Raw genomic sequence first — 268,922 nt, 5'->3', positions numbered from 1 at the left:
CTTGGTGCAAATAAGGTGCAAGTGATGTGCACGACAGCGACGCAAGTGACAAACGTGCTCAGCGTGAACGGCGCAAAAGATACAGGTGTACAATATTTACAGTGATACAGTGTGACTAGATCCTAAATAGGAACATATTATTTAAGATGTTCACGGGTGGTCACAATGTAGGTGGCGCCTTTTGAATGGGCTGGGGAGTCGACGACGTTTTGATCCAATCAAGTTTGGATCATCCTCAGGACAGGGTTGTAGAATGGAGCAGTGCTGTCAGCTGTGACGGAATGTTCCGGGATGTAAATTCGTTCGGAACCGGGAATGAGGCTGTGACCTGTAAGGCGTCTGTAGTCCCACAGTTAATTTAGACGGCAAGGACCAGGAATCTGCGGTCAAGGACAATGTTGAAAATCGCGGTGGCCGGGGATTGAGTCTCTGGCTGCATACAGGGCATCTTCCGGGTTAATCAGGAAGGCTGGGGAATTGCATTACTTTGCATTAAAATGGAGTCGCATAGGTGTTGCTTGGGCGTTCCCATGCGACCACCCATGCTTTGTGACACAAACCCCTCTTTTCTAACATTAGTAAACCGGGTTTTGCGCCAAAAAATAACACTGCTGGAAAGCAGGCATTAAAAGGAGAAATGTGTTCATTTCTCCTTTCTTTTCTATACAGCACACATACAAAGTAGGAAAAGTTTTAAAGCTTGTCTAATCAGTATTTTCACGTTCCTAGAATGTCCAAGGTTCTACAACAGTATTCTGAGCACTATAAATTCTAGAGAACAAACACAACAATGAGAAAAAGGCAGCAAAAGAAGAGAAAAATATTCAATAAATTTCCGGATTACCATCACTCACCAACCTGATGACATGCTTTATCATCTGGGTCTCCTCTTGATGTCACTCTAGTGACGCTAAGGACTATAACCCTATCATAGTGGTTGGGGAGCCCGAGGATGTTTTATTTAGTTGGTTGAACTCACTAGACTACCAGATGAGAGTAGTTGAATGTATGGGAACTATATGCAGTGCATAAGTGATAAGTGAAGTTAAAATTGAGTTGCGACAGACCCTGTATTTATTATTGTCTGTCTCCCGCAATTCAAATTAAAAACAGTGCAAAAAGACAGTTTAACCAAATAGCTGTCTAAGATTACAAAGTGATCAACATGTTTCGGCACATTCAGACATCGATCTGTCTAGTGCCTTCATCAGGATCCACCCAATACTTGCTCCTGCAATAGTGTAAAGAAAAAATATGTAATTAATTACTAGTACAATAGAAATGGTTGGAGATGATACAACCAAATCACCTCTTGTGTAGGGTGTACCATCCTTCCTCTGCAAGAACCATATACCTGAAGGTATCTGGAAGAATAAGAAAAGAACAATGTGCATCTCATTGAGGTTAATAAACAGAAAATGTAGTGTTACCAGAACTGATTAGATAGTGGCATAAATATTGCTTGCTGTCATAATCCAACAATGGATCCAATCCTTTTCTTCTTACCTAGTATTTACAAGGAGGCTACTTCACCTCACCTGGCAACAGCTCAGGAAAAAAGGAGGCACCACTCTAAAAAGGAAAGGATAGAACAAAACCTCAATTGTTTTGCTCCTCTACCCTTCCCAACATCCCAACTCTTTGTCATTATGCTCCAATCAACATACAACCACAACAGGTCCCACAGAATTATAAAACCAGCTTGCTGAGGCTTGCAAAGTTTATCACAGCCTTCTGGTTGTGGAACACAACTCTTAACATTGCACCACCGGGAGAGGAGCTAAGCGGGCATCCGAAATGGCCGCTTAGTCGCTCGGCTCCGCTAGCCCTTTCGCCCCACACATACATCCTGGCACTTATCCTGAGCCACAAAGGCGTATTTCAACAGGAGAAGGAGAACGATCACTTACTGTCTGCTTCTGAGGCTCCAATGTGCGGCGGACCCGGAGAACTGTCCCCGATTGCTCTGCGGCCTATGTGGTGATGAGACCGGGGCGTTGCCTCAGACGTGTAGCCGGCCGCGACTGCAACAACAACGGCAGCTGGTGGCGGTGAGGAGTCGGTCGGAGCGTGCCGTTGACTTGTAGGGCCGCAGATGGCAGTAATGGCCCGGTCCACTTGGCGGTGAGCCTTGAGGGGCTGCGCGGCGAAGCCGGGTTGGTGGGGGCGCATGACTCCTGGCCCCCTCCCCAATCTTTCTGCCCGGGCATAACCAAGGATTGCCCCCGAAATAGGCGGGCGGCTCCCGGGGAGCAGCAGGGATTTTGTTTAGCCCTTTGGTGACTCTCCCCTGGGGAGCCCGCCTCACAGTTTTGAGTCCCGGTTGTGCATCCTGTAGCCCCCTGGATTGGGGCCTGGTCCCTGAGGCGAGGTGAAGTGGGAAGGGGCCGCCCTGACTAAGATGGCGGCTGGCGCCCTCCTCTACGGATCATGTTCAGGTCGGACGGCATCCACACGGATGGGGTCGGGATGCTGGCGGCGTGCACGGGAGCCCACATCCAAGGACGTGTTGGCTGCCCTAACGATTTTGCACAAGACCCTGATCGGTAATGCCCGGGACCTGGGTAGAAGAATGGCCGCCATTGTTGTCTCGCCGTCCCTAATGGCCACTGATCGATCCCAACGGAGTGCCGATGTGCCCGCAACTATGCCCACGGGGAGAGTACCAGCTCCGCCTGGTTACTGGGAGCCGCCGACGGACCCGGTGCCGTGACTGCTCTAGCCGACATGGTTGTACACGTGAGTGTTTCTTCGGGGCACATGTTCAATTGGCGGCTGAGGACACAACATCGTTTTCCTTATTGGGATGCCCCGGCGCTGTCGTGGCGTTTGCCGGATTGTGCGACTCTCCTTTCTTGGATGGTACTATTGTGTGTGGACTTCGGGAAGCTCCCGGGGCCACCATCGACACTACCGGATTTCCGCTGCGTATACTCGGATGGGTTTGGGATGCTGTACTTTTCTGTGTGTGGGACTGTGGGCTGGGCGGACCGGAATAACAAGCGGGGAGGCCGGATGTAGTGTGCTATGGTCAAGGATTTATTGATTGAAAGTACACACAAAGTCCGGAATAAAGAGTTTGCAGGGAAGAATAATCCGCAGGGAAGCTCCCAGCCGGGAGGATCTGGATGGTTGGTAGGTATCCGGGTTGTGGTCCGCTGCGGGGCTGTTGTTGTCAGGTACGGCCGGTCGATGGGTCTCCTCGGAGATAAGTAAGAGAGAGTACAGGGGTTAGTCCCGTCCAGTAAGGACTACTGAGTACTACCACCGTCACCGGTAAGTGAATGGCCAGGTAAGGAACGTGGGGAAAGTGGGAAGGGTAGGTAGGGATAAGGGCAATCGGCAAGCAGGAGGGGTTTGTGACGGGAGGTGTCCGGGATAAGTGTGGGGACTATAAGTACAGTGCTCGTGAGACTTCTCCTAAGTACTAAGGCTGGTGCAGGGTGCTCGTGGGGGCTCTATATACAAGATCTTACAGTTAGGTACAATATTTACACTAGGGAAACACGGAGAAGGATAGAGTGTACTCACGTGCCCCGCCGTAACTCTCATCCGAGTTACGGCCGCTCTCCCGCCACCTCCGGAGGTCGCCACCAATCCTCCGTCCACAGGTCTTCTTCCTCGTCCTCTCCTCTGATCTCCGCCTCCTCTCCGATCTCCTCCTTCCTTCCGCTCTCCGTTGGGGGTTCCGCGCCGTTCGCTGTCTCCTGCCACGAGTCCGCTGGGCTGAACATGGTCTCCTCGCTCCTGACGTCTTTTCTAAGGTCGCGGCGGACTGCAGTGGACGTACTTCCGGTTCCGGTCAGTTCGAGTTCCGGGTCGCCGGCAGGAGTTCTGCTTCCGGTATCCCGTTCTGGTTCCGGGTCTTCGGGGGTTTGCGGATCCTGTGGGCGAAGAGAGAAAGCCCGATGACCAAAGGACGATGTTCCTCCCGGTGTGGGGGTGTGACTTCCCCGCCTACTCTGTGCTTCCGACGAGGTGGGGATCCCGGATCTTTCACATCCCCTTTCCCTAGCTGTCTTACTAGTAGGGTTGTAAGTAGTTGGAAAACGGGAGAGGTAATCTGCATTGCCCTGGTCTAGTCCCTTTCGGTGTAGCGTCCTGAACCGAAAGGGTTGCAGAGAAAGGAACCACAAAAGTACCCGGTCGTTGTGGCCCCGGTTACGGGCCATCCATTCCAGCGGGGCATGATCCGTGTACAAGAGGAACTCCCGGCCCTCCAGATAATACCGGAGACTGTCCACAGCCCATTTAATCGCTAGAGCCTCTTTTTCTACGACCGCATTGTTTTGCTCCCGTGGGAAGAGCTTTCGGCTGAGGTACAGTATTGGTTTTTCGACCCCTCTTTCATCTTGTTGGGACAGGACGGCCCCCAAACCCTGATCGGAGGCGTCTGTCTGCAGGATAAAGGGACGGGAATAGTCAGGACTGACTAACACGGGTTCGGACAACAGGGACTGTTTAAGAAGGTCGAAGGCTTTCAGCAGTTGGGGAGAGGGTTGCTGTAATTTCTCTTCGGTTCTGGAGGTTTTTCTCAATAGGTCGGTCAAGGGGGCGGCCATTTGGGAAAAGTTGGGAATAAACCTCCTGTAATACCCCAGCAACCCGAGGAAGGCACGGAGTTCTCTCTTGGTATGAGGGAAGGGTATGGAGTGAATAGCCTGGATTTTATTGTTTTGAGGGCGAATGACCCCCTCCCCCAATAGATACCCCAGATACTTCACACTTTGTGCCGCCAAGGTGGTTTTGGCGGGGTTGATGGTAAAGCCGTGTTTACCAAGGGATTGTACTACGGTCTGCAAATGTTGTAGGTGTTGTTCCCAGCTGTCACTATGAATGACTATGTCATCTAGGTATGCCCCGGCATAGCGGGTATGTGGTCGTAAGACCAGGTTCATGGCCCTTTGGAATGTGGCCGGGGCCCCATGGAGCCCGAAGGGCATTACTCTGAACTGGAACAAACCCTCAGGGGTTGAGAACGCCGTTTTCGGTCTGTCCTCAGCTTTTAAAGGGATCTGCCAGTACCCTTTGCACAAGTCTAGGGTACTGATATACTTAGCTTTGCCGATACGCTCTACCATCTCGTCTACTCGAGGAAGAGGGTATGAATCAAAGGCAGAGATCTTATTCACCTCCCTGAAGTCTATACAGAAACGAGTAGAACCATCGGGTTTGGGGACGAGGACGATTGGGGAATTCCAACTGCTACAGGACGGTTCGATTATACCCATCCTCAACATCTGGGTCGTTTCTTCCTTTATGACCGCCCTTCGTGCTTCAGGGATCCGGTAGGGTCTCTGTCGCACTGTTTTCCCTGCTTCGGTGTGAATGGCGTGTTCCACAATGGTGGAGTGCCCGGGCATGGATGAAAAGACCGCTTGTACAGAGGACAAGACCTGTCTAAGGGTCTGTTTGTTCTTTTCCGGGAGTTCTGGATCGATACAGTCCTCAAAGGGAAGAGAGGGAGTGGTTGTCATTACAGGGAGGGGTCCCACCCATTTCTTTAACAGATTAACATGGTAAATTTGGGTGACCCCTCTGGTGGCATCGATATCGAGCTCGTAGGTAACGGGAGTCACCTGTTTTACGATAGGAAAGGGGCCCTGCCACTGTCCCAAAAGTTTATGGTCGGAGGAGGGTAGAAGCAATAATACCAGGTCTCCAGGGTTAAATGAACGGGCCTTGGTTCCCTTGTTGTACTGTTGTGTCTGAGAGACCTGAGCGGCTACCATATTTTGTCTCACTATTTCTCGGATTTGGGTCAGATGGGTTCGGAGATTATCCACATATTCTGGGAGGGGCCGGGTTCGGTCGGGCTCAGCTTCCCAGGCCTCGCGGGCCATGTCCAATAGAGTCCTGGGGGCTCGGCCATACAACAATTCATAGGGGGAATACCTGGTGCTACTTTGCACCTTGCAACGGATCGCGAAAAGTGCCAGAGGAAGCATCTCCTCCCACTTTTTGCTCTCAAGGCCTAGCAGTTTCTTTAGTGTGGTCTTTAGGGTGGCGTTATAGCGCTCTACCAACCCATCTGTCTGTGGGTGATACGCCGAGGTTCGTATCTGTTTAATACCCAAATGGGCACAGACTTGACGCATGAGGGAGGACACAAAAGGCGTACCTTGATCTGTTAAGATCTCCCTAGGAAACCCTACTCTACTAAAGATGGAGATAAGGGCCTTGGCGATGTTTTGAGTAGTGGGCTGTTTCAACGGGACGGCCTCCGGGAACCGGGTGGCATAATCTACCAATACCAGGGCGTATCTGTACCCCGTCCTAGAGGGCAACAGGGGTCCTATCAGGTCCATCCCAACTCGGGAGAAAGGCACATCAATAAGGGGAAGGGGCTGGAGCGGGACTCGAGGGGGCCGATACCGGCTGTTTTTCTGGCAGACCGGGCACTCCCTACAGTATTGCTTTATTTGACCGTGTACGCCCGGCCAGTAGAATTTTTCCAGGATAGTTTGTCCAGTCTTTTCGTCGCTGAAGTGCCCTCCCAGCAAGTGACTGTGGGCGAGATAAAGGACTTTGTCCCGAAACAATCCTGGGATAACCAACTGGGCTGGGAGCTGTGGACCGCCTTTTCTGTAGAGAAGACCATTTTTTCGAAAAAAATAAGGACCTACTTGCAGTGGATCCTCATTATCCAGGGCGCGACTCCAGGCTTCCTGCAGTACGGGGTCTTCTTGCTGGGTGGCTCGGAATTCGCGGTCCGTTTCCCAGGGATGAGCATCGACCTGAGTAGGATAGGCGCCAGTAAAGGTCCTTTTCTCCCTTTTCTTTTGCTTCTTGGTCTTTCCCGGTTTTGAGGGTGATTCGGCTGAAGGGGAATCCTGGGGAAACGGGGCCTCTGCCCACCACCTCTTTAGGGAGTCCGTAGTGTCTTTCAGGAGGTGGGGAAGACCACTGTAGTCGCTTCCTAGTATGACTTGTTCAGGAAGGTTAGGAACTAACCCGACGGTTAACATTCTACCCCCGTCTGACTGTTGTTGTACCCGCACTTGAGCCGTCGGGTAACTCCGAGTGTCTCCATGGACACATTTGATAGCTACTGTTCCAGTTAGTGGTCCAACAGGATGGGGTAGTTCTTGGGGTCGGAGGACGCTTTGTCTACATCCCGTGTCGGCCAATGCCATCATCCGGTGTCCCTCGACTCTCACTGGACATCGGAACGGCGGAGGGGTAACTTCGTTGGTAAGACATACATAATTTCGGACCATCCCTATGTCCATAGGTTCCTCTTTTTGGGGACATACCCGAGCTATGTGGCCATACCCTCCGCAGTGATAACACTGAGGACCAGGTGGGTTAGGTCGAGGCATGACTGGGTAGGGTATCAGGGGAGTAGGCTCTGGTCTTCTGGCCGCAGGAGGGGGTCTTTGGGGACGAGCGTGGCTTCCATGTGGAATCCGTGGATGTGGTTCCTCTCGGACCCGTTGTGACTCTTGGGCTCTGCTATAAGCACTGGCTATCTCCACTGCACTGTCCAAGGTCAGGCGGGCGTGTTGTCTCACCCATTTTTGGGTGGCCGGATGTAGAGAGGCCAGATACTGTTCTAGATATATTTTCGAGAGAATCTCGTCTTTGGTGGCTGTAGCGGGTTTCAACCACCTGTTTGCCAGGTCCTGTATCCGGAATGAGAGAGCCCGTGGCGTTTCTTGGGGTCCCTCTTTGGCCTGTCTCAGACGTACCCTGTATGTTTCGTCATCTATTCCCAGCCTCTCGAGAATACATGTTTTTATGTCCTGGTAGGGAGTCTGGCCCTGGATATTGGCCTGCTGATACGCTGCCTGCAGTTCACCAGTCAAGAGAGGACCTAGATAGTGGCCCCAGCGATCCTCAGGCCATGCTGCTGCTTGAGCCAGGCGCTCGAAATTAGTAAAGAAATAATCAGGGTCTTCACCCGAGACATATTTTTGGAGAACTACTGATGGTAAGGAGGTTGTGGGTCTTGGTTGCCCCATGGCTGTAGTCAATTTTTCAAGGGCTTGATCCTGAGCGGTCCCCTGTCCCTTAAGGACGTCATGGAGTTGACCACGATCGTCTTCTGCAGTTTTCAGGAAGCGTTCCATCATCTTGCCAAGCTGCTCTTGGCTCTCTGCTAGCTGTTTGACGGCGGCCTCCATGCTTCCGGCTGATCCCACTTCTGACACCACCTGTGGGACTGTGGGCTGGGCGGACCGGAATAACAAGCGGGGAGGCCGGATGTAGTGTGCTATGGTCAAGGATTTATTGATTGAAAGTACACACAAAGTCCGGAATAAAGAGTTTGCAGGGAAGAATAATCCACAGGGAAGCTCCCAGCCGGGAGGATCTGGATGGTTGGTAGGTATCCGGGTTGTGGTCCGCTGCGGGGCTGTTGTTGTCAGGTACGGCCGGTCGATGGGTCTCCTCGGAGATAAGTAAGAGAGAGTACAGGGGTTAGTCCCGTCCAGTAAGGACTACTGAGTACTACCACCGTCACCGGTAAGTGAATGGCCAGGTAAGGAACGTGGGGAAGGTGGGAAGGGTAGGCAGGGATAAGGGCAATCGGCAAGCAGGAGGGGTTTGTGACGGGAGGTGTCCGGGATAAGTGTGGGGACTATAAGTACAGTGCTCGTGAGACTTCTCCTAAGTACTAAGGCTGGTGCAGGGTGCTCGTGGGGGCTCTATATACAAGATCTTACAGTTAGGTACAATATTTACACTAGGGAAACACGGAGAAGGATAGAGTGTACTCACGTGCCCCGCCGTAACTCTCATCCGAGTTACGGCCGCTCTCCCGCCACCTCCGGAGGTCGCCACCAATCCTCCGTCCACAGGTCTTCTTCCTCGTCCTCTCCTCCGATCTCCGCCTCCTCTCCGATCTCCTCCTTCCTTCCGCTCTCCGTCGGGGGTTCCGCGCCGTTCGCTGTCTCCTGCCACGAGTCCGCTGGGCTGAACACGGTCTCCTCGCTCCTGCCGTCTTTTCTAAGGTCTCGGCGGACTGCAGTGGACGTACTTCCGGTTCCGGTCAGTTCGAGTTCCGGGTCGCCGGCAGGAGTTCTGCTTCCGGTATCCCGTTCTGGTTCCGGGTCTTCGGGGGTTTGCGGATCCTGTGGGCGAAGAGAGGAAGCCCAATGACCAAAGGACGATGTTCCTCCCGGTGTGGGGGTGTGACTTCCCCGCCTACTCTGTGCTTCCGACGAGGTAGGGATCCCGGATCTTTCACACTGTGGCTACACTCCGGCCTGACCCGCCCGGTTCGTTTGGACCCCCCAAGCTGCTCTGTAAACTGATTGACAAGTGGACATCTGGAGGTTCCATTGCTAGACAAGGCCAGGGATGATATAGTCCAGAGTCTAGTGGCCTTATTGTTGACTGACGGTGCATTGGGTATATTTGACCGGGATTCCATTGCTGTTGTGGCCGGTGCTTGATGTTCTTCATTGATATACTACTTTGCTTTTGAGATTTTCCTGGGTGTAGGGGTGAAGGGTGGGGTCGGGCGGCGAAACCGAGGGCCCTCCTCTGCTTATATTTTTCCTTTTTCTCTCTCTCTTTTCTATATTTCGGGTCTCTTATAGGGCGACAGGCACGCTGCTGGGGGGGGTAGGCCATGGCCTTCTGCGGGTGTGCAGGGTGGGGCTGGGGGGATGGTGTTTGTTCGGTATTTGTTTCTATGGCCCTTTAGTCTTTTTTCTCTTTTAAGTGTCGTCGTCATTCATGATTCCTGCAGTATGTTTTGTCTCGAGGGGTGGGGTTTGGACTTGTTACGTACCGGGTTTGTGCCTGCATTTCTCCCGATTGTGTATTTTACCCCAGATACTTCATTTGTGTCTGTACTATTTGTGGATATCCTGATTTGCGCGCAGTATTGTAGGACCATATATGACTATACAGCACTCTTTTTCAGTTCTCTTTGAAAATGAACCTTTCTAATCCTGACTTCAAACCTGCACGTCTTACTACAAGCTATGTATTGGCACTTCTGTGACCCTGGTTTTCGAGCTGCTATAACTTTTCACATTGCTTGCTTTACTCCTGCTCTGATTAGCGGCCGGCCGGGAAGGTTGTAGCCCATGCTTGTAACTGCTTGTGATACTAATAAAGGTTCCCAAAAAACAAACAAAAAAAAAAACATTGCACCATCAAGGGGGACAATAACATTTCATATTGCTAGATAAAACACTGACAATCTCGCTGCCATTCGGCAAACATTATCTAATCTCTCGTTACTGGGGTCTGAACACTGAAAACCCTAGCTCTTTGCCTTGCATACCACGCCTTTCTGCTAGAAGGCATTTCTCATACAGCTCATCTGAATAGGTCTTGTAAACTGAGGGTGGACCGGAACCCACACTTAGTGGCCAAAATATTTTTAGTAAATGTCCCACTGAGTTAGCTAAGAAGATAACATACGTGCCAATCTTTACTTGAGGCAAGTCAGCACTTGTATTCTACACGGAGCCTCTAAGGCGGCAGCTCATGGCGCTCAAAGAACGGACTTAGATCATATACTTCAATTTGTTATAGAGTGCAAATTGTTCCCCGCTGTCTCTTTAAATACCTACAAGCCCATCTGTCGGATGAAGATAAAACCAAGAGGGCTTGTCGCGCTCGCTTAGTTTCATTTGTACGAGTCTGTAGACAAATATACAGTGAACCACTATAGCCTTTCTCATTGCTGACCTGTAAACCCAAACAAACATCTTGGTTATTACGCCGACACACAACTCAGAAAGAGAACTTCACGCTACTGCGCGTCAAGTAAATTGCTGTTCATATCTAGCGGGTCATCTTTTGCACTCTTTTGCTTAATAAACACTACGCTTAACCACTGGGGGCTTACCTCTCTGTTGGTACCTCTTGACGGTCAACCGAGCCGTCGGGGAGGTACCGACAGGTTGACAGCAAACTCCATTTATTCACGACACGCAATTTTTGCCGCAGTCGGCATGACGCTCACAGGCGTGATGACGTCATTGGAAAACGTCTTGGCAATCATGGGTAGTGTAGTGTCACAAAAGGAAGCGTCACCAAATGCATGGGAGATGTAGTTTCCCACTATCATTTAATATTATGCTGGCCAACCTAGGGCATTAGCTACACACGTGTTTTAAGGCGCTAGCTCCCCAACCACTATGTTAGGGTTGTAGCCCTTAGCGTCACTAGAGTAACATCAAGAGGAGACCCAGATGATGAAGCATGTCACCAGGTTGGTGAGTGATGGAAATTCGGAAATGTATTGAATATTTCTCTCTTCCGTTGCAGCGTTTTTCTCATTGTTGTGTTTGTTCTCTAGAATTTATAGTGCTCAGAATACTGTTGTAGACCCTTGGATACTCTAGGTATGCGAGTATTGTTGTTTGGGGCAAGGTATCCAGGCAGGTTTCTAAACATTGCCTCTTACCCTATTTAAAGTATTTGTGTTTTAGTCAGTATTTTCTACTGGAAGGGAACTCTTCCAGTACAAAACCTATGCCAGACTCACACAGACACCCTTGCACTATGGTGCAAAGGTGTGTGCGTTGCACTTGGCAGCCTGATTGTGCGATGGAGCTAGGGAGGGGGAGGAGAGTGCTATATCTCTGTAGATATGTCGCTCTGCTACCCTCTACGTGTCAGACAACAAAGTGATGTACCTTTGGGTGGCCACCTTTGTAAATCTGGGCCTTAGTCTCTTCCGAAAGAAGCACATTTTATGCCTTAGATCAAAGCTATTTAAAGTTGTCAAAATGCACTACAGTTCAGTAAAATGGTCTGTAACCTTCACCTTTTTTTTCAAGTTGCACATTTTTTGGCACAGTTCTTTTTAAACAAACAAGTTGCACAACAGTGTAGCAAAACTGTCTGCACACTTCCACAGTTTTTTTTCTAGTTTAAAATATGTTGTTGTAGATTGTTTGCTTTCAAATAAAGTTACAATCTTGCTTCTTTTGTTCTGCATGTCTGCCTATAACAAAGGGCCATTCTGAGAACATTATAGATAACCACAAACTGCTACAGTTTACAAACATTTGTACACATTTTCATACTGCGACCACTGTCTGTAATGCAGAGTGAGCAGACAGCTCACACATTCCCTTAGAGCGCTCATTCTAACAGTATAGCCTTTCTGTTAATGAACCAGATAAACTCTTTTCAATATTTTATGCATATGGATCCATATGTTGTCCTAGCAGGATAGCATCTGTCATCTTAGCCACACCAAGGAAGTGTAAACTGGCAGTCAAGAGGTTTGTGCTGCGTAGGGGGAGGGGTGGTAGCCTGCTTGTCCAGTGGACACATTAACATGCAGACTTGTTGTGCTTGACCCCAAACAATATGTCGTGGGGTAGGAGTCCCGCATCCATGAGAGCCCCGCCGGATGTGCTGAAGGTGTCACCCTGGGAGTTAAAGGGTGTGTCACCCTGGTGCTTGGATGAACATACAAGAGTGCACTTCAAGTGTGGGCTGAGAGATCCTTGGGTTCTGGTTAGATGTACTCGTGACTTGCTCGGCCTCATGAGTGAAACTAAGTGTACCTGTAAGTGGACATGCACAGGCACTACCAGTGGCATAACAAAACTTGAGGGGGGCCCCAGGAAAATACATGACCCCTCCACAGATCCAGTCAGGAGCTCTCAGCCCAGAGACCTGCCACCAATGCAGAGTGCCAGAGGGGGGCCCCTGGTGCTCACGGACCCCCGCACTGCAGAGGCTGCAGGGGCTAATGTTAGGTCTCTGGACACTACAGAGGAGCACAGGCATATTACCTTATCTATTGATGTATTTGTTTCTATTTCACTACAGACTTAAAAGAGGTACAAGAGGGTTTTACCTGCATTCCTTACACATGGAGGAACATGGGCAACAAACAACCACATACACTGGGTTGGTGCAGTGGGAACCCTGAGCATGCAGCCAACTCATCCCTAATCCCTGCCCTCCCCGCCAGGCTCCCGCCACCGCCAGTGGTGGTGGTCCCCTTTGATAACATGGGGTCGCGGGAATATGGCAGGGCATGATGGTACCCCATGTTTGCCTGCTAGACCTGCAGGACCGCCTAGAGCAGTGGTCTTCAAACTTTTTTGTGCCGTGCCCCCCTCCTAGTTAAAAAAAAAACATTCTATCAAATTGGCAATGGTTAAATATGTCTACAATAATTTAAACATTGCACTTAAGTTCTGCACCGTTTTAAATTTGCAATCGAATACATGATTGCCAAATATACTATTCTGGTCAGGAAGAACTTACTAATGTGTTCAAGTATCCACAGTGTGATTGCTATAAATGGGAGTGGGTTTATTTATTTTTTTATAATTCTTTTTATTAAACAGTTCGACCAAATCACATCAATCAATTACAAGCATGTTACTACCTTTAAAACAGTTACATCATACAGTATACAAATTATAGTTCAGTTGTTGCATTGAGCGGATCAAGGGGATCCAGTAGCATCTGCGTCAGGCTGGCAACTTGGCGGGTGACAGATGTCGGCCCTGTAGCTGTTCCATGCCCCCCCATACCTTTATCCACTTCCCGGGGCATCCCCTAGCTATAAAGACTGACTTTTCCCTAAACATGCACCAGTCTAGATCCTCCTTCCACTTGCGCATTGGGGTGGTTGAGCAGCCCCCCACTGCTGCGCGATGTTACGTTACGCAATGATATACGATAATGTTGCCCATTGCGTGTTGTAAGTGTTTAGATCCGTAGGATCCCAGATCTTTAATATGCATCCCCAAGCCTCGGGCTGCATATCCACCCCCAATACCGAACACAGTGTGCGATGAATGTCCCTCCAATATTGTTGTATCTGCTGACAGTTCCATGATGTATGAAAGAATGTTCCCAGTTCACCACAAGCCCTTCTGCACTCACCTGGCCTGGATTGCAACTATACATGGGGAGGAGACCGCCTCTTGCCAGTCTTCATCATCAAGTTCTATACCATCCCGGTCCATTGCCCTCTGAGGGCCTGTAACGGGTCTTCCATGTTGTTTATCAAATTCCTATATGTTAGGGATATGGCCTTTTCTGGGAGATGTCCGTCTAATACTCTGTCCTCTAGGAGGGAGGCCTCCGGGAGTGCCAAGCCACTGGGGACATGAGTGAGTAAAGCATGGCGGATCTGTAGGTAACGGTAATGCTCAATATACGTCAGTTTATATTGATCTTTAAGTGACGCAAATGATTGCACCGTTCCATTCCCCCAGATATCTTTAATTTGGGTGATCCCTATAAGATCCCACTTATCGAAACCCTTAGATTTCCAAAGGTTACCCAAATTCTCTGAGTTCCACAGTGGTGTGGCTAGAGTGGGTTTACCCTCCCATTTTAGGAGTTTAGTGACTGTGTGCCAAACATGGACGGAGAGTGCAGTAGGTCCAGCCAGTGGATATCTACAGGGTTTAGCGTATACTGTTCTGGTATAGTCCCCCCCTAGGAGCTTCTGTCTGTCCATTGGATTTCCAGGATCACTTGGATGCCCGTAGATCCCGTGATTGATAGCAGCCAGTTGAGACGCCCAGTAGTACTTCTTTAAGTCTGGCAGACTAATTCCACATTTCTTCAATCAAAGTGGGGGAGAAGGAAATCGACGATCCAACCAGTTTCCTTAGGCTCAAATCTTTAAATCAGTGTGGGGTTGGATCACTTGTCCTGCCAACCTGGATTACTCAGGTATTCTGTACGTCCCTCTGTAAAAAACCCTCATACACTCGAGATGGAATCGTGGGTAGCGGTATATCTTGATTCTCCGCTGGAATTATCGAGTGTCTGCATAATCACGGGGTTCTTTGGTATGCAGCCTCCGCCCGGAGGTAGTCATCCAAGGTTGTGTGCTGAAAAAAAGAGTATAGATTTTCTAGACATCACTATATTCGTAGAGAATAATCAACTGTACACAAAAACCTTTTTCAAACCCACCTCAAAAAACAGTCTCCTGTCCTTTAACAGTTACCATCCGCGCCCACTAAGGGAAAATCTTCCCTATAGTCAATTCTTACGGTTACGTAGGAATTGCAGCAAGAAGGAGGATTATAAATCACAAGCAAAAGACCTCTGTACAAAATTGAGAGCACGAGACTACCCAGAGAGAGTTATCAATAAATGCAACAAGAGAGCTAAGAATCAGAATCGAGAGGGACTCCTGGAGAATACGGAAAACCCCCTACAAGAAGATCTCCTAACATGTGCCACATACAGTCCAATAGCGAATCAAGTGAAGAAAATCATAAACAAGCATTAGCGAATACTTACATCAGCAAATATATCATGGCCTAAACCACGCTTCGCTAACAAGCGAACTGGGAACTTAAAAGACCAACTAGTCCACACGAGACCTAAACCTGCTGCACTCCCAAGAGAAACGACACTGTGGAACTTACCACCGATTGTGGGACATTTTCCATGCGGCTCATGTTCGGTCTGTCCACTCACGAGACCGGCAAAAGAACTACAACTCTTGCCAAATTTCAAATGGATAATACGGAGCCACACAAACTGCAACACTAGTCATATAATTTATATGATTACATGTCCCTGCAGTAAAATTTACATTGGGATGACATGCCGTAAGGCAAAAACAAGAATCAGCGAACATCGCAGCAACGTGAGATGTAAGAAGGAAACAACTAAAATGGCAACACATTATCTGGAGAAAGGCCACACAGTAGATGATCTTCAGTGGGTGATCCTAGAAACATTACAGACCAAGTGTGAGAAGGTGGCCTGATATGCAGTGCTCACTATTCTAGTGAACACTATGTATCAGTCCAGCAACCCTTATTGATGATTGGTTGTAAGTCAACCTTATAGACCAGCTATCCTAGTAGCGTGGATACGAGCAGTCTAAGGCTAAAGACTCGAGAGGGCGTGTTAAGCCAGCTGTTATACCACACATATACCCCTTGAACACCAAGTGAAAGGACACCACACAAGTGTTATGAAAATAAACAGTATTTTTATTAAGAATCACAACAGCCCTGTACTCTTTATGAGGACAGGGTACTCAGCACAAAACAAAACTCTTACGAAAATACTTAAGTTAGCACAGTATATACAAATGCCCGAGGGGCACGGAAAACCATATACTCTGGAAGTGGAATGCGAAATTACTAGCAGGTAAGTACAGTACTAATAGGCTTTGGAATCGCTAGGACTTGACTATAGAATCGTTAGATTACTTCTAGGAGACCCAGGGGACTCGGGTGCAGAGTGTGCACTCTCACGCGTGATGCGGGACAAAGTCTATGGTAGCTAGTAAATGTAAAGTTAGTGTTCTCGGGCGAACCCGACCTGGTAGGAGGAAAACGAAAGTGGATTCTGACCCTTGGATAGTGAGGCTATGCTGGGGCACCGAAATGCCGAAGTTACCTAGCCCAGGGGCTGCAGCTGCATATGTCTCAAAAGACGTCGGGAATCCTCGTAGACGGACCAGGAGCCTGGAAGAAAGATGCTGGCAGGCGACCAGTGAAGAGAGTTCGAAGTGATCCAAGCCTGGATCTTGAAGAGAGATGACACCTGAAAGCAGAGGGGACCAAGTTCGTGACTACTAGCCAGTAGTCAGGTGGCCCCAGGAGGGCACCGGATGGTAGTCACCTCGACTAGGTGAGTGGGTGACGCTGTGCTCTGCAGATCTCACGGACCAGGAGGCGTTGTCGGCGACCAGGATGGAGGAGCGAGCTGTCCCACGATGGATGAAGCTGTCGGCGTCGCTGGACCCAGGATTGGGCAACAAACCTTGGCAAATTCAAGCCCACGCGGTGGACTCAAAATGCCGTCTGGAGTGGTCCGGGGTGCTCCTCTCTTGGAAGGGAGCAAGGGCCAGTCTGGAGCAACCAGACCAGCAGCAGTGATGTCGTCGGGCGTCGTTCAGAAGGCCACAAGCCAGCGGGCTAGTAGCCAAACAACGCGGTGAGCAGCAACAAGCAGAAGGGCCCCACGCAGATCGTGGAGATGCTGGAGGGCTGATCTTCGGTGCTGGAGCTGCTCAGGGTCGGGGCTTCTCGGACCCCAAAGCACTCACCAGAGGGACACTCGGCGGGCTTGTTGTGAAGAAGTCGTGCAGTCTTGGCGATCGTCGGTCCCTCGAGGTCTCGTCGCACTCACAGTTCTCAGCTTGGCTGTAGAGGTGAGTAGAGGTCAGAGGTGCCAGGGAAGCCGGGTCTCGTCGAGCTGGGTCATCGGATTCCTGAGGAAGGACTTGCAGCAGACCGCAGTGTTCTTAAGATGGTGCCTGCGGATGCAGGGTGACTACTCCTTAGCCACAAGGGAGAATCTTGAAGAAGAAATCTTGAAGTCCTTTCGTAGAAAGTCGTGTCTTGATTCCAAAGATGATCTAATTTGAACAGGGGGCCCGCTCCTATCTTTATACTAAGAAAAGGGGCTGACCCGGTGACTAGGTCCTGCCTATGGGTGGGACTAGGAGGGGGGTGGTTACACCCCTCTCCCATGCCGGACTTTCCCCAGGCCAGGGGCTGGTGTGCCCCTGGAACTGGTTCTGACCAGCCTATGCGTAGTGAGCACCGGGGTGCCACTCAGCAGTCACCTTCCTGTAAAGCCCTGCCTACCCAGGATACACAAAACCCTGTCTGGGATGGTGCTAGCACCGCCCCGGACAGGAAACCCTTTGTCCAGGCTCCCCTCGCTGGAAGGACTCCCAGCTGCAGGGGGTCAGACTCGGGTCTGTGGTGGCAGCATCCATTTTGTGGAGCTGAGGCTTCGTTTAACTTTAACCGGGGTTCACAGTTACATACATGTCGTGTCCCTCTAGAAGGGTGGAATGCTAACCCAGTCGCCAGAATTGGCGAGGGGTTAGTATTCCAATTCGTATGACACCTTACTCGACATGTTTTGATAAAGCAATACCAAAGTTAGCATTTAACCGCGAGGATTATAATGCACTTAAGAGTATATGGTATGCGTTATCATGGAAAAGCTATTAGGACTTGGTTCCGCAAGCTGCAGACAGGCTCAGCTCATGCCAGAGACCCATCTCACACGATTCCAAGCACTCTGCCTTCAGGATTGTCAAGGCCTGCCATAGGAGTGACTGATAGGAATCTGTGTGTCCATTTTAGGGTTAGATATAGGTATACTATATCTACAGCAAAGGGTGATTACACGACTTTGCCCCAGCTGTCATGCAGCCAGTTGTGTCAAATTTAGGAGGCCAGCCAGGGGTGGCATAATACATGCTTCAGCCCCTGGTAGCCCCTGGGTACACCTATGCCCTGAGTTACAGGGTCTGATAAGGTGGCCCAGTACCAATTGGTAAATGCACCTAGGGTACACGTTGTAATTTAGAGAGAGAACAGCCAGGCTGTGGGTCTGATTGGCAGGCCCACAGCCAGAGAAAGTCGTAAACCAGTGAAACAAAAACCAAAAATCTGGGTGATCATAGGATTGCAGACCCTACTCTCCTACATGGGACAATACAGAGCCACACAAACTGCAACACTAGTCATATAATTTATATGATTACATGTCCCTGCAGTAAAATTTACATTGGGATGACATGCCGTAAGGCAAAAACAAGAATCAGCGAACATCGCAGCAACGTGAGATGTAAGTAGGAAACAACTAAAATGGCAACACATTATCTGGAGAAAGGCCACACAGTAGATGATCTTCAGTGGGTGATCCTAGAAACATTATAGACCAAGGACCACAATGCGGAGCGCATACTGTTCGAGAAAGAACAAAGGTGGGTACACCGATTGGGCACAGATGTACACGGTCTAAATGATAACATCCCATGGGCCAGCATGAATAGATGATGTACACTCATTTAATTACAAATAATCTTTAGCATTGATCCACTACTAATAGCTATTACAATGTTCCCGAACTAAGTTTTAAGTATTTTTTCCATATCCATTGGGGAGGATAAAAGGGAGCCAGGAACTAGGTAATACAACCGGGTCCTGGATGGCAGAGTCAGCACAAGTCGCAGAGGAGGATCTACAGGTAGAACGCGGGAATTACTCCAGAAAAAACAGATAAGTACAGCTACCCCCGCTGAATCTTAACAATCCCAACCTCCAATATTCTTAAATTTTCTTAAATTTTAGATAAGACCTCCCAACAGACTCCCAAGGCACCCGTGGAAGCACGGATTAACACGTGCGGAGGTATGTAACGAGCATGCTATTGAGAACACGCCCTATGTTTGGAGCTAATAACAGTTTTAGGCTAAAAGTCATTCTAAACACAAGATGAGACCAATTTTGAAAAATGTTTGGAATATATATAGTCAGTAGAGTGGAAAAAGTCTTAGTGGATAATGCTAAATGTTTAAGCAAGATACGATAAGAATCATGTGATATTTTTGGGAACAGCGATGAGAAAACTTCATTTCTGAATGAGGGTTGATGATAGAGTAACTCTGTGACTTTAAGTGTGATCTTAATTGGCAAGTTTTTTGAGTATGTGGTTGCCCAAGACAGGATTGTGGCGTAGCTATGAATGGTAAATAATTGACCTTGAACACATAACATATAGTTAGACTATACCCTCCCTAAAACTGACACATCCCTTTTTCCACAGGCACAAAAGTTGACCTCATAAGGAAGGAGATATTAATGATCCCTTCTCACCAACTCACCCGGTCCTGAAGAAAGCCCGACGATCACTTTGACGGACAAGGGCTGAAACATGTCGACCTTTTAAACTCACGAAAATAGGTAGCGAAGAGAACCCTAACAATTCTCAAATCGCATACCAAGGATATTTTCACTTTCACTACCTCGTACCCAGAATAATAAAATTCACTCTCTGGCTCTTCGAGTTATTTTAAATTCACCACTCTCACAAATCACTGGACACTACTGCACACAACCTTGGATGACTACCTCCGGGCGGAGGCTGCATACCAAAGAACCCCGTGATTATGCAGACACTCGATAATTCCAGCGGAGAATCAAGATATACCGCTACCCACGATTCCATCTCGAGTGTATGAGGGTTTTTTACAGAGGGACGTCAGAATACCTGAGTAATCCAGGTTGGCAGGACAAGTGATCCAACCCCACACTGATTTAAAGACTAATTCCACAGTCATACCAGTTAAGAGTCAATTTGGAAAATGCTATGCGAGGTCTGCCCTCCCAAAGTAGCTGTCTCTGGAGACCCTCGATTTCCCTAAAATAGGACCCAGGAAACGGATCCATCGTATTTTGGAGCGATTATAGAGAACGAGGCAGGGCCATCATTTTAAAAAGGACCTCCCTGCCCAGCATGGAAAGAGGAGGAGATTTCCAGTGCGCTACATACTTCTTAAGCCTCTGCATGGGCGGGTCCACATTGCGGACATACCGAAGTTTCGTGTCTAGTGTGACAAAGTTTCTGAGGTACCGGAACCTGTTGGATACGATCTGGATTGGGCATCCCTGCGGTATTATAGGCGGTACCCCCTTAAGGACATAGACCACTGATTTGAGCCAATTCACAGTAAATACAGAGTCCCTGCCAAATATTTCCAGCACATCTAGGAGGCAGATTAGTGATCCTCTGGGATTAGCAAAGTACAAGAGGACGTCATCCGCGTACAGAGATATTTTGTCCTCCCAATCCAGAGACCACCTCAGTCCTCGGATGGACCGTTCCTGGCTGATCCAAGCCGCCAGTGGCTCCACTGCCAATACAAAGTGGAACGGCGACAGTGGGCAACCCTGTCTGGTACCCCTACCGAGCTGGAAGTCTGATGATTTACGATTATTCACCACAACCCGGGCCATCGGACCGGAGTATAGGAGGTGAATCCAGCCTATGTATTTCTGTCCGAAGCCTAATTTGCTTAAGACAGCGATCAGATAGGGCCACTCCACCATAACGAATGCCATAGTGGCGTCTAATGATATTATCAAGGCCGGCTCCTGTATAGTAGATGCTCTACTCAATATTCCATGCAGTCGCCGTAGGTTAAGGGCTATGTTCCGATGCGGCATGAACCAAGACTGATCCGAGTGGACCAGTGTCGTAATTACTTTAATCAAGTAAATCGCCAGTAATTTGGCAAGGACCTTAGGATCCACATTCAATAGTGAAATTAGCCGATATGAGGCGCAGCTCGTTCTGGGTTTGCCCTCTTTGTGTATGACCACTATGTTGGCCACTCGTTAGTCATATGGGAGCAGGATCTTCTCCCTACTCTCTGTCAACATAGCTCGGAAATGGGGGGCAATTTTATTAGAATTCAATTTATACAATTCAATGGGAATGCCATTGGGCCCTGTCGCTTTACCCGAGTTCACACCCTGAAAGCCTGTGTCACTTCGTCATCAGTCAGAGGGGAGCCCAGATAGTTCCTATTCTCATTCGAGAGCGTGGGAAGTATTATATCTCTTAACATATCAGCGTTTTCTTCTTCAGTAAATCTGCCGGTCGTGCTATATATTGTACGGTAGTGGTCAGCAAAAGTGTCCGCTATGGCCTGCGGATCTGCTATAGGACTGGAGTCCTGCCCTAACACCTCAGGCACCAGTCTTGATGCCCACTCTCTTCTATCCAGCCACGCTATTAGTTTCCCAGCTTTATCTCCGTGCTCGTAGATTCTGCCTTGGACCTCTCTACCTTGTGCCTTGGCTCTGTCTCTGGCGATGCCATGAAACTCATCTTGCCTCAACCTGAGAAGATGAAGGCACTTAGTGGAGACCGCCTGGGCTAGTTCCTCTTCTGACTTTACTACATCCTCTTCTGCTCTTTCAAGATCAGCCTGCCTCTCCTTCTTTTTCCCAGCTATCAGGGAGAGCGTTTCACCCCGGATTACTGTTTTATACGCCTCCCAAACAATCTGTGTGGAGTCCACCGAGTCTTTGTTCTCCTGGAAGTAGAGATCTGCGACTTTTACAAGACTGCTCCAGGGGTGTAGATATTTTAGGTACATGGATGAATAGGGGCCACTCTACCTGCACTCACATATTCCCACTCCAGTCTCAGTCATACGGGGGAGTGATCTGAAATGCCCCGTCCGAAATGACGTATTTCTCAGATTGTATGGACTTGCACTGCCGGGATAAGTACATAGTCTTTTCTTGACAAGCTGTGGTGTGCCCCCGATATGTGTGTGAAGTGTTTCCTCTCTGGGTTATGCACCCTCCAACCATCTACTAGTCTCACTGTGTCTGAGAACTCAGGGAGCCACCTCTGAGCCGGTCTGATTGCGCAAGGGGGTTGTCGGTCTAGGTTCCCTGACATCACAGCATTAAAGTCTCCTCCCAACACCAAGGCACCCAGCGGGAGAGTGAGAAATATTGCGCCTAGGTCTTTAAACGTTTCCGACTGCAGGCCAGGAGGGATATATATTGAAGCAAAAGTGGCTGTCTTCCCTTCCCATTGGCCCGACACCCCTACATACCTGCCCCGTTTATCTGTCCATGTGGCTCGTAATGTGAAAGGAAACACATTTTTAATTAGTATACCTACTCCCCGTGACCCTGAGGTAAATCCTGTATGTGCCACCAGTTTATACCCCCCACCCCCTGTGCAAGGCCATACATTTGTTTCCTATCAAATGGGTTTCCTGTAAAAGGACCACTTCCGGTGCATGCCGTCTGATGAATTGGTTGACCATCCCCCGCTTTATTTTGTCCGATAGCCCATTGACATTCCAGCTAAGCACTTTGATCCCTGATCTGCATCTATCACTCGACATCTAGGCTCTGTAGTAGTCTTGGTAGCCCTGCTCTGCTTTTTGATGGTGTCGAAGAAATCAAAACTGCGAACCATAAAATTACAACATTGAAAAATAAAACCATCCGCTTCCAAGTTCCCCCCTCACTGCACCCCTGCTCCTGGCTTTCGCTCATCCTCAACTCGCAGAGTGTCTGTTGCCCTATACACCAAAACTAAAAGATAACTAAAGGTAGTAAAGGGGAAAGGTAGCCAGCCACAAGCCCCCCCCCCCCCATGCCCGCAGTTGTTTCAAACAAATTGTCCTTTGAAGCGTATGTTACTTAATAAAAATACTATTTAGCCCTGGAGAGAGTCTGATGTCTTATCTTGGAGCCAATACACCTGTACCTGATCATGATTACTTAGTCCGAGGTCTCAGTCTTGTTCCTGTGCTGCTGGATCACCATCTCTGTCTCTTAATCCAAAGCCGCCGGGGGAACGGCTGTCAAGCCAGTCAGACGCCACATCCGGATTGTCGAAGAACCACGCTCTTCCCTCAACCTCCACCATCAGACATGCCAGGAACATCATGGCGTATCTTCTTACTCTGTCTCTAAGCTTTTTCTTGACCACCAGGAAGTTCCTTCGCTGTTTCAGTACCAATTGCGTAAAGTCGGTTAAGAATGAGAGGGTGGCATTCTCGTACCGCAAGGGGGCTCCCGTATGGGCAGCCTGCAGGATAGTGTCTCTGTCTCTAAAGTTCAGGACCCTCGCGATCATCAGTCGCAGGGGCGCTCCGGGCTTAGGCCACCCTCCTGGGACACTATGTGCAAGTTCAATGGTGAAGAAGTTACTAAGTCCCTTGTGCTTCAGGTGGGTTAAAATCAGATCCTCAACTAACAGGTCAGGGGCCGGTCCTTCTGATTTCTCAGAGACTCCCAAAATGCGGATATTATTGCGCCTAGCTCTCCCTTCGTAATCGTCCAGTTTACGCTCAGCCATTTCGTAGAACGATTTAAGATCTCGGACTCGTACTTCCTGCTGAAGCTGGGCTATGTCATCCGTCAGACTGGCCGCCTTTATATTTAGGGATTTGACCTTTTTGTTAACTTTGGTGAGGTCCCCGCATATGAGATCCACCTCAATGGAAACTGTATGAAGCTTATGTTCCAGCGACTCCATTTTTGGCCCTAGGGACAATTGGATCCCATCAATAGCCATCATAACATCTTGCAGGGTCAAGCCCGAAGCCGCGCCAGTGGAATCTCCTCCCCCCAGGCTGGTGATTTTTGAGTCTGACGGTGAACCTTTAGGGAGAGTGTACCTATCTAGCTTATTGGTCTGGATTTGTCTTGACCCCTTAGATGTCTTGGGTTGGTGTTTCTCGGAGTCCAGCTTTGTCGCCATTCTTGTGTTAGCACACAGTGCCGTCCAGCAACTACGTCTCCCTCGGGAATCACCACCCGAGCGCACCAGTCTACAACCATGGCGTGGGGCGGCTACCCGACCACCCAGTCCGGTGGTCCCCGGGGGGTACCAAGCAAGCGACAGTGCTATTGCAGGGCCGGGGCACCTAGGATCTGCCAGTGCGCCCACTAGTGTCTGCAAATATGCTCATCGTCATCACCAGACTGGCTCCCAATGTGCTATCTTTACCGCAAGAAGAGTCACTGGACAGGGGAAGGGTTGGCACCACCCAGTCAGAGCAGCCACTCTCAGCTATGTGCTCTCTCCTTAGTTCTCTGGGTCTCCGCCCGGCTCCTTTGCCTCCCGGCCTGATTAATGCTGCGTTGGCCCTCTGCGGCCCGGGAACGATCTCTGGGGGGCTCAATCACTGCTACCACAACAGTTTACTTCTCCACGTGGGCCGGTAGAGCGTCCGCCGGTCATTCACTTACGGCTTTGCGGGGGCGGCAGCTGCCACCTAAGGTTTTATCTATAGATGCCCCCCTCCGAGTGTTATGAGGAGCGGCGGGGAACGGAATCCAGCAGCCACTCTCTCCTCGTCCCATGAAGGGCAGTCTCCGATGCGGACCGCGCCAGGCACCGACACCGTCGCGGGGCCTCAGTACACCCCGATCCCAGCAGTGAGTGGGCTCTGGGAGGGGAGGCCCCCACCAGCCAAGTCTGCCACTCGTTCTGCTCATCGCCAATGCGCCTGCACAGGGTTCTGCCATAGACGCTCCAGGTGATATCAGCTTGACCGGCGATTTCCGGCCCGAATCCCCGCTGTTTTCACACTTCGCGCCGGCTACCTCACCACTTCAGACCCCGGCTTCGAGTCCCCGGGAGGTCTCAGCTTATGGAGCTCAGTGCTCCACTTTCCTAGATCGCCGGGAGGTCGGGATTTCAGCCGGAAGTTCCGCTTTCCGTCCTCATTCGATCTCAAAGATTCTAGGGCAGGATTAGTGGCAGAATGTTGGGCTTAGGGGGCAACGGCGGCGGAGCCGAGGTCTCATGGTCTGGTGCATGGCTCCTCCCCCCCAGAGTGGGGTTTTTTGAAGATTGTTTGGAGTCCTTCCCTTTTGACACATACTCCCAGCCGGGATATAAATGACAAAAGATGTTAGTGATGGCCCATTACAAAGAGGTTTACTGCTGCTTGCTTAAAAAACAAAGCCTTGTAATCCGTATAATGCTTCTTTATGCCGGGGCCCCCTGGATAACTTGAGGCCCCCCTAGGGAGGCTTGCCCCCCAGTTTGAAGACCCCTGACCTAGAGGTACCACTGCATGCCAGAGACCCCAGCCTTGCAGATTCCTTGGATTCCCTCCTTCCCCCTCCCTGCATGGAAACACAGGCGGAAAACCCCAGGTATGTCCTAGGATTTGTAGATCCAGAGCACCAGTGGTAATTCCTGGGATTCATTCCACGGAATTGGTGAGAGAATCCATGTCTTTGCCCTGTTGCCATGGTGCACTGACGCATCCAGGGACGGTATTCATATATCCTTATAGCCTGCTGCTGAGGGCTACATTGATTGTTAAAGGCCCTTGCACTAGTGCGACATGGGCCTATAATTAGGGACAGGGCCTTTAACAACAGGTATAGCCCAAGGCAGAAGGGCTACAGGGATATTAGAACATTATACCGGGTCATATAGAGCGCTGCTATTCCATAGTCTTCAATGGAGCTCTCAACATTTTTTTAAGGAGTTTTATTCCAATGTTTATATACTTATATGAACTGGTATAGGCCTGCTGCTCTCAAACGGGAGGAAGATCCTTCTCCTACCTGGCTGCCAAGACGTGGAACTCCGTATCCATCCACCTCCGCCTGACCCAAGACCACCTCTCCTTCAGGAAGCAACTCAAGACCTGGCTGTTCGAACAGTAGCGGACCCCCCTCCCCCAAGCGCCTTGAGACCCTCTGGGTGAGTAGCGCGCTATACAAATGCTTGATTGATTGATTGATTGATAGAACATTTCAATGTTACTTACTAAAAACGAAATCTTAGCCATCCTCCAAGACCACAACTCCGTCCAAGTCACCCTGTGTCCACTAGTTGCGAGTCCTGAACATGCCATCAGCACGGTCACCGCCAACCCCAACAGAGCAGCTACCCACCGTAACAGAAGTGTGGCTACAAACAACCTTGCTCCTGTACTCCTGTCCACACAGATCCCTGACACTCCCCCCGGCCCCCTATCTGGTCTCTTAATCAACTGCCGATCAGCAGTTAAGCACGCCGCCGATATCGCGGATCTCATCCTGAAAAAAAACTTAGAACTAGCAATTTTAACGCAATCATGGATCAACGACCACTGATCTCCTTGCCTGGACCTACTAGTCCCTTCAACTGCAACATTTCTAGACTAGACAGACAATACAGCAGGAAGGGAGGAGGCATTGCCTGCATCGACCGATCTAACCTCCTTGTCATGGAACTCTCGGCGGACCCCACGGACTCCTGCAAATACCTTGCCCTCTCCATTTGCAGCAACTCAATTCAACTGTGCAATTTGCATATTTTTTATCACCCCCCAGGACTGAACAACTCTTTCACCGATCATCTCTTAGAAATTATCACATCTAAGATTTCCTCTAACGCTATAGAGATTTTTCTGGGTGATTTCAACCTGCACTGGAACGACCCCAAGGATCCACATGTCAACGCCATCAAAGACCTCTTAGCTGAACTAGCCCTGACCCAAGCCTGCTCACTGCCTACTCACTCTAAAGGGGCCACCCTGGACTGGGTTATCTCTAAGGAATCTTCCATCAAGCTTACCTCCATAGACCCTTGTGACTGGTCGTACCACCACGCCATTGCCTTTCTTTTACCCGGAACCCACAAGACAAAGGCACGGCAACCGGTGATACCCAAATGCTGGATCAGAGACAAAAAGAACCTTGACCACAAGAAACTGGAGGCTTGTTGTAAATCTGACCTCCCCCCTCGCATATAACTTCGGTCAGTGACCTCATGATCACTACTCAGCGACTATATCGAACATCCTGGATGACCTTGCCTGACCAAACCTAAAAAGAACACAAATCAAAACCAGAAATCCCTGGTTCACTGGATCCCTCAACATGGAGAGACGAACCCTCCGGCAAGCGGAAAGAATTTGGAGACAGCACCCCTCTGCGGCGAATCTAAAACTACTCCACCAGGTGAGAAACGCCTACAACAAGAACATCCTCAACTCAAAAAAAGAATACTTCAGATCGGAACTGGGGAATACCAAGAATAGACCCTGCAAGCTCTTTGATATGGTGAAACACCAATCAAATAAGGTAGCCAAAACAACAAAGAAACTCCTAAGTCCTTAATATCATCTGAGGAATTCTCCTCTTTCTTTGCTGATAAAATCACAGCCTTAGGAAATGAACTCAGTGCCGCTACATATTCGCAAACCTTTCCTGACCTGCCTCCTCTGTCTGGGCTACCCATACTGGCCTTAACCAAAAATCAAGTACGCTGGAACGACTTCAAGTACTAAGACTAAGACTCCATCTCTAAAATCCTCTCCAGCTTAAACCCGAATAATCACTTTAATGACCCCCTACCTTCCAACTGCCTCGCTGCTGCCACTCAATCCATTGTTCCCATCTGGACTGCAATAATCAATGCCTCTCTCCAACAGGGATCGACTCCTGACTCTTTAAAAGCTGGCCAAGTCCTCCCCATTTAAAAAAAAAAAACATTGCTGGATCCTGCCTTCCCTGACAACTTTAGACCTATCTCCAATATCCCTTTGCTAGCCAAAATGTTAGAGAAGTGTGTTCAACAGCAACTAAGTCAACACATCAACAACTACCACCTACTCGATGACTTTCAATCTGGATTCACACCGGGCACAGCACTGAAACTACCATGCTCCAAATTGTGGACGACGCCCTCCAAGCACTAGACCAAGGCAAAACCTGCCTCCTAATCCTCCTGACCTATCCTCTGCCTTCGACACGGTCAACCATGAAAAACTACTCTAACGCCTCAAACTCTAGATGGGCTTGGATGGCTTTGTTCTAGAATGGTTTAGGTCCTTCCTCCACAACCGGTCACAGAGATTCCTAATCAACGGCAACCTATCAGCTCCCTCCCCAGTCACGGTTGGAGTCCCTCAAGGATCAACCTTGTCCCCCACCCTCTTTAATCTCTATTTAGAGTCGCTTACCGAAGCACTACGCACCGCTAACATCTGCTACCATATGTATGTGGACGACACCCAAATATAAATCAAAATTTCATCACTCGAGGAGAGCCTCGACCTGAATGAGGCCCTGAAACTGACCGTCCAATGGCTCGTCTCTAACCAACTCAAACTCAATGCAAAGAAAACCAAATTTCTCCTAATCTCCCCTAAAAAAGCCAACCCAGAGATTCAGATGTGGATCAAGGCTATTACAGCCTTAAACTGCCCACCGACTATCGTGGACTCTGCCAAATCTCTGGGAATAATCCTTGACTGCAACCTGAACATGCGGGACCACATTAAGTCGATAGATAAATCAGCCAGGTTCTACTTGAGCTACCTATCATCAATGCCCCGACCTAAAAATGGCAGTCCAAGCACTACATCTCTAGGCTGGAATATGGCTGTTCCACCCTCTCGGGTTTACCCAAGATCTCCCTATCACCATTTAAAGCCTGCCTCAACGCTGCCGCCAGACTAGTTACCAGCACTAGGAAATTCGACCACATCTCTCCACATCTGAAAGCATTGAACTGGCTCCCCTTAGAGGCCAGAATACAGCTGAAACTGGCTTGCATGTTGCATTTCACATAAAGCTCTGTAAGCGAAATCCCCAGCTTATCATGCTCAGAAACTAGTGTTATCTGGAAGAAGCAGAAACTCCCGTTCCGCCAGTGACCTCTTGCTCCAACTTGCCCATTTTCAAAAGAAAAAAACCTACAATCGAACTTTCTCAGGGGACGCACCAAGAATTTGAAACTTTCTTCCACCCGCCATCAGAAAAATACCTTCTCTGGCACGCTTCAAAAAGGAGGCCAAAACTTTCTTCATGGGAAAATTTCTCTCCTAATCTCTGCCTTCAAACACCACAGAGAGTCTGACTAAGCTAAGACCATCGCCTGGTCCTCAGATCACCTACTCACTCCACCAAGAAGCTGTGGGGTTTTATACTGTTAAACTGCATCTGTAGCCACACAAACACGTGTCCCTATTTCCCCTATGTGCCCAGCTCCCCTTCCCCTTCCTATCGTTTCGTATACTTCAGTATATCTATGCCTTTTTATTCACATCTGTAAACTTTATTTTTGTAAACCTTGTAAAGTGCTCTTATACCCTCACGGGTCAAGTTTGTGCTCTATAAAACGCTAAAAATAAAATAAAATAAAATAAATAAAAGTCCTAATACACAGCCTATGCCCTTCTCTTTCCCCTGCCTCTCGAAAATATATTAACTAGGCAGAGGAAAGTGAAAGGCAGAGGCCGTGCAGGAGAAGACAGGCAACCTTCACCATTCCCTGCCCCTGTTGCTCAGTCTCACTAGGGCTTCGGACGGAGGGAGTGGTGAAGGCTGCTCAGCTCCCGGGTCTCCCTGGCTTGGCTGAACTATACAAAACAGTTCAGCCAAGCCTGGGAAAACCAGGGGCTGACTTCAGCCCCTTTCACAGCTCTTGCTATAAATGTTCAACAACTAACAGCCCTGGACCTCCACATGGTTGTTAACTGGAGAACATTCACAGCAAAAGCTGTGTGAACAAAGGTTTCGGAGCCAAGGGGGACTTTAACCATTCGGTCTCCGATGCCTTTGTTTTTCTAATTGGAACATCATGCCTCAGAGGGCGGAACGTTCTAACAGCTTTATAGTCTGCTGTAGCTTGGTGATACCGGCCATTAAAGGCCCGTTCCATTGTTAAAGGCCCGAGCCGAACACTGATGATGGTCTTTAATGGCTTTTATAGCCCACTAGGATGGGCTATAAGCTATATTACAGTGGTGCATTTGAGTGCAGGGGTGATGACAATTGTTTTCTCCTCTCTGAGGTACAAGGGTTACTGCTTAACTCTGCAATAATTTGTCAAAACTGCTCCAGCAATTTTGGACAACACAAACAATGCCAGCTAATTTGTCATGCCATTGAGGCTTGGCATATCAGTCAGAATTTTTTTTTCTTTTTTAAAGGTTTGTGGATGAAGAATAGTGTGCTCCCAGACTGTGTAGCATATTGCTTGATTGGAAGAGCTGCTCAAACCTTCCACCTTTCTGAGAGGGTGGTCCTGATCCTAGAGCCACTGGAAGCGCATCCATCAGAAACAATGGGATTTTCCTGCCTCTAAATGAGGTGGAGGCCCAGGGCTTGGGTGGATATCCATACGTTTTTCAGGAATCTTCCTTTATCAACCAACCCAAAATGAGGCCCTTAGAATCTTAGACCAAAGGCCAGTAAAAGTGTCACTCCCAGACCATAGCATGAAACATTGATGAGGTTTCCTTATATAATTAGGGCTCTCGGTTTTATGGTATTTATTTTTTTGACATTTCCATCTGTATTTATCCATATTTATTTTATGGCTATCTTATTAGTATTTATTCATATTTATTTTGTGTTTTGGCAATAAATGGAGCTGTATAATGATATATTTCCACCTTTATGTAACTTTTGGACGTGCACTCATGCAAGGATGCCTCTCATGTTCCTCTATTGTCCCATCCTTTCTTCCTCCGCCGCCATCTTCCAGCCCCTCTACTCTCCTGTTATTTGTTATTCGTAAAGATCTGTTGTTTGTTGACTGTGTTCCCTGATGGTTCTGTGTAAAGGGCGCTGCTTCCTCCAGGTGTGAGGTGGTGTCACTACAAGGAGTAACGAAACTGGCGTCTTCAGCGCGGGTCTGAATTTAATACCGTTCGGTTCATACTGTAGATGGAGTGGTAGAGTGCCCGGTAGGGGTGAGCTTTTAACGTGCATAGAACTTCGGCTAAAACAAATTTACTGTGACAGGTCATCATGTGTTGGGATCTGGAACTGAGGTCAATGCTGTGAAAGAGGGAAACAACCTTTACAACGCAACCATTACATTGCACTACACATACAGCACAGGCCTTACATCGCAACATCCTTTAGAACGCATGTCACTACAACGCAGGCATTACAACACATACCATTACAACGCATGACACTACATCGCATGTCACTACAATGCAGGCATTACAACGCATACCATTACAACGCATACCATTGGAGTTAGAATAGTAATTTTTAACCCCTACATTATCCAACACTTACCCTACTGTCGCACCCCCTGGAGTTAGAATAGTAATTTTTACCCCTATACTATCCAACACTTACCCTACTGTTACACCCCCTGGAGTTAGAATAGTCATTTTTACCCCTATACTATCCAATACTTACCTCAAATGCAATGTAATGGTATGCATTGTAATGGTATGTGTTGTAAAGGTAGTATGCGATGTAATGGAATGCGTTGTAAAGGTAGTTTTTAAAAAAATGTGATGTAGGTAGTGTCATGCGATGTAATGGAATGCGTTGTAGTGGATGTTGTGATGTAAAAACTGTGTTGTAAGTGCATGCATTTTAAATGTATGCGTCTTAACGTCATACATTCGTGAAAGAGGATGCCTGAATGTGGAAAGCATTGCATGTGACCCACAAATTCTTAATGCTGGTAATGTTGTTAAATCCTTACCTAATGCTGATCCTAACCCTAACCTCCCCTTTGACCTTGACATAGAAAAGAAACACATATAGATCACTCTTTCACAGCTTGGAATGCAGAATGCCTTAGAGCCCTGCCTTGAGCCCCTCACTTTTTAATGCATACGTCGCACCCCTTGCCACACTGGTTAAAAAGTGGGCCTTCGATATTTGCTCCTATGCTGATGACACCCAGCTGATCATCCCTTTTGGTGACAGACAGATACAAAGAATAACCTGTCATGGTGTCTTTTGGAAGTGCCCAGCTGGATGTTGGTGCATTGTTTAAAACTTAATGCAGAAAAAAACACACAATCCTCTGCTTTGGCTGCACGGAATATATTTGGGACAGTTCTTGGAGGCCCTCCACGCTTGGTGCCACTCCAGTACCTAAACAAGCAGCAAAAAACGTAGGAATTATCATTGACCAATCTCTTTCGATGCAAGACCAGGTGCTGTCCATTTGTGGCAAATGCTTTGGTGTGCTAAAACGTCTCAAGAAACTGCTTAGGTGGATTCTGATTGATAGATGCCGGACGGTTATCCAGGCAATGGTTGTCAGCCGCTTGGATTATGGAAACACCCTGGGGCAGATTTACGACTTCTGGCGCATCTCTGCTAATCAGCATAGATGAGCCAGAAGAGTTGCGACACATCTGCCCACCCGTGTGCCACCACTGGCGCTCGGATGGGCAGATGCGTGACGCATCCCCCGGCGGAAAGGCGGCGCATTGCTGGAGTTGCGACGCAAGCGCAACGCAGCTCCAGCAAGGCTCGGGGGTTCCCCATCCCTAATATGCTGCGTCAATCCTTACGCCTGCTTCAAGCAGGCGCAGGGTTTTGACGCAGCATGGCCTTAAAAGTGGCTGAGTGAAATCTTGTAGATTTCACTCAGCCACTTTTGTGAGGTGTTCCTGCGCCAGAATGCCGCCCCCCCCCCCCCCCCCCCTGCGCCGGAACACCTACATGTGGTGCAGGGCTTTACAACGTGACGCATCTCCCAGATGCGTCACGTTGTAAATACCCCGCAGCATGGCGCTGGCTTTGCGCCGCTGCTGCATCACAAAAGTGACGCAGCGGCAGCTTTAAAGAGGCGCAAGGGGCTTGTAAATCTACCCCCCTGTATATGGGTTAGGCGTACTATTTGTTTGCACGCCTGCAGACGATTCAAAATACTGCTGCAAAACTGATCTGTAATATTGACTTGGCTCCGCATCCGCATGCTAAACATTCCATTGGTTCCCGACACGTAAGAGGGTTCAGTTCAAGCTTCTTTGTGATGCACACCGGCTGGGTAGCATGAATCTAGCCCTCTGCTTCTGAGGCAGAGGGTCGAATTTTATCTACCCTCAAGAAATCTAAGATCATCCAACTTGGCCCTAGCCAAGGTAAATATGATTAAGAAGGCCAGAGCAGACGTTTTATGGCTGCCATTCACTGGAATTCTCTCCCTCTGGATATCTGTTGTATCGAGGACTATTGAAGGGCATATTAGCAAGGACCTCGTTAAAATTTTCACTGTTTTAGCCGCAGGAAACTGCCGCTAAAACGACGATAATGGGCTTGCTATTATGCGTTATAGAATTCCAATAGAAGCCCAGGTTAGATGTGTAGGACATCTAACCTGGGCTTCTATTGGAATTCTATAATGCATATTAGCAAGCCCATTATCGCCTTTTTAGTGGCAGTTTCCTGCAGCTAAAACAGCGATCATTTTAACGAGGTTCTTGCTAATATGCCCCTAAGTGTGAAGGAAGACATTGAAAACTTGCCTCTTTTTGGACTAATGCACTTCACATTTTTCCCTAGCTCTCTCCTGCTGATGCAGTAGTTTGTAGTTCTTAGCGCCGTGATATCCCTTTGGGGATGATTTGTTAGCGCTTTACAAATTTCCAAATAAATAAATAAATTTGAGATGATGCAAAGGTATGCCGAGGTAGTAGACATGCAGTAGACAGATGATGCCCCGCAGAGCAGATGTTAGAGGGGCCAGCAATAGGGTTGATTCCAGAGGCATTGCACAAGCTATCCTGGTTCAGCCATTTCACATTGTCTTCAATTAGATTCTAAGCCAAATTTATCATTTCAGGGCCACATGCAGGACAGTGGCCAGCAGTAGCTGGTTTGTGGATACTCCATTATTTAATGGCCTGCCCCACTATCTTTGAGCATTATTTCACTGCAGCAGCACATCCTTTAAGTGCAGAGAAAGAGTCTGAACAAAAGGAGTTGTTTTGATTGTTACGGAAAGATCCAGAATGAAATAACTAAGGGGCATATCATCAAGGCGCCGCAATAGAATTATCGCCACTTTAGCGTCCGTTTTTAGGAGGGAAAAGCGGCGATAATTTTATCGCATGATCAGCAAGGTCATGCTATCGCGTGAATCCTTGCCTCAACGCCTGTTTCCTCAATGCCCAGTGTCTCAACGCTACTGAGATGCATAGTAGGTGTTCCGCAGTAAAATAACGTTAGGAATGTCGCTAACACGAGCTACTCCTATCAGCAAGCAGGGCACAAACACGCGTGGCGAAGATAATAATATCGCTAACCGCGCGTATCGCAGCTTTGTTTACGCCTGCTACAGAAGTGACTTACCCATTACTTCCAATGGGCGGTGGATTGTAGGGATGAGTCTGCACTTCACTATCAACAAAGTTTTGATTATCGCCGTCATATTATCGCTGGATTTCCAGCGATAAGCGCACACTTTCGCCGCTATCGCTGGATTTCCTATCGCATTGGAGATAGGCGTTACTGATAGTGCGCTATCTCTGCGAAAGAATCCAGCGATAGCCTGCGTTAAGTTGTAACACGCTAAGCGCGCTTAGCGATGTTTATCGCTTTGTGTTGCTGATATGCCCCTTAGTACGTGGAGGAGAGAGATCAGGGATTCTATTCTCTCCAGCCAAGTAGGCATTCCTAAAAATGAGTTGGTAGGTGGGGCTCTGCGTCCGGTCTCATATTCTGGGTGACTTTGGCGGGAGTGTTAAGGACTTTAAGTGATCCTGAAACTGGATGTTAAACCTGCCGGAGACCTGATTGGAGGAGCCAATGGGTGGATAAATTGAGCAATAGTGTAGGGTAGAGAATCGCGCTTTATGTCCAGATATTTCTAAGCGCAGCATCTGCTCCGCAGCCAGAGAGATAAATATGATCCATCGCCACATCAGGAAATGCGCACATACATTCTCTGTATTCCACATGCATCTGCTGTATCCTTTTTCTGATCTTCCAGGCAGTAAATCAGTGGGAATGGCTTTACTTTGATATGGCAAATTTCCCAAATCCATCAATTTTCGAAGGAAATGGATATTTACCTTCAGGGCTCAGGCGATTTTGAAGTTCCCGCTGGATGAAATCCAGGTGGTTGCAGGAAGAGGGGACATTAAGAAGAGTTATTTGTCATGGATTCTGGGGTGAGCTTCTCTTGTTCCTTACTGTGCATAGACATCTTTTTTATTCACGTCAGCTGCTGCTTCGAACCACATCAGTGCGAGGCACATGCAATTATTGCTTGAAGCACCAGGTATGAAGGAGTCCTCAGAACATCATGACTGCATGCCCAACCCTTGTGCTGATATGTGTGATCTTGGGCATCTCAATATCCTTTTCTAGGACAATCTTAAGCTTGTCAAAACCATGAAAATATGTTGGGGAAAATGTGATGCATCATGTAAACTACAAACAAACAGAACATCATTCTGTTGCAGAATATGCAAGAAAACCATGAAATTGGGGGCAGATTTATCAATCTTTCCTACAGCAAAGCCAGGCCCTTGCTACACAGAGTTCCATGAAAGGGAGAAGGCGGAAATGCTCCATATTTACAAAGATATTGAGCATTTTTGCTCTCTCCTTGCTCTGGTGCACTGTGTGTTGCCTATCGCCGACGCTGGCATCCTTACACCATAGTGCAAGGGTGTCTGCGTTATGGGCAGGATTGTTTTTGTGCAGGGAGGACACCCTCCTGCACACATACAATCCTTGAGGGCAGATTCCTCTTTCCCTGTGTGCTGCAGAATGCAGAAGATGAGGAACGAGGATCTAAGAAGGAGAAATAAAGATATTTCTTCTTGTTACACTGGTCGGGTAGGTGCAGTATTTCGGTGCAAACTCAGGTTTACAAGTCTTTGTAAATCTGGGTTTGCGTCAAAATACATAGGTGGATGCATTGGAACACCCATTCTCCACCCATGTAACGCTTACCCAATGCAAAGTAAAGCAAGACGGTGCTGTGGACTGCCTTGCCTAACTTTGGGGCGGATTTATGTTGGACTTGCGCCACGTTTGCGTCACGCAACGGCGGCGTAAACGTGGCGCATCCCTGTGACCTATTTACAACGTGACGCATCTAGGCAGATGCGTCACGTTGTAAAGCCCTGCGCCACATGTGGGGGCGTTCCGGCGCAGGGTGGACGTTCCGGGGCAGGTGCGCCTCGCAAAAGTGGCTGAGTGAAATCTACAAGATTTCACTCAGTCACTTTTAGGCCAATGATGCATCAAAACCCTGCGCCTGCTTGAAGCAGGCGTAAGGCTTGACGCAGCATTGGACAGATGGGGCACCCCCGAGCCTTGCTGGAGCTGCGTTGCGCTTGCGACGCAACTCCAGCAATGCGTCACCTTTACGGCACAGATGCGTCACGCATCTGTGCCGTTTTTGCCCCAGGGTGCGCCGCATTGTAAATGCGGCGCACCATGGGTGGCGGAGCTGCGGCGCACAATAACTGGCGCATCCCTGGGGATGCGCCAGTTATTGTAAATCTGCCCCTTTGTATTTACTAAACCACGCAAAGTGAGCACTCACACATACCAAATTCTTTCTCTGTTTTCTAAATGGCGCAACCTCTGCCCTGAGGAAGTGTGAGAAGAGCATCCCTTGCAGCCTTCTTACCCCGGTGGGACATGTGTCCTGGTGGTTGTTAGGCCGGTGGTTGTGCAGCTAGGGAGATTCTAGTCCTAGATTTCTGTCTGATCCTCAACAAATTACCTTTCTCATTCAGTCCCTCTATTCACATATCTTTGCTATTGTAAATCGGTGGAATGAGTGCCACTGAGACTGAATAATGGTTTACGCCCCTGCACTGTCCTGGTTTGAGGGATGATCTGGAATTCCATTGCAAGTAACCCTAATTCCCCCCTGGGGAGAAAAGGGGTCGTATTTTATCAACTCTGAGGTTATTTATGGCCCTGGCTGCCTGATGTCGAATGGTAGCTGGCTCGCGTGAAGCCCTGCACCATGTGCTGCACATATGGAGATTGAACAAAACACTTATATGGGATTTTAGGAGTCCATGCTGAACGCCCACCTGACCCCCCCCCCCCTTCCAGGAATCTGACGTCTGATGGGATTCTGAAGATTTAGACGTACAGGACCCTCTCCATCATGGAAGCGCGTACCCACCTGACCGCTGAACTGTTCTGATGTGGTTTCACCACTGGTATAGCGGGCACTACTCATGGAACTCTCTCTTGGTGCTTTAAATGGTAGATGTATTTATCTGACACTTACAGCCAGATTCATGAAGGTGAATTGCGCTCGCAAAGGGCCAGATTCTCAGAATCTGGCCCTTTGCGAGCGCAATATTTGCATTTGGGATTCATCATCCCAAATGCAAAAATCGGTAATAGCGAATTCGCAAATTTGCGAGAAATTACATTTAAGGAATCTCTATTTGAGATTCCTTAAATGCAATTCATCATCCATTTTCAAATTGCGAAATCGCAATTTCGGGCCGCTAATTACCGCGAGGTCAAACCTCATGGTAAATAGCGAAAAATTAGAAAAATGCTTTTAAAAGCATTTTTCTAAGTTGTATGTTGCACACACACATGTCCTTTGGACATGTGTGTGCGCAACACCAATGTAGATTTCGTTTCAGGGGTGCTACCGGGTGTCCTTTGGACACCCCTGGCACCCTTTAAATCGCTATCTTATTTGCGATTAGCAAATTGCTAATCGCAAATAAGGAATACTCCCCATTCATTCCTATGGGCCTTTTGGCACATAGGAATGAATGGGGAGTTATTCCTTATTTGCGATTAGCAATTTGCTAATCGCAAATAAGGAATGTGTAGGAATACATTTTTTTTTGCGATTCCTACATGAATCCCGTTTTGCGAGTCTGTAATAGCGATTCCTTATGAATCGCTATTAAAGACTCGCAAAACGGGTCTTTGATGAATCAGGCTGTTAATTCTGCAGTTTTGCCATTTGGAAGTACTGCGAGTAACAGGTGTGGCTATCACCCAGTGTGATGGTACTCGATTTACAGACCTCAGAAGAATGGAAGGCTGAGGGTTTTTGTTGTCGTTTTATGTCGAGCCGACTATAGCCCAAGGGCATCCAACACTTTGCGTGAACACCAGATTACATCACACAAGGTCAGATCCTCTTTTATTTTTTATTTTTGTTGGCACAGGAGATTCAATGATTTGCCCAGAATCACCGGGTGTTGAGCCAACGTGGGATTCAAGCCTGGTTCCCCAGTTCCAATGTTGGCAGCTTTGGTCGTTAGGCCACACCTCCACCAGATCAGAATACACAAACATTGAATAATGAATCACAGACACATATTCATCTCTGCAGTCAAGACGTCATCATTTACGCGCCAGGGGCCATATTACAAATGGTGCCCGGGGTGCATTGGGTGTGTGCGCCTGTTTTCTGCGCCCCTGGGGCAGTGTAGTATTACAGGGGAGCAGAGGCGCAGAGGCAGTGAGGGGGTGCCCTGACTGTGCACCAAAAATGGTGGTATACAGTCAGTGTGTCCCCTGAGTGCGAACCCTTCAAGGGAGAAAGGGGTTCCCATGAACACCCTAGACACCCCCACCCCCCCCCCCCCCTACCCCCTCCTGCTAGTGAGTGAAGCCAGTACTGCACCTGTCTGCAGGGGGATCTCTTTCCCCTCTTTAAATTGCAGGCGGGTTCCACCTCCGCAGAGAAAGATGGAGCAGCTCATTCAAACAGCTGCTCTGTAATTCACTGATGCCCTGTTATCGGCCATCTTGAGTCGTTGCTTCCCTGAGGGCAGCGCATTACGCGAAGAAAAGCGAACTGTCCTTGCTTGTGCCCAGCATCCCTCTTTAAAAGTGCGCCGTGACGCAAATAGGGACAATGCGCCTTTTACATAGTACGGGTTGTCGAGCTGTATTACATACAATGCCACTAGAACGCAATGGGCTTGTGCGTCCATATTCTGCACTCCTGTGCACTGAAGCATTAGAGAAGGGGCTGCAGATGTGCGGTCCCTTCTGTAAAACCAATAGCGCTGACGCACATGTAGCACTATCCTAAGTGGGCGTTCTTCCCTCAATTGCATGAGGGCGTGGCCGCAGGCAAATGAGGTAATACACTTTGCCTCTGTGACCGCGTCCTATTATAGAGACATGTGGGGGCATATCACCAACAACCGGCGATAATTATCGCTAAGCGCGGTTAGCGCTAGGATAGTTATCGCCAGCTATCGCTTGTTTTTATCGCAGAGATAGCGCGTTTTCAGCTACGCTTATCTCCAGAGCGCTAAAAACAACTGCGTTAGCTGCCAAATGGGCAATTATCACTGGGATTCTAGCGATAATCGCACAACGTTTGGTGCTACATTGGTGATAGGACAGGGCCTACTTAGCCATGCTATCCACTTTCCATTGTATATAACGGCTAAGTGAGATGAAAAGCAGGCGTGAGGAAAGTAGCGATAACCGAGGCTAGTGCTACTTTTCTTATCGCTCCGCAGGTTAGCGTGAGGCTTGATAATAGGAGAAATGTTGCTTAGCGACATTTCTCCCATTATTCTGAGGAGGAACGCCCGCTTTGCATCTCATTAGAGATGCAAAGCTGGGCGTTAAGGGAAAGGGAGCTGAGGCAAGGATTCACGCGATAGCGTGACCTTGCTAATAGGGCGATACAACTATTGCTGCTTTCTGTCCGAAAACGGCAGCTAAAGCGACGATAATTGTCTTGCTGATATGCCCCATGGAGAGGCAAACGGGCCCTTAGGAGGCGCACTGACATTACACTCGCTGAGGGCTGCCCTATGGAGGAGGGAAATGGGCTTTCATGGGTCCCCAGATACTACGCTGCACGCAGATACTCACTGCACCCGTCTGCACACTCTGTGGTCTGCACAGAGAGCAAGCATTTGCAATGCAATAGGTCTCGCATTTGCGAGAGTTTGAGCTATTGGCATTGTACATGACAATGCCTTCAATTTATGCATTTGAAAACCTGCTAGCTGTGCGTAAACAAGCACTTTGTACTTATAGTCCTTGCTTATGAGAAGCAAAGCTGGCAGTCTTTTACTTACAGCCTTGCTTCTCGTAATCAAGGATTATAGGTACAAAGTGCGTGTTTATGCAGAGAGAGAGAGAGAGAGAGAGAGAGAGAGAGAGAGATGTAGAGAGAGAGAGAGAGAGAGAAATAAAACGGAGGGGAGGGAGATGGAGAGAGAGAGAGAGAGAGAGGGAGAGGGAGAGAGTGAGAGAGAGAGAGGTAATGAGACAGACAGAGCAGGACGAAAGTCAAAGATAGGGAGAAAATAGAAAGTCAGAGACAAGGATACACAAAGATACAGAGAGAGGGAAAAAGAAGACAGGCTGGAAGTGGCAGAGAAAGAGACAAGGAGAGCGTCAGAATGACAGATGGCTAGAGAAAGATGAGGAGAGAAAGGGAGGCAGAGAAGCATAGAAAGAGAGAAAGCAAAAGAAAGACAGATACTAAGAAAGACAGAGCCAAGACGGGAGAAATATGGAGAAAGAGAGAGACATACTAAGAGCCAACAAGAGAGAGCTACAGGAAGAACAAGTCCTGTCCGACAGTTATTTGATATGGTGCTTAACAGTGGCGTAGGAGTGCTTCGAACCGCATCGATTTTCCACAGGTAGTGGACACGAGGCACAAGGAAATGTAGTGAGCTGTCCACTATCGCACATGTTAGTGAATTGTGTAAGTGTGGAGCTGAGTAAAAAAATCACAGAAGGCACTTTGTCTCCTCAGAGCCATAAACCGCGGCTCGGCTCCAGGGAGCCTGTGATGAGGGTGGTCTGGTAATGGCGCTTTCCGCCCGCGCTGCTGGAGAGAGGACATACCACGGGATACCCATGACACCATGCAGTGTTCATCCTAGCGCCGACTGGTGTCGGTGGGCGCTATACCCTGCTGCCAGCGGGTATTATCCTCACCGCCAGCCTCCCGGGGTGAAGCTTCTGAACCTGTGGGTAGCAGATCTCAGCCAGTGCGTGAACCCACCGCGCTGTAGTATAAATAAATAATAAATAAAGTATGCCAAACCAATGGGGTTCAACCTTATCCTGCCACCCGGACACTTATGAATAGGTGGGTCTATGATGATGTGTGTATGCACGTATTTACCAATCGGACAGTCCCTCTCCGGTGCATACCTTATAAATCGAAATTACATGCATAGAGACACAACTTTACCTACCCTAGAAGAAACAGTTGTAAGTTTACTCTGGCACCGTCAGCTGCACAGAGCACTCCCGCCCTGCCCTCTGGTTGTTCCTGGACGGGGCACGCAGGGCTTGATTCTGTACCTGGCCTACATCAATTTGTACGGGATTGGGGTTAATTAAGCGGCTTCGCAAACCACAATACTGAGTTGGAGTTCTGCGCCCGTCTCTCGTCCAATCAGATAGAGCGATCCCCGCATCTCTCCAGCTGGCTACGTTAAAGGCTCCTTCTGTAGCCGGTGGAGTCAAAGGCACTGGTATCACCGTCTGGAAAATGTACTCTCAGGGCAGATCTGGTCTGCAGGGGATTGCGTTGGTTGACTGTAACATGTTTTGTTGCAGAGCTTTGAAGTCGTAAGTGTGGTTTGCAATGCTAACAAGACCCTCAAACGTTTCTGAGCAGGTGAGAAATAGTGAATTTAGCCTCCAAAATACGTCAAGGGAAAAATGAAGTTCTAATTAAGAAAGCTGGGGCTTTATGCAAATGACTTTCGGCACCGAAGACTGTCTAATGAATGTGCCCCGAGTCGATGTGTGTGTGTTTTCGCCAAGCTGACTCGGAGGAATGAATATAGGATAAAGGCTCTTATTGATCATCTCTCAGTATCTTGAGTTTGTGAAAAGGAGCACAAATATAGTTCTCGACATGCAACCATCGGTGCTTTTAGTCAGTGCGGAGGCTCAGTAATCAAACCGAAGTCCTGTTCAGGGCAGTGATAGGGGTCATGACAGCAGCACCGAGCTCCAAGCGATAAAGCTTCTGCGTACCCACGACGAGGGCGACAGCTCCAAGGTTCGTCTGTACTTCGGGGGTGGGGGTGCTTTAGTGCAGTCGTCGGAGCTGTCCAATAGGGTTGACCGCCGACGGATAATGGATACACGATCCCAAAGTTATACCTACATAAAACAAGTCAAACCGAAACCTAAGAGCCGCGCGCGTGAGCTTCTACCGTAGACAGCTCACGTCGCGCGGCTCTTAGGTTTCGGGTTCCAAGGCGCATGGCAGAGTCGCGCTCGCACACATTCACAGCAAACAGCCAGCAGCAAAAGCGCGCTCACACGGACAAATCCGAGACTGAAAAAGCGCGCGTCCGACTCCTGTCCACATAGTCAAGTAAGCAAATAGGTATACTAAAGTATACAAGAGGTCCATCACTACGCTCGACCTAAAAACGAAACAGCTGCTTCAGTCAGCCGGTCTGTCTTTCACTAATGCCCTGGGGGTGATGCGAGTTTTTGACTGCCCTGCAGGCAGCGCAATGATTGTAATAGGGCACACTTTCCCAGTTTGTGTCCAGAGCACCACTTGAAAGGTGCACCATTGTGCAAACAAGGACAGTGTGCCTGGTATGTAATATTTGCCCAGGAGCCATCCCGCACAGACCAGCATTCGTAATTCACAGACCTGGAATCAGTATTAACTGCTGTGAAATCATCAGTAAAAGACCAGAACTGATTGTTCAGACCAGAAAACATCTTTTAACTCTATGAAATCATGTTTCACAACCTGAACATTGTCATTCATGGACCAGAATTCAGCCTTGACAAACCTGGACTTATTTTTTAGAACACCAGGTACCGTTGTTTACAGACCTGGGAACAATTCTCACAGACCTAGAATTACCGCTCACTCACATGAAATTATCACTCACACAAGCAAAATAACAATTCACCAACCTGTAACTACATAGACCTGCAATCTTCATTCACAGACCTGTGATCTTCATACACAGGCCAATATTATTCATTCACAGACCTGCAACCTTCATTCACAGACCTGTAATCTTGTTCACAGACCTGCAACCTTCATTCACAGACCTGTAATCTTATTCATAGACCTGCAACCTTCATTCACAGACCTGTAATCTTATTCACAGACCTGCAACCTTCATTCACAGACCTGCAACCTTCATTCACAGACCTGTAATCTTATTCATAGACCTGCAACCTTCATTCACAGACCTGTAATCTTATTCATAGACCTGCAACCTTCATTCACAGAACTGTAGTCTTCATTCACAGACCTGCAACCTTCATTCACAGACCTGTAATCTTATTCAAAGACCTGCAACCTTCATTCACAGACCAGTAATCTTATTCACAGACCTGCAACCTTCATTCACAGACCTGTAGTCTTCATTCACAGACCTGCAGTCTTCATTCACAGACCTGCAGCCTTCATTCACAGACCTGTAATCTTATTCACAGACCTGTAGTCTTAATTCACAGACCTGCAGTCTTTATTCACAGACCTGTAATATCATTCACAGACCTGCAGTCTTCCTTCACAGACCTGCAGTCTTTATTCACAGACCTGTAATATTATTCACAGACCTGTAATCTCATTCACAGACCTGCAGTCTTGATTCACAGACCTGCAGTCTTCGTTCACAGACCTGCAGTCTTCATTCACAGACCTGCAGTCTTTGTTCACAGACCTGCAGTCTTCATTCACAGACCGGCAGTCTTTATTCACAGACCTGTAATATCATTCACAGGCCTGCAGTCTTTATTCACAGACCTGTAATATCATTCACAGACCTGCAGTCTTCATTCACAGACCTGCAGTCTTTATTCACAGACCTGTAATATCATTCACAGGCATGTAATCTCATTCACAGACCGGCAGTCTTGATTCACAGACCTGCAGTCTTCGTTCACAGACCTGCAGTCTTCATTCACAGACCTGCAGTCTTTGTTCACAGACCTGCAGTCTTCATTCACAGACCTGCAGTCTTCGTTCACAGACCTGCAGTCTTCGTTCACAGACCTGCAGTCTTGATTCACAGACCTGCAGTCTTCATTCACAGACCTGCAGTCTTCCTTCACAGATCTGCAGTCTTGATTCACAGACCTGCAGTCTTCATTCACAGACCTGCAGTCTTGATTCACAGACCTGCAGTCTTCATTCACAGACCTGCAGTCTTCATTCACAGACCTGCAGTCTTCATTCACAGACCTGCAGTCTTTATTTACAGACCTGTAATATTATTCACAGACCTGTAATCTCATTCACAGACCTGCAGTCTTGATTCACAGACCTGCAGTCTTCGTTCATAGACCTGCAGTCTTCATTCACAGACCTGCAGTCTTTGTTCACAGACCTGCAGTCTTCATTCACAGACCGGCAGTCTTTATTCACAGACATGTAATATCATTCACAGGCCTGCAGTCTTTATTCACAGACCTGTAATATCATTCACAGACCTGCAGTCTTCATTCACAGACCTGCAGTCTTTATTCACAGACCTGTAATATCATTCACAGGCCTGTAATCTCATTCACAGACCGGCAGTCTTGATTCACAGACCTGCAGTCTTCGTTCACAGACCTGCAGTCTTCATTCACAGACCTGCAGTCTTTATTCACAGACCTGTAATCCTATTCATACACCTGCAACCTTCATTCACAGACCTGTAATCTCATCCACAGACCTGTAATCTCATTCACAGATCTGCAGTCTTTGTTGATACGCTTGGAATCAGTATTCATTGATGTGGAACCATCAGGCACAGGAGTGTTATTCACCCTCTCTCTGTAGAAGTCATTGCTCACACCTGTTATTTTGCATTCACAAGAAATCATAGCTCTGAAACTAAAACCATTATTCTTAGAGCAAGAATCACTGTTCACAGACGCAAAATCATTATTTACAGCCCGGGAGACAACATATACAGACCAGGAACGTCATTTACAGACCTGATTTGCCCTTCTCAAAACTGGAGTCATCCGTCCTAGAACAAGGTATCACTATTCACAGACCTGAAATCCCCATTCACAGAACTGAAATCCCCATTCACAGACCTGAAATCCCCATTCACAGACCTGGGTCTGGAGTCATCATGCACATGCCATGAGTCACCATGAATTCTCCTTCACAGGCCTTGAATAGACATTCACTGAAGTAGAATCATCAGTCGAAGACCAGCAGCCTTCATTCACAGACCTGGAATCCTCATTCAAAGACTGTAGGAGAGTAGGATCTGCTTCTTATAGTTACCCCCACTTTTTGCTGACGTTTCACTGTTTTTTGACTTCAGTCTGGCTGGGGCCCTGCTAACCAGGCCCCCAGCCTAGCTGCTTCCTCTCTAAAATGATTGCATGTACTTTAAGTACACCACAGATTAGATTCTGAGGTACCCTTATAAGTCCCTAGTATATGGTATCCTATATACCCAGGCCCTAGGTACCCCAGGGGCCTCTCAGGGGCTGCAACATGTATTATGCCACCCCTGAGAGACCATTTAAAATGACACAACAGGTCTGCTACAGCAGCCTGTGTAAGGCGGTGTATGCCCCCTTTACCTATATATAGGTTCCCTATATCTATTTTATATCACTGAACATATAAATTTATCAGTCACCCCTATGGCATGCTTATCAATCCTGAAGGCAGGGTGCTGGGTTTTGTGTGAGAGGGTGCCCATGCATGAGCAGGGCCCCTCTGCAGCCTTTGGAATCTATTCTCAGGGGTTGTTCTGTGATGCAGCCAACCATATACTCTTAAGTGCATTATAACCTCTGCATTAGTAAAATGCTAGCTTTCAGATGGCTGCAAGGAAACATGTCGTGTTTGATGCCAAACACCTTGGAATAATAATAATCATGGTACTTATAAAGGGCGAACAGCTACCTCAACCAGAGGTGTCCCGACGCTCTAGTAGAAGGCAGTACGCTCATAGAGGTCCACGCACTGGTTCCAAGCCTAGTCTGGCGTAAAGAGCCATTTCTACAGCGCTTTCCTAAAGCAGGTCTCTCAATCAGCATGGGGAAGGTTCCAAGGCAGGCCAGTCCTGGCGGGGAAGGTATGATTCCACCCTCCTATAGGGAGAAATGTGACAACACCGGTACACCAGGTACCAGCTACACAGAAACCTTGCATCACAAAATGGATGCTGCCAGCCACAGACACACATCTTCCCTCCTGCTGATGGATGAAACTTTGGCAGGGGAGGCTGGACAATAGGTTTCCTGTCACAGGGAGGTGTGACCACCTCCCAGACAGGCTTTACTGTATTGGGGTTGGGTCTGAGCACTCCAAGAGTGCTTTGATGTCTGCACTGAGGGCACATGTGGTGTCCCTGTGCATAGTCCAGCTCAAACCGGTTGCAGGGGAACTCAGCCCCTGCTCTGGCGCAAAACTGGACAAAGGACATTGGTGTAACCACCCCCCTGTCCTGACCCTCCCATCGGTGGGTCCCCAGAGTTTGTCCCACCCCTTCCTTGGGTATGAAGTAGGAACCCCTGACTACAGGACTTTAGATTTACATGGATGAAACTCTGCTACAGAATCCCAGAACTTCAACTATCTACACTTCTTTAGATGACTGAAGAATCTCCCTTGGAGTAAAGGAGTTACCCCCCTGCACGGCAGGCACCAAAGATGCACCTGTCCGGTTTCCTCAGTTTCTGAAATGACTGACTCTCCATCGCTTGGGGAGTTGCCAGGACCTTGTTGGTCCACACCAAAGCCTTTTTACTCTTACCACGTAGGTTGCTGTTGCCAAGGCTTGCAGGTCTTCGATCCAGACACCGACCTCCCAGCACTGCACATCCTTTGTGGGACAGCTCGCCTGTGGACTTTGGTCATCGTTGACATCTCCTAGTCCCCGTGACAGCAGAGTCAAGCTTCACCTCATCACACCTGAAACACCCGACATTGGTGGGCATTGGTCTACCATGCCCCTGATCACCCTGGAGTGACCCAGACTCTGTCCCTCTGCTTTCAGGTTCTTCACAGCTCTGATCCAGGTTTGGTTCACACCAGACACTTTTCCTTTCCACAGCAGCAACACTTTGCAGCAACTCGCCATTGAAAACAGCGACGATTCCTGACACCATTTGACACCTATTTACCGACTTCACTGGGTGAGGTAACACGAGTACTCCGGTGCTCTGGTGCTCACATGGGTGCTGGCCTTAGAACCTTCTAAGTCTAAAAGGGTTTGCTCCAAGTCCTCTCCGAAGTGTCCCTAATCTTGAACATTCTACCTGTGACTTTCCCATAGGATTGTACGGAGCTCTTGGCTGTGTTCTCACACTGCACGCGTCCCCGTGGGTCCCCTGTGTCACTACGTTGGGTGGTCCCTTCATGTCCCAATGATTTTACGGGCTCTAGGCACTGTGTCTAGTCAAGTCGTGGTTCTTATACCACTTTCTTAGTATATGGTTTGCTCTCCCCCGGGGCCCATTATATATTGTGCTATTTACTTACATTCTAGTGTATTGATATTGTGTATCTTGCTCGCTAATCTCATCAAGAGATTAGTAGAGAGTGTTTAGTAATAAATACATATATTTTATATATACCTTGTGTGGTTCTCCTTTCATTTGGTCATTCAAGAGGTTATAATCTGGTAAACCAAGCTGCTTTACACTTCTTCAAGACTTAGCCTGAAGGCTGCTCTCCATAGCTATCACTAGGATAGCTTTCAATAAAGGTTGTCTTAAACCTATTCATCAATAGGATTGTTTGGACTGATGCAAGGTGCCCACTATAACTAGTGGACAGCATATACCAGGCCATCTGATCACATTGGTGGCAGCGGTGGGATTCAAGCTTGCTATTGCTTTACCAGATTATCTCATTGAGTGAGGAACTGAAAACCACCATAGGTACTTAGGTACATATAAAACAAGTCTAGAATAAAGTAAGCTCTACTGAGCTTAGAGTTGGGCAAATCAAGGGTCTAGCACACCCTTTCTCCAACTCAAGAGAGAGTTTAGTAGTCCCACTAGGTTAGGTAGGTGCCTACACCACATAACACTAGTATGTCTTCAAGAGCTGAAGCCAGTGGCTACATGCTAACTAAGTTTGACCATGTCCCATTTCAGAAACTGAGGAAGATGTGCGCATCTAGGAAACTAAAGACAGGGAAAAACCCTAGGGATCAACACTAAGCATGAGCGGGAAATCCGTTACGCTTGTGGATTTTGCGGATTTTTGGGAAATCCGCAATCCGCGAATTTCCCGCAAAATCCGCAAACAAAAATCCGCGAACGTAACGGGTTCAAAAGTTGAACCCCCACTCATGCAACTATTTTACAATGGCGCCAGCAAGCTGCCAGCGCCGTTGTAAAATAGTTACAAAGTTAGCTTGCACAGGAACCACTAGATAAAACAAAGCAGATGCTTTCTGTGCAAGCTAACTTTGTAACTATTTTACAAAGGCGCTGGCAGCTTGCTGGCGCCATTGTAAAATAGTTACAGCCTTACACAGGTCACTCAAGGGACCCCTGCGCCCTTCAGGGCGATTGCATAGTAAAACACACATGGTCACTCGAACTAGTTGATGCTCAAATTCAGTGACTCATTCATTAGCCCAGAAAAACAATCATGAGCGTCTTCGAGGCTGGACAGGTGTGCCTCTTCCCAAATCTACCGTGGAAAATCAGCTGTGATGCTGGGTAGAGGCCTTTGCATCCTTGACTTTCATGAGCGCAATCCCTGTGCTGTTCCTGTGGCCAGGAGCTTCTTTCTCTTCATATAATTGTGTTCGCACGGGTTGCTGCAAGTTCGCACGCGTTTTGTACAATTTCGCAATTTGCGAAATTGTACAAAACCTTCGCGAACTTGCAGAAACCCGTGCGAACATAAAAAAAATCCGCAAATTCGCGAGAATTCGCTGATTTTGCGGATTGCGAGTTCGCAAATCCGCAAAATTCGCGAACGCGAGATTCGCAAAATTCCCTCATGCCTAACAACACCTCATAGAGGTATTACTTTTAGATGACCTCAGAAAGATGTGATGAGGCAGGTAAGTTGGGTGGGACAGCAGAAGAGGAAAGGCTAGGAAGTGAACACATCCAAGACGTAGACTCTGAAGCTGACCAGGAGGCTCATGATGATTCTAACCTGGACAATCCAATTCTTCCCATAGGCTGGGGGGGGAAACCCCATGGGCCCTCTCTTTACTACACCTGGATGGGTTAACAGTTTACCAAGAAGATCAAGATCTCCTTCTCAGGAGTCTCATCATTCTGGGACTTCTATAGGGACCTCTCTTTCTCATAGGACTTCTACTTCTCACAGGAGAGAGACTTCCTATGCTATAAAGTGCAAACTGCTTGAGTTTGTGAAAGCTCAGCTTAGGATCAAGAGAGAATAGTTGGCCTTAGATAGGGCATTCCTGGAGCTCCAGAGAGCTTCACAAAGATTGGGGCTAGAGCCCCATGGTGTCAGTAACAGTGTCCCTAGAGGCAGAGAGCACACTCATGACCATAGGAACCTGAACACGATTGTCCCTGCCTACCAGAGTGGGGATGATATCCACAAATGAATAACTGCACTTGAGAGGGCCTGTAAGGTACAGAAGGTCCATCAGGGGCAGTGGGCAGCAATCTTGGGACTCACCTTTGCAGACAAAGGTAGAGACAAGCTCCTCACTGTTAGAGAAGAGGATGCTGATAATTACAAAGTCTTAATGAGTGCTCTGATTGATGGTGTTGGCTTAACCACTGAACAATACCGGATTAAGTTCAGAGACACCCAAAAGGCACAGACTCAAGACTGGTTTGACTTTGTAGATTGTGCTTCTAAGGCTCTGGGATGCTGGTTACTTGGCAATAAAGTGTGTGATTTTAAAGGAGTGTACAATTTAATTATGAGGGAGTAGCGCCTTAATAATTGTCAAAATCAGTTGTTGCATCAGTACCTGGTGGACTCTGATCTGACCTCTCCCCGAGAATTGGGCTAGAAGGCAGACAAATGGGTCAGAACCAGGGTGAGGCAGAGGGTTCAGAACCAAGGTGGTGACTCCAAGAAGCAAGATTCCAAAAACTCTGATAAAGGTGGGAAAAGGGGTAAAGACCAGAAATATTCTCAAGGGCCTCAAATATCTGCAGCTGATGGGCAGTCACAATCAAACAAGGGAAAAGGCAAGAAGAAGCCGTGGTGTAAAATCTGTAAACAGAATACCCATTGGACAAGTAACTGTAACAAGTCCAAGGACTCAACTTCCACTACTACTGCCCCTAAGGCAACTGTTATCCCTAGTTCAGCTCCAAGTGGTAGTTCTCAGAATAAGGGTGTAGTAGGGTTAACCCTGGGTTAACCTTTGGATCTGAGCTGGACTCTGGCCTAGTCAGAGGTACCACTCAGGCTGGACTGGTCTGTGATGGGGTCTTGGTTATGGCCTCCTTATTTGTAAGTCCCAGTAACTTGGGCAAATACAGACAGCAGCCTTTGATAAATGGAAAAGATGCCTTGGCTTTCAGGGACACAGGAACAAGTATCACAATGGTGACAAAAGATCTTGTGGCTCCTGTGCAAATCATACTTGAGGAGATGTACCAAGTGACCGATGCTAGCAATGTCAGGACAGACCATTCCTTGGCAGTTGTTAATTTCACCTGGGGAGGGGTAACTGGCCCTAAGAAGGTTGTTGTAAGTGCAGAGCTCCCTGTTGAATGCTTGTTGGACAATGATTTAGAAACTTCAGCTTGGGCTGGAATGGAACTCAGGACTCATGCAGAAATGTTGGGAATCCCTGCAGATGTGTTTGCTATTGTAGTGTAGTTTCTATATTCCCAATAAGCTCTGCGCATTGGAATAACATATCCTATAGAATTGACGGAGGACTTTGGTCAACTAGGTCCCTATGGAATATATTAGACTTAATTGTCAGTGCCAGCTAGCTCAGAGGTCACTAGAAACTTTCTCGAATAAACAAGAAGGGATTAGTTTCTGACAACCGCATAAACATGACAACTTTGTTTCCTCAAGAACAAAACGTATCTTCAGATTCGTGGAAACAATAGATAGATATTTTACTCAGTCAATCGTGCATGCTTCGTTTCATCAGAGGTGCAGAGAAATAGAGAGACAGGCGTTTTCAATAAAAGTATTTATTGAACAGTCTTCTTTCTCATGCAGTGGAAATGAACTGCTACAATCGTAAAACTGGCTGCAAAGATAATACGTACAGCGAGAAGAGTATTATAAAATAATACTGTAAAAGCATGGTATGGTTTCTGAGCCATAAAATACATACAGAAATAACAATGACTAAAAATTACTCAACTGGCGCTTCTAAAATACGCCTTCCCCAATGTACCTAACCTAAGTCTAGTACGAGGGAAGAAGTAAGTATTGTGTAGCATAGGTTTAGTATTCTTTGCCAAGAATCTGTCCAAGATTTCTGTTAGGGTATAATCAGCTCCATACCTTAGTTTAGAATGAAGGAGGTCTGGTATCTCTTTGTCTCGGACTCGATTTCCCAACACCCCGCAAGGGGAGCTTGGAAACACCGGAGCTGGATTCTCAGCGAGGGAAAGGACAGCGTCTCTCTCAGTGTGCCAGCTGGAGGGTCGGCTTCCTTCGGCACTTGCTGTAGCGAGCTGCCTCGGGCAAGTAGATAGTCAAACTGCTCCAAACCACCGTGTGTTTGCTAGGGCAAGTGTGGGCATATTTATACCTTGAAGGTGCAGAGTTTGGCGTAAAGTCGGACATAATAACGTCAGCAAAGAACCCCAAGGGAATGGCAGTTCTTTGAAAACTCCATGAGTTCCTGGACAAATCAATATTCAAGCAAGGGGATGTCCCAGACTGCTCTTAGCCGATTTTCCAAGAAATCGCTGTGGCTTTTCGGAACTAGTGGAAGTATCCATGCCTGTATTTGGACTGTATGGGCTATGTCTTAAAACGGTTATGATTTCTATGCCTATATCAGGGCAATTTTCATTGTGAACACACTAGCTTACCCGCCAAGGGCCTTCAGACTCCATCTTACTGATGCTTTGAGTCCTAGTAAGTGCTCTGTTGCTTGTCTGCTAGGTTTGTGCTGTACACAGCACCATGACTTACAAACTTGTGTTCCATTTTATTCTTTACTAGCAGCCCGTCCCGACATTGTCCGGGTATGAATTGCTGCCGGCCAGTAGTATATTGTTTTGTAGGATTTCGTTTTGATAGCATTTCTTATCTGTGACAGGCCTGTGAAACGCTCCGATTCACTGTGCACTGCTGATGCACTTAAGAGTGCGCGTTCAGTGGTGTGTGAACTCGAGTTTCTCTACTTTATTTTTCCTTGCAATATTATATAGCGCGAACTCTACAACATGGCATGAGCACAATTTACATTACAGAAGAACACATTCATTTGTGGTAGGCACGGGGAGACAAAGCGATTTGCCTGGAATCACAGGATGTTGAGCTGATGCCGAGATTCGAACGTAGCTCCCCAGCTCTAAAGTTCGCAATTCTAGAACTTGTGGCGACATAAAAGTGTATGTCGGTGCTGGCCATCAATGAGAGAGACCTGTTAATTTTTCAAACGGGTGGTGAAAAAATATGAGTATGTTGCTGGAGATGTGGGCCGCCGTGCCACCAATGTACATACCGGGGGAGGGTAAAAACCCATTCTTCCGCAATTTTCTTTCCGCATACCATCACTCCTCATACTTTCATTACGAAAGTACCATGACTCCGCAATGCCATTATAACGCATGGCATTACATTTAATATGATTTACCAAGCATACATTTACAACAAATTTTTTTGTAAATGCATGAATGGTAAAAGCATGTTTTTTTTTTAAATGTTTGGATAAGGTAAGTATGGGTATAGGGGTATATGTTTTGGGGTACTGAGGTATATGTTTTGGGGTGTTTGGGTATTTTAAGGGTTCAGATATAGTTTTGGGTTATGGGGTACAGGGGTAGTTTTAGGGTTTAGGGATAGGTATGGGTTTTGGTGTACAGGGGTATTTTTAGGGTTCAGGGTTAGGTTTGGGGTATAGGGGTATTTTTAGGGTTCAGGGGTAGGTTTGGGTTTTGCGGTACAGGGGTATTTTAAGGGTTCAGGGCTATGTTTGGGTTTTGGGGTACAGGGGTATTTTTAGGGTTCAGTGCTAGGTTTGGGTTTTGGGGTACAGGGGTATTTTAGGGTTCAGGAGTAGGTTTGGGTTTTGGGGCACAGGGTTATTTTTAGGGTTCAGGGCTAGGTTTGGGTTTTGGGGTGCAGGGGTATTTTTAGGGTTCAGGGGTAGGTTTGGGTTTTGGGGTACAGGGGTATTTTAAGGGTTCAGGGCTTGGTTTGGGTTTTGGGGTACAGGGGTATTTTAGGGTTCAGGGGTAGGTTTGGGTTTTGGGGTACAGTGGTATTTTTAGGGTTCAGGGCTAGATTTGGGTTTTGGGGTACAGGGTTATTTTTAGGGTTCAGGGGTAGGTTTAGGTTTTGAGGTACATGGGTATTTATAGGGTTCAGGGCTAGGTTTGGGTTTTGGGGTACAGGGGTATTTTTAGGGTTTAGGGATAGGTTTAGGTTTTGGGGTACAGGGTATATTTATAGGGTAAAGATGGGTTAGTGTTTAAGGGTGTTGGGGTATTTTAAGGAGTAAGGGTGGGTTATGATTATGGGGTGCAGGGGTATTTAAAGGGAGCAGGGTGGGATTAGCACATGATATGAGACATGGCATGAAGGGCGGAACGTACCACACGCCCCCAGCGTTTGTCACGCCCCCAGCACACGCCCACAGCACAACGCAGACACGCCCACAAGGGACTACTTTGCTGGCACAGTTCTTTTACCTTTTAAATGTATATGGTGGGCGTCTGCATAGCCTATGTCCTTCTGCTGCAACTGCCCTTTCCAACGCTGTATTGGGGGTTGTGATTGGTGCTGTGGTTCCTGGGATTACCCGCCTCAAAGGTTTGGGCTCTCTCTTTATTATATTAAGTATAGATGAAAAATAACTACAATCCAGTGGATGGTGAAGTTCACTCATAATGGCCACGGTTTAGCAACTCATGTTTTCAACCCCAGTTGGGTGTCATGTTGACAGATTCATGTTGTTCAGTTCTGGACCACTTGTTGCCCATCTCTGACTTTCAGCCTGTTGCTGAAGCACGCATGTTTCCCATCACTAACTCATGTGGTGCATTGCCTGACCACTTTAGTTTCCAATTTTCGTTTGTGGGGTCCATTGCTGACCCCTTTCTATTTCCGATGGCTGCCTCTCTCATGCTGCGGTAGCCTACCCACTCATGTTGCCCCTCACAGAACCATGCATGTTGCCTGTTCCTGATTCAATCATGTTGCTCATCAGCAGCCTGATCATGTCTCTTGTTTCTCTGTTCTGACTCACCCATGTTGCCCATCGTTGACTTACCCATGTTGCCTATTACTGATTGACTCATGTTGCCTATCACTGACTCAGTCCTGATGCTTATCATTGACTCACTCATGCTGCCTTTTCACTGACTCGCCCATGTTGCCTATCACTGACTGTTAAAAGGGGGTTCTGACACTAGGGGCCACCCGTATTGTTTGCTTTTTGAGCACCTAATTGTTGAGCTTTTACTGTGGGGGAGCCTCATAAGTTGGGACTCACCCACAGTGAACTTAGGAGGAAAGAGACTGCATGGGGATTTTACTAGTGTCCACCCGGCTAGACCAGGCCACTGTGCAGCAGCTGGAGTAAGGCACACCGGGCTGGTTACATGCAGACACAGGTGTACATGCATGTGCAGACGTGTAGGGGCTTCGCAGGGGAAATTCCTAGCGAGCGCAGTTCAGGAGCAGCTACAGAGGGAATGGTGTGGCAGGACTTATGCAGAATTGGGTGGTGACATGGAATAGGCTTTAAACATTGAGCAGGAACATGCCAGGGAAAGTCAGTGTGTTTTACTGTTTTTCACTTCATTATTCCCCTATGGGGTTGTGGAGCCCATGGGCTAGAGTAACTTCCATAAGGCCTACAGATTCCAGACACGCACAAAAGTCCACTGTAACGGATGTGAGGAAGAGTAGTCCAAAGTCATATTTGTACTGCTTTTGGGTCATCCAGAACTGTCATATTTCTTTGAGCCGGCCATAACCAGACCCTGGCTGAGGGCTGACCTCAACAGGATGAATTGATAACCTTTCTTCCACAAGCAAGGGCCCCCTTGAAGAGAAGATGGGTGGGGCTCATCCATCAGCAGCTATCACTGGGTGCCATGCTGGACAAGCAATTATTGAGTGTTATTTCTGCACACTTGCGCATGGCGATTACTAGCCCACACCACCTCCCAAGAGTAAGACTTAAGACTGCTCTGCAACGCTACCCTCTGAGAGTCAGGCGCTACAATTGGGTGTTTGGTTCCCAGTAAAGGACAAATGTAGTCATTTTATTTGTGCAGGCCTCACAGATGCTGCCTTGTTTTCCAACACTCATGTTGTCCTTCACCTAGTCACGCATGTTGCCAGTTACTGACTCAGTCATGTTACGTATCACAGACTCACTCATGTTGCCTATCACTGACTCACTCATGTTGCATATCACGGACTCACCCATGTTGCATATCACTGACTCACTCATGTTGCATATCACGGACTCACCCATGTTGCATATCACTGACTCACTCATGTTGTCCATCGATGACTCACTCAAGTTGCCTATCACTGACTCACTCATGTTGCTTATCACTGACTCACTCATGTTGCCTGTCACTGATTCACTCATGCTGCCTATCACTGATATCACTGACTCACTCATGCTGCATATCACTGAGTCACTCATGCTGCATATCACTGACTCACTCATGCTGCCTGTGACTGATTCACTCATATTGCCCAGTGCTGACTCACCCATGCCCCCAATACTGACTCACTGATGTTGCATATCATTGACTCACTCATATTGCCTATCACTGACTCACTCATGCTGCCTATCACTGACTCACTCGTGCTGCCTAGCATTGACTTACTGATGCAGCCTTTTCACTGACTCTCCCATGTTACCTATCACTGACTCACTCATATTGCCTATCACTGACTCACTCATGTTGCCTATCACTCACGTATGTTCCTGATCATTGACTCACTCATGTTGCCTATCACTCACTCACTCATGCTGCCTATCACTGATATCACTAACTCACTCATGTTGCATATCACTGACTCACTCATGCTGACTATCATTGATTCACTCATATTGCCTATCACTGATTCACTCATGTTGTCCATCACTGACTCTCCCATGTTGCCTATCACAGAATCACTCCTGCTGCTTATCATTGACTCACTCATGTTGCCTATCATTGACTCACTCATATTGCCTATCACTGACTCACTCATGTTTTCCATCGCTGACTCTCCCATGTTGCCTATTACGGATTCTCTCATGTTGCCTATCACAGACTCACTCCTGCTGCTTGTCATTGCCTCACTCATGTTGGCTATCATTGAGTCACTCAATTGCCTATCACTGACTCACTCATGTTGTCCATCACTGACTCTGCCATGCTGCCTATTACGGATTCTCTCATGTTGCTTATCACTAAATCATTCATGCTTCCTATAACTGACTCACTCATGTTGCCAATCACCGACTCACTCATGTTTCTTATTGTTGGCTCACTCATGTGGCTATCTCTGACTCACTCATGTGGCTATCGCTGACTCACTCATGTTGCCTATCACTGACTCACTCATGATGCCTATCACTCACTCATGCTAACTATCATTGACTCACTCATATTGCCTATCACTGATTCACTCATGTTGTCCATCGCTGACTCTCCCATGTTGCCTATCACAGAATCACTCCTGCTGCTTGTCATTGACTCACTCATGTTGCCTATCATTGACTCACTCATATTGCCTATCATTGACTCACTCATATTGCCTATTACGGATTCTCTCATGTTGCCTATCACAGACTCACTCCTGCTGCTTGTCATTGACTCACTCATGTTGCCTATCATTGACTCACTCATATTGCCTATCACTGACTCACTTATGTTGTCCATCGCTGACTCTCCCATGTTGCCTATTACGGATTATCTCATGTTGCCTATCACAGACTCACTTCTGCTGCTTGTCATTGCCTCACTCATGGTGGCTATCATTGAGTCACTCAATTGCCTATCACTGACTCACTCATGTTGTCCATCGCTTACTCTCCCATGTTGCCTATCACAGAATCACTCCTGCTGCTTATCATTGACTCTCCCATGTTGCCTATTACGGATTCTCTCATGTTGCCTATCACAGACTCACTCCTGCTGCTTGTCATTGCCTCACTCATGTTGGCTATCATTGAGTCACTCAATTGCCTATCACTGACTCACTCATGTTGTCCATCACTGACAGAGATCACTCCCTACTCCCCCCCCGACAAATTGGCATTCAACAATTCATTTCCATCAAGCCCCTTAGACATTTGGCATCAATCACAGTCATCTAGACCGCTGAAAATGTCAAATCTATTAATGGTTTCTAAAGGGGTGAAGGGCTTTAGGTGGTCCATTCTTCTGTTGTTAGGTTTGGTTTGCCTATATGGGACACAATTCCAACCAAAAACATCGGGTGCAGGTACAGGGTTTAGGGGATAAAAGGGCTCCATAGGATTGGGTCTAATAAGTGGTTGCATCATTTGATGTGTATTACCAGCCCTCTGCATAACTGATGGATAGGAACAGGATGTGGTTTGAGATGTTATATGAGAGGCTGGTTGTTGCTGAGAGGGAAAAACCACAGACCTAGGATAAAAATATGTCAACGGTCTGGGTATTATGCAGTTACTTGTAGTGCCCGGAGGCCAATTTAATACAAATTGGACTGCATTGGGATCCCTAAAGTTTACAACCACCACGTCACCCTCAATATTTTTTGGTCTGCTTCCCAACCATTGGAGGCGTCGGACATGGACAATTTCACCATTTATGTGGGGTGCTATTGGCCTGTATAGACTTAGCCAATGCATGATCTTGTTTTTTAATTGTGCGAAACCCTCCCTCTTGCTAGTTTGTAACACCAGGACCCCTGTTAAAACTACCACAAAGGGCACTGCCTCTGGTGGTAATTCTGGGTTTGGGACCGGTTTGGGCCTTCCCCATCTTGGCTTTTGTCCCCTCACCTCCGTCGATTGGCTTTCATTTGGGATGCTAACTATGTCATTAGATGGTTTAGTTATAACAGTAGCTGGCTTAGAAGCCGATTTGTTTTGTGAGTTTTTTGGGGGTGGAATTAGTTGAACAGTTGTTGTAGTGTTCCCTTTAGGCGCCAAAGTAGGGGGATTCGCCAGCAGAGTAGAATTAACTGATGGAGCTAGAGCGGCTGGGCTAGGCTTAGTCACGCTAGATGCTTTGTGCGTTACTAAGTGCAATGTTTTTGGATTCGCTTCGCCCTTATTTCCCAGTGCACGCTCAAGTGAGCTTAATCTTGATTCTACTTCAATCAGCCTCTCCAAGATCGATGCAGAGTAGGTGTTGATTAAGTTTTCTATGGAATCTAAAGTAGCAGAATCGCGAGCTATAAAGGGCGCTTTAGACAACACAGAAACTTCCATAATATCCTCCATGTCTATGGGCATAGCAGGGGGTGGCAGAGAGGCAATGGTGATAGGCCCTTCGTTAGCAGCTGGAGTAATAGCAGTGCTAGCTACAGGAGCCTTTGCCTTTTTTCCGAAGTCTGAATGACTTAATTATGATTGCGCTGGAACCCCCCCTTTCCGTCGTTTTTTACATGGAGGTGGCCCATGTACCCTTGGGGCTAACGTAGGTTTCTTTACTCTACTGCGCACTATTTTTGATGGTATAGGAGTGGGAGGTCTTAAAACATTAGGGGTGCTCGTATGTGTAATAACATCAGGACCAATCGTGTCCAGTTGAGGGGAGTTAGTTATACAGGGAGTAATAACAGCTGATACCACAGGTTGACTATCAGTTGTGTGGACGATGACGTCAGCTAGCTGGGAACTTACACTAGTGTTCAGGGGAGGTATGGATAATGACGACAAGCGCCGATTTTTTAAACTTTCCACAGAGCGGCGGCGCTCAGCACGACGCTCTGCCAATACAGTTTCCAATGGCATGTCTGGAGAAGCTTTAGTAAAGTAGTCATCAAGAGTTTTGTTTAGCAGTGCTCCCTGTCTTTCAGACATAATAGCTAAATGTATAAAACCACAACGATGGTTTGCAAGGGCACGAAAGCACAGAGGTTTGATAACAAGGAATCACAGAATAAATACCAGGGTTATAAGTCCAGTACGGTCTCCTCGGTTCTCGGAGGGTCTCAGAGGGTCCGCCCTTAGTCCGGGCTTTGTCCCGGGTTATGTCCCGCACACGCGTCCCGCTGACGCGTAATTAATCCGGGTCTTATGCTGACTGCGGATAGAGGGGGCGGAGTCACGGGAAGAGGCGGCAGGTGTGCTCGATGGGACACGCACAGCCTGGTGGGCCTCGCAGTCCCGTCCTCCTGCAGCAGCAACTCCCCCACGCAGCTTCCAATGCCCAACGGGGCTCCAGGCAGGCAGCAAACAACATGGGTGACAATCTCCTTGGCGAGCGGCTCCCGCGAAGCGGGGGCCGCGAGGAGTTATCAGCGGTCAGAGCAGGGGGCAGAGACACGGGAAGAGGCGGCAGGTGTGCTCGATGGGACACGCACAGCCTGGTGGGCCTCGCAGTCCCGTCCTCCTGCAGCAGCAACTCCCCCACGCAGCTTCCAATGCCCAACGGGGCTCCAGGCAGGCAGCAAACAACACGGGTCACAATCTCCTTGACTTACTCATATTGCCTATCACTGACTCACTCATGTTGTCCATCGCTGACTCTCCCATGTTGCCTATTACGGATTCTCTCATGTTGCCTATCACAGACTCACTCCTGCTGCTTGTCATTGACTCACTCATGTTGCCTATCATTGACTCACTCATATTGCCTATCACTGACTCACTCATGTTGTCCATCGCTGACTCTCCCATGTTGCCTATTACGGATTCTCTCATGTTGCCTATCACAGACTTACTCCTGCTGCTTGTCATTGCCTCACTCATGTTGGCTATCATTGAGTCACTCAATTGCCTATCACTGACTCACTTATGTTGTCCATCGCTGACTCTCCCATGTTACCTATTACGGATTCTCTCATGTTGCCTATCACAGACTCACTCATGCTGCTTGCCATTGCCTCACTCATGTTGGCTATCATTGAGTCACTCAATTGCCTATCACTGACTCACTCATGTTGTCCATCGCTGACTCTCCCATGTTGCCTATCACAGAATCACTCCTGCTGCTTATCATTGACTCACTCATGTTGCTTGTCACTGACTCACTCATGTTGCCTATCACTGATATACTCATGCTGCCTATCACTGATATCACTGACTCACTCATGATGCATATCACTGACTCACTCATGCTGACTATCATTGACTCATTTATATTGCCTATCACTGATTCACTCATGTTGTCCATCGCTGACTCTCCCATGTTGCCTATCACAGAATCACTCCTGCTGCTTGTCATTGACTCACTCATGTTGCCTATCATTGACTCACTCATATTGCCTATCACTGACTCACTCATGATGTCCATCACTGACTCTCCCATGTTGCCTATTACGGATTCTCTCATGTTGCTTATCACTGAATCATTCATGCTTCCTATAACTGACTCACTCATGTTGCCAATCACCGACTCACTCATGTTTCTTATTGTTGGCTCACTCATGTGGCTATCTCTGACTCACTCATGTGACTATCGCTGACTCACTCATGTTGCCTATCACTGATTCACTCATGTTTCTTATTGTTGGCTCACTCATGTTGCCTATCACTGACTCACTCATGATGCCAATCACTCACTCATGTTGCAAATCATTGACACACTCATGTTTCTTATTGTTGGCTCACTCATGTGGCTATCTCTGACTCACTCATGTGGCTATCGCTGACTCACTCATGTTGCCTATCACTGACTCACTCATGATGCCTTTCACTCACTCATGCTGACTATCATTGACTCACTCATATTGCCTATCACTGATTCACTCATGTTGTCCATCGCTGACTCTCCCATGTTGCCTATCACAGAATCACTCCTGCTGCTTGTCATTGACTCACTCATGTTGCCTATCATTGACTCACTCATATTGCCTATTACGGATTCTCTCATGTTGCCTATCACAGACTCACTCCTGCTGCTTGTCATTGACTCACTCATGTTACCTATCATTGACTCACTCATATTGCCTATCACTGACTCACTCATGTTGTCCATCGCTGACTCTCCCATGTTGCCTATTACGGATTCTCTCATGTTGCCTATCACAGACTCTCTCCTGCTGCTTGTCATTGACTCACTCATGTTGCCTATCATTGACTCACTCATGTTGCCTATCATTGACTCACTCATATTGCCTATCACTGACTCACTCATGTTGTCCATCACTGACTCTCCCATGTTGCCTATTACGGATCCTCTCATGTTGCTTATCACTGAATCATTCATGCTTCCTATAACTGACTCACTCATGTTGCCAATCACCGACTCACTCATGTTTCTTATTGTTGGCTCACTCATGTGGCTATCTCTGACTCACTCATGTGACTATCGCTGACTCACTCATGTTGCCTATCACTGATTCACTCATGTTTCTTATTGTTGGCTCACTCATGTTGCCTATCACTGACTCACTCATGATGCCTATCACTCACTCATGTTGCAAATCATTGACACACTCATGTTGCCTACCAATGGCTCACTGCTGTTGCGTGTGGCTGACTCACTCTTGTTACCCATCACTGGAACCAAACTATACCCGACTGATGAACCCTAATCAGGGAGAAACTGGCCTTGGGTTGATTGTGTTCTGGTTCAGGGAGGACCTAGCTATGCAGCTCAGGCTGGATTGGTCCCATTGGAGCAGGGCCCAGACTGATTTGCATATGGCTGGATCCAAACTGGGGTAGCAGGGTGTACAAAATAACGTGTGACCCGAGTAAGTACCAGTGGTCAAGATTCATTCAAGCCTTCCACCCATCACTGGTTAGTGTGCTTCAATCCGTCACTGAGTGGCCTTTGTTGCCCATCACTGAATCGCTGACTCGTTCATGTTTCCCCCATTGCTGGTTGGTTTCTAGGATAGCCCATCATTCTCTTGTCCACTTATTGGCCTCCATTTCTGGGCCTCTAATTTCCTTCTTGTTGGAGTTTTCCCATTATTTCCCTAGCCTCTATGTTCCATCTGTCACTCTCTCTCTCTCTCTCTCTCTCTCCCCCTCTAGTGCCCCCCTTTTACTCTCTACCCTTGTTTCCATGATTCACGGATATACTCCACACTCTATCTCACTCTTGCTCTTTCTCCTGAAGATCTATTCCTTCCATCTCTCATCCCCATCACTTGCTTCTTCTGACTTCCTTTTACCAGAATGTTTGTGAGGATTTTCAGTGCTCCATCAAAATAGACATTTCCCCGTTGGAGCACTCCCCATACACTCAGAATGTCCTTTACAGATATGTTGGCACAACCACTGGATGGCTACCTAAATGAAATGAAATGAAATACCAGTATTTGTAAAGCGCACAGCTACCTCCGGAGAGGTGTCCTGTCCAGGCGCTGGGGGCCCTCGGGAAGATTAAGCGAGCTATTGCCCAGAGTCACATGGTGCTGGGCTAACCTGCTGCCGTGATCGAACTGTTATCCCCGTGGTCCGGAGTCAGGCACCCTGGCCGCTGCGCCACACCTCTTCCACGCTTCCTAAGGGTGTTACCTTCTCTTGCCTTGTGGACGCCTTGCCTTTTCTCTCTCTTCTCACTCCCTCTGCTCTACTCCTGAGCCCTTACATTTCCCAGGTCCATGTGTGAGTACCTCATCCAGTCCGGGTTTCTTCCATGACTCTGGTACTTTTAGTTCTGAGTTTTCAAAGTGATAAGGAGGCACACATCACCACCTCAGCTCGAAGTGGAAGTGCTCTCCACCCACCGCTCCACCACCCTACCACCCTCCAGCTGCTTCCTCTCTATGTCTCCATCACCCTTCCTCTTAGCCTCCTGCTTTATTTGTTTTAATTCCACTATCCCTGGCACACTCTCTCCCTCCCTCTTTCAGCTTCATTTATTTCAACATTTTCATTCTTGTGACATGAGCTTTACAAGGTTTCCAACGTGCTGTGCATTCACTGGTGTTTTGAGCCTGTGGTGGTGCCTCCTGCTTTCCTTTCTACATTCTTCAGGATACAGTTTCTTGTGGTCATCTTTGAGGCCTGTGAAGTCAGTGACTCTGTGTCCACAGTCCCAGTTTTTGTTTTGCTATTTGTTGTGGGCAGCGCCTCTCACTGTCTCCAGCCTGTCATCACTGGCACTGTTAGGAGTCATTAGTTATTAATGGAAGTGATTGTTTAACGTATTGTAGTTGCATTTGTATAGCTCTTTACCCCTGATGAGGCCTTGAGGTGCTTTACGCTGGGCAGGACGCTGCTCCAGAATTCAAGTTAGTGGATAGTCCAGGGGTTATTCTTGGGTAAGAGGATGAGTCTCAATGAAACCATTCCATGCATTCACTGCAGTTTCTTTGTGGAAGATTACATGGACATTGGGTGTGATCGTTAGAGGGGTTGGGGGCAAGTGAATTCTTGCAGATGTTTTGTGGGATTAATAGATGAGCTAGAGGAGAGTAGCCATTGGTAGGTTACAGGGTATAACTTTCAAAGCAGAAGAGACTATGGACTTTTAAATGATGTGTGGGTGATTTGCAGTATTATAATAATAAAGGTTAAGGTCAAGGTGCGTGTGACTCAGAGTAGGCTGTGGTTGGAGAGAGGACACATGCAGAGGATGGAAATCAAGAAGAGAGTCAGTGAAGGTGATATGGTTTCTAGCCAGGCCCGTCCGCCTGTCTGTCCCTCAACACTACCCTAGGAGAGCTGATGCCAGCCAGGAGCAGTAACCCTAAACTGTCTGTACCCATAGCTAGTTGGCTGTTTTTGACCAGTTCCTTTTTGGTGATTCAGAATATGTGAATGAAGAGGCACACCTGCTCACACTCAAGCACACTCACACACACTCAACCCACTCTTCACACTCTACTCTCTCGCCCCACTTGCGCTCTTTTTGAGATCGCTCTCCATCCTGGCCTCGTGCCATACCCCTTGTACCTTTTTGTTTTATTTTTCTGCTGCTTCCACTGCGCACTATTTGTCTGCCCCCCTCTCTCTGTCTTCCTGCTTTGTTTCTCCTCTCTGCCCTTCTCCCCTCCCACAGTCTGTCCCCTTCTCTGACCCTCCACAGTGTTTCTAGCTCCCCTCTCCTTCACTTTCGCTCTTTCCTGCTTGTCTGTCACTCATAGCTTTTTTATACAACTTTCTGCCTTTTTTCTTTTCCATCTATTTATTTTAATACATGAACCTGTTTAGGCTTTTGAGCACTGTGGAAGGCTGGTGGTTTTCAGTATTTCATTATCATTCACACAGGATAGTTTTATCTGCTCTCCCAATTGCATCCTTGAAGCCACTAACTTCATCCCTCCATCAACTTTCTCTCATCCCTTTCACGCCCATTCCATTCCTCTCTGCATTTTTCTTCATTCCCTGTCACGCAGCCTGTTTACCTTCCCTCTTGCCTCTCTTTCCTTTCCAGCCCTTCCTTCCCTCATTCTGCTTATCTCTCTCCATGTATTCCTCCCTTCCCAGCTTCTGTCCCCCCTTTGGCCTTTCCTGCTTTCCTCACTTTTTTTTTCTTCTCTGTTCTCTTTGCTGCATCCTCCTTACCTTCCTCATTTAGCGGCACTTAGCGACGATATTTTTATCGCCCTATCAGCAAGCTGTTGCTTACAGCTGTTAGCGACAGCTTTCTGGCGAAAGCGACCATTTTGGGGGCCGCTTTGCATCTCAGCGATATTTATCACTCATGACATGCAAAGTAGGTGTACCCGAGTAAAAGACCACGAAAACAGTCGCTAACAGACCTAACGCCTATTAGCAATGAGGCCCCGGCCCCGCTTAGCGATATAAAAAGTCACGCTAACCGGGGTTATCGCAGAAACCTGACTTAGTCATTATACTCAATGGGAGGTGGATTCTAAGGCTGAATCCACTCCTGCCTATTAGCAAGGTTTTATGTTAGCGATAAAAAATGTATTGCTGTTTTACTTGTGTTTTTGGTGGCTTTTGCTGCTATCGCTGGATCTTTTATCGCATTGGAGAAAAACGTTGGTAATAACGCGCTATCTCCGCGATAAGATCCAGCGATAGACATCGATAAAAAATATGCACTAAGCGCGATTTGCGATATTTATCGCACACCCTTGCTAATATGCCCCTATGTTATGTTATGTGACCTGATGTGATGGGATGGTATGTTATGTTCAGGAGCGGCTGGCCTGCATTTAGAGTGGTGGGGTGCGTGGTAAGAAAATAAAAAATAAAAACTGGCACTGACCTTCTTCCAGACTTCCCGCACTACGTCCTCCTCTCCTCGAAGCTCAAACACTGGACCCAGGAAGCTGCACTATCCAATCCTGTCGCTGCTCTCACAACATGAGAGAAGTGCCAGGATTGGTGGGAGCGGCCTCTATCAGTGCTCACAGGCCAGTGGAGGTCAGCGCTTTCTCTAACCCAGCTCTGTAAAATAAGAGAATTTTAAAAGGGGTATGTCTGGCTGGCCGTGTGGAATTTTAGTTTACGAGCTGAACATCATCTGCGCCAGCTTGTCACCCACGAACAATGTGCACAACAGCCATTTTAGGTATCATGGTCTCCCTGTCCACGATCGATCGCCAGCGCGCTCCTCTGACCCTGCGAGCATCCTCCGCGCACCCTGGCTCCCCCTCCCTCCCTCACATGAGCATAACCCGTCTCCTCCTGCATGACCCTGTCCTTGGGAGTCACGCCCGCGCCTGACCAGCACCTCCTCTCCTTCCATGAATACCCCTCTGTTGATAAACCATCCCTCCGCGCTTGATTGTCCACGCGGCATGAATACCCCTCCTTTGATGACCCCTTCCCCCGAGTCCGACTGACCACACAGGTCCGAGGCCATCGCCTAAGCCGGGAGATACCGTTTACTGCCCCTTATTGTATGGAGTCGCCCCTCCTCAAAGGACCCACTATTGATCATGGCCTCCCCACCCCATGGGATACGATCAGGCGCACACATCCTAAGAATCGGCGGAACACTCAGCCGCGTGATAGCCCCCTCCTGTTATCAGCAGGGTGAGGACCTCTATTGTGGATGTATGTGGGGGTGGGTTTGACACGAGGATTATGGGGACGTCATTTCATAAGTTTAAAGAGTCTTTTATGCAATAAAGAATGCTCACATGTCATAAACCAGGGTATAAGAGGCCAGGTCTCAGAGAGGCTGTTAGAGCACCTCAAGACGATACCTTGTTGTCTGATCTGATGTGTTCTGCTCCGTCGGAATAAAACTTCTGTTTCCTGCCTTCTGGTCTCTGGCGCCTGCCTCATTGCTTGGTAAATTGAATGGTACAAAGGCGGTTAGCGCCGGGCAAATCTCGAAAAAGGTCATAGCCCTACCCTTTTTTCACAATTGGCGTCCCAAAGCGTGGGGCCCATCAGCGACACGTGGATCCAGTGGGAGAGGTCCCGACGACAGAGTGAACGACTGCAACGATCGGGAGAGCTCGTGTCCGATAGACCCTCGTCTGACAGCCGATCATCCGACCTTCACTAGTTCCGAACAGACCTCTCTCGAGTGATCTACGGTCCTGACTGGGAACCATCAGGAGTGCCACGAACATCACGAAGAATAGAGGACGATCGGGCGCTGGATTCGGAAGACAGGAAACCGTCCATGCGGTCCGGGTAAGGTCGTGTAAACACGACAAATTGAGAAATGATTGTTAGGTTTTGATAATACTAGTATTACTCTTTTGTTGATCCCTCTGGAGATTCACCGTCTGCAAACGGAGAAACAACAGGCTCTCTCTTTGCAAGCAGTGAAGGATAGGTAACGCAGACTTTTGTCCCCATTGTAATCCGTCGTGCCTATCTTCCTCCCCCACTGTTTTCCCGAACTGCCGTTCGTGGATTGTTGTCTGGAGATTCTCTGTCTGCAAACAGGGAAGAACAAGGTCTCTCTTTGCAGGTAGAGAAAGAGTTCTTTTGAGGTATTCACCGTCGGCAAACAACGGAGAATAGAAATATTCTGTCTAGTCTTTGCCCGCCGTGATAAGATAGGTAGTGCAGACCTTTGTCCCCGTTGTAACCCGTCATGCCTGTCTTCTCCCCACTGATTGGTAGCCTGTTCAGCCCGGACCGCTTATTAGAGATGAACCATCCAGCTCCACTGGAAGGCACCCCTAATAAGGACATGTTCACCAAGCATGGACTAGTCGCTATTGCCTATACTAGGTTATGGCATAAATACACAAAAACGGACCACAAAAGTCAGTGGCCACTGATAGGTTCCTTTGATGATCATAAAATAAAAGCATTAGAAATAGCGCTCCAGAAAAATAAGGCTACGCCCACTATGCTCGACAGTATCGGCATGTGGCGCAAAGAAACGGAACAGCGAAGAAAAAGAGAAGAAGCAAAAATAGGGAAAGAATTACGAAAGGCAGCCCACCTAGCCGCTAAGCAACTAGAAGAAGAAATAAAAGCAAGAAAGGAAGCTACACAAAACCAAGAATCAGGATCGACAGGTCAATGTCCCGTTAGGACCCCCTCTGCGCTCTACCCTGAATTGCCCTCCAAACAGCGGGCGAACGATGAGTTACTACTAGGTCCCCCAATCATCTACATGCCCCCTCCGTATGCCCCCTGCCAACAACACCTGCAGGACCTGAGCGCGAATGAGAACAACCTTAGCGCTAGTGCACCAGCCCTCACGGCCTCCGCACCAGCCACATTAGCAGCATCACCTGATGACCTCGAGGCTAGCAAGCACCCACTAGCCAGACCAAATAGGTTGAGCAAAGATGAGCGGGATGGGATTGACAAAATAGCAAAGACACTAGTAGAACGAAGGGAGGGCGAAGAATACACAATGAACATGTATAACTCGCATGCCGACAGCCATAGACGGCATTTCATTTTGCGCTTCAGCTACCACACCCTGAACGCATATGAGGATAGGTATCAAAGTAAGGGCCCCGCTAACCTGACAACCCTATATAGGAAGGTTGATGTTGGAGATGGGACTGAATGTGAGGCGACGGAGCTCTTCATGCAAATGCTTGAGGTCTTCCGCCACCTCACGGAACAAAAACCAGAAGCCAAGGTTACAGTCCCTGAAACGACCTCAGTGGAGGTAGCCAATACTATGATGCCCATCAGAGAAGCGGCCCCTTACTGGATTCCGCCACGTGGTCGGGGAACAAACGATGATATTAATCACGCAGATGCAAAAGGGAGGGTTGTGTACAATTGGGTTTACCAACCATGGGACCGACAAGATATCCTAACTTTTAGACAAACTCTGCCCGATTTAAGAAAGAACCCAACAGCATTCTATACCGAATTGGCCACAGCCTTGGGTTCGACGATAATGACTTTAGCGGACATTGACTTGTTTTTCGGGTTATGCCTGCCAGCTGACGTGTGGAAGCAAATCCGGAAGGCTGACCACACAGATCTGTTTGGGCATACCTGGAACCAACTCAGTGAACTAGATAGACAGCGAGAGCCTGGAAGGAAACCAGTAAAGGACATATTAGAACTCCCAGACAAATTAGTTCAGAAATTAAAGACACTGATCCCAGAGAAAAAGGTAGATTGGTCGATAGTCACGGCCTGTCGTCAGAAACCCCAGGAAGATGTATCAGAATACTTCTCCCGATTCGAGACAGTGTTCTCCGACTACAGTGGCCAAGACATGACCACCGCAACCGGACAACACCTGTTTGTACAAAACTATGTGAAGGGCCTATCACAAGAGGTCTCCCAAAAACTGCAGACGAGTGAGAGTAGTTGGGGGGCCTCCAAACCCGCAGCTATCCTTCAGATGGCTCAGTATTACGAGCACCAGAAAAATTAGAATGATAGGGCGTCCGAGAAAAAGAAGAAAGATTTGAAAGAAAGGGTGATGATAGCCCAGATACAAGGTATAGCGGTCGGACGGGAACCCCAAAGGGGGAACTACCAATCGACCATCCCTAGAAATCCACCTCCTAAAGATCACACCCCAACACCCCACACTGGACGAAGAGACATTAGCGATGACCAATGTGCCTTCTGCAAAGGATTCGGCCATTGGAAATCCCAGTGTCCGGTTCTGCTAGAAATGACCAGAAATAGGGACCCCAAGGATGTAGCGGGTGGACCGAGAAATAAGGGACAAGGACGAGGGCACACAAACAACACCAACAATGACAGATCAGGGAGATCGAACGCATTTGACCGCCCCCGACAGAACCAGTATCAACTATCCGACGGTGAGAATGCCCCCGATTTTGCATAGGACAGCCAGGGGCAAGGGAGGGATCCAGTCGAGCTCTGTGTTGACCAGCAAGGTCCTTATGTCACTGCTAAGGTCCTGGGTACAGAGTCTCCATTTTTGGTAGACACTGGGGCGACACGTAGTGTGTTATCGAAACGACTGATTCCAAGGGCACCCTTGTCTGGCTCACACATTACATCGATAGGTTTCTATGGGACGCCCTCCACTAACCCCCTGTCCGTACCTGTCACCTTTGACCTAGAAAGCAACACCACTGACACAACATTTCTGCTCTCCTCCAACTCCCCTGACGCCATTATGGGCATTGATTTACTGAAGCATTTTCGAGCTACCATTAGGTGTTCCCCGGATGGAGTCCGAGTCATCCTGTACGATAACCCAGACATACCCAAATCTTGCCCTGCACGACACATGTGCTCCATAACTGATGCTTACCTGTCCTTGCTTGATACCCTGCCTCCGTACCTATGGGCCAAAAATGACTCTGATGTGGGACGAATGATGATTGACCCTATTCATATAACTGTGAGACAGGACGTTATGCTCCCGAAACTCCCGCAGTATCGGATATCGCCCGAGGGTGAGAAGGCACTGGTAGCGATCATTCAGTCTCTGGTGGATGCAGGAGTGGTCGAAGAAGTGGTTAGCAATGTCTGCAACAGCCCTATCCTACCCATTGTCAAGAAGCAAGGCGAGGGAGATGAGAAAGCGTACCGCTTCATCATCGACCTGCGAGAGATCAACAAAGTGGTTGTACCCCAATACCCCGTAGTCTCAGATATCACCACCATCCTGACCCTCATCCCGTCCACTGCCACCACCTTCACTGTTATCGACCTCAAGAATGCGTTTTTCTCTATCCCCATCCATCCAGACAGCCGTTATCTCTTCGGCTTCACCCTGAAATCTCGCTCATACCGATTTTGTAGAGCTCCCCAGGGGTACACTGAAAGTCCCAGTATTTACGGCCAGGCCCTCAAAAGACAGCTGGACGCCGTCCAGCTACCGGATGGAGTGGTGTTGATCCAATATGTCGATGATATCCTTTTGGCGGCCGACACCACCCCACTTGCAATCACAGCCACTGTCCAACTCCTACACTTTCTTGCAGAAAATGGCCATAAAGTTTCCAAAAAGAAGTTACAGTTCTGCCAGCCACAAGTGACATACCTAGGCCATCTCCTGTCCAAAGAAGGGAGGAAACTCACACCTGACCGAATCCAAACCATCCTAGACACCCCCGTCCCAAAAACACAAAAGCAAGTCCGCTCCTTGGTTGGCCTAACCTCTTTTTGCAGACAGTGGTTACCTAATTTCAGCCTCATTGTGAAACCCCTACTTGCCCTGTTGACCAAAGATGCCCCCTTCCCGCTCCCTTGGACCCCTGAGTGTCAAGCATCCTTTAAGGAATTACGAGATGCCCTCTGTTCAGCGCCCGTCCTGGGAACCCCGGATTACTCCAAACCCTTCTCCCTCTTCACCCATGAAAGGGAGGGGTGTGCATTGTCTGTCCTGACCCAGTCTATAGGTCCAAAGCAGCGCCCTTGTGCCTACTTCTCCGCCACTCTTTATCCTGTAGCCAGAGCTTTGCCTGCCTGCCTTCGAGCAGTAGCTGCCGCTGCTGTCTCTATCCGTCAGAGCGAGGGAATTGTACTTTCAAACTCTCTCACCGTGTTAGTACCCCCTGCTGTCGACACCCTTCTGAACCAAACCAAGACTCAACATTTGACTAGCGCACGACTGACTGGGTACGAATTGACACTACTTGCACCCCACATCACACTAAAGAGATGCACGACTTTGAATCCTGCCACATTGTTGCTCCTGCCTGAAAATGACCCCGACGTGCCTCCCATACACGACTGTGTGACCCTCACGGACGAACAAACTAGGAGTAGAGTTGACCTACGAGACACTGCTTTCACAGACCCCGATGGAGAGCTATGGGTAGACGGCTCATGCATCAAACTCCCAGATGGCACCACTTCATCTGCCTATGCAGTAACGACAGCCCGAACAGTAGTTGAGACAGCCCGCATCACACAACGATCTGCCCAGGCAGCAGAGCTGATAGCCCTCACACGAGCATGCATCATAGCCACAGGAACCACCGCGAACGTATATACAGACAGCCAGTATGCCTTCGGAGTGGTTCACCATTTTGGGCTCCTGTGGAGGGAAAGGGGATTCCTGACGTCCCACGGCACCCCCATCCTTCACGGAGATCTGGTTTCTGCCCTGATTGAAGCGGTTCTCCTCCCCACACGACTAGCGGTGATCAAATGCCAGGCACACAAGAAGGTGACAGACTTAGTCGGACAAGGGAATGCACTGGCCGACATCACTGCACGAACCACAGCTGAGAATAGGACGGTGACACGCATGTATGTGACCAGGTCACAAGCAGAGAAATGGACTGACGCAAGGGAAATTATTAGAGACATCCTGTCGGCCAGCACCCCACACGAACTGACTAAGTGGGCAGGGGTGGGTTTGAAGGATGATGAGGGCTGCTGGCGAACAAAGGATGCCAACAAATGGTTGCTGCCTGACTCATACCTGATCCCCATACTGACGATGGCTCACTCCCCCGCACACATAGGATCTGCACCCATGATCGAACTCATTTCCAAAGTCTGGCACAACGACAAAATCCCCGACTCAGCCAGACGCCTAGTCCAGCAGTGCCTTATCTGTCTACAACACAACCCCGGGAAAGGAACTGTGGTACCCCGGGGAGGGTTTGGGACCCCCAATCACCCCTTTGAGGTCCTTCAGATGGACTACATCCAGCTAGAGAGATGCCAAGGCTTGAAGTATGTACTAGTCATTGTATGTGCCTTCAGCAAATGGGTAGAGGCCTACCCAACCCGTGACAACACTGCCATGACTACTGCCAAAGTACTACTGAAAGAATTTTTTCCTCGCTATGGCCTTTGTCGAATTTTGTGGAGCGACAATGGCCCCCCACTTCATAGCTGAGGTTATCCAACTAATCCTAAAGGGGTTGGGGGTGAAACAGAGATTTCACGCGGTCTTCCACCCCCAATCCGCCGGCCTGGTGGAGCGCCATAATGCCACACTGAAGTTGAAGTTGTCAAAAATAGTGGCCACCACCGGACTTAAATGGCCAGAAGCCCTCCCACTGGCTTTGCTATCGATGCGCTCCACTCCCACCAAACACCATTTGACCCCCTACGAGGTTGTATTCGGGCGACCGATGAACCTCTGGACTGCTCCCAAACCGACCTCCATTCATGAGGTCCCGGACGTCCTACTGTCTGATTATTTGTGCAAGTTAACTAAAACGTTGTCTGTCATTCATCAACAGGTGCAGCAGGCCATCCCCGATGCTTCCAGGGGCCCAGGCCACGACATCCAACCGGGGGACTTCGTTCTAGTCCGAAACTTCCAACGGACCAAGAGTTTGGAACCCCGGTGGACGGGCCCCTGGCAAGTGCTGATCACCACCCGGACAGCGCTTCGATTGGAGGGGAAGCGGCACTGGCTGCACGCACACCACTGCAGGAAGGTCTCCTCGACCCTGGCCACGACAGACAACGTCAACACCCAAGAAGAGCTCCTGAACAAAGATCGACCAACATTGAACTGTTATCCCGATACTGAGGCACTTGAACTTGCAAAATTCTCTGATCCCACTGTGCCATCCAGAGAAGGGTATTTCCTGCGTCGAAAGGAGGGAGCTTCGGCTAAGTAGGCCACTGACTAAGTTAAATCTCGGAACGGTGACCTAAACACAACCAAGGGTTACCGGGAGAGAAGCTAAACGAAGTCTGTGGTTCTGCCCACTACCGAGCACCTTGAAGATGATGGAAGCGCCAGATAAGAAGATGATGGAAGCGCCAGATAAGAAGATGATGGAAGCAACAGGAAATACCCGCTACAGGAACCCAAAGACTGACAATCTACACAAATCAAAGACAATCGCTTTCTTCATTGTCTTCCTCTTTTGCCTCCTCCTCATGGCCTCCTTCTGGATTCTGGAGGAAAGCACACCCGCTCATCAGGCATTGCTGCCCACTGCACAACCGACCCCCATGAAAGAGCATCATCTGATCTCCCTGTCGCCTCAGCTCCGAGAAAGGCGCAGGGAATTCTGGAACAATTCCTTCGTGCAACTGTTGCACCAACACAACCTTGCTGCAAATGCTACGAACTGCTGGATCTGCGGGTTGCTCCCGCATGCCACTGGACACTCCATCCCCTTCATCCCTTCTCCTTTCTCAGTTCACGGCTCCTGCCTTGCCTGGTTGATCCTCATGCAAGAGAGCCACAAGGATAACGCCACTTCCGGTCAGACAGTGTCGCGCTTCTACTCTGGGTTTTGGCTGAACAAAACCGGAAAGACCTCTGCTCCCCTGTGTCCTGCGCTCACGGGCGCCACCTTCCTTAAAGACATTCCAGCCAAAGAACGTGTCGAAGTACAGGTGCTCCACAATCCAGATAGATCCACCTTCTCTCATCTGCAAAAACAAACTACCGCCACTCTGACTGTGGCTCTGTCTGTTATCAATGTCACAGGTCTTGTGTGTCTCGAAGGCCAGGGAACACAGCTGGTGGGTCACAGTTCCTGCCGAATCATCAGAACATTGGACTCAGTTGACCCCCCTTCCTTTGTTGCTTCTCCAAATATGTACTTTGTGTGTGGCACCAAAGCTTACACCTGGCTCCCGAAAGGTTGGAAGGGTATCTGCTACATTGCCTTCGTTCTCCCCCCCACGTATGTAGCCCCTGCTAACCATCACCGGCAGAGGCGTGCAGATGACATTGGACAAGCCGACTCCACTGGAGCACAGTTCCTGGATGCAGCAAAGGGACTCGTTCCCCTGTGGGGCCCAATGGCAAACAGCCGCGCTATCCGACACCTGACTCAGGCAGTAGAAACAACAATCAACATCACGGCTGGCATCCTCGCTAACAACACGGCTGAGCTTCAGGCGGTCCGCCTTGTGGCCCTTCAAAACCGCCTTGTTCTAGATGTGGTTCTAGCCGATCGAGGAGGAGCATGCCGCATCATCGGATCTAGCTGTTGCACCTACATGCCAGATAACTCGCCTTCAGTCTACAAAGCAATTGAGCACCTCCACAGACTTTCCTCGGAGGTTCACCAAGAACAAGAAGGATGGTCGCTTGGGAGCTGGTTTTGGGACACTTTGAAGGACTGGGGTTGGAGGTTGTTTTCCTTCGTACTGATACCTGTTGTGATATTATGTGGGTGTTGTTTGGGTATCCAATGTCTGCCATCTTTATTCGGCCTTGTTTCTAACTGTATGTGCCCAAAGACTTTGGACTTCCGAAATGAGCACATGAGTCCCCTCTATGAAGTAGAAATACGTGGCCTTATGGGGATAAATCCGAACTGACAAGTTGGCGAGACATGTTGAAAGGGAGGACTGTGGAATTTTAGTTTACGAGCTGAACATCATCTGCGCCAGCTTGTCACCCACGAACAACGTGCACAACAGCCATTTTAGGTATCATGGTCTCCCTGTCCACGATCGATCGCCAGCACGCTCCTCTGACCCTGCGAGCATCCTCCGCGCACCCTGGCTCCCCCTCCCTCCCTCACATGAGCATAACCCTTCTCCTCCTGCATGACCCTGTCCTTGGGAGTCACGCCCGCGCCTGACCAGCACCTCCTCTCCTTCCATGAATACCCCTCTGTTGATAAACCATCCCTCCGCGCTTGATTGTCCACGCGGCATGAATACCCCTCCTTTGATGACCCCTTCCCCCGAGTCCGACTGACCACACAGATCCGAGGCCATCGCCTAAGCCGGGAGATACCAATTCCAATTCCAATTCCAAAAATTCTTTATTTCGGCCTCAAGGGCCATAAAAGATACAATAAAACAATACAAGAATTTAAAACACAATAAATACATATAAACGGTTGTGTAAGGCCCGCATAAGAATGGAGTACGTGGTAATAGCAGTTCAGGGGGACATTTTCTTCCTTATTAACCATGCTGCCATTAAAAATTTTGATACAGCAAAGACAATATGGCCCAGGGTGTTGGATTTCATGACCCTGTAGGCCTGCAAGTAATTCCTGAAGCCCAGGTTCCGACACAATGGTGCTATCCAGCGCTTCCTGGGGCTCCGGTAAGCATGGCAAGCAAACACTATGTGTAAGTCATCTTCATCCTGGGTTTTACAACAAGGACAAAGTTTGTCACCCCCTCTGGACCATTTGTGAGTAAATACTTTAGTGGGAAGTGTACCAAACCTCCATTGCAGGAACAATTTCCTCGCCAAAAGAGGAAAAATAAAATCCATAAAAGGTTCGAAAGTATAAGAATTTTTGGACTCCATAAAATGACTCGTAAGGGTGCCACTGTTGTGAGCGCTGTCCATATCGGCAAGATTTTTGTTTTTGTACAGCTGGGTGAGAGTTTTGCGCGTGATCCTTTGACAGCCCTGGGCTGGATCGTCCCATAGCTCTTGCAAGTTCAGACTAAACAGTTCCGACTTAATAAAAGCCAACCAGGGAATTTTGCTGCTAGCGTTCAGCCTCAATACATGGAGAAGGTCCTGTCTATAATGATGCAGCTCCTCGGTGGTCCATATCCGGTGCCAAAACTTCACTGGTTTCGCCAAGAGATCTTCAGCGATGGAGGGGAGGCCCAAGTCTAATCTTAGGGGAAGGAGTGGCGTACCTTGTGGAAGAGCAAGTAGGCGTCTTAAAAAACTGTTTTCCACAGCTGCCAAAGCCTTCCCTGCCTTGTGGCCCCATAATTCACTACCATACATGGCTGCTGCCTTCGCCTGGGATCTGTATGTTTCCAGGGCTGGGCTTACAGGCTTGAAGGTGGACTTATTTGTCACCTTCAAGAGTGCGCCCGATAGCTGTAATAGTTTTAGACTAGATTTCGCTATCTGGCAGTCCCATGCTAGATTTTCTTGTAGTGTTACCCCCAAATAAATAAAGGTCGAGACTCTCTCGAGGCTAACTCCCCCCAGTTTGGGATTGGGTCTAGTCTTGGTAGGGGGGTTGAAGATCATGAACTTGGTTTTATCCGTGTTCACCTCCAACCCATGTTCATGACAAAAAAGGCCAAACCCATCCACAATCCTCTGGATCCCCATGGGGGATTTGGAGAGCAGGAGGGTGTCGTCAGCAAACATAATTGCCGGGACCCTCCTGCCTGCCAAAAGCGGGGCATCATTATCCTCAACAGCGTCAAGATGTTGAATGACGCTGGTAATGAAAAGACAGAACAGGGTCGGCGCCAAGACACAGCCCTGTCTGACTCCTCGGCGAACCGGGAATTTGCCCGAAAGCTTACCATCCCTCCCACACCTCACTTGTGCATAGTTGTTATCATGCAGCCTAATGATGGTACTAAGGAGGTGGTGGGGTACTCCTAGCTTTTGCAAAACCTCCCATAATTTACCTCTAGGGACTAGGTCAAAGGCTGACCTCAGATCCACGAAGACCATGTACAGTCTTCCTCCCTCAAGCGTTACCGTCTTCCAATAAAGAAGGAGAAGGCGGAAGATCTGGTCCAGGGTCGACGTGTTCTTTCTGAAGCCAGCCTGGAGGGGACTCATGATGTCGTTGTCCTCCACCCAGTCCAGGAGATGGTTAAGAATGAGGCGGGCGAAAAGCTTTTGGGGTACATCAATTAGGCTAATGGGCCTATAGTTGGCGGGGAGCAGAGTGGATCCCTTCTTGTGGATCGGGACAATCTCTGCCCCCAGCCACGACCCGGGGATTTCCATACCTCCTAGAATGGCATTAAACAGAATGAGAAGGTATGGGCCCCAAATGTCCGGGTGGTGCTTGAACAGATCCCCGGGTAGTCTATCTAGACCTGGCGCCTTCCCCCACGATAAAAGCTTCAGGGCTGCCTCCACTTCCCCCAACGATAGTTCCGTATCGGGGTCCTGTGAACCTGGAGGGGCTGACAGGGCTGCATCAGGGTAAGAGTTGGTGTACTGGTAAAGTGCCCCAAAATGGGCCTCCCAAACCTCGGGGGCAATATTAGGTTCAGAGGCCGTTTTGAGTTCCCCTCTCCCGTTATTCACAAGGGCCCAGAATTTCCGGGAGTCCCTGACTTTAAGGGCATCGTGAAGATCCTGCCAGTGGATCCAATCCCACTCGGACCTGGCACTCGCCATCACTGATTTATAGTGTTTCCTAAGGTCACGCACCCTGGCCTTATTCGACCCCTCTTTTATTGCAGCGATGAGCTCAGATTTTGCTGCCCTACAGGTGGAGGTATACCAGGTGGGAACATGGGTCTTTTTCTTACGAGTTGGCACCACCGGGTGAAAAACCTCAGCCAAGTCCCTCACTAGGTCCTGGTGTATGTTACCCAGTCTTTCATTATATTCTGAGGTTCTTGGTTCATTCAGAAGTACATCCACCTCTGTAAACCTTGGGAGTGCCAGCTCGTATAGCTTGTTAATAGCCTCTTCTGAGCTCACGAGCTTCCCCCACTTAACCCGGCGCCTGTTCGTTGTAAGGAGCAATTCCCCCATATCTCCCCCTCCATTTTCTGCTGGGGTACCCGCCGGGGACAGGGGGCGCTGGATGTTTAAGCAAAGGGCATTGTGGTCACTATCTGACCTATTTATTACCCTAAAGTCGAGGACTTTTGGCCAGAGCGTAATGTCTACCATGATGTAATCTAGCCTCGACTCCTGGCCCCTTCTATTAAAAGTACACACTGAGGGGGTATCGGAGGGGGTACGACCGTTACAAGCCCTCAGTGCGTAACCCAGGGTAAGGGACATTAGTTGCAATGCTAGGGGGGACCAGGCTTTGGGGTTGGGTGAAGACGAGGGAGGAACCCCCCAGTAGTCATCCTCAGCCGTAAGGGCACCCTCTAATAGGCCCTCCAGGGGTTCAAAGTGACAATTGAAGTCACCTCCAACCACCACCTTGAAATCTCCCGGGAGTTGGCCCAAAAAGGAGGACAGGTCATTTAGGGTTGGTGATTCGTTTGGCGCCGCAACTGGTCGCGAGTAGACATTTACAACGGCCCAAGGTAATTTACCGGGCCATGTAAGCCGCACACACTGAATGTCCTGCGAGAACGTGTCCACCTGTTCCGCCTGGCACCCAGTGTGACTCGCGATCCAAATTGCTAGACCACCTGACGGCCTCCCCCTCCCACTCCATTTGGCAGGGATTTCGAATATTTCAAACCCTCTTCTAGTTTGGGTGTCCCTCGCCCATGTTTCCTGAAGAAGGAGGATGTCACTACTATCTACCAGGTGATCCCACTCCGGTGTGCCTTCCTTGTTATTGATTCCTGCCACATTCCAGGAGATAATCCTCAGCCCAGATTCTATCGGTAGAGTGCCTTGACCTCCAGTAAGAGGTTGCATAGTGACTGTGGGCGGGAGAGTATCTACCAAAACAGTGTTGCAAGCCGCGACGGCGGGTTGCACAGCCAGCTCCACCATCCCAGATTGCAAGATAAGGTCCACCCCGATGCTAGGTGGAGACTTCTGTTGTCCCCGGCTATCAGCCATAATAAGCAATCTGTCTTTAGTGGTATCCTGCGGACCATATTCAGTTACGGAGGTAATACTCGCTCCCGCTAGGCTTTGCACCTCATCCCCCGTCTTCCCAGGACTACGAGGATTCTCCCCATTTTGTGGTCAATCGACAAGGTCTAAGCAGGAAAATCTATTTTGATGAATGAAATTGGCCTGGGCAGGTGGTAAGTGGTGCCTTGGTATGTAACGTGAGCCATCTATGGCAAAGCCTACTCTAGTCCACCCCTTCTCCCTCCCTGCCTCTGTGTTGTTAGCATTTGGGTAGAAGTGTGAGAGGGGTACTAATTCAATATTGGACTTGTCAGGCCTTACAAGCCAATTGCAGATGTAGTTGGCAACGTTAGGGCTTTTGAAACTTATGATGATACAATCCCCTGCCCTAGACTTCGGAGTAAGGCCAATCCATGGGATCCTCCTGACCATCAAAACCTCGCCTTTCAGGTTAGGGGGCAGTGGCCTATTAATACTAAGCCAGCTTATCACCTTGTTTCGTAAAGACTCTTGAGGCTCCCTCATATCACCGGATAGCTCTGGCACTCCCACCATAATTGCCGTATATGGGACTGCTTCTGGGGGCAGGTTGACCACTCTGCGCCTGTCAGGGGGGGGAGTGGTACCCCCAATGGGGTTATTGGTAGGATTCCCTACCCTCCCTGGTTGTGGCACAAGAGGAAGTTGCTTAGATCTCCTGGGGGCCGGGACAGGGGGCCTCGGCACTAAAGTTGGCAAGGGGTGCGTCTGGGTGTCAACCGCACCATCTGTACTTGACAACACTATGTTAGGGCCCTGTGACGGTACCACAGACGGCAGTCTGGTTACAGGTGGAACCCGGGGGGCTGCAGAGGCATTAATACCCTTTTTGACTGACCCAGGACTTTTCCTTGCGTAACTATCTTCCAGAGCCTTCAGTCTACTCTCTATAGTATCCAATTTGGCTGAAATAGGAGTTAGCAAATTCTTCAAGGTGTCTGTTAATGAATTAATTATTATGTCAGTGCTATTGGGAGTTACCCCGCCAAAGATGAATGGACCTGAGTGCGTTGGTAAGGCAGGTGGAACTGGAGAGCCCGTGTGATCTGACCCAGACCCTGACAGAATAAGCTCAGGGGAGGCGGAAATGTCTGTACTATCAGCCCGATTTGGCTCGATGGCATCAACTTTGGCCCTCTTTGCCTTCTTTGGTTTCCTCGACCTTTTCCTTTTTGGAGGCTGTTCCACTCGGCTGCCTACGGGATTGGTATCCTCGGCGGCCTGACCCGCTTCCAACACATCTGTACCCATAGTTACCGGAATAACGGAGTGGACAGAAGTCCCAGATCCCCGGGAGGAGTTCCTGTCCCTCTGCGTCAAGGGAGTTCTTAACTGCTGAAGGACCGACTCGATGGTCTGATCAATACTGTCCATTAGTGACATATGGGTGACATCCAGTGGAATGGGTGTACTGGTGTCAGTTGAAAAAGTGTCCCCCTGATCCAGAAACACACTTTCCGGGCCCATCTCAAGATGTACTTCTGTAACTGACTTGCATTTTCTGTTTTGAATGCTAGCCTTAGGAAAGAATTTTTCTAGAGTACTTAGGCCTTGTTGGGCGGACTTAGACCGTGAATTCCTTGTCGCCATTATAGACTACGTGGAGAGGGGCTACAGAGCAGGAGGCGTCAGAGGGGTGGCCCGGTCCGGTCTCAACCGGCCTCTAACGGCCTAGAACGGCCCGCTCTTTGCCCGGTCTTCGCCCCGGTGATCGCCCCGCGCGCGTCCCGCGGTGCGCGTGAGCGGGTTCTCCTAAATATGACAAGGGGGCGTGGCACTGGGAGGGGGCGCGGCGCGGCGGGAAGAGGAACCAGCTGGTGATGGCAGATGGGCTGCTGGTCCTCGCAGTCCCGCTCGCCTGCGCCTCTCACCTCCGCTGCGGCCGGACTTTGGGGACAGCTTCTTACTCCCAAAACGAGCGTCAGCTCCCAACCACTCCTGTGGCGAGCAAATGCACAACAGACTCCTTGGATCCTCAGCACGAGCGGCTCCCGCGAAGCGGGGGCCGCAAGGAATAAAGTACTCCCCAGGCGGGGGGGCGTGGCACTGGGAGGGGGCGCGGCGCGGCGGGAAGAGGAACCAGCTGGTGATGGCAGATGGGCTGCTGGTCCTCGCAGTCCCGCTCTCCTGCGCCTCTCACCTCCGCTGCGGCCGGACTTTGGGGACAGCTTCTTACTCCCAAAACGAGCGTCAGCTCCCAACCACTCCTGTGGCGAGCAAATGCACAACAGACTCCTTGGATCCTTAGCACGAGCACGATACCGTTTACTGCCCCTTATTGTATGGAGTCGCCCCTCCTCAAAGGACCCACTATTGATCATGGCCTCCCCACCCCATGGGATACGATCAGGCGCACACATCCTAAGAATCGGCGGAACACTCAGCCGCGTGATAGCCCCCTCCTGTTATCAGCAGGGTTAGGACCTCTATTGTGGATGTATGTGGGGGTGGGTTTGACACGAGGATTATGGGGACGTCATTTCATAAGTTTAAAGAGTCTTTTATGCAATAAAGAATGCTCACATGTCATAAACCAGGGTATAAGAGGCCAGGCCTCAGAGAGGCTGTTAGAGCACCTCAAGACGATACCTTGTTGTCTGATCTGATGTGTTCTGCTCCGTCGGAATAAAACTTCTGTTTCCTGCCTTCTGGTCTCAGGCGCCTGCCTCATTGCTTGGTAAATTGAATGGTACAAAGGCGGTTAGCGCCGGGCAAATCTCGAAAAGGGTCATAGCCCTACCCTTTTTTCACAGCCGTCGTAAGACAGCTGGCCAAAGGGACATGCACACTTTAAACTTAAGTACACAGCTCCTTGCTGCCACTCAGCAGCAATTGCCCCTCCTCATTGTGACACTCGGTTCAGGATAAGTTGCTGAAAAATAAAATGGTAACAAAAAAAAATGTATTACCATATTATTTTTCTGTTCTGGGTGTTTTGGGGGCTTTTTTTTAGTGGGGCGACGCTTCTCCACTCTCATGGAGGAGCCACCCCTGGTTATGTTGTGTTGTGTTATGTCATGTTTTGTTATTTTATATTATGTTGTTATGTCAAGTTATGTTATGTCATGCTATGCTAATTCGCTATGTCATGTTATGTTATTTTATATTAGATTATATTGTTTTATTTTGTTGTATGTCATTGTATTTATTTTATGTGATGTTATGTTATGTTATGTTGTTATGTCACGTTATGTTATTTTATGTGATGTTATGTTATGTTATGTTGTTATGTCATGTTATGTTATTTTATGTTATGTTATGTTATGTTATGTTGTTATGTCACGTTATGTTATTTTATGTTATGTTATATTATGTTGTTATGTCATGTTATGTTATTTTATGGTATTTTATGTTGTTATGTCATGGCATGATACATTATGTTGTTATGTCATGTTATGTTATTTTATGTTATGTTATGTTATGTTATGTTGTTATGTCACGTTATGTTATTTTATGTTATGTTATATTATGTTGTTATGTCATGTTATGTTATTTTATGGTATTTTATGTTGTTATGTCATGGCATGATACATTATGTTGTTATGTCATGTTATGTTATTTTATGTTATGTTATGTTATGTTGTTATGTCACGTTATGTTATTTTATGTTATGTTATATTATGTTGTTATGTCATGTTATGTTATTTTATGGTATTTTATGTTGTTATGTCATGTTATGTTATTTTATGGTATGTTTTGTTGTTATGTCACGTTATGTTATTTTATGTTATGTTATATTATGTTGTTATGTCATGTTATGTTATTTTATGGTATTTTATGTTGTTATGTCATGGCATGATACATTATGTTGTGATGTCATGTTATTTTATTTTATGTTATGTTATATTATGTTATTATGTCAAGTTATGTTATTTTATGGTATGTTTTGTTGTTATGTCATGTTATGTTATTTTATGGTATGTTTTGTTGTTATGTCATGTTATGTTATTTTATGTTATGTTTTGTTGTTATGTCATGTTATGTTATTTTATGGTATGTTTTGTTGTTATGTCATGTTATGTTATTTTATGGTATGTTTTGTTGTTATGTCATGTTATGTTATTTTATGTTATGTGTTGTTGTTATGTCATGTTATGTTATTTTATGGTATGTTTTGTTGTTATGTCATGTTATGTTATTTTATGTTATGTTTTGTTGTTATGTTATGTTATGTTATTTTATGGTATGTTGCTATGTCATTTTATGTTACATTATGTTATGTCATGTTATGTTATTTTATGGTATGTTGCTATGTCGTGTTATGTTACAATATGTTGTTATATCACGTTATGTTATTTTATGGTATGTTATGTTGTTATGTCACATTATGTTATTTTATGGTATATTTTGGTATTATATCATGTTATGTTATTTTATGGTATGTTATTATGTCATGTTATGTTACATTATGTTGTGATGTCATTTTATTTTATGTTATGTTATATTATGTTGTTATGTCATATTATTTTATTTTATGGTATGTTGATATGTCATGTTATGATACATTATGTTGTGATGTCATGTTATTTTATTTTATGTTATGTTATATTATGTTGTTATGTCAAGTTATGTTATTTTATGGTATGTTTTGTTGTTATGTCATGTTATGTTATTTTATGTTATGTTTTGTTGTTATGTCATGTTATGTTATTTTATGGTATGTTTTGTTGTTATGTCATGTTATGTTATTTTATGGTATGTTTTGTTGTTATGTCATGTTATGTTATTTTATGTTGTTTTGTTGTTATGTCATGTTATGTTATTTTATGGTATGTTTTGTTGTTATGTCATGTTATGTTATTTTATGGTATGTTTTGTTGTTATGTCATGTTATGTTATTTTAAGGTATGTTTTGTTGTTATGTCACGTTATGTTATTTTATGGTATGTTTTTATGTCATGTTATGATACATTATGTTGTGATGTCATGTTATTTTATTTTATGTTATGTTATATTATGTTGTTATGTCAAGTTATGTTATTTTATGGTATGTTTTGTTGTTATGTCATGTTATGTTATTTTATGGTATGTTTTGTTGTTATGTCATGTTATGTTATTTTACGTTATGTTTTGTTGTTATGTCATGTTATGTTATTTTATGGTATGTTTTGTTGTTATGTCATGTTATGTTATTTTATGGTATGTTTTGTTGTTATGTCATGTTATGTTATTTTATGTTATGTTTTGTTGTTATGTCATGTTATGTTATTTTATGGTATGTTTTATTGTTATGTCATGTTATGTTATTTTATGGTATGTTTTGTTGTTATGTCATGTTATGTTATTTTAAGGTATGTTTTGTTGTTATGTCACGTTATGTTATTTTATGGTATGTTTTTATGTCATGTTATGTTACATTATGTTAATGATGATGATCATGATATTTATCAAGTGACATATATCAGATATAAAGCACCCAAAGACTAAAGAGGAAACGAAAAGAGCCACGACTTGAATAGTTTTCTAAAACGAGAAAGATGTTGTTGGCTCTTAAGCTCCCTAGGGAGTTTATTCCACAATTTACAGGTGGAGTTGACAAAGCTCCTGCCACTCCAAGATACTTTGTTGCATTTAGGAATGGAATATGTTTTCAGTACAGCTGAATGCAGATTTGCTCTCGAGGACACCACATGACCCTTCCCTAAGACGTACTGGGCCTATCCCATGAAGGTGTTCATGTGCTGTACAGAGAGTTGCATGGGTAACTTGTTTTTTGACAGGAAGCCAGGGAAGCGCCACTAAGGCCTGAGAAACGGATTGATATTTAGGAATGTTTTTGAGGAGGGTGCTGCAGTCTTCTGCAAAAGGTAGAGCTTATTTAGAAACCACTGCTGAATGTCCTCATGAAGGGGATTACAATAGTCCAACCTGGACAATACCAAAGCAATCACCACTGATTTCTGAAGATCATAGGGATTAAAAGGAATCATTTTTCCCAAGGTCTGTAGGAGAAAGAAGTAGGCAGAGATGAGTTTGTTAATCTGATCTCTAAAGGTAAGACTGTTGTGTTATGTTATCTTATGCTATGTTATGCTATGCTGTTATGTTATGCTATGTTATGCTATGTTATGTTATGCTATGTTATGCTATGTTATGTTATGCTATGTTATGCTATGTTTTGTATGCTATGTTATGCTATGTTACGTTATGCTATGTTATGTTATGTTATTCTATGCTATGTTATGCTATGTTATGCTATGCTATGTTATGCTATGCTATATTATGTTATGCTATGTTATGTTATGCTATGTTATGCTATGTTTTGTATGCTATGTTATGCTATGTTACGTTATGCTATGTTATGTTATTCTATGCTATGTTATGCTATGTTATGTTATGCTATGCTATATTATGTTATATTATGTTATGCTATGTTATGTTATTCTATGCTATGTTATGCTATGTTATGCTATGCTATGTTATGCTATGCTATATTATGTTATATTATGTTATGCTATGTTATGCTATGTTATGCTATGCTATGTTATGCTATGCTATATTATGTTATATTATGTTATGCTATGTTATGTTATTCTATGCTATGTTATGCTATGTTATGCTATGCTATGTTATGCTATGCTATATTATGTTATATTATGTTATGCTATGTTATGCTATGTTATGCTATGTTATGCTATGTTATGTTATGCTATGCTATGCTATGCTATGCTATGTTCTATTATGTTATGTTATGTTATGTTATGTTATGTTATGTTATGTTATGTTATGCTATGTTATGTTTTCTTATGCTGTGTTATGTTGTCCTGTTATGCTATGTGTGTATTTGTAGAGCACAATATCACCCGGGAGGGCATCCTCGCTCTGAGCAGATTAGAGCCTAGCCACACTCTTTATTTGAAGCGATAGGTCTTCAGCTTCTTGTGGAACTTAAGAAGTGAGGTAGAGGCCAGGCTGTGTAGTCGTAGGTTGTTCCACATTTTGGGGGCCTGGCACTTTCTTCATTCTTTCGTTCATCCCTTCTCTCCCCAGGCTTGTATATGCTTTCACTCTTTCTTCTCTATCTTTCCCTCACCTTTCCTTATCTCTCCCTCCCCTCCCCCTCTTGTCCTCTTACCATCCTTTCTGTTCTTCTTCCTATTCTTCACTTTTTTTCTTTTCCCCATTCTCGAGTCTCTTCCACTTGTCCTATCCCCCTCAGTCTAAGTTTACCTTTGTGAATTGGGCCCTCTCTCTCTGTCCCTTGTGTCCTCCCCTCCTCCAAGTTTTCACTATCTCACTTGTTGTCTCTCACTTTACCTCCCCATCCCTTTAGGATTCCTGTCCTTCTCGCCTCTGTCTCACTTTCCCCCATCCCTTCACTCTCTCTGTCCCTCTCCCTGTCCTTCGTTCACCCCTCTCTCTTTATCCCCATCCCTTCATTCTCTCTGATCCTCACTCCCTGTCCTTCTCCCATCTCTCTTGCTTTCTATTTATCACACTTTACCTCTTATCCCTTCACTACCCCTCACCCTCATTCCCTGTCCTTCTCTTCTCACTTTTCCCTTTACTTTCCATCCCTTCACTCTCTCACTCCCTCCCTTTACCCTCTCACTTACCCTCTCTCTTGCCCTCTCTTTGCTCCTTCTTTCTCTCCCCATCTTATTCCTTTACCCTCTTACATCCACTCACTCGCTCTCTCGCCCTCTCTTTGCCCCTTCTTTCTCTCGCCCTCTTATTCCTTTACCCTCTTACATCCACTCACTCGCTCTCTCGCCCTCTCTTTGCCCCTTCTTTCTCTCCCCATCTTATTCCTTTACCCTCTCAAGTCCTCTCACTTGCGCCCTCGCTCTCCCCTCTGTCCTCCTCCTCTCGTTCCTGCCGTCTCTCCCCTTCTCTCCCCCTTGATCTCTTCTCGCTCTGCTCTGCTCCTCTCTCAGTTCTCCCCAGTCCCTCCCTCCCGTGGGCCGCTTCCCTCCACTTACCCCTGAGCCCCCTCCTGCCCCTCCGCCCCGCCCCCTCCCCGCAGGAGGCTGCAGGAAGTGTTAAAGGGGCGGATAGGGCTCAGACGGTCATTTCGTGCTGGAGCCTCTGGGCCAATGGTGAGCGGGGCCGCGGGCAGCGCTCTCAGCTGGCAGGCATTTAAATGTCCAGACAGCCCGGCGCTGCCCCACTGGCACCGGACCCCGGGACGCCCCAGGCTGTGCGCGCGTGGAGCTGGCTGGCAACCCCGGCGCTGGGCTGACACCTCGAGTCTCCACTCTCCAGGGCTCTGCTGGGCTGACACCTCGAGCCACCACTCTCCAGAGCTCTGCTGGGCTGACACCCCGAGCCACCACTCTCCAGGGCTCTGCTGGGCTGACACCTCGAGCCACCACTCTCCAGAGCTCTGCTGGGCTGACACCTCGAGCCACCACTCTCCAGGGCTCTGCTGGGCTGACACCTCGAGCCACCACTCTCCAGGGCTCTGCTGGGCTGACACCTCGAGCCACCACTCTCCAGGGCTCTGCTGGGCTGACACCCCGAGCCCGCACTCCCGGTCCTGGACTCTGCCTGGCTGACAGTGGCACCCTGAGCCCACGCTCCTGGGCTCTGCTGATCCGAACCCTCTGACTCCCCCACATCCAAGCCATAGCATTTACCCGCTTCCCCTCATATACAACTGTCAGAGGAGCTAGGAACAGCTGGAGGCGGCCCTAAGGATAGCGCATAGAAGACAGGAAAAACTGCTCTACACACTCAGCAGGTGAGTCTGGATTGTTGGGTGGAGGGGATGGATGCACAGATAAACTGATGAGTGGATTGATAGACAGATAGATAGATAAATAGGTAGGTAGATAGATAGATAGATAGATAGATCGATAGATAGATAGATAGATAGATAGATAGATAGATAGATAGATAGATAGATAGATAGATAGATTGATTGATTTGTGGACGGCGAGGTAGGTGTATGAGTGCATGGTTAGATGGAGGGATGGATGGATTGATAGATGGATAGATGGATCAATGATAACTACATTTGTGGATGGTAAGGTCACTGTATGAATGCATGGTTAGATGGGTGAACGGACGGACGCACAGACGCATGTTGGCCGGATGGATGATAATTAGACAGGAGCACATATGGATGGGTGGGTGGATGGACAAGGGCACAGGTGGATGATGGAAGGACGGGCGCACCCTTGGATTAATGGACGGATGGCCCCAATAAGTATTCTTGCTTGGTTTATGATGGATGTTAAATGGGTGGGTGAGGCTGGACGAGCGCACAGATGGATGGGTGAATGGATGGATGATGAATGGACGGGAGCACCAATGGATTGATGCAGGGACGGAAGCAGGACTCTGGATTGATTTATGATGGTTGGAAGGATGGGAGGATGCATTGGATCTCATGGATAGGTATGTGGGTAGGTGTAAAGAGAGGTATCTGGAAGCGTGGACAGTGGATTAGATGAATGAATAAATGAAGGTAGATGCCCTCGTGCATTGCGCATCTGCACGCCGTTATTCAATAATACATGGCCATTTGGAAGATGACGTGCGAGCAATCATCCATGGGATAGTGGCAGCTTCTTGGGTGTGACGTCTAGTGCCTAGAGGCAGCTGGAGCGCTGCCGGGCTTACACCAACGCATAACTCGGTTGGCTAAACACGGGCTGGATTTCTCCATCAGCAGGGGACAGAAACTGCGGACATGGAAAAGAATTGGATGAGTAATTTCATCTCGGCGCTTAGAGGTGATCTAAGGCGCAGGTTCAGTGCTACATTAAGGGCACTGAAGGCAGCTGTCTTACGGCCCCGCTACTGTATTCCTCAAGAGGACCCCAGGTTGAAACTGCTTCACAAAAGGTGCCATAGCTAGCTGAAAGGTAGCACGCACATGGCAACATGTCATTTTCTTAAGGCACCAAATACAACAGCGCTATACAAATAATCAATATTATCCTATTCGGGCACCCTGGCACTACTTGATCTGATGGCATTCTTCGACTCTATACATCCCCGCCTGGCCTCCATGTAGGTTGGGTGCTAGCTCAGTGGGCTTTCTTCTGGTTGCAGCCATCAGGAGAGGCAAACCTGCTACTCAGGGTTGTTTGCTTTCAGCTGCGCCCGGGGTCGCAGCCTCTCAGACTGCTCTGAGGTGCTAACTTACATAATGTATACATTAATCTAGACTATATATGTCATGTTTCACCTTCCCCAGAATATTTCCGGACTGGAGATAGAATAGTAGATTAGCCGGCCCGAGGATCAAACTGGGGGCACAGAAGTGAACTTTCTCCTCTCGCTTCACTGCAAGAAAGAGTCCATGTGGCACCCGAAGGGACCACGGGGAATGGGTTTGGTTCAATGCCTACATGCCCCCGCTGGCAGAGGGCATCGGGAGACGCCAGCAGTCGGTGCTTAATTTGAGCCGGTGCCAATGCAAAGGTTACGTAGAACCGGAGGAGTGAGGCGTGCCTGGGCGGACCCACACCCTGGAGTACGTCAAGGGTTGGCGAGGTACAAACCCGGGTGGAAAGATGCACCTTTGATTGGAGTGGCGCCATCAACTACAGATCCAAGGTAGCGCCGACTAGGCCGTTTAGTGGATCAAAAGCCAACCCTCGTGTGTAGCGCGGATCTGATTCCAGTGAGCAGCGCAGCGCTTTACGGAGAACATTTTTATTGCAGCATGAGGTGCTTCAGCTCGAAGGCTTGGAGTCCGTGGAGTCCAGTGGAGACCAGATAACACACAGAATAGGTTGTGATGGGCTCTTGGAGCGGGGGCATGTACTGGGCAGCACTGCATAGATATATTATATTATATGTTTGCATTATTTATATTCCTAGTTTGAGGTCAGATGTTCCCAGAATCACACAATTGAGTGTCGGAGCTGGGATTAGCGTCCACGTCTGTAGTTTCCAAGGTCTCCCACAGACTCTCCTACGGACATCCAAGTACACCTGTGTAGGATGCGGGTTAGTGCCTGAGCCTCCTGCGGTCACAACAGTGCGGGCAGCCTGTACGGGTTGGTTTGTGCACAATCATGAGTGTGCAAGGGGGAGGCACCACTCCTCACCAGTGCGTGCACTGGTTGTTTTGTGCAGCTGTAGTGTACCCAGACACTTTCCACCTGGATCTTTCACAGCGTATGTGAACAACTTGCCTGTCGGCGGAGGCTTGTGGGACCCACTAGGCGCTATCTCTCTTACGCTGACACACGATACATGCGAGTTCTTACAGCTCCGTGGACCAAATGTTAATAATACCTCAAAACAAGACATGCCCGTAGAAAAATATCGGGTGCAGAACAAAGCAGCGTGTGCTCTGTCAATCCGCTTTTGTATAGCGCCTTCCAAACATAGTGTGGCACCTAAGCACTTTCTCATTCTAGGCGCCCTTTTTATGGCGTCGGGGACTTCCCTCGACCAGATGTTGCTTGGTTGTGTGTTCTTGGCTAGAGGCTTGTTAAGTGCCTGACACAGTAACAGTGTCTGCCGGGTGGTGTGAAAGTAAGACGAGTTTAGTTATTTTAAACATGTGTCATGTGCCACTTTTGTTCTCGGTTTCCTTATTTCTCGATGTAACTAACGCATCTGTTCATTTTCTTTTTAACCAAGTGCGATGTTTTTTTAATTAATCGTTAAAATACATTATTCATGGATTCAGATGCACGGATGGGGGTGACAAGGTTGCCCTTTTGCGTTCAAGAGGTGGTCAGTTGTCCCTGTACTGACTGTTTTCTGTACCAATTGCCAGCCCGATGTATACCTCTTATGTGATATGTTGGGCATGGCGGTGTCGTATATTTGGGTAACTTTATTTGAACGGTTCTAAGATGTCTGTCAGGGTGAAGAGAGAAAAGCGCTTTTCAACTGGTCAGCTGGCAGGGCTGCGACGTGTACGGCTTCGGTGATTGGTTGCATGGCGAGGGTGTCAAGGGGGTTTGTTTGTGAAAGGGAAATCAACTGACACCTTAGCGAATGTTATCACGAAATGATTGCACGCTCCTGGTGTGTCTTCAGTGGCTATTATTACCTTGAGATCCCCAAGAAAAATACAAACTGAAAAACAATCCGCCTGGGGTAAAACATGCCTTTGTTGAACAATCTAGGGGCCCTTATCATGAGATAGTTGCCTCCTACCCAAGTTATGCTTCCCATATTGAAGGTAAGGGAGCAGACATAGCGCCTAGATCACTTATATCGACGCCCCACCCCCTTAGAATATTCACAAATGCCCGTAGAAGATGCTTTCTGGGTGTAGGAAAGGTTTAGAAAACTCCTTCTGAGTATTACCTTTAAAAAAGCGAAATAGCTCGTTTTCTTTATAGTGCTTTGTGCTGCACTTCTGCAATTTCTAAGCACTGTAAATCATCGGTATTGCTAGGCGATTATATCTTTAGTATTCTGATAAGTATTACTGATTAACTGGCAGTGTGATGAGTTCATCTGCGCGAGTCCCGTTCTGACGGGTCGGTGGATCTTTGTGACATAAAGTGATTCCGAGTGGCAGAGGGGAGGCCTTTAATGTGAGTTAATGCCCGCTTTCTGAGAAAGCTGATTGGTTTGCACGGTATTATTTCTACTGCATGTGCTAAGGAGACACAAGCAATGGGATATTTAGGGCCTCATGTATGAGGTTTTGCCGTAAGGCAGCGCCACCGCTGCAGGCCTTCCTGCTGCACTGCCCTATGGCAAAAGAATGGGGCAGGAATGCCCCGTATCTATCAGATATAGCACATTCCTGCCCTTTTGCCCTGCGCTGGCGCACAAATGGCTGCTGTGCGCCGACACAGGCACCTTTACACCATGCTGCACAGGAGCACACGTTGCAGGATTATTTTTTTTGTGCAGGAAGGGAAACCTTGCACAAAAACAATCACAAGAGGCTTTTTCCTCAGTCTGCAGCACACAAAGAAAGAGGAACAAGCATTTACAATGCAATGGTTTCGCCTTTGTTAAAGTTAGAGCTATTGGCATTGCTCTTGACATTATTTTTATTTATGTATTTTTTAACATAAATAAATGGCATTGTCATTTACAATGCCACTAGCTTTATCTCTCGCAAATGACACACAGAGCCCCCCCCACACACACAGCCACACAAAGCTCCCCACACACACAGCCGCACAAAGCTCCCCACACACACAGCCGCACAAAGCTCCCCACACACACAGCCACACAAAGCTCCCCACACACACAGCCACACAAAGCTCCCCACACACACAGCCACACAAACCTCCCCACACACACAGCCACACAGAGCCCTCCACACACACCCACATGGCACAAGCAGGCAACAGGGGCACACTGAGGCACAAGCAGGCAACAGGGGCACACGGACGCACAAGCAGGCAACAGGGGCACACTGAGGCACAAGCAGGCAACAGGGGCACACGGAGGCACAAGCAGGCAACAGGGGCACAAGCAGGCAACAGGGGCACAAGCAGGCAACAAGGGCACACGGAGGCACAAGCAGGCAACAGGGGCACACGGAGGCACAAGCAGGCAACAGGGGCGCACAAGCAGGCAACAGGGGCACGAAAACTGAGGCACAAGCAGGCGACAGGGGCACACGGAGGCACAAGCAGGCAACAGGGGCACACGGAGGCACAAGCAGGCAACAGGGGCGCACAAGCAGGCAACAGGGGCACGAAAACTGAGGCACAAACAGGCGACAGGGGCACACGGAGGCACAAGCAGGCAACAGGGGCACACGGAGGCACAAGCAGGCAACAGGGTCAGGAAAACAAGCACAAGCAGGCAAAAGGGTCACAAGCAGGAATTGTAATTTAGACGGGGCTGAAGTGGAGAACGGTCAGTAGGGAAGTAGTGTGGCTGGTGCAGTGGTACCAAGTGGTACCAATTATTCTGCAATTGACACTTGCTTTATTCCCACCTTTCTGTTTACAGACTACACTCCGAGCTACTGTAGTGGCAGTATCCTCTGAGCTCGTGTCGCAGAGCTGCCAGGTGGCGCAATGTATATTCAAGAGCACGTATGGGCCCCTATGTATAATATAGTCTCGGCGTGAAAGCAGCAAAATACAAAAAATATGTATGATTACAGCTTTACAGATGAACAGCAGTAAAGATGCATGATTAGAAATAGTGAGTTTAAACTACTAGTGTGAACTTTTTGGGTGTGTTCCTGCCTAATCAAATATATGAAGAATGCTACCTTTTTTTACTGGATCTGTACTATAAATGTATTAAAATGTGTTTTATTGGAATACAAATAGCTTAATTAAATCCCTCCTTCAGAAACAAAAAGAGTAGCTTTGGGTTCAAAAAGAAGGTTGTGTGCTAAAGGTCACACTGTGTGACAGAGCTTGGGTATAGTAGTCGTTTTACAAAGTGCACTTAAGCCGAAGCTGGTTTAGCATTTACTGTATTTTTGTAGGGACCTTGTATGTAGGAGACCTGTTTGTACCTTAGTAAATATGGGCCAAAGCTTTAACGACTCACTCATCGAAACAGTTTGCTAATCCTGCCACTATTTAATTAAATTCCAGAAAAAATATGTAATGCGTTTTTAAAGACCACTTGCTGATGGCAGCTGCGTCCTTTGCCATGGTGGTCCCCTGTCATGCTCCATAAATGGCACATGCCATCCAGGTTACTTTGGAGGGTGGCACAGGGGCACAGCGTGGCGATCTCTTTCACGCAGAGGGACGGTTTCAAGACCTCAACAAAGAGAGGCATTCGCCCCTCCATGCCCCCTGCCCCCTGCGGGGGGCGTGTCACAACTAGCAGGCCTGGCGTGCACCAAGCACATCTGTCACTTGTGAGGAAATAAATGGCTCTCCGTGTGGCCAATGGGCTGGCAGTGACTCAGGAGGTCAGCCAACCATGGCAGCCCACCAGCACCTGCCGCCATTTACGCGACACCCCGGCCAGCACGCACAAAGCCAGGCCGCACTCTCTGAACCCGGATCACCAAGGGGTGACCTAAGGCACACAAAACATCCCCCCCAAGGAAGGTTGGCATTTGGAACCCTCCACCCAGCCTTTGTTACAGCGTGGCCCTACACCAATGTCTGCCAAAAAACACCTGCATTACCATAATGTCTGTGCGGGTTCAATGTGCTAAATTACATTAACGCATCTCTCTCCTGCATACATACACAGAACCGTCTGCTTCAGAAACGTGTTTCTAAAACTCCCGTCTAAGTTTTATCTCTCTACTTTGGTTTCCAGTTGATTTTCCCATACTACAAACGGGCTGCGTTAAACCTCTTTACTTCAGGTGTGTATCTTGTGTACAATATGTGATCTCTTTACTCGCTCTCTGATTAACCTGTAGCAGTTAGAATCAAGGAAAGGCGAACTCCCCGTTTCATCCTTCCGAGGTCGATACCCCAACCATCATGCAAACGGGTGATAGTAACACCTGTTATGTACAGCGCCTATTGGTGGCAAAAAGTGCAACATTAAGCGCTGTAAATAATATTTCATGCTGGCTCCTACTCAGCCCCCAGGTGCCTTCCGTCAACCTCAAAAATTGAGCCCCATCAGGACCACGGATCACCTCTTTCCTAAAGATGCTTTGCACAGCTGTGCACAGGAAGGCTCAAACAACAGGCAGAATTTTTGGCTGTCTTCCTTGGAGGAGTCTTCTTTGGGGAACAGAGTAAATAAAAGACCATGGCGGGGATATTAACCTTGTCTTAAAACATAAAAAATTAGCCTGGTCTTAAAACATAGCCCGAGTCCAGTGCCCCTGGTGGGCACAGGATAGAGGCAGCCTGAGAGGAGACCACAGCAGAATTAACAAGCGTGTCATGCCTTGTAGAAACCATTACAAAGGATGGTTCGATATACACTGATGCACTGTGTAACAAGTGCACTTTGCACAAAACTCAATTAAATGAATGACATTCCTATGGAATGGTTTCACATGGTCATGCTAAAGTTTTCTGCCGAGTCATCCAAAGACCTTCCTCCTTCCAGTGTCCTCCCTGACACTCCTGTCGAACTGCCAAGATTCTGCTCCCCTTACCTACCTTGCACCAAACAGAGCAGCAATCTGCAAAACCAGATCGCTCAAGGTCCCTTCTGCCTCGTGTAAGTGGTTCATTTTAACTAAGTTATTTTATTTGTATTCTGGGTCTTGTAACTGATTTTCTCATTATAAGCCCGAGAATGCAAAGAACAAGACTGGACTGGATGAAAGAGAAATAGAATGAGCATCTCAAACAAAGACCTGGAGGGTCTCACCCCTGCCCCAGTTCATCCCTGTAAAACCAGTCACCCTGAGCTCCCCTGCAGAGTGGGCCTCCACGCTGCGCATTCGCACACCAACTCTCCACACCTAAGACGTAGGCGTAGCAGCCCTCACCGAGACCAGCCACACACCTTGTTCTACCCACTCTAAGCATCCACGCACCAAATCTAAAATCCGAGAATCACTCCTGGGAAGCAATCAAATTTTGAGCACACCAAAATGACCCAGCCAAAGTTTTAACCCAGAATATACACCAGAACTGATCAAATAAGAAACTTTACAATGCAATGTTAAATCCCAGAATAAATACGCATGCCTTCCATGGGCACAACAAAGTCTACAATTAGGACGAATATGCAGTCCTTACTATCATGGCTGGGTGACTGGGGTAATATTAAACAAACGCTGCACCCAGATCTGTTCGCTCCGAAGCGAACAGCGTTTCTTCCATGAAAGCAGCATTGCATGTTACTCAGAAAAAAAATTACAGCAGATTTAGGAAAGAATGACAGCAGTTTCGGGCTTACATTAAGTTGTGTACTTCCTGTTGCAAAAGGAAAGATTGCTAGAGCAGATGGTAATTAAAGAGGGTTGTGCTGCAGTTTAAAGGCGTGTGTCTGGGTTATTGTACTACAACATCACTACAAGCAGGGAGCTGTCACACTGTGGCGTCACATTGTTGCTGTAGCTAGTTGGACGGTCAAGGGCATCACATTTGAAACGAAACATACACCACATATACAAAGAGGCATGCAGACAGAAGTGCACACAGGACAGGTGCACCGACACCTGCACACAAAGAGCAATCCAGACACACTCACAAACAGACGCTGCCCCAAACATATACACGCGCACGGGACACCCGGACGAACCACACCGACTCGCCCTCGAAGAATACACAGACTCACGCTGTCACACACAAACACACCGACATAAAATGCACCGAAAATAAGGTAAGTGGCATACAGACACCGCAATACCCAATCCCACACACAAAAAGCCCTCACTCGCACTCAGTTGAATACAGAGTCACACACTCTCCGACTGATACAGATACCCCTCTGCACACAGTCACGCAAACAGGTGCATACACCGACTTAAAAATACACGTAAACTCAGGGGCATGGCACACAGAGACCGGAACACGCGAACTCACACACTAAAAACCAACATGTGGACACAGCCAATACTCAGGCACATACACGCCGGCAAACACACAAAGACACAAATACCCCTGTGCACACCAGCACTCACAGTTACACAAACACGCCACAAATGTGCGTTCTCTACCTAACGTCGTGCAGTGAATCTCTGCCGCGTACATAGCTTCGGGTGCCCTTCGCTGCACCTGCAGACACCCTGCCGCTGCGCATGCTCAAACACTAAAAGGCGCGCTCCACGGCACAGCAGCCTGGCACACTTGTGGTCACTTATAATTCGGCGCTTAGAAGCACAAGAACCCACTGCAGTGGCCTGTAAAGCACTACGGGGCACATGTAATTCACATTATATTCCAACATAGATAAGTAGTACCTCAGAATGAACAGAGAGGAGGATGAGATGTAGAGGGGTAGGTGGATGCAGGGAAGCATGGATGTAGAGGAGGATAAGAGGTAAAAGGGTAGGTGGATGGAGGGAAGCATGGACGGAGAGGATGATAAGAGGTGAGGGGGGTAGGTGGATGGAGAGAAGGATGGATCGACGGACAAGGGACAAATGGAAAGAGTTTAGATTGAAGGGGTGGATGAGAGAAGGGTGGACAGAGGGACAGACACAGATGAGTGGGTGGATGGAGCTAGGGATGGCTGGGTGGGAGGAGAGAGGGACAGATGTATCAATGGACGTACCTCCTGTTCGCGTACCTGTGTCAAGTGCTGCTCATTGTGACGCGTCTCTGACTCGCGCTGTGGTAGCCTTTGAGGTTCACTGTGACGTGTGTCAGACTCGGGCTGTGGCTGTCGTTGATCATTGTGACGTGTCTCGGAGTCAAGGTTAGGCCGTGGTTGTTCGCTGTGACGTGATTCTGTCTCTCGCTGCGGGGTTAACGTCACACAGGGCTCATGCTGCACTTGGCATTGACGTGCTTCTAGTCCACGCTGCTGCTGCGACGCCTCTTGCGGTGCCTCCTTTGCTGATAGTGTTGTCAAGCCTATGTCGACCTGGCGCTGGGGTGCCTCGAGCTGCTGCAGCGGGCCCTGACGTCTTTCGTCCACCTCGTGTATGCTGCACTTGGCATGGACGTGCTTCTAGTCCACGCTGCTGCTGCGACGCCTCTTGCGGTGCCTCCTTTGCTGATAGTGTTGTCAAGCCTATGTCGACCTGGCGCTGGGGTGCCTCGAGCTGCTGCAGCGGGCCCTGACGTCTTTCGTCCACCTCGTGTCCCGACGAGGGCGCAGCATTGCCTCTGCCGCCATCTTGGGACCCACATAAATAAAAATTGTAACCTCCCCATTCCGACGTCTCTTGAGAGCGCATGCGCCACGTAGACATTGAAAACGGCTTCCGATTTTCTCCACAATCTTTCTCTTCTCCTAAATAGTAACGAAAATAACCCTGTTTCAACATGGCCACAAACGAGCGCAGACGCCACATTGACAGGGGATGGTAAACTAAAAAAACTATCGCCATTTTTAAATGGTAATATGACCCAGACTGAGATTATAGAGTCAACTGGGAGGGTTCATTCAATAACTGAGCATAAACCTGTAGACGCAGATTTTGTATTTGACGATCGTGAACAAGCCCGTCAGACATAAAACAAGTCTCACGCTTCCCGCGTGAGACGCGATCGGCCCGGTCGGGTCTTGTAGAGCGGATGGCCCCCCTGGTCTACAGGACCCACTCGGGGGGGAACCACCGACCTCAGGGCTATCCAGGGGGAGGGAAGGCCCAAGGACCCAGCGCCGCCTCAGTCACGCGGGCGGGGGCTTCGTTTGCAGCCTGCTGGACCCGACCGCTAAAGGATTCCAGCGGGAGGGGCTGGAGCGCTCTCGCAGCGCGGAGCTGCAGGCAGGCAGAGAGACACAGAGCGGTGCGAGTCAGCGGGAAGGGGCGGCTCGCACCGCGGGGGATATCAACAATACCTTGGCACTTGCAGGCAGGCTGGCAACCCCAAAACCAAGGGGGGAAACAAACGTTGCGGGCCCCGAGCCAGATGATAGTCTCGGTGGCGGCTTTTCTCCGGGGACAGATGCGACACGGGGCAGGAGAGACGTAGAAGTGCCGGCAATGCCGGACCAGACACGGGGGCGTTCCCGGCGTCGCGTGACGTCGGCAAAAGCCAAAGAATGTCGGGAACGCCCCCGTGTCTGGTCCGGCATTGACGGACAGGCCCCTCGTCCAATGGCAAGGCTCCGTTTACGGAGCCAGCCAATCAAGGACGAGGGCCGAACAAAAGCCACACTACGGTTCTCAACAGGATTTCGCCTGCGCGGAAAAGCTGCGCAGAGCGCAGCTTCCGCTAGGCGAAACCTAAAAACGAGGAGAAATAAAGATATTTCTCCTCTTTGTGCCTCCCCTACACCGAGGAGTACGTTTTTGGCGCTGCCTCAGTTACGATTTCTCGTAAATCTGGGACAGTGTCAAAAATCCATGGATGTTGCTGGGAATCGACACCCATTGCGCATCCCTTTAACGCAGAAAACTGCATTAAAAGGAAACGTATTTTCCAGGCAGTCGTTTGGTGCTGCCTGGTAAATATGGAGCGGGCTCCTGCGCCTCCGGAGCATCACAAAAAGTGACGGTCAGCAGCGCAAGGGGCCTCATAAATGAGACCCTCTGGGCCTTATTTATGAGCCTGTTACACTGCAGTTGCATCACTAGTTAGGATGCTGCGGCGGCGTAAGATATGCACCACACTGCGCCATATTTACAAAGTGACGCATCTAGGCAGATGCGTCACTTTCTAAACCCCTGCGCTATGTTATACCTACGACAGGTATAATGTAGGCGGGGTGGGCGTTCCAGCACAGAATAGAAATGTTGCAGCGAAACTTCTAGGACGCCACTGCGTCAAAACCTTATGCCTGCCTCACAGCGGGTATAAGGAGTGACGCAGGCCCCTTCGTAATTGCTGGAGTTGTGTCTATTTTCAGTTACACCCTAGCAATGCGCCATTTTTGCGCCTACAGATACGTCAGGAATACTGATGTGCTGTACCTCCTTGTGACATGGAACGCCGTACAGTAAATACGACGCATACATGGTGTTACAAGGAGGGAGCACTGAAAAGTGTTGCATCACTGTTTTCACGCAGCAATGTCACATATTTCATGAATGAGACCCACAATGATTGGAGTCACTCTGCGCTGCTGTGCATGCACATGCGTGTGCCCGCACTACATGGCGGTGAATTGCCCATGCGCGTGCCCGCACAAAACAGTGGTAAGGGGCTCCACTGGAGTGTATGTTTTCCACTGCACGGCCACTTTAAGGCCTCACCCTCTGTGCAAAAGGCGCCTGGAGGGAAAGTCTTCTTTCTACCTGCTGCCTCTCACTCTCCTGTGCACTACTCCCTGCATAAACACAGCTACACATCCGCAACAGCACTGTACGAGCAGCGTACACTTGCACAGCGCCGCGAGAGCACCCGGGCCCTCCTAGGCACAAGCATCTCTCACTACTCACTGCATGCTGTGCGGCACGACAGTATGGGCACAACCGGCATCCTCACACACGACCCTAAAACTCTATTAAACAGGTTAGATGTCACACACAGGCACTTACACTAAATCACTTCCAGGTTATAGCACGCTAAATGTGCGCAAAGGTGCCTTGCGTCCTCGCCGGGGCACAAAGCACTATATAACTGCCCCTGCAAGGAATTGTGTACTGCTTGCCAGGCCGAGCTTTAGTGACAGCGAGTGACTCCAAGATGGAGGAGATTGCACCAAGGCATGGGGAGACCCTCAGTACAGACCCCGCTCTTGGGACCACTGCTAAATTCACTGGGTAGAGAAGTGGGTCTGGTCAGGGCGGAGCCAGTCTTGCCTCGGATCTTCATCCTCTGATTCTGGGCAAATCACTTACACTGTCCCTGCCTTACAAAAATGAATGAACGGGTCCTTGTGTAGTGTAACTGACGCTCATGTAGGGGCATATTGTCAAGTACGGCGTTAAAATTATTGCCGTTTTAGCGGCAAAAAACTGACACTAAATCGGCGATAATGGGCTTGATAATATGCCGTAGAGAATTCCAATAGAAGCCCATGTTGACACCAGAACATGGACTTCTATGGGAATTCTCAAGGGCATATAATCAAGCCCATTATCTCTGCTTTAGCTGCAGTTTTCTGCCGCTAAAACTGAGAATTTTAATGCCGTTTCTTGATAATATGCTCCGTAAAGCGCTGCAATACCTCCAGGTCGAGTTTGCGCTATATACAACTGCCAAAAAACACAAAAACTGATGTAAACATGCGGCGACAAGTAGAAACCCACCCGTAAATATCCACAAACATAGGTTTCTGTTTGAAAGTGTTTGTAATGCACGTCTGATCAGTGTCTTGGTTTATAAATAGGAGGGGGTGCGAAGGTGGGGGACATGACCTTTGACGACATGTTTAGGTGTATTTTTTTAAAACTTCGCCATCTTCAAACAGAAAGAAAACATGAAAACCCACCCGGAGAAAGCCCACTGATTGATAGTAAACAAAACACTGCAAATAAAAGTTCTATGTTAAAGAAAAATGCAGGAAAACTCTCCCACCGAACTCTTCTTTGTGAGATATCACATCTCGCGGACAAAGCTGCGCCTAGCTGGGACCTCTGGGCGCTGCGGACTTATGGCCTGCACACAGTTCCGCCCTGGTTGGAGTTTTTGCCGATACTGGTGCACGATCGCGCCGTGAACAGAGCTTGATGGAAGAAAAACAGAAACAAGCGTAGCTTATTTCACGGGCGACACATATATCTGAGGCTCCCCTGAGCCAATCACAAAGCTGGAATGCCGCATTGTGATTGGTTTCCCTATGCCAATCACAAGGCAGTAGTGTAGACTTGTGAGTGGTCTGAGCGTAGTGGTTCGGTGCTCAGACAGTGGAGAAGTGTGGCTCAATGGTTAGAGTGGCAGACCCTGATGCAGAGGTCTAGCCCGGGACCAGGGTTCAATTCCCTGCCTCGGCGGGTCTTGGGCTCAAAAATTCCACTGACCTGATTATTCTCGCCTCGGTGCCTATTCCAATCATGGAGTCCCACTCTGCAACTCTGGGCAATAGCTTGCTTAATCTCCACAACGGCACCCACGCACCCACAACGCTAAGGATGCCTGGCCTCCACCTTGGGGGTGCCCAGGAGTGGACGCCTCACAGGGAAAGCCAGGATGAGTTCCACAGCGGTATTTGTACAAGCGCCTTGAGACCCCTGCGGGTGAGTAGTGCGCTATACAGGTATCAATTTACATTTACAGAGGCTAGGCCCCTGGGATGTTCTCCTCTCAACCTATAATGCAGTCTGCATGGAGAACATGCAAAGTGTGCAAGACGGTTTGGCCTGCCCGAGTGCGCTGGCCAAGCAGTCACTTAGAGTGCGCAAGTCACTCCTTCCCTGCTCCCCTATCATCAGAGCAGCCCCGTCCCACCTGCAAAGCTGCCGGCAGCAGGAAAAAAGAAAATTGTGATAATGATAGTAACCTCGAGTTATTATCATTTTTTATTTTTATTTTGAAGGTTTTATATAGCGCGAACCAGACTCTTGCGAGTATCAGAGCGCTTTACATGACAAGTAGAAATATATACAGAATATATTACAGTAAAGTGAATCACGCAAATAAGTAAGTACTAGATACCTCTGGAACAAGACAAGGCAGTGCGATGCTAGTGCAAAATGGCAAGGAAAAACAGAAGGACGAACATAAGCGAAGAAAAGCACGTAATAAAGTACAGTGAGTGAGCCATGAGGATAGCTTTCACTTCTCTTTTGAAGGAAGCCAAGGAAGGGTTCATTCTAGTTTCACTGGGCAGAACGTTCCATATCCATGGAGCCATACCGGAGAAGGACCGGTTATACGTTTTTTTCTTGGCAAATCGTTGTGGTTGTAGGAGAAGAGTCTTGGCACTCCTGGAGGCTCTGCTGCCCGCTGAGAGCACCAGTTTCTGAGCTAGGTATTGCGAGGAGCCGCCGCTGCGGACATCTGCTGCACACCGGCCGGTACCCCAGCGGGCAGTCTAGGCCGGTCTGAACCCGACACGTAAATAAATAAATCTAAATGACACAGTGCTGCCGGGTTTCGGGCTGCTGAGCTGTGACCTAAGCTCACATGTACCACAAGTCAAGTCAAGTCAGAGAATTTATATAGCGCACTACCTACCCAGAGGGTCTCAAGGCGCTTAGAAATGGGAGGGGGATTACTTGCCAAATATCCACGTTTTAAGTTGCTTTCTGAATGCTAGGTGGTTCTGGGTGAGGCGAAGGTAAGCGGGGAGTGAGTTCCATGTTTTAGCGGCCAGGTAAGAGAATGATCTGCCTCCCATGGTGGTCTTGTTGATGCGAGGTACAGTGGCGAGGGCTTGGCTGGAAGAGCGAAGTTGGCGGGAGGGGGTGTAGAAGGATAGTCGTGAGTTGAGGCATTCTGGTCCGATGTCGTAGAGTGATTTGTGTGCGTGGGTTAGCAGTCGGAAGGTGATTCTCTTATTGACGGGTAGCCAGTGGAGGTCTTTCAGGTGGCCAGAGATGTGTTCGTTGCGCGGGATGTCTAATATGATCCTGGCTGAGGCGTTTTGGATTCGTTGGAGTTTCTTCTGGAGTTTAGCGGACGTACCTGCGTAGAGGGTGTTTCCGTAGTCCAGACGGCTCGTGACTAGAGCATGGGTGACTGTTTTCCTTGTTTCGGTGGGGATCCAGCGAAATGTTTTTCTGAGCATGCGAAGAATGTTGAAGCAGGATGAGGAAACGGCGCTGACTTGTCTGTTCAGTGAGAGTGAAGAATCCAGGATGACGCCCAGGTTTCGTGCGTGGTCTGTCGGGAAGGGTGCTTTTCCAAGGGCTTCCGGCCACCAGGAGTCGTCCCATGCAGAGGGGGATGTACCTAAGATGAGGACTTCTGTTTTGTCCGAGTTCAGTTTCAGATGGCTTTGTTTCATCCATTCGGCAACTTCTTTCATTCCTTCATGTAGGTTAGTTTTGGCGGTGCTGGGGTCATTGGTGAGAGAAAGGATTAGTTGAGTGTCATCCGCGTAAGAGATGATGTTGAGGTTGTGTTGGCGGGCGATGGCCGCGAGTGGGATCATGTTAACGTTGGGCCACCACTGCCCTTTCCCTCCAAGAGCTGTCTCTTTGATTGGCACCACTGGTACGGGTCATTCACAGTGTCCAGTACCCCCCAGGTGAAGCAAGATACGGCCAGTATGAGGGGACAACAGGAGCCAGTCCATGGGTGGGCGAGCCACTGAAAGCTCGAGCCAGGCTTGAGCATGAAGTCTGGTTCTGGCTCAGTTCGAGGTCCTGATGGAACCTACAGACCATAATAAGCAGATTTTCGAAGTGGGTGAACTTGGTTCGAGTCTTGTGTGGTCGGAACAACATGGATAAACCGTGTTTAGTGTAACTGGTGCACGTGTAAAGCACTCCAATAGCTTAGGGTCGAGTTTGTGTTATAAAAAAACTACCGTACAGAGTACAAAGAGGTAAAAATAAAGTGAAACCAGGAAGGCTGAATAAATCGCAGCTTCCCCACTTAAATTGTGTGATCTTATGCAAATATTTTATTTCACCAAAATGCTTTTTTCTTCATTATCACACACAAAAGAACTTTCAAATATGTGAATTCAGAATACCAATTATACAAAAATGGATTGTGTTTGATTTAATAGACTATAATATTGCTCTATGTACAGCTAGGCTCCATACAAGTTTTTTATGACAATTGTCTTGGCTCAACGTCATGTTTAAAAACTTTTAATAAAGTATTTTTCAGTGCAATGCTATAATGTAATGTTTTAATGTCAAAGCTTTTACATGTTAAAGAAATAAACTTTTTTTGAATTTGGAAGAGACTTTATCACATATTATGTGATATTTGGTGTATGATTTTCATAACAAATATTTTCATGGCTCAGCTCATGCACCGACTCTAAGATCCAAGCCAGACTCGTGGCTCGGCTCTGGCTTGGCTCTCCCTGTTAATTTGTGGGCCCGCTCACCTCTACTCACCTGGGCTTGAATTGGAAAAACTTTACTCCGGCAATAGTTGCAATAAAAAGAAAAGGGGGTGGAGTCACAAGGGCTGCTGCATGAAAAGCAGTTGGCAACCAACTTACACATTTATTTTCTAAAACCTCTGCCACAAAGAAATTGGCAACACGTGGAAAATTCATAGTAAATCTGTTCTGGCTTAATTGGTATCAAATGCTCCATGTTAAAATATCTCATGCGGTCACAGCATCTTCAGCAGAGAGCTTTGTCTGCCTAGTAAATCTCAGGGAATACTACTAATGGTAAGATAACTCTGGAGGTTAATGCACTTGTTGGAGAGATCTGTGTTTTGCCTAGTCACAGGTTGGAGCCACAAAGTAGTACAGAGAGCTAATGGTCTCCATTAAAGCTAATCTACAAATTCGCAAATTACCCATTCATTTCTATGGGCCAGGAGGCCCATGGGAATGAAGGGGGAATTTGCGATTAGCAATTTGCTAATCGCAAATTAGGAATATTTTCAAGGGTGCAGGGGTGTCTCAAGAACACCCTGCTGCAGCCTATGCCGTAAGGGCATTTATGAGCGTCATATGGCACTGTTGTTTTTTTTAAAAAAAAGCTTTTTTTAAAGAATTCGCAACTTATCACCAACTAGAATTTGGTGGTAATTTGCGAATCCTTAATGGCATTTTTGGAATATTTTTTCTTTGATACATTGCATTTAAGGAATCGCAAAATTTGTGATTCCTTAAGTGCAATCGCAAAATAAGGAATAGCAAATTTTGCGATTCCTTATTTTGCATCAAACATGTTACATACATACGAATTTCGGCCTTTGCGAATGCGAATTAGCTTGATACATATGGCCCAAAATCCCTACCAGTAAAGATGAAGTGTGACTTCACCATGAAATTTTTGTCTAATGTAACATCCTGTACATTGATTTTCACATTTGTATGACTTATTGTCAGTGTATGATGTGTGCACGTGAAATAAGCGCTCCTACACCTTATGTTTAAATGAGTGGCAATATATAAGAATTACATTAAAATAGTAAGTACTATTTAAATTGTTGCAGACCAAAGCATCTGACATTTTAACAGTGCATGCTTAGCTCTTATATAGAGGGACTGCACAAAGTCAAACCCCTGTCCCAAAATCCTTGTTTCTCTTAAGTTCTTGTGAAGTGATTACAAGCTGTGCTTCTTTGGTTCCCCTCCATTGCATTGGCGTCTAGATGTTGGGCTCAAAATAGCCCCCAGCCCAGTAAATACTCAAACAAAAGGAAGGCTGATGGCCCCTTTGAATTCACTCTTTCTTTGGGTCCCAGTTAGAATCTAAAATTGGAAAGACCCCTCGCCAGGTGCATATTGCTCCTTCGAACAGAAAGCAGACAATATGTGGGTGTTGCTGTCTTGTGTGTCAGTGTTCCCTAATTACACCGAGGCAAATTCAGCATATTTCACTGGGGCCAGACGGATCCCCAATCTGGGTCAATAAAAGATGCTGGATCTGGGATCTGGCTGGATCCACCTTCATTTCGTCACCGGCGCTTGCTTCCCCTGTGTGGGGCATTGAAGCACTTGCCTACATTGGCAGCAAGCTACAACATGTAAGATGTGTAGTTGGAAGGGTGCTGTCTTTGTTTTTGATCCTGTGTGGGAAGTGTTTGCGTGTCATGTGTGAAGACCACCGTGGTGCGGTTTACATGTCATACGCATCTCTTAGCAGATCGGTGGATGAAGAGGTGTGAGGGTCAGGTGCTCAGTTTATGGTTTTCAGTAAGATGGCAGCTTTGAGCAGCTCTGCAGGTCCCAATATAGTCTTTCTTATGATCACACTCCACTTAGCTGATTACTGCATTGGGTTGCCCAACGTGGGATATTTGGTTTAAAGGTTTAGGTCCTGGGCTCGCATGGTTGGAGAGAGAAGTGGCGGAGGAAGTCTGCTCGGATGGACTTTGTTACGTGCATCCTATGTCTGAATGTCATTGTGCGATGTAAAGAAGCTGTCACATTGTGCAGCTAGTTGGGACCTTTAGTAGTGGACCACGTTAGAGTGCTTCGCTTGTCCAGCAGTAACTGACAGATATTGTCAGTAATTCCAGGTCTGTTCAGCTGGTGACGGCTTGTTTATTGGGCGGATCAGGGCTGGGTGATGGACAAGACCCGCAGCCAGGCTCGAGCTAAAGCCCAAAGGGCATATTCACAAGGAAGTGGCGGAGAGAGGTGCTAGACTTCTTGGCTTAACGCCTCTCTCTGCCACTTCGAAAAAGCAAGGCTGCACCATATTCACAAGGCGTTTTCCCCTGCGCTGGCGCTAAGTTTTACAACTTAGTGCCAATGCAGGCACCCTTACTTGCACCAGAGTGCATTGGTGTCTGCGAGCAGGAAGGTTTGCTTATGCACAGGAAGGTGTCCCTTCCTGCACATAAACAAACCTAAAATGCCAGTTTGTAACTTACAGGTGTGCTGCTTCATGCAGCACACAGGTACGTTAGGCATTTTAACAAAAAGGTTTGTTTAGCTACAGGAAGGGACACCTTCCTTGAAAAATAACAGTTGGTGGACAGAATGCAGAACAATGTCATACATTCACCCCAGTACAGAGATCTGGGGCTAAATCCATTGTTTTCTTGCTCACAATGCCTTTCCAGTTTGAACCCAGCCATATGCAAATCAGTCTGACCCTGTGCCCCACGTGAACAGCCCAGCCCGAGCTGCCAGGCAATGTCCTCCCTGGACCGGAAACAAGCATCCTAGGATCCTGGGCTTTCAGCCTTCATCAGCCAGGATAGCTTGATTCCAGTGGCATGGAGAGCACAGGACTCACGTCTGAGCATACCCGCCCCACTCGGGGTGACAAATGCAAAAACAAACGTTGATGGACAGAATGCAGAATAATGTCATACATTCACCCCAGTACAGAGATCTGGGCCTAAATCCATCGTTTTTTGCTCACCATGCCTTTCCAGTTTGAACCCAGCCATATGCAAATCAGTCTTGACCCTGTGCCCCATGGGAACAGTCCAGCCCGAACTGCTAAGCCAGGTCCTCCCTGGACTGGAAACAAGCTTCCTAGGGACACCTTCCTGTACCTAAACAAACCATGACATGTTGCATTTTCCATGTGTGCTGCACAAGGCAGCACACATGGAAAATGCAAAAACGAGGAGAAATAAAGCACTTCTCGTATCGCCAAGTTAAGACCAGGGTTTTCCTGGTCTTAAGTTTGGCGTTAGCTCCTATTTACGCTGCCCTTGTGAATAGTAGGCAGCATAAATATCAATGGGTGTTACAGTGGAACGCCCACCACAACACCCACTGCATGCCCGTTTCACGCTAAACACAGAGTGAAAGGGGGCCTATTCACAAGGCAGTGTTAAGCCATGTTAAGTGGCTTAACGCTGCCTTTTGAATAAGGCGAGGTCCCTATATCCACCACAACGTCACTGAAAGTGACATTTTGGTGGTGATAGGGGCTTGTGAATATGCCCCCAAATGTCTTATGTGAGTGAAAGATGGTTCAGTTATAGTTGTCTGCACACCGCTGAGCATTGAGGAAGAGGAATGGCAAGTGGAAAAGGACCCAATACTCACAGGTCTGCTTGTTATTCTCCATTCTGCGTTTAGTAACTTGTAGCGTCCATTGCTTGGAGTGGGGATGCCTGCCAGAACCTGGCATCCCTGCTCATGGATACCAGCTACTCGTAACAAGACCCATAGTGGAGAGTACTCTCTGCACGTGACACATGCGGGACCTGGTCTTGGCACGGAGGAAGTGCGGGTGAGACAGATGGCAGCAGAGCCTGCAAATTCGGAATCACCATATTGCGTGATTTTTTGGGGGGACTGGCTGGAACTAGGCTGCATTTAAATATTCGACCCTGAACAGAACCACTCCTTTGATGTAAGAAAGTTCCCCTTAGAAAACTGGAATTCCTCCAGACAAATGATCTGAAATTTGAGGCAGATGGTCTTTTAGCACTTGGGTTATACCCAAATATTTAAAATGTTATGGACATAATTACTCCCCATGACAAGATCAATGGGAATATGAAGCATTAATCCATTCTCTGTTTCTTGATAACAGTCACTTAAACGCTTCCAAAAACTATTCAGAAATGGCAACAGTGAGTTATCAGTTGCGGATTGCCCTTCTGGTCGGATCTGCCTCTCACTTGGAATGGATACCTAATTCAGAGCATCGTATTTACTTAACTCGTTTTAGGTTAAACTAGGCCTGGGCGGGTGTAACGGGGTGTACAAAAGGGTGCAGGGCAGGCAGGACTCAGAGTCTCCCGGTGAGGGTCTACCTCGTGAAAAGGGGAGGACCGAGGGGAGGTCCGAGCTAACTCTTGTTCCCACCCCTCCCCTCTCTCTGTCTCAAACACAGGACCCGTTAGCGAGCCGGACGGAGCCGAACGACCTGGACTGGCCCTTTAACCCCGAAGGACAAGCCGAGTGGGAGGAGTCGACTTACCTGCCCTGCCCTTCAAAAGGAGATCTCGACGAGACACAGGTGTGCTTGTTCACCTGGAGGACGGAACGAGAGAGAGTGCGGAAGACGGAGATTCAGGAGGAGGAAGGTACCGAACGGAGGAGGATCGAAGTTCTGGAGGAGAGACCGGGAGAAGACACAGGAACCATCGAGAGCCGAGCAGCTGGAGAGAACCTCGGGAGTCGGACACCAGGAGAGGAAACGCGTGCAGAGTCGGCGCCTGCCCAGGACGGAGGAAAGCCAGGAGGCCACCGTTCCCACGAGCCGCCCAGCCACTCACCCAGGGGAGGTGCGTGGCTTCTCCAGGTACGTGACCGTTTGAGGGGCTGGGTTGGAGGTCAACGTACGCTAGGTACAACGCCGCGGGACGTGTAGTTTTAACGGTGTTACTCAAGCACCCTTCACCGCCGTTCACGCGTTAATTAGAGCACCGGGAGTCCCCTCACTACCCTCCCCTTCACCTAGGGTTATTTGAAGCAGACCCCTGACACTTTTCTTTCTTTTCCTTTCCTCTGGCTGGGTGATCGCTGGAGAGCTACTCCTACAGTCGGGACGGACTCCGAAGCCGAAGAAACCCCTACCCGAAGACCAGACGGGACCCGGAAGAAGGAGAAGGTCATACACCGCCGACGGAGTAGAAGCCGCTCACCGAGGAAGTTTCCTAACCGTAAAAGCTGTACTGATCAATTGTTTGCCGCAATAAAACCTAAGTTACCCAGAGCTCGCCTATTGCCCTTAACTCCAGCGCCGCAACCCGCACCAATTGTAACAGTGGTGGAGAATGCGGGCAACCTAAATCTCGATACGGAGATGGAAACCATTCTGCAGGAACTCGTGAAGGGACAGGAGAAGCTAGGCTGGGTGGCTGAACAGCAGTTAACCTCGGCCCAGGCCGACAGGGAGATCCTAAAGAAAGCCCTCGCCGCCAGGGAGGAAACACAACAACCCTGGGTGGATCCCGTCGCCACAGGGGGTACCAGAGGAGAAGGAACTATCCCCCACGGCTCCTCTGCGGTGGCCCTGCAGAAGTACCATGCAGGCGACGACCCCGATGCGTTCTTGCTGAATTTCGAGAGGGCCGCCAGGGCCTGTGGATGGCCCATCAGCAAATGGCCCTTCTTCTTGGCACCTCTCTTATCAGGGGAGGCGCAAGCCGCCTACCAGGTCGCCAACCCGAACGGGGACACTTCATACAAAGATATAAAGACCATCATTCTCGATCACCTAGGGCTGGATCCCGAGGCCTACAGAATAAGGTTTCGTAAGGAAAGGGGCACGCCCGGAGAGACCCCTAAAACCCTATTCGTGAGGCTGAAGATGGCCGCAGATAAATGGCTGACCCCGAACACCAGCACGAAAACCGAGATAATGGACCGCATATATCTTGAACAATTTCTGGAGGCGCTTCCATATGCGACACAGCGGTGGCTCCGCCAACATCACAACCTGTCCACAGCGGACGCGGTGGAGATGGCCACCACCTTCTCGAGAGCCCAACCCCGCTCCTCGGGCTGGGAACACGAGCGCCACCCAAAGTTGCCCTTAAAACAAGAGAGACGCCCTGTCCCGCGGTCCATAGAACCTCCAAAACCTCGTACTTGGAAGCCTGAGGTTCCCTCCAGCTCTGGTCCGCAATGCTTTGATTGTGGAAATTGGGGCCACATTGCCAGGTTTTGCCCCTCCAAGAAAACCCAAGATGAACCGATGGAGGTGGGGTACCTGCCAAGGACAGTACTGTACTCCGCCGAGATGGGGAGCACATATCGGGTGAGTGTACAGGTGAACGGAGTGGTCATACAGGCTCTACTAGACTCTGGGTGCAGGCAGTCAGTTATTCAGGCCCCTCATGTCCTCAGGTCACAATACCTCAGCTCGCAAACCGTGGCCATAAGATGTGTACACGGGGATGTGCGGACCTACCCCCTCGCACATATACCGATACACCCCAAAGGCGGGCCCCCACAGCTAGTACGGGTAGGCGTCCTCGATACCCTCCCAGAGCCATTGATTATAGGCACTGACAATCCACAATTCCTACACTGGTTCAGGCAGAGTTTGGGAAAAGGGGAACACCGCTCACCATCTCCGAAACCCGCCCTTCTAACTCCTGAACCCTGGGTTATGGACCGGAGCTTCAAATTCGCCCAGATAAATGACACCACCCTCTTAAACGCTTGGGAACAGGCCCATAGGGAGACGGATGACCCTCACCCCAGATACCCCCGATTTATCATTTCCAAGGACCTTTTGTACCGTCAGGCTAAGGAAGGCGAACCCGAACAGTTGCTGGTGCCTGTCTCCTACCAAGAACAGATCCTATTCTTCGCCCACTCACATCTAGCGGCTGGACACACCGGGAGCGAAAAGACCACCCAACTCATATTACGGTTCTTTTACTGGCCCGGTATATATAAGGACGCCCAGCGTTATTGCCAGGAATGCAGTATATGCCAAACCATGAATATGACGAGACCACCCGCGGTGCCTCTCCAGCCACTCCCCATTATTGGGAAACCGTTTGAAAGAGTCGGTATGGACATCATCGGTCCGTTGCCCAAAACCCGGAAAGGATACCAGTATGTATTGGTGTTGGTGGATTACGCCACTAGGTTCCCGGAGGCCTTCCCCCTCACGGCTACCACTACGAAGCAAGTAGCCGACAAAATGATCGAACTGTTTAGTCGTGTGGGGTTCCCGAAGGAGCTACTGACCGATCAAGGGACCCCGTTCGTCTCCCGGCTGATGAAGGAGGTATGCAAATGCCTAGATGTGCACCAAATCAGGACCGCAGCATACCATCCCCAGACGGATGGCCTAGTGGAGCGCTATAACCGCACTCTAAAGACAACATTGCGGAAAATGATGGAAGTCAATGGGAGTGAATGGGACCAGATTCTTCCCTTGGCTCTTTATGTTATACGAGGGCAACGCCAAAGCAGTCTCGGCGTTTCATCATTTGAGCTGTTATACGGTCGACAGCCCCGCTCTCTGATGGAGATGACTAAAGAAGCATGGGAGAACGAGGTTCCCGAAGAAACCTCAGCCACCCTGGACTATGCACAGAACCTCAAATCCAAACTGGGAAAGCTCCGCGACCTGGCATATGCCAATATGGGGAACAGTCAAGAAAAACAGAAACATTTCTACGACAAAGGCAAGAAGTGGAGACAGTTGAGGGTAGGAGATTGGGCCCTAGTGCTGTTACCCTCCTCCACTCAGAAATTTCGTGCCAGTTGGACGGGGCCTTTCCGAGTTATCAAAACCATTGGGAAGACTACCTATTGTCTACAGACCGGACCCAGAAAGACGCAAACCTACCATATAAACTCCCTAAAGAAATGGTTAGGAGCCCCCCCAGCCGACGATGTACGGATCCTGACTAGCAGTGTTCCGGCCTCTTCTACGCAAGACCAGCTGAACATCAACGATGAGCTGACTCAAGCGCAAAAAAAGGACATACAGACCATCTTGAAACAACACGAGGGATTATTCTCAGATCAGCCTGGACTAACTAACCTGGCAGAACATCGAATAAACACTCCGCCTGAAAAGGTTATTAACATCAAACCCTACAGAGTGCCTGAGGCCAGACGTACAGCCATACAGAAAGAAGTACAGGACATGTTGGATATAGGGGTAATAAGGCCTTCCACCAGCCAATGGTCCAGTCCGATCATCATGATTCCTAAGCCGGACGGGAGTCGGCGCTTTTGCATGGACTTCAGAGCCCTCAATGAGATATCGGAATTTGATGCGTACCCGATTCCCCGAGTAGATGAACTTATAGAACGCCTCGGGGAGGCCCGGTACATAACAACCCTCGACCTTACCAAAGGATATTGGCAGGTGCCCTTACGGGAGGAAGACAAGAAGAAAACCGCCTTCAGCACCCACGAAGGGCATTACGAGTTTACCGTCCTCCCGTTCGGGCTCCACGGGGCACCTGCCACCTTTCAGAGACTTATGAACACGGTTCTAGCCCCAGTATCCTCCATGGCATCGGCATACCTCGACGACATCGTCATACACAGCAAAACATGGGAGGAGCATTTGCAACATATCCACCAGGTGTTTCAGGTACTTGAAAAATGCCGGACTGAAAGTAAACTCCAAGAAATCACGGCTAGCCTACCAGAAGGTGAAGTACCTCGGGTACGTCTTGGGACATGGCATGATAGAACCACAGATAGAGAAGGTCAGGGCTATTGTGGACACCCCTTTCCCCTCCACCCGGAAAGAGATGAGGGCCTTCCTAGGGTTGGTAGGGTACTATAGGAGGTTCATCCCTCTATTTGCTAACATCGCCGCCCCCCTTACAGACGCCCTACGCCAGCCCGGTAAGTCCAACGCCCCCATCAAGCCCTCTGAGAGCATGGCCGACGCCTTCAACCAGTTAAAACGCATCATAACCACTACGCCGGTGCTCACCTCCCCCGACTTCTCGATCCCGTTTCTGCTACATACGGATGCCTCCGAGTATGGCATAGGAGCCGTATTGTCCCAGATCGGTAAGGACGGGCTGGAACACCCCGTGGTATACGTCAGCCGCAAGCTCTTTCCCAGGGAACTCAAATATGCCACCATTGAGAAGGAATGTTTAGCTGTAAGGTGGGCTATTGAGAAGCTAGCTTACTATCTAGAGGGTCGACCATTCCACCTGTACACTGACCACGCTCCCCTCTTGTGGATGTCAAGGAACAAATCCAACAACGCTAGGGTAATGCGCTGGTTCCTGGCACTCCAGCCGTATTCCTTTACAGTGCATCATAAGAAGGGAACTGAAAACATTAATGCGGACTACCTGTCTCGCCATCACCTCCCCGATCGGGAGCGTCCTAGGGGGGAGGTGTGTAACGGGGTGTACAAAAGGGTGCAGGGCAGGCAGGACTCAGAGTCTCCCGGTGAGGGTCTACCTCGTGAAAAGGGGAGGACCGAGGGGAGGTCCGAGCTAACTCTTGTTCCCACCCCTCCCCTCTCTCTGTCTCAAACACAGGACCCGTTAGCGAGCCGGACGGAGCCGAACGACCTGGACTGGCCCTTTAACCCCGAAGGACAAGCCGAGTGGGAGGAGTCGACTTACCTACCCTGCCCTTCAAAAGGAGATCTCGACGAGACACAGGTGTGCTTGTTCACCTGGAGGACGGAAGGAGAGAGAGTGCGGAAGACGGAGATTCAGGAGGAGGAAGGTACCGAACGGAGGAAGATCGAAGTTCTGGAGGAGAGACCGGGAGAAGACACAGGAACCATCGAGAGCCGAGCAGCTGGAGAGAACCTCGGGAGTCGGACACCAGGAGAGGAAACGCGTGCAGAGTCGGCGCCTGCCCAGGACGGAGGAAAGCCAGGAGGCCACCGTTCCCACGAGCCGCCCAGCCACTCACCCAGGGGAGGTGCGTGGCTTCTCCAGGTACGTGACCGTTTGAGGGGCTGGGTTGGAGGTCAACGTACGCTAGGTACAACGCCGCGGGACGTGTAGTTTTAACGGTGTTACTCAAGCACCCTTCACCGCCGTTCACGCGTTAATTAGAGCACCGGGAGTCCCCTCACTACCCTCCCCTTCACCTAGGGTTATTTGAAGCAGACCCCTGACACTTTTCTTTCTTTTCCTTTCCTCTGGCTGGGTGATCGCTGGAGAGCTACTCCTACAGTCGGGACGGACTCCGAAGCCGAAGAAACCCCTACCCGAAGACCAGACGGGACCCGGAAGAAGGAGAAGATCATACACTGCCGACGGAGTAGAAGCCGCTCACCGAGGAAGTTTCCTAACCGTAAAAGCTGTACTGATCAATTGTTTGCCGCAATAAAACCTAAGTTACCCAGAGCTCGCCTATTGCCCTTAACTCCAGCGCCGCAACCCGCACCAATTGTAACAGCGGGGAACACTGCTCCGTTCGCGGAGGTTGCAGAGTTTTCTGCACGCGGAGCTCGCGGAGTGTAGAAAACTTTGCTCCGCGTTGTGCAGCGGATTTTTTCCCCCGCTCGCGTGCGGTAAGTTCTCAAGTGCGAGCTGTTGCTCGGGTAGAATTTCTACCCGGGTGGCAGGAAAACCAGCGCGAACGGCAGTTTGCACTGTACTCCACCCCTTGCAGGACTCCGCAGAGTTTTCTTGTCACTTCGTGGAGTTCTTCATAGCAAAACTCTGCAAACTATGCCCAGGCCTGGGTTAAACCGTGTTCTTTTTTAGGTTGCTCATCCTTTACAGGGTAGTTGGTTTGCATACTTACCGTCTTGTACTTGTAACGGATTCAGCAAGCAATTATGTTTACATTTCATGTTCTTGTGTCCCTTTTATTCTGTTCCTAGGAAAAAACGTTTACATCCTATTTTACGCTCTTTTGTCTGTCGATCTGCGAAACAGTCTTCAATTTCTACAGGGTTTATCGTCTGAATTTGTTCGTTATGTCTTAATTAGTTTTATTCGTGCTTCTATTAAGATCAGGAAAGATATGTGCTTATTGATCCATGATTGATAGGAATTCTTTTTCTGTATTGTTTATTTTAATATACCTTGAAATAATTATGCGCTGAGCATTTTTTAGCTTTTATTTCTTAGCAGTTTTAATCCTTTGAAACTTGGTGTGTTGTTATGTATTGTGTTTTTTGTTCCCCTGGGAACCGCTTTAGTATGGAGATGCTTTGTGTGTTTGTTCGTTTTAATTTACTTCCGATGAAATCTGGTTTTAATCACTTACATTCATTTGTATTGTAACATACTGTAATATGTTTTATAAGGACTTCTATGCATTGATTGTATTTCGAAGTCGCGTTATTGTGCACTTTTTATGTTTTTTTTTTGTAACTGCAATAGAGTTGCACTTGACTTGGACATAAGAATAATAAAAACACATTATTATTATTTATGTTGTTATTACGAGTACTATTAGTAGTAGTATTACCTACATCGATATTGTAGAAATATTTGAATTAATGCAGACATTACATTTGCACCAATCGTTGCAAGAGCACGGCGCCAGAGAGCAGTCTGAAGGCTGCCCCCTTTGAAAGTTTAGGGCCCAGCACGGATTTATTTATTTATTTTTACAAATTAAGCCCTGCCATTGCATTAGAACAGGCCTTAGAACACTGGCGAGCCCTCTGTAGGACGCCTCCATTCATTGGAGACGTCACGTGCGTTTAATAACTTTGTAATAATGACAATCAATGAATCTCAAATCAGGCACTAAAACGGGTTTGCGCCCCATTCTGGATTTGATGTTTCAGCCAATTTTCTCCCCCTAGATCTCACCAGTTATTGCATGCCCGAATATTTCCGAAGAAAACTGCAATATGCGAGTTTCTCACTTTGGAAAGGATGAAAAAAACTTTCTGTATTACAGCGTTATGCCCTATTCTAATGTGCAAAACCGGATGTTTTTCTACCATATTGATCTGCACATCTGTAAATGTTGCGGATCTTGCCCTGCAGACATTTCTCCAGGTTTTACGTAGAGATGTTTCTGCAGGCAAAAAAGCTGAAGTAAGTTCTTCAACACATGAAGTTTGTGCTTTCTTAATCCCAACTTCAGTGCACTCCCATTTGCGGCTGAATTACAGGAGCGCCTTTAATAACATCCAGTGACAGGTATACAGGCACTAGGGCCATGAGACAAGGACCGGGGATGGGGACAGACAGAGCTTAGAGTGTAAAAAAAACAAAAAACAAGCATTGGCATAGCCAATAGGTCTCACTTTTGGGACCTTATAAGTATTTAGTTATGTAGCACAATATCCTTGGTGCATCAACATCAACTGTTGCATGGCTAAACACTTATAAGATCCCAAAGGCGAGACCTATTGGGTATGCCAATGCTTGTTTTTCCTTGCGGCCAACCAAAGCCTAAGGAGGGGGAAACTGGACAGATGTAAGTATCAACCCAAACCTACAATGGAACCTTACTAGTACTGGCCCAACCTCAAAAGGAGAGAAGGGGGAGGGGTGAAAAATCTGCAGAAGATAGATTATACACCATAAAAAGAGTTATCGGACACAGGGGATACTTCTTCCCCAGACACCTAATCTTAAGAAATTGTCTCAAAGCAGTACCCAACAGGCGGCACTACGAAGTGCCAATCAGACAAGAAAATCATGCAAAACTGGCCCGGCAAATGAGTTACTGCTCCTCTCCTGAGAAGCCAGACAGTTGTCCTTGGCAAACACATGCCCGGTAGTTCCCGAGTCAGCCTTGACATGTTTAGCTGTTCGAATCGTTGTCTTTTTAGCGAGCGAGCAGAACATCAAGACCGGTCAAGGGGCATTGCAAGTAGAGTTTTGAGACTGTCTGTGGCAAGTTTGTAAGGAATAAGGGTCGCTGTCCAGGGTGATTAGCTTCATTTGGGGACAAGTTTTCTGCACGATTTACAGCAAGCTGCCAGAAACGGATGAGAAAAGCATATGGAATCTGTATTGCACCCACACGGTTCTGAAGCTAAATGGAGCTAAAAATTACACACATCAATTAAAAGGCGCGTGTTGAAAATACATGCTTTAATCAGAAACATTAACATTTAATTTCCATTAGGAGAAAAGACTTTTCAATATTAGAAATTATAATGTTTTCTGGTTATATAGATTTAAATAAAACTTTTTATTCCACTTAAAGGAAAACATATTTCTAATCTGACTTTCTGGATGTAAATGTTATGATATTCTTAACACCTTAAATAAAGATATCATATTTTTCTTGCGTCGTTCAAACAGTACTTGATAAGGAAGAAAACGCAAGAGTTTCAGGGTGGGTGGAGGAAACAGATAAATGGAGAAAGACGAGTGTGTGTGCTTTAGACAGACAATGCCACAGAGAGCAAAAAAGAGACATGGGAAGAGGATATAGAGATGGAGAGAGAAAGTGTGAGATAAAGAAAGGATGAGAACATGAGAAAGAAGAGAGGACTAGAGTGAGGGAGAGAGGCAGTGAAGGAAGAGAGAGATAGAGAGAGAGGGGAAAATGAGAGAGACGAATGCGTGCAAGATAGCGTAATCCCAGGGTGATGAAGAGTTAAACTTCCAGAGTTTACAATTCCTCACCACACAGAGTCGATATACATCTCCTTGCTGCACTGTTTCAAGTCCATGATTGTACTTAGTGGTCGAAGTGGGGGGAAAAAAGTAAGGTAACTGTGGGCAGAGACTCCGAGGGCGGGGATAACCCAAGGATTGGATCAGTGCACGGAGTCAGAGGTGTGGGCAGAATGTGCCAAACATTCCCAATTTTTAGCATTTGTTTGGCATTTCACCGACCAGTTACAGCTTATTGTGTTATTTAATTCAACCAATTGATTATTTAAGGTGTAATATGAGTTATTGGCATTTAAATACATTCACAAACTGGAATATATTTCCAATCACACAATGTCCCAAAACACGCTTTTAATTTATAAACTGCAAGTAACAAAAGGATCTCTCTGACACAAGCAGTAACCTACTAACCTAGTTAACATTATGTGCACTTTGTGATCTGCATGGTACATGTTCTTTGCAGCAGGCATATTAACCCTCTGTGCCACCTTTCCAGGAGTCAACCCTTCCACTAGACAAAACTCCAATCTCTTTCTAGCAAGAACATTAATCACCGAAGTTATCATGACATTTTTATTGTTGCTGAAAATTGCTGGAGGCCAAGAAGGAGGAAGCAAGTTTTTTTAAAACCACTATATACAAGCAAACACTACGCACCCATCCGAAATAGTTACCCAGTGTGGTCACACTGTTCGCACCGCCCTAACCAGCTCAAGGTTCATGTGACCTCAGTGACAGAGTCACAGTGACTGGATCACTGTTGCTCTAGGGTGTGCTGCTTCGTAGGTCTGCCCGCAAGGCTAGAGGTGAACTTCAGTATGGATTGTGGTGGACAGGCCTTCAAGGTTAACCCACACTTGCCACTGCAATGGTCCACCTGATGGTGCTAAGACACCTGAGCTTCTAAGGTCTAGTGGGGCTTTCTTAGGTCTAGCATGGGAATGTGCTCCCTCAGGAGAGTGGTCTGGGGGACTGGTCAAGAAGGCTGAACCCGGCTGCACGGTTTCAATTTCGACAGCTCTGGCCATAGTGCCACATCCTCTACCCCACTGAACACCATACTGCCCCACTGAGAAAAACTCACACTGTCTTCAGCTACAACCCAATTGTGCCCTGCTATAAACACCAGGATGTGACTTAATTCAAATTATGCATTTGATAAGAGTAATATGCTGCCTGAAAAAAAAGTAAAAGCAAACATTCATAGGGAGTGCAAGATTAAGTAAAGCAAGTGAAATGTAAGCAGAAACAACATGGTTACCTTAACGATCTCTCACTCACTATTCAGAAATCAGTGAGTGGCATTACCTGAAAAGTTAAGGACATGAATACAGTGCCCTGAAGGGAACCGTTTCAATGTCCATTGCTTATATCCTTAAATAAGCGTAAACAGTATGGTTTAAAAAGACCACATCCATAAACACAGAGGTACACATTTTGTTTTCCAATCCACCCATAAAGCAGGTATTGCAATACATCCAGGAATGGTGCACTTTCCCACCTTGGGACAACAATGCGGTTCAAAGAAAGATGAGAAAAGAAAAGTAGCGCTTCACCTCAAAGTCTGTAAAGTGAGGCTGATGTGTTTGGATGTGAATACAGCAATCTGGCCACTTTGCAACTGCTCTGTCTTGCTTTATTTATTTATGTATTTATTTTTCATATTTAAAACCTTTTATTTCTCTCCATCCCGAGGCGTCACTTCGGAATAGAAAAATCTCAGAATAAGGGCATTTCCCACAAGAGTGTTTTTCTTTTCTGGATCCATTTCACAGGGAAGCAACTAAATGAAAGAAGAAAAGAGAAATTGTGAATCGTTTCTTCAAGTCACGGTTTTCAGTAAGTGAGGAGCAAGACAGAAAGAGAGAGAATAATAGGAAGAGGGGGGAGGGGTGGACAGCTGCCAGCACAGAAAAGAAGAGGACATTGTCCGTGTCTTCTCTGGGCAGTAAGGAAGAGACAGAGTCCTTTTCCTTCTCTGCCCGTCCCCGATCGTCAACAAAAGCAACCACGCTCACACATGTTGCCTCCTGCCCCCCTCAGAAGTATTCTCGAGCCTCATTGCATTACAGCCTTAAGAAAAGAGGAAGAAGGAGGGAGTGCAAGATTTGCAAGGCTTAATGAGCTTTGACAGAAACCCACATGGTGGCTGCGCGCGTGCACGCTCACATGACCGCAAGCTTGAGGCAACAAAAGCCTCTGGTAGCACTTTCAAAAGCCACTCACTAAATTACTCGCAGAGCAGCGCAGGCGTTGGCTCAGGGAGACCTAAAAGCTGTAACAGTATTGCTCCTCTGTTGCTCCATGGTGGACCCATCAAAGCATATACTATGTCTGGTTGTGTAACACCTATTGCTCTTGTTTGCTCCCTGCTGCTCCTAGTGGACACCTCAGAGTACATACCACAGCTGGATGCACAATGGTGGCTCCTTTACCACTCTCTGGTGGACTCCTAGGCTTTGTTTTATACAGACTGCTGTTCCACTGCTCTTGCGTGGACCCTTCAAAGCATAAACTGTGGCCGTTTGTAATATTTAGTGGTATTGGTTGTTGCCTGCTGCTCCTCAGTGGACACTTCATAGCGTACACTGCAGCTGGATGTAATGTTCTTTGCTATTGGTCGTTCTTTGCTGCTCCTCAGTGGACACTTCACAGCATATATCGCGGCTGGATGTAACGTTCATTGCTACTTATTGGTCCCTGCTGCTCATCAGTGGGCACTTCATAGCGTATTCCACAGCTGGATGTAATGTTCATTGTTATTGATTGGTCCGTGCTGCTCCTCAGTGGATACTTCATAGCGTATACGGCGGCTGGATGTAACGTTCATTGCTACTGGTTGTTTCCTGCTGCTCTTAGTGGACACTTCATAGCGTATACCACGGCTGGGTGTAACGTTCATTGCTATTTGTTGTTACCTGCTGCTCCTCAGTGGACACTTCATACCATATACCACAGCTGGACGTAAAGTTCATTGCTAGTGATGATTCCCTCCTGCTCCACAGTGGACACTTCACAGCGTATACCATGGCTGGATGTAACATTCATTGCTATTAGCTGTTCTCTGCTGCTTCTCAGTGGACACTTCACAGCGTATACCGCAGCTGGATGCAGCGTTCATTGCTATTGATTGGTCCCTGCTGCTCATCAGTGGACACTTCATAGCGTATACCACGGCTGGATGTAAAGTTCATTGCTATTGGTTGTTCCCTGCTGTTCCTCAGTTGACACTTCAAAGCGTATACCACGGCTGGATGTAATGTTCATTGCTACTGGTTGTTCCCTGCTGCTTCTCAGGGGACACTTCACAGCGTATACCGCAGCTGGATGCAGCGTTCATTGCTATTGATTGGTCCCTGCTGCTCATCAGTGGACACTTCATAGCGTACACTGCGGCTGGATGTAACGTTCATTGCTATTTGTTGTTCCCTGCTGCTCTTCGATGGACACTTCATAACGTATACCGCGGCTGGATATAACGTTCATTGCAATTGGTTTTTCCCTGCTGCTCCTCAGTGGACAGTTCATAGCGTATACCACGCCTGGATGTAATGTTCATTGCTACTGGTTGTTTCCTGCTGCTCCTCAGTGGACAGTTCATAGCGTATACCACGCCTGGATGTAATGTTCATTGCTACTGGTTGTTTCCTGCTGCTCCTCAGTTGACACTTCAAAGCGTATACCATGGCTGGATGTAATGTTCATTGCTACTGGTTGTTCCCTGCTGCTTCTCAGGGGACACTTCACAGCGTATACCGCAGCTGGATGCAGCGTTCATTGCTATTGATTGGTCCCTGCTGCTCATCAGTGGAAACTTCATAGCATATACTGCGAATGGATGTAAGGTTCATTGCTATTGGTTGTTCCCTGCTGCTCTTCAGTGGACACTTCATAGCGTATACCGCGGCTGGATATAACGTTCACTGCAATTGGTTGTTCCCTGCTGCTCCTCAGTGGACAGTTCATAGCGTATACCACGCCTGGATGTAATGTTCATTGCTACTGGTTGTTTCCTGCTGCTCCTCAGTTGACACTTCAAAGCGTATACCACGGCTGGATGTAATGTTCATTGCTATTGGTGTTTCCTGCTGCTCCTCAATGCACACTTCATAGCGTATACCACGACTTGATGTAACGTTCAGTGCTATTGGTTGTTCCCTGCTGCTCCTCAGTGGACACTTCACAGCGTATACCGCGGCTGGATGAAAAGTTCATTGCTATTGATTGGTCCCTGCTGCTCCTCAGTGGATACTTCATAGTCTATACCATCGCTGAATGTAGCGTTCATTGCTATTGGTGTTTCCTGCTGCTCCTCAATGCACACTGCAACCCCTGACTACTCCCAAATGACGTCCATTCCCTGCACCCCTGGGAGAAGTTGACAGCTGACTTCTGTGGCTGTCGTTAGGGGACCAGTTAAAATACAGACAAATGCTGTCTTTAAAAGGATTGATAACAGACATCCTACTGCACCTCTCTGCACATTACATCCCTCAACAACTTTTACCAAACTTTAACAATATAGAAGGTTTCACTTGCCATAGTATCATCCTTTCTCAATAAAGTCTGTCTGAGTTTAGTTAAAAAGTTGTCTCCATTTTACCAATAGTTGGGGGTTTCACTGGAGATCATACCGACTTTTCCCTCGTTTTCTGCAGGCGCTGCTGGTTGGTGATGCCAATGGGGTCTGCTCTCTCTCTGGGTCTGGTTTCTGCCAGGATTCGAGGTGGTTATTCTGGTAATTCTGGGTTTCCCCTCCTAGGGCTGCAGCTAGGAGTTGCTTCCTTGTCCTCATTCCACCCTATGTTGACGTCTGCACTTGTGGTTGCCCTCTCAAGCCCGACTTGTCCCCGGGAGCATGACATTTTTGAATCATCCTGGTCACAGTGGTGTTGCTTTACTCAACAGTTACCGTAGTTCCTCGTACCATCACCACTCACCATGGGGCACATTTGAAGGGGCTTTGGAATTTGTTCCCTGGATAGGGGTCTTGGATGTGAACCCAGTCACCTGATTCCAGTTGATTAGGTCAAAATCACAGTACTCACCAGGCATACGTGTTTATTTTTATTTTTTATTTATAAAGTTTTATAAAGCGCGAACATGAATAAAATGTTGGTGTCAGAGTGCTGCACACCCTAATAAATAGCATTAAATATACAAGGAGCAAAATATGAAAAATACAGCATGAAAAGATAATACAAAGAGGCATAGTGAAAATACCAGCAAAGAAATCAAATTGGCATGGATAGTCGCCTCAGATAGGAATGAGATTATTCAGTAGTCTCATTTTTAGTTCGTTTTTTAAAAGAACAAATGAAGGGATGATCCTGATTTCAGGGGAAGAGAGTTCCAAATTCTTGGGACAATTCCAGAGAAACATCTCTTATAGGTTTTCTTTTTGAGAAATTTTGGGGGTTTCAGCATGTACTACGAGAAGCTCTATTTCTTCTGGATAGCACCATTTGTTGAGCCAGGTAGCGAGGAGTGTTGTGGTGGATGGCTTTGAATGCCATACATGCTATTTTTAGGTGGATCCTAGATTCATAAGGTAGCCAGTTCAGAGAGTGGAGGGCTGGGGTGATGTGATCATTTATCTTTAAGCCTGTAATGAGCCGTGCAGCAGCATGGAGGGTATCCCTCAACAGTGCTAGTTTTATTTCTGGTAGGCCAACAAGGGTAGCATTCCCATAGTCAAGTTTGGAGATCACAAGAGCCTGGACCGCCATCTTGAGATCTGCATTGGGCAGGAAAGGCTTTAGTTTTGTGGGGAGGGAAGTTGGCCGCTCTGTTTATGGAGCTGATGCGATTCATCATGGAGAGGTTGTTGCCTAGTGTTATTCTGAGGGATTTTGCTGAATTAACAATATGTGGGGTACAGTTCAAGGCGGTGAGTAGTGGGAGCCAGTGTTTGATGTTAGAGGTGGTGTTGGGAGGCAAGATTAATAGGAATTCAGTTTTGAGGGCGTTAAATTTGAGGTGGTTAAATGTTGGTGCATCCTTATGGGTTACCGGATCTGGTGGGTCAGGATTGCCTGTAGCTTGGCATAGGAGGCAATGGGTAATCATCTCTTTCCACAATTATGTCCATGCTTGGATACCATAGTTTCCTGTGTAGGCGGGCCATGTTCTAAACATGCCCTGGTGCCTCAGGGCATGCTTAGAAGGGGCAAAATTCCTAGAAAAAATCCAAAAACATCTCACTCACCATCAAATTTTAGGCCTCTTATGGTAATTTTGATCATAGAAAGCAATAGAAATCACGCAGTCAGCACAGTGTGAGCAAATGTATCACTATAACAGCAAATCACAGTTAAACCTTTTAGAACATCATATAATACCACCGTCCTAGCACTAACCCACTAAATGAATAATTATGAATCCTTCTGACCTAATGTCATCGGAGGTGCCAGAGCCAACCTGGTTACTCTAACAATGGAAACATCCATAAGAAAGTCTCTTAAGTGAATAGACTACAGTGAACAAGCAGAAGGAGCTTCGAAAAGTACCTAAAGGCTTCCTCTGGAGTTCTTCGAGAACAACATGTCATTTCAAAACAAATAATGCACGTGCCGTGTCCATGAGAAATATAAACACAAGATAAATATTATGAAGCAGCATCTATTTCATTATGAAACTAGCAGCCCGTCCCGACGTTGTCCGGGTATGAATTGCTGCCGGCCAGTAGTATATTGTTTTGTAGGATTTCGTTTTGATAGCATTTCTTATCTGTGACAGGCCTGTGAAACGCTCCGATTCACAGTGCACTGCTGATGCACTTAAGAGTGCGCATTCAGTAGTGTGTGAACTCGAGTTTCCCTACTTTATTTTTCCTTGCAATATTATATAGCGCGAACTCGACAACATGGCATGAGCACAATTTACATTACAGAAGAACACATTCATTTGTGGTAGGCACGTGGAGACAAAGCGATTTGCCTGGAATCACAGGATGTTGAGCTAGTGCCGAGATTCGAAAGTAGCTCCCCAGCTCTAAAGTTCGCAATTCTAGAACTTGTGGCGGGAGGTGTGTCTAAAAGTGTATGTCGGTGCTGGCCATCAATGAGAGAGACCTGTGCATTTTTCAAATGGGTGGTGAAAAAATATGAGTATGTTGTTGGAGATGTGGGCCGCCATGCCACCAATGTACTTACCGGGGGAGGGTAAAAACCCATTATTCCGCAACTTTCTTTCCGCATACCAACACTCTGCATACTTTCATTACGAAAGTACCATGACTCCGCAATGCCATTATTACGCATGGCATTACATTTTATATGCTTTTACCACGCATACATTTACAACGAAATTCGTTGTAAATGCAAGAATGGTAAAAGCATGTTTTTTAAAAATGTTTGGCTAAGGTAAGTATGGGTATATGGGGTATATGTTTTGGGGTACTGAGGTATATGTTTTAGGGTGTTTGGGTATTTTAAGGGTTCAGATATAGTTTTGGGTTATGGGGTACAGGGGTAGTTTTAGGGTTTAGGGGTAGGTATGGGGTTTGGGGTACAGGGGTATTTTTAGGGTTCAGGGCTAGGTTTGGGTTTTGGGGTATAGGGGTATTTTTAGGGTTCAGGGGTAGGTTTGGGTTTTGGGGTACAGGGGTATTTTAGGGTTCAGGGGTAGATTTGGGTTTTGGGGTACATGGTTATTTTTAGGGTTCAGGGCTAGGTTTGGGTTTTGGGGTACAGGGGTATTTTTAGGGTTCAGGGGTAGGTTTGGGTTTGGGTTTTGGGGTACAGGGGTATTTTAAGGGTTCAGGGCTAGGTTTGGGTTTTGGGGTACAGGGGTATTTTAGGGTTCAGGGGTATTTTAGGGTTCAGGGGTAGGTTTGGGTTTTAGGGTACAGTGGTATTTTTAGGGTTCAGGGCTAGGTTTGGGTGTTGGGGTACAGGGGTATTTTTAGGGTTCAGGGGTAGGTTTGGGTTTTGAGGTACAGGGGTATTTATAGGGTTCAGGGCTAGGTTTGGGGTTTGGGGTACAGGGGTATTTTTAGGGTTTAGGGATAGGTTTGGGTTTTGGGGTACAGGGTATATTTATAGGGTTAAGATGGGTTAGTGTTTAAGGGTGTTGGGGTATTTTAAGGAGTAAGGGTGGGTTATGATTATGTGGTGCAGGGGTATTTAGAGGGAGCAGGGTGGGATTAGCACACGATATGAGACATGGCATGAAGGGCGGAACGTGCCACACGCCCCCAGCGTTTGCCACACCCCCAGCACACGCCCACAGCACAACGCAGACACGCCCACAAGGGACTACTTTGCTGACACGGTTCTTTTACCTTTTAAATGTATATGGTGAGCGTCTGCATAGCCTATGTTCTTCTGCTGCAACTGTCCTTTCCAACGCTGTGTTGGGTGTTGTGATTGGTGCTGTGGTTCCTGAGATTACCCGCCTCAAAGGTTTGGGCTCTCTCTTTAGTATATTAGTATGGATGGAGTTGAGGCCTAATTGAGGCCTGCTTGACATGTCATAAAAACACAGTTCTATACATCCCAGACCCTTCTTTTTAATTGAAATTGGTACTTGTTAATATGCATATCAATTCTAAATCAGAAAATAGTTCTCTTACAGCTTTCTGATGTGGATACAATTAGTTTAAGTTAGCTGACTAATATTAAGACCTATTATTTGAGTGCTAAGAGACAATTGTGCATATTGTGTGCTGCAGAAATGGTAAATTAAATTAAATTATCACAACTGTTAGGACAGGTGTTAGCATTTATTAAAGGCCATAGCAGATGATTTTTTTAAATCTTAGAGAGTAAGAGAAAATCGAATCGTATTCACAAGTGTATAGAGGCATACTGGTGGAGAATGTCAATATTTCTAGATGGTAAATTTTACCGAAGTGCGAGTAATGCAAAGTGATTTGCAGTAGCGGCTCCTGGCGGGATTGCCAAATGGCGATGCAGCGTGCGCAATGTAATTTGTTTTGTTTATTTATTTATGTACTTTCCTCCGTTTGACCATATTTAGAGGTTTACTACCCCCACCCTGTCCCTCCCTGCCCCGCCTCACCACCCCGCAGCACTCCCTCCAGGAGCCGCTACTGGTGATTTGCCCAAAATCACACCATCACATCAAATTGGGAAGCTGGGATTTCTTAGTGTTTTTTTTTGTTGCTCCCGAAAGAAAGAACCGTCCAAACAAATTCTGTGATTTTACAACATAAAAGATACATAATAACAAGACATTGGTGGAGAGGATGTAGCCTTACAGCTAGAGGGCTCCACCTCGAAGCTGGGGAACCGGGTTCGGGTTCAAGTCTCGGCAAAAATGTTCAACATCCTGTGATTCTGGGCAAATCACTTAGGGGCAGATTTACAAGCCCCCTGCGCCTCTTTTACGCCGCCGTTGCGTCACTTTTGGACGCATCGGTGGCACAAAAGATGCGCCATGGTGCGGGGTATTTACAATGTGCCGCATCTCCCAGATGCAAAAACCACAGTTGATGGACAGAATGCAGAACAATGTCATACATTCACCCCAGTACAGAGATCTGGGCCTAAATCCATCGTTTTTTTGCACTCCACACCACCCCAGTTCAGACATGGCCATATGCAAATCAGTCTGACCCTGTGCCTCATGGGAACAGTCCAGCCCGAACTGCAAAGCCATGCCTTCCCTGGACCGGAAACAAGCTTCCGAGGACCGGTTTCTGGCATTCAAGCCGTCTTCAGCCCGGCTTGCTTGAATCCAGTGGTGTGGAGTGCATGGGACTCACGTCTGAGCATACCCATCCCACTTGGGGTGACAAATGCAAAAACCACAGTTGATGGACAGAATGCAGAACAATGTCATACATTCACCCCAGTACAGAGATCTGGGCCTAAATCCATCGTTTTTTTGCACTCCACACCACTCCAGTTCAGACATGGCCATATGCAAATCAGTCTGACCCTGTGCCTCATGGGAACAGTCCAGCCGAACTGCCAAGCCATGCCTTCCCTGGACCGGGAGGACCGGTTTCTGGCATTCCAGTCGTCTTCAGCCCCGGCTTGCTTGAATCCAGTGGTGTGGAGTGCATGGGACTCATGTCTGAGCATACCCATCCCACTTGGGGTGACAAATGCAAAAACCACAGTTGATGGACAGAATGCAGAACAATGTCATACATTCACCCCAGTACAGAGATCTTGGCCTAAATCCATCGTTTTTTTGCACTCCACACCACCCCAGTTCAGACATGGCCATATGCAAATCAGTCTGACCCTGTGCCTCATCGGAACAGTCCAGCCCGAACTGCCAAGCCATGCCTTCCCTGGACCGGAAGCAAGCTTCTGAGGACCAGTTTCTGGCAATCCAGCCGTCTTCAGCCCGACTTGCTTGAATCCAGTGGTGTGGAGTGCATGGGACTCACGTCTGCGCATACCCATCCCACTTGGGGTGATAAATGCAAAAACCACAGTTGATGGACAGAGTGCAGAACAATGTCATACATTCACCCCAGTACAGAGATCTGGGCCTAAATCCATCGTTTTTTTGCACTCCACACCACCCCAGTTCAGACATGGCCATATGCAAATCAGTCTGACCCTGTGCCTCATGGGAACAGTCCAGCCCGAACTGCCAAGACATGCCTTCCCTGGACCGGAAACAAGCTTCCGAGGACCGGTTTCTGGCATTCCAGCCGTCTTCAGCCCGGCTTGCTTGAATCCAGTGGTGTGGAGTGCATGGGACTCACGTCTGAGCATACCCATCCCACTTGGGGTGACAAATGCAAAAACCACAGTTGATGGACAGAATGCAGAACAATGTCATACATACATGCTGCAACTCCAGAAATGTGCCGCTTTTACGGCGCAGATGCGTGACGCATCTGTGCCATTTTTGCCCCATGTTGCGCCGCATTGTAAATGCGGCGCATCCAGGGTGGCGGAGCTGGGGAGCACAATAACTGGAGCATCCCTGCTGATATACAGGGATGTGCCAGTTATTGTAAATCTGCCCCTTAATCTCCCCGTGCTTAACAAAAATAAATGTGTCCATCTGTAACGAAACTGGTGCTCATGTAAAGCGCTCTGATACATGATATCTTCGGGTCTAGTTTGGTCTGTATAAAACTCATTTAAAAAAAACTTCTACATGGTGAACAAATAGGGACTGTGTTGTGAGAATTGACCAAATATTATTTTTACATCCAAAACTGTGCTAGGAAACATTATGCTATGCTGTAATGCTAGGTTTTAAATGTCATGATTTCATTCTTTGTTATACTACGTTATGTTTTGCCATGCCCTACTTTTTTGTATTTTTTTGCTATGCTTTATGATACTCTGTATTGCTATTTTACTCTATGCTATGTTGTATTAGTTTATTCTCCACTTTGGTATGCTCCACTCTGTTATGGTATGTATCATGCCGTGCTATAATTTGATATGTGATCTGATATATGATTTTATCTTGTGACATTTACAGAACTTTATCACCACATTCATTATTTAACCACCTTCCTGCTGTAAACTTTCTCAAAATCATACCCTGTGCTCTAAACGCTCTTGACAGGGATCCATTGCTCCCGGCTAGGTTTGCACTATACACGAAACCCTACATGCATAGTTACATGTATAAATCATTCGTCATATGGTGGATGCTTTTTATGTAGTGCACATTCTGCCCTTAGAGTAGCCTTGCAGCACCACCGGGGTTTGGTACCTTCTCGTTCTAAGTTTGCTAGGCTATGCTATGTGATGTGTTGTTGTTTTTCGTGTGTTATGCTATGAATGATGTATGCTACATTATGCTATTCTATGTCATGTCATTTTGTGCTATGCTATGCTGTGACTTAATACTCTATGTGCTATGCCGTGCCATGTTCTGCTGTGCTTTGTTTGTCTATATGTTCCTATTGCCTACATTATGCCAGCCTGTGTTATGCGCTAGTATGCAACGCGGTGTTCTGATATCCTTTGCTCTGCTTCGCTATGCTTTTATATGTCAAGATGCTGTATGACTGTGGGTCCGATCATGAGTTGGGTGGCAATACCATCCCAATCGGAAACTGTTTTCAGCCGAAATGCATTTACAATTTGTCTGGGTTTACCGCATCTGACATTACCAGAAGGGGTCAAACTTGGGCACAATTCCAATTGCCAAATACAAGTGGAATAAATGCACAGTAACCGGTTCGATAATCAGGGAACACACTGGGAACTGGTTGGGTAATTCCGCACCCTGCATGTTATTTCACCCTTCAGGGGAAAGCTCACAACTGCAGGGCAGTGGTGGGTGTCACTGCAACGAAATTGGAATCTTGAGAATGGATTTACCACACCACCCATCGCAACTAACTCGTTATCATGCCCAGTGTGCTATGTAACGATGAGCAGTACTATGTTGGGCTACCTGACGCTGTTCTATGTTGTGTTGGGCTAGATGGTGTTATGGTCTGTTAGGCTCTACCATGTTATACATTTGGGCCTGATGTGCAAAGAGGCATTCTCAAACTAGGATGTGCAATTTGCATACTGACTCATTTGTGAATGGGTTTGCCATTAGCAAGGCACCAAATACTACTAGGCCGCACCGCAAATAGAATATTTGCAAAAGATGTAAAATGACCTGTCTAATGAATATTAATTAGGCAGGTCGCAATTGGAACCTCTGTGAACAACTGCAGATGTAAGTATGGAGACCTGCGAGGGACAGCAGACCACTATCCTTGCATCCGCTATCCCAAATACGAAACTTTTGTTTTTTCGAAAGCACTCCAAACATATCAGGGGAGGCAGCCCATTACACCATTAAAGGGACAAGTTCTGTTTTTAAAAGAATATTTCCCAAACAGCCTGAATCCTGAATCTTAAGTTAGGATTTTGTCTTAAGTCTGTCTTAAGTTGTCTTAAGACAAACTTAAGACAAAATCCTAACTTCAGTGAATACCAAAAGTAGTAAATTCATTCTGTGAATACCAAAATAGTAGTAAGTTTAGGATTGAGTCTTAAATTCATTCTGTGAATCGGGCCCGGAGATAACAACAGGTCTTGCAGACCGCGCATGCGCGCTGCCTAGGCTCGACATAAAAAGGGGACTTACTGAGAAGACGTTTATGACAAGGCTGTCAATGAGGACTTTGCACTGCCCAACGAAGCTCAGCACATGAACCTGGCTGGAAATTGTGTGTTTGATATACGTGATACTAGCAGCAGAGTGCATCTACAGCCAACGATTGTCCCTGCTTAATGCACTGCATTGTTTATTTTATACTTTAATTTTAATTAGCAGAATCTCTTTATTCTATAAGTAACACGATTTGTGCAGAATCCTTTTTGCTCAGTTTTGTCTGTTCCATACATTTTGCTGTAAAGACTTACAGGTCCAATAGTATTTTTCTAATTTTTTCAAAAGTTCACTTAGGTTTTCTCAATATTGCAGCAGTTTGATGAACGTTCTACAATTGGTAGTAGCCAGTGAAGCGGTGTGTGTTATTGACAATGCTGGTTTCTATAAACATAGAGCAATTCCCTGAAAATGTGTAATTTAACCAGCATGTTGCATGTCACGGATTTCGGTCACGCCTGGTAGATTCCTCTTGGCTTTCAGCCAGTGCAAGTCTTCCTACCACTATGAAAGAAACTGACAGAGGTCCAAAGACCTTTTCTCAAGGTTTACCCAAAGAAGGGCCCATTTTGGGATGGACAATCAGCCCTGCCAGAGAGTAAACAGGCTATTGGCGAGTTCTGCTCCGCCCACTCTCTAAGGCAGCTCATCTGCAAGACATCTGGACTAGCCTGTCAAGTGGCAAACTAGTACAGAATATATATAGGAAAATTATTTACAAAAAAGTCATAAACAAATAAGGAGTAGCTCACATAAGTAAGGTGAACAGATGTTATGCTATGGCATATTGATTTGTGTAGCACACTAACCACCCGAGTGAGTATCCAGGCGCTTGGGCAGGTGTATCGGTGTCAGGTCCCCATGGTGTTTATCCGAAGAACCAGGTCTTCTGCTTCTTGTGAAACTCAAGAAATGAAGAGTGGTCTCTGATGTGTTGAGGGAGGTTGTTCCATGTCTTGGGTGCGATGTAGGAGAATGAGCGACCTACAATTTTGCTTTTGCAGATGCGGGGAATGTGTGCGAGTGAGAGCGAGGCCGAGCGCAGAATGAAGAAAGTAAGGATTATTTAGGGTTATGTGTGTTCCGTACACGCCCTAGCACTGACTGGTGGTAGCTAGAGAATCCGCCACTAGGAATGCTGAGATACAGCAATCGCAGACCTTAAAACAAGGCTGTGCTCGGCTTCCAGCTCATTACCGAGCCGTGTCTGGGGAAATGCCAAATGTCTGGAGATGATCCTCTCTGGAAGATCCGACCTCGTTGCCGCAGACAGAGCACAGTGCCTTTCATGTATCGGTTCTCATACGGCGGTGTGAGAAGATGTTCTTGTGATCATGATGTGTGGTCAGAACAATAATGTAAGAAAATCTGATGAATATAAGGTCACGTAAAGACCATCTAGGGTTTGAATTCATAGGTTGGTGGTACGTAACTTGAGTATACGTACTGTCGACATAATGATTTAGATGTGGGCGGACCATAGGTTTGGCTACGGCTGTGACTACTCTGTCGGCACCATAGCCAAACTTCTCCGACGGCCCAACGGAGAAGGGCTGACGGAGAAATGTCCCTATGTCCACCCACCCAACCAGGATGGGTAGATATACAGCCATCTTATTTTACAGTCTGTCACCGCCAGGCAAACCCTAGCTATGCGGGACAGTAAAATGTAAAAAATTGCCCCATTGCCATGAGAGATGACGCCATTGGATAACTCACATGGCAAGGGGAAAGATACTTTTTTGTTTGTAAAAAGTAGATCCAGTTATGTGATTTTCTTTTTATAAAAAACGAAAACTGACACATCCTGCACCAAACAGCAAAATGCATTGACAGGAACCGCCGTGACAACAGTTTCTGTCACTGCATTATAGCTTATTTGGCGGTCAATAATACATGTTGTGGGCGGCCTATCCGCATTGGGGACAGAGTAATTTACTCCACGCCCTCTGCCCCCCAGCGGAACCACAGGCTGTTCCCAAATTATAAATTAGGCCCTAGGTTTCCTCTATAAAACTGCAACATTATGCATTAGTTTAAATGATAACATTACGGATTTGCATGTATAAAACACAGGCACACAATCATAAACACTTGCTAATAACAAAACAAAAAACATAATATTGTGATGACATATATGGCATTATGTAGAGCAGAGGATCCTGGGTGTAAAGATAGCCCAGTTATGTACACTTTGTTCTACTCTGCTGTTCTGCCACTTTCAGGGGCGTGAACCTGTCCAGATAAGAGAATTGAGGCGCGAGGAGGTTGGTGATTTGTCCAAGATCACAATGTGCTCAAGAACGTTAACCTTGATCCGTCCAGCCATTAGACAAAGACTAACAAGTGTCCATTACTCTAAAATGCAAATATTTTAGGAGCATTGTTATATTATGTTGATTTTACAACGTTTTTAATACGGTAAAATAAAGCTATATAAATGGTGTTATTGTTATAGGTCTTTTGGCACATAAAACTTACCTAGAGCAGCCTTCAGTTTCAAAGCAGGTCACTCCACAAACTGGACCTCATTTTATCAATATCTATAGGATAAAATGCTGAACTCACTTGAACTCATCAGACTTGAGGGAGCCAAACCCACTGAGCTAGCCGCACAGACCGAGCGGAGATGCAGACCTGCGAGCGATAATAAATCAACGTTTTTCATGCGGCTCCGGGGGCTCCCTGAAGCCTTCAAGAATGTCCTGGGCGCTTCCACTTGTAATCCAGGCCAATGCCGTGCGGTGCACGAGCCGTGATGGATGGGTGCCTCGGGACACGTGCTCCCAGGCGTGAAATTCACCAGATTCGGTTTACAAGCAAAACATGTGTTTGCCTTTGACTCTGATGACAACATACAAACGCGTCCACTTCTTGTGACCCCCTCCGGCGCCAAGGAGTCCCAGCTCTCCAGGTCCAGGCTTTCTTCCCGTTTCCAAAATGACAGGTTTATTTACTTGCAGTGCCCGGATAATAGCAATTTATTAAATCTGTGTGCACGACTGTAGCCTTTTATTGGCGCCTCTCATTGGCGCAGCTCTCGTGACGCCATGGGCCGCCCACGGATTATATGCGCGGCTCTAAATTGTGTGTTCAGCTGTAGCGGAGTCGTTGCTGGGCAGTAGTGTCGAGATTTGTTTACCTTTAGTGCGGATACTCGTGTGATGCACCATAGCGGTGCTGGTGGTGAGGGTGCGAGCGCCGAAAGTACTACCCAACGCCAACGCCAACTGCCGCACTGTGGGCCTTATTTATGAAGGTCTTGCGCCACTTTTGCGTCACTTTTAAAATGGGAAAAAGTGACGCACCAGTGGCGCAAGGCCTTCATAAATAAGGCCCTGTGAATGCACCGTCGGCGTAATGGTGTGGGATCAACGCAAATGCCCCCAACACAGCAAAGTCAAGTGGAGTAGCAGCAATGCTTTGGGCATCTGGTCCATGATGTAGAATACGTTGACGCTTCTTTGCACCCTTGGGGGTAGATTTACAAGCCCCTCGCGCCTCATTTACGCTGCCGTTGCATCACTTTTGTGACGCAGCGGCGGCGCAAATCTTGCTCCATGCTGCGGGGGTACTTACAACGTGACGCATCTGGGAGATGTGTCACGTTGTAATGCCCTGCGCCACATGTAGGCGTTCCTGTGCAGGGGGGGCGTTCCGGCACAGGAACGCCTCCTAAAAGTGGCTGAGTGAAATCTACTCACTCAGTCACTTTTAGGCCCATGCTGCGTCAAAACCCTGCGCCTACCTGAAGCAGGCGTAAGGATTGACCCAGCATTAACTAGATAGGGCCCCCAGGGCATTGCTGGAGCTGCGTTGCGCTTGCGACGCAACTCCAGCAATGCGTCACTTATGCGGCACTGATGCGTCACGAATCTGTGCCGTTTTTGCACCATGGTGCGCGGAGTTGTGGCGCACAATAACTGGCGCATCCCTGCTGATTTGCAGGGATGCGTCAGTTATTGTAAATATGCCCCTTGGTCATTGCTGCAAGTACTGCTTCGATTAAGCGATTGCACACATGCAGTGCTGCGTCGGAGGGCTTAATTTGAGCCGGAGCTTGCCGGTGCACAGAACCAGGGTATGTTGAACTGGTTTAATGCTGAAAGAACAATAATCGCTAAGACATAGAGCGCCGAGCGTCTGGGTTACAAGCGCTCCGGTCGCCAACTGCCGCTTTTCCCTTTCGCGCTCTTCTCCCCGTCTCCGCTGCGCATGCGCGCCTGTTCCGCTCTCGTCTGTGACGCGGCGCGTCATCGCGTATGCGTCCACAGACTAGAGCGCAACACCACATATCTCCCCCTTTTTTACCAATAAACAGAAATAGCAATTGTAGTCCAATGTCTATTTTCCACTCATTTCAAAGTCTTTATATCTTGCTGGCAATGTGACTCTTCTACCAGAGCGGGTACTTCTTACCAGTGTGCCTCCTCCAGCTTCTCTCTCAGCACTCATCTTTTCATCGTCTTTAGTTTCCTCTCTCTGTCCACTTCTGGCAGGGGCACCTTGACCCCTCTCTACATCTGCAGTTTGAGTCTCACTTACTCCACTTTCTCCTCCGTCTTCATTGGCGCTAATCGTGCTTTCCTCAGGTGTGGGTACTTCTCCTCCATCACCAATGGGTATTTCTTCCTCCTCCGGTTTGGGCCACCTCACAATCCTGTTTACTCTCGCCATGCGGTCTTGGGACCACACCTTGCCGTCTCTTAGGAGGGCCGCTCTTCCTCTCACTTCTTTGACAAATAACGGCCTGCTATACTTGCTCTCTCCCTTCTTTTGCAGTGTGGGGAGCTTGACTCTGACCCATTCTCCTTCTTCCAGTTCGGTCTCCTTGGTGTTGCGTCGCCTGTCGTACTGGGCGGCATATATCCTTTGGGCCTTCTCTAAGTTGTGCAAGACCACTGCTGGGGACCATTTGCTGGTTATGGTCTTTTCCCTCCACGCCACGTTGTCTCTGGTGAACGGGTATCGGCCTCTCAACACTTGGAAGGGGCTGTATCCTACCACCGTGGGGGTGATCCTATACGCCCACAGCATGCTCTGTATTTCAAGTTCCCAGTCCTTGCCTTGCGTGATGGCTGCCTGGATGGACCCCATCAAGACGTGGTTAAACTGCTCGACTTGGCCGTTGCATGCCGGGTGGTAGATAGCCGTGTGTTTCGACTCTATCCCGTTCCTTTTCATGAAACGCGACCATTTTTCTGAAACGAACTGCGGTCCGTTATCGCTCAGTATAGTTTTGGGTATTCCTTCTCTTAGAAACAAGGAAGTCAAGAACCTCAGTACAGTTTCGGTGTCCATGGACTCTTGTATATCGACTTCCGGCCATTTGGAATACTTGTCGATGACCACACATAAGAATTTGTTTACTCCTCTGTTATCCAGTACTGGCCCCAGGATGTCTATGGCAAGGTTCTCCCAAGGGTTGAGCGGGTTCTCGAATTTTCCTAGAGCTGGTCTGAGAGGTCGGAGTATTTTGTCTGCTCCTTGGCATTGCTCACACTCTCTCACTTGTCTTTCTATTTGGGCATCCATGCCAGGCCACCAATACATAAGCTTCACTCGCGCTTTGGTCTTCACTATGCCCAGGTGCCCCTCGTGCAGTTGTTTTAGTAACGTGGGTACCAGGGTTTCGGGGGGAACCACCCTCTCTCCCCTGTATAGGAAGACCCCTGAGTCGCTCAAGGATAGTTCTTCTCTCATCTCGTAGAACCTCAGTACGCCCGCAGTGAGCCTCCTTTTGTCTGGCCAACCTGAGGTAAGGTGTCGCTTAACTTCTGTTTTCTCTGCATCCAGGTCATATGCGGCAGCCCACTCTTGCCTGCTAATGGTCATCTCAACGTCCTCTAGGCTCGCTACCATTTCCTCCGCTTCCGGAGAGCTTTCCGGAGCCTCCTCCATGGCTGAGGCCCTGCTGAGGTAGTCCGCCACCTTGTTTTGAGTGCCTGGCAAATATTCAACGTCATACGTGTAGTCCAACAATTTGAGCGTCATTTTTGCTATGCGTGGGGTTGCTGTGTCGTGCCCAGACGACGTTAGGACTTTAACCAAGGGTTTGTGATCCGTCTGGAGCTTGAACCTGGTGCCCCAGATGAACTGTCGGAACTTGCCCATAGCCCAGGTGACCGCCAGCATTTCCTTTTCTATGACGCTGTATCTTTGTTCCGTCGGGGTGAGAGCACGTGAGGCAAAGCTGATGGTTTCTTTGGACCCGTCTTCTCTCTCCTGTGCCAACACAGCTCCTAACCCCTTGTCGCTAGCATCTGTCGTCAAGATGGATTTGCCCGAGGGGACATACCCTTGCAAGGGAATGGCTTCACTGATACAGTTCTTCACTGTCTCAAATTCACTCTGCGCTTCATGGTCCCACTCGAACTTCGACTTGTCTCTGATGAGTTGACGCATCCTATATGTTTTGGTGGCAAAGTGTCTCACAAACTTGCTATAGTACTCAGCCATTCCGAGGAATGACCGTACTTCTTCCTTGGTCGTCGGGGCCTTGGCTTCTTTGATGGCTCTCACGTTCTGTTCCTTGGGGGATATTCCATGCGTACCTATCTCATGTCCCAGGTACGTGACAGATTTCCTTCCTATTTTGCATTTGCTCCATTCTGCGGTGAGGCCTTTGTCATGTAATATTTCCGGGACTCTGGTTAGCTTTATGTCGTGATCTTCTTTGGTGGATCCCATTATCAGTATGTCGTCTTGGAAATACTGTACTCCTTGTACCTCCTTGAACAACCGATGCATCAACTTTTGAAATACCGCTGCCGCTGAGGCTAGCCCGAAGGGCATGCGGCGGAATTGATAACACCCAAATGGTGTGATGAAGGCGGTGTATTTTCTACTCGAAGGATGCAAGTCTATTTGGTGGTATGCAGACGTGAGATCGATGGTTGAGAAATGGCTAATACCTTTAGTCCTCGCTAGCATCTCCCCTATCCTGGGAAGGGGGAACTTCACTATGATGAGGCATTTGTTGAGTTCGCGGAGGTCCACGCAGAGACGGACCTTCCCATTTGGTTTCTTGGCAACCACAAGGGGAGACAACCATTCCGCGCTGTCCACTGGTTCTATGATGCCCTGTTTTTCCAGTTTCTGAAGTTCTTGTTGCACGGCTTCGCTGGTGGATATGGGAATGTTCCTGACCTTGTGGGTCACCGGTATCGCCCCCTCCTTGAGTCCAATCTTGTGGACAAACTTGTCAAGTTTCCCCACTGTTCCACCGAATACTTTGGGGTAGTTGGCTTTCCAGTCTTCACCTTTGGGAATAGGCCATTCTTCCGTCAGAAGAATTTGTTCTTTGCCCCCAGGGTTGAGCACGATTCCCAAGTCGCCAGCATCTCTCCAACCTAGGACAGACGGACCCTTTTCAGCTACGTACAATGTGCAGGTGGCAGATCTCCCTCTGAACTCGAATTTGAAGTTTCGGCAGCCCACCATGGGAATGGCGTTCTCCGTGCACGAAACAGCTCGGATGTCCGGCGGCCACAGTTCATGCCCCACCACGGGAGCGAAATCCTCCTCCCATATGGATTTTTGTACTATTGTCCAGGGGGAACCCGAGTCCACTGCTACGTGTACCTTCACACCCCCAATGAGCATATCCGTGCGGGGTTTGTCCCTGCGTTTTCCTGCTACGTCCAGGACTTGGTCTTCAATGCACAGCACCATCTCGCCATCCTCTTGATCCTCTTCTTCACTGAGTTCAACCGTTGCAGATTCTACGCACTTGACTGTGGATTTGTTACCTTTCTTGCGGCACACTTTCTCAAAATGGCCGACCAGGCCGCAGAACGTGCATAAAGCCATTATCTAACCCAGGGTGGTGTGGAGTGCAAAAAACGATGGATTTAGGCCCAGATCCTTGTACTGGGTTGAATGTAAGACATTGATCTACATTCTGTCCATCAAATTGTTTTTTGTAATTTTCTCCCGCAGAACGCGCATCTGGCGCGAAATGCCGGACAACGTTTATCCTGAGCTGAGTGCGCAGTGCTGCCACACCTATAACACGAGAATTTTCTGTCCCCAGTCGTGCGAACAGGTTGTTTCCCTGACCACTTGGCTTCACGTTTCTGGTCTCCATACAAACTTTTTTGTTTGATGGTAGCAGGGGCTTCGTCAATTTTGTTGACCATTTGCTTTGGAGTGCTTTCACGTTTGGCTGCATCCGCACACCGTTTCGACATCTCCGCCTTTTTTACCATGGCTATTACGTCTTTGAGCGATGTTTCATTCTGTGCCCACAGTTTGTCTTGCACTGATCTGTTGGTGGTATGCATGACTATCTGGTCCTTTATATACTCGTCTTGCAGTGTTCCGTATTGGCACGTGATGGCCAGACGACGCAGTGCAGCCACATAGTCATCTATGGTTTCTCCAGTTTCTTGCTCCCTTTGCTGGAAATTGTAACGGTCTATGGAAACACATACTGCTGGGCGGAAATGGTTGTTCAGGTCATCTAGTGCGTTTTTAAATACGTCGGTTTCTGTCGCTTCTCGTTCTTTGGGTACGATATTTTTGAACACCCGCACCCCTTCAGGACCTAGGTTGTGGAGCAACAGTCTCTTTTTCCTTGCAGGCGTGTACTCTTCTCCATTTTCATCTTCTAGCGCTTCTATGTAGTTACCAAAATACTCCCTCCAATCCTCCCATTTCATTTGGGGTTCCCCTGGCCTGGGTAGGAACGGAATGGGGGCCATCAGCGCTGAGGCTTGGTTTGCCATCTTGGCTTCACCTCTGGGAGCTTCTGTTTGGGCTCTGAGGTTGCGGGATACACTGGGGGTCTCTGCTCCTACTGCAGTGTCTCCTTGGCTTCTGGGACTGCCAGGGGTGTTGTCCACTATCCCTTGCGTAGGGTCAGTAGTTTGTGCCCCCTCCTCTGGCTTATGGCTGTCGCTTTTAGCTGCCAACTTGCTGGGTTAATGGCTTCTTGCCCCTGGGGTTGCACTGACCTGCGTCACGCTAGTGTTGTGTCTCTTGTCGCGTGTTAAGGGTACGCTGCTGCCACGCTCTATGCCTCTGCGTTCTGGCTGCTTGGTTGTCTGGTTCTTCGAGCCCGGAGCGGAGATGGTTCCAGGATCAGCGTTCTCTGTGGCTGTGCTTGGACGGTGGGTGGATCCCAGCCTCGTCGCCAATATAATGTTGTCACTACGTCCCCACATGCAGCACACAGAGCCAGGGTATGTTGAACTGGTTTAATGCTGAAAGAACAATAATCGCTAAGACATAGAGCGCCGAGCGTCTGGGTTACAAGCGCTCCGGTCGCCAACTGCCGCTTTTCCCTTTCGCGCTCTTCTCCCCGTCTCCGCTGCGCATGCGCGCCTGTTCCGCTCTCGTCTGTGACGCGGCGCGTCATCGCGTATGCGTCCACAGACTAGAGCGCAACACCACAACTGTGTGTCCTTGGTGACGACGTCACGTGACGTGACTGATTCTCAATTTCCCCTCACTAGTCTTTCACTTCAAGACTTCCGGCCACGGATAAGTGTTGCCGCCGCCGGCCCAGTGGGCGGGACACTGAGTTGGGTCAGCAGCAGTGCTTTGCCTTTGTCTGGGCTGGTCTTCTGCGGGGGTTGGGGCAGAGGCAGCGAAGTGTGCACAGATTTTGCAGTTGAATGCGCGTGCACTTGCTGCTTTAATTTTGCCACGACATGCCCGCCCCAGCATACCCGCATGGCCGCACCCCACCACAACCAGCACCTTATCCACTGGTGATTGATGATCTCCTTCAACGCAGCCGTTCAAAGGTCGACGTTGAGACAGACTACTACTGCTGCAGTACATAGCTCGGCTCACCAGGTGAGGGCGAGCGAGCGAGGCATGGCCTGGGGTAGTAGGCCGGCGGCCTATAAATAAAGGTGCGCAGGTGAGGCAGGGCTGGGCCTAGCAGGCCGCAGGCGCAGTGACTATGTTTTAATCATTATGTTTATTGGTCTGGTGTTGACCGTGACTGTCATGATGGCCTGGGGTATAAATGATCATGATTTACCAGTTTATTCCTGTAGTTTTGCGCTCCAAAAGCCAACAAAAATAATGTTTAAAAAACTCCCGGCACATTTAGAGGCTATTGCAAAAAAAGGGGGGGTGCTGCACTGTTCCTATTCAGAGATAAGGTAGGGGGGAGAAGGATTTATCTGGCGTGACCAAGGGTGTTCCATTGATACCCTGGGGCATCCATTATGTTGGACGTAATTGCCTCACACACCCAAAAGGGTGTCATGCTTCATCATTGGCGGTTGCTCCTCGTCGGGGAGGCGGTGCAATCCCCGACGGGCTCACCTCAAAGAGGGGCTCTTTAGCGGAGATCTTTTTTCCAACAGCCTTGTGGTGAAGTGGGGGTGTGTGGGCAGATGGTATACTCCTGTGATGGGATGGTTAAAATGTAGCTAAGGGTACCGGAATTGACTTTATTCTGGGGGTCCCTTGGCTGCAATTAAAAAGTGTGGCTAGCTCGCTAGGTGCCAACTATTTAAGGTTGTGTGACCCTAGAGGAGACTAGTAGTGAGTGTGGTCGACATGTTTCTCGCTATGGGTGGACTACCCGCGATTCTTCAGGACCTATATACAAAAAGTGAAGTGCAAAGACAACAACAGCATGCTAGTATCATACGTGTTGTGTTACCTCAGTGGATTCTCCTATGCCTATTGGTCATAAACTAACAACCACATGAGGGTTCGGCGGGGCAGTACATCAGAGCTGAGCCCAAAGGTTTAGTAGCTCCAGTCCTCCGTGTCCGTGTCCAGTGACCTACCCATTCCCGCCGAGGCTAATCATGATCTGAAACATAGCCTGACCCAAGATATTCAAAGCATGTGAATATTAAAAGATTTGAGAATGAGATAAATAACGCCCTGTGTTAAGTTCATAGTCCACATAAAGATAAAGATGCGCGATCAGAGACTTTCACTTTCTGCAGTAGTGCAGTGGCTATTGTTGCGCAGTTGCGGGCTGGTCCGGGCTGCCAGGCATAGCAGCTGCTCAGGTTTTATTGTATATTTCTGGAGGCTCTTGTATAGATTTCACAGCGCTATTCCCATGATCACCACTGCTATTTATTTATTTGTTTGATTTGCATCACACCAAACAGGCACTTCGCAGCGCTAGGGCTCAGTCGTCAATCAAAGTGTAATAGATACCAAAATTAACATTATTTCTGTGTTTATGGCTATAATTATAAACTGCGTAAAAGGTGCGTGCACCGTTGCTTGGGTGCTCGTGGCGGCTTCTCCCAAAGCAGGAAGGATTGTATCTGCCTCGGAGGCACCAGATAACACTTTGCATCTGCAGCTAGGCTGTGTGCAGTGTATAGCCTAGTCCCACGGACACCTGCAGGGCAACGGCTTAGCGGACGGAGCATTCTTCCATCTATCTTGCTGTCAGGGGACAGCGGGTCCACATTCGCGCCGTGAGGGAAACGGCCGCGAGAAGACTACAATCCCCAGGTGCCCCGGGACCCGCGGCGCACTCCACACGCCACCACCAGCGACCGGAGGTGCTACAAAGCACCGGACCGCCTCTTGCTCCGTGGGGGGACTTACCTGAGGTCCCGTGTCAGCGTCCAGCCGTGAGGGCAACGGCTTAGCGGACGGAGCATTCTTCCATCTATCTTGCTGTCAGGGGACAGCAGGTCCACTTTCGCGCCGTGAGGGAAACGGCCGCGAGAAGACTACAATCCCCAGGTGCCCCGGGACCCGCGGCGCACTCCACACGCCACCACCAGCGACCGGAGCTGCTACAAAGCACCGGACCGCCTCCCGCCCCGCGGGACGCGCCCGGGCAAAGGGCGGGCCCTCTGTGGCCCTCAGAGGACCTGAGGAGGACGGGACGGGCCACTCCACTTGGCCCTATCAAAGGACGAGGTATAGAGACATTCTACTTTTATGTTTTTCTTATGCGTTGTGATTTGCCTATTGACGCTTGGGACCCCCTTTTTGTAAATCAACTACCATGTCTGTCTGGGACGAACTTAATGCCCTGTGTGGCACAAACTATGTCCCCGATATTCTTACTTCCCCTACAATGGACAGAGATATGATTCTCACAAACTGCACTCCCCAGGACCTTGAAACATTCCCGCCTCAATCTGATATACTGTCTCGGGAACCAATCAGCAAAAGGAAAAACGAGGTTACTCCACCAAATGCCACCCGTATGTGCTGTAGCCCCTCTTTTTCCTTCGTCAACCCAAGCATATTAACGCCATCTAAAGCGGGGACCACATCAAATGACTCTGTTTCCCCCCTCCATTCAACCCTATTGGCCCATATTGAGCGACTGTTGAATGTTGGCTTAACACCCTTGCTCTCAAAAATTACAGATCTGGGAAACAGGTTGTCTGATGTCGAAAAAATAGTACAAAGGATTGCACCTTCACCTGTAAATACTGTTACTCTCTCCCGCCCTACGCTCTCTCCCAACCTTGTAAACCCCGTGTCCATCGAACTCAGGAAAGATCCCTCTCTTAGCACACCCATTCTATGCGGCAGTAAAGTTACTCCTAAGCCCACCCGCCTCCCACTCAAAGCCTCTAGGCTCCCTCAAGAAAGAAGACACCAAATGAACTTACCCCCTGAAGCCGCCCCCTATGTGACTGTTCTCTCCGGGGTCCCCGAACTTGGTCAGGATAAACGTGAAACAAGCCAGGACCTGCTGAATAAAGCCATCTTTTGGCTCAAGAACAATAGACCGCTGCCACCCGAACTAGATGGCGGAATCCTGAGCGTCAGGAGGGTGGGATGGCTAGGGATGACGCCCAAAGACATTCCGGGAGACCTGATACTAATTAAATTCAAACATAGGAACATTGTCCCATTTTTAAGATTTTCCCAGCCCAAAATTGGAGACGGCCCTATTTCTATTTGGGACTTGTTTGATTTTTACCCTGGCCCAAGGGCATCGAACTATAACACCTGGTGAAAGGGGTTTCTGTCTACCATGCATTCTTAATTTGCACTAGATTGGTTTTACTTTTGTTTTTAATATCCGGTCTTTTCTCAACATTGTAATGAACTGTTATATATGTATGTATTTCTTTTTGCTGCTTTTATGGTTTTAAACTCAAAAGCCGAAATAAAGCTTATTTGATTTGATTTGATTTGATTTGACTGGTAAGCTTACTGACAATCTCCGAGGTGCATCATCCTCATGTCAGATCGTGCCTTCGGATGTTATTTAATCATTTATGCATTTTGGGTTTTTTCTCTGCATGTTGAACCTGCACTGCAGGTGCTGGGCCGGTAGCTCTCCCTGTATCTGGAGCAGCAAGTCCGGTCAGGGCTTTTTGGCGCTGAGGTGGGATTGTCCAGCAACAAACTGATAGAAGGGGAAAGTACAGAGAAAAAGCACGATGCCTTAATGTTTAAAGTCTTCTTAAAAATATGGGCTAAACGTGTTTCGGGATAAGAGCATACCTACGCTGGAATGGCACTAGGCTGCTGCAGAAATGGTTGTTTGGGGAAGAAGCGCAACTGGTTAAACTGGGTTATTTGAAGTCAAAGGTGATCCCTGCTGTGAGGGGGCCCAGACCCCAGCGATCAGCAGCTGAATAGATAGGACGGGGTAGTCTGAGGGGCAAGGTATTTATTATTCCTCTGTTTGGGAGTTTTACAGAGCGCTGCGTGTCTCCTTTCTGGGTACGTCAGGGCTCTAAGAATATTAAAGATAAAGTCAGCTCTCTCAGAGTCAGTTGAGGTATAGCTGGACCTAGTGCCCCCCTGGATTTGCGATTCCACCGCAGGGCTTGATTTGAGACTCATGTCCTCTCTGTGTCCTCTCAGACTTTCATCTTTCTGAGCAGATGGGACCAAAGGGCCTGAGCTCCCGAGACTGGAACTGGGGAACCTGGTTTGAGCTCGGCGTTGGCTCATTTTGTGATTCTGGACAAATCACTTAACCTTCCCTGCCTAAAAAACACAGACTTTGTGGAATGTGATCCAGTACTTGTGTAAATAGCTCTAATGGCCTTGAACAAGTTCACGTCTCACTATATGACAACTGAAAAAAAATCAAAAGATATCAGTATCATTGAGTTGGGTATCAATAAACATCCAATGCCAGCCATTAGTGCCAAGAGGCTTTCTCTAGGGCGAACGTGTGTGCTACAAATGCACATTTTATGGTATGTTAGAATCTGATTGTGGAGGTATAATCTTCTCCAATGTTGTCCTGTTGTAACCCTTTATCTGCGTGAAACCCAGATGTGGGTGCATTTGAAGCTAGGTTTGAACTGTGTTCTGACTCTCATTGTAGGTGCCTTGAAGGCTGAGCTGTTGAGTCAATGTGCTGCTGGTTCAAGGGTCACCAGTGTAACTCAGAAAAAACGGTTTTGTTTGCACACCTGCGAGCACCAGGGATTACACACATAATACACAAATTGGATAGTGAGCAAAGTGGGGGCATTAAAGATATTGTTTCAAAATCCAGCCTTGATAACCCCAAGAACTGGATGGGGGTATTACATCTGGCTTTTAGCAGTGCCATTTAAGAATGTGGGTGGAGTCAATAGAGGAAGTGGGTGGAGCCTGTAAACGTGGGTGTGGCCTCTGACAAACATTTGAGCACCTGGACTTCATATTTCACAAATTAAGTACTCGGATGCTGAGTCGCAAGCACACTAAAGACAAAGGGGCAGATTTACAAGCCCCTTGCGCCACTTTTGCATCACTTTTCCCTTGTTAAAAAGTACGCAAAAGTGACACAAGGGACTTGTAAATCTGCCCCAAAGTTACCGTTTTACAACTGTTTTGCAAACCGCACACGAGATTTGAGTTTACATCATGGACCCGCCCACATTATAGTCTCCTTTTACTCCTTCCTTCCTCACTTCTCACTCCCTCCGCCCTTTTCTCCTCACACAAATGATCGCATTAAAGTATTTCAGGATAAACCATGCAGCGCAGCCCTGAACCTGTAGGCGGCGCAGTACCCTGTCATGGGGTATTTGGGTCTCTGGAGTCTCAGCTGGTTCAATAGTAAACTATCCCCCCTTCACCAAGAAATCCCTGCCACCAACCCTTCAACGACAATTTTGTGCAACCATTTTAATATATAACACATCTGCATCTTGTTTGTTGGGGGGGGGGGGGAATCAACAAGACCCCTTCCACCACTTTTCTTCCTCCCAAAGGAAAGATGATGGTTGTGGTTTTCTTGGTGAAAAATGAGATCTTTTCGCTTGTGTCACCTGGTAGGTTGTCCTTATGTCAAGAAGCCAGCTCCTTGGCTTGTTTGAGCTTAGCCTGGGCAGGTCCCACCTCTTGCTAAGGAGAGAAGCAGGGGCAGTAGCAGGAAGTCAGTTTGTGGGCTTCCTGGGATGTGCAAGCATGGGGGATTGAAGTGGTGGCACAAATGAACCACAAACTCTGTGGGTGGTGGAGTGTGTTGTGCTCTGGCAAAAGGACTGGGCTATTTTAATACTCAGTTTATTTTTCTGAAACACAATCTTAATTTTCTATACATTTATCACAGTCTAGGTCGGTGCACACCCACCCCTGACACCTGCGCATGTGGGATGTCCCAGTGCTTAATTTGTAAAAAAAAAAAAGTGCCAGGGCCCTCATCAAGGGATCACTGTTGCTTGGACCACCCATTACCCCTGTCAACACTGCCAATGACAGTACCAACACAACCACTATCAACCAATGCAAGTGTGAAAAATTCAGACTATTCCATGCCCCCAAAGCTATAAGAATGGCTTGGGTAGCTGGTTTTAGTTATTTTAATGTACATTGAATTGATAAACAACTGTTGTTGTGCTCATCTCTAACATAGCCTGACAGCGCCATCATGTGGCAAACTGTCTTAAGTGCTGGTGCTGAAATTAAGTTCAAGAGTCGAGATCCGGAAACCACCATCTCAAATTAAGCACTGGTGCCGTGTCCCATATGCTACTTCTTCAGTTGCAGCACTGTAGAATCTGTGCACTTCTGCTGTGTGCACAATGAATAGAGGTAGAGTTCCTCATGTCCTTTCTCAGGCTCACTCTGGTCCGGCTATAAAAGGTTTGGCAAGGAGAATCTGGGGATTTGTGAGCACTTTGCTAGTAATTGAGGTTGGTCTCTGAACTAACCTGAACTCTGCAGGTGGGTTAAAACTGCATGTAAATGACCAGTTATCACGTTCAACCTAAACAGAGATACAGGCCATCATCCTTCAATGGCACAACAGGCCTGTGTTCATTCGTAGACACAATATTTCCTCCATTCAACAGGAAGTTGAACTAGTGTGGTAATTTCAAGTTCTCATCAACCAGATAGTGTGAGCTGTCTATTTACGGAAAGACCTATTATCAGTTTACAATGGGCTTAGAGCCTGCCCCTTTTTTACGATTGGCTGGCTTTATGGCCACTCTCATTTGCTTGCTTCTTATTCGTTACCTTGTGTGGGTTTTCCTTCTCTTATTGTGTTTGCCCCCCAGCATGGCCTCATTCATGTCCTTCCATTGCTTACTTTCCAAGTACTACTTTTTTTAGGTCGAAGCCTACCAGACAGCACAGCTGTCTCGTTTGCTAACAACACCTTGGGGACACTTGGAAAGCTTCTCTGGAAATGTAATCTGCCCGTTGCTTGCTGTTGGCTTTGTGGTTTGCAACTCGCATTTGCTTGCTTTCTATTTGCTGGCTTTATTTGGTTTTAGGTTGTCCTTTCCTTGCCCAAAACATCTATTTATGGTATTCTTTCAACAGTTCTAAATTTCTGTAAATAGTTAAATGTGTTTCTTATCTTGTCACATTTTCTATGCATTTAAAGACAGGTCAAATGTCAGCTTCTGTCTTCTGAGGGAGCTTGGTGTTTACTTTTCTTTCTCTGGCTTCAAAGTGAGGGGAGATTTATATGACAATCATACAGGCTACTCAGGGTGTGTTGCACAATGTACTTTACTTTTCTAGTACAAAACACAATTTAAATGTCTGTAAATGAACTGTGCAGATATTTGAGAATATGGAAAGCAAAAATGAAGCATATTTTTTGGTACTTCTGATTTGTGGTAGAAACAAATATTTTAAAACAGTAAACAAATCAATACCCAGGTGATGACTTTTCCACACATTGTTGTTTGTGCGCTGTGTACTTTTATCAGTAAATCTGCATGTATGGTAATGTCAATTGAAGATGTGTTGTTTGTAATGGCAGCGTGCTACCACACCATGCATACTCCACTTTACCCCACTCCACTCTACTCTGAACAACTTCACACCACTCCACCGCACCCTTCATCACTACATTCTACTCTGCACCACTCCACTCTACGCCACTTCACTCAATGCCTCTCTACTCTACTCCACTCTTCCATATGCAAATGCACTCTACCCCACACTACTCTGCTATTTACCTCTGCATTCCATGACACTGCACTCTACAGCACTCTACACTACGACACTATTTGCCACTTCTCTCTACTCTAAAACAATCTACTCTATGCCACTGCAATCTACCCTTTGCTACTCCACTCCACTCTACCCCACAGCACTCTATGCTCGCTCTATTCCACACTTCTGCAGTCTATGCTGCTGCACTCTATGCCACTGCACTCTATGCAAGTGCACTCTACACCACTTTATACCAAACCAATACACTCTACCCAACTGCACTCTAAGCCAATCTACTGTGCACCACGGGACTGTATGCCATTATACTCGACTTTGAAACACTCTACTCTATGCCACTGCACTTTGTGCCACTCTACTCTACACCAGTGCACTCTACGTCACTTTACTCTAGACCACTCTGCGTGACTGTACTCTACACCTATGCACTCTACACCACTCTACTCTACACCACTGCACTCTATGATTCTCCACTCTACCCCACATCACTCTATGTTGCTCTATTCCACACTGCTGCACTCTATGCCGCTGCACTCTATGCCACTGCACTCTATGCCACTGCACTCTATGCCAATGCACTCTACACCATTTTATACCAAACCAATACACTCTACACCACTGCACTCTAAGCCAATCTACTGTGCACCACAGGACTGTATGCCATTATACTCTACTTTGTAACACTCTACTCTATGCCACTGCACTTTGCGCCACTCTACTCTACAACAGTGCACTCTACTTCACTTTACTCTTGACCACTCTACATGACTGTACCCTACTCCTATGCACCCTACACCACTCTACTCTACACCACTGCACTCTATGATTCTCTGCTATTGAACTCTACTCCACTCTACTCTGTGTCACTGTACTGTTCATCATTGCACTCCATGCCACTGCACTCTACTCTGCACCACTCTACTCTATACCCATGCTCTGTGATTCTCTGCTACTGAACTCTACTCCACTCTACTCTGCGTCACTGCACTGTTCATCATTGCACTCTATGCCACTGCACTCTACTCTGCACCACTCTACGCTATACTCATGCTCTGTACACCACTACACTCTACACCACTCCATTCCATGCCAATCCACTCTACGCCACTCTAATTTACTGTGCACCACTGAACTCTATGACACTGCACTTCACCCCACTTCACTCTATGCCGCTCTATTCTGCACCACTCTATACGCCAGTGCACTCTACCCCTCTCACCCCTGCACCACTGTACTCAGCCACTGCATTCTTCAACAGTACACTCTATGACACTATACTCTGTAAGAATGCTCTCTCCACTACTGAACTCAATGTCACTCTACTGTGCACCACTACACTCTACGCCACTCTACTCTGCATCAGTCCACTCTACACCACTCTATTCATCCCCACTGCACTGCATGCCACAGCACTCTACAGCATTGTACTCTATGCCACTGCACTCTATGCCTCTCTAATAAACCCTTCTGTACTCTACCCTGCACCACTCCACTCTACATCCCTTCTATCTACTCTGTAACTGTCTACTCTACACTTTTCCACTCTATGCCCCTGCATTCTAGGCCACTCCACTCCACTGTACGCCATTGCACTCTACGCTACTGCAATCTACTCTGCACTACTCCACTCTACATCACTGTATTCTATGCCAATGGACTCTACACTACTTTACTCAATACCAATGCACTGTACATCAATCAACTTTGCACCACTGTACTTTACACCACTTCACTCTAGTCCTCTCTAGTCCACTCTTAGTAACTCCACTATTTGACACTCCACTCCGCGATACTCCACTCTATGATGCTTTACTCCATTAAACTCTACTCTACTCCACTCTGCTCCACTCCATTCGATGCCATTCTATGCCACTACTCTACTCTGCAACGCTGTGCTCTACTCCATCTATGCCACTCCATGCCACTTTACTCTACTATATTCTATGACACACTACTCCACTCTACACCTCTCCACTCCACTCAACCCTGACACTCTACGCTACTCTACTCTACGTTACTCTACTCTACAACACTATACTCCGCTCTACCATTTCACTGTCCTACACAACTCCACTCTATACCACTGCACTCTACAACAATCTAGTCTGCTCTACGTCACTCTACTCCACTCTATGCAACACCCTATACACCACTCCACTCTACACCACTCCACAACACTCTATGCCACTCCACTCTACAACGCTCTATTCCACTCTGACACTCTACTCCACTCTACGCCCTTCCACTTTGCAACACTCTACTCCCTTCATGACACTCCACAACGCTCTACACTACTTCAGTCTATGCCACTTCATGACACTCCATGTCGCTCAGCTCTCCTCTACACCACTCCATGCCACTCTACGACTCTCTACACCACTCTATATCATTCCACTCTATTCCACTTTACAACACTCCACTGCAGTCTCCTTTACCCCACTAACATTTAGCCATGCTGAACAGCAGCAGCTCTGGTGGACAACATGGCAAAAACATTGACAAAGCCAATAGCTTTTGTGAAGGCGAGACTTATGGCTTTGCCAATGCGTGTCTTTTTGGGTGAGCATGCCTTGAGAGTGCATGTGTTTCTGGCTATCTCCCTTGTGTACTTCTCTCCCCCCTCTGATGCACTCTGTGTTGATCTCTATCACCCGTGTGCTTCTCCCCTGCCTTCTCAGTGATGCCCTTGCTCTTATCTGCTTCTCCCCCACATTGCTTTTTCACCCGTGTGCTTTACCCCCGGCTCCTCATTGCTCGCTTTCTATCTCTTCCTGACATTTGTTTTTTACTCCTGTGTCCACTCACTCAGTGTCATTTCCTTCTCCCATGGGGTTAACAAGGCCATGGCCATGGCTGCTACTGTTGGCAAACCTAGTGCTGTTTCAATGCTTTAATAATATTATGTTACTGATTTTTGTACAGCCCCAATTGCATTGGGAGGCCATGTTTAGGCTCGAAGCTGATCGACACAAAATGAAAATAAGAACAGCAATGGGTGCTACATTAGTATCCAGTTAGTATCATGAGAATTCCTATCTAAATATGGAATATGGGTATCTTCAACGTTACTTACAAGTTACATAATATAGAAGTGTGGATAGCTTCGTAGCTTTGCTCCTCTGCCTCCGAAGTGTTGGGGTTCCAGATATGAGTCGGTTTATCCAGGGGCTTGATGGGTGGTGGGGGTCTACTTAGATGCTGAAGCACAAAAATGCACACCTTTGTCTTAGGAAATAGCACCCTATTTAGAACCTTAGCAAAGGTGTTAACTTTCTGGTATTTCACGACAAGAGCTTAACACATTTGTGACTGACTTCTTGCTCTTGAATTGCTGACTAGTCGCTGTCATTAAAAGCAAGGGGCCCTCTTAATTCCAGCTTTTAGAGTCGGATGTATGATATGTGACTCTTCGGAAATTCTGTACTGTGCGGAAATCTGGGAAGAAACTAAAGGAGCAGGTTATAGCAGTAACTGAGCCGAAACTCTTGAACCTGAGTGGAGATTTATTTGAAAAGCCGATATACTGTATTAATGGATATGATAAAGCATCATAAACAACGTCTTTCTAGTACGCCTCCCCTGAGCTGTGGGTCACTATTAACTCGAAATATATTATGTTGCGTTACGTTTTTTAAGTAAGGGCACATTATACTATGCTATGCTATTTTATATTACATTATGTTTCATTATGTTATGGTACATTTTGTTATGGTATGTTACCAAGTCAACTGGTCATACCCATGCGAGGCACATTAGTCCTGCACTTACGAGCCAACAGGACTGGTGGTTTCAGTTATCCCTCCACTGAGATTGCCTTTATTTTGAAGGTGGTGGGTTGATATTCTCAGGTAGTAAGACAGGAGGAAGAAATGTTTGCATTGTTAAGAAAAAAAGATTGCAGAATAATCAATATGATGCATTCCTTTTACGGGGTCCGGTTCCAAAACATTATTCTGTGAGTAGTTGTGGCTTGCACATGATATGGCACCTAGTCACAAAATCATTTGTTAATGCATAAAGTAGTAGTCCAGTTGTACTAATTTGGTAAACCTCCTTTACAATGACTGCGTTACGACGCAGTCTATTAACCCGCATTTGTTACTCTGTGAAATCTTTTACAACGCAAACCATTACAACACATTCCCCATTACAACGTCCCTGTGGAGTTAGAATAGTAAACTGCGTTATTATGGATAATGCGTTGTAATGGATTGCAGTGTAAAGCCCTGCATTGTAAAAGATTTTGGGGAGTAAAAAAATGCAGGGTATTGGCACACGTTGTAAATGCGTGTGGAGTAAAGGGTCATATTCCACTAGTTAGTGTACTAATAAATGCTAATCACAAAACACAAGATCTCTGCCCATGTCAACCTATCTCTTATGTGCAGAGTACTTCCCCATGAGCAAGAGGAACCCTCCATGCAAAGGTCTGCATTTGTGGTGTAAATGTGGTAGGAGCAACTTGGAATATACACTATTTAAGGGGTGGACTTAAGGGAGAATTAAGGAGGAGTTTAGGGGGCACATGCAAATACTAAAACACACCCATGCAAATACTAAAACACACCCACAAAAGAGACAATTGCTATTCACAGAAGCTACAACCATATCTGCTATGGTAGTACTACTGACAAAACAAGTTCACATTTACTGCAGCTAAGTACTGGAGTAAGTCACACTCTTCACATGGCTAATCACTGGTTTGCTTGGAACTCTCATAGAAATCAGTCATAGAGCGAACAACACTAACACCACTGACGAAAAATAGAAAAGTAAGGATCTTTATGATAACTCTGTCTATCTGTCCCAATGTTCGTCCATCTGTCTATCTGTAAGTATAGATATATAAAAATGCATGTACATATATATATTCACTGAAAAACCCAAAGGTTACCGGGACGTTATAGTTAGCAAATTTGATTTAAAAAAAACCTTAGTAATTCACAAAAAAAACCAAAGGTTACTGGGACGTTATATTTAGGCTGACATTTCACTTGTTCAAAACCAGAGAAATTCAGCAGTTATAGTTAGCTGAGCTAACTATATTTAATTCCCCTTGCAATGCACTACTTATGACCTCACTTATTACACCATTCATAACATGGTCAGTGACATCACTGATGACAATCTCAAATGACAGCAGTGGTTACATATTGTCCTTTTTAGGTCCCTCTTTGTTGTTCACTAAGCAGTGGTTACATCACTGATGATGTCATCCACATAATCTCTGACACACCCACTCACATCCCAATATAACCATTCATTCATCCACTCCAACTTCCACACTAGCATTCTCAAAACTATTGACACACCCATACCAGTACTTACACATCTGCTCACTGATTCATAGGCCTACATACGCATACACTCAGTCATCCATACAGCAACTCATACACCAACAACCTCACTAATAAAGCCTCTTATATATCCACTCATAGACCCATACAGCCACTCACACATTCAGTCACCCATAGAGCTACTCACACACCTACTCACTCACCCATAAAGTCAATCACACAGCCACTTACTCACCGATACAGTTATACACACACACACACACTCACTTATTTATACAGATACTAACACATACTCACCAATACAGTCACTGACACAAGCCCACACTCACCTATACAGACACTCATAACCAACTCACTGACCCATACAGCTGATAGAGCACGCAGGTCACCCGGCCCTAGAGTTTACCAGATTTTCACTCACTTGGGCCCATGTCGTGAATTTTATAATACAATTTGAAAGTCGGGTGATTTTACACGCCACTATCAGTATTCTGTGTGTGTCTCCTGTGACACTCTTATCATAGTACCTGACTTACCACAGGTACTCACTCCTCCTGATGGATCAGGAGCTTGAGGGTAGGTGATAACACTTCAAATAAACCCACTTGATTTATTCTTTCAACATTAGATGTACTTTTCAGAATGACCACAGACACCTGAGGCGTTTTAAGGGTTTTATATAGCAATTTAAAGTGACAAAATTATGAGACAGATGCTGATAAAAACATCAATAAGCAGAATCAAAAAGATAAAATAGCTATGTAAGAGGGATAACACCATTTAAGGCAAATAGAGTTTTCTAAAGGGTATGGGTAACAGGGAACATGCTATTCAGTTTAGACTTAAACTAGGGACGGTTAGTTCAAACCACATCAGTCAGTGAATTTCTATAGCCTATATGTAATTCAGCCCTAATCTTATTCTATCTAGCTAAAGTCTTATTGCATCTCTAAGGTTCACCACACATTAATAAATCAAAAGAACAGTTTTCAAATATGTCCTAAAGGGAAGGGAGAAAATTGGAACATACTAATAAACAGTTTGCAAATGCATCAGAGGAGAGAACAGAGCAAAAATCATGTGCATAGAGGCTTTATTAAGAGCAGGAAGGAAGGGATAGAATGACGGACACCCACAGGTAATATTTACCTAAGACGAGAATGAAGACTAACCCTGGCCACGGGTCAGGTTCGGGAAAGGACGAGGACAAGGACCCTCAAGGATTTAGGATGCCAGTAGGTGAGCAGGTAGCAGCTCACGGAAACCAGGACAGGATACCCCTCAGGTTTTGGGTCAGGACTGGGCTCACCAAAGGGCACGACCAACCCCCACAGCTTCGGATGCAACGCCTGCGTTACCCCCTCACTGCACGGAATCCGCCAATAACCCCGATTGGGTTCTCAAATCTCCCAGCAAAGTGCTTCGCCAGCACTTAGGACTATTTCCACCCCTTGGAGCTTTGTGGAAAATTCGGACAGAGCGCTCCGCAGCTCTCTGTATCAATCACCTATAGAGTCGTGGGGTCGGTGACAGGTCTGCTACTCGGACAAGTCGGACAATTTCTCCCTAACTAACTAGGCTAGTTATACCCTTCTGGGGTTCCCAGACCACCCACAAATGTTGCAAATGACAGGGTCCCAACTTATAATTGGTCAGGAGAGGTGATTAGGTCACTTTTACCTCCTAAATTCTACGTTCCCACAATGAATATTAATTTTTTAATACCCGCCCCCTGCGTTCATGTTCCCAGGCATAGGAATATGGAAAAAACAATGGGTGTATACAGTAGTTAGAAACATTGTATCATAGTCAAGGTGGATGTCAGCATCTTCTCCCAGGAATAAGGTAGGTTCCAAGGCGCATCTTGCTTCAGGAGCCAGTTGGCTGAGATTTGCTTCTGCGCAGTGTGGGTTTTCCCTCATCACGTGACAGGGTCGGAACGAGTTTCAAGATGGAGTCGGACTCCCATACCCAGGCCCATGTATGCGTGGTACATGAAAAGTAAGGGAAAACAAATTAATAACACGGCAAAATAGAATACACTGTACACCATGATCATCTACTCTGTACCCCTTACTTCATAATAACTATAGCGATTAATGATTAGTGCAAAATAGATAGAAATGCGAAGCAGCATAGGCAAGCAAGGTGCATGGTAAGAACAAGCGGACATGTCAGCTATAATGCGCATGAGCAGACTTCTCCCTCCAAATCTGTGAGTGCGTCACATCACATGGGTATGACCGACGCATGCGCAGACTAAATTTCTGCGAAGCGGCCATTTTATAGTATGCGAGCGGTGTTACTGTTAGTAAACACATAGGCAAGCATCTCTGGGACACCCGCGTGTACTGGGAAAGTGAAATATTAACGACGAACAGGGTTGTTTAGTACTATTACACGTTTAATCGAGGTTCATGTGTAGAGCAGGTTGCCTTAGGTGCAAACTTCCACTCCATCACAGCCACTTACAGACTGTCAGTCACCCATAGAGCTACTCACATTCCTAGTCACTCATCCATAGAGACAATTACGCAGCCACTTACTCACCAACACAGTTATATACACACCCACTCACATACAGATACTAACATATACTCACTCACCTATACAGTCATTGACACAAGCACACTCTCACCCATACGCCACCCTCGCAATAACTCAGTCACACATACAGTCACACATATACTCACAACACTCACCAATACTGCCTTTTGCATATACAGTTACTCACCCATATAACACCGACATATCCATTCACTCACCGACACAGCAATACACACACTCAGTCACCCATACAGCCCGTCACACACGCACACACACACACACACATACTCACTAACCCATAGAGTCACTGACTCACCCACTGACTCATCCATGCAGGCAGCCACACACCCGCTCATCCACCCACACAGACACTCATACATGTACTCAGACAACCAATCAATCACCTATGTATATATATATATATATATATATATATATATATATATATATATATATATATATATATATATATATATATATATATATATATATATATATATATGTACCAAAATTACCTCTTTTGTTCTGAAGTAAGCCAGGACACCCGGAATGTGTTTGCAGAAATTTATTCAGCAAGTGAAAAAGTGTGACGCGTTTCGCCGATAAGGCTTGCTCACGGATTTAGCATTTAAAAAAACCTTAGACTTTGTTCACTAAATTTCTAAGGTTTTTTAAATTCTATTCCCTAACTTTAACACCCCTGCAACCTTTGTTTTTTTCAATGAATATATCTATATATATATTCATTGAAAAAAAACATATATATATTCATTGAAAAAAAACAAAGGTTGCAGGGGTGTTAAAGTTAGGAAATAGAATTAAAAAAAACTTTGAAATTCAGTGAAAAAATTCTAAGTTTTTTTTAAATGCTAAATCCTCACAATAACGTCCCTGTAACCTTTTTCCAGTGAATTTTTAAGGTTTTTCAAAATCTATTTCCCATCTATAAGTGTTGTTTTTTTCTTCTTTACAATTTTTATATTTGCGACGGTGTTGCAATCCCAGTGGATACGTACTGAAAATGGAAAACAAAAGCAGACATTCAATGACCACCAACACATCCAAAAATAATATGCAAAACAATCCATTCTGAACATTGCCCTACAATCAATCAGTCATTTGTTAAGCGCACTACATACCTGCGACGGTCTCAGGGCGCTGGGGGGGAGGTGGGGCCGCTACTGATCGAACAGCCAGGTGTTTAGTATCCTCCTGAAGGTCAGCAGGTCTTGGGCCTGTCGTAGGCTCAGTGGGAGGGTGTTCCATGTCTTAACGGCGAGGTGAGAGAAGGATCTCCCGCAGGTTGTTTTTCTTTTGATGCGCAAGATGGTGACGAGTGAGAGGTCGGAGGAGCGTAGCTGGCAGTTGGGGGTGTAGAAGGCGAGCATTCTGTTGAGGTAGGCTGGGCCGGTCTTGTGGAGTGCCTTGTGTGCGTGGATGAGGAGCTTGAAGGATGTCCTCTTGTTGACGGGAAGCCAGTGCAGGTTTATCAGGTGGGGGGTGATGTGGCAGTGTCGTGGTACATCAAGGATCAGTCGCGCCGAGGCATTTTGGATGCGTTGTAGTCGATTGATGAGCTTGGTCGGGGCTCCCGCGTAGATGGTGGTTCCGTAGTCGAGTTTGCTGCTGACGAGGGCCTGAGTGACTGTCTTTCTTGTATCTCTCAGGATCCATCTGTAGATCTTGCGGAGCATGGGGAGGGTGTTGAAGCAGGAGGAGGAGACGGTGTTTACTTGCTTGGTCATTGAGAGCGTTGAGTCGAGGATGATTCCCAGGTTGCGTGCTTGGTGGGTGGGGGTCGGGGCTGCCCCCAGTGCCGTTGGCCACCAGGAGTCGTCCCAGGCTGACGAGTTGGAGCCGTGGATGAGAACCTCCGTCTTGTCCGAGTTCAGCTTCAGATGGCTGATCTTCATCCAGTCGGCGACAGCCTTTATTCCTTCATGGAGGTTGGCTTTGGCGGTGATGGGGTCCTTGGTGAGGGAGAGGATCAGTTGAGTGTCGTCAGCGTGGGAGATTATGCTGAGGTCGTGCTGTCGGGCGACGTGTGCAAACGGGGCCATGTAAATGTTGAACAGTGTCGGGCTGAGGGAGGATCCTTGGGGCATGCCGCAGATGATCTCGAAGGCTTCGGAACGTAACAGGGGGAGGCGGATGCTCTGGGTTCTGCCGGAGAGGAAGGAATTTGTCCATGCCAGAGCCTTGTCTCGGATCCCTGCGGCGTGGAGGCGTGCTCCTAGTGTGCGGTGGCAGACTGTGTCGAAGGTGGCGGAGAGGCCTAGGAGGATGAGTGCTGCAGTCTCCAAGTTGTCTAGCAGGGTTCTGATGTCCTCGTTGGCGGCAAGGAGGGCGGTCTCGGTGCTGTGATTGCTGTGGAACCCTGACTGGGAAGGGTCCAGGATTCTCATATTACTATATACATACTTCTTTCAAAGCATGTTTAAACTCATATTTTTCAATTACGTTTCTTTAAAAAAGATCTTTCAGACCTATTTTCCGTTTTTGCAGTTATTCGGGTCATTGCAATGACATTGTTAACTGCGACGATCATGCCTTTTCCATAAAGCCTAGAATACATATATACACACACACTACAGTATTTTACATTCTCTTGGGCTTCTTAAATTTTTCTCTAAACTCGTGTTTTTCTAGAGAGTTTCTATAAAAACAATCTCTAAAACCTATTTTATATTTTCGCGGTTACTCCGGAGACATGTTTCAGGGATCGACACGTCAAAAACGCAAAACAAAAGCAGGAATTCAATAGCCACCACCACTTTCAAAAATCATAATTACGTAATAATTTCTAATCATCACAGTAGTTAACTCACTATCTAAATGACTATATAAAAACATTTATCAGAATCTCAATATCTCTATTACAATGCATATTAATGATTCACTGATATCGTTTTTTATATTTCCACCAATATTCACGAAGACGTTGATAGTCACAACGTCCCCACGACGGTACACTGGGGGCTGCGCTGGTGGTTGCGTCGTGAATATCGTGCGCGATTAACAAGATCAATTTTGGACACATTACTTGTGTCACTAACATGCCCATTTCTCAACCACGGGGTCAGAGTATGTCCACCCTGACCCCTTATGCGTGATTCCACACAAATTTTTATCACCGGGAAAATGGTGGGCACAACTTTCTGTTCAGGTTGCGTCCAGTCAATCAGAGCATTCCCGTTGGTGCGCGCATTCGCGATTAATCGCAAAACCACTGCAAAATATTCACGGTCAGGATTTCATCACTATAATTTTAAACTTACATTTCAACTACTGAATGGAGTTACACCAAATAAGCAAAAAGCATTTCCTTGAACCAACAACTGCCTTCCTGCCAAATTTGGTGTAAGTCCGTTCATCTGTTCGGGCTGTAGGTGTGGCTAAAGGTTCCTATCTTAATTAACATTTCAAACGCAACCTTATTTCATGCCCCTAATTCTTGGTCCCCACTGCACGGACCACCCCTAAACGTTCCATGACAATAGAACCCTCCTTGAAACTTTTTGGGGAAAATTTCATGATGGAAAGTTATAGCCAAGTCAAAAATTGCTTCTCCTATGGAAACATGGTCCTAACTATAAATACCTAGTGGCGACCACCAGTAGATAATATATTACTAGTTTTTTTTTTCCTTAAAACTGTTTAACAAAATATTAGGTGTACTTACAATTAATTGAACACATACAGCACCCATGCTCCATTCACTTTCAACACACCTAAAGCTACAGTTATTGAGGACAAGCTGTCATAGGCGTCTGAGGGAGGCACTGTGAGATGCACATGCTCAGAACTCTGTCATTAATCAACAGACACAATAGCTTCAATGTCCAGCCCAGTGCTTGTCTTTTCAGAAATAAAACTACTTTTCAATCTCATTGCAGTAAGAAATAACTAAACAATTCAATCCAATATACATGGCAGTCATCCTGGTAATGATTCTCCCTTGTAGTGCTACACGCACTATTCCTTTCATGTTAATTACTCCAAAAGACCCTTCATAAACTTGTCCGCACAGCAATTAGGGTTAAACATGAATTCTGAGGGCGGGGAACGAACAATGAGGGTCAGGTACACCAGTAAATCTTTATTGAAGCTATGATGTAGGTATTTCCTTTCTTGGACCTCTGTGAGCAGCCGCAAGGTGACTGCGTCTCATGTGGCTTCCATATGAATTATTATCAAAGGACTTTGGGGTACATAACAAAGGGCAAGATACAAAAGATACTAACACCTGATACAACCAAAATGCGGTTTTAGAGGAAAAACTTGATGGTGTCCTCACAAATGCATGCTCACTCATCAAGCACAAATTGGAATTTGTTTTTTTTTTGTCATCATGGGACCCTGATAGGGTTTTCATCACTGAAACCTAGGCTAATGATGGATCTGGTTTTGATTTAGCGGACAGACCCACTCGGCTAGGTGGGGGATTGGCCATTGTGCCCAAATCCCATTTTAAATGCTTACTAGAATCCAGGTTTGATTTAGAAACATGTGAAGCCCTCTATTTTAAATTTATCCTACCAGCTACCAGGTCATTTGGAGGTCTGCTGATATCCGGCCCCCAAGGATCCAGACCCTCTTTCTTAAAAGAGATAAAATATCTAATCAAACCTTTTTTTAGCTAATAAATGTTTGACTATTATGGGTGATTTTAATATCCATCTTGAGGAAACCATCCAACAAGACTTACTATCACTTATAGAAACCTTTCGAGTACGGGAATGACGCAAATAGTATCTGCACCTACTCACAAGGCAGGCCACACTTTACATGGCATTTTCACTAACGATATTAGGCTGTCTTATCAATCAGTCACTCCTCTTCGCTGGACCGATCATAAAACTGTAGCTCACTCTCTTACTCCTTGTCCTCAGCTAGCAGTAGACAATTCCTCCAAATCACGATCGGGTCAAGAAATTGAAGGGAGTATTTGCTGAAACCATCAATTTATTTAATAAAAAATTAAAACATATCAGAAAATCACAGTACATGATCAAAAGCATTTCATAATTACAGAACAATAAAAAAACAAGATTTTTTTTATTTTTTTTAATTGTTTTTTATTGTTGTGTAATTATGAAATGCTTTTGATCATGTACTGTGATTTTCTGATATGTTATTAATTTTTATAAAATAAATTGATGGTTTTAACTGTTTCCTTATAGCATTTGATTTTTAATTGTTATATGGTTTTCACAGAGTTCCTAAACTGACGTTAATCACTATTTCAGTGAGCAAACATAGTTCTAACTGGACTATATGGTTACTCTTTGGATCGAGTACAGCCATCCATAATAGCTTTTGGTTGGTTGTATTACGACATAAGGAATATTCTTAAACTCAGGGACTTCTTTTCCTTTAATCTTGTTCACCCTGTCTCACAATTGGTTCAGAGGATACCTCCCTTTTGGTTTTGTGGTTGAAAACAAAGAGCACATCTTGCTGAACGATTTGGTGGTGGTCCCATCCTCATAGGACCAGCCCAAGCACAGTTATGAGCAAAAATACAATCCCAACCAAAGGACCTGCAAAGCATTATGGGATGAGATTAGCAGTGGGCAGTGAATATTATAGTATCCAATATCAAAATAATTCTACAAAGAGCTACAGTTCAACTAGTCGTTACTAGGTGTCCCTCACAAGTCAAATGCAAAAGCATTGAAATTATTACATCAAGCTGCAGTTCCACTAGTCGTTACTAGGTGCCCCTCATGAGTCAAATGCAAAAGCATTGAAACTCTTTCATGAAGCTGCAGTTCCACTAGTCGTAACTAGGTGTCCCTCATGAGTCAAATGCAAAAGCATTTGACTTGAGGGACACCTAGCAACAACTAGTTGAACTGCAGCTTGATGTAATAATTTCAATGCTTTTGCATTTAACTCGTTGCCACAAGATTGTCAACCAATTTGGTGGGGCTCAATATAAAATCGGTAACCAGTTAACATTTTTTTCCATTAAAATCTCTCAAAAGTCAGCTTTTCTAGTTCTAATTGAGGAGACCCTCACAGATGAGTAGTTGCGCTTTACCAACCCTGATTGATTGATTGAATACTCATGATGTCACTACGTCACTTTGAGCATAATGCACTTTTCATAATGTTTCTTCACTTGTTAAAAGGCTCTTGCTTTTTTCTGAGCTTGTTGTTCTGTGATTGAGAGTGAAATAGTTATCCCATAGGTATGCTTTAAATGCTTCCCAAGACAGCATTTCAGGTGCTTTTCCATTTATTTCAAGCGCGCCCACAGAAATTGAAGACCTCTGAGGCGGAAGCCGGAGGTGGTGTGACTCGTGCTTTTAAAATTGATTATCTTGTGATTATTTTTCATCTGTTCAAACTTTGTGTCCATTCAGAGATCCTCTCTGCATTTTTAACTCCTGCAAGCACTTACAGCGGATTTAGCGCTTTTCCTTGCACCAGATTTCATGGCCGCCATCGCTAGCGCGAGGCCACGCCCACCCGTTAGGCCACGCCCACCCTCCCAGCCAATTAAAAGCGCTGATTGCAAGCGCGCCCACAGAAATTGAAGACCTCTGAGGCGGAAGCCGGAGGTGTTGTGACTCGTGCTTTTAAAATTGATTATCTTGTGATTATTTTTCATCTGTTCAAACTTTGTGTCCATTCAGAGATCCTCTCTGCATTTTTAACTCCTGCAAGCACTTACAGCGGATTTAGCGCTGTTCCTTGCACCAGATTTCACGGCCGCCATCGCTAGCACGAGGCCACGCCCACCCATTAGGCCACGCCCACCCGCCCAGCCAATTAAAAGCGCTGATTGCAAGGGCGCCCACAGAAATTGAAGACCTCTGAGGCGGAAGCCGGAGGTGGTGTGACTCGTGCTTTTAAAATTGATTATCTTGTGATTATTTTTCATCTGTTCAAACTTTGTGTCCATTCAGAGATCCTCTCTGCATTTTTAACTCCTGCAAGCACTTACAGCGGATTTAGCGCTGTTCCTTGCACCAGATTTCACGGCCGCCATCGCTAGCGCGAGGCCACGCCCACCCGTTAGGCCACGCCCACCCTTCCTCTCCTTAAATGTGCTTCCCACGCAAGCGCAGAGGACAAGCGCAGCGGGAGTGCCGTTTGCGCGCCTAAGGCAAGCCCGTCTGCGCCCGTCCGCGGTCGTACGCGGTCCAGGGCCACAACCCCTGTTCCACCTGATGGCCACATACGGTGGAGCAAGCAGGATCTACTGAAGGTATGCCACAATATCGACGATTCCTGCAAGCATAGTCTAAGCGTGGAAAACGACATGGGTTGCGAACATTGTCACTTCTCATTTGACCATGGTAAGAATACAACTAATATGGACTATACCTTACACTGCGGACTGCTTAATGTACGCTCACTGAGAAAACACAGGCTAGACCTATATGATTTACTTACTGAGAACCAATGGGATCTTATGTTTCTAACAGAGACATGGCTAGATAATGAGTCTACACCCTACGCCCTTGAGGCAATTCCAGGAGGGTATACAATACATAGACAAGATAGACCCACAGGCAGAGGAGGTGGAATCGCAATTATAGCCCGCGAAAACCTACGATGCCAGCTAGATAGCTCTCCCATCCTGGACAGTGAAGCAGGGTGCTTCACTGTCAAAGTGAACAATAACTACACGCTAAAGGGCATACTAATTTACAGACCCCCAGGCCCCATAGCCAGGTTCGAGGAGAGTCTGGTTGAAAGAATCATGGAAACCGCACTGTGCAATGACAAGTTTCTGGTACTCGGGGATCTCAATCTTCATTTTGAGAACCCCTCAGACTACGTCAGTAAGAATTTTGGTCAGGCACTGAAAGCCCTCCAACTTACCCAAATTGTTAGAGGCCCTACCCATCAACTGGGTCATCTGCTGGACCCCATATTTGTCAACTGGGGGGAAGCGGAAGCTATGACCCCAATTCCCATTCCATGGTCGGACCACTATTTGGTCCCTTTTTCCATACGAATCCCTGGAAGCAGACCCCCACAGCCACCAGTTATGTACCACCTCAAACGGAAATGGGCTACATAGTCTCAGTCTAAATTCTGTGCAGAATTAACGAAAGGAGGAAGCCCAGGAAGGAAGGATGCTGACACGGCCAATGCTAACCTCTGCATACGCATTAATCAGGCACTAGACTGCACTGCCCCTTTGCTAAAAACCAAATCTGGGGGACGCATAAACAAAACTGCCCCGTGGTTCAACGCTGAACTAAGAGTTCAGAAAACCGCACTGAAAAGAACCGAAAGAGAATGGCGCAAGACTCTCTCTGAAGAAACCAGAACTAATTATCTAACCGAGAGACGAACCTATCATGGACTAATCAGAAAGACGAAAACAGCATACTTTACGACTAGGATCAGTGAGGCTGGTAACTCGACGAAAGAACTGTTTTCACTCTACAAAACTCTTTCAAACGGAAACTCAGCTATTGTCCCCGATGACTGCTCGCTAGAATTGTGTGACAAAATCGCAGATTTTGTCTCAGATAAAATAACAAAAATGTACTCAGCATTCCCTACGCAGCCCAAAACCGGGGCAGACTTTGTTGAAAGCCCAAGGGAGTGGGGAGATAAACCAAGACTTACCAACTTTGCTACCCCTCCCACGGAAGATCTTCTAAAAATCTGTAGGTCGGTGAAGTCGGGTTCTCCTCAAGACCCAACCACACCCAAACGCCTGACGGATAGTCTAAGGGTACTAGAACCTTACATCAGACATCTACTCGATGTATCTTTTAGCACCAAGACAGTACCTAGGGATTGGAAAAAGGCGGTTGTTCTGCCCCTCAGGAAGAAACCTACCATCAGTTTTGAGAAACTTGACAATCTCCGCCCAATTTCACTCCTGCCCTACCTGGCCAAGGTGGCTGAAAAAACGGTCAATATACAACTAATGGACTTCGTGGAAAAGGCTGCCCTATTGCACGACACCCAATTCGGATTCCGCCCCAGCCACTCTACAGAGTCCGCACTGCTTACTGCAGTTGAGACCCTACGTCAGGGGGTGGATGAGGGACACACCATGGCCCTCATCCTATTGGACCTAAGTGCAGCTTTCGACACTGTGGCGCACGACAACTTGCTACAGTGTCTGAACAACGGAGGAATATCCGAAGCTGCACTCCAATGGTTACAATCCTTCCTGACAGGGAGAAGCTTCCAGGTTCGCCAGGGCGACCACTACTCGAGAGACATAGGTTTGGGACAGGGCGTTCCCCAGGGTTCGTCCCTGAGCCCAACCTTGTTTAATCTCTATGTCTCTCCAGTGGCTTCAATTGCAGTGAGTCACGGATTGAGCATCGTGTCATACGCCGATGACACGCAGCTGGCTATCTCCCTATCGCGTGCACCCGGTCTTGCGATGGACAGTTTCAGGGATTGCATGCAAGAACTTGCAACCTGGATGTCCACCAACTGCCTTAAATTAAACGGCAACAAGACCGAGGTGCTCGTTGTGGGGGGGAAACCCATCTGTTTGGTCATCGGCGTGGTGGCCTCCATGCCTGGGTGAAGCTCCCATACCCCGCCAGGGAGTAAAAAACCTTGGTGTATGGCTCGACGCTGACCTATCTTTTGGACCCCAAATAGACCGAGTTGCAGGTGTCTGTTTTAGCGTCCTAAAAACCATAAGGAAGGTCCTTGACCTCCTTCCTATGTCAGCACGGAAAACACTGGTACACGCCCTTGTGACATCACGCCTAGACTACGGCAACCTACTTTACCTGGGTACCACCTGCAAAGCTATGAATCGCCTTCAGGTAATACAGAATGCGGCAGCCCGTCTCATCCTAAAAATCCCTAAACGATCAGACACCAAAGCCGCTCTCAAAACCCTCCACTGGTTGCCAGTAAAAAGCAGAGTGGAATTCAAAGCCCTCTGTACATGCCACCGCATCCTGGCTAAGAAATCACCTATCCCACTCCAGAACTTAGTGACAAGGTATACACCTGCACGCGATCTGCGCTCCTCATATGGAGGCCTACTTTAGGTTCCTAGGGTCAAAAGGGCCCGTATGGGCGGACGCTCCTTCCGTTATCTAGCAGCGAAAAGCTGGAATTCCCTCCCTCTCCATCTCCGTCTGGATCCATCCGAATCCAGCTTCCGCAAGAACCTAAAAACATACCTGTTCTCCAGATAACTGAACTAATCACTGGTCTCCACCTCGCACAGAGTTCTTCAATTGCAGCGCGGGGACTAAGCATGGGCGGATTTTGCGGATCCACGATCCGCGGATTTTGCGGATTTGCGGATCGTGGATTTGGGGCGGGGCTTCCATGCGAGTGCACTGATTTTGAGCATCAACTAGTTTGAGCGACCATGTGTGTGTTACTATGCAATCGCCCCGACGGGCGCAGGGGTCCCTTGAGTGAGCTGTCCATCATAGTGGGTGAATGGCGGGCAGACGGTGCAAGCCGCGAGTGTGTGGGCGGGGCCAAACGGGCAGGGCTACCATGCGAGTTCACACATGCGGTGTGTATAAAAGGTCTGAGAAAGATCAGTTCAGCAGATGAAGAGAAAGAAACCCCTGGTCACAAGAACAGCACGGGTATTGTGCTCGTGAAAGTCAAGGATGCAAAGGCCTCTATCCAGCATCAGAGCTGATTTTCCACGGTAGAGTTGGGAAGAAGGCACACCTGTCCAGCCTCGACGACGCTCACGATTGTTTTTGGGCTAATGAATGAGTCACTGAATTTGAGCATCAACTAGTTCGAGCGACCATGTGTGTGTTACTATGCAATCGCCCCGACGGGCGCAGGGGTCCCTTGAGTGAGCTGTCCATCATAGTGGGTGAATGGCGGGCAGACGGTGCAAACCGCGAGTGTGTGGGCGGGGCCAAACGGGCAGGGCTACCATGCGAGTTCACAGTCACACATGCTTCTTGTGTGTATAAAAGGTCAGAGAAAGATCAGTTCAGCAGATGAAGAGAAATAAGCTCCTGGTCACAGAAACAGCACGGGTATTGCGCTCGTGAAAGTCAAGGATGCAAAAGCCTCTATCCAGCATCACAGCTGATTTTCCGCGGTAGATTTGTGAAGAAGGCACACCTGCCTCGACGACGCTCACGATTGTTTTTGGGCTCACAGGAAGGGCATGTTGTAACTATTTTAGGATGGCGCCGGCAAGCTGCCAGCGCCATCCTAAAATACTTACTAAATTAGCTTCAACAGGAAGCCTAATAGATAAAATAAAGCAGGTGCTCGCACCTGCTTTATTTTATCTATTAGAGCTTCCTGTTGAAGCTAACTTAGTAACTATTTTAGGATGGCGCTGGCAGCTTGCCGGCGCCATCCTAAAATAGTTACAAGTTGACAGGCCTGCCAGGCTTCAACTTTTGCCCCCGGAATCCGCCGCTCGCGGATTTGCGAATTCACGGTAAATTCGCGGGAGCTCGCGGATCGCGAATTTACCGAAAATTCGCAAAATCCGCGAGCGGAACGGATTTTGCGCTCATACTTAGCGGGGACACGCTTCTGCGTAACCAAGCGCTTTATAAGCTACCCTTATTATTATTATTATTTGTTCAGCTACTGGAGCTTCAAAGGCTAGTACCAGAGAACTTGGGCGCCAAACTGAATGGAATCAGGAGAACTTATAACCATGATGAATTCAATAAATATACAAATACTCTGAGTAGGGTGTTGCTCTTTTCTTTTTTTAAACCATCTTTATTGGCTTTTTAACAGATGAAAGTAGCATATACAACAACAGCAGGTTAGCATAATTATATGTTTAACACCTTGGCTGCTCTTGAGGATCCTCTGCTGCGCTGGGCCATAATGTTAATGGGTGTGGTCATGACGAGCTCAGCTCGTCATGAGCACCCTAGAGGTATACCTCATGATGAGCTGAGCTCGTCATGAGCATCGAAGGGGTTATGAATTAGGGCCTTGCTGAGAGAGTTGCATGGATCTTTAATCTTGAGGGAGGGTCCATCCCGGAGGAGGGCTCCTATTGTTAAGCAAGTTGCCCTTTAGGAATTTGGATAAAATTGCAATATAGTGGTTGTGACTGGCAACATAAAAAATGTGCAATAACCAGAACATGGTCAGCCCCAGGTTGATGAGCTAACCGGAAGGGAAATGAGAGCTATAAGTTCAATGTGATAGATGCGATGGGATAAAATAGGACAAGAATGAGTATGCTATTAAGGGGAGTTTCTTTAACACCTTGCCTGCGGGAGGAATTCCAGCCCGGTGCTGGACATTCAAATCGCGGGCGTGGTCGTGACGGAAACCAGCCGTCATGCGCACAGGCCACCCGTGGCTCATCACCGCTGGTTTCCATCATCTGCTCAATTCAGACACTCTGTTCATCACCACCCCCTTTTGTAAATCGGTTTCCATCATGAGCATCGAAGGGGTTAATGTGGAGGACGGGGAAGGAAGGACCAGCTCTATACAGAGCGCATGTCCAAGGATTAACACTAAGTCAGCCAGGCCCGGAGGTTCATGTTGGTAATTGTCCTCTTTGGGTATACCATTGCAGGGCGTAGTAAGGCATCCCAATCTCTTACAATTTGGCTCTTTTGAAGCTTTTGGCTTTTTCTCTGTATAAGGCCCTATTTCTGCCTCATCTTAATTTATGGTGGCTTGGTGCCAACTCTCAAAGGTGGAGGGGAGGGTGCAAAGCCTTCCATTGCTTTGTATTCACCCTTTTAGCTGCCAGTAAGGCAAGGTCTTAGAAGGGGCTGCTGCCTTTTTGCCTTATTAGGTCTCTTGTATAAACCAAGGGTGCAGGTTTCCCGGGAAGCTATGTTTACCAGTCTGGTGATCCTCATCACTCTACTCTGGACCTCTGGCAGAAAGGGCAGTAGAGGCTGTAGTGCAGTGTGAACAGGAGGCATTAGCATAAGGGTACATCTTGTTAATTTCCACAGGGGATAGGTAAGCCCTGTGTGCCTCTTAGGGTGTTACATCAAATACACAAAAGGTGAAGGAAGGAATGCTTGCAATAAGTCTGATCACTGGCAATCCCTCCTACGATGAAGCATGTCACCAATATGTGCGGGGATTGCGCCTTATCAAGGGAAGGCTTTAATGAGAGGTGATACCTAATTTACAAAGGTGGGTGTAAGCACCAGAAGCGATATAATGGCATAATAGTAATGAGTAAGTGGGGGTACTTTAGTGGTATGGATTTTATTAGAGATACTGTCCTTCAGCTTTAATTCCCCCATTCACCCTACACGTTCTTGGATATTTGCATTGGTGCCCAGCATTAACCTGTGTATTGCTATTGCTGAATTTTTAAAGTCCATTGTGACTATAACTACACGACATGTATTTCTTGTGTTCATAAAAATATGATTCTTTTTGTTCAAATATTCATATATTATATAATGTCTTGCTTTTGCCTCATTTTCCATGTATGTTCACATATAAGACTAAGAATTCAGATAAAATTCTTTGTCAGAGATCAAACCTCGGGGTAACATTCCAAACCATTGTTCTTTTGCTCACCATGCCACCGCAGTTTGGATCCAAATATATGCAAATCACTCTTCACACAACTATGATTATTGCTAAAAATAACCACCAAAGGTTTTCCAGAGATTTTTATTGCAGAATCTTATTTGCAGTAGAATTGTTTGGGGAAAAAGTAGGTCTGTGGTTTGTGTTATGCTGGGCACTATTAGAAAGTACTCAGCCACTTTATACTGTTTGGGTGTCCCTTCTACTCACTCATCCATCTTAGGGGCATATCCTCAAGCCCCTATCGCCATGGGAATGTCACTTTTTCTGACATTCCTGTGGCGATAGGGTCAGCGCATTATTCTTAAGGCAGTGTTAACCCACGTTAAGTGGCTTAACGCTGCCTTGAGAATAAAGCCCCTTTCACGTTAAATTTAGCATGAAAGGGGCGTGCAGTGGGTGTTGCGGTGGGCGTTCCACCGCAACACCCATTGTGATCGACGCTGACACCTATTATCAAGGACGGCGATAATAGGTGGCAGCACCGAAGTTAAGAACAGAAATATTCTGATCTTAATTTGGCGAAACGAGGAGAAATGTTTTATTTCTCCTTGTTTTTGCTTTTTCCATGTGTGCTGCCTTATGCAGCACACGTGGAAAACGCTAAATGCCATGGTTTGTTCATGTACAGGAAGGGACACCTTCCTGTACATGAACAAACAAACCATGGTCCTGTACTTGAACAAACCATGGCATTTTGCTTTTCAAAAATGCCTTTTTGTAACTATGATGTGTGCTTCACGAAGCAGCACACATGAAAGTTACAAAATAGTATTTTAGGATTGTTTATGTGCAGGAAGGGGCACCTTCTTGTACATAAACAACCCTCCCCTTCACACAGACACCCTTACACCCTGGTGCAAGGATGTCTGCATTGGAGCTAAATCATGAAACTTAGTGCCATCGCAGGGGGAAACGCCAGGCTGCACCACATTCTTGAGAATAGGATGCAAACTCGCATTACCGAATTGGCGGTGAGAAGCGTTAAGCCAAGGAGGCTAACGCCTCTCACTGCCACTTCCTTGAAATTATCCCCCAAAATGTGTTAAAGAGAAGCCAATAGTACACATTTTGAGGCTGGGTGTTGAGTGAAAGTGAAACTTGCCCACATTCCCAAAGATGCTGATGCGCTGCAAGCAGTGAAGCCGTCGCTAATTAGTTGTTGTAGAAAGGGGCTGTGCAGGGTGGCTCACACTACCTGGCTCATGAATAATAATGAGGCAGGAATCAAATGTGCCCCTCATTGGACACACATACAAATGCGAGTGTGAAGGTCGGCATGGCACATCTGCCCCAGCCAATCGCGTAACAATAGCCCCCACATCCCCCGCAGTGCGGGGCCCCCCCAAGCTCTATGAGGACCCATCCTGCACTGGGCAGGCGCGGCGGGCTACTGACCTGAAAGCTAATGACTGGGTTTGGTACGGGACCCCCCTCCATGTACTTTGCAGGGGGGCCCCCTCAAGTCCCAGCATTCAGATAAGCAGCATCTTGGACCCTTTTTCATTAACATTTGAAATGTTTATTAGAACATTAATGCACTGCAGAGATAGTACATATAAGGAAAGCAGGAATTCTTAAATGTAAACATCAAACAATTATTAAATCATAAGCTTTGTTATAAGCAAATATGTAAGACTGTCTAATGAACAGAAGTTGCCAGTTAAATATAAGAACTTGGTTCAGCAACCGTTTATGAAGAGCTGACATTCAGCGAGTGAATTATAGCACCTAATAGTCACAGAGTTCCAAAACGTGGTTCGAAATCAGTTTGAACACTTCCAGTCGACCTTGTCTATTAAATGATAGCTTCTCCATTTATTATAGCCAATTAAAGGGGCAGGGACACAATGACACAGAAAGATTCAGGGAGAGTTATGAAGAAGGCCATGGGAGCCCTGTTCTCCCGGTACCAGCCGCCTGCACACACACAGTCTAAGCTGTGTTAAAACTTGGGTGAAAATGTGGGTAAACAACCTTTACAATGCAACTTTTACAACGCACTACCATTACAATGAAACTTTTACAACGCAAGATCCATTACATCGCATGCCATTACAACGCAACCATTACAACGCATGACACTACAACGCAGACCACTACAACGCATGTCATTACAACGCAGTCATTACAACGCATACCATTACAACGCATTCCATCACAACGCATAGTAACCTTACACTATCCAACACTTACCCTACTGTTGCACCCCCTGGAGTTAGAATAGTAATTGCTACCCCTACACTATCCAACACTTACCCTACTGTTGCACCCCCTGGAGTTAGAATGGTCATTTTTACCCCTACACTATCCAACACTTACCCTACTGTTGCACCCCCCTGGAGTTAGAATAGTAATTTTTACCCCTACACTATCCAATACTTACCATACATGCAATGTAATGTTATGCGTTGTAATGGAATGCATTGTAAAGGTAGTATGCGTTGTAATGGAATGTGTTGTAAAGGTAGTTTTTAAAAATTCGTTGTAATGGATGGCATGCGTTGTAATGGAATGCGTTGTAATGGATGTTGCATTGTAAAAAATGCATTGTAAAGGTATGCGTTGTAAAAGTATGCATTGTAACATCATACATCCGAAAATTTGGCTTCGCTGGCGGAGCTCACGGAGTTTTACCCAAGCGGAATGTGAACTACTGGCATAACTGCGCCAACCGCTGTGGCAGAGTTCTTTCTTGCATGCAGCTCACTAGCGTTTAGTTGGCAAGTGAGAATTTGCGTTGCTTAGTGCGATTTTTGGGGGAGATTTCTGAATGCAGGCACCTGCAGCAGGTCAGTACCATTAGCATTGAGAAGCTGCGGCTTGAATAGAAAATTTACTTGAGCACCAGAAAGAAGCATCGCACTCTGGTGCGCCATGTGGTGCCATTCACACTGATTTTACAGTCCTGAACCAGCTCCTGGTGCTAAGAATCAGTGCGAACAGCAAGACATGCCGAATTCTGCCCGTTCGCAGGACTTTGTGGAATCTCACTGAGTTTTTATGTAACTCTGTGAAATTCCAGAGAGTGAAACTCCACAAGTTCTGCCCACCGCTAGTTAAAATGACATCTCACACTTTCCAAATAGTTACCAAATGCCGACCAGTCGATACGTTTCTGCTGCATGAGTTACGGTAAAGCAATGTATCATCAATTTATGGGTTGTGACGTGAGTAGCTTGCAATGTATGCACTGCAATTCACCATAGAAATTTAGAATCTAAGTGCACGTTTGTGCATAGTGAATTGCTAGTGTGCTATCACAGAATTTGTGCATCTGGCCACTATGTTGGAAATAGCCTTCACGCATCACTCCATTGGGAAGGATCCCAGGATGTACGTAGAATGACATGTGACTCCTAATGAGCCTGCCCAAGTTATTGTTCGTGGGGTCTTCAGTACAGCCTTATGACCAGGGCTATACCGTTTGTTAATGGCCCTGAGCCCAAGTTATAGACCAAGCTGTAGGCGAGGCCTATAATGAGGGAGAGGGCCTTCAGCAACCAGTATAGTCCAAGGCAGAAGTGCCATAAGTCTATTAGAACATTTCATCCATTGAGGGTAGTGTTCTTAAATTAAAAAGGGAGAAACAGAAAGACAAACATTGTAATGTTGCAGCAGAAGGCTTATGCCAGCCATTATAATCCCTGAGCCCATTCATTGTCTTCAGGGGAGCAACCAACATTCCAATGTTGTAATATTTTTGTAACTTGTTCCAATTTAGAAGGCACTTAAAAACCTGGCTCTATTAGTTTACTTCACAACTCGACCCCTGCCTGTTTGACTGTCTAGCACCCAGATACCCTCAGGTTTGTGCAGCGCTTTAAAAATCTTTCATTTCATTTCATAATATGTCAAATATCCAGTGATCAACTGTGAAGCTTCATGCCATGATCTGTATTTTGTAAAGTCAAGAGTAAGATGTGGTTTAGTGGCTAAGTTGGTAACCCTGAAACTTGAAGCCCTGAGGCCGGATTACAAAGCAAGGGCCTGAAAACCTGGCTTTTTACTCTTTAGAGATGAGTCCTGACGTTCCGCTTATGGTCTTTTACTTCCCGTAATTTTCTTTGTTATGTTTTTTGGTACAGGTCTGCAATAAAGCGCCGGGACACTCTTTGAGTAGCCGTGCGCTATACAAGAGAAATATATAATATAACATAACATAACATAACATTTTCACTGGCACTATTTCATGTCCCCAGTGGCAAGTAAGGCAGTGCTTAGTGTAAACACCTTTTACCATCAAATTATGAAAGTACATTTTTGGAAGTGTAATGGGTGACAAGTATGTTTATATATATTTGCTGTGTGGCATTTTGTTGTGGTGATGTGTTGTGTTTTGTGTTGTTGAGCTGCATTACTGGAATGCAATGTTGTTTTATTGTACTGTGGTCAGTGGCGGCTGCTCCCGGGATGCAGTGGTGGGGTTGGCAGGAAGGAGGAGATGTAAAAAAGGTCACTTATTATTATCAATGAATCCTCAACACTTATAAAGCGCACTATCACCCTATGGGTACCCTGGGTACACTTACCTACTGGCCGGACGCTGCCTCTCCTCCGTCCTCTTTATACTCTTCTTTCTGTGACAACAGGAGGTAGGAAGCGCCCAGTCTTCCCTAAGCCAATCACAACGTTGCGACGGAGCATTGTGATTGGTCAGTGCTCAGACAGAGACCGGCGGGGTTCTGGGAATGTTCTCCACCCAGGTTGTACAACACAGCCGGTTGAGAACATACTAAGTGCGCCTGACTGTTTGGCCCAAGACAGACGCCCAAACCGTCACGCACACTTAGAGAGTGCCACCACTCATACCCCCTGCTCTGCCCAGCCCGCCGGCAAAACTGCTTCAGAACGGAAAAATAAAATAATAATACCATTGCGTTACTATCATTTCCTTTTTCTCTTTTTGCACTGCTGAAAGGCAGTGGGGCGACGCTGCTCCAGCTTAGCGGAGGAGCCGCCCATGACTGCGGTTGTTTGGTTCACGTTCTGTTTTGTTGTAATGTGCCCTGCTATATATTAATCGTGTTGTTAAATTGCCTTGTGTATGTTATTGTGTTCTGTCGTCTACCTTAGAGATGACAGTACTGCTACACTTCCAGCCAAATGCAGCATGCGCCTTTATAGCTCCTGCGACACTCAATCATTTATAAGTAAGATGGCAAAACAGCACCGCTCAAGCTCTTCAACTATTGGCAACACAAGTCAGACCAAACTGTGGCAAGGACCTGTCTCACGTTAGCACTTTTAGTTCGCACTTTATATAATACATCCCCTGGCTTCCAAACCCTCCTTTGGGACTTGACAAAAAATCATGGGGCATATTTGCAAGGGCTTTATCTCCGCTTTTTTGGCTTACAAAGCCAAAAAAGCAGAGATAAAACCAGCCCCCTATTTACAAGAGGGTGCTAACATGCATAGTCGCATGTTAGCACCCTTTTCCCCAATGCCTCCCTTTGCATCTCCAATGAGTTGCAAAGTGGGCGTTACTGGGCGTACCCCAGATGGACTACCTTGCAAGTATCGCTGATGTTTACATCCCGATATGTACAAGGCAGCGCACATGATTTTAGCACACATTAGATTTTGGCGAAAACGCTTAGCCATCCCTAACATAGGGGGTGGATTGCACTGATACGACCCTGTGGGTCGTATCAGCAAGGTTATTGCCCTTTTGCAGGGAACATCGCTGGAAAACCAGCGATGTTCCCTGCAAAAGGGTGATGACATCGCTATCTCTGGAATTTTTATCGCCCTGGAGTAACGCGTTGTTAATTAGGCGCTACCAGGGCGATAAATACCAGAGATAGCCTGCAATAATATAATTACCGCTAAGCACGGCCAGCGATAATTATTGCTGACCGTTGGTAATATGCCCCTTCGTTCTTCTGTGAAAATCACTTCCTGCTCCCCAGATTATATGTTTACTGTAAATATATTGTGCAGTGTAAAAACCACCAGTACCGATACTGTCCCAGGGGCATGATCCCAGCTGTCCCATCTTGAGGTCTGTGGTCAGTACCCAACTGAGCTCCAGGCCCACCCTGTTCCATGCACAGTCCTTCCTGTTCGAGATGCTCCTCAAAATAATCTCTGCAAAGTGCTTTGGTGCTTCTTGGCACTATGCTGGAGCATTTTCAGACACCTAAGAAAGGAGAAAAGACCGCAAGTACTGCTATTGGACTGTTCTCTTTAGATACATCGATGATACTTGTTTGGTGTGTGTACTGGGGAAGCATCAAATGGAATGATATTTCAGGTTTGGCGGGCTGTGCTCCGTTCCGCCCGGTCAGCGGAGGTATATAAGATCTCCTGTCCCTAGGGGAGCCCTGCCCTCCATGTTTAGAGGAGAGGTCTTGCCACGGCAGCATCGTTGGAGGCACTGAAGCTTTGCTGTGTGGTTGCCATGCTCAGTGCCCAACTTTTTTTCCAGTGGGTGGGGGTTCATGACTCCTTTTTCTAGGGAAAGTCTGGTGGTCCCAAGAGGAAAAAATGACATCAGATATTTCGTCCCCCATAGAGGCATAGGTCAAAGGTTTCCACCTGTGGGGCAGTGTAGGCTCTGCCATTGAAAGCGTGATGATGGTTCCCCCAACTCTATATGGATGTTTAAAATCTGTGTGGCTCTTTTAATAATGTGCATAGATCAAGGTAGACCCCATGAATTAGTAATCCCTTGGTAGCAACTGCCCAGGAGGAGAGACATGTCCTTTCTGAGATAAGTCCTCAAGAGGAATTGTTTTGAGCTCTTTCCTGAAGAGTGTAGGCTCTGGGGGTGGTCTCAGATTGGGTGGGAGAGAGGTGCTAGCTTTGTAACTTTGTAAACTTTGGTATTTCAGGGCGTAGGCGGTGGGGACCTGCTGGAGTGGTGACTCTTAGCCCAACTAAGAGGAGAAGTGTGAAGTATGGCAGAGATGAGTTGAATTAAAGATGTGATGTGGCGGCCTCAATGGAGTGCCAGAGGATGGGACACAGGTGTGTTACCTGCCGAATACTCTTACATGCCTGCTGTGGGGCATGCTGCTCAGAATAGTTCTGCTTGAAGTCAGCCTTCTCTTTGGAAGATTAGCCATTGGTACTTTTCCATGATCCACCCTGCAGCAGGATTAGTGGTTGATAAACCTTCCAAAGTAGGCCACTGAAACTGTGCTGCTTTGAAACTGTTATTGATGTGAAAATCGCAGTGTCAGTCATAGGTCATCATCAAGCAGCTGAGAGACTTTGTTTCACATGTGATGAATGGTTCCTTTCACGAAAAGCTGTGTGAATGAATTGTATTTCCCTATCATCATCATTTCCAACCCATATTTCACAGTTCTCTGTGAAATATGGGTTTTAGTAATATAATGTGTAGATGCTTTCCTTGCTCAAAATTGAGTCGATTAAACCGATATTTCACAGTGAACCACTGTCTCAAACGTAAAAATTACCAGGTCTACTAGTATTATGCGGCACATTCTCTGGCAATTTTATTGTTTTGATCTGTGTGTGCTAGAAACAGCACTTTATGTTGAAATCTTCAAATTAGGTGGCAAATGTGGCAAGCACTGCAGCCACAAAATTGCATTAATCCACTCATCATTGTTTTATGAACAATTTATTCATGAAAGGTAAACAAAATCCAAACATTCTAATTACAATCAGTGCTCATTGTTTGCTGCACCTTGACGATATCAGTTTTATTAACCCAACTACCCCATAATAAACATATAATATAGAAAATACATAAATGGTAACGTATACTGCCAGGGTTCTCAGGGTTCTGGTGACCCCTGAGGCTTATGATGGATGTCCCTTTACCCTTTCATGCAATATTGGACCACATTACGTAGTAATCCATTACATTCCACTAGCTAGACAAATGGAGCCATAGGTGGGTAGAGAGATAAATAGATAGAAAGAGTATAGATAGCTAGATAGAAAGATACAAAGACTGACTGACAGACAGAAAGACAGAAAGATAGACAGACAGAGACAGAAAGACACAAAGATAGACAGACAGAGACAGAAAGACACAAAGATAGACAGACAGACAGACAGACAGATAGACAAATAGATAGATAGATAGACAGACAGACAGACAGACAGACAGACAGACAGACAGATAGATAGATAGATAGATAGATAGATACTGTCCGGCATGCTTACTTTGTCCCTGTAGAATCCCTTCTCCATCTCTCTTTTGCCGTTTCTTGTTTCATTAAGTTAAAGGCCTCTACAAGTTAAGATTGTACTACAATGAGAGTAGATATTTGTCTTTATCCATCTTATCTCACTAGTGGTGCACTATATGTGTGTAAATACGAACAAAAAATAGGAAAAATATTGGGTGTGATAACATCTACAGATCAAAAATAAACACGAAAAACAATGATAGTATGTGATAAAACCGAAATATATGAAATTAAATAGAAATTATTAAAATATCCTTTCATTGTAATTTTGCTCAGCTATGGCACCCCCTGATGATCAAAAATACCTTGAAGTGGTGATATCCTCTTGCCATGTTATTACCTTTTGATGCTATAAATTTGTTGATTGCTTTGAATTCATGTATTGCCTGTACATATGTTCATCTACATAAACTATATTTGAGTCTAATGTTTGGCATGTTGCTCAAAGTTCTTCTCTTTCTTGCCCCCATTTCTTCCTAGGATGATCCGCTTGGGCTATGCTGTGGGTGTCTTGATCCTGCTGTACGGGCTGCTGCTCCCTACAACGGAGGGGAACAAGAAGGCACGCGGGTCGCAGGGAGCCATCCCGCCTCCAGACAAGGCCCAACCCAACGACTCTGAGCAGACGCAGCAGCAGACGCCGGGCGGTCGGGGGCGGGCCCGAGGCAAAGGCACGGCCATGCCTGCAGAGGAGGTGCTGGAGTCCAGCCAGGAGGCCCTGCATGTCACCGAGCGCAAGTACCTGAAGCGGGACTGGTGCAAGACCCAACCGCTGAAGCAAACTATCCACGAGGAAGGCTGCAACAGCCGCACTATCCTCAACCGCTTCTGCTACGGCCAATGCAACTCCTTCTACATCCCCCGCCATTTTCGCCGGGAAGAAGGTTCTTTCCAGTCATGCTCCTTCTGCAAACCCAAGAAGTTCACTACTATGACCATCACACTCAACTGCCCGGAGTTGCAGCCGCCGACGAAGAAGAAAAGGATCACCCGAGTCAAACAGTGTCGATGCATCTCCATTGACCTGGAGTAGACCCTTCCGCAGGACAGTTAGAAGGGTCAATGGAATGTAGTGGACTCTTGAACATTCCTACACACGGAACTGAGTTGGGGGAGGGGTCACCCTTGTGGACATAGTCCGGGACAGCCAATGCTCTCACTGGAAATTCCTGCCTGGGTTCTGTGTTTTTAATGTCCTCTCTGAAGGGCATTCTGTGAATGGTAGTCCTGCCCTGCAGTAGGGAAATCAAGGTTACTCTTAAAGAATGTATTCACAATATTAGCCCTAGTCCCTGTCCTTTCACACGTTGCTACCATTCCTCTCATCCATAGAAGATAAACTTCTTGCTGGATGAGCCTTGGCAAAGGACCAGCTCCCTAGTAACTCACGATCCAATGAAAACCTGAAGAATCTTAAGGAGTGGGCTCAAGAGAAGGGCTTCCCATGCTTGGAAGACAAGGTCTCCATCATTCCATCAAGCCACTCTCCGTTTCACCATCATGGATGCATTGCCCGCAGAAGCCATGCCACAAGGATTGTGTCTGTCTGACAGATTCAGGTCCCAGAATGCATTAGGAAGGGGAGTAGGATGTGGAGAATGGAGCCAACAATCATTGGCACAAGGTTGGCATCAGCTGAAGGCCATGGGTCTGTGGCTGGAGGCTGGGTGTCCCAGTACATTTCATGAGACTTGGTACCAGAAAACGATGAAGGTTTCCCCTCACCTTTTCATGAAGCATTCTTCAGGATAAGACAGTCCCCAAAGTCCTGGGTCACAAGGTCTTACACGGGAACACTTATTATTTTGGAACATTTGGAAGAATGACACTTCTGCAAGGCCTGTGAATCACAGGCTCTCTTACAGCAAATGAACTGCGTGGCAAAGATTTTTTAATTGAATGTATCTATTGTGTATATAACCTTTATTTATTCACACTTACAGAACAGTCTATAAGGGTGACAAGAGGCTGTGAGGGTGGTGGGCATGGTTTTCGGATGCAGAATTCTGGTTCTTACGGCAAACCCTGTTCACCAAAATGTTTTCAATTTAAGGATCAACAATAAGTTAAAATTATCGGTATGAAGGATTCCTTTTACCAAGTATATTTCTAGTCGCTTCCTTCTGTTACTCCAGCTAGTCATGTGGTACCCACACATCTCTGAATCTCCTTATCGCTCAATGTACCTCTCCATCGTTAACTGACTCTATTTTCCCATCTGTGCCTCAATCAATCCGTTTATCTCTCTACACAATTGGTTGCACGTCATGTCTCTCCATCTCTCAGCCCATCTATGGCTCCATTTGCTTAGCTAGTGGAATTAAAATATCCAATTAGTTGCCTAGTCCATATCTGTCCTTCATCTGTTCGTAAATCTCTCTTTTTGATTATCCATGATCCATCCATCGTGCATCCATGATCAATCCATCAATTTATCAACATGTTCGTCTGCCCATGTGTCTCTTCATCCATTGACACATCGGTCCATCCATCCAAAACTATATACACTTACTGGTCCATCTGTCCGTCCGTCCATCCAGCCATCCATCCATCTATCCATCCATCCATCCATCCATCCATACAACTATGTCTCTGCCAATCCCTTGGTACATCTGTCCATCCATTTAAAACTCCAAACACTTGTCGATCGATCAATCAATTGCCCATGTGTCCGACCCTCCATCGATACAGCTGTTCATTCAACTATCTAAAACTCCGGACACCCGTTGATTGATCCATCGATTGATCCATTAATCCATCCATCCATGTTTCTAATAATCCCTTGATACATCCGTCCATCCTTGTTGATCGATCAATCAATTGATCACCCTCCATCCATCCATCCATGTGTCTGACCCTCCATTGAGACAGCTGTTCATTCAACTATCCAAAACTCCATATGCCAGTCGATCGATCGATCGTTACATCCTCACTTACCCTGTCTCTTTAAGTCCCTGAAATTGTTCCATGCTGTAGACCATCCACTCCTGAGGCTAGTCCTGAGTATACGCAGCCTGTCTACACCCACACCTGGAGATGATCTACTCATAACCACAGATGCTTGTCTTAACACTTTAAGAAACATGTTGACTGTGTACCGTGATTGACCACGTATGACTGGTTCCTACTGGATCCAATTGCTGCACTTAAGCCCTCATTAGAAGCGTCCGTGAATCGGAATTACAAGGCCTGTGGTAGTTACTGCATGCCTCGCAGTTTTCCCCAGGTACATTTCGAGAAGTAAAACCTGACAAATTTTACTGGGGGATAATGCCCGGTAAATGCTGGTATGTGTGGGTTTTGGTGAGCAAAGCACCAAAATCCACATTTAATACCCGATTTTAAAAGGCACAATGTATAACAGGTGATAATTAGCACGTCTTTTAAATTCTGATTCCCGTGGTATCAGATTTTGGAAGGTGGGATGATAATCATTTTACTGTTGTAATGAGGGCCGTAGTCTTTTGAAATAAATATATTCAGCTGTAAAAAAACAGTACGAGTTTTACCTAATGCAACTCTACGTAAAGAGATGTTCTCTATTACAACTGAGTAGATGTCTAAAAATTAACATAACTGCAAATGCATCCAGTAGAAAGTATTTGTAACGGGTCAACTGGAAATTCATACTGGGCAAATAAAGACAAATATTTTTAATTGCAAAGGTCCCATTAGCATATTTTATATGGAAACATGTTCACACCTTTATGCAAGAAATGTGAATGGATTAAAGGAAACTGATGTTTTAGTTATAAATCAAGCCTGTCTGCAGTGAAGAATGCAGATGTGTTATTGGAAGAGCAACATGTAGGGTTAAAACAAAGGTCTTCAGGGCATATTAACAAAGGACGGGGATAAATAACGCAAAGCGCGCCCAGCGCTTTGTTATTTATCGCCGTCTATCTCTGGAATTTATCGCCCTGGTCGCTCATTATTAACGACGCGTTTCTCCAGGGCGATAAAAATTCCAGAGATAGCGGGGCAAATCGCTGTTTTGCAGGGAACGTCGCTGGTTTTCCAACGATGTTCCCTGCAAAACGGCGATAACCTTGCTGATAGGACCCTGTGGTCGTATCAGCATGATCCACCCCCTATGTTAAGCATAGGTGAGTCAGGATTTTGGCATACGTTAGTTTTTAGCGAAAACCGCCTTTTTTGCCAAAATCTAACGTGTGCTAAAATCCTGTGGGCTACCTTGTAAATATCGAGATGTGAACATCAGCGATATTTTACAAGGTAGTCCATCCGGGGTACGCCCTGTGACTCCCACATGGAAACTCATTAGAGATGCAAAGGGAGGCATCGGGTAAAAAGGGTGCTAACATGCGATTATGCATATTAGCACCCTCTTGTAAATAGGGCGATAGTTTTATCTCCCTTGTTAATATGCCCCTTCAAACTGTTTTCCTCTGAACCACCCATGAGAAAAAAGTGTTAACATCAGCGTTCGGGGGTTCTGAGATTTCAGGAGCACTTTTTTCTGAAGTTCATAATCCACACTAAGGGGCCGATTCTGATTCGGTAAAATACCCTACGAACAGCCGTACGGAGCATATTTCCCTTACGAATCGTACCCGTAAACGTCCCCATACGTATGATGAAGTACGATTCGAACCCAAAGCAGATCTCCGTACGAATCGTACGAAAGACCATATGACTGAAACATCTGTACGAATTGCATTCAGAAAACGCAGTACGCGACGTCCGTACGGATTGAAGCAGCATTTTCTGACCCAGCAAGTACGATTCGTCTCGTCAACACTCCGCACGACTCTTTTGCTATGGGAGCTCAAAACGTCCGTAAAAGCAGATTTCGACTCGAACTGCTTACGAAACGCACCCCCCCCCCCCCCGGGTACGCGAGTACACCCCATGCTTGCAGGGGTACAGTGCGTAGGGGTACAGTGCTTAGGGGTACGGTGCGTATTGGTACGGTGCTTAGGGGTAGGGTGCGTAGTGGCAAGGTGCTTAGAGGTATGGTGCATAGTGGTACAATGCTTAGGGGTACGGTGCGTACATCCCATGGTTGCAGGGGTACGGTGCATAGGGGTACGGTGCGTATACCCACATGATTGCAGGGGTACGGTGCGTATGTGATTGTGTGGCTCTCCGTATGAATTGCTCATACAATGTTTTCCATACAAATCGCGTTCTCGTTACCCGGTCCGGATCGTACTTGTCGGGTTGTACAGCATGTTTACGATTCGTACGGTTCATCGTGAGGGTCCGTATCGTATGGATTTTCCCTTGCTTTTCGTACGGTTTGCAAAGATTCAGACGTATTTTTTTACTACAGATCGTACTACGCGATTCGGATGGATTCGAAACGTCGTACAGATTTGTTTCCCAAATCGGAATCGACCCCTAAATGTGAAACTTGTAAAAGAGCAAATCTATCAAACAAAAGCAGAAATTGACCAGAAAACTCAACACCCCATAATTAGAGTGTTGTGAGTCCCTAAGACTCCTGGGTTCCAATGCAACTGCACCTACTGCACTAATGATAGCTGCAGCCCTGAGTATCAGGCTGTCTCCTCTATCTCTTTCACCCCTTCCTCACCATGCCTGGTTATCACTCCAGTCTTGAAACAGTCTCTGTTCATTCCTGAAAACAAAGAGCTGCCTCGTGGTATCCTTCCCTTGCACACAAATCCCTCCACGACCTGGGCCCTAGGTACCTCAACGACCGCCTGACCTTCTACACGCCCTCCCGCCAGCTGCGATCGGCGAACCTCGCCCTCGCCGTCGTGCCTCGCATCCAGAGAGCCACCGCCGGAGGAAGATCCTTCTCCTACCTAGCGGCTAAGACATGGAACTCCCTGCCCGTCCACCTGCGGCTGACCCAGGACCTCCTCGCCTTCAGGAAACAGCTCAAGACCTGGCTGTTCGAGCAGTAGCAGACCCCCCTCCCCACGCGCCTTGAGACCCTTCCGGGTGAGTAGTGCGCAATATAAATGCCATAATTGATTGATTGATTGATTGCAGCAAGGGTGCCCTTGGCCCTAACACTAACAAGGAAAATTAGCCAGCAATGACCTTTTGTAAAGAGAGGCAGCCATAACTGTGATGCAATGGGTCCCTCCCCACTCCTGGGCCCCAGCGCCACTGCTATTGCTTCACTAATGATATCTACTACCTTGAAAATGTATTTCTCCTCTTCCTTGGGCCATTGATGTGAAGCTGAAAGCAGCCTTGGCACATCAAAGGTCTACTGGGCCCCACTGCAAGCAAGGAATGATAGTTAAACCTGTTGTAAATGGGGTTCAGTAGGCCCTTCACACTGTGGCTGCCCCTCTGCCCACTCCTCTGGGCCATGAGTCCTAGGCCTGAGGCCCAAAGCAGACTGTCTGACGGTTTGTGTAAACAAGAAAAAGGGGAAAAAGACACACATTTAGCCCCCTAAAGCTTAGACCCTGTGCACAAGATTGACATCTGCCTTAATGCCATCAGGGAAAAGGGCCCCCCACCCTTGTTGCTTAAAGACAGACATAATTATGATGCAGTGGCCCCTCACACCCCTGGCCACAGCGCCACAGAACCTGCTGCACTTTGGTAATGACGATCCTTTAAAAAAACACAAGTGCCAATATCTCCCCACCTTCCTCAGGTCATCTCTCTGAGTAAGCTGTCTCTGTCTGTTTGTAAATGAAAGCAATAGCCCCCACCCCACATAGGAACGACTCTTCATTATTAAAAAGGTGCGTGTTTAGGGCGTCCCTTCCTATTACCAAATTGCAGTGGTATGTGTGAATGTTTTTCTACCAAAATGGGTCGTGAAACATTCACATTTTAACGCCTACAGGTGGATCAAAGACCCCTCAGCTGGACTGGAATGCAGGTAAAGATGGTGGCTTGGTTGGTGACTATTGGCAAGCTGGGGCTCACTGAGCTGATGCCAGTGGGGAGTTTTAGTATAAAACAGTACACATTGGTCTTACCCACTTTTTTGTACCAAGAATGGGCAGATTAAGTCAGCTAAGAATTCCTTGCTTAATGGGGTCACTGATTATGAGTTACATTCCTTTTTCAGTGCTTCAAAGGGTTTACTTTGATCTTGACGGGTTCAACTATATTTTAATCAGCATCATTTGCACCTTTGGACCACTACTTAGAAGGCACCTGTTCAAGTAGCTTACTCACCTCATCCATGGTATGGGAAGTAAATTCAGTAGGAGACAAATATGATTCACAGAGAATAGCTAAAACGTCCCTTCGATGATGCAGTGGTACAAGACAAGAAAAAAGCATCATTAGTACAAAAAAACAATACTAACGGGATTGGTGGATGCATTAGGCTTAATAAAAAAGCATGTTAATCAGTGATGAATCTGTGGGCTCACTATATCTCAGATACTCTGGGCTCGATTCTGATCCGGTAAAATGCGCTCCGAATCGTCGTACGGAGCAATTTTCCCCGTAAGAATCATACCCGTACACGTCCCCGTACGTACGACGAAGTACGATCCGTACCAGGAGCCAAAGACCGTACGAGTCGTACAGGACTCCGTACGACTAAAATATCCGTACGAGTCGCACTCGGAACCCGCTGTACGTGACATCGCAATGGTTCGCGGCTGGTTTTTACGACCCAGCAAGTACGATTCGTGTCGGGTACGCAACGTACGACCCTTTTTTTCACGGGAGCTGGAAACAGCCGTAAACGCATAGTTCGGGCCGAAACAAGTACAGGAGGCCCCCCCCGGGGACGACGCGTACCCCCCATGATCGCCGGGGTACGCGCCGTACCCCTGCGATCATGTGGGGTACGTGGCGTACACCCAGCGTACATGGGGTACGCACCGTACCCCATGTACGGTGGGTGTACGGTGTGCACCCCGTGTACGCTGGGTGTACGCCGCGTACCCCACATGATCGCAGGGGTGCGGCGCGTACCCTGGCGATCATGGGGGGTACGCGGCGTACGGTGTGTATGTGATTGAGCGCTTTTCCGTACGAATCACCCTTACCTGACGCAGACCGTACGAATGGCGTCCTGATCACCCGGTCCGGATCGTACTCGCCGGGTCGTACGGTGTGTTTACGAGTGTACGGATTCGGCTACGAATACGAATCGTACGGGGGATTTTTTTTACCGGATCGGAATCGAGCCCTCTGTGTGAATGTGGTGCAGCCGATTTGCAGGGGTCGACAGTGTTAACCTCAAGAACTATGTGGTAATGTGTCCTTAAGACAAGATTTGAAACAACATTTCAAAATACAATTAGTCAGAAAGGACTGAATCAAAAAGAGAGTTTGAGATCACAATTTTAGAAAAATAATGAACTTTTATTAAAATATTCAAAGTGTAGTACAGAATTTAGGAAAATGCAAATGCAACATTGAATCAATCAAAATACTTAGAATTATTTTCCATAAAGGCTTTCAGCTGTAAGAATAGTGCAATAATGCAGAACCATCAGGGAATTAAACTAAGGAGCTGATTTATATAATGGCAGACGGAGTAATTAACATCACCATGGTGGAGCACTTTACTCCTGCCATGGCGAGGGTACTTGCTGCATTTAGAGAAGTCCGCTGCTCCTGCGGACATCTCTTGCACTTCAAGGAACCGCTGTCAATGCAGCTCCTGGTAATGCATTGTAAGTTTGATGGACCACTCCGCCAATATGATGGAGCTGTCTGTCAAATGTACCATTTCATTTTTATTTTCAAGAAGAAAATGCCAAAGAGGGATTTTCTGTTTGAAAATAAAACAAAACAATTACCCCTTACCATAGGTGAATGTGGGGGTCATTTAAAGGTTTTCACTGCCCCTTTCTGCCATGTTTTTCATGGATGTGACAGATAGTGAAAGCTGGCCATGTGTCTGCCCATTCTACATCGGCCAGGCGGCCATATGGCCAAACCTTTGATGGCCCTTATTCCGTCGAAGGTAAGTGTATGGGGCAGAGACAGAGTAGTCTCTCCTGTCTACACACTGAAGGACGCCCGACTTTAAATGAGGTGGACAGGCCTTTAGATTGGCGGAAAGTGTTCTGCGTCACTATTGCCACAGAGTACCCTTTCTGCTAACATATAAATTAGGCCCTAAGCACCAAATGGCAGTGATTGTATGACAGAATACCAACAGACAAAAAATCAACCTACAGAAATATCGACACAAAAATATCAAAGTCAAGAATATCGACATCCTATCTACATTATGGTAAGTACAAAAATATCGAAAAAATAATATCGATGTCAAAAATATTGTTGTTAAAAATATCGTTTTTTTTAAAGTTGCAAAAATAATGTAAAATAAAGTAAATAATACATATAATTAAAATAAACATAGTTAAAAATATTTTTAAATGCTTAAAAATTATAACTAATATATATAATGTAAAAATAAATTAAACCTATACATATAACATATAGATGTCGATTCCGATTCGGGAAACAAATCCGTACGACGATTCCAATTGGTAGCAGTTTCCGTACGAATCGTACAAATCCGTCCAAATTGCGTAGTACGATCCGTACTAAAAAAATACGTCTGAATCGTTGCGAACCGTACGAAAAGCAAGGGGAAAGTGTTGGATAGCGTAGGGGTTAAAATTACTTTTCCCACTCAAGTGAGTGCAACAGTAGGGAAAGTGTTGGATAGCGTATGGTTAAAATTACTATTCCCACTCCAGTGAGTGCAACAGTAGGGAAAGTGTAGGATAGCGTAGGGATAAAAATTATTATTCCCACTCCAGTGGGTGCAACAGTAGGGAAAGTGTTGGATAGCTTAGGGGTTAAAATGACTATTCCCACTCCAGGGAGTGCAACAGTAGGAAAAGTGTTGGATAGCTTTAGGGTTAAAGTTACTACTTCAACTCCAGTGAGTGTAACAAGTGGGGAAAATGTAGGATAGCATAGGAGTAAAATATACATACTTCTTTTTTTTTTAATAACATGCATAATTAATTAACACAAATATTAATAATAAATACCAATAACATTAAATCAATATTTACCTAAATAACATTAAATTAATTCCCACCCTATTCCCCTATAAACTCACAAACCACTACACAAAAAAGATGACAAAATGATTTAAACTATCCATAAAAAAAATAATCACCAATTAATAATTAAATAACAATAAATTATTTAATACCAATTAATACAAATTAAAATGTACTTAATTATAATAAATTCTTCCCACCTTATTCCCCTATAAACCCACAACCTACTACATATAAAAATAATAAAATTAATGTAATTATAAATTAATCAAATACAATTAATTACCAATTACCAATTACTTCACAATAAATTAATAACCAATACAAATTATTAAAAAGTAAAGTGTGCTTAATTATAATAAATGACTTCCCACCCTATTCCCCTATAAACTCACAACCCGCTACACATAAAAACGAACACATTTAATTTAATTATCAATTAATAAAAATGAATTACCAATTACTAATTTAGTAACTATAAATTAATTGACAATAACAATAAATACAAAATAATAATACATGAATTATAATTAATACAATTATAAATTAAACAATTAATAAAAATTAATTACCAATTACTAATTAACAATAAATTAATAAACATTAACAATTAAGTAAAAAATACTAATTAATTAATTATAATTAAATTACTTCCGACCCTATTCCCCTATAAACGCACAACCTGCTCTGATTCTAGAACTCAAAATTTACTTTAATTTTTTTTACAAATTTCTAAAAATGTAATACATATATTTAAAAATTATTAAAAAACATTACAAAAAATGTTAAACACATACATATAAAACACATACTAAATTACATAACACTGATATAAATATCGATATTATGAACAACAATATTTCTACTAACGATATTAATTACTTCGATAACACTTACTTCGATATAAAAAAACAATATTACTTACCTTAAGGTCGATATTCTGGTCAACGATATTCTTGACTTCGATATTCTGCCCCTACGATATTTTAACCTCGATATTACTGTAGGTCGATAAAAAATATCGATATTATGACTGCATACCAATGGCAGCACCCTTGAGAAACCCAAATTCAAAGGGTTTTGTATGGCAAATTTCAGCATAGGAAATCATGGAAACTGCCAATTCAGGATGGTGTGAGCATTACTAGAGCAATTCATGTTTCTTATTTCTAAAACTTCACATAACCCTACCATCTTAGCACTAACCCACTACATGAATATCGATTCACCCATTCAACCTAATGTCGTCGAGAGGTGTCAGAAGAAGCTTGACACATAAAGAACCAAAAATAATTATGAACGAATGCAATACAATGAGCTGGCAGAAAGTGCCTTGGAAAGTCGCAAAAGGCTTCCTCCAGGGAGTTCTTCTACAACAATATGTCATATAAATAAACAATGCACATATTTCTGACTGTGGAGTTAAGTGAAACATATAAACACAGAATGAACATCATGATATGGCAACCTTTTTAGGTCTCGCCTGGAAATAGCATCCGAAGGATGCGTCCAGGCTGGAGACTTATAGCTAGCTGACACGGGGGAATGAGGGACAAGAAACTGTCACAAGCTTATCCTTGGCTGGATTGAGCTGCGTGCACGAGCTTTCTGCCTTCAGCCTTCAGTTTCTTTTACAATGTTTCTTTTTCTTTGTGTGAGCTTGCCTTAACCGACAATGTTTCTTTCTTGGTGTGATCGTTGTTTCACTTTCGTTTCCCGTGTTAGACCGTTTTGTTTCTCGTCTCAGACTAGAGTGTGTTTGTTCTGAACACGAAATATGGGGCACAAGGCACACATTCACTTGACACGAAGCAATCAAACAGCAAAGAGCACATTTTAAATACAGCCGTCCGACTGCGTGCAATCAAACAGCACAGAGCACATTTTAAATACAGGGTCACTTTTCAACACGAAAGAAATAGAATATCATGTGTCTTTAACGCATGCCTGCCTGCCTCAGGGATCACGCCAGCAACTCCCCGGGCGGCGGCGCCACACCTCCAACTCCCGGCGCAGCCCAGGCAGCAAAGCAACAGAGGCTGTCCCGGTGTGTGCATGAATGGCGGTGGCAGTCTTCAGGGCGTCGGGGCAGCTCCTAGACCAAGCCTGCCTCAGCTCGAGCCGCCCGTCTCAGGGTTCCTGCCTCAGGGGAAGGTCCGGTCCGGGAAGGTGCTGTGTCGACGGGAGTCGCAGCACACGCGCCCCAGCGCCTGCTCGCACATCCGGCCATCGACACTCAAAACAGGGGGGGTGATCCTCCGCAATGTTCGACCACCCTAACCCACACACCAGGCGATCACTTCGCTACCCCAGCCAGGGCCATCCTCACCGCTATTTCGCCATCAGCCGGGATCCTGTCTCCGCAATCTCTCGGCGGGGCAGGGCGCCCCCGGGTGCGCAGCCCTCATGCCGCGAGTCCGCTCACCAGCGCAGGCAGGATTGTAGGGACACCCAGGTCTGACCGGCGACTTCCGGTCTCGGCTTCCGGCACCAGTGATGATCTCGTGCTTGCCCTCTGCCTCCCGCTACTATCTCTGCTGCCACTGCTGATACCGTGATCCTCAGAGCCCCAGGGATTTTCTGCGATGCCTCTTGCAGTACGCGGTTAGTGGGTGAGCTCCGTACCTCAGGTTCCTTGGTAGCAGCTCGCGGCCGCCTCTCGCCTCTCACTGCTGCCGCATGCATGCACACGCATTTACACTTACACGCAGGCACCCAGACAGGCAACCCCCCACAGTCACACACACACACACACGCATACACACAGACTCCAAGACACAGACACACACACACACACGCACGCTCACACACATGCACAGCCCGTCGCCGCGCGCGCGCGCGCACACACACACACGCCCCCCCCAACAAGGCGAAGCCCAACTCACCGGCTTCCTCGGCTCTCACCGGCAGCAGGACTCTTCCTTCCTTCTTCGGCACCGGGGCGCAGGGTAGGCTCCTGCCTGCTCCGGTGCTCAAAACAATCGCGGGCTTCCTCGGCTCTCACCGGCAGCAGGACTCTTCCTTCCTTCTTCGGCACCGGGGCGCAGGGTAGGCTCCTGCCTGCTCCGGTGCTCAAAACAATCGCGGCTCTTCCGTGGGAGGCGTGGTAGGCTCCCGCCCTCCTACTTCCTGTTTCCGGTTGTCCCGCCCGGCCTGCCTGACTTCCTGGTCGCAGGCCGGCGGCGGACTGCAGCACGCGCCATGCTCGTTCCAAGGAGAGGCCGGCGGCTTGAGCAGGGGGATGGGCAGTTTGGTGTTTGCGTGGTATAGGGAGGTGAGAGCCCAGCAGGAGGACGACAACTTGGAGTTTGTTCTCATTTCATTATATTTAATTAGTGTTCTGTGTATTTGTCAGCCTTTTTAAGACTTTCCAGTGCGGACTTCCAGCGCTGTTACGATTCATTGGATGATGAACTTGAACGTTCTCCGCCTTAGTTCCTGAAAACGCCAGGGGCACGTTTTACTTTTCCTTTCACCTTGTTAAAGGTATTAGTTACAGAACGCATCCATCCATTCAGCAGGCTGGATGGTCTTTAGGGGAACCTCCAGCGCCCTTTATATAGAACAAAACTAGAAATTCCCGTTGGTGTATTTGGCTCATCTTTCGTCCCTCTTTTATCAGTGCCCGTCTCACTCGCCTTCTCTTTTCTAGCGCCAGCCAGACAGCAGATGTCCGCCTGCTCGAGGTTTTTTGTTTGTTGCTGATTGTATCGCACGCTAATCTTTGAAAAGAAGTATGGTGACTCCTTGCAGCAGACAAATGCAGAGTGCAGAGTGACAGTAAGTGCAGAGTGCGTGCAGAGTGAGTGCAGAGTGCGTGCAGAGTGACAGTGAGTGCAGAGTGAGTGCAGAGTGAGTGCAGAGTGACAGTGAGTGCGGAGTGACAGTGAGTGCAGAGTGAGTGCAGAGTGAGTGCAGAGTGACAGTGAGTGCGGAGTGACAGTGAGTGCGGAGTGACAGTGAGTGCGGAGTGACGGTGAGTGCGGAGTGACAGTGAGTGCGGAGTGACAGTGAGTGCGGAGTGACAGTGAGTGCAGAGTGACAGTGAGTGCAGAGTGACAGTGAGTGCAGAGTGCGTGCAGAAACAGTGAGTGCAGAGTGTGTGCAGAGTGACAGTGAGTGCAGAGTGCGTGCAGAGTGACAGTGAGTGCAGAGTGACAGTGAGTGCAGAGTGAGTGCAGAGTGCAGGGTGAGTGCAGAGTGACAGTGAGTGCAGAGTGACAGTGAGTGCAGAGTGACAGTGAGTGCAGAGTGAGTGCAGAGTGAGTGCGGAGTGACAGTGAGTGCGGAGTGACAGTGAGTGCGGAGTGACAGTGAGTGCGGAGTGACAGTGAGTGCGGAGTGACAGTGAGTGCAGAGTGAGTGCAGAGTGACAGTGAGTGCAGAGTGAGTGCAGAGTGAGTGCAGAGTGACAGTGAGTGCGGAGTGACAGTGAGTGCAGAGTGACAGTGAGTGCAGAGTGACAGTGAGTGCAGAGTGACAGTGAGTGCGGAGTGACAGTGAGTGCAGAGTGCGTGCAGAAACAGTGAGTGCAGAGTGCGTGCAGAGTGACAGTGAGTGCAGAGTGCGTGCAGAGTGACAGTGCGTGCAGGGTGAGTGCAGAGTGCAGGGTGAGTGCAGAGTGCAGAGTGACAGTGAGTGCAGAGTGACAGTGAGTGCGGAGTGACAGTGAGTGCGGAGTGACAGTGAGTGCGGAGTGACAGTGAGTGCGGAGTGACAGTGAGTGCAGAGTGACAGTGAGTGCAGAGTGACAGTGAGTGCAGAGTGACAGTGAGTGCAGAGTGTGTGCAGAGTGACAGTGAGTGCAGAGTGCGTGCAGAGTGACAGTGCGTGCAGAGTGACAGTGAGTGCAGAGTGTGTGCAGAGTGACAGTGAGTGCAGAGTGTGTGCAGAGTGACAGTGAGTGCAGAGTGTGTGCAGAGTGACAGTGAGTGCAGAGTGACAGTGCGTGCAGAGTGACAGTGAGTGCAGAGTGAGTGCAGAGTGACAGTGAGTGCAGAGTGACAGTGAGTGCAGAGTGACAGTGCGTGCAGAGTGCGTGCAGAGTGACAGTGCGTGCAGAGTGACAGTGAGTGCAGAGTGCGTGCAGAGTGACAGTGAGTGCAGAGTGACAGTGATTGCAGAGTGCGTGCAGAGTGACAGTGAGTGCAGAGTGACAGTGCGTGCAGAGTGACAGTGCGTGCAGAGTGACAGTGAGTGCAGAGTGACAGTGAGTGCAGAGTGACAGTGAGTGCAGAGTGACAGTGAGTGCAAAGTGCGTGCAGAGTGACAGTGAGTGCAGAGTGACAGTGAGTGCAGAGTGACAGTGAGTGCAGAGTGAGTGCAGAGTGACAGTGAGTGCAGAGTGACAGTGAGTGCAGAGTGACAGTGAGTGCAGAGTGACAGTGAGTGCAGAGTGACAGTGAGTGCAGAGTGTGTGCAGAGTGACAGTGAGTGCAGAGTGCGTGCAGAGTGACAGTGAGTGCAGAGTGCGTGCAGAGTGACAGTGAGTGCAGAGTGACAGTGAGTACAGTCACTCAGCACCACCACATTATCACTCAGAACCACCACAGCACCACTCAGAACCACCACAGCACCACTCAGCACCACCACAGCATCACTCAGCATCACTCAGCACCACCACAGCACCACCACAGCACCACCATAGCACCACTCAGCACCACCACAGCATCACTCAGCATCACCACAGCCCCATTCAGCACCACCACAGCATCACTCAGCACCACCACAGCACAAATATGTTCTCTCAATGTTTCGAGCTTTATTACAAATGTCACAAAAAGATGTTAATATTTCACTTCTGTTCTTGGATTTCGTTACAATAAAATACACTGAACATAATCTTCACAAAAGTTATTTACAAAAGTTTAAGCTATTGCCATTATAAATTACAATCACTTTTATTAAGTATTAAAAAAAATTAAAAGCCATTGTTATTTGTAATATCAATACATCTAAGTCACGTAAATACAAATGTTGCATTACAAATGCTATAGGTGTCACATTTGCGAAAGTTATAACTATTGGCATTGTAAATGACAAAGCTATTAATTTAGCTATTTTCAAAACCAACACATAAATGAACATTTGGTGAATTACCATTAACATATTTGACTTTTTTACTAAGATATTATTGTACTCTTTTATGCAAACAAAATTTAGATACTGCATAAATAAGTTTAATAAAACATATTTTATATGTAGCTTTTTATGTAAAAAAAAACTATAGCACAAAGCAAAAAACAATTGCCATTTACAATGCTAATAGCTCAAACTTAAATAATGCGAGACCTATTGCATTGCAAATGCTTGTTAACAAAAGATGGTGTTGAGGCCTAACTGAGGCCTAGTTAGTCTAAGCCAGAAAGACACATTAAAACATATAAAGATTTTGTTTCAAATGCAATAGCTCCATGGTACTACACATGTGTAAATTAAAATGTGGAATAACTAATATGATTGCACAATTTTAGTTTAAATGTATAAAACTTCCACAGATCCTAGGGTAACAAGAATTGAGTCTGAAATGTGATTATGATCTTTCTGATTAAAGATGCCACAGTTTGAATAAACTAGCCCTAGTGAGTTATGGATGGAAATTTGATGGACGTTAGGGTAGGCCGACTGGCACCAGTATTAATGAAGCATGAAGTAGGCTTTCCATTAATTGTTAACTTCACATAGGGGCCATTCTGATCAACAGGGATATTGGCACTTATGGCGAAGTCGATACCTCTGGAGGTGTCCTAGGAATATTGATACTGGTCTTGGGTACTCTGGACAAATGCAAGGGTTAGATTTCGGAGGGGCATTCGGGCAAGGTTTGGACATGCTCTCTTTCAATCCACACCTGCAGCCTGCTCAGTCTGACTCCAGGGGTCATATTATCAATGAAGTGGCAAAGAGAGGCGTTACCCGCCTTGGCTTAACGCCTCTCTTCGCCACTTCGGAAACGCCAGACTGCACCATATTAACAAGGATATGGTGCAGCCTATCGTTTCCCCCTGCAATAGACATAAGTTTTACAACTTATCTGTCTGCGAGCAGGGAGGTTTGTTCATGCTCAGGAAGGAGTTTCTTCCTGCACATAAACAAACCTAAAATGCCATTTAGTAACTTTCATGCAGGGGCAGTGGCGTCCCTCCATGCCAATTAGGATGTGACCGCCACCCTGGCGGTCACATCCCGTATCGTTAACATTGCGGCGGGTGCTGCTTGAAGCAGCACCCGCCGCAAGGTTAAAAATGCATGCTTTGCATTTGCATGCACAAAGCGGCAGGCACCGCGCGTTGCCTGCTGCTTTGTGCATGCAAATGCAGGGGGGTACCATATGTACCCCCCATGTGCAAGGGGCCCCCAGAAGCAAAGGTCCACATGCTTTTCCACGACGGAAAAACCACTGCGAAAGAGCATGTTTTCACACACATCCTAATTTGGCTGACAGTGTCTTTCAGACACCGCCACCAAATTGCGGTCAACACCCCGCGGATCAACGGCAGACAGACCTGCCGTCCGCCGCTGTTCCCACCGCCATCATAATCTGGCAGTGGGTGTTTTCTCTGACCGCGCGGTGAATCCGCAATCATAATCGACCCCTCTGTTAGTGATGTTTCAGTGTGGAGGTGGAGGGGTACGGTGTTCCAGGTTTTGGCGATGAGGTGGGAGAAGTAGCGTCCTCCGGGGCGGCTGTGATGTATGCATGGTATCTCTGCGGGGTGAGGTGTGCTGAGCGCAGGTTTCTGTGTGGCTGATGAAAGTGTAGGCAGTATTTTAAGTAGGTGGGTTCTTGGTTATGGAGGGTGAATAATCCTGGAATAATGCTAGAATACATTCTTAAATCTGTCACTAATTCACCATTTAACTGTTCACAATTCGAATTTTTAGGCCAAAAGGTTTTAACTGGACACACACTCCCATTATGGTATTCGCCAGATCCTCTTTCACATTATTCAACGCATCATCATCTCGGTGTAAAATAAAACACAGCACTTCGGGAAGCCAGAAATCTAACATACGTTAATGCAAAATTACCAACAAGTCAACAAAGCACTTAGCGACAATTGTCATTTCAACGGACAAGAGATATGTCCAACATCTAGTTGGAGCATATAATGTAGGAAGCCGTTTTATAAGTTTCACTCAATACACGTCTACGAAATGTGAACACGTGATAGAAACTGCTATTTCAACAAAACAGATGAGCAGGAGGCTGGATTTCACACCAGAAAGAATGAAAGAAGACCTTGGAGGAAAGAGATACAGAGACAAAAAAAAGTGCTGAATTTACTAATTTCTGAACTTCAAGGTTCTTGCTGCCACTCCTCCAAAAAAGGCTTTGCTCACTACACAGTGCAAGAAATGTGCAAATGTTTACCAGATAAAACGGTCACTAGACCTCAGAAGTCCATAAAACATAGCAGGCATGTCAGGGTTAATGTTTACGTTAAGCTAGTGTAGAAACAACACTGCGATTCAACATAAAATGAGGGGTGTGCAAATTTGCATAATTTGCCTCGGTGTATTTACATAAAATTCCAGTAAAATTAAATACATTTCAAATCTGACATTTAGGGCTATATGTTAATGCAAAATTCGTCTTCACAAATTTTTGATGTTAGAATGTATTTTGTGCTAAACAAAAAAGAGCAAAAAACACACAAGTATCACGGGCAACATCTGCACATGTTCTTACCAGTTACATAAGGGCCGATTCAAATAATGAACTTAAGACTCAATCCTAAACTTACTACGATTTTGCCATTCACAGAATGCACTTACTACTTTTGGCATTCACAGAATGAACTTACTACTTTTGGCATTCACAGAATGAACTTACTACTTTTGGTATTCAAAGTTAGGATTTTGTCTTAAGTTTGTCTTAAGACAAACTTAAGACAGACGTAAGACAGACTTAAGTTAGGATTTTGTCTTAAGTCTGTCTTAAGTCTGTCTTAAGTTTGTCTTAAGTCTGTCTTATATCTGTCTTAAGTTTGTCTTAAGACAAACTTAAGACAAAATCCTAACTTCGGTGAATACCAAAAGTAGTAAGTTAATTCTGTGAATACCAAAATAGTAGTAAGTTTAGGATTGAGTCTTAAGTTCATTTTGTGAATCGGGCCCCATGGTTTCTAAATGCTTGTGATAAAATACGGTGCATTATGGCATACATTTTGGAATTTTATTTAACAAGCGTAATTTGAAACTCCAGAAATTACGTGAATTATGCTGGCGTAGTTAAAATTACACCCAGGCCTACATAAAATATATTCAGGTACGTTAAGATATAAGGGCATTGGCAAGCTCATAATAACCAGTGGCTGTTCCTCCACTAAGGCAGAGGAGAGTCGCCCCACTGCTATTTTGGTAGTGCAAAAAAACAATTATAATAACATGATGTTATTATCATATTCTTTGTCTATGCAGGAGTCGGGTGTGGCTGGCTCCATGACCCGAGAGCTGGGGAGAAGTGGTTTGATCCCCTCTAAGTACACATGACAGTTTGGCTGGCCCTTTCAGGGCCAGCCAAACTGTCATGTGCACTTGGCCTGGCACGTTCTCTATTTGGCTGTGTTGCACAGCCCAATGGAGAACATGACCAGCCTCCCCAGGATCTGCCTCAGTGTCCAAACAGGAAGCCCAGACCAATCACAATGCTGCTCCTGCAGCGTCATGATTGGCTAGGAGAGTCTGGAAGCCTGAGTGCCTTCCGTGCTTCCAGCAGACAGAAGAGAGGCGTACCGCAGCGCGGTGGACAAGGTAAGTTTATTTTTGCACTTTTGTTTTTAATCCCATCCCCGCCTGACCTCCCCCGTTCTGAGTGAGCCGCCACTGAAATAAGCATTATAATTAAGGCACATTAATAAATGATTCTGCTCCTTCCTGGCAGTGCCAATCTTGGCCAATTTATTTTCCCTATGAATCAGTCTCTCACTTCACTTGAGACCACCAATCATAATTGCTGATTCACATCCTCCTAGTTTGGTCATCACACTTCATATACAGTGTGCAATTCTTCACAGAACTTAGCAAGGTTTTCACGCACCTTAGAAAATCATGTCTTTATATTCCTTGAGTCTGATAGGCACTGTGAGACATGCATAATTATTTTCCCTCCTGGCCAGGTGTGTTTTTTTTACATCGAAGGCTCTTCATAATCCGCATCCCTAGAACGTGAGGAGCCTAGATCGCTCAGATCACACGCACTCCTTCGCCTCTCCAGCCAGTGCTTAACTTTAGCCTGTGGTTTCCGGTGCGTGGCACCCGCACTCAGTTGTCAGGACCAACACTTATGACAGTCTGCCACATGGTGGTGCTGTTTGTCAAAATTAAAAATGAACACAACAACAGCGATTTATTAATTCAATATACATTAAAAAATTACTAATACCTGCCTCCCAAGACATGCCAACAGCTTTGGGTCCTTGAATGGTATGAATTGTCACACTTGTAGGAGTGTGCTGGTTAGTGGTTGTGTTGTTACTATCATTGGCAGCATAGCAGGGGCAATCTGTAATGCAAGCTGCAGTGGCGTCCTGACGAGGGCCCTGACACTGATTTCTTTACAAATTAAGCAGTTTCTCAAACTATACCGCGCCTTAGTGGGATTTCGTTCTACCAAAACCTGGCGTGAACAAACACCACGTCCTGTTTTGGAGTTTCGAGGATAGTCTTGAACACTGCGCAACGTCCTCTGGGGCAGATTTACAAGCCCCTTGCGCCTCTTTTGCGTCACTTTCCCATGTTAATATGAAGCAAATGTGGTACAAGGGCCTTGTAAATAAGCCCCTCTGTCTTTTGTCTTTTTTTGACCCCTTTTGCTTTCGACTTTTTTTCGGTCTGCACTCAGAGGGGCTGTGAAGCAACCGGTGCATAAGGAACAATGATCCTCTTTAGCACTCACAGTTGTCCTCAAGGTGTCTTGACACTCCTACCTATGTTCACCTTTCTGCACCTTTCTAGAGACCGCTCGATCCATGCCCAGAAAAAGCACACACTTTGGGGGTCATTAGGATGGCGGGCAGACTTAGTCCGCCCGCCATCCTATCGGTGATTGGGACCGCCCGCCATAAGGGCGGGGTTCCCATTGGGGTATATTAGGATGCGCCCGCCACTGTGGCAGGCGCATTCTGCATTTTTAGCATTGTGGCGGGCGGTGCTCTCAGCACCGCCCACCACAATGCTAAAAATGCACGTATGCATTTGCATAAACAAAGCGGCAGGCACCGCGTGGTGCCTGACGCTTTGTTTATGCAAATGTACCCCCCGTGTGCATCCCCCACCTCTCCTTCACTCTGGGGGCCCACAGATGGCCCCCAAAGTGAAGACCACATGCCTCTCCCCTGCAAGCCCATGCTAATATGGCTGGCGGTGTCTATTAGACACCACCACCATATTGGACCTTTTCCGCCCGGTCACCTTGCGACCGGGGCGGAAAAGCGGCGGAGGGTCTTTCCGTCCGCCGCGGTGCCCCCCGCCATCCTAATATGACGGGGGGTCATTTAGGTGAGGATGGCGGGTGGATTGCCCCCGCCAGGCCGCCGGTGGCTACCACCAGCCTGGCGGGGGCAATCCGCCCGCCATCCTAATGGGCCCTTTAATTTGCAGGGACTTCTTCCTTCTTTTACCTGCCCACAAAGTCTGTTTTTGGCCCCTACCCAGACAATGCCATATATTCCTCCAAAGGGAGCACATGGAGCAGACACAACAACAGAACGGTAATCACGTTCAAACTTTATATTACGGTTCTTTTGGTTGTGCTAATGTTGTATAGACCAATTCCGTGGACCAGGTGCTGGGCTGTGCTCCTCACAGGTTTCCCTGGAGATTATCTCCTTTTCTTTGGTATCTGGGGGCATCATGTGCAGTCCAGTCCTACTCCTCTCATGAGGAGAGTAGGCAGAGTTCCAGGCCGAAGCACCAAACTTGTTAAAAACAAATCACTCTCTCAACTTACTCAAAATAATTGCGAAATCACTAAGGACCAAATGTACAAAGATTTTTTACTGATCGCAAATGGTCTGATACCCAGAATCAGGCTGTTTGTGAACACGAAAAAGCTTTTTGGAATGTACAAATCCACATTTGCGATTTGATAACCTATTACTGAATCGCAAATTGGGTTTGCGATTCGGTATTAAGAAGGGGCGTGTTTAGGGCGTTCCTTCCAATACCGAGTCACAGTGGTATGTATGAATGTTTTGCTACCGAAATGTGGTCACAAAACATTCACATTTGACCACCTACTTCCAGTAGGCGGTAACCCATTTCCAAATTGAAAGGGGTCCCAAAGGGACCCCTTTCCATTTGTCAATGTTTATAAAAATATTTCTTTAAGAGCAGGCATTGGTCCCACGGACCACTGCCTACTCTTAAAAACTGGAAAGAAAACGTTTCTTTTTTAAAATAAAGGTATCCTGTTTTCCTTTAGGGAAAACGGGCTGCATTATAAAAGATTGCTTTATTGAAGAGCAATCACAGACATGGTGGTGTGTACTGTCCCCAGCAGGCCACCATCCCTGTGATTTTTGCGATTACCAACTGGTCTCAACCGAGACCTACCTCATTAAGGGCCAGATGTATCAAAGCGTTTTACCCATTCTGTCTCTTTGGGAAAATGTGTTCATACATAAGGCCCTTATATTCTTAGGGGCCGATTCACAGAACTAGTTTAAGACAAAATCCTAAACTTACTACTTTTGGTATTCACAGAAGGCATTTAGTAGTAGTAAAGTTAGGATTTTGTCTTAAGTTTGACTGAAGACAAACTTAAGACAGACTTGAGACAGACTTAAGACAGACTTAAGACAAACTTAAGACAGACTTAAGACAGACTTAAGACAGATTTAAGACAGGCTTAAGACAGACTTAAGACAGACTTAAGACATACTTAAGACAGACTTAAGACAGATTTAAGACAGGCTTAAGACAGACTTAAGACAGACTTAAGACAGACTTAAGACATACTTAAGACAGACTTAAGACAAAATGCTAACTTAAGTCTGTCTTAGGGTGGGTCTTAGAGGATCTTAGAGGGCATCAGTAGCACAACGCATCCCTGCTGGTATTGACACTTCAACAGAGGAGGGCACCAGCGAGTGACCGGCAAGGTTCCTCTCTGCTGGTACTGGCACTGCAACAGAGGTGGACATCGGTTGGTGACCAGCAAAGGTCCCCCCAGTTATTACTGGCACTTCGACACAGGAGGGCTTTGGTAGGTGTCCAGAAAGGGTTCTCCCTGCTGGTACTGGCACTTTAACAGAGGATTACACTACCATGTGATAAGCAAGGGTCCTCCCTGCTGGTAGTGGTCCCTTAAAAGAGGCGTACTTTGGCATGTGACCAAGAAGGATCTTCCCTGTTGGAACTAGCCCTCCAGCAGAGGAAGGCATTTGGGAGGGTCCTCCCTGCTGGCACTAGCAATTCTACAGAGGAGGATTCTGGCATGTGATAGGGAAGGGTCATCCTTGCTGGCACTAGCCATTCTACAGAGGAGGATTCTGGCATGTGATAGGGAAGGGTCATCCTTGCTGGCAGTGGTACTTGGACAGAGGAGTAAACCAGCATGTGACTGGGAAGGATCATTCCTGATGGTACTGGCACTGCGACAGAGGACGGCATCTATAGGTGACCAGCCAGTGTCCTCCCTGCTTTTACTGGCACTTTGACAGAGGAGAACATTGGCAGGTGACCATCAGGGTTCTGTCTTCTGGCACTGGCACTTCAACAGAGGAAAGCATCAGTAGGTGACCAGCAAGGGTCCTGCCTGCTGGTACTGGGACTGAAATTAAATGAATGAAATGAAATTGGGTTTTGTAAAGCGCGTTACTACCCGGAGGCCTCATAGCGCTGTGGGCGGGTGAGGCCAAATGCCACCAGCTAGCGCCTAATGGAAGAGGAGTGTTTTCAGGCTCTTGTGGAATTTTTGAAGATCAGATTCGCTGCGCAATGTGAGCGGCAGGGAATTCCAGACAACGGCCGCATTCCATGAGAAGGAGCGGCCACCCCACCTAGCACGTTTGATTTCCTTGGTTGAGGCCAGAAAGGTTGAGCTTGAGCGCAGTGATCTCCGTGGGTAGTATGGAGTGACTAGGGAACAGATCATTGCGGGGGCATTTTGCCACATGGCTTTTTGTGTTATGCACATCGCCTTGAATTTTACCCTGGCCTGAATAGGCAGCCAGTATAATTTTTTTAAGGCGGTGACGCCCGAGTGTCTTCGGGGCAGTCCGAGAAGCAGACAAGCGGCCGCGTTCTGGGTTACTTGAACTTTTTTTGTCGTGCTGGCAGGGGCACCTAAGTACAGCGCGTTTCCATAGTCAAGGCGGGACAGGATAATGGCCTGGACCATTATCCTTCGAGCTTGAAAAGGGAGGAGAGGAAGAATTTTCCGCAGCATTCTCATCAGCCCAAAGCAGGTGGCGGAGAGTTTGGTGGCTTGCTGATTAAAGCTCAAGGCATCATCCAGCCATATGCCTAGGCTTTTAATCTGTTCTTTTGGCTCGGGGGGATACCCATGCAGAGCGGCCAGTCAATGTTGGGTTTTGGTGCTGTCTTCCCCAAGAACATTAGCTCCGTTTTGTCCCCGTTCAACTTTAGGTGGGACAGGGCCATCCATTTTGTTACTGCTTCTAAACAGCTGCCAGGTTGTGAGAAGTGCCTTCTGACTGATTCATGGCCACTACTAGTTGGGTGTTGTCAGTGTAGGTTATGATTTCAAAGCCATAAGGATGTACGATCTCTGCCAGTGGCTCCATGTATACGTTGAAGAGTGTGGGACTCAAGGAGGAGCCCTGGGGCACTCCCTGATTGAGAGGCCAGATTTTAAAATGCGTGGCTCCCTCCGTCACCTGAAACATCCGGTCCTCTAAAAGGACTTTAGCCACGTAATGGCTTGCCCTGCCACCCCAAGGTGTTTTAGGCGAGAGATTAGGATGTTATGGTTCACGGTATCAAAGACGGCACTCAGGTCTAACAGCATAATTGCTGTAGTGCCGCCTTGATCCATGTGCTTCCGAGCTAGCTCTGTTATTTATTTATTTATTTATTTATGGCGATTTTTAGAGTGTGCAAATACCCGAGGGTGTCTCGGCGCTGTTGTCACAGAACTCTCTGTCGGAGAAGGGGGTTTAGGCTTGGAACAACCATGTTTTCAGTTTTTTTCTGAAATTGAGCAGAGTTGGTGCACATTTGATGTGGAGAGGGAGTGTGTTCCACAATCTAGCTGTGGCAACGGTGAAGTGTTTGTCTCCCCAGTTAGCTCTTCTTGTGCGGGGGACTGTTAGCAGATGGGCTGAGGATGAACGCAGTGTTCTTCGCTGTTCGGGCGGGTGAAAGGCTTGTTTTAGGAATAGGGGGCCATGATTGTGGATCGCTTTATAAGCTATGCACAAGGCTTTAAATTTGATGCGGCTCCTCACCGGCAGCCAATGTAGCTGTTGGATGTAGGGGGAGACAGATGCAAATTTGGGAATGGGTAGCAGGGTCCTGGCTGCTGCATTCTGTACAGTCTGTAGTTTGTTAAGGACCTTTTGTTGTGCATTTAGAAGCAAGGCGTTACAATAGTCCGTTTTAGAAAAGACTAACGTGCTGACTAAAGTTTTGCCTGCAGAAGATGGCAAGTACGGAATGAGTTTTTTGATCTTTTTTAAGGTGTGGAAGGAGGATGAAACCACTGAATTTGCATGCTGCTGGAAGGACAATTTGTTGTCGAAGATAACCCCCAGATTTCGTACCTTGACTACTGGTTCTGGAGGTTGTCCCATTTGTTGGGGCCACCATTGTGGAGACCACATTGGTTGTAGTCTCCCGAATGTCATCACTTCTGTTTTATCAGAATTTAGCTTGAGGCAGTTTGATGACATCCAGGAGCTTATTGCTTTCATACCAGATTGGAAGTTTGAAGCTACTGTTTGGCCATCATCGAATACGGACAACACCAGTTGTGTGCCGTCTGCGTATGTGGTGAGAGAAATTCCGTGGGATTTGATGACCCTCGCTAAGTCAGACACATATATATTAAATAGTGTCGGGCTTAGCGAGGATCCCTGTGGTACTCCGCAAGGCAAGGAGAAAGTCTGGGAGGTGTATTGTCCCAACTTCACCGTCTGTGGGCGGTTTGACAAGAATGAGGCGAGAAGCTCCTTAGCCTTGTCCCTTATTCCTATAGCCGCGACACGGTCGATCAGTGTGGTATGATCGACCGTGTCGAAGGCTGCGGACAGATCTAAAAGTATGAGGATTGCAGCTCCTCCATTGTCCATCGTGGATCGTATCTCGTCCGCAGCTTTCAGGAGTGCTGTCTCCGTGCCGTGTCCCTGACGGAACCCGAACTGGGTGTCATCCAGTAAGTTGTAGTTGTGGATGTATGTTGACAATTGCTGGTTCATGATCTTTTCAAAGATTTTGGCCGGAAAAGGGAGGCATGCAATAGGCCTGTAGCTGGCTGGAAGTGAAGGGTCTAAACTGGGTTTTTTGAGTAGCGGTTTAATAATGGCTTCCTTCCATACAGAAGGGTAGGTGCCAGATGTGAACCTTGCGTTGCAGATAGTGGTGAGTGACGGGGCAACGGCTTCTGCGACGAGGTTGAGAACGGCAGGAGGGCATGGGTCAAGTGGTGATCCGGATTTGGTTCGGGCGATCAGGGGTTGAACAGTTTCTTTCGTGGTATTTTCGAAGGCTGAAAATTGTGGAGTATTATTGGCAGTGGAGTGCTCGGTATGGGATATGGAAGGGTCAGGCGAAAAAGTGGAGAAGATGGCTCTGACTTTATCTTCGAAAAATGTGGCCAGTGCATCTGAGAGGGCCTGGGATCCCTCTGAGGAGGGTGGCAGAGGATTGGACAGGTATGTTACCACCTGGAATAGTTTTCCTGATGAGTTTTTGGCCTGATTAATTTGGTTGGTGTAGTAGGTGGTTTTCTCGGATGTAATCAGTTTTTTGTAATTAGAGAGGGCGTTTTTATAGCTAATCTTGTCCGGGTTATTATAATGTCGGCGCCACTGCCTTTCTAAGTTTCTGCAATATTGGCGCTGTAATCTGAGGGATTCCGAGAACCAGGGGGCGGATGGAAGCTTTCTGTTCCTGTGAGAGGTTTTTGTGGGGGCTAGTTTGTTACAGGCTGCGTTCAGATTCTCCAGGTAGGTAGCTGAAGCAGCTACAGGGTCCTGATTGTTTAGCGGAGGGCTGTCTTGTATGATCTGAGTGAGCTGGTTGAGATTAATGTTCTTCCAGTCTCTGAATTTCGTTGATCCAGAAGTTGTCTGGGAGGGTGGACAAGGATTAATGGGAACTGAAAAGCATACTGCAGAATGGTCTGTCCATATTAGAGGGATGACCTTAGTGATTGTGATGTCTCTGTTGTTGGTAAATAGGCCGTCTAGGGTGTGCCCTGCTAAGTGGGTGGGCGATTTGACAATTTGCATGAGGCCTATTGTCTCCAAGTCACCGAGTAATGTTCCTGTATCAGGGTCTTCATGAGATTCAAGATGAAAATTGAAGTCACCTAAAACGGTGAAGTGTTGGGATCCAATAGACATCTCGATGATTTTGTCTAAGTTTGAGAAAAAATTTGATCTGGATCCTAGGGGGCGGTAGATTAGCAAACCTCTAAAGGTAGTTTTACTGGAGATGCGTATGGCGAAAAGGAGAGCCTCGCACTCAGGAAGAGTTATTTCTGATGTTGTTAGTTGTAGGTGCTCTTTGTGTATAATTGCTATTCCTCCGCCTTTTCTTAAGGGTCTATCTAGCTTGCTTACACAATAGTCGTTAGGCATGGCGTCTCTGAAGTCAGGTCCAGAGGATTCGTCTCCCCATGTCTCGGTAATAAATAATATATCCAGATCATGGGAGTCAATGAACTCGGCGATTTCAATTTTGTGTTTAGGTAAAGAACGGACGTTTATTAGGGCTGCAGACACTCTGGGTGGGGAGGTAGTGGTGTCTGTAGACAGCGTCTCCGTGCATGTGGGACATTTAAGCGGTCCGATGCAAGAGTTGTAGTTAAGGATGGGTATGGGGTGGGCTTTCTCGGCGTATGGTTTATAACTCAGGAGTTCTGCGGAGGAGTAGGATAGTAGAGGAGAGTTGGTGATGGGCTGCGGACCAGGCAGAGCAGGGGGGGGTGGCCCTAGGCCCGGCCTCGGCGCAGACGAGCTTGCCTTATGCGCGCCTTCGGCGCGCAATCGTCGCGCCCGCTGCGCTCGTCCGCTGCGCTTCCGGTTCCTGTGCATGTAAATAGTATTGAATTGGATAAAAGTAGAGGGCGTGGTCAGCGCCGATGGGCGTGTCCTGTGGCCGAGGGCGGCGTTGCTGTGGCAACCCTCTCCACTACAGCAATGGATTTGCTGGGCGGTCAGGTGTCATCAGCGAGCGAGCGCTTCAAAGTAAATTCAAGTGACAGTCAATTACAGATTTAAAATACACAACGTGCTGGTGAGGCTAAAATCTCCCGGCTTCCGCCTCAGGAGAGAGTCTGTGAAACAGCGCTAGTACGCAGCGCGAATCAATTTAAGGACTGGCTTGTGGGCGTGGTCAGCGCCGATGGGCGTGTCCTGTGGCCGAGGGCGGCGTTGCTGTGGCAACCCTCTCCGCTACAGCAATGGATCTGCTGGGCGGTCAGGTGTCATCAGCGAGCGAGCGCTTCAAAGTAAATTCAAGTGACAGTCAATTACAGATTTAAAAATACACAACGTGCTGGTGAGGCTAAAATCTCCCGGCTTCCGCCTCAGGAGAGAGTCTGTGAAACAGCGCTAGTACGCAGCGCGAACCAATTTAAGGACTGGCTTGTGGGCGTGGTCAGCGCCGATGGGCGTGTCCTGTGGCCGAGGGCGGCGTTGCTGTGGCAACCCTCTCCGCTACAGCAATGGATCTGCTGGGCGGTCAGGTGTCATCAGCGAGCGAGCGCTTCAAAGTAAATTCAAGTGACAGTCAATTACAGATTTAAAATACACAACGTCCTGGTGAGGCTAAAACTCTCCCGGCTTCCGCCTCAGGAGAGAGTCTGTGAAACAGCGCTAGTACGCAGCGTGAATCAATTTAAGGACTGGCTTGTGGGCGTGGTCAGCGCCGATGGGCTTGTCCTGTGGCCGAGGGCGGCGTTGCTGTGGCAACCCTCTCCGCTACAGCAATGGATCTGCTGGGCGGTCAGGTGTCATCAGCGAGCGAGCGCTTCAAAGTAAATTCAAGTGACAGTCAAATTACAGATTTAAAATACACAGCGTGCTGGTGAGGCTAAAATCTCCCGGCTTCCGCCTCAGGAGAGAGTCTGTGAAACAGCGCTAGTACGCAGAGCGAATCAATTTAAGGACTGGCTTGTGGGCGTGGTCAGCGCCGATGGGCGTGTCCTGTGGCCGAGGGCGGCGTTGCTGTGGCAAACCTCTCCGCTACAGCAATGGATCTGCTGGGCGGTCAGGTGTCATCAGCGAGCGAGCGCTTCAAAGTAAATTCAAGTGACAGTCAATTACAGATTTAAAATACACAACGTGCTGGTGAGGCTAAAATCTCCCGGCCTCCGCCTCAGGAGAGAGTCTGTGTTACAGTCAGCAGGACAGCCTCTGCCCCCAGTTTTGGGCGGAAGCCTGCTTGAGAGTCATGGAGTAGGTGGTTAGTTTCCAAATATTGCATCAAGATGGAATTTATGTGCCTCTCAAGTAGCTTACTAGTGGAGAAGGGAAATAAGGCGATAGTTGGCCATGTTTGCAGGGTCGAGGTTAGGTTTCTTCAACAGGGCCCTCACTTGAGCACACTTCCAGGACTTCGGGACGATTCCTGTGGTGATTGAGGTGTTCATGATATTTAGCATAGTTGGTGTTCGACAGAGGAGGACCTTGGTAGGTGACCATCAGGGTTTTTTCTTCTGGCACTGGCACTTCAACAGAGGAAAACATCAGTAGGTGACCAGCAAGTGTCCTCCCTGCTGGTACTGGCACTTTGACAGAGGAAGACATTGGCATGCGACTGACTAGGGTTCTCCCTGCTTGAACTGGCACTTCAACAGAGGAGGGCATTGATAGCTAACCAGCAAGGGCTCTCCCTGCTGGTACTGGCACTTCAACAGAGGAAAGCATCAATCTGGGACCAGCAAGTGCCCCCCCTGCTTTTACTGGTACTTTGACAGAAGAGGACATTAGTAGGTACACATTAAAGTTTCTTTCTTCTGGCACTGGCGCTTCACTGAGGAAAGCATCAGTAGGTGACTAGCAAGTGTTCTCCCTGCTGGTACTGACACTTCGACAGAGAAAGACATTGACATGCAACTGGCAAGGGTTCTCCTTGCACGTACTGGGACTTCGACAGAGGAGGGCATTGATAGGTGACCAGCAAGGGCTCTGCCTAATGGTACTGGCAATTCAACAGAGGAGGGCATTGATATGTGACCTGCAAGGTCTCTCCCTGCTGATACTGGCACTTCGACAGAGAAGGGCATCAATCGGGGGCCAGCAAGTATCATCCTCCCTGCTTTTACTGGCACTTTGACAGAGGAGGACATTGGTAGGTGACCATCAAGGGTTCTTTCTTCTGGCACCGGCACTTCAACAGAGGAAAGCATCAGTAGGTGACTAGCAAATGTCTTCCCTGCTGGAACTGGCAATTCGACAGATGAACACATTGGCATGCAACTGACTAGGGTTGGTTCTCCCTAATTGAACTGGCACTTCAACAGAGGAGGGCATTGATAAGTAACCAGCAAGGGCTCTCCCTGCTGCTACTGGCACTTCGACAGAGGAGGGCATCAATCGGTGGCCAGCAAGTGTCCTCCTCCCTGCTGGTACTGACACTTCAACAGAGGAGGGCATTGATAGGTGACCAGCAAAGACTCTTCCTGTTGGTACTGGCACTTCGCCAGAGGAGGGCATCAATCAGTGGCCAGCAAGGGTCCTCCTCCCTGCTTTTACTGGCACTTTGACCTAGTTACCCAGTCCAATTACTACCAGGAGAAAATTACCTCCGCCGCTAACTCCTCCAGGGAAATTTTTAAAATGCTTAAGTCTCTAGTTACTCCCCCTACCCCTACTAATGACCCGTCTCTGGCTTACCCTCGCTGCAGGAAGTTGGCAAACTTCTTTGCTGCAAAGGTAGCAAACATCTACTCATCATTCCATGAGACCCCTGTAGGACCATTCCTTCCCTCTGCCCAAGATCTGATCTTGCTCAAGGAATTCTTTCCTCTCGACTGCGCAAAAGTCCAAATGCTCTTGGGGAACTTGAAATCAGGCTCACCAATCGATGTAGCTCCACCAACCATTCTTAATCTGGTCTCTGACACAGTGGCGCCGGCGATACAGGATGTGATTAATACTTCCTTGGCAGCTGGACTCGTCCCACCTGCGTGGAAACAGGCAAGAGTAAGGGCGCTTTTAAAAAAAAACAATCTCAACCCTATCTATCGCCCTAACTATCGCCCTATCTCTCTTTTGCCTACTATTAGTAAGATTGCTGAAAAATATGTTAACTCCCTGTTATCCTCCTTCATCGAAAGTAACAATTTACTACATCCCACCCAGACTGGGTTCAGGTGCAAACAGGGCACCGAAACTGCCCTTATTGCAGTAGTGGATGAAACAAGAAAGATTGTAGATGGAGGGAAGTGTGCTGCCATACTACTATTAGACCTCAGTGTGGCCTTTGATACTGTTAACCATACTATTTTGACTCAAAGATTGAGTAATTTAGGTATCACTGGGACCGCACCGAGGTGGCTTCAATCCTTTCTGTCTAATCGGACCTTCTCAGTATTTGAGTCTGATGCTGTATCTCCACCAATGCATCTACAATGTGGCGTTCCCCAGGGTTCATCCCTCAGCCCTACCTTATTTAACATATATATGAGACCATTGGCTGAGGTGGTGTTACCCTGGGGGGTGCAACTGGTGACCTATGCTGATGACACTCAGCTTATCATCACTCTGTCTGGGCAGGAGTCGTCTTACAACAACCTATCCTCCTGTCTCAGCAGAGTTTATGAATGGATGAATTAATCCTTCTTGAAGCTGAATGGAGCTAAAACAGAGATCATGATGCTGGGACATAACGCACCCACCTCTGTAAAGGAATGGTGGCCGGATTCTCTGGGCCAACCCCCACCCCCAAAAGATCAAATTAAGAGCTTGGGAGTTTGGCTGGACCCAGTTCTCAATTTTCTGGTACACGCTCGGAAGGTAGCAGGGACCGGCTATGCCCTGATCAGATCACTTAGAAAAATTATAGGGCTACTTCCGTTTAAGGCTAAGAGGATATTAGTACAGGCGTTGATTTTATCACGCCTGGACTATTCCAATGGAGTCTATCTAGGGGTCCCTAAGGGGACACTTAAGATCTTACAGACTATCCAGAATTGTGCAGCCCGGTTGTTATTGGACATCCCACGAAGAACCTCAGCCAACTCAGAGCTGCGGCAACTTCATTGGCTGCCTGTACAACAAAGGATTGAATTCTAGGCACTGACTATTGTGCATAAAGCCCTGTCTAACTCTGGACCAGACCTCCTCCTACCTCTGTTTTGTCCCTATCAAACAAGCAGGACCCTAAGATCCAGTAATAAGAATTTACTGGTAATTCCAAGGATTAGGAGAATCCGTATGGGTGGTAGGCGCTTTGCTTTACAGCCTGCAAAACTTTGGAACAACCTCCCTGATACTATCCGTTTGGAGGAGAACCACCTCAGGTTTAGAAAAGTGTTGAAAACTTTTTTGTTCCTCTAATACATCAGAGATGAATGGACCACTTAAGCGCTGGGATGCCTCCGGGTAACCATGCGCTATGCAAATGTGTAGTCATTCATTCATTCATTTGACAGAGGAGGACACTGGTAGGTGACCATCAAGAATTCTTTCTTCTGGCACTTCAACAGAAGAGGGCATTGATAGGTGACCAGCAAGGGTCCTCCCAGTTAGTAGTGGCACTTTGACGGAGGAGGAAATTAGCATGTGACAGGCAAGGGTCTTTCCTGCTGTTACTGGTATTTTGTCAGAGAAGGACGTTGGCATGTGACTGGCACGGGTCATTCTTCGTGGTACTGGGCTTTACACCACAGCAAGAACACAATCCTGGAAATCTGGCCTGGTACAGAGCAACCACCTACCGTTGTGAGTGCACTCCATATTCACACTTACCTCAACCCTCAATAAAGATAATTTCATTCTAGACTTTGCTTTAAAAGTATGTTGCCATGCATGAACTGGGAGAAAGGGAGTGTGCTGAAGTGGTGCTCCTTTTTCTGCTGTGGGGTTTGGCTGTGGCACACAGATATGGAAGGATAGAGACGTGTGTATCGTATAGTGCAAAGAGTGAAAATAAAGCGTCACTTGGGTTTGCACCAGCACCGTCGTCTCACCTTTTTCGTTGACCTCAGCAGAATTCAGAAGATTGATCTAAATGGTGTGTGGTACAACTTTAGTGATGTCACCGGTTGATCTGGATCACGCGCCCAAGTGGGAAATGCTTCCCGAGTGTTCCACGAGAGACGCACATTCAATAGTATAGGAGACATCTTGTGTGGTTGGTGCTGAGACAGGAAAGGCAGAATCACATACTGACCAATCAGAAGGCAGGTTTATCAGAGCAAGGTTTGATGACAGTGTTTGATTTCACATTTGAAAGTTACAAAATGTGAACTTAAACTTGTAAAAAGATTTGTGTACATGTAAAATGACACTATGTGGAGAAAAAGCAGTTAGCAAGGGTAAATACAACTCTTGCTAAGCATTTACACATGTATATGCTGCTCTAGAAATCGCGAAATAACATATGCATATACTCATGATTTTGAATGCTCATAGAAATCTGTGACTCTGGCAGCTCTCAGGAGTACTTAGTCTGTGAATGCTCAAACATTACATCCATAGCTGAAGGCACTGTACATTTGGGAATAGCTAAAGGTATATATCCATATAGATAGGTACAAAAAAATGTTGGAAGCTAATTTTGTACTGGTCAACGGACCAGGCCATTAATATTAATGGGCATCGATTAAAAAAACGTATTATTACTTTTAGTGGTTATTTGTTCACTCGGTATGCCCTTCAGACTGGGGATAAACGGCTGATTACAAATACAATTTCATGTTCCAGGAGGCACCAGAGCTATTTAAATAAAACCTGTAAATCATTTACCTTCAACACTCAACTGAAAAAATAGGATACCATAAAGACATTATAAATCAATGAAGAAAACACCATGAATTACGGTTCAGACCATCACTGCGCTTAATAATTCCTGCTTACAGGAAGAAAATCATTGGTAGCCCTACTGTCTCAGCGCAAGCGGCAAAACATTGGAATTTCCTACCTGCAAAGATAAGAGCCACTTAGAGTTCAGAAGAATAGTTAAGACCTGGGGGCATATTATCAAGGGGGTTTATCTCCGCTTTTTTGGCTTTAAAAGCCAAGAAAGCGGAGATAAAATGACCTCCCTATTACCTAGCTGTCGCTAACACCAGGTAGCGACAGCTAGTAGGAGATTGCGACCATCTTGGGCCCCACTTTGCATGTCAGTGATATTTATCACTAATGACATGCAAAGTGGGCGTGCCAAGATGTTAGCGACTGGAAACAGTCGCTAACATCGCTATCTCCTATTACCAACTTTTGGAGATATTCGCGCTAAGCGCGAATATCTCTAAAAGCTAACACCTGCCCTGAGCAGTTCTTAGCCATGTTATCCAATGGGAGGTGGATAACATGGCTAAGAGCATTAGCTTGGTAATGCATGAATATCGCTGAATTTTCAGCGATATTCATGCATTGCGGCCGATTTTTATCGCATTTGCGATAAACCTTGGTAATACGAAGGTTTATCTGCGATAAAAATCGCCGCAGCTCAGCGGTACATTTTTGTCTCTAACCAAGCAATAGCGATAATTATCGCTATTGCTTGGTAATATGCCCCTGGTTCTTCCCAATGTCATGCATCAAAGAATCCACATATTATCACTTCTTACCCCTAGACTGTTCCAACAGGATCCTCTAAGATCAAGGAAGTGTTCAATCATCAGCAGCAGGATCCCTATCCAACAACGCTTGATTACAAGTAAAACCACACCCCCTATAAACTCAAAACCTGTGCAAATTTCTTAAACAAACACATAACACTATGATTAGTGCAATCCCCCATTCATTGTCCACTTCTAAAAATCCCAACAGACATAACTAACAACCAACAGACATACCCCACATTAGAAAAGACAAGTACAAGGTCTGACAGTTTCAGCGATGCTCAACATCCGCGTGGGAGATAATGGATGGCGTTAGCGCCATTGGGAGTCAGGTGGAGCAACCTAAGACAAAAACCTTATATCACCTACCCGCAGATAATCAACTTTCAGCCTTTCTTTTCATTCTATATATTTCCTCAGATTGTATCCTACCTCAATATTCAGAAATACCTGCATAAAAATACCCTGATTTATAGCTAATGATTGTTCATTCTCCTGCTTTCGTATTCGAATGATACACTCCTTACACTCCATCCACTGCATGCCTTAGTGCCTCTGAGTTGGCCCTACCCTTGCACATGCCTTCTGCCTTACTTTTCTAAATCTCAGTAAAATAACTAATTTCCTCCTTAAAAAGCCTAAACTTTCCTTTGGAGTAACCTTTCCTACAACACCAAAACCTAATCAATGTACTCATGCCGCTCCAATAAATCACAAGGCCTCATTCCGTTTATCCTCTCCTTGCTATCTGACAGTATTTTACCTCCCTTTTTTCTCACTCTTTTTTCACTTACATTTACTCACTCTAATAACTACACCTAGGGGCTTATTTACAAGCCCCCTGCGCCACTGTTGCGTCACTTCCAACATGGGAAAAGTGATGCAAAAGTGGCGCAAGGGGCTTCTAAATAAGCCCCCTAATTTTTACTAACATAATAGATCACTACTTGAGAGATGGAGGAAATTCTTCAGTTTCCTTAGAGAAAAGAACTAAGGGTCAGATGTATCAAGATACACTTTTGCGATTCTCAAATAGCGATTTTTAAGGAATCGCTATTTGAGAATTGCAAAATGGTATGTATGTAGTAATTCGCTATTTTTAGCGATTTCTTAAAATTCCTTAATTGCGATTAGCAAATTGCTAATCGAAATTAAGGAATGAATGTGAAATTATTCTCAATTTGCGATTCGCAATTTGCTAATCGCAAATTGAGAATAATTTCAAGGGTGCAAGAGTGTCCAAAGGACACCATGTTTCACCCCTGAAATAAGCATGGGTGCACATGTGGTGCACATCCATGCCCTAAGGGCATATATGTGCATGACATGGCACTTTAAAAATGCAAAAATGAGCATTTTTCAAGAAATTCGCAAATTACCACCAAGTTGAAGTTGGTGGTAATTTGCGATTCCTTAAGGACAATTAGCAAATGTTTTTTGCTTCATACATTGCATTTAAGGAATCCAAATTTTGAGATTCCTTAAATGCAATCGCAAAATAAGGAATTGCAAATTTGCGATTCCTTATTTTGCACTGAAATTTGCTACATACATACCATTTTGCTCAAATGAGTTCGCAAACGCCGGAATTCTGCAATTTTCAGCGTTTGCGAATCCATTTCAGCTTCATACATCTGGCCCCAACTCACTAACCAACAAATCTACAACAAAAATTAATAAATAGTGGATTATCCACCAACTTCGGACTGCGGAGTCGCATGCTACCCGCCATAAAGTGCTTCAATGCCTCGTCAGGGGTAGCAAACTCTATATAAATACAATTAAAATACAATATGATGTTTTCCATGCATGTAGGCATTTTTTCCAGTCCCCCAGCTGACACCATAAGACTGGCAAGTAAGACCTTTGAGTTCAAGTGGTTGTTAAGATTTGAACTACACTTCCTAATTATGCGGCTATGATGTCATTCTAAATGTTTGTGGATATGATAGGTTCTATCTAACTTTTTCACAATGGGTATGTAGATTGATGATAGGACACCATTTATCATATCATTTGAGCTGATGTACTACTGAGTGAGCAAACACTTGGACAACTGTGTGGCTTTGGTTTGTATTGTGCACATTATTGTGTTAAGAATTGTACCAGATGTAAACTGTTGTTGAGGATGCTGTGGAAGTGTAGCTAGAGCTTGAGATACTATAACTCTATAAAACACTGAAGTATCTGGATGACTTGAGCTGACTGATGGCCCTAGATGTTGTCTCCTCGCCCACTGGTGTGTGACAGGACATCGCAATGCGATGACGTGAAGAGAAATCCCAATGAAAGGGTAGATGAAACCAGGCTGAGTGAAGAACGGTATGGAACTCATCATAATTTAGTACTTTACCCACTGGATTATAAACATAAAGCATCAACCACAAGCTGAAAACAGGTCAAACGTATTTTAGAGCTGTCTAGATTAGTCCTAAATATTTGAATGGGAACAGAAACAGAATTGCTATGTTAAAAACACACTGCTATTTAAATACAATCTGCTAGTCTTTCCATAACTTTAGAATACAAATAAATATCCAGTATTTTTCTCTGAGAAAGATAGCAAGCCTTTTTGCAATCCTTCAAAGAATATGGGGACTCTCTGGATGTTTTCAATCACGGTTAGAACCACTGCCAGGAGCATCCCCATGGCAGCAACCGATATATAACAGTTGTGTGATTAATGCTTCTGAAACATGAGAGGGACATCTTGAGTGCAACATTTTCTCCCTCACAGAACGAGTAGAGCTCAGCATCAGCTGTGCAAGCTTCACTCACAGAACAGGCACATCCTGGTGTTAGGAGTGCAGGTTTCCTGCTCCCACATGACAGATACACCAGGTGCATCAGCTGACAAGCGTCCATCTTCACAGAAGCAGAACACCACAGCATCCCTCACACAACAGGTACAACTGGCATCTGTAGTGCAAGTTTCCATTCCTCATGGAACAGATGCAGCATTGGCAGAGGGAGCATGTGTTCTTCCTGCACAGAAAAGGTACAGCATGTGAACACCATAGAAACACCCCTCCCTGACTGAAAACTTCTAACACATCATCAGCAGTACAAGTGTCCTACTGTTACAGAGCAGGTCAGTCATCAGTGAAGCCCCCTCTCTCACATCACAAGTGTAGCACAGCCTGCAGAAGAAGTGGAAACACCCTTGCCTATTTGACGCTTACATCTGGGTATGGTTCTGTGGATGGGTAAGCAGTAGTGCTTGGAAGGTTGAGCTAGTAAACCATTAAGTATGGATGGTTGCATATAAACACCTGTTATTTGAGTGTCTGCACGCCCCAAGGGGTGAATGTGTGCTTTGCAAATAAATATTTTATCTCACATCATATAATGTTATGTGAGGAGGGATGAATGGCTGTATTGATATATCAGTTAATAGATGGAGTATTGATAGTGGTGTGAGTAGATGGGCATTTGGGTCAGTGAGAGGTTGGAGGGCTCATGAATGTATGTTTTGATGAATGCTGGAGTTTGTGGATAGATGAGTGAGTTGATGAATGGAGGTTGTCTGTGGGTAGAATGCACTTGAAAGGAGAATGTCTGTGGATGTATGGGTATTGTGACAGTTTGTGTGTATGGCTGGATTAAGTGTCAGTTTTTGTATTTGATGAATCTTGTGTGTGAGTGCATGCATGTGCCCAGATGGATGCACAGGTGGACTGATGTTTATAAATTACCGTGATGCAACTAAATTTGTAGCTGCTCCCCTTGCACACGTGCTGGGTTGTAAAAAGGGGTGGTTGAGCTTAAAGGGTATTTGCATTTTTATATAGCTCTCACTGCCCCTGATGAGGCGTGAAGAATATGTACATCCCTTTGCTCCACCCCAAGGTGTTGGTCTGCGCAGGGGTGTTAGTCAGCAAGCCATATGATGAAGCATGCCACAAATTGTGGTTGAGGGCAGTTTTTACGCATCTAGCACATGCCGCTAAAATGAGAGAAATGTGCAACCAAACATTACTACCTCTCTTTTGTGTGCGAGTATGTACATCTACCTGCTGGGTAACGAAGCACAATAAGTCTCATTGACAAGAGAAGCACCATCACTGAATATCATCTCATCAACATCCTGATACTGCTTATGGGGTGTCATACCCCAGTCATAGAGGATTCTTCACTTACAAACATGATGTATTTCAAATGACAGTGTGATTAGGCCCCTGCCTACCTGTAGTTGTTATGTTATGTTATTTAGACTAAAAGGCGCGCTTATACCCAAGGGTGTCCTGGCACTGAGCACTGTCTAACTGGTATCCCTCTGCATCTGAACTAATCTGTGAATAACCACGTTTTCAACCCTTTCCTAAAAGAGAGATCAGTAGAGTTCCTAAGATGCATTGGAAGCTTGTTCCAGGCATTAGTGGGAAAAAACTCCTTCCCATCCAATTGGCCTTTTTGCTCTTGGAACAATGACTCGCTTTGCTTCCATGGAGCGCAGCACTCTCACAGGAATATACCATTGAAGGCGCTTTCTTAGATATTCTGGGACACTGCCCATCAGGGACTTAAAAACCGTGCATAGTGCCCTAAATTGAGCCTGTTGTTTTATAGGGAGCCAATGAAGGTGTTGCAAGCCATTTCTAACTGATATGCACCTTGGTGTGCCCGTTAGCAGCCTACCTGCGGCATTCTGCACCATCTGTTGAGATGTTTATTTTGAATATTCAGGTACTGGCTGTTGCAGTAGTCCAGACGGGACAGAAGGACAGCTGAGACAGCTGTCCTGAAACTTTCATCTGATAGGAAGAATTGTATTTTCCTCAGGGTTCTAAGGAGGATAAAACTTGTTGAGACCACCCCGCTGACCTGGTCCACAAACGTCAGTGTGTTGTCCATAATCACCCCCAAGTTCTTGGCTTTCAGCGTAAGGTGGGGGGGGAGGGGGGTTGCCAATTTCATTGGGCCACCAATCTGGTGACCAGAGGTTGAAGTTATTCCCAAAAATGATCACCTCTGTTTTGCCTGCATTAAGCTTCAGGCAATTCACAGTCATCCAGCCGGTTAATGCTTTCATACAGTCGTTAATCAACAAAAAACAAGTGCCTATACTGATAGTATTTTCAAGAAGTTTGACCACCAGAACAAAGAGGGTTCTTCAAAGCTGGGGTATGCTTATAAATTGCTTTTTATTTTTATCGTCTAGGTCAAAGAAAGAAAGGGTATATTTGTTTTAATCATATACAATTGAACTGAAACCACATTTTTTTAAAACACACCAGAAAAATTATGGACAAGAAAACAGTGAAAACGTTAAAATCCAACATACATACTAAATTCATTCATATCACAATCATCCTTCATCATTCACACACCAAACAACTACAAATACTGAACACGACTAGATACGAATAAGTAGTCATGCTGAGTATTAAGTCTGCTGCAGTATGTACAATTATATATACAATTTTTTACAATGATTTTACAAGTGTAAATCAAAATAAATCAACTGAGTCAAAAATACGTAATCAAAAATAACGAATCCAACAATTTATAGCCGGTAATGTGGCAATATGTTCACACTACGGGAAGAACCAAAAAGGGAGCAGACACTGGACATGAAGCGGCCTACGCGTTTCAAATCCCTATAGGTTGGAAGGGATTCTCACCAGGGCCAGGTAGCTCTAGGGAAAAAAGAAGGAAAAGAAAATTCTAAAATAAGCATATTGAAAGACTTAAAAAACCAAGAAACTCGAGTGCAGAACCACCCAAGGTTCCTTCTGCTTACCGCTATGGAGAAAATCCGAGAGAGAGGTAACACCTGTGTGACAACGAAAGACAATAAAGACTACATAAGTAAAGGGAAGTGTTTGACGAGTGCTTTGTGTTGTTGTCATCCGACAAAACATTTACCTTATGTGTGTGCTGTGGCCACGTTGCTGTACAATTCTAGTTGAAGAGTTGGCGGCGAGATGAAGCTGGGTGGCCTGGGGAAAAAAGACAATGTCCATTTATTATGGACTTGAGCCAGGTAATGGAGTTTTTAGTCGGGCACTAGGCTGAGGTTCTTACCGGGGGATCTGGAGTGGTCACGTCCAAGCACAGGATCGTGAATTTGAAGAATCGGACCGCGTTGGTTTTCAGCCTCTAACGGGAAAGAAAAATAAAGGCTTCTTAGGTCAGCGTTCAAAGTAAGAATGAACAGGGTTCTTCGGTTGGACCTGGTCAGACTAAAGCTTACCGGTGTGGAGCCAAGGGTGTAATCGAAAAAATCGCCGGCGTCTCCGACAGCACTAGTCTCTCGCACATGCGTGGAGTGTAGTATGGTTTACGAGGCTTCCCTATATGTAGTACTTGATTGCGCATGCGTGAAGTCTTAGAAAACGGTGACTTCTGTTTTTCCGATGGAAAATTGGAAATCGTACAGGTAGCTTAAAGATTCCCTCTTACAATTTATATATCTCTGATATCTCGTTAAGCCCTTTGACTGCTGTGTCGAATTTGACAATTAGATAGGCCTCTCTTCTTGAGAGTTTTTGATCCATATCTCCTCCTCGTGGATCCTTTTCAATGCGGGAGATCACTGTCCATTTAATATCACTCGTCAGATGTTTGCAACGTTTCCAGTGGTTAACCAATGGAGCAGTTTCAATTCCGTTCTTTATCCTGGATTTATGTTGAGTGATTCGAGTACGAATTTCTTGATTGGTCTTCCCGATATAGAGTAGTCCGCATGGACAGATGATGCCGTAGACTACGTACTTGGTTTTACAGTTGCTGAAGCTGTCATGTTTCCATGAGATCCCCTGATGTTGAAACAGGGATCCCTCGATGGTTAATTCACAACAGAGACACGTTCCACATTTGTGATGGCCTGTGATGGGGGACAATCCCAACATCTGTCTTAAGGACGGCTGTTTGATTGTTTTTATTCCAGCTCTTATTAAATGGTTGGCCACGCTGTTCTCTTTTTTGAAGGCGAACAGTGGAGGATTTTGTAGGCTGGCGTCCAAGTTTTTTACGAGATGCCAATTTTGGGTGATGATTTTTTAAGATCATTGGCATTTGGGCAGTAGGTGGTTACACAGACCTGCCTATTGGAAATAGGTTTATTTTTTCTTTCTAGCAGACTGTCCCTCGGGGTCCATCTGGCTCTTTTCATGGAATTTCGGACTAGTTTTTTAGGGTAACCCCTGTCGCACAATTTGGAAACCAAATTTTCAGCATGAAGTTTGTAGTCCTCATTTGAGGTGCAATTTCTACGGATTCGTAGAAATTGCCCATAAGGCAAATTTTCTTTTAAACTCCGCTGGTGGTTGCTAGAGAAAAGTAATGCCTTATTCCTGTCAGTGGGCTTGGTGAAAAGGGATGTGGCCAATGTTCCTTCCAGTGGGAAAACTTCAACATCCAGAAAGGAATTTTTTTTAGCTGAGTGTGATATGCTGAATTGTATGTCCAGTGTTCTAGCATTAAGCCAATTGTAAAACGACATGAGAGCTTCTTCTCCCCCAGTCCAAATGATGAAGACATCGTCTATAAAACGCCACCATGTGGCGATGTATTCTTTGAAAGGATTATTATTGTGGATGTTTTTGTCCTCATAGAGTGACATAAATAATACTGCCAACTCCGGGGCGAAGGGGCACCCCATTGCAACCCCCTTCGTTTGGAGGTAGAATTCATTTCCAAAACTGAAATAGTTCTTTTTTAAGGCAAATGAAGCCAGATCGACTAGGAATTTTGTGGGTACCTGGACGGGTCTGGGTCGTAGATCTAAACAATATTCCAGTACAGCCACAGCTTCATCCTGTGGTATTTTTGGTTCTTCCCGTAGTGTGAACATATTGCCACATTACCGGCTATAAATTGTTGGATTCATTATTTTTGATTACGTATTTTTGACTCTGTTGATTTATTTTGATTTACACTTGTAAAATCATTGTAAAAAATTGTATATATAATTGTACATACTGCAGCAGACTTAATACTCAGCACGACTACTTATTCGTATCTAGTCGTGTTCAGTATTTGTAGTTGTTTGGTGTGTGAATGATGAAGGATGATTGTGATATGAATGAATTTAGTATGTATGTTGGATTTTAACGTTTTCACTGTTTTCTTGTCCATAATTTTTCTGGTGTGTTTTAAAAAAATGTGGTTTCAGTTCAATTGTATATGATTAAAACAAATATACCCTTTCTTTCTTTGACCTAGACGATAAAAATAAAAAGCAATTTATAAGCATACCCCAGCTTTGAAGAACCCTCTTTGTTCTGGTGGTCAAACTTCTTAAAAATACTATCAGTATAGGCACTTGTTTTTTGTTGATTATAGATTGTGGCCCAGCCTTGCTGATTTAGGGCCAACCCCGGTTGTTTTCAGGTTCATACAGTCGTGACATCTTGACACTGTTTCGGCTTCTTTACCCAGCTGAAGGGACAGCACAATTTATGTGTCGTCCGAATAGGATGTTAACTGTGGCACAAAAAATCTTTATAAGGGCAGCCAGCGGGCTCACATATATATTAAAAAGCATGGGACTGAGGGAGGACCCCTGTGGCACCCCACAGGGAAGGGAGAAAGGCTCTGACCTATCCCTCCCCAGACCCACAGTTTGTAATCTGCCAGCCAAGAATGATTTCAATAGGTTCCAGGCCTTGCCATGAACCCCTGCCTTTGATAGTCAGCCCATCAACACGTCGTGATGGACCGTATCAAAGGCTGCTGACTGATCCAACAAGATCACGATTGCTGATCCTCCCTGGTCCACCGCCTCTTGAACCTCCTCCGTGGCTTTAATCAGTGCCAGCTAAGTACCATGTCCCGCTCTAAACCCATACTGAGAGGGATCCAGCGCATTGCTGTTTTTAAAAAATAAGTTGAGTTGCACATTAATAGCCTTCTCCATTATTTTCACCAGTAATGGAAGTCGAGAAATGGGTCTGTAGCTGTTAGGATTGCTAGGATCGAGATTTGTTTTTTTAATCAATGGCAAAATTGAGGATATTTTCCATGCTGTAGGATACTGACCTGACTCCAATATGAGATTCAACAACAGCGTCAGGGTGGCAGCAGTAACCTCAGGGGTGTTTTAATTACTGCTACCGGACAGGGGTCTAGGGGGGATCCAGAGCGACACCCAATCAGCAGGTTAGTAACCTCCTTCATCTCCAATGGAGTACAACTCTCTAAAATGGGTGCATTGTTGACTGCCTCCAGCTTTAACCCAACTGCCAAATCCCTGTCCACGCCCTGCTGATTACTAAAAGAAGAGAAGATGACTTCCACCTTATTCAGAAAAAAAGAGGCTAGTGCACCACAGAGTGCTGGGCTACTGTGCGTGGTAGGTTTGGGGAGTTCATAAGATTAGTCACGGTTCTAAAGAGCTCCCTGGAAGAGGATTTGGCTTTACTGATCTGATCTGTTCAGCAAAATATGCTTTTTTTGCTTCCTTGAGTAGTTTTTTGTAGATTGTAAGGCTTGCTTTATAAGCTTTCTTATTATCAGTGCTATGCCCTTTCCTCCAGACCTGCTCTAACCTCTTACAGTCTGTGTTCTGCTTCTGCAGTTAGTCAGAGAACTAGGGCGCTGAGGGGAGTCCTCGTCTAGGGGTATATAGTTTAACTGGGGTTAGTTTGCTAAAGGCGGCCTCAATCCAATTTCCATAGGCCTCTGTGGCCTCCTCAACATTATTGTGGAGACTCGGGCCATATCTTTTAGGTCCTTCTCTAAGTCCGAGCTATCAATATTTTGGTGACGCTCATTGTATTGTATTGTATTGTCATTTATATAGCGCGGTTGCTGCCCAGTGGGCGTCCATAACACAAAGAAAAGCAGTGAGCCATCTCAGAATGATGTATGGCATGTTTTTCATGTGCACATTCCAGTTCAAAGATCACACATGCAGGTATGACTCCAGCAATTGTGTAAACCACGTGCCTTCATAGAACATTCATTATTTGTGGTCCGGCATCTGAATGTTACCCTGTGATAAGGTGTTCGTTGAAGACATTCATTGGGGATGAGGTTTGGTGGATCTCAGGAGATATGATGCCAGATTCCTAGGACCATGGCTGAAGAAAGTCCTGGTGTCTTATCTTTTGTTGCATTTTCCTGCGCATTTATAACAGAAGAGTGAAAACAAGCTGGAGGCCCAGCCAGATCCATTCTGTGGCTGTGGGTGGTGAAATAGGAACACAGCTTTGTATGTGTACTTCTTACATAGTTATCTAGGGACAATGATGGAGTTAATTAGCACACTGAAATAGTAAACATGATCAATTCCAGCAGGATGAATGTTTCCATTGCAGTGTCCAGAGCTGTGGGTAATGAACAGCAGTATCCCAGACCAAATCACCCGTTACATCTTAGAGCCACTTGCCCAGTCAATGCCTATGTCCACTTCCAACGCAAACTGTGTTTTCAAAAGAAACAGCTATAAATGTGTTGTCCATTTATGTTTTGTTTTTTTCAATATGCTGTTTACACTTTTTAGGTCTTTCCTACCAGACAGCCCAAGTCGTCTGTTTGCAACAGACCTATTGTGTGCTTGCCAAGTACGTACAGTAGGCTGCCCATTTAATGCCATTGGTTGGCCCTATTATCATTATCATTCTCATTCTCAATTCTGTGCCTCTTATTTGACGGCTTTCCTTGTCCATCTTGTATTTGTTCCTCCCCTGGAGCATCGCCCATTTACCATCCTCTTGACTGCCTGACTTGTCCTGCCACTGCTCACTTTTAAAGAGCTACTTTTTTCTTTTTGGTTAAGCACTCTATCAGTGTCCATGTGTTTTCTAGCTCTTGTATTTTTCCCCCATCGATCCCTGCCAAATAATAGCTGTCCGCCTCCTTTGTGTTTGCTCTCTCCCTTGTGGCTTCTCACTTGCTATCCTGTGTAATTCTCCCCCGGCCTCTGGTGTTGCTTTATCCCTTGTGTGCTGCTGCCTAACTTGCTTCATTTTACATTACACCCACCCACTGCCCAGTGCTTCGGTGCTCCTGCTCCTTCTCCTGCCCCCCCACCCACTCTTTCTTTCCCTCCCCAGCCCACAGTTCTTTTATTGATATACATACATCACACACACACACACCTACACACACACACACACCCATATATGCATGTGTATATATATCGATGATCTCTTCATCATTTGGAATGGACCATCAGAAGCTGCACAGGAGTACATTAAGATCTTGAATACCAACCAGGTCAATCGAGAATTTACCAGAGAAATTAGCTCTGACTCTGTGAATTATCTTGATTTGAACATCTATGTAGAGAATAGACACTTAAAAACCAGGCTATATCGCAAAACCTCTGCGGGCAATTCTGTCCTGCAAGCCTCAAGCAGTCACCCACAGAATTTGGTGAAGAGTATTCCTTATGGGGAGCTGGTAAGGATCAAGCATAACAGCACTGATGAGGGTGAATTTCAGAAAGCAGCCAAAGAATGCTTGGGACGCTTCAAAGCTAGAGGGTATAGCAATCAGGTGTTAGAACGAGCATACCATAGGGCGGATGCCCTTAAGAGGGAAACGTTGCTGTCATCCACAGCAACTAACATCGTGAGAAACAGTGATCCAGAGAGTGAGGGAGGGAAATTTCGTCTCATCACTACTTACTCTAGCAATGCAGGAGACCTGAGAAGGATTATGAGAAGGAACTGGAATATTCTTAGAAGTGACAGGGTGATAGGATCTTATTTACCCTCCAACCCGTTAGTGACCTTTAGAAAGGCCAGGTCACTCAAGAATGATCTTGTCCATAGTCATCTAACAGATCATATGACCTCATCTTTTGGCAACTTGCAAGGGTTTTTCCCATGGGGAAATGCAAGGCGTGCAAGGGCAGTAGAAGGGTCCTTGCCTATGATATTCCGATTACTGGAGAGAAGAGGATTATCAGAAAATTTCTCACCTGCACCTGCCCTTATGTAGTGTACTGCCTAGTATGCCCATGCGGCCTACGTTATGTGGGGAGCACGACCTACCCAGCAAAGATCAGGGTTTTGGAGCATATGAGAGCCATTGGCAGAGGAGATGAGACATACCCTGTGGCTCGTCACTTTGACGCAGTTCACAAGCGGAATAGAGACCAGTTGAGCTTCTTCTGTCTGGATCAGGTTCCAATAAATCCACGGAGAGGAGACAGGGTGCTCAACCTTAGGAGATAGGAATCTAGGTTTATAATAGACCTCCAAACCAAGGTCCCGCTAGGCCTGAACAGCAGCGAAGAATTAGCGATACATTTAGGAGAGTAAGTTACGTCGTTACGACTGGACCCATTTTTGAAAATAGATCTGTGACTCGTTATACTGTATATTTTTATATTTGTGTGTATATATATTTGCATTCAGTATTGGCATCTAACACCTGTATAGAGTGGGGTTCAACTTATTGGGACATGGGTAAGGGTTGTTCCTTTTTCTGGATTGTGTTTTGAATGGACTGATCTTATGATTCAATTATTTGTCTCCTATTGGGGGATCTGATTAGTATGTACATATGTATATATGTTTAAATATGTCTTCTCTCCTTCAGAGGTACTCCATATTCTCACTTGTATACTACTCTGACTTCTTCCTTTAATTTGAGGGTGTATATCGGACCTTTGTTTATTTTGGTGCCAGTGATTGACTTTTTGTGAGAGGACAAGGCCCATACAGGGCTGGATTGAGACCACTGCTGATCGATTTTGCCCATCTGTGGGCGGGATAGGTTGAACTAGTGCAATAATTATGCATAATATACTTGTTCAATGCTCTACATCTGTATATCCTATGCGTGATGTTTTGCCATTAGGTAGTCCAAGATGACGCGCAATTATTGCAGCGCGATGAGTCCTTTCACTATGTTGACACTGGAAATGTATGTTAAATAACATGGTGGTCAGGCGCTTCGGTAAACATTCACGAAGGTTGGATACCGAAACACGTCTGTTTTTGGAGTTGTGCTATTCTGTGAATAAATAACAGAAACGATCCCTGGAGTGCTTTCCTTCTTTCATGAAATGAGGATATGAGGGAGACTGGAGCGTAATAGATTGCGCGGGCACACCCCGCATCTGAAAGCACCCGTCGGCGAGTGCTCCACGCTGGTGTGTTTGTGGAGAGTAGTGTAGATATATATATATATATATATATATATATATATATATATATATATATATATATATATATATATATATATATATATATATATATATATATATATATGTATATATATATGTATATATATATATATATGTATATATATATATATATATATATATGTATATATATGTATATATATATGTATATATAAACGCGTAGTGCCCTCTTGCCTACCGGCTTCTCTGCAAATAAAGATCCTGTGCAGCGCATTTGGTGGTCCGTCTCCTATGTTCCCTCGCCGGTCTGAGGTTGGTTGACCTGGAAGTGGTGTTTAGAGTTTTTGCGGATGTGAATTACGGAAGCCGGCTTGCTTTCGTTCCGGACCCCCTTTCCAGTTTGAGGCGCCACTTCAAGCCATTTCGTTTTAAAGTTTTCCTGGAGGAAATTAAATGTGGCAGCCCCCTCACGCAACCTGGAAGAAAACACTCTGAACCGGCTGTGCATCCCGCGCATTCATCGGCGGATTCGGAAGGCTCTGCCAGACGAGTGACAGCGGTGTACGCGGTGAGTTTAAATCTGTCAAAAGAAGCGGAGGTGGAAAGGTTTTTCCCGTTTTCGGGGAAATAGTGCATTGTGATTGATGGAAGGGCCTCTGATGATGGCCCGCCTCGAAACAAAGTGACTGAACTGTTTAGCAGCTAGGATTTGTGGAAGTATTTTACTGAAACACGGCGTACTGAAGACTTTTTCTGCCACGGTGGTCGTGATCTACTTACCTGCGCATCAGACCTGGGAAACGGAACTTTCCTTTTGATGGCATCATTTGCACCCAGCGCTTGATGCAGAAGGTGAGACTTCGCCGATATCAGCATTGAAAACCAGTAACAAAGGAATGGAGCAGTTGTGTTGCATTGTGGGTATTGAAGTCCCAGCACAGAGATGTGAACGTAATTGATTTCTTTTTGGGTCCACGAATCCCAAAAAAAGAATAGATGTTTAAAAGACCTTGCCATTGTGTTGAAATTATCACCTTTAATGAATTGAACTTAAGAAAATGCGCAACTGTCTCCTTCATAATCTGGATATAATGGACTGAGTCCTTCTTCAATGTCTACAGAGTTCCGTTGTATAAATCTAACGAACCCACCTGTGAGCAGAAACCGGCATTTGAGGAAGAGTCTTGTACTCGAAACGCGTCATGCCCTGAAAATCCTTTTAAATAAAGAAGTAATTTCTTTGCAGTAACGCTGGTGTGGTCTGGCCTACGTGATTTATGTGCACGTGTTTTTGCATATATATATATATATATATGTATATATATATGTATATATATATATATATATGTATATATATATATATATATATATATGTATATATATGTATATATATATGTATATATAAACGCGTAGTGCCCTCTTGCCTACCGGCTTCTCTGCAAATAAAGATCCTGTGCAGCGCATTTGGTGGTCCGTCTCCTATGTTCCCTCGCCGGTCTGAGGTTGGTTGACCTGGAAGTGGTGTTTAGAGTTTTTGCGGATGTGAATTACGGAAGCCGGCTTGCTTTCGTTCCGGACCCCCTTTCCAGTTTGAGGCGCCACTTCAAGCCATTTCGTTTTAAAGTTTTCCTGGAGGAAATTAAATGTGGCAGCCCCCTCACGCAACCTGGAAGAAAACACTCTGAACCGGCTGTGCATCCCGCGCATTCATCGGCGGATTCGGAAGGCTCTGCCAGACGAGTGACAGCGGTGTACGCGGTGAGTTTAAATCTGTCAAAAGAAGCGGAGGTGGAAAGGTTTTTCCCGTTTTCGGGGAAATAGTGCATATTAAACACACCATTCGGAACGTGAAATCATCTCGGTGGTGTCAATTTGCAATTGTGTTTAGCCGGGTAAAGCAGAGGTGATGTCTGCGGAGGAGTTCCGTGTGAGGGAGGAGGAGGCGGAGTTACTGTTCAGTGGAGTTATGGCGACAAGTAACAACACCAGCGCGCCTACGATAAACACAGAATCACAGGACAAACCTAATTTAAAAACATTGTATAAAGAGTTGGAAAAACAAACAAGCATTGGAAATGCAATAGGTCTCGCATTAGAAAAGTTGGAGCTATTGGTCTTGTAAATGACAAATATGTTATTTATGTGTTGGTTTTTAAAATAGCTAAATTGATAGCTTTGTCATTTACAATGCCAATAGTTATAACTTTTGCGAATGTAACACCTATAGCATTTGTAATGCAACATGTTTTGTATTTACGGGACTTAGATGGCAGCTCTGGTCGTTAGGCCACATCTGCGGTTTACCTGCAGCACAGAGTACTACTACATTAAGTGGTGTGACAAGCAGAAGTAAAAGAACTCCAGTTTCATTTAATTGGAGACAGCTTGAACAGGAAAGAAAGACCACATATCAAATTGACCGTTTATGCACGCCTTCAAAAATCTACGTTTGGGAATAGCCAGAATCAAAAATAATGTTGAGTGAAAAGTGAACACTTAGGTTCTAACATGGAAGATTTACTGTTTTAATGAGGCACTGCAATGCTCGGTGCTAGCCCCTCGTCGCCCGTAGAAGGAATTATGGCGGCCATCTTGACGATATAATGTTTTATTTGTAACTACTCAAAATACAACCAATGACCGTAATATAATGTGTGGCGACTGTTCAGAGTTTGTTTATGAAACATGGCAATTATGACCCAGAGTTCTTTAATTTGGCAAATGTTTTGAAAATGTATATTATAATCAAAACGGACTCACTCTTGTACTTTGCGATTTGTACCATAGCAATAACGTGCGCCTTTCACTAAGGGGCGGGTGGATTTAGCGCCTCCTAAGTGTCCTCTCTCTATGTCAATTAAAAGATGCAGCCGCTTCTGTTGCCTGTCAGGAGCAGTAGAGAGTCACTGTCTGCTTCAGCTATGTCAGTGGATTTCGATGAGCGCAGTGGTGTGGTTCCTTGCTACACCCCATGGGGGTTTTGGTACCAGACCATGGAGGAGGTGTTCATCAAGATGACAGTGCCCAGCGGCACGACTGCCAAGGAAATCCAGTGCCAAATAGAGAGCAAGCGACTCTCCCTGACTGTGAGAGGGAAGGACATACTTAAGGTGCACAGAAGACATTAATTCCCGATAGTGGACCTTTACGTTTATATTAGCGATCTAGTAACTACCTCTGTGACAATAAAAGGTGAGCATGTCCAGCAGGCGAAATGCTTCTTATTGCACAAAAGCACTGGTAGAAATATGGAGTTAAAAGGCATAGAGGAGGCTGAGAGCACATGGCTAATTGAGAACATCTAAGCGGCCAAAAGGGGATAAAGGAGGTGCGAGTGCACGCCGAGGTGAAGGACTGTGCGAGAAGGGAGGGGGAAATGCCAGCATCAGAGGAGCCTGCAGGCTGTTTAAGGCAGATGGTGTCTGCGCGCAAAGGACTGGGCGAGAAGGGAGGGGGAAATGCCAGCAGCAGAGGAGCCTGCAGGCTGTTTACGGGAAATTGCGTGAAAAGGGATGTTCATAACATTCACATTAGAAGAACCACACCAGAGTAAGACCTTCTGCAGCGTCTACAGACAGGAGTGTAGTCAGCAGCATCAGAGATCAGTTGCACTACTTAGTTGCGTTATATATTTGAAACATGCACAATTTATATTGGTATGTATGTTAAACGTACACACACTTTATTTTCTTTTAAAGCATGACTGCTGATGTGGCTCCACATGGCGCCATCCTTAGAAGTTACTGAACAGTGCGACGGTCGTTAGATGAGTGCCTTGCTGAAAGCAAAATGTTTTTAAAAGTTACTGACAGTGCGGTGGCCGTGAGATGGGTGCTAAGAGAGAAATGCTCACCTGAAATGTTAAACAAGAAGTGGTACAATTGCTCAAGCAGTGTCCCGCAAATGGTGTGTGCGGCCTCCACTGCTGAAGCGCGGGATGCCGGGCGGCTTGAGAAACAAGTAAAAAAACAAGGGAGGAGAGAAGGAAAGGTGACAGAACTACTGGAGAGAGCAAAGAGGAGAAAAGAAATGCGACACGGCGGGCAGGGGATGGGGCGGAGCGGGTAAAAAAAATAAAAAAGACGGAGGGAAGGCAGATAAGGGGAGGGGGAGGAGAAATGCGACACAAACAAGATGGAGGGAAGGCAGATAAGGGGAGGGGGGAGGAGAAATTCGACACGGCGGGCAGGGGAGGGGGCGGAGCGGGGAGAGGGTGTGAAAGCAGCAGGGGCCTGGAGTGCGGCTGAGGGAACTGATGTGCACGCGCTTTTAAGCTCAATGCGCATACGCATTGAGCTTAAAAGTCACGGGCACTGCAAGGAATCGCCACGATTCCTTGCAAGTTAGTTAAAGAGTGGTTAAGCCCCCATAGTCTCGCAAGCTCGATGCGCATGCGCATCGACAGGCGAGACCTAAAAAGGCTGGAAATAACGAAATGGTGGTAACATTATTCCCTTTCCAAGTATGCAGAAGTAAAAAGGGTGCCACGAGGGCTGAGAATCATGCTAGCACCAAGCTTCGAAAACCCCAACCCGTCCATGTTAAAAGAGTGGGGTCAGAACAATCTTGCGGCTTCAATGAATCTAGTCCTCATTCTCATTAAATATGCCGCCATTGACAGAGAGGCTATTCTAAAAACAATTATCGAGTTGGAAGAGCAAATAAATGCATTGGGTGAAGTGGAAGGGGCGAAACAGTTGAAAGAAGCAATGAATGATCGCCTAAAAAAGCATGCTGAGAAAATCAAAGCGAGAAAAATCAGCAAATTCGCCCGAGATGCTTCCGACTATGCAAATGGACAAATATTCACCTTCGCAAGGAAATATAATGCGACTAAGAGGCAACAATTTAGAGGTGCATCTAATCCCACACCTAATCCTCAACCCACAACAGTTGAAAACGAAGCCCATGAGGAAGCCGCAGGTGGTGCTAGTAGTGACTCGCTGTCCAGCTATAGTGGATCAAGTGGTTCAAGTACAGATTTAAATGTCAGCAACCAAACTTTGCCTGTTCTGGATATGGATGAGGAGCTGGGTTTTTTAGTGGCAGAAAGACTACGCACATTAAGGCCACGCCAAAAAACAACAACAGATCTCGCCGCAACCAAAAACGCCGGGAAAGGCGGAGAAGAAGCAAACAAAGGGTTCAAGAAACCACAAAAAAACAATCAGCAATGGAAGAAAAAGAAACAGTAATGGACAGATCTATTATCAACCTGTCTAATGTAGTCCTTACCAAGGCGGAGCAACAACTTCTGGCCTTGGGCTTAAATTACTGTCCAAATCAAAACTTCAACTACGCTTCCACCAGGGTGGATGTTTATTGTTACATCCGCAAATTAAAACTTCGAAAATTCTTCGCTTTACAACGGCTCAAAACTCCGGGTGGCACAAACAATTCTGCCAATTCAAACATTACCGACACAGATCAACCCTTTGCAGTGTCGGATGCCCCAGCGCTCCTTGCCATTCACGATCTAATGAATGATGACAATGTTGAGACATGCAAAGAAAATGAAATGGAAAGTACGCAAAATCGACTAGAGAGAATCAATATCGCTAAATCAGGAGCTGGCATTACTCCTTTCAAGCGAAAATCTGACTTTGTACCTATTATGACCCGTGATGCAGTTGATGTTTTCCAAGATTGTGTCATCACTGAAATGAAGAAGCTGCAGAAAACCATCAACATCCACAAAAAAAGAAAGAAATTTGATGTAAAACAAGCACAATACTCTGCATTAATGAAAAAATTAAAAGACAATCCAGGCATTGTTGTCAAAATGGCAGATAAAGGTGGAAACATTGTTATTTGGCCAAAGGCAGCATGTATTCTAGAGGCCCAAAGACAGCTATCGGATCCAGTTTGTTACAAGAAATCTACAAACAAAGAATACATTAAGGCTAATGAGAATCTGAACAAACTTCTACAGAAACATCGAAGAGAGGGCCTAATTTCAGAGGAAGAGTATCTATTTGTGCTCAATGAACATCCCACTTTACCTACTATGTACCTGGTCCCCAAAGTGCATAAAGGACAATCACCTATACCAGGTAGGCCGATAATCTCTGCAATCAACAGCTGTGGAGAAAGAGTAGGCCAATATGTGGACTTCTTTCTACAAAAGTGGGTAAGCGGACTGCCTAGTTATGTACGTGACACTGGAGACTTTCTCGCTAAAATAGAGGATCTAGAATGGCAGAATGATATGCTACTAATAACTTTGGATGTTGAACAATTATATACCAGCATTGCACACACAGATGGTATGAATGCAGTTTCTCATTTTCTAGGCCATCGGCCAATTGATTTCTATGAGCACAACAAAGTGATTCTGGGCTTAATAGAGTGGTGTCTGTATAACAACTATTTTTTATTTGGCAAAGAGATTTGGAAGCAACTGAGGGGTGTGGCTATGGGATCCTGCTTCTCCCCCAGCTATGCGTGCTTGCACGTTGGCTGGTGGGAGGAGCGGGTCCTCAATGTCACGCATCATGTGTGGGTACGAGAAAAAATTGTCCGATACCTTCGCTATATTGATGATATTCTTTCAGTGTGGCAAGGTGATGAAACAGAAGCTCGTGCTTTTATAAATGCTATCAATAACAATTCATACAATCTCAGGTTTACATCTAAGATAAGCAACAAACAAGCAGAATTTTTGGATGTAACTGTATACATTGATGAACACGACAGAATGCAAACTACTCTCCATCGTAAAGATACTGCAGGCAACACCACCTTTCATGCCTCTAGTTTACACCCTAGGCATACGATCCAAAGCATTCCCTATGGTGAAATACTTAGGCTGAAAAGAATCTGCAGTAGCACTAACGATTTTGAGAAGAGTGTTAATGACCTACGCAGTCGCATGAAAGCCCGAGGTTACACAGAAAAAATGTTTAACCAAGCGTTAGCAAAATCACAAGACAGAACCCGGGCTAGCCTGCTAAGCACACCTTCTGAAACCACTAACTTACCTGATGAGACAACAGATACCACCAAACAGGAATGTCCCAGGTTCATCACTGTGAGAAGGTGGCCCGATATGCAGCGTTCGCTATTCTAGCGACCACTATGTATCGTTCCAACGACCCTTATGGTGATTGGTTGTAAGTCAACCTTAGACCAGCTATCCCAGTAGCGTGGATACGAGCAGTCTTCGGGCTAAACTCTAGAGGGCGTGTTAAGCCAGCTGTAATACCATCACATACCCCTTGAACACCAAGTGAAAGGACACCACACAAGTGTTATGAAAATAAACAGTATATTTATTAGAATCACAACAGCCCTGTACTCTTTATGAGGACAGGGTACTAAGCACGGAACAAAAGCTCTTAGAAAATACTTCAAGTGCACGATTAAAACAAGTGCCCGAGGGCACGGAAAGTTTAGTGGTCTCGGGCGGACCCGATAAGGCAAGTCGGAAGCGAGGGACTCGGGACCCTAGAGTAAGGAGGCTATGCAGGCACCGAAATGCCGGAGTTACCTAGCCACGAGGGCTGCGGCTGCACAAGTCTTACAGGCGTCGGGGGTCTTCGCTGACGAGCCAGGAGCCGGAAGGAAAGGAGTTGCTGGCCGGCGACCAGTGATGGATAGTTCGTTGAGATCCAAGCCTGGATCAGTGATTGTTGATACCTGAAAGCAGAGGGGACCAAGTTCGTACTACTAGCCAGTAGTCAGAGGGTACCAGGAAGGCACCGGATGGCCGTCACCTCGACTAGGTGAGTGGGCGACGCTAGGCTCTGCAGTCTCACGGACCAGGAGGCGTTGTCGGCGACCAGGATGGAGGTGCGAGCTGTCCCACGAAGGTTGATGCTGTCGGCATCGCTGGGCCCAGGATTGGGGCAACAAGCCTTGGCAGATTGCAGGGCCACGTGGTGGGCCTAAAATGGCGTCTTGAGTGGACCAGGAGGGTCCGGGGTGCTCCTCTCGGAAAAGGGAGCAAGGGCCGGTCTGGAGCAACCAGACCAGCAGCGTTGGTTGTCGGATGTCGTCAAAGAAGGGCACAAGCCAGCGGCTAGTGACCAGACCACGTGCTGAGCAGCGAGCAGAAGGGCCCCACGCAGATCGTGGAGATGCTGGGAGACTGCACTTCGGTGCTGGAGCTGCTCAGGGTCGGGGCTTCTCGGACCCCAGAGCACTCACCAGAGAATTGCTTCGATGGTCGTGCTGGTTAAGAAAGCGTGCAGGTTTTGATGATGGCCAGTCCCTCGAGGTCTCGTCGCACCCACAGATCTCAGCTGAGCTGACGACGTGGGTAGAGGTCAGAGGTGCCAGGGAAGCCGGTTCTCGTCGAGCTGGGCAGTCGGATCCTTGAGGAAGGACTTGCAGCAAACCGCAGAGTTCTTAGATGGTGCCCGCTGGTGCAGGGTGACTACTCCTTAGCCACAAGGGAGAAATCTTGAGAAGAGTCTCGAAGTCCTTTCGTAGAAAGTATTCTTGATTCAAAGATGATCTAATTTTGGAAGGGTCCCCGCTCCGGCCTTTATCCTAAAGAAAGGGGTGGGTACATGACTAGGTCCTGCCCTAAGGGTGGGACCAGGAAGGGGGGTAGTTACATCCCTCTCCCCCTGCTGGACTTTCCCCAGGTCAGGGGCTGCGCGCCCCTGGAACTCGTTCTAGCCGGCAGATGCGTAGTGAGCACCGGGGTGCCACTCCACAGTCACCTTCTGGCAAAGCCCTACCTACCCAGAATACACAAACCCTGTCTGGGACGGTGCGAAACCCTTTGTCCAAGCTCTCCTCGCTGGGAGGACTCCCAGCAGCAGGAGGTCAGACTTGTGTCTGTGGTGGCAGCGTCCATTTTGTGGAGCTGAGGCTTCAGTTAACTTTAACCGGGGTTCACAGTTACGTACATGTCGTGTCCCTCTAGAAGGGCGGGATGCTAACCTCGTCGCCAGAGTTGGTGAGAGGGCAGCACCCCGATTCGTATGACACCTTACTCGACATGTCTTGATAACGCAATACCGAAGTTACCGATATGATACGCGTTATCATGGAACAGCCATTGGGTCTTGGTTCCGCAAGCTGCAACCGGGCTCGGCTCGTGCCAGAGCCCAATTCACACGGTTCCATGCACTCTGCCTTCAGGATTGTCAAGGCCTGCCATAGGAGTGACTGAGAGGAACTCGGGTGTCCATTTTAAGGTTAGGTATAGGGATACTACACCTACAGCAACGGGCGAGTACGCCACGTGGCCCCAGCTGCCCTGCAGCCAGTTGTGTCAGATTTAGATGGCCATCCAGGGGTGGCATAATACATGCTTCATGCCCTGGTAGGCCCTGGGTACACCGATGCCCTGAGTTACAGGGTCTGATAAGGTGGCCCAGTACCAATTGGAAATGTACCTAAGGTACATGGCATCCATTTTACAGAGAGAGCAGTAGGCCTGGGGTCCTGATTGGCAGGGCCCCAGGTCGACTATGTCAAAAACCAGCTAAAACACAGGGCAAAAAGTTGGGGGCAACCATAGTCAGGAGGTACCTTCCTACACAACCCCCCCCCCAAACGAAAGGAGATAAGGCTATCCTTGTCCAGGTAAGCCTCTATCACCTAAGTGGCCATATAAGGAAGGACCAGCTCTGGCTTGGTTTCCCCCTGTGTCATGGTCCACTAAGCAACCCCTCACCCTAAGGGTATCTGAGGGTCTCCACCATAGGGAATCTCCGTCTTTGGTGTGTCTTGGGAAAGAAAAAGGCTGATGCTGGGATGGAGTGCTGAAGTGAGGCTCCTCTACCTTTGGGCTCAACTTCCTCCAATCACCATCCATCATGTCTGCCTTTCTTTCCTTAGCTGAGATGCACTGTGCTCTCAGGGTCAGCCTCTGGCTACCTAAAGCTGGAGGCTGAGTCCCTCTGTTTGGCTTACTGGAGGGACAGGTCAGGTTTGGGGTTTTTAGGCCCCATGTTTAGCTGTGCCCAACAGTGTCCAGCTGTGGGAGGTCCCTAACTACTTTTAAGGGGGGTCCCTCAGGAGTCTGATTTATTTTCACTTGGCTAGGTTTACCAGCTTCAGTGATCCTAATCTGTTGATTAAGGAGTTCTGTTGGACAGGGGGTCCCTTGGGGTCCACCACTGGCCTCCCTTTCCTCTTCAGCCCTGGGCTGACTGAGGCAGGGTAGAGAGGGGCAGGTTACCTGCTCCAGACTGGGTCCCACCTTGGAAGGGTCCACTGACATCAGGGGCTCTGCCAGGCTAGGCCTGACTACCTCTGGGGCAGTTCCTTCACGAGGGGTCAGATCAGTTCCCTGAGGAGGCTGATCCTTTCCTAAAGTCTGGTGGGAGGGAGATTTCTCTTCCTCCTCAATGCTCTCTGTCTGAGTGGAGTGATCCATTGTTTCAGGCTTCACAACACTATCTGTTTGAGTAGAGGCTGAGACCATTACAGCCTTGCCAACCTTTTCAGGAGGGCACTCAGTTTGTGTTTGGGCTGTGACTGTCACAGCCCTCCTATCCTGTTCAGGAAAGTCTGTCTGAGCCTGGGCAGTGGCTACCACTGCTCTTCCAACCTTTTCAGAGAGGAATGGTGCTTGGACTGGGGCTGTAGCTATTACTGCCCCACTAACCTTTCTGGGTAGGCCTATCATTCTGGAGTGAGTTTCTTGCTCCACCTCAGCCCATGCTGAGATTTCCAGGTCACTCCCCAGTAAGCAATCTACAGGTAGGGTGTCTGTCACTGCCACTCTCATGGGCCCTGTGACATTACCCCAGCTGAGCTCAATTACTGCCATGGGATGCCTTATTTTCACTCCATGAACGTCTGTCACCTGATAAGTGAAACCAGGGGTCAGTTGAGCAGAGGGGACCAGATGGTCAATCACCATGGTGATGCTGGCCCCTGTGTCTCTGTATGCCTCAACTTTCTGACCATTGATAAGGGGCTCCTGTCTATACTTTCCCAAAATGTGGGAACCAGTAGTGAAGTTGGCCCAACCCCAAGCCAGTCTCACAGACAAGAGTTGTTTCAGGGGACCTGGCTAGGCCATAGTCCACCTGGTTTCCCAAAGTAATGCCCACCACATTCTTGGGGGCACTCCCACCACCTGGGGGATTACCACTAGTGGTAACAGGAGGTCTGGGAGTATTACCTGGGGGTATATTTTCCTTATTGCTATTTTTAGGGCAACTAATATCACTTTTGTAATGGCCCACCCGTTTACAGGTATGGCAATAAGGTTTCTTTTGGGTTTTGGGAGAAGTAGGGGACCCACCCTTGTCAGAGGATTTTTGGGGCCCTGTGGTTTGATCAGCAGATTTATTCCCACCCTTCTCTTGAGGCTTGGTTGATTCCTTCTTCTGGTCACCACCCTGGTTCTTAGGCCTGACCCTGGCTTTGATTCATTTGTCTGCCCTCTTACCCAATTCCTGTGGAGAGGTCAGATCAGAGTCTACCAGGTGCTGGTGTAATAACTGGTTCTGACAATTACTTAAGATTTGCTCCCTCATAATTAGATTGTACAATCCTTTAAAATCAGTAACCTTACTACCCAGCAGCCAGCCTTCAAAAGCCTTAGTGGCACAATCAACAAAGTCAGTCCAATCCTGAGACTGAGTTTTCTGGGTGTCTCTGAACAGCATCCTGTACTGCTCAGTGGTTAAATCAAACCCATCAACCAGTGTATTCTTCAGGACTTGGTAATTGTTAGCATCCTCCACTCTAGTAGTGAGGAGCTTATCTCTACCTTTACCTTCAAAGGAGAGCCACAAGATAGCTGCCCACTGACTCTGGGGAACACCCTGCACAGTGCAGGCCCTCTCCAAAGCAGTAATCCATTTGTGGATGTCATCCCCTTGTTTAAAGGGGGGCACTATCTTATTCAGGTGCTTTGTATCAAAACTCCTTTCCCTATTGCTAGGTATATTGCTGCCACCAGTAGGAATTGTCCCACTCAACTCTTGCTCTCGAGCAAAGGCGAGTCTCTCTTTGGCTAGGGCAAGTTCTTCCCTCGCGATCTGCAGATTGACTTCCCTCTCCTTTGCTTCGTACATTCTCCTCTGAGGTGATGTCATCCCTCTTCGAGCAGAACCTCGAGAGCCATTGGTTCGAGCGGATCCGTTAGAGCCTCTTGACAGAGACCTAACTCGTCCGTTCCCAATGTTAAGCTGGCCCGAGAGAGGGCCCAGGGGTCCCCTAGTACCAATCTCGTGCCGGCTTAAGTTGTCCTGAGTTAGCTGACTAACTATGACTGGACCTTGGTTTGCCTCGTCCCCAGATGTCTCTGGTTCCTCGTCCTCCTCTTCGCCCTCGGCGGAGAGATGGATAAGGTCAGGGTCACCTCGGGTTCCCTCAAGGGGAGGCATCTCCGTTTCTGGATGAGAAGGGTCGGTGTTACCCGCCCTCCTAGCATCATAAGTCTCCAAGAGACCAATCAGGAACGGGATGGTAGGGTTTGCACCCTGTTTTAACTTCCGAGATGTACAGATCTGTCGCATCTCGTGGAAGCTAAGTGCAGCATATCTGGAGGTGACCTGTGGAAGGTCGACTGACACAAGGGGAGACTCAGAGTTTCCTCCTTTGTCCGACATGCTGCTTCTAGTGTGGTGTAAGTGATACACCTACCTACACTATGGGTTTACCTACTGATCCCTTGCTAGGAGTTGTAGCCAAGGTGTGCTAAGCCTTGAGGAGCTACAACAGCTGGTTCAGTAGAACTCAGAGTATTCTAAGCTAAGTTATATGTACCTGGAGTACTTATGCGATCTTTCACAAGATATTCTTAGGATACGCGTGGTAAAACAACAGCAAGCTCAAATCCCAACCGCTGCTCACCAATGTGAGAAGGTGGCCCGATATGCAGCGTTCGCTATTCTAGCGACCACTATGTATCGTTCCAACGACCCTTATGGTGATTGGTTGTAAGTCAACCTTAGACCAGCTATCCTAGTAGCGTGGATACGAGCAGTCTTCGGGCTAAACTCTAGAGGGCGTGTTAAGCCAGCTGTAATACCATCACATACCCCTTGAACACCAAGTGAAAGGACACCACATAAGTGTTATGAAAATAAACAGTATATTTATTAGAATCACAACAGCCCTGTACTCTTTATGAGGACAGGGTAATAAGCACAGAACAAACGCTCGTAGAAAATACTTCAAGTGCACGATTAAAACAAGTGCCCGAGGGCACGGAAAGTTTAGTGGTCTCGGGCGGACCCGATAAGGCAAGTCGGAAGCGAGGGACTCGGGACCCTAGAGTAAGGAGGCTATGCAGGCACCGAAATGCCGGAGTTACCTAGCCACGAGGGCTGCGGCTGCACAAGTCTTACAGGCGTCGGGGGTCTTCGCTGACGAGCCAGGAGCCGGAAGGAAAGGAGTTGCTGGCCGGCGACCAGTGATGAATAGTTCGTCGAGATCCAAGCCTGGATCAGTGATTGTTGATACCTGAAAGCAGAGGGGACCAAGTTCGTACTACTAGCCAGTAGTCAGAGGGTACCAGGAAGGCACCGGATGGCCGTCACCTCGACTAGGTGAGTGGGCGACGCTAGGCTCTGCAGTCTTACGGACCAGGAGGCGTTGTCGGCAACCAGGATGGAGGTGCGAGCTGTCCCACGAAGGTTGATGCTGTCGGCGTCGCTGGGCCCAGGATTGGGGCAACAAGCCTTGGCAGATTGCAGGGCCACGTGGTGGGCCTAAAATGGCGTCTTGAGTGGACCAGGAGGGTCCGGGGTGCTCCTCTCGGAAAAGGGAGCAAGGGCCGGTCTGGAGCAACCAGACCAGCAGCGTTGGTTGTCGGATGTCGTCAAAGAAGGGCACAAGCCAGTGGCTAGTGACCAGACCACGTGCTGAGCAGCGAGCAGAAGGGCCCCACGCAGATCGTGGAGATGCTGGGAGACTGCACTTCGGTGCTGGAGCTGCTCAGGGTCGGGGCTTCTCGGACCCCAGAGCACTCACCAGAGAATTGCTTCGATGGTCGTGCTGGTTAAGAAAGCGTGCAGGTTTTGATGATGGCCGGTCCCTCGAGGTCTCGTCGCACCCACAGATCTCAGCTGAGCTGACGACGTGGGTAGAGGTCAGAGGTGCCAGGGAAGCCGGTTCTCGTCGAGCTGGGCAGTCGGATCCTTGAGGAAGGACTTGCAGCAAACCGCAGAGTTCTTAGATGGTGCCCGCTGGTGCAGGGTGACTACTCCTTAGCCACAAGGGAGAAATCTTGAGAAGAGTCTCGAAGTCCTTTCGTAGAAAGTATTCTTGATTCAAAGATGATCTAATTTGGAAGGGTCCCCGCTCCGGCCTTTATCCTAAAGAAAGGGGTGGGTACATGACTAGGTCCTGCCCTAAGGGTGGGACCAGGAAGGGGGGTAGTTACACCCCTCTCCCCCTGCTGGACTTTCCCCAGGTCGGGGGCTGCGCGCCCCTGGAACTGGTTCTAGCCGGCAGATGCGTAGTGAGCACCGGGGTGCCACTCCGCAGTCACCTTCTGGCAAAGCCCTACCTACCCAGAATACACAAACCCTGTCTGGGACGGTGCAAACACCGCCCTGGACAGGAAACCCTTTGTCCAAGCTCTCCTCGCTAGGAGGACTCCCAGCAGCAGGAGGTCAGACTTGTGTCTGTGGTGGCAGCATCCATTTTGTGGAGCTGAGGCTTCAGTTAACTTTAACCGGGGTTCACAGTTACGTACATGTCGCGTCCCTCTAGAAGGGCGGGATGCTAACCTCGTCGCCAGAGTTGGTGAGAGGGCAGCACCCCGATTCGTATGACACCTTACTCGACATGTCTTGATAACGCGATACCGAAGTTACCGATATGATACGCGTTATCATGGAACAGCCATTGGGTCTTGGTTCCGCAAGCTGCAACCGGGCTCGGCTTGTGCCAGAGCCCAATTCACACGGTTCCATGCACTCTGCCTTCAGGATTGTCAAGGCCTGCCATAGGAGTGACTGAGAGGAACTCGGGTGTCCATTTTAAGGTTAGGTACAGGGATACTACACCTACAGCAACAGGCGAGTACGCCACGTGGCCCCAGCTGTCGTGCAGCCAGTTGTGTCAGATTTAGATGGCCATTCAGGGGTGGCATAATACATGCTTCAGTCCCTGGTATGCCCTGGGTACACCGATGCCCTGAGTTACAGGGTCTGATAAGGTGGCCCAGTACCAATTGGAAATGTACCTAAGGTACATGGCATCCATTTTACAGAGAGAGCAGTGGGCCTGGGGCCCTGATTGGCAGGGCCCCAGGTCGACTATGTCGAAAACCAGCTAAAACACAGGGCAAAAAGTTGGGGGCAACCATAGTCAGGAGGTACCTTCCTACAATCACCAACTACAGTAGCCAACAAAATAAAATAAGACAGATCATCAATCATCACTGGCCTATTGTATTAACGGACAATGTATTAGGAAATATGCTTCCTAACAAACCCATGGTTACTTTCCGACGTGCTCTTAGTATGGGTGCGGTGCTTGATCAAGGCAGTCCTGAGCTCAAATGCAAACAAAACTGGCTAATTAGGGAGGGATTCCGGAAATGCTCTACTTGCAGGGCATGTAAGTTCGGAATAAACAAGACACACTACAAAACCCCCTTTAGTGACACTGAGACCCCCATTAAAGGCCAGCATACCTGCAAAACAGAATATGCAGTATACGTTCTGACATGTACGTGTGGCCTCAACTATGTAGGCAGCACCATACAACCTGTACATGTCAGAATTTTACAGCATATACGAGCCATTTTGCATTCAGATCCAGCATACCCGGTTGCACATCACTTTCTGAGCTCTCATAGTAAGGATATCAATTGTTTATCTTACTATGTGATAGCCTCAATCCCCAAACTGAGATGTGGAGGCGACCGTGAGCTCAAACTCAGACAATTAGAATCACGAATGATCCTTGAATTCGACAGTAAATGGCCAAATGGGCTTAACATTACTGAGGATCTTCGCCATTTTCTATGAGATGCCCCTCAGTGGTTATGCATTCATGTAATCTTGATTTTCTTCCCCCTAGATAGTCAGGTTCCCTGTTATCTTGTGGGCCAAACTCTCTAGTCCAAGTGATTTATAATGGTGCTGAGATAACTAGCTGTATAGTTGGCCAGTCAAGTTCCTTGTTGGCCAATCTATTATTGATAAATGTAACTCTTTACCTTCCTCAAATGTTGTAAATATTGTTGTATAATAGTTTATATACACTTTTTTTATCAAAAAAATAATTTTTGTACACTTTTTATCACTGCATTTTACACTGGGTGTTTTTAGCAACAATGAATTTTACACATGGTAGTTTTATCAAGTATCTATTGTTTTAACAACTTTGTATGAGATATATATAGGGTCAAGGTCCTATCTCTTACTATTTGCATTTATGCAATGATGATACAAGATACTTTACAACATGTAGATTCAGCACTTTATTTTCACCTACCTCTTTTCCCTATGCACTTCAATACACTCCACTAGACGCAGGCTTGGAACCAGTCTAAATTGTAAATATTGGCACCTTTGTGAAAGTTGAAGAAATTGATGTACATAGACAGCATTCATTCCCCTTCTTCTCCCACTCCTCTCCCTGTGAGCACCATGAATACCGTAAACTATTGACCGTATCACTCTGCCAGTAAGAGCCCCTACCCCTGTGCATATGTACAGCCAGTTTAGGCACCATGGCCTTTTACCCATTAGGATCTCTGGTTTCCCTCCTGCGCGTATCTTAACCCCCCCCCCCCTCTCTCATGCATAGACCATGAAACCCTCTCCCTCTGCGCGACCCCGCTGTGAAAGGCAACTCTCCCACTTGACTCGCACAAAACCCCCCCCCCATTCCTTCTTGGAGAGGCATCCTTCGCCTTAGCTGACGTAGCCCTCCCCAGCTGCACCTGACTGCCCCCGCTCTCTCATGTACGGGTCATAAGATCTCTCTCTCTCTCTCTGTGTGACTCTACCCCTGTGTCCACCCTGGCTACCCCCTCCCTTCTCCTCACGTGGGCAAGTCATAAACCTTCTTCTTCTGCAAGGCCCTGTCCTTGAGAGTCACGGGCGCGCCTGACCAACACCTCCTTCCCTTCCATGAATGCCCCTCTGTTGACAAGCCTTCCCTCCGCGCTCGATTGTCCACGCGGCATGAATACCACTCCTTTGATGACCCTTTTCCCCCGAGTCCGGCTGACCACACATGTCCGAGGCCATCGCCTGAGCCAGGAGATACCATTTACTGCCCTTATTGTATGAAGTCACTCCCCTTCAAAGGATCCTCTATTGGTCTTAGCCACCCCACCCCCTGGGCTATGATCAGGTGTACACATCCTACGAAACACTCAGCTGCGTGATTGCCCTCCCCTCTTATCAGCAGGTCAAGGGTCCCCATTGTGAATGTATGTGGGGTAGGATCACCACGAGGATTATAGGGATGTCTTTTCTCTTGCGTCATACAGTCCCGATTGTGTTATCGAGTGTTCTGTAAGGTATAAAAACAAGAGTCTCAGCTCACTTGTTAGAGCACCTCCCGAAAGACACTGTGTTTCGTGTCCGAAATGACTGGCTCTCCTCATGAGAAATAAACGCTGTTCTTGATTCCTGCTTCCAGCGCCCGTCTCTTTATTTTGGTAACTATTCAACATGGGAACTAAGAGGCGGTTTGCGCCAGCGGCCTGGGCATCGATAGGATCATGGGCTGTTTTTCAACAATTGGCGTCCCAACGCGGGGTCCATCAGTGACATAGGGTCCGATAAGAGAGATCCAGACGAAGAAGTGAACATCTAAATGATCGGGGCATGCCTGCCTTGAGAGGGCCCTCGCCCGGCGGCCGATCGACAGAACTTCACCAATTCTGAACGGACCTCTCTTGAAGTAACCTATTGTCCTGACTGGAATCCCACAGGAATGCTACATGGAGTAAGAGAACGAATGGGCGCTGGAGGAGGAAGTCGAAGAACTGTCCGTATGGTCCGGTCCGGGTAAGATTAAGTAGGGCGTTTTTACGCCTGATTGGTAGGGTGGTTTTATCCACCTGATTGATTGATTGTTTGTATTGAAAATCGGTATTTGCATACCGAAATTGTTGGTATTGGTTCATTTAGCTTTGAGGGCTACTTGACATATTGGTTCTCTTCTGAGAACGAGACATTCTCTGTTTGCAAACAGCGGCGAATAGGAACGTCGTCCCTCTTTGCAGATAGAGAAGGGTAGGTAATACAGACTTTTGTCCCCGGTATTAATCCGTCATGCCTACTTTTCTCCCCACTGAATTGTTTGAAGTCGATTAATAATCGATTGTTGTTCTTTGAGAATTGTTTGAAGTCGATTAATAATCGATTGTTGTTCTCTGAGATCTTCCCTGTCTACAAACTGAGACGAGTAGAAATATTCTGTCTTCCTTTTTGGATAGCGAAGGGCAGGTAATGCAGACATTTGTCCCCGTTGTAATCGGTCATGCCTGTTTTTCTCCCCACTGATTGGTTGGTTGCCTGGACATTGTTGTTCCAGGAATTGTTTCGTTTGAGGTATTTTCTGCCTGCAAACAACGTGGAATAGAAATATTCTATCTAGTCTTTGCAAGTAGTAAAGGGTAGGTTATGCCCCTTTGTGAATTCGTCAGTCCTACCCACTCCCCACTGTTTGGGGGGTAGCTCGCATGGTCCGCCCAGGAGACTACCCTTATGGAGGACATATGCTCCCTGCTCATGGGCCATTTAGTGGAAGTAGACCATCTGGTCCGTCCAGGAGGCTACCCTAGTAAATGGAAGTACATCGCTCTGTCTGTCCAGGATGATACCCTAATGAAGAAATATATGTTCCCCTTTTTGATCGATAATCTCGTTCCACCCCGGACCATTTATTGGAGGGAACTTGTCTGGTCCGTCCAGAGGTACCCCCTAGTGAAAAGGACACATAAAAATATGAAGTGATCACCGTTCCCTACTAACAGAAAGCTTTAGCTCGAAACACGCTAAGGAAGAGAAAGAAAAATAGAAAAAGAAATCAGGCTAAGTCAGTAACCCCCTGATGAGCTTTTGACTTCACTAAAAATAAGAAACATTAGAAATAGTTTGTAACAAGAAATATAAGGTGGTGAAAAGTTTGAAGGAATAGCCACGAGGTAGCTAGGCTTCACTGCCTGTTCCTGCTCCCAACATGCCTGCCTCATTGCCCGCCACGCCCAAATAACGGTCACATGAAATAGAAACAATCCAATAGGTACCTACCCTCATTCCGGAAGCTCCCAAAGTGCAACAGGTCCGCGGTTACGCCCATCCGGAAGGCGAGGCCTCGAGGCACGAGGGGCTCGCCTGACCACGGTCGGGAGGAGATGATGTTGGGCAGGCGGTCCAAAGAATGGCAGAGTCCTCTCCTTCTCTCCTCTTCCGCTGCCCTGCAGGCCACGGGGGGGGGGGGCTGTCTTGCCTCAGCCACCGACCACCCCCCCCCCTTCTGTCTCTCGCCTGGTCCGACCCACGAAGAAGGCCGAAGCCAGAGGCGAGAATGGCGGCAAATCAAGTAGTCCCGCCACACGTCAAATTCCTGGATAGTTACAGGTAGTGCCGCCACATGTCGACGCCTGGACAGTTCCAGATAGTCCCGCCACATGTCAAGAGAAAAGGGGGGGCTGTCTTGCCTCAGCCGCCGACCACCCCCCCCCCATCTTCAATAAGCCAGCACGGCCAATATCGAAACGACGGAGCCGAGTAACGGCGCGGGGTCGCTGGAAGGGGGAGGTGACGCGAACGAGCCTCCCCCACCTCCCTCCAGGTGGAGGCTTCCAGCGACACCCCAATGCTCTTACTTAAAGAGGGTCAACATCATAAAGCGGTCTTCTGCCCAGGACGGGCACACGCTCCATGCCTTCTCCCCTCAACCTTGAAGATTCTATAAGAGCCGGGGGGCACCCCGATCCCTCCGCATGGGTGCCCCCGCCCCCTTCACTGGGAACCACGACACCGGTGCAACTCCTGCCGGCACCAGCCTCGGATTGGAAATGGCTAAAATGAAGCCACAACACGAACTTGTTCAGTTCCGGAGGAACGCCAGGATGACCCGGTAGGAAAATTGTTGCCGCCCTTCCCACTCTTTGACTCATGGTCCATATTTGCTAAACTGTTAACCACATAGCACAAAACTTTTTGAACTACCAACGGAAAGTTCTGGGCCAACCACGCGAGACTAGAGACTTTCTGACTGTGCTGGAACTTGCCTGACCCCACCTAAAATGGCGCCGCCACAAAATGAAACGTATTTTGAATAGACTTTGTTGCACCCAGATTGCTCAGCTTGTTGTCCCGAGATCTATGTGCAGTTTTTGGATAATGAAAGTAGATATGAAGGGCGTTGAGTATGTGCTTGGATAATGAATTGACTTAGGGTGGGTACTGATTATGATTTGGAAAATGAATTGGTGTAACTTAGATAACGAATGAGTATTGGATAAATGAATTTCTGAATTAATTAAAAATGAATTCTTGACATGCATCATGCTTGCTCTGTAAGGAAATTTTAATACGATTTTATTTGCACTGCTGCACTTTATGCAATGAACTGTCACCAATTTCGTCTATTAAAAATATTTTGAAGAAGAAAGCATGGTCGTAGCAGTTGTATTAATGAGTTTTGGATGCCTTACTACTGTGAGCGAAGAGTAAGTATGATGAAGGATGTAGATCAAAAGGGATCAGATATTTAGACTACCTTATGTGCCACAAGCAGCCGGAAAAGTGTTTCAGATACCCTTAAAATGACACCACAGAAAATGCCACCTGACCGTCACCCTTGCACCCGATAAAGAGGGTTACGACCAAGTAGCTCATGTAGATACTCAGATCGTCAATGATTATCTATCTGACACCACTGGTCCCTCTGGGCTGAAATGCCGAGATGGCAAGGGAATGCAGTACGAGGAGATAGGGCGAGTATATGGTAGGTAAAAACATTTTCGAACTACTGCATGATGATGTGCTTTGAACGCTGCCCCCCCCCCACCCCTTCTTTTCCTCCCTTCTGCAGGTCACGTCAGAACGTCGGCTGAGGTATGGAAGAGCGACGGTTGGACCACCGACGAAAAAGGGAAAGGGGGAATATGTGTTTAGTCGTTATAACGATAAGTTTTTAAAAGACGTAGGCTTAACATGACTGTTCCTCCTTAGGACATAGCGACTGAGAGGATGGACTGACATAGAAACTGGACAGGTACTGACTGACGAAAAATTGACTAGAAATGACGTGTTAAATAATGTAACTGGACGTTTGACTAGGTAGGGAAAGGACAAAGAAAAATTATACGGGTAAGGGTTGCCACGGCACCACCCGTCTAGGAAGTTAGAAATGTTGCTGATGTTCAAAATGCACTACCCCCCCTTTCTCACACTCTTATAGATATAGCCAAGCTGTCCGACTGTTCTCCCGATCAATACTTGCCGTTGCCTCAGCCTGGAGAACTTCCCACCAAAGGAGGGAACAGAAAAATGGCTTAAGATCCAACCATGGGTAACTAGCACGACCAGGTTAATTACTGATCGACCAGCCGAGGTGTGAGTATTGGTAATTGGGAACGCTCGCAGGCGTGACAAGCGAGAAGGGAAAGGGGGGAAGGGTAGAAAGAGCTAAGCACGTAGATAAAACAGGATAGTAAAGATACGTAGGATATACATATAAAAACAGATCTTGTAGGCTAACAATTGTTTCCTGTCTTGTCATGAATGTCTTGTATATGTGTAATACATGTGCCGTCTTCCCTGTCTGAGTTTGTGTGTGTATAATGTACGAATTTATGTCTTCCCTCTGTCTGTATCTGTGCGTTACCTAACCTTTGCTGTTCCGTGTTGTGAGCGCACTAAATGACCTATTTTTGTACACGTCTCTCTCTCTCTCTCTCTCTCTCTCTCTCTCTCTCTCCCTACATGTCATACGTGTACCGAATGGCTCGTTTAGATTGCGGACGACTCTCACTCTCTATGAGAGTCTCCCTATTCTCTCTCCCTCATTGGTAAAATTGTGCCCCACCGGCACCAGTCTGATTTGATACATATTGAACGCGAAGGTGTTCAGCGAAATTGACCGAAACTAAAATGATTGTATCTCGCCATATTACTGCCTCTCCTTTCTGCAAAAATGAATGAACTTGAATTGGCTGAGAAGGAAAGGACAGGTAAGACGACTAAAGTCCCCCAAATCTGGCCATTTATAGGGGAACTGTATGTCAATGGCACCTTATGTCTGTTCTTCAGAGACGAACGCCAACGTCCAGATTGAACCCCCAACGCCCGGATTGCCCCACCCCCTTTTGCACCCAAGCGCAAGCGCCCGAAGCATCCCCGCCCCATTTTTGATAAACCCCAATTGCTGTCCCGAATATAAACTTGATGCACATGAGTAGCTGTTGACCCTCGAGAAGACCCTGTTTTGCCTGACTCTCGATAATGGCACCCCCGCCCTGTTCGAAAAGGTTAGCCAGTCCTGATGGGAAATGCTCTGTAAAATGCTGAATATGATGTAATGCACAGTTGATGGGAACCTCACTTGATTTATAAATAAGACGATGAATAGACCTGCCATGAACCCAGTAGGAATACTGACGCATGCACTGCTTGGTAATGGACCTCTGACTGTGACCAATGAGCGTATCTCCCAAATGCGTAGAATTGAGGGAGGAATTCACATGCGTAGATATCTTCTTTTGCCATTTCACTGAAACCTTGTCTTGTACCTATTCAAAGATTCACGATCACCGAAGGAGATGGGTCAGAAGTGACGTACAGCCTGGCTCCGGATCTTGGGACTCGTGTGACCTCGACCAAAGGTGGAGCCGCAGAGCAACAGGATATGGGACGAGACCGCAATTTCAACGTGGAAAATGAAAAACGGTGGGCCGCCTCGAAGCCCCCCGCCTGCTAACCCACGTGTGCCTGGAGTCTCCGTCCCCCTTCCTTGAGCCCGATGGATGGGCCTGCCTGCTTGTTATCCTTTGCTCCCTTGGTCCCTTTTGTGTGTCCCAGGAACTCTGACCCAACTCCGCCCTCTCCCCTATCGACTATTTGGACCACACTCACCCTCTTTTCCACGTGACTTTTTGCCAAGGGAAAGAACAGCATCCCACTGGGAATAGGGTGCTGCCATAGAACTGTGGGTGCCGAGCATAAGGCGCCACCAACCGGATTGTTTAGGGAACAGGACTGTGGTCTAACAGCAGAGGACTGACCGCACCCTGCAACGCGTAAGGATAAGAACCGAGCTGGACCTATAGCTCCACCGCCGGTGCTCAACAGCGCCAACGAAAGTACTCGGACTAGAGCCTACCAGTGATGGCTCACTGACAAAAAGACACTGGGACGAAGAAATATTGTGTATTGAACTGAATTCCGCTCTCAACTACCTGGTCAAAACTGTTCATTGGTCACATTTTTTAAGTCGGAAAGATTTTTGCTATGTAGTGCGTTTAGTTGTTAGGAACCCAATGAAAAGCAATTTTCTATGTACTACATTCTGCCCATTACCTTAACTGTCTATGATTGTACGCCAAATGTTAGTATCGACAAAATGCTAATTCATCAACGATGCCTGTCTACCTGTAAACCCATCAATTGCAAATATGACTGCTGCTATGTAAAAAGGGGCGACTGTGAAAGTTGAAGAAATTGATGTACATAGACAGCATTCATTCCCCTTCTTCTCCCACTCCTCTCCCTGTGAGCACCATGAATACCGTAAACTATTGACCGTATCACTCTGCCAGTAAGAGCCCCTACCCCTGTGCATATGTACAGCCAGTTTAGGCACCATGGCCTTTTACCCATTAGGATCTCTGGTTTCCCTCCTGCGCGTATCTTAACCCCCCCCCCCCTCTCTCATGCATAGACCATGAAACCCTCTCCCTCTGCGCGACCCCGCTGTGAAAGGCAACTCTCCCACTTGACTCGCACAAAACCCCCCCCCCATTCCTTCTTGGAGAGGCATCCTTCGCCTTAGCTGACGTAGCCCTCCCCAGCTGCACCTGACTGCCCCCGCTCTCTCATGTACGGGTCATAAGATCTCTCTCTCTCTCTCTGTGTGACTCTACCCCTGTGTCCACCCTGGCTACCCCCTCCCTTCTCCTCACGTGGGCAAGTCATAAACCTTCTTCTTCTGCAAGGCCCTGTCCTTGAGAGTCACGGGCGCGCCTGACCAACACCTCCTTCCCTTCCATGAATGCCCCTCTGTTGACAAGCCTTCCCTCCGCGCTCGATTGTCCACGCGGCATGAATACCACTCCTTTGATGACCCTTTTCCCCCGAGTCCGGCTGACCACACATGTCCGAGGCCATCGCCTGAGCCAGGAGATACCATTTACTGCCCTTATTGTATGAAGTCACTCCCCTTCAAAGGATCCTCTATTGGTCTTAGCCACCCCACCCCCTGGGCTATGATCAGGTGTACACATCCTACGAAACACTCAGCTGCGTGATTGCCCTCCCCTCTTATCAGCAGGTCAAGGGTCCCCATTGTGAATGTATGTGGGGTAGGATCACCACGAGGATTATAGGGATGTCTTTTCTCTTGCGTCATACAGTCCCGATTGTGTTATCGAGTGTTCTGTAAGGTATAAAAACAAGAGTCTCAGCTCACTTGTTAGAGCACCTCCCGAAAGACACTGTGTTTCGTGTCCGAAATGACTGGCTCTCCTCATGAGAAATAAACGCTGTTCTTGATTCCTGCTTCCAGCGCCCGTCTCTTTATTTTGGTAACTATTCAACATGGGAACTAAGAGGCGGTTTGCGCCAGCGGCCTGGGCATCGATAGGATCATGGGCTGTTTTTCAACAATTGGCGTCCCAACGCGGGGTCCATCAGTGACATAGGGTCCGATAAGAGAGATCCAGACGAAGAAGTGAACATCTAAATGATCGGGGCATGCCTGCCTTGAGAGGGCCCTCGCCCGGCGGCCGATCGACAGAACTTCACCAATTCTGAACGGACCTCTCTTGAAGTAACCTATTGTCCTGACTGGAATCCCACAGGAATGCTACATGGAGTAAGAGAACGAATGGGCGCTGGAGGAGGAAGTCGAAGAACTGTCCGTATGGTCCGGTCCGGGTAAGATTAAGTAGGGCGTTTTTACGCCTGATTGGTAGGGTGGTTTTATCCACCTGATTGATTGATTGTTTGTATTGAAAATCGGTATTTGCATACCGAAATTGTTGGTATTGGTTCATTTAGCTTTGAGGGCTACTTGACATATTGGTTCTCTTCTGAGAACGAGACATTCTCTGTTTGCAAACAGCGGCGAATAGGAACGTCGTCCCTCTTTGCAGATAGAGAAGGGTAGGTAATACAGACTTTTGTCCCCGGTATTAATCCGTCATGCCTACTTTTCTCCCCACTGAATTGTTTGAAGTCGATTAATAATCGATTGTTGTTCTTTGAGAATTGTTTGAAGTCGATTAATAATCGATTGTTGTTCTCTGAGATCTTCCCTGTCTACAAACTGAGACGAGTAGAAATATTCTGTCTTCCTTTTTGGATAGCGAAGGGCAGGTAATGCAGACATTTGTCCCCGTTGTAATCGGTCATGCCTGTTTTTCTCCCCACTGATTGGTTGGTTGCCTGGACATTGTTGTTCCAGGAATTGTTTCGTTTGAGGTATTTTCTGCCTGCAAACAACGTGGAATAGAAATATTCTATCTAGTCTTTGCAAGTAGTAAAGGGTAGGTTATGCCCCTTTGTGAATTCGTCAGTCCTACCCACTCCCCACTGTTTGGGGGGTAGCTCGCATGGTCCGCCCAGGAGACTACCCTTATGGAGGACATATGCTCCCTGCTCATGGGCCATTTAGTGGAAGTAGACCATCTGGTCCGTCCAGGAGGCTACCCTAGTAAATGGAAGTACATCGCTCTGTCTGTCCAGGATGATACCCTAATGAAGAAATATATGTTCCCCTTTTTGATCGATAATCTCGTTCCACCCCGGACCATTTATTGGAGGGAACTTGTCTGGTCCGTCCAGAGGTACCCCCTAGTGAAAAGGACACATAAAAATATGAAGTGATCACCGTTCCCTACTAACAGAAAGCTTTAGCTCGAAACACGCTAAGGAAGAGAAAGAAAAATAGAAAAAGAAATCAGGCTAAGTCAGTAACCCCCTGATGAGCTTTTGACTTCACTAAAAATAAGAAACATTAGAAATAGTTTGTAACAAGAAATATAAGGTGGTGAAAAGTTTGAAGGAATAGCCACGAGGTAGCTAGGCTTCACTGCCTGTTCCTGCTCCCAACATGCCTGCCTCATTGCCCGCCACGCCCAAATAACGGTCACATGAAATAGAAACAATCCAATAGGTACCTACCCTCATTCCGGAAGCTCCCAAAGTGCAACAGGTCCGCGGTTACGCCCATCCGGAAGGCGAGGCCTCGAGGCACGAGGGGCTCGCCTGACCACGGTCGGGAGGAGATGATGTTGGGCAGGCGGTCCAAAGAATGGCAGAGTCCTCTCCTTCTCTCCTCTTCCGCTGCCCTGCAGGCCACGGGGGGGGGGGGCTGTCTTGCCTCAGCCACCGACCACCCCCCCCCCTTCTGTCTCTCGCCTGGTCCGACCCACGAAGAAGGCCGAAGCCAGAGGCGAGAATGGCGGCAAATCAAGTAGTCCCGCCACACGTCAAATTCCTGGATAGTTACAGGTAGTGCCGCCACATGTCGACGCCTGGACAGTTCCAGATAGTCCCGCCACATGTCAAGAGAAAAGGGGGGGCTGTCTTGCCTCAGCCGCCGACCACCCCCCCCCCATCTTCAATAAGCCAGCACGGCCAATATCGAAACGACGGAGCCGAGTAACGGCGCGGGGTCGCTGGAAGGGGGAGGTGACGCGAACGAGCCTCCCCCACCTCCCTCCAGGTGGAGGCTTCCAGCGACACCCCAATGCTCTTACTTAAAGAGGGTCAACATCATAAAGCGGTCTTCTGCCCAGGACGGGCACACGCTCCATGCCTTCTCCCCTCAACCTTGAAGATTCTATAAGAGCCGGGGGGCACCCCGATCCCTCCGCATGGGTGCCCCCGCCCCCTTCACTGGGAACCACGACACCGGTGCAACTCCTGCCGGCACCAGCCTCGGATTGGAAATGGCTAAAATGAAGCCACAACACGAACTTGTTCAGTTCCGGAGGAACGCCAGGATGACCCGGTAGGAAAATTGTTGCCGCCCTTCCCACTCTTTGACTCATGGTCCATATTTGCTAAACTGTTAACCACATAGCACAAAACTTTTTGAACTACCAACGGAAAGTTCTGGGCCAACCACGCGAGACTAGAGACTTTCTGACTGTGCTGGAACTTGCCTGACCCCACCTAAAATGGCGCCGCCACAAAATGAAACGTATTTTGAATAGACTTTGTTGCACCCAGATTGCTCAGCTTGTTGTCCCGAGATCTATGTGCAGTTTTTGGATAATGAAAGTAGATATGAAGGGCGTTGAGTATGTGCTTGGATAATGAATTGACTTAGGGTGGGTACTGATTATGATTTGGAAAATGAATTGGTGTAACTTAGATAACGAATGAGTATTGGATAAATGAATTTCTGAATTAATTAAAAATGAATTCTTGACATGCATCATGCTTGCTCTGTAAGGAAATTTTAATACGATTTTATTTGCACTGCTGCACTTTATGCAATGAACTGTCACCAATTTCGTCTATTAAAAATATTTTGAAGAAGAAAGCATGGTCGTAGCAGTTGTATTAATGAGTTTTGGATGCCTTACTACTGTGAGCGAAGAGTAAGTATGATGAAGGATGTAGATCAAAAGGGATCAGATATTTAGACTACCTTATGTGCCACAAGCAGCCGGAAAAGTGTTTCAGATACCCTTAAAATGACACCACAGAAAATGCCACCTGACCGTCACCCTTGCACCCGATAAAGAGGGTTACGACCAAGTAGCTCATGTAGATACTCAGATCGTCAATGATTATCTATCTGACACCACTGGTCCCTCTGGGCTGAAATGCCGAGATGGCAAGGGAATGCAGTACGAGGAGATAGGGCGAGTATATGGTAGGTAAAAACATTTTCGAACTACTGCATGATGATGTGCTTTGAACGCTGCCCCCCCCCCACCCCTTCTTTTCCTCCCTTCTGCAGGTCACGTCAGAACGTCGGCTGAGGTATGGAAGAGCGACGGTTGGACCACCGACGAAAAAGGGAAAGGGGGAATATGTGTTTAGTCGTTATAACGATAAGTTTTTAAAAGACGTAGGCTTAACATGACTGTTCCTCCTTAGGACATAGCGACTGAGAGGATGGACTGACATAGAAACTGGACAGGTACTGACTGACGAAAAATTGACTAGAAATGACGTGTTAAATAATGTAACTGGACGTTTGACTAGGTAGGGAAAGGACAAAGAAAAATTATACGGGTAAGGGTTGCCACGGCACCACCCGTCTAGGAAGTTAGAAATGTTGCTGATGTTCAAAATGCACTACCCCCCCTTTCTCACACTCTTATAGATATAGCCAAGCTGTCCGACTGTTCTCCCGATCAATACTTGCCGTTGCCTCAGCCTGGAGAACTTCCCACCAAAGGAGGGAACAGAAAAATGGCTTAAGATCCAACCATGGGTAACTAGCACGACCAGGTTAATTACTGATCGACCAGCCGAGGTGTGAGTATTGGTAATTGGGAACGCTCGCAGGCGTGACAAGCGAGAAGGGAAAGGGGGGAAGGGTAGAAAGAGCTAAGCACGTAGATAAAACAGGATAGTAAAGATACGTAGGATATACATATAAAAACAGATCTTGTAGGCTAACAATTGTTTCCTGTCTTGTCATGAATGTCTTGTATATGTGTAATACATGTGCCGTCTTCCCTGTCTGAGTTTGTGTGTGTATAATGTACGAATTTATGTCTTCCCTCTGTCTGTATCTGTGCGTTACCTAACCTTTGCTGTTCCGTGTTGTGAGCGCACTAAATGACCTATTTTTGTACACGTCTCTCTCTCTCTCTCTCTCTCTCTCTCTCTCTCTCTCCCTACATGTCATACGTGTACCGAATGGCTCGTTTAGATTGCGGACGACTCTCACTCTCTATGAGAGTCTCCCTATTCTCTCTCCCTCATTGGTAAAATTGTGCCCCACCGGCACCAGTCTGATTTGATACATATTGAACGCGAAGGTGTTCAGCGAAATTGACCGAAACTAAAATGATTGTATCTCGCCATATTACTGCCTCTCCTTTCTGCAAAAATGAATGAACTTGAATTGGCTGAGAAGGAAAGGACAGGTAAGACGACTAAAGTCCCCCAAATCTGGCCATTTATAGGGGAACTGTATGTCAATGGCACCTTATGTCTGTTCTTCAGAGACGAACGCCAACGTCCAGATTGAACCCCCAACGCCCGGATTGCCCCACCCCCTTTTGCACCCAAGCGCAAGCGCCCGAAGCATCCCCGCCCCATTTTTGATAAACCCCAATTGCTGTCCCGAATATAAACTTGATGCACATGAGTAGCTGTTGACCCTCGAGAAGACCCTGTTTTGCCTGACTCTCGATAATGGCACCCCCGCCCTGTTCGAAAAGGTTAGCCAGTCCTGATGGGAAATGCTCTGTAAAATGCTGAATATGATGTAATGCACAGTTGATGGGAACCTCACTTGATTTATAAATAAGACGATGAATAGACCTGCCATGAACCCAGTAGGAATACTGACGCATGCACTGCTTGGTAATGGACCTCTGACTGTGACCAATGAGCGTATCTCCCAAATGCGTAGAATTGAGGGAGGAATTCACATGCGTAGATATCTTCTTTTGCCATTTCACTGAAACCTTGTCTTGTACCTATTCAAAGATTCACGATCACCGAAGGAGATGGGTCAGAAGTGACGTACAGCCTGGCTCCGGATCTTGGGACTCGTGTGACCTCGACCAAAGGTGGAGCCGCAGAGCAACAGGATATGGGACGAGACCGCAATTTCAACGTGGAAAATGAAAAACGGTGGGCCGCCTCGAAGCCCCCCGCCTGCTAACCCACGTGTGCCTGGAGTCTCCGTCCCCCTTCCTTGAGCCCGATGGATGGGCCTGCCTGCTTGTTATCCTTTGCTCCCTTGGTCCCTTTTGTGTGTCCCAGGAACTCTGACCCAACTCCGCCCTCTCCCCTATCGACTATTTGGACCACACTCACCCTCTTTTCCACGTGACTTTTTGCCAAGGGAAAGAACAGCATCCCACTGGGAATAGGGTGCTGCCATAGAACTGTGGGTGCCGAGCATAAGGCGCCACCAACCGGATTGTTTAGGGAACAGGACTGTGGTCTAACAGCAGAGGACTGACCGCACCCTGCAACGCGTAAGGATAAGAACCGAGCTGGACCTATAGCTCCACCGCCGGTGCTCAACAGCGCCAACGAAAGTACTCGGACTAGAGCCTACCAGTGATGGCTCACTGACAAAAAGACACTGGGACGAAGAAATATTGTGTATTGAACTGAATTCCGCTCTCAACTACCTGGTCAAAACTGTTCATTGGTCACATTTTTTAAGTCGGAAAGATTTTTGCTATGTAGTGCGTTTAGTTGTTAGGAACCCAATGAAAAGCAATTTTCTATGTACTACATTCTGCCCATTACCTTAACTGTCTATGATTGTACGCCAAATGTTAGTATCGACAAAATGCTAATTCATCAACGATGCCTGTCTACCTGTAAACCCATCAATTGCAAATATGACTGCTGCTATGTAAAAAGGGGCGACTGTGAAAGTTGAAGAAATTGATGTACATAGACAGCATTCATTCCCCTTCTTCTCCCACTCCTCTCCCTGTGAGCACCATGAATACCGTAAACTATTGACCGTATCACTCTGCCAGTAAGAGCCCCTACCCCTGTGCATATGTACAGCCAGTTTAGGCACCATGGCCTTTTACCCATTAGGATCTCTGGTTTCCCTCCTGCGCGTATCTTAACCCCCCCCCTCTCTCATGCATAGACCATGAAACCCTCTCCCTCTGCGCGACCCCGCTGTGAAAGGCAACTCTCCCACTTGACTCGCACAAAACCCCCCCCCCCATTCCTTCTTGGAGAGGCATCCTTCGCCTTAGCTGACGTAGCCCTCCCCAGCTGCACCTGACTGCCCCCGCTCTCTCATGTACGGGTCATAAGATCTCTCTCTCTCTCTCTGTGTGACTCTACCCCTGTGTCCACCCTGGCTACCCCCTCCCTTCTCCTCACGTGGGCAAGTCATAAACCTTTTTCTTCTGCAAGGCCCTGTCCTTGAGAGTCACGGGCGCGCCTGACCAACACCTCCTTCCCTTCCATGAATGCCCCTCTGTTGACAAGCCTTCCCTCCGCGCTCAATTGTCCACGCGGCATGAATACCACTCCTTTGATGACCCTTTTCCCCCGAGTCCGGCTGACCACACATGTCCGAGGCCATCGCCTGAGCCAGGAGATACCATTTACTGCCCTTATTGTATGAAGTCACTCCCCTTCAAAGGATCCTCTATTGGTCTTAGCCACCCCACCCCCTGGGCTATGATCAGGCGTACACATCCTACGAAACACTCAGCTGCGTGATTGCCCTCCCCTCTTATCAGCAGGTCAAGGGTCCCCATTGTGAATGTATGTGGGGTAGGATCACCACGAGGATTATAGGGATGTCTTTTCTCTTGCGTCATACAGTCCCGATTGTGTTATCGAGTGTTCTGTAAGGTATAAAAACAAGAGTCTCAGCTCACTTGTTAGAGCACCTCCCGAAAGACACTGTGTTTCGTGTCCGAAATGACTGGCTCTCCTCATGAGAAATAAACGCTGTTCTTGATTCCTGCTTCCAGCGCCCGTCTCTTTATTTTGGTAACTATTCAACATGGGAACTAAGAGGCGGTTTGCGCCAGCGGCCTGGGCATCGATAGGATCATGGGCTGTTTTTCAACACCTTTAATAATCCTACAATTCCCCATTCACTGCAAATACATTATGTAGACATTTCAACGTTTTTTTCTATAAGGATTTATCCTGTTATTAATCATTTGATACCGTATTATGCAAATCTGCAATTTTTTCCTATGATCCTGTTTTTAAAAAAACATAACATCTCATTTTGTTCATATCATTTTGTATGTAAATAATATGTAGCATTGAAATGTTTTTTTATGAAAACGGAAAAATTTATTTTGCAGTACTTCTCTCCTTAAATGCAGGAGAAATATGTCTTTTATGTCTATGCAAACTTATACCATGTGACTGGGCAGGCTAATTGGGTGTGCACAGCATTATAAAATTAAAAAATTGAAACTGGCTCATTTGCATGTGAACAAGGGCTTTCCTAGCCCGAAACGCGTAGTGCCCTCTTGCCTACCGGCTTCTCTGCAAATAAAGATCCTGTGCAGCGCATTTGGTGGTCCGTCTCCTATGTTCCCTCGCCGGTCTGACGTTGGTTGACCTGGAAGTGGTGTTTGGAGTTTTTGCGGATATATATATATATATATATATATATATATATATATATATATATATATATATATATATATATATATATATATATATATGATCAAACAAAGTGCCCTAAGCATCTTGGAAGGCACTCAAGAGTTCTCTGCCCTCTGGTTTGAAACTCTGCATGCCTTCCTGCTTCACCATTCAATGAGAGTACCCAACGCATTTCAGGGAACCACCCCTTCCTCATTGGCTGCAAAAGACACTCGAAGACTGCATCACTGTCATTTCTGACATTTTATGATAACAAGCCCCCCCAGTGGGTGTATGCTAAGTGCATTGTCACACCTCGGTTCACTGGGACTTGTAGTCCGTGATGCACTTTGAATAATATCCTTATATTAAGGTCGAATGTTCATGAACATATAAAAAGTGCTTAAAAAGTGCTTGTAAAGTGCGTAAGTGCAAAGACTGTTTAAAATTAAACAGTATAGTTGTGCAAAAAAAAATTAAAATGTTGGGAAAAATAAGTGCATGGAAACTGGGTGAATTTGAATAAATATAACCAACTCTTGTTTAAATTTTTGGTTCCTTAAAGCAAATTTATTTGCTGTAGTTGGCTGTATAATACAAATGTTCAGTTTTATATGAGTGCAAACTATGGCTATGCTTGACAAATTCTCAGAACTTTATAGCCATGTATACAGGTCTTCCGTTGTATTGAGACCATTCAGACTTTTGCTATCAAACTCTAGAATGTATTGAGTTTCAAGTCTTCTAAGGTTAGCCTCCCTGTTGTCACCACGCCTTAGAGGAGGTATAGAATGCACATCAATCGGTCATCGTGCAGTGCCTGTACTACTCTACGCCGATGACGCGGTTTTGCTTGCCAGAACCCCTCTAGGATTACAAAAACTAATTGACGGTTTCGTCATGTTCATGGACAAACTGGACCTGGCGACAAACCTGGAAAAATCCTATATTATGTCATCAGGGCATCTGACAAAAGGGAACTTCACCTATCACATCGGGTCACACAAAATAGACCGGGTCAAGACCTTTTCATACCTGGGGGTTCTATTTGATCACCATCTTACCTTTAAACCTCTGGTAGAAAAGCATTCTATGAAACTGGCAGCCTCAGTAGGAGCCATCATGGGGTACGGGCAAAGACTAGGAAAATGGTCCCCAGAACAAATATTGAACTTGTATAGGTCAATTTGCTGTGCGAAGGCATCCTATGGGGCAGAAGTGTGGGGCTTCCTGGACAACAAAGTACAGCAGATCCAGACAGAAGAAAATACATTTTTGAGAAGAATTCTGAAAGTGCCCCAGAGTGTATCAGCCCACATCATCCATGAGGAAGTGGGAGAACCCTTCATAGAAGACAGGATTAAAATTAAAACTCTCCTGGCATGGGTCAAAGTATGGACCAACCCAGAGGCGGCCCTAACAAGACAAATTATATTGGACTGCCTCAAACGAGATAAAGGTCAAACCATCCCTTGGCTGAAATTCGTCAAGAAATCCTTGACAGAGATTGATTGTACTAACCTTTTTACATCCCTAGACTCTATCACATCTGAGAGTAAGGCCCTGGTGAAAAAACTCTTTCCGGCACTGCTTAAGTCAACAAGGGCAGAAAAAGAAAACCATAAACCTACTAATCTCTCTTATAATGAACTTACATCGAAGCATGGGATGGAACCTTATCTAAGGGTCATGTACAATGCTCAGGACCGCTATGTCATGACTCGTTTCAGACTCAACATGCTTCACCATCTACTTGCGGTCCCGGCTGGGTTCACCCACACTGTGGAGGAGAAGGGTACCTGCGGCTGCGACCACAGGTCTCCGCAGGATACCCTTCACTTTGTTTTACTGTGCCCATTTTATACCGTCCCAAGACGTAAGTTCTTGGTGGGGATCCTGAAAGACTTAAAGTTCAAACATGCAAAATTGGCCCTGAGATTCTTACAGGAAGCGGAGGATGCTTATACCCTTTTTTGTACCATAAATTTTATACGGATGGCAATAAGACTGAGGAATACTAGAGAAACTGGTCCCTAACATTTCTTGTCCCCTTGAACATTTAAATTCCTGATCCCCTAGCCTTCTGAATCATGGTGTAAGATAATTTTAACATTTATAACCTTTTAATGGAAAATTATTCTCGTTTTTAAACATTTTTGTGTGTTTTTGTATTTGTGCTTTTATGGTGTCTTTTTAAGAACCGAATAAAGATTACAAATTGAAAAAATTGAATGCACATCAAAGTACTTAAGATATTGTATTTGGTTGTTGTGGACCTCCTCAAAGTGGCGAGCCACTGGAAAGCTCGGTTCTGAATTAGAGATGGCTCTTACGTGTTGGAGGATTCTCTTGTGGACCTGCAGCTTGGTGCTGCCTATGTACCGCAGTCCACAAGAGCACTCCAACACGTAAACAGCATATTCAGTTTTGCAAGTTAAACATTTGGATATCATGGTGGGAGCTGATTTGAAAGGAGTGACGTAAGAGCTTTTGTTGATACCCAGTTTGCACACTTTACATGTGGAGCATCTCTTAAACCTTTTTGTCCCGATAACCAATTTTTGTTAGGGGAGATTTCCGGCCTGCTCTTTACTAAGTAGTCACTAGTGGATGGGGCCCTTCTGTACGTGATAGTTGGATTATTGGGAAATAATTCCCCAATTGTAGGATCATTGCGTACAATATGCCTGTTTTTCCTTACAGCTCGACATATATCATCTCTCTGCCTGTTGTATGTTAAAATAAGTCTCGGGTTAGTTGATGCAGATGTTAGATTCTGGAATTTTGATCTGATTCACTGTTCGGTTTGTATAGTAAATCCTCCCTACACAATTGATTTGTTTTTTCTTATGGCTGCATCTATTGTCTGGGTGGAGTAGCCCCTAGCTAGAAAGCATGTTTTACATTGCTCCTGTGCAAGAATTAGATCTTTTTCCCTGCTGCATTAAATAATACCTAAGATTGGATAAAAACCTGAAAGGTTGCGAGCTTCCTCAACATACCAGACAGCCACGGCCATACTACAACCATGTGTCAGATCCAAGCTCTTCCTTGAATTATGACCTAGCGCTGGAATAGATCCAGTCTCGGCAAGAATGAGGAAGGGACCCCTGCTGTCCATGAACCCAGGCCAAGGAGCAAATCTGATTCTACTAGACCTGTAAGCAGCCTTTGACACAGTCAGACATGACATATTATTTGGCAGACTCAGCCTTATATGGAGCCATGTTTTTGAGGACTGCAGTCTTCCTCGTCAGGTAGGTCTCAGCAAGTTCACCAATGGACCTTTGGTCTTTCCGATTGAAAGCTGCGCCCATCAGGGGTAATCCCCTTTCTGTAAAAATCAAATATGGATGTGCGCCATCTTGATGACATAATTCAGCAATATTCGCTTGAAGAGCCACATTTAAGCAGATAAAAGCTAGGCTAAGTAAGAGCAGCATAGACCCACAAGGGACATTTAAAGAAACTCTGGCCAGACAACAAGTTGTCTGAAGCACATCTTGTACTGGAGGCAAACCAGCTGGCCAGATCTGTGCATGATTGGTGGAAATCCTTCCGCTGGGACCACCTCAGTCAGGAGAAGATCAGTTCATGCATCCAAGTACCTCGCGAAATGCTCCAGCACAAGAACAGAAAGTCTGCAACCTGATGATCATTCTCAAATGTCAGTCGTCTCGTGAGCATCAAATTAATCTTATGGTGATCTCTGACTAGGCCAAAAACCTCACGTAGTCCCTGCAGAAGTCCTCCAAAAGTAGTACAACTAGAAGTATCAACCTTTCTCACGCAGACTATTGCACATTTTTTCCTTTATTTTTGTTGTTTCATAAAGTATGAACCAGGTCTCAAAAGGAATAATGGCGCTGTAAATTGGTGGGGGTAAATACATACAAAAAACACATTCAGTACTATGTATGACCAGCAGGAGCCGCTGTCACTAAGTCAGTCCCCTTCTTACGTGACCTGCCCCAAGCGACTTGTCAATGCAGATGGTGAGACGATGACACCATCTCAAGGCTGACTTATTATATTTTGGTTCACAGTATTCAAAGCGAATGTGCTCAAGCTGCACTGCCGGTGGGTCAAGAAAAGAAGTCAATGGAGCAGCCGGGTTTTTGACCGCGAAGTGGACATTGGCCCAGATTTACATAGTAGTCATGCAAATCAGTGCCGCAAGCAAAGTGACGATTCAGAAAAGGGGGTGGTGATGAACAGAGTGTCTGAATTAAGCAGACCACTCTTACCCAGTCCAAAGATCAGGGCTTGATCCATCACCGTTATTTATCTCACTGCACCATCCCAGCTCAGAACCTGGCTATATGCAAATCAGTCTGTCCCTGGCCCAGTGCATCATGGGAACAGGGCAGACTAAACTACCAAGCCAATTCTTCACCAGAAAGGAGACATGCTAAGTGACTACACTGTGTTGCATGAATGGGAGAGTGTGAAACAGCACCATATCTATGAAGAGGTGACACAGATCTGCTCCCCTCTTTCTGCACTGGTGCAATTTTGGCCACCTAGCACCAATACAGGCACCCTGCACGACAATGCAATGCAAGGGTGTCTGTGTTGTGGGAAGCCTGGGGTTTGTGCATACCAAGTAGGAATAAAAAGGAAAACCTAAAGTATTTCTCCAAATTATGCCTGCATCAAGGCGGGCAGGATTTTGGCGCAGATCCCTGTCTACAATTGTAGGCAGATAGGAATTTGTGCCAAGACCCATAGGGAAATTTTGGATGGGATTGGCCATGCACCACCCATAGATTGCCACTTGACGCAAAGTAACAAAATGCAGTACATTGTGCAGTTTTGTGTTACTTTGGGTTACATTCCAAAACAAATCTTGTATATCTAACAAGAAAACTTTGCATTGGATTTGAGTGAAAAAAGTAACACAACCCCAAACGTAAAGTGTTTTTAAATCCGGGCCACACAGTGATCTGGAGCTACTTCTGGTGTGAATTCAAGTCAGGAACATGGTGATAAGCCTCCTGAAGGTCAACAAAGGTTATATAATCCTGTGGACTTATCACCTGTATCACCTATTGCAAATCGTGCATTCAGAACGCTTACATTGGGAATCCAAGTATTCATGTTGAGTAAATCCAACACTGATCTGAGCCATCCTGTAATCTTCGGTACCAGGAAGATGATGGCTTGGCATTAAAGCCCCCTTCACTTCGAAGAATGAGACACAGGGCCATATCTGCAGAAAGTCCAGAATCCTCTCCAACACATCACTGCATTTGACAGGAGACAGGAGCAGACAACCTGCAAGAGTCCAGCAGAGGCCAAACTCCAAGCAGTCTTGAAACACAATCAATAAAACTCAAGGCATCAAAGTCCTCAACTGGTGAAGACATGCCCTCAGCTCACCCGTAGGTAGTGGAGGAGTCAGTGAGTTGTGGTTCCTGCTGCTTCTTCTGGACTGACAGATGACAAAAGGACTGGGCCCCTATACCTTCAAATGACTTACCAGGCTGGCCAGAGTACTTAAATGATGACCCACCATGGAAGTCACCAGAGGAGGAAGATTAGTGGAATCAGGTTTAAATTTGGCCACTAAGAACAGGCATATTTTCTGTCCTGTAATGCCTTCTTGCCCATGTTCTCCAGGTCAGCCTCAAACACCTTCATACCCTGGAATGGCATGTGGAGAAGCCACGCCTTCTGGCTGGAATCAGTGTGCCACTCACAAATTCAATGTTGAGATCGACCACCACAGTGGAGCCCTAAGTAAAAGCGGAAGTACTAATAGGCTCACCAACCACATCTGTTAGATAACCCACCTGCCTCCATCAAGAGAGCCCCTCCCAGCTGTCCATGTCCTCCGGGAACAAATCATACAGAGACTGAAAATAATTTTTCAAAGACTTGAACAAATAAACCACATACACTTCAGTGCATTAAATCCAACTTTGACCCAGTATTGACCCTGTATCACCTTTATGGTTCACAAAATCCTTAGAAGTTATGTCCTCAGTTGCTTTGGACATTTGACCACCCAGTTAAGCAAGCATAGAGTCCACAGCGATCGAGTCAGCCAGCCCCTTAGTCAACCACTAATAAAAGTGTAATGTTCATTTTCCAACATTTCTAGAGGAACTCTGTTTTTACAGGCTAATTCTATGTTGAACTTGTCTTTAATTCACCACTCCAACAACATGAACTATAGTTTGTGACACACCAAAATGGGCAAGCAAGCAGACTTTCAGATCACTTGGCATCTGATTGCCTTTGAGCCAGATAGAGCTCATGAGTTGTAAAATTAGAGGACGCACAAATCAGCTTGTAGTGAAACACCACCATTGATCTGCGGGTAATAAATGCCCACAGGACACCTCTGAACGATTCGGCAAGAAACTGGATATCGGTGCTATCTGCTCTGGACACAGACGCTGTTCATCCCTCAGAGGACCCAGAGCAGACAAATTGACTTGTAGCCCTTAGCTGCTCCTTGACAGCACAAGCTCAACAGAAAAGCATGAAAGGCCTCTGATCTGCTGGTTACCCCTGAATTTCCCTGGCATCAAGGTTGGTATGGCCTTGTATGGGTCATTTTCTAAGCCCCTCAACAGAATTCAGAAAACTGGCAAGGGTAACAGGTGGTTTAGAAGCAGACAATAACTATAACACACCTGGCTAGAACTGATCGGTGTCAGAAGCGTAGGTATATGCTGCACTAGACCATCGGAAGGACTTGAGAGATCATGGTATGCCAACGTTTCTGGAAGGCAAGTGTGGTATAGCTTTGATAAAGAGCTACTCTGTTCCCTAAGCTTTTGGATGTGATTCAACATTAGCATACCTCATAGTTACTGTATCTTTAGAAAGTTCTACTCTACCAGCTTTCAATCACTGTCGTTTTTAGGAGTACAGAGTGCTAATGTGCCACTGAATTTGAGAGTTAGGTGGAGATTCAGCTTTGAGGTCTATTCAGCAATCTAGAAATGCCCAGTGGTTCTAGGTCTGGTTTCTGAGGTTCTAGGAGTGGGTCATTTTTGGCAGAATTACAGTGCTTGTGAGTTTTTTAAATGCTGCATAAAAGGCTCTTCTTAAATCATCCTAAAGTCAATGGACAAGCTGAAAGCGCCGAGACACCCACGGGTATTTGTCGCGCTTTAGAAATGTTTAAAATAAATAAATAAATAAATAAAGAACTAATCTCATTCTGAAGGATTGTATACAGTGGGAATTGGTTAACAAGTTGGATGTACATGAACCCTTGCAATCCATGATGTGGGCACAAGGAACTACTCCACATTAAGTGCTTGGTGGTAACAGTGTGCTCCGACATTTATTTGTAAATATCCCCCTTGGTCTGCTCGCCTGATGTTAAACAAAGGTGGTTACTTGGGAAGACTATTTGCCCTAAGTTTGACATATGCATTAAAAGTAGCAGAATTTTTCAGTGCCTAGGGAATTCTCTCTAACATGTCTGTATTAAGATATTCTCCTGCTTCTGATGCAATAACATCCATATATTATTGTTGATTTAATTATTTTTTATTTATTGTAGCGTATGGTGGTAGTAGTTGGATTTTAGGGTTTTCATAGAATAATTTTTGAGTCGTTGTCTTTTTTAACAAATAGACAGGTATGAGGAATCATTTATGGATGTATGAAAAATTAAACATTCTCTCTCTTCTTCGGACCGATATTGTGGAAAATTGACTATTGGATCCAAAGTACATGTTGGCACCATGTTTGGTATAGGAAGACGTCCTTGGTAGGTTCATGATTTCATTTATGTGAGTACACCTTAATAATTATAAATGTATTCAGTATCAAAGCAACAAAATGTGATGCTGAACTAATTTATATAAATGAAACCAAGTTTCTAGACCTCAGTAAATAATAATTAGGGAAATTGTGGAACTATTGCACTTTTATTGGATATTTTGATTATGGAAAAAAAGGATGGTGCTGGAATACACTTGCACTTCATGTAATATCACCTTTGCGAGCCAAGATGGTTTATGCCTATTTTTTCAATTTTTTCAAAAGAGACATAAGAGGTATGGGGTTGGGAGCCATGTTAAATGTCAATGGTTTAAGCTTGTTTTAAATAAGCAATGTGTATATTTATTTACAGCCCTGATGAATTCCGCTTGAAGGGATGAAATACATTGGCTGGGCTGGAAATTGATGTGTGAAGAATAAAAGTTTTTTGAAGATCCAGCATTATGGCTCCTGCGTATTAATGGACTGAAATAAGGTTCTTCCATCATGACGGAGTGATTTGCGTCATTCTGCAAACGATGGTAATGAATCATTAATGCTTCATGTGACACTTTGTAGTGCCACCCATGTTGGTTAGATTTGTTCCAGAAAAATCTAATTCGGTTCTCCAACACCCAAAAACTGGGTGAGTTAAAACCAAACATTCATGAGAATGTAGAATAAAATCAACACATACATCATGCACTAATTTTGCTCCACCTCATTTGTAATCAGGGCCCGAATAGGGAAGACATGATGAATTATCAGCATTATTAAAGCCCTCAAAATGTGAAAATCTCAACTTGAACAGGTGTTTACAAGATATAGTAACTCTCCATCATTAAAACTGTGATGCGATAAAGTCCACACTTTTTATGCCTGGCCTGCTGGCTATTATGCCTTTAAAACAAACAATCTGAGCACGGGAACATCCCTCCCTAGACCATCCTTTCACTGGTGATCACTGGCAGTCAGTTACCAAACTTGGGTCGAGATATCGGGTAAAGTGACAATGATCAGCAGAGTATTCCCTTCTGCTCCCTGCTCCTACCTATTAGGAAGGGGGTGGAAGGTGGGAATTATACCTCCAGAGCAGCCTCTGTCTGCACCATGATGTAATCTGTCACCAGATGATGGCTAAAATGCTGCCTGGACATTATGGCCATTCAGCTCTGAGAATTACTTCTAAGCAAAACAATGCGAACTTTCAAAAATTGGGCATTCCTTTGTTCCATAAAGACCGGCGAAAAACCCAGCCTCTCATGTGCACTTAACCTGTGGACATTGACAATGTGCCCTCTCTTCTTAACATTCCAATCACCATATATGATAGTGGAAATTCATCCATTCAACATGGGCAAACTGGCATCTACATTTTACAATTTATGTTATGTTATGTTATATTAATTTATTATGCGCACAGATACTCCAGCCAAGGAGCGTCCCGGCGCAGAGACAAGGAGAAACATAACACAACAGGGAAATGAAGGTGTGAAAGAGGCAGCTAAAACAAGAATGTTTTTATAGCCCTCCGGAAGGTCAGGAGGTCCTCCAGCAAACGAATTTCAACAGGGAGGGAGTTCCAAGCTGATGCAGCTTTTACGCTGAAAGAACGACCCCCCATACGGCTGAGTCTGAATCTGGGGACTACAGCGAGGGCCAGGCCCTGGGAACGGAGTGTACGGGTGGGAACATAGAAGGAGAGACAACTAAACAAGATTTCAGGGCCTATACCTCTCAAGATCTTGAAGGTAAGACAAAGGACCTTACAGAGAATACGCTTCCTCACTGGGAGCCAGTGTAGGGAGCGAAGGACATTTGCCACCGAACAGAATCTGGGCAAGCCAACAATAGCTCTAGCCGCAGCGTTCTGGACCCGTTGCAGGCGAGTTAACTCAGGCTGGTTGGCCCCAGCCAGGAGAGAGCTAGCGTAATCCAGGCGTGAGATGATAGTTGCCTGGATCACCAACTGCCTGGTCGGGGCATCAAAGAATTTAAGAACAGGTCTCAAACCTCTTAACAGACCAAAGCAGCAGGCAGCTGTTTTTTTGGTGTGCCCTACAAAAGAGAGGCACGCGTCCAGCCAGACCCCCAGATTTTTCACCTCCGACACCGGGGTCGGAGTGGGTCCCAGCTCTGGAGGCCACCATTGGTCACCCCACAGCTCCACTCCCCTACCGACAACCATCACCTCTGTTTTAGTGGCATTGAGCTGGAGACAGTTTCCTGTCAACCAGCTAGCCACCGCCTTCAGTCCAGACTGAAACCTGGGGGCCTCTTGCTCCGCGTCCCCGCTGAGAGTAACCGCCAGCTGTGTGTCGTCGGCATATGAGACCAAGGTTAGGCCCCACTGCCTAGCGACATCAGCCAGCGGTCTCACGTAAAGATTGAACAACGTGGGACTCAGCGAGGACCCCTGCGGAACCCCCATGGCCAAAGGTTGGAAATTGGACTTGAAGGGAGGGATGGCAACACAGAAGGAACGATCATCGAGGAAGGAGCGGAACCATTGCAACGCCTGGCCACCAATGCCATTCTCCTCAAGCCGATGCAGGAGGATGCTGTGAGATACCGTGTCAAAGGCGGCGCTAAGGTCTAACAATATCAGCGCCGCCGTTTGGCCAGCATCCAGCCTCGCACGGAGATGTTCCACCATCACAAGTAAAGCGGTCTCCGTACTGTGACCAGCACAGAAGCCATTTTGTGTGGGGTCGAGGGCGTTGGTCCGGGCAAGATGTTCTGACAGGGCCAGATTGACATGGGCCTCTGTGATCTTTGCCGGCCAGGGTAGCAACGAGATGGGACGGTATCTTTCAGGCTTAGACGGGTCCAGGGAGGGCTTTTTGATGATTGGGGACACCACAGCCTGCTTCCACTTAGCTGGACTACTCCCGATTCCAAGGAAAGGTTGACAAGGGAAAGCACAACTGAGCGCACCATAAAAGTCTGATCTCGGAAGAGAGCAGGTCTTACTGGGTCAGATGGGGATCCAGATTTAACTTGCAACGCAAGTTTGTCAAACCCGTCCGAGGTAAGAGGGGGGAAGGAAAGCAGGGTAGTCTGATGAGGTGTCCCGCTGGAACTTTCCCAACCGAACCCTATGCTAGGGAATGTCCGATAAATTGCTTGGACTTTCCCCAAGAAATAAGAGGCAAGGGATTCGCAGTGGGAATTGGAACTTACGGTCGTAGAGGTAGTCCGCTTTGCCATAAGATCTTTTACGGCCTTGAAAATGGCCTTCGACGGGTTGGTACTGTTCCGGAATTCTGCGGCATAAAAAGCCGCTCGAGCTCGACAGATAGCCCGGTGGTAGAGCTTGACGGACCTGGCGTATTCAGCTTTTAAATCGGCCCCATAGGTCTT

At 46.8% G+C, this 268,922-nt stretch overlaps 1 protein-coding gene across 1 annotated transcript; it reads left to right on the top strand.

Annotated features, from left to right (window-relative positions):
- Positions 1–87,192: 87,192 nt before the first annotated feature.
- On the top strand, positions 87,193–181,206 carry GREM1 (gremlin 1, DAN family BMP antagonist). The gene is made up of 2 exons (XM_086937026.1): positions 87,193–87,528; positions 178,023–181,206. The coding sequence occupies exon 2, from the start codon at positions 178,024–178,026 to the stop codon at positions 178,573–178,575; it is 552 nt and encodes a 183-aa protein (XP_086793152.1). The 5' UTR covers positions 87,193–87,528; position 178,023; the 3' UTR covers positions 178,576–181,206.
- The last annotated feature ends 87,716 nt before the right edge of the window (positions 181,207–268,922 follow it).

The sequence above is a fragment of the Lissotriton vulgaris genome, chromosome 9 (assembly GCF_964263255.1).
Source record: "Lissotriton vulgaris chromosome 9, aLisVul1.2, whole genome shotgun sequence".
NCBI lineage: Eukaryota > Metazoa > Chordata > Amphibia > Caudata > Salamandridae > Lissotriton > Lissotriton vulgaris.
This window is presented reverse-complemented; position numbering and strand designations above follow the sequence as displayed.

Coding starts and splice junctions, on each gene's coding strand:
- GREM1 (XM_086937026.1), top strand. CDS start 178,024: ATGATCCGCTTGGGCTATGCTGTGGGTGTCTTGATCCTGCTGTACGGG.